General features: G+C 37.8%; 10 protein-coding genes across 19 annotated transcripts; 4 read left to right on the forward strand and 6 right to left on the reverse strand.

The window, feature by feature from the left end:
- Window positions 1-4,159: 4,159 nt before the first annotated feature.
- LOC126751045 (enhancer of split M2 protein) lies at window positions 4,160-4,966 on the forward strand. The gene has a single exon (XM_050460967.1). The coding sequence runs from the start codon at window positions 4,160-4,162 to the stop codon at window positions 4,964-4,966; it is 807 nt and encodes a 268-aa protein (XP_050316924.1).
- A 12,804-nt stretch (window positions 4,967-17,770) lies between these two features.
- On the forward strand, window positions 17,771-19,894 carry LOC126751057 (enhancer of split M1 protein). The gene is made up of 3 exons (XM_050460980.1): window positions 17,771-18,148; window positions 18,208-18,426; window positions 19,580-19,894. The coding sequence occupies exons 1-3, from the start codon at window positions 17,890-17,892 to the stop codon at window positions 19,630-19,632; spliced, it is 531 nt and encodes a 176-aa protein (XP_050316937.1). The 5' UTR covers window positions 17,771-17,889; the 3' UTR covers window positions 19,633-19,894.
- A 13,440-nt stretch (window positions 19,895-33,334) lies between these two features.
- On the reverse strand, window positions 33,335-34,385 carry LOC126751056 (enhancer of split malpha protein). Its single transcript, XM_050460978.1, has one exon. The coding sequence runs from the start codon at window positions 34,245-34,247 to the stop codon at window positions 33,684-33,686; it is 564 nt and encodes a 187-aa protein (XP_050316935.1). The 5' UTR covers window positions 34,248-34,385; the 3' UTR covers window positions 33,335-33,683.
- Window positions 34,386-59,132: 24,747 nt separating this feature from the next.
- Window positions 59,133-60,426, forward strand: LOC126751050 (enhancer of split mbeta protein). The gene has a single exon (XM_050460972.1). The coding sequence runs from the start codon at window positions 59,314-59,316 to the stop codon at window positions 59,974-59,976; it is 663 nt and encodes a 220-aa protein (XP_050316929.1). The 5' UTR covers window positions 59,133-59,313; the 3' UTR covers window positions 59,977-60,426.
- A 32,309-nt stretch (window positions 60,427-92,735) lies between these two features.
- Window positions 92,736-93,398, reverse strand: LOC126751051 (enhancer of split mgamma protein). Its single transcript, XM_050460973.1, has one exon. It carries the CDS (start codon window positions 93,396-93,398, stop codon window positions 92,736-92,738), a length of 663 nt encoding a protein of 220 aa, XP_050316930.1.
- Window positions 93,399-98,348: 4,950 nt separating this feature from the next.
- Window positions 98,349-99,340, reverse strand: LOC126751052 (enhancer of split mdelta protein). Its single transcript, XM_050460974.1, has one exon. It carries the CDS (start codon window positions 99,338-99,340, stop codon window positions 98,693-98,695), a length of 648 nt encoding a protein of 215 aa, XP_050316931.1. The 3' UTR covers window positions 98,349-98,692.
- A 14,750-nt stretch (window positions 99,341-114,090) lies between these two features.
- On the reverse strand, window positions 114,091-155,443 carry LOC126751017 (neurofibromin). 6 transcript variants are annotated; one of them, XR_007665846.1, is made up of 28 exons: window positions 155,299-155,443; window positions 154,124-154,718; window positions 153,913-154,051; window positions 153,660-153,765; window positions 153,099-153,601; window positions 152,673-152,994; window positions 152,059-152,611; window positions 151,944-151,991; window positions 151,780-151,873; window positions 149,248-149,754; window positions 148,619-149,164; window positions 147,920-148,054; window positions 147,178-147,843; window positions 146,892-147,118; window positions 146,421-146,835; window positions 146,152-146,358; window positions 143,818-144,079; window positions 142,532-143,758; window positions 140,766-141,362; window positions 140,430-140,696; window positions 140,111-140,365; window positions 139,953-140,051; window positions 137,635-137,727; window positions 135,510-135,712; window positions 135,248-135,434; window positions 135,013-135,178; window positions 120,252-120,421; window positions 114,091-120,155 (listed from the first exon to the last, which is right to left on the reverse strand). XR_007665846.1 is itself a non-coding variant. In XM_050460906.1 (28 exons), exons 1-28 carry the CDS (start codon window positions 155,356-155,358, stop codon window positions 131,054-131,056), a joined length of 8,532 nt encoding a protein of 2,843 aa, XP_050316863.1. In that variant the 5' UTR covers window positions 155,359-155,443; the 3' UTR covers window positions 128,956-131,053. The 6 variants fall into 6 exon arrangements, 5 of the variants coding, with proteins under 5 accessions (XP_050316865.1, XP_050316863.1, XP_050316867.1 ...); XM_050460906.1 differs by lacking the exons at window positions 114,091-120,155; window positions 120,252-120,421 and adding an exon at window positions 128,956-131,172 and having other exon boundaries at window positions 154,124-154,508; window positions 154,575-154,718; XM_050460908.1 differs by having other exon boundaries at window positions 114,091-120,421.
- Window positions 155,444-163,261: 7,818 nt separating this feature from the next.
- Window positions 163,262-184,478, forward strand: LOC126751040 (serine protease inhibitor 88Ea). 2 transcript variants are annotated; one of them, XM_050460957.1, is made up of 3 exons: window positions 163,262-163,595; window positions 181,386-182,385; window positions 184,142-184,478. In XM_050460957.1, exons 2-3 carry the CDS (start codon window positions 181,408-181,410, stop codon window positions 184,430-184,432), a joined length of 1,269 nt encoding a protein of 422 aa, XP_050316914.1. In that variant the 5' UTR covers window positions 163,262-163,595; window positions 181,386-181,407; the 3' UTR covers window positions 184,433-184,478. The 2 variants fall into 2 exon arrangements, with proteins under 2 accessions (XP_050316914.1, XP_050316917.1); XM_050460960.1 differs by having other exon boundaries at window positions 163,262-163,379.
- A 306-nt stretch (window positions 184,479-184,784) lies between these two features.
- Window positions 184,785-200,289, reverse strand: LOC126751033 (transmembrane protein 165). Of its 4 annotated transcripts, XM_050460944.1 has the most exons (7): window positions 200,226-200,289; window positions 196,171-196,525; window positions 195,656-196,093; window positions 190,148-190,775; window positions 189,939-190,051; window positions 186,274-186,450; window positions 184,785-186,205 (listed from the first exon to the last, which is right to left on the reverse strand). In XM_050460944.1, exons 2-7 carry the CDS (start codon window positions 196,348-196,350, stop codon window positions 186,026-186,028), a joined length of 1,716 nt encoding a protein of 571 aa, XP_050316901.1. In that variant the 5' UTR covers window positions 196,351-196,525; window positions 200,226-200,289; the 3' UTR covers window positions 184,785-186,025. The 4 variants fall into 4 exon arrangements, with proteins under 4 accessions (XP_050316901.1, XP_050316900.1, XP_050316904.1 ...); XM_050460943.1 differs by having other exon boundaries at window positions 189,939-190,775; XM_050460946.1 differs by lacking the exon at window positions 189,939-190,051 and having other exon boundaries at window positions 186,106-186,205.
- A 339-nt stretch (window positions 200,290-200,628) lies between these two features.
- On the reverse strand, window positions 200,629-206,504 carry LOC126751025 (insulin receptor). The gene is made up of 10 exons (XM_050460924.1): window positions 205,411-206,504; window positions 205,031-205,333; window positions 203,865-204,108; window positions 203,649-203,793; window positions 202,411-202,619; window positions 202,158-202,344; window positions 201,780-201,996; window positions 201,613-201,709; window positions 201,390-201,552; window positions 200,629-201,315 (listed from the first exon to the last, which is right to left on the reverse strand). The coding sequence occupies exons 1-10, from the start codon at window positions 206,113-206,115 to the stop codon at window positions 200,697-200,699; spliced, it is 2,889 nt and encodes a 962-aa protein (XP_050316881.1). The 5' UTR covers window positions 206,116-206,504; the 3' UTR covers window positions 200,629-200,696.
- Between the last annotated feature and the right edge of the window lie 9,962 nt (window positions 206,505-216,466).

Genomic DNA, 216,466 nt, shown 5'->3' on the forward strand with positions numbered 1-216,466 from the left:
CTGTTATCACAGCATACATGTCCCTACATTGTTGCACACGTTCACCGCGCTGCTTGACTGACTTAGGGGCGCGAAATTTTCTGCGGCGCACACATGTAGTGCTTCTGGGCGCGAACGGCGCGGCGGTTGGATTGAGCAATATCAGCGCAATAAATAATTCCACTTAACGCGTTGTATGGCTGTACATTTTTGGGCACTCGTAGTGCAGTAAGGCAACGGTATTCGTGCACCCCTTCACTGGTAACGTTATCAAGTCACCCATAAAAGTATTTTTTTTTTTCAAGTGAGTTTGTGTGTGTGTGTGTGTGTGTACGCAGTGCGTAATCGAAAACCTGATTTGACAACAAAATCAATTTCATCATCTTTATTATGCCATGCACACGTACAAGTGCGCTCAAATACGCATTTATAGCCATACTTGAGTTGCACAGCGTTGCGCATGCGCAAACCGTGCCTTGCATTGCCGCACTGTTGGCATGTATGTACATGAGTGTGTGTGCATGCCGTTGCAGCCGGCTGCCATCAACTGTCAGCTGTGCGCGTAAATCCTTGCGTGGGAACCTGCCGAAAATCCTTCTTCCCACGGCCAAGCCAGTAACAACAAACAACCTGCTACGCGCACTAAAGTAACCACTGCGTGATTGCTTTCTTTGTTTCCGTTGTGTGCGCGCAGACGCGGACGCAGCGTTTTTGTGTTGTAGCACTGCCAGTATGTTTGCTTGTGTATTTTGGCCGCTGCACCCCAAAACAGCGGTAGCTCTTACGGCAACAACGCAGTAATCTCGAGTGTTTATGCAGTTCAAGCCCACAAAACACACGTGCAGTACGGTAGTGAAAGAAGGCGCAGAGGAGCAAGAACAAGTAGAAGAAATCAGTATGCGCAGCTGTGTGCTCAAGTGGCCATCATTATCACTCTCATAGTACGAGTAACTGCGTTTGAGCGGTCCGTCCGTCCAGCCGTGCGCTCGCCGGTACGCTGCGCGCATTCGAAATCAGAACAGACCAAAATGCAACAACAATTAACACACGAAAATGCGAGCGTACCATAGTCATACTAAGTGTGGCAGCACGTTTGCCGAAAAAAAAACAAATTTTTACTTGCTGCATCCGTTTTGCGGACACACGGTTGGCTTGGTTCTCAAGGAATTCCCACAAAAACTCACTTCCTTTTTCTTGTAGCCGTGCTTCAGCCTTGCAAAAAATCATATCAAAACTTTGTATTTGTTGTGTGTTTAACTTTTTTTTGTTTCTAAATACACGCTCATTCGCTTTCAAGCGCTCGGCGTTGCGTCTCTTCCAAAAAAATTCAACAAGTAATTAGCAATAAAGTGTCGACGAGGCCAAGTGAACGCGCGTTGTGCTGGCGTGAGCGCAGCAAGCTATGCAGATATGTCCACTCACTAAGTTAAGCCATTACGACCAATTTTTAATTTTCGGGATTTCGGGATTTTACAAAATCCAATTCGGGATCCCGATAATCAACAATACCTACATTGAAATACACACATGTTTTTATTGTTGCAATTTTTTAACATTTTTTTTTTAAATTTACAATATCTACCTCGGGATCCCGAAGGCACACCTTAATTGCTCTCAATAATATTAAAATAACGGTATAAACCAGTGATTCTGGTTTTATTTTAGAACAATATCGACTTTTTCGGAAGAACAATGTATATTTTTTACTTATTAGGTAAGGTTAGGTTAGACTGGATCCGCATAGATCAGTTTTGGTCCTTTTCGATACCAGATGGAGCTCAGTTACTAGATCCATGAGGAGTAGTCCTCCTTGACGCGAGTTGCAACAGACTCTGTGGCATCACTATCGAAACCTCTTCCAGTGTATCATACCGTGGGGACCCCAGATGCTTCAACGTGGTCCTGCCAATGCGGGACATGTGCACAAGAGATACTTAATTGTCTCCTTGGTGCCTTGCTATCTTTTTAGTTATTGATTTCTCATTTTGAACCGTATCCCGAATATTTGTGTATCTTATCGTATGTAATTATCTTATTAAAAATACTCAAAATTGGTATCAACTTCTCTAAAATAAATTTATATTAATTAAATTTACAAATCTTTGCTCAAAATCACTCACTTACTAAAAACAATATTGCTCGAATCCCGTGCTTTCGTGAACGCAACAGTAAAAGTCTTCGACTGCGCAGAACCAAGCAGAGCGTTAATTTTGCTAAAGCACCCACCTGTTGTTGTTACTCTGCCATCAATTCACTGCTTACAGGGTCAGTACGCGGTTTGGCAATATAAAAATACAGGATACTTCATATAGAAGCGATAATTGACTGCAAGTTCTTGCTGCTCACCCTGTGTGGTGAGCACAAATTGGATGCGCTACAGTCGGCCGTAGGACACCATGAGCATTTAAAGAAGGAGCAGATTGAACTAGGACTACTTAAGTAAAGACAGAATATTTCATATTGTCCATAAATTCGGGATACTATCCATAATCTCTCGGAATATTATCCTATATTCTGGTCCTTATTTTAAGATGTGTAAAGATGTCGGTCTGGAGTCGAAATTGCTTGGGTACAAGAACCTGGTGTAACCTTCCGACCACTCTGAATAGTAGATCAAAAGCGGATATGCTGAGGAAGTTTTTCACAGCAAATGTAGGAAAGTAGATGTATTGGAGCTTATTTTTAACACAAAAAAGCTACCTCGTTCTTTGAAGACTACTACTTATAGGATCTTCAATTTGTAGGCGGAAATTGTGAAGTCCAAAAGTCGAATTCTGTTTTGTCTTCAATTCTTAATAGTTTGATAGTTAAAGCCCGTGCTTTTGTAGGTCAAATGTAACGGAAGTTGTAAATACGGTATGCTTTATATGTACTTAGAAGACTGAAGAAAATGTCTAGAGCAAGGTATCATGGAAACAATGGAGCCTCTCATATGCACTTGTACCGCATTGGCAAGACTACGCTGTAAGCGGTCCGCACGGTATGATACACTGGAGGAGATATCTATAGTGAGGCCGCAGAGTCGGTTAAAATTCGGGACAAGCGCAAGTATCCTAAAGGATGACTACTTCTCTTGAACCTCGGAACTGAACTACAGCTGGTATCACAAAAAGTCAAAACTGGCTTATTGGCCTACCAGATTAACCTCACATAACCTTATATGTACTTATTACCAATGTAGGGCTCCTCAAAGTCGCCAAGACTGACGGCAAACAGCGCAGCCTATTTGCCACACGATATCATGCCACATCCTGTTAAAATGAGAGAAATTTATTATCAAGAAAGAAACAACACAAATGTAATTAAAAAACATTTACCCAAAAAATTGTTTCCCACACTTTTTCTCTACCATTTAGGGGCGCTCGCATACAGGCGCACTTGAGCGCATCAGCTCTCATATTTAGTCAGCGCAGATTTTTGGTTAGTTTTTGAGCAAGGCAACAATAACAACGAACAGCCCGAACAGCTGCTGTTGTAGTTGTTGTTGTTGTCGGTGTTGCATGCTACCTGCGCTGCATACACAGTTGGCTGAGTTGGTGCTTATGACTCTGCTTATACACGGCTTTGCTGTGTCATCACAATGTCGACAGTGCGTTGACTTGTGTTGCCCTTTTGGGTCAGACACACCAGCAACACAAGTGGTAGTGGTAGAGAGCGAAGAGAAAGAGCGGTGACGGCAACATGGGAAATATACAAGGTATGATTCCTGTTGGAATTTCTCTGTACGGCAGCTAGCCAGCCAGCCAGAATTGGGAAGTGCAGTTGAGCGGCGCTCAGCTGAGTGCAGAATTACTGGAGACGCGCCGCCGTTCGAGTCCGAGTTTGTTGTCGTCGTCTCGTATTTCTGCTTTCCTTCAGCTGCGTTGGTTCACACGATCGATCGATGAATGGTTGGCTAGTTTGTTGGTAGGTTTGCCTGTTTGCACGGCCTGGTCGACTGCGGATGGTTGGTCGATGTATAAAAACGTACGGATGCAAGCGCAACAGCATCAGTTCATCAACAACTTTCACAGCGAGAACACGCGCAGCGATCGAAACGAAATTCATATTATAATTTTTTTAAATGAACGTGTCTGTTAACAATTATTGAGAGATATTTTTGATAAGACGACTATTGAAAAAGTTTGCTGTGCGGAAATAAATATTTAAGAAACAAAAATAATTGGAAGCCACCAACAAAATGTATACGGATACGAAAAATCTCGCACATCAATTGGCGGACATGAGCCTCACCTCGGCGAATACAACTTTAACCACCCCCACCGCCCCAACAGAGAAGTCCAAGCGCAAGCTTTGCAAAATGTGGCGCCCACTATTGCGGCTGATGGCACGCAAGCGCAACAGCAGCCACAGCACAGCTAACAGCAGTTCGCATGCCACCAGCCTACACCCAAACAACGTACACCTCAACAACACAATCCCAACAAAAGCGCACGCCAACAGCGGCAGCGAAGACTGGCCTACGGTGCATATCGAGGACTACGCCAGCCTCATGCGCAAAATGAGTTTAAAGGAGCAGTGCAATCATGGCGCAGGCGAGTTGGCCAGCACACGCGCTGTGCCCGAATGGGAGCGCCCCTGTCAGGCAAGTGCTAAATTCGCAACGACAGTGATCAGCAGTGCAAGTATTGAGAAGACGCCGGCTAGCACGTGCGCGCACTGTGTCTATGGGCGTAATTGTCAGCACGAGCAGTTTCATCATCACATCTGTGACGCGGCCACACAAGCCACAAACACAACCGCAACAACGTCCACATCAACAACAGCAGCAACCAGCACAGCAGGCGCCCCTCATTGGCCCACAATGCCAGAGGGCACAGCGGTGCTGTCGCAGCATGCGCTCACCGAACTGCCCATACAGTATATGCACACCGATGATGGCACCTTCTTCTGGACGAATGCACAGGAGAAAATCGACGATGACCTACTCACGGCGTGGTTGTGTCAGAGTTGGCGTCAGCTGCCTTTGCAGGCGGCGCTGCTGTGAATGTGCTTTCGCAGAGAGCTTTCACAACACTCTGTGTGTGAGTGTTGGAAGACAGGGGCTTTCATTACTTTCATCAGGGATCTCATTGTTATTTTAGTTTAATTTATACAATTATACACATACATATATATTTAAGTGCAAATACTTAGTATGTAATGCTAATAGAAATCTACAAGAATAAGTACGTGAAGTACACTTCAAAGCTCCATTTGTTTGCAATATAAATATTTGTGATATGATTAACTTAATTTATACATTTAAATGTTAAAAATCGTAAAAAAGTAAAATACAAAACATATACATTAAAATATGTACAACAATAAAAGACCAGTGGAAAAAAGTCTAATCGAACTGTCTTTTAAATGCTTAAAATTAATTTGGTAAAACAGTAATCAATTTGAAAGCTTAAGCTCCCAGTGAAAATTATGCTTTCAAGAAGCGCAAGAGAAGAAGATAAGAGTGAAATCACAACACAAGGTCGAACAAATTTTTCAACCGAAAAAATTAAGCTTTCACAATAAAGAGAAGAAGATAAGTGTGAAAGCACAACCTAATATGGAACTTATTTTTCAACCACAAGAGATCATTGTTGGCTATCATTAAAAGCTTACTTCCAAACTGCCATAAAAATAGTAAAAACGGGAGTTCGAAGACCTTTATATTCGGTATATGGAGACTAAGAGAATTATTGACCGAATGTAAATAATTTTTGGCACGCAGACTTATCATTGCCAGAAAAGGATTGTTTCAGAATTTCATATTTACTTCTCACATATTGACCGATATCTTCGGGCAAAAGTTAACTATAGATACTGGGTTTCATATTATTGTTACCCAGGGGATTGAACAGTTTTTATTCCATTTGAACAATATTAGGTCATACGGTGGCATACTTCAAAGGCACTACTTATTTGTGCAAAGTTTTATATCGTTATATTAAATGCGTCTTGATTTCTATACTGGAAAGTAACGGAATCAAGTTGAATTTAAAAATGTGTTATGCGAGAAGTAGGCGTAGTTGTAGTCCGATTTCGCCCATTTTCGCATTGTGTCATAGGAATATGAGAAGAATGTCATGTACTAAATCGAAATCGGTAGATTGGGTCTCGGGATATGTGATTTTCCCAAAAAGTTAGCGATGCCACGCCCAATATCCAATTGTCACCCGACTTCTTTATAGCCTTCTCATACCATCATCATCGGGCGTAAAATTGAATATCTCTGGCGTATTTAGTTATTGATTTAATGCGCTTTTAGTAGTTTTTAACAATACCGTTATATGGAGAGTGATCGTGGTTATCATCTGATGTCATTTTACACTTTTTTGTTGTTGATAGCAGTTCTTATAATATTTCGACTAGGCGAATTTGGTTGTTGTACCTTTAGTGGTTTAGGAGATATGTATATTAAACCTATTAGGGGGCGGGGCTATGCTCATTTCTACAAAATTTTTAGTCCACAAGAGCACCTTACTACCGCGATTCCCCTGTGTCAAATTAGAATTTATATCTTATAGGTTTTATTTTAATGACGTTTCTGTCTGTGGTCCGATTACGCCCATCAGCGAACTCTTCCTCAATCACTCAACTCCAGAACATGGAAGAATGTTCATATTTAAGAGAGCTGCTTCGATTTTCAGATAAGGCAACAGCCTTGTAAGCATAAAAAATCGGTCGAAGAAAGCAACAATAATACTTGATGTTTCAGACAGTAGTGCCTGGAAAATAGTGTCTGGAGTAGGTAACTGTATTTATAAACATGCGGCAGAAAAAGGAACGTCACATTGACTGCGGAAATAAAAGACCATATTTTATCACAGCCACCGTGGTCTTTTAAGTCTATGTTCGCATAATACGAGTAGATGTCAATGTTCTAGGTAAATATTCAATGTTCTAGAAAAATACAACAAATAGATCAACCTCGCATGCTACAGAAACGCAAATTTGGAAATAACGGCTAGGTTTTTTACCCGAAAGCAACTCTCCTACTTACCAAAGAAATGCTTGTTCGATTCAGTCATTTAACAGGAGCATCGTAAAGGGGTGCCTAAACCACTCTAAATGTCAACCATTATTTGGACGAAATCATGAAAATGAAAAATTCACAATTGACACTATAGCATTTGTCGAATAGTAATAGCATTTAAAAGAGGGATCTCTCATCCGAGGCAGTTGATAAATTTTCATTGGGGCGTTTTTTATGTGGCAGGTCTCAAACTCAGCGCACAACCCTGTGTAGGGGATGTTTCGCCTTCTCACTTTAGATCGCCTTCAAACGGCTGTTCTTAGGCTACTAGAACCTACTAGACCGGAAGTCGTGAGCTGCTTGAGCCATATGTAAAAGAATCGTTTCTGGCCACTCCCAAGTGAATGGCGATCAGAAAACTTTCCTCACATGCGTGAACTTCTACACATGACTTCATCCTCCATATCCTATATCTCTTGCCAACAAGTACTACTTCGGACTAAGTAGGTAATTGAGAAGTAAAGTCCTCTCTCGACGAACAAAAACAAAACTCTATAAGTCACTCATTGTTCCCATCCTGTTATACGGTGCAGAGGCATGGACGATGACAACATCTGATGAGTCGGCCTTAAGCGTTTTCGAGAGGAAAGTTCTGCGAAAGATTTATGGTCCTTTCGCGTTGGCCACGGCGAATATCGCATTCGATGGAACGATGAGCTGTATGAGATATACGACGTCATTGACATAGTTCAGCGAATTAAAGGACAGCGGCTACGTTGGCTAGGTCATGTCTTCCGGGGGAAGCAGAGGAAGAGGAAGACCAGCACTCCATTGGAAAGACCAGGTGGGAAAGGACCTGGCTTCGCTTGGAATCTGCAATTAGCACCACCTTGCGAAAAGAAGAAACGACTGGCGCGCTGTTATTAACTCGGCTATAAGAAGAAGAAGAATAGTAATCTTAGCGAAAACTTAGAGAGAAACTTTATAAAACACAACAACTAAGCTTTACGAATTTTATGATGATATCAAAATTTCTTGTCGTCCGTAACGCTCTAGACTCTCTCACGCTTAAACTGTTTAAAGCATGGAGCCTTCTTATTAGAGCTTTCTTTTCCTATGGAAAGATTAATTGGTGAAGGATTTACCTTTACTTGGTTTTCTTTCTTGATGGCTATGCGGACCAAGTTCTGCAAACACTCGTCATTTTAATACAATAATAATAACAAACAAGTAAGGAAGGGTTAAGTTCGAGTATAAACGAACATTTTATATTCTCGCAACTTGAATCAAACCCTGGAAACACTTTCTTATATTAATATATTAAGAGAAAGTATCACCGTGATTTCATCCATTTAAAGCAAGAGAATATGCCAAGTCTTCTTATAGATAGATGCGGTATAAAGTGAACCGGAATTTCGAAAATATTTAAGTTAAGTAAATCAGAGCTGAGGGAAGTTTTGACACGATTTTACCTATTTTTGACACAAATGCGTGTTGTCAACACAAAAATATTCTCTCTGAATTACAATATTAGAATTCATCGATTGACCGATATGTCCGGTAAAAAATCAGCCATATGCACTGGGCTTCACATATTTGGTGTCTGAGTCGCTGAAAAGTCATTGAAAAGCTATAGCCCGATTTCGACGATCTTTAGACGTAAGATGAAATACCTTGAGGACACTAGTTGGGCAAAGTTTTATTCTGATAACTTCGTTGATGTATACTGTTGATTTGTATACTGTAAAGTGAAAGAGCCAGTTGTTGTTGTGGTCAGATCAAGTTGTCAACTGATTTCGGTCATTTTCAGAGTGGGAGTCGTCCGGGTTGTTCCTGAGATACAGGATTTCGCCTAATGTTCAGTTATCGCACTTTTAGTAATTGTCAACATAACTGTTACATGGGGAGTGGTCATAGTTATTATGTGATTTTACTCTTTTTTAAAAAAATTTATGAGTTGCTAACATTAGTTCTTTTCACCAATTTGGTTTAGAAAATATGTTGTACAGGCAAACTTAATTTATCATGCTACATAGGGTGTAAAAACCTAATTGTCGAGTTAGCATAAGATCTTTATAAATGAGTATTAGAGTGTTGGTGTCTCCTTTAAAAGTCTCTTACTAACAGAGATAACAGTCGGGTTGGACAAGTTCGTCGGGGCTTTAAATACTTTTACAAGGTGCGTTCCAAAGTAAACAGAACAAATGATTTTTTCGGGCGAAATCAATTTATTTCATTCAAAATAGTAGTCTCCCTCTGCTTCAGTACAGCTTTTCCGGTCCGAAACCATGTCGAACGAGTGTTTTAGCTCGTTGGCCGGCGCAAGCCTTTTGAATGGCTTCTACGTCTGCATAACGCTTTCCTTTCATGGGCAAATGCATTTTTCCGAAAAGGAAAAAGTCGCACGGTGCCATATCAGGTGAATACGGGGAGTGGTTAGTGGTTAAAATGTGATTTTTGGTAAAATAATCGTCCTTCGAATGTTGGCTTCTGAACAATTTTCGGTCGTCAGCCAATTTGTGCGGAACAAACCGTGCACACACCTTTCGTAAGCCCAAATGTTCAGTCAAAATGCGATAAATCGGTGTTTTGGAGATGTTCAATTCCATTTCCATGAATTTCAATGATGATTTCGACTGATTTTTGATGAATTCACGCACAGTTTCGATGGAATTTCCGATGATCACGGATTTTGATTGGCCCACATGTTGATCGTCATTTATGTCCTCACGACCACTTTGAAAACGTTGAAACCACTCGTGCACTCTGCTACGGAATAGGCAATCATCGCCATGAGCTTGTCATCAATTGAAACGTTTCGGTAAAAGTTTTACCAATTTAAAAAAAAAAAAATTAATGTTGGCTCTTTGTTCGAAGCTCATTTCCGCACCGATAACACAAACATACTGATACTTAAAACGCAATAACTTCACTTCCAAACTATAAAATGTCATGAAATTCTCACTGGACAATCGATAAATATAGCAGATTCTAACGCACCAGTCGACATATAGATGGTGCCACCAGGGGGGCGATAGATTCAAAAAGTCCTGTTTACTTTGGAACGCATCTTGTAGATAATGCTATGGCACATAATGTTCGCTTTCCTCGTTCTATTTTGATCATTGAGGAGGATACGAATTTTCGCTTAGAACTTGTCTCGAATTATAAAATTTAATTTAATTTTAAGAGAGAAACTTTCAAAATTGCGTAAAATGTCTGCACAAGAGAAGGGATAGATCTATAAACTCTTCTCGAATTCAAAAACTGAATACCACTTTAGTAGAAGAATTGTCCGAAGTCAGTAAAATTTTTGCTTATAAAAAAATATTTTTTCCCTGCGGGTTAAATTTTTCATGATCATATGCGGTTTGAAGTAATTCCTGAGTTGCACCCTTATTGCCACCCATCCCGTGTTTTGTGGGGGATTTTTTTACAGCTATTTGGGTCAGACCAGATCCAACTATACCCCCTATTTGTGAGCTCACAGCAGCGTCGAGATAAATTTCCATAAGAAATTTACATAATATTTAAACAACAATTAACTTCGGCCGGTCCTTAATGGTTACCCCTTTATAAATCTGTCCACTATCTTTCTCATTGCTTTTCATACCAAGTACGCGTACTTGTTGCTGCTTTGCATAAGAAAGTGTGTAGTTAACACAACCACAAAAAAAAGGTGATGATAATAATCAACACAACAACAACACGTACAAAAACAACAGCAATGAGCACAACAACAACAGAAAAAATACCTTAAATAGCGCATGTAATAATAATAGTGACAACAACTTTGGCATTGCTTCAGGCACGTTCTCATTTTCCCACACTTTTCGAGGTGCTGGTGGCTGGTCGCCACCGACGAACAGACGAATGCGGGACGCGCGGACACGAACTGAATACAAGTAACTGGCTATGAAAATGTGAATGTGAGAACATTCTTCACTGCAATGATTAGCAATGTGCTGCTATGTTGCTGGAACTGCCGCTAATGTTGTTGGAATGTTGCTGTTGTAGTTGTTGTTACTGTTGGATGAGCATGCAATTATGTGAAAAGTGACTACTCGGTGTACTTACTTATGTTTGTAGGTGTGCGGGTATTTAGGCATTTCTGTTTGCTCGCAAGCACAAATATGCCGGCATATTGTAGTTGTTGTTGTTGTGACAGTGTAGCTTTTTTAAAGCTTTTATTTTATTTTTGTTATTCATACGTCTTGGCGAGTGGACACTCCCTGCTTGGCACGGCGGAGCGCGACTACTTTATTATGCTGGTCAAGATGCCACAACGGCAACATGCCAATCGTTATTTTAACGGATCTCGTTATCGTAATAACGTTATTAATGTCAGTGTGATTAACCTATGAATTTAGTGGGTTCGACATGGAATGGTCGGCTTGAGCGCGAGCAGTAACAAACACAACACAAAACAACAACAACAACAGAAAAATACAGCAACATACAACAACAACAGCAAAATACAACAACTACAACAAAATAAGTTTAAAAATTACAAAAACAACTAAAAAATACTCTAGCTGCCGTTTAGTCACTAACAGCAATCATTGCAAATTAGCATCGCTTGTTTTTGCTGCTGCTGTTATTGTAATTGGCTGCGCTCAAACGCTGAGTCATCAAAATATACATACAGTTTGTCAAGAAAGTGTTTTGACATCTATTAATCTAGCGAAATTCAGAAATATTACCAAGAAAATATTTACATTTTAATGGTTTTCTTTCAATATTTGGTTTTATTTAACAAACAGATATAAATCATAAGCCAACAATAGAAAGTACAGTTACTCATTTTGAAAATAACACAAAAATAAGAAGCAAAAACAAAATAAACTCCAAAACTGCTGTCAAGAAAGTTTTTTTTTACATTTGCAGTTAATGGTTTTAAATTGAATACGTTTAAAAAAGGAAATATGAATTAGTACTTTGTATGATTGCCCCGGGCATCTATAACACCTTGAAGTCTGCTTCTCATTGAATTAATCAATTTTTGAACATCATAGCTCTGGGGTATCTTATACCATTCCTCTAAAACTACATTTTTGAGTTCTGTTCGACTTTTGGGTGCCTTTTTGCAACTTTTTTCTTCAAATACGCCCATAAGTTTTCTATTGGATTCATATCTGGACTTTGGGCCGGTGTATCCAATACTTTACTGCAATTAAAAAGGAGCCACATTCTCACCATATGAGCTTTATGCTTTGGGTCGTTGTCCTGGTAGAATTTGAACTGAGGTTTGTTGTTAACAATGAACCCAAAATTTATTTGCACTATTTATCTAATGGCGTTGCAGAATACTCAAATATTGACCTGCATCCATCTTATCCTCTATAAATACCAAATCACCCATTCCCTAGCTGGATATGCACTCTATTGGGCCCATCATTGTAATACAGCATAATCTTACTCTCATCGCAGAATATCACATCATTCCAGTACATAGCTGTCTGGTTGACGCAGGTACGTTCTAGCGAAAGATAAGCGCTTTTCGATGTGCAGTGCAGAGAGCAACGGCTTCTTTCGAGCAACTCGTGACGTATAATTGTGTTTTCTCAAAACTTGGCGAATTGTTTCATGAGAAACTTCGATCCCACATTCATCTTTAAGTTCATTGGCAAGATTTCTCGTCGAAATTTGAGGGTTTGCGGCTACTTTTCTCAACAAAATACGTTCGGCACGCTCAGATATTTTCCGAGGTCTTCCACTTACAGCTTTTGGCTCAAGCCTATTTTCATTTTTTGCACGATTTATTATATTGTAAATGGTTTGTCGCTTTACAGAAAACATTTCTGATAACTTTTGCACGCTTTTTCCTCTTTCATAGTTATAGTAAATCAACTGAGTCACTGCAAACGATATCCTTTTTCCAGGCATTTCTTATAATATACGAAAATATTAAAAATTTTACCAACAAATTACTCCAACTGACACTTTATGACTGACTGGTAACTAACACGTGTGTAACTACTCAGTGAGATAACGGTATATCAAACAATATCAGGAAACGATGCCGAAAATAGATATGCTGAGCTTAGCAGTTGTTTTGTTTTTGTATTTGTGTTTTTTTTTGCATTGGTAGAAGCAAAAAATTTACGGCTATAAATCAATGGTAGCTACGTAAATGAATGAAATAATTTTGAAAGGCTCTCTAAATTCATCAGAAATGCTGGCTTTAGTTAAACAAATGCAAATAATGTGAATATTTCTATATGTCAAAACAGTTTCTTAACAAACTGTATGTATGTACATAAGAACATTCATATATGTACATACATATGTACATGCATCATAGTGTTTTTTATCACGAAATGCCTTGATGTTTTTTTTTCCCTTCCGGAAGCAAGATTCGCGTATTTTTCGACAATATTTTGAGAATCTCGCGGCATTTTAGCTGGAATTGTTTACTGAGTTGTGGCGTGTGACGGGGAACTACTCACGTACTGGAGAACTTAGTCAAATACTTCATTTCAACAACTTGTCATGGCATTTCTTATTTGCAAATACTTATTAGAAATTTAGAAAAGCCTTTAATATTGTAGAGGTACGAAGATCGGTCTACACATTGACGTTGACATTTCGAAGAACAACATGGTGAAATACCTAAACTTTTTGAAGTCATTATCACAGAGCAAATGACTTTTTCGGTTTCTCCGTTCATTTCTTGTTTTTAGCTCGAATTTTTTAACGGTAAATTTACACTGACAAATTTGCTAGAATTTGTGAATCATGTAACAATAGGTCCGTGTGGGCGAAAACACTCCAGCTCTGAAAGTAAGTGAATAAATTTTAGGGAAATACGCGTACTACTATACGTACAGTAAACCACTCAGTCCTCGCGCAAATTTTTGATATTCTTTACTCAGACAAAACTTCTTCTAAGAGTATTCAGAGTTTGTCAAGCTTTCTTGTCCAATAAAAAAGGTTTGCGTACATGAACTTGATTTTGATCGGTCAGCTTCATGCTATAGTAGTCCGATATCGTCGGTTCTGACAAATGAGCAGCTTCTTGATGAGAAAAAGGCGCTTGCACAATTTCATACGGATATCTCAAAAACTGAGAGATCAGTTCGCGCATATACAGACAGGCGAAGATGCTAAATGAGCTGAGTTCGTCATACTGATCATTAATATACATACATATATGTATGTACATACGTCTTCTTCAGATTGCTAATCGTTTCTTCGCAATTTGGCGCCAATTGGAGACTCCAAGCGAAGCCAGGTCCTTCTCCAACTGGTCTTTCCAACGGAGTGGAGGTCTTTCTCTTCCGCTGCTTCCCACGGCGGGTACTGCGTCGAATACTTTGAGAACTGGAATGTTTTCATCTATACGGACGAAATGACCTAGACAGCGCAGCCGCTGTCTCTTCGCTGAACTATGTCAATGGCGTCGTATATCTCGTACATCTCATCGCTCCATCGAATGCGATATTCGCTTTTGCCAATGCGCAAAGGACTATAAATCTCCTGCAGATCCTTTCTCTCGAAAACTCGTAACTTCGACTCATCAGATGTTGTCATCGTCCATGCCTCCTTACTATATAGCAGGACGTTAATAATGAGTGACTTAAAGAGTTTAGTCTTTTTTCGTCGTGAAAGGACTATACGTCTCAATTGCCTACTCAGTCCGAAGTAGCACCTGTTGACAAGAGTTATTCTGCGTTGGATTTCGAGGTTGACGTAGTGGTTTTGTTGTTAATACTGTTTCTAAGATAGACGAAATTATCTTCGACTTTGAAGTTATGACTGTCAATCTTGATATGCCGTCCCACAGTTCCCTAATACCGAGTTGCTGAAGAGTGCTCTCAGAGAGCACGGTTGCAAGTTGAGTAGAAAATCGTTCGGCTGTTTGTTGTGTTTGCAGCTCCTCGACGTCGAACCTTTCTAGTATTTGATGACGTGCATTTTTTGCTGCACGGAGCCCGTTGCGTATCTTATTTGCAACAAGATAGTGATCCGAGGCGATGTTAGGACCTCGGAGCTTGTGTACGTCTAAAACACAGGAGACGTGTCTTCCATTTCAAAGAGTGATCTTTCCGATCTGGAGACAGCCAGGTAGCCTCATAAATTTTCCTATGCTCGAATCGAGTCTTACAGATAACCATATTTCGGGCCCGGCAAAGTCAATAATTTCAACTCACTTGGGAATGTTTCATTATGGAGGCTGAATTTATCTCCCGTTGTGGCGTTGTTTGTGACCATTGTCGCGGATGATGGCTAGACGTTCATCTACCGGGGTGAATGCCAAGTCTCTCTCCCACTAAGAATCCTACACCGAATTTGCGCTCCTTTATCTGGCCTCTGTAGTAAAAGCCCCAAGGTCCTACTCGTCTCAGTCTTTGTCCCGTCCATCACACTTCTTGAGTGACAGTGATGCCACCTACCTAATTAAGGGACCGGACATTCCTAGGGCATGCCCTTAACTCGTAATCCCTAATCATTTTACCGTAGTCGTCATCAAAAAGGGGGTCTAGTACTAAAATTTGAGGAGATCTATTTAAATACAAAAATAATCTCTTCCTAATAATCTCTTGCTATAAATGGATGAACTTACGGCAATACTTCCCCTAGTTTAAAAGTTTAACCATAGATAATTTTTTTGGAAAAGTGGGCGTGGCCCCGCCCCCTACTAAGTTTTTTGTGCAACAACACTTGAAAGTATTTCCTCGGCTGTTACATAACCAAACTTTTATTGTAATTTCTGGAAGTTGGAGTCAAATTTGTATGGTATCCGTATAAATGTTGTGAAATGGTAATTTTTAATTTAATTTTCAGTCAGAACGCAGTGCTTAAGTGAACTTCTCTTCATGGTACCGACGGATCACCCTAATGCGAATAGTTATGTGTACTTATGCATATTCTTGAAAATGCGGAAGTTCTACTTATTATTAGATAAACTTAATTAAATTTATAATGACATACATATTTACATAAACAAACATATTTTCGTAAAATTATAATTGTAATAAGTAGACGGTTCTTAAACTTTGTAAGATACCTACATACATAAATACATATGTATGTAAGTGGTAAACAAAATAGCACAGATTCATATCGCAATGCAGTACGTGTAAACTGTAATTACATGGTTTTTATCAGCTGAAGACAAAATCAGGGCAAAAATTTATGCTGTTAATGAAAACACATCACAGTGAGGCAATTTTCATTTGCGCTAAAAGTTAAACTGAAATATACAAGCCACTCTATTCGAGAAGTATTAAAAATTAGTTTAGCGGAGTAGTTTTTAATCGAGCTAGAAATCTCTAATTCACTAGAACATTACGAAGAAGCATACTATAATAATTAGTATTGAAATATGGGCGTGGCTTTTCTTCGGATAAGCATAGTGTACTTATCTGCTATATCAAATTGTGGAACTTGCTCTGATACATTACTCTTAGATACGGATAAGTTCCAGAACTTGACAACAAATTTTTTAATCTCACACACTATTCGATAAATATGGGGATGATGACTGACTTGTAGAATTTGGTCATTGTTCGTCGAGAGAGGACCTTACTTCTAAATTGCCTACTGAGTCCGAAGTAGCAGCTGTTGGCAAAAGTTATTCTGCGTTGGATTTCGAGGCTGACATTGGTGTTAATGCTGGTTCCAAGATAGACGAAATTATCTACGGTTGCGAAGGTATGACTGTCCTTCCCAACGTCAGTCTGCACAGCCGTATTAGTTTTGCGGATATACCAATTTCAGACATAGCGCCATATTAGCAGCTCTTTTTCGTGTTGTCAAAAGCAGCTTTGAAATCGACGAAGCGGTGGTGTGTGTCGATATTTTTTCCACGGGTCTTTTCCAAGATTTGGCGCATGATGAATATCTGGTCAGTTATTGATTTTCCAGACCAAGAGCCACACTGGGAGAGTCCAATCAATTTGTTGACTGTGGGCTTTAATCTTTCACACGGTACGCTCGTTAGAACCTTATGTGCGATGTTGAGGAGGCTTAACCCACTGTAGTTGGCGCAGATTGTGGAGTCTTTCAAATTTCAATTATCGAGCATGCTTTCTTCAGACCATATTCTACAAAGAAGCTGATGCATGCTCCTTAACAGTTTTTCGCCGCCGTATTTGAATAGTTCAGCCGGCAATCCATCGGTCCCGTCACCTTGTTGTTTTTCCGACGGCAATTGCTATTCGAACTTCTTCATAGTCGGGCAATGGAATGACTGTTCCATCGACATCGATTGGGAAATGGGATTCACCATCTCCTTGTGTTATGCTTTCACTGCCATTCAGCAGTTTGGAAAATTATTACTTCCATAATTTCAGTATGCTCTGAGCATCAGTCACCATATCACCTCTGGGTGTTATACAAGAGTATAACAGTTATACAGTGAAGCATCTTAATTTAATTCTTAATTGTGGCGCTTTACTTTTATTTTATTGGGTTTTGTGGGCGATTTGAGAAAAAGCAATTTTTGTCAATTCGGTTTTCGCGAGCTGTTTAAAGGAACCACTACGGGCATTTGTCTCGCATATTTTGTCCAATAATCCACAACCCCAACCCACTGTGCGATAGAGGTTTACTCATCGTTTTGAAGTGCGTCTCCCAGAACATACCACAACGTGCGAGTATACCCTCAAAACTATGTTGTCACCTCCACTCACAACAAATACTATTGACTTTTATACACGTAAAACTGTACTTTCGCGGTAAAAACAATAATAACGCTAAAGTACCGTTGTTGTTTTATAAAAATATTTATCGTTCGCATTTGCTGATAAGCGATAAGAAAAAATAAATGGAAATAAAAAACATATATTTCTCAGCGCGACTAAAAGTATGTATAAATACAAATCAGTCAGTGGGTCGATAGTATGAAACAATCAATCAGTGTGCATTAATACCTAAATTCGAAGTGACAGAAGCAAAGAAAATACTTTAAAATAATTCAAAAGGCAAACAAGTTTTCAAATACAAAAACAAAAATGCTGTGTAAAAAGTTCTACATAATATTTGCCACGTTGTTGGCCTTCTGCTATGCCAATACAATAACAACACTCGCTGATGAGGCGCCTTTGGATGCGGACCAGAACCAGGAGGAGCAGCCATGTCCAGTGATCTGTCCGGCTTTGTATGCGCCTACTTGTGGCTATGACGGCATTGGCTATGAGCAATTCGTCAATCCCTGCAAGATGCAGGTGGAAAACTGTGCGCGTAGGAAGGAGCGTGCTTCGCTGCAAAAACGTGAGTAATCGCGTAACCTCGTTAGTTATAATAAACGAAATATTTCAAATAATTTTCAGCCTTCGTACAGACCGACAATGATTGGTGCAGTACGAAATTGGTAAATAACCTCTATGAAATTGTGTCCAACTTCGCGGACAATTTGAACAAAGAGGAGTGCTTGAAACCCTGTCCGATGATTTACGATCCCGTGTGCATTTCGAATGGCGAATATCGTGTCACCGTCGCCACCGCCTGCCAATTGGACATCTACAACTGTGCGCTGAAGGGCACCAAATGTGAGTAGCATTTGAAAAAGTATCTTTTTTGTACCCATAGTTTTGGAGTATTACTTATATTATGAGGTTCATGAAATATCGCTTGTTTGTAAAAATGCCAACGAGGCAACACCGTTGTACTATATAACAGTTAAGACGGTGGAGATAGTTGTTTTTAGCTTCGCTTTAACGAAGCAACGTTGAAAAATTGAGCAAAAACGAACAATCTTTAAGTTAACCGAGTCTTCGTCGTGCAGCACATTTGTTGTTAACGTGAATACGAAATAATAGTGAGATGTTCGATTGCAATGAGAGTTCGATCGGTTAAAACGGTACAACTAACCATAAGCAGCCGCATTTTCGCAACACCTACATGAAAACGTCGGAGAACCTATTAAATATATATCATACATGAATTATCAGCGTGACGAGCTGAGTCGATTTAGCCTTGTCAGTCCGTCTTTATATATGTACGTGAACTAGTCTCTCAATTGTGAAAGCGATCTAAAATTTCGCATATGACCTTGTCTCTCCAAGAAGCTGCTTATTTGTGGGAATCGACAATGTCGGACTACTATAGCATATAGCTGTCATAAAAGCTGACCGATCAAAAAGAAATCCTTGTGTGGAAAACAGTTTTATTTGACAAGATATTTTCACGAAATTTGACATTGAATATTGTCCTTGTCAACGCCACGAATTTCTTCGAACATATTGTTTAGATCACACTACTATAACATACCATATAGCTGCCATACAAACTGGCCGATCAAAATTAATATTCAGTTTTCCGTTCACACGACAGTCGGTACAAAATTTCACGAGTCTACGCAAGCGGAACGGACTCGGATTTTTATCCAGTCAAGGACTGTGAACTCGACAAAATTCTGCCGCTACAACAGCAACAACTATTCAGTTTTTTTAAATACTTTTTAAGCTGTAAAACCCGACCTGTGAAGGGTATTATAGCTTTGGTGCAGTCGAATTTAAACATTTTCATTTACTTCTTAATAAACCATATCAATATCAAAGCGAAATCGGTTCACTATTTAGAAATAATTTACTTCTGAAACAAGCGCTGGGTATAAAAATTTTGTCAGCTTCTCATTCTACATGTATCTTATCTTATCTTTGAAATACTAACTTTTACTTATTTAACGTATACTCTTTGCAGTGGAATCCAAGCTCTTCAAAATACTGAGTACCAGGAAATGCGAGCTCAACTAAACTCAACAGACAAACAATCCTCGTTTGACAAAATTTCATATAACAATGAGTTAAGAAATCATAGAAAGCTTTTAAAATGTTCTTTTTTATATAAAGTTTTTTAGGTCTCTTAATGAACCTGTTCCAATAAATATGTGATTATGAATATAAAAATGTAATAGAATTTATAGTTATAATGTAATTAGTCATTTGGTTAGTTAAGTAGGTATACGTGCTCTTTTCACTGTGCAATAAATATTTTGTTCTTATCGATAAAACGGCAGTTCTTTAAATCACTCGATTTATGTCCCAGCCAATTTGCGAAACACTGATTATTCTGATAAGTTAAAAATAACAAAGGTTTTTATAGACACGTAGTTAACTTTATTTATGTATGTATATTAGGATTATAAAATCGAAATCTACACCTCTCTGTATACGAGTATATAAGTTAACAAAATAAATATTTTGTTAAACAGTGTACCTTACCATGCAAGTTTAAGAATGAAGGAAAAAAGAATGCAGGTACACAATTTGGCAAACGCATGACGCCACTTTACCGCTACCCACTAAAAGAGCGCCAAGCAAATATTACGGATTTTAATGACGCTACTAGCACGCCACTAACAATATGCGTCGCTGCCGACGTCTCACATCTGCCGGCGCTTAGGTAGTTTTTGATAGCATAAGATTAGATTTAAGCTTCACTTTTAATTTGGCTTTCCTCTAAGTTGGTTGGACATCGCTCCAGCAACTTAGAAATAAACATTAAACAAGTTTATTTTTTGTACAGTTGTAAAAAAACGTTTTAAATAACAAAATAAATAAAAAACTTAAAATAAGTTAACTTATATATGTATATATGTATATGTATACATATCTACATATATAATATGAATTTCAAATGTTAGAAATTAGTTAATTTACGAATCCTTTTTCGTTTGTCGTTCTGAATATCATATACCATTTAAACAGTGACATTCAGGTCTGTTCGGGCCACCATCTTGCCAACGCTAGTCTGATTTATTGATGTTATTCCATATTTCTGTTTATGGTTCGTAACGTATAAACTTTATTGTTCGAAATGAAAACTGGAAAAATCTCAAAAATTTTAGTTAATATTTCTATTATTTTTGTTTACAAGGTTTTACATTTCATGGCCAGCAAGCAACAACTGACAATATTTATATTCTTGCAACATATTGTTCTTCTTCTTTACTGACGGAGACACCGCTTACGCGGTTATAGCCAAGTTAACAACAGCGCGAAAGTCGTTTCTTCTTTTCGCTATTGGCGAGTTTGGTTTTTGATTGTCTCCTCAGTCCGAAGTAGCACCTATTGGCAAGAGTTATTCTGTGTTGGATTTCGATGCTAACATTGTTGTTGCTTTTATTAATGTTTCCAAGATTGTCACAATTATCTACGACCTCTAAGTTATGACTATCAACAGTGACATGGAAGACTAGTCGCAAGTGCGACGACTGTTTGTTTGATGACAGGAGATATTTCCTCATACCCTCGTATACTACCTGACCCATTTGCTAAGCTTTCTTATCGAGTTTGGAGAAAGCAAAACTACCGGCGCGGATCTTGAGGTCAATGATATCAATATTATCGACGTACGCCAGCAGCTGTACACTCTTTTAGAAAATTGTACCCTCTCTATTCAGCCTTGCAGCTCCAATTATTCTCTCCAACAGTAAATTGAAAAAATCCCACGAAAGGGAGTATCTTTGTCAGAAACCTCGTTTGGTATCGAGCGGTTTAGATAGCTTCTTCCCGATCCTTTGGATTGCTCAACGTAAATTTACAAAGTCGTATTAGTTTTGCGGGGATAACAAATTCAGACATAGCAACATAAAGGCAGTTCTATTTCCTGCTGTCAAAAGCAGCTTTGAAATCGACGTAGAGGTGGTGCGTGTCGATCCTCCTATCACGGGTCTTTTCCAGTTGGCGCATTTGCGCGTGATACGCTGGTTCCAAGATGACGAAATATCTGGTCGTGTTGTAACAAATTTGCCAAGAGTACGATTGTTTGTTTGAAACACATATAAAGTTTTCCTCGTTCACTGCCAGACCCATTTTCTGGCTTTATAGCCTGGAGAAAAAACAACGACGCGGGTGTTGAACGATTCAAATATTTACAAATCAAAGTTTTGAAAACAAAACCAAAAATTGAATCGCGGCAAAATGTGTACGCAGCTTTTTTTTCGTGCTGTCGAAAGCAATTTTTGAAATCAACGGAAAAGTGGTGTGTCGATTCTAAACCTTTTCCACGGGTTTTCCGGAAATTAAATTTTTCTCGCCGTAAAATCATCGGTTGTTGAACTTCAACGCCAGGAATCTTTGGTCCAGGTCCAATGAGTTTGTTGAGTTTTGGCACTTTAATTTACAGTAATATGCATACGATAGATACCTTATATCAAATGTTGAAATTAGTTAATCCCACGGTAGTTTCCGTTCTTCAAACCCTTTTTTATTGGATTGGGCAAAGCAACTTAACTTTCCAATCGTTGGGCAATTCGTCCGACGAATTTTGGCACAAAGAAGCTGATGCATGCACCTTATCAGTTCTTCGCCGCCGTGTTTGAATAGCTCGGCCGGCAATCCGTCGGTCCCGTCACCTTGTTGTTCTTCAGGCAGGCAATTGCTATTCGAACTTCTTCATGGTCGGGTAATGGAACGTCTGCAATCCATCGTCATCGATTAAAAGGGAATCATTTTATCCTAATTCTCCTGGTGTTGCAAGCGTTCAGCTGCCATTCAGCACGCTGGATAAGTGTTCCCTCCATAATTTAAGTATGCTCTGGGCATCAGTGGCTAGATCTCCTTTGGGGGCTCTACAAGAGTATGCTCCAGTCTTGAAACCTTCCGTAAGCCGCCGCATTTTTTCGTAGAATTTTCGAGCATTACCCCTGTCGGCCAGCTTATCAAGCTCTTCGTACTCACGCATTTCAGTCTCTTTCTTCTTCTGTCTACAAATGCGTCTCGCTTCCCTCTTCAACTCTCGGTATCTATCCCATCCCGCACGTGTAGTGGTCGATCGTAACGTTGCGAGGTAGGCAGCCTGTTTTCTCTCCGCTGCGACACGTCACTCCTCGTCGTACCAGCTGTTCTTTTGCACTTTCTGAAAACCAATGATTTCGGTTGCAGCTGTACGTAGGGAGTTTGAAATGTGGTCCCACAGTCTCCTTATACCAAGTTATTGACGAGTGCTCTCAGAGAGCAGGAGTGCAAGCCGAGTAGAAAATCGTTCGGCTGTCTGTTGTGATTGCAGCTTCTCGACGTCGAACCTTCCTTGTGTTTGGTGGCGCGCTTTTTTTGCTGCACAGAGGCGGGTGCGAATCTTAGCTGCAACAATGTAGTGGTCCGAGTCGATGTTAGGACCTCGGAGCGCACGCACATCTAAAACACTGGAGACGTATCTTCCGTCTATCACAACATGATCGATCTGGTTGGTAGTTTTTCGATCCGGAGACAGTCAGGTAGCTTGATGAATCTTCTTATGCTGGAATCTAGTACTACAGATAACCATATTTCGGGCCCCGGCGAAGTCAATCAGCCTCAACTCATTTGGGGATGTTTCCTTGTGGAGGCCGAATTTACCGACCGTAGTGCCAAAGATACCTTCTTTGCCCACCCCGGCGTTAAAGTCGCCAAGCACGATTTTGACATCGTGGCGGGGGCAGCCTTCATAAGTGCGATGACAGTATTGCCTCATTTAAAACCGAACGTCTCAAGAAAAAAATATTCAAATCGAAGTGTAAATGTTGAATTCCGGCATTAGCGCCATCTATCGCGCTGGATTGAAAATTTTGATCACAGAGTAACCAAATCAAGATTTACTAATCAAGCTATTCCAATCAAAACGAAAGAAAGAGTTAAATGTTCATTTCATTCAATATTTTCTAAGAAAACAACAATTATTTGTCTAATTTGAAACAAAGATACCTGTTGTCAATACTTGGCCAGCACATTTCGTCGCCACCTTCGCGTTGTTCTCCCTGCGCGCTTTGTTTATTTTGCCACAAATACCGAACCATCAATTATTTGATGTCAACGCCTTGGGTTTTTAGTGTTTACTCCCCACCGCAGTGTAGGCGCTAAACGCCGCAACCTTTTTGGCTGCATCCATCAAAAGAGTCATTAACGCTACAACAACTTCGATTGTTACGACGCGTCACTGGTTTGTTTACAAGTGTGTACGTGGGTTTGGGTTGAGTATGTGCGTGTTGTTGCTGCAAGAGCGGCAACGTTTGTTTTGTGGCGCATTGCTGTCGATCGGTTGATTGGTTTTCCAACTTCATTGCGCGCGCTTTGTTTATTTTGCCACAAATACCGAACCATCAATTATTTGATGTCAACGCTTTACTCCCCACCGCAGCACAACCTTTTGCTGCATCCATCGAAGGCCGCAGAGCCCAATCGACGTGGTTACCTCGTTTATTTGTGGCGTAGACTTGCCGATTACTACGCGTTAACACCCTTTTTCTTTTTGTACAATTTATTTTTCTTATTTTTTAATTGCATAATTATTCTTTGTTTTATTGACTTGCAAGTGTGTGTTCCGTGTCCGGGTATTTGGGACTCAACTCCGTTCAATGCGCCGTGTTCTGGGAACCCTTATGACCCAACGCGGCGGTGGCAATCGGACACGGTTAAAACGCGCGATGCTTATCATACTGTGAGGCATGCGGATGGACGCGCGATAACGTTTAACGTTTTGAAAATAATAATACAAACAGTAAAAAGCAACAACAGCACATTTACTAAAAAAAAGAACAAACACTGAAATGGTTATTTAAGCGAACAGTTTTGTTTCTTGGTTGACATGTTGGCAAGTTTGTATGTCTGCGCACACATACATACATACTTATATATGTATGTATTTATCGATAAACGAGTGTCTACTGTTTGTTCGTTTGCTCGTCTGTTTTGAACCCACTGCTTAACATTGCGCGCAGAGTATTACAGACTTGTGGGCGAAAGGAAAACAATTAGTTCTTGCTCTTATATAAATTAGGCTACTAAACACAAAACTTGCATGAAAATCGGTAAGATTGAGACTTGGTTTGTCGAGGTTCGACCTCCACTTCACCCACGTCATAGTCTCGTCAAACTGTATCGTAAATATTTGGCTGACCCTGCAGTGTATATAAGTTAATATTAAAGAGTCTCGTCAAGGGGTTGTCCGGTTGTCGGCTATACTTCGGAGCGTGCACGCACCGACTGGATTCGATATAGGACGTTCCTAGCTATCGAACGAGCGGCTGGTCAGTTGCCTCCGAACACCTGGAGAGTCAGGACAAACATTTTTCTGTGAGTGGCGCAGCGTTCGTAAGAGCAGAGGTACGCCATTAAGTTCTGTATGAAACTCGGTAAATCTGCGACAGAGATGTTTCGGAGCGTGCACGCACCGACTGGATTCGATATAGGGCGTTCCTAGCTAACGAACGCGCGGCTGGTCAGTTGCCTCCGAACACCTGGAGAGTCAGGACAAACATTTTTCGCGCGACGTGTTTCTGTGAGTGGCGCAGCGTTCGTAAGAGCAGAGGTACGCCATTAAGTTTTGTGTGAAACTCGGTAAATCTGCGACAGAGACGTTTGATATGATCAAGCAGACTTACCCAGATATTGTTTAGCAAGAAGTGGTGTGTTTCAGTGACACCAGGCCTCTTCGTCCAAAAAAGGGAAGAATGAGCAAATCCAAAGTGAAAACGATGCTCATTGTCTTTTTTGATGTCAAAGGCATCGTCCGCCATGAATTTCTTCTTCCTGGACAAACCGTCAACGCCAAGTTTTACGTGGAAGTCCTCAAGAGACTCAAATGAAGGGTCAATCGGGTCCGATAAGACATCGCAGCCGATTGGAAGTTGCACCACCACAACGCCCCGGCTTACACCGCCTTTCTTGTGAACAGCTACTTAACCAAGGCCGATATCCCAACGTTTCCGCAGCTGTCCTTCAGCCCAGATGTACTGCCATGGGAAGTAACGATAACCTTACCGCCCATGGAGCTCTGGCTTTCTTTAAGAATTGACCCGGCAGCTCATTTTGATGAGCCAAGGTGCGCAAGAAATAGAATGAACAGTACCACAACAACAAAACGATAACAAGAACTCCAACGCAGGTAAGAGCATTCCAGGAACTAAACGTAAGTTTACCTTGAACGCGCTATAGCCAGAAGAACGTGCGTCGATTGAGGAACATGTCGGAGATGACGATGACATGCCGCCATGCAGCGGCACTCTTCAGGCGACATGTACTGCACCCAAGAAGCATCTGTACTACATGGTTCTGGCCTCTTGTGCAAACTGGCGGTTTTGGCCATGGAGTCAGAACTTCCGAACACCTGATTCTAGACTGCACAGCATTCTGTAGACGAAGGATCAAAGCCTTTGGATCTATAAATCCGAATAGGGATCATATCGCCTCAATAGCACGCAGCAGGTTATCGTAACTTATTAGTGATATGGACCTATATGATTCGAGAAGGGAGGCCACAGTAGACCTTATATCGCGGCGGTGCAAAACTCACTTTATTTCAATATATCTAATAGACTAATTCCAAATTGAGTTCATATTCTGACCAATGCTTGACAGGGGAACCACTGCTCGTTTACATACTGATGCAATTTGAGTTTGGTTGCCATTTCTTGCAACCTCATTGACTTTACAATTTCTGACGATTGCGCTGTGGCCATCCAGACAAGTTTCCTAACGAAGTTAATGTAAACCAAAATAAAAAAAGTTCTGTTTTCTGCAGACTGGATAAGAAAGCGAAGCAAATGGTTGTGGTAGTGAACGGGAGCAAGACGAAATATCTCCTGTCATCAAACAGTCGTCGCACTCCCGACTTGGCTCCCACGTCGCTGTTGAGAGTCAAAATTCGAAGTCGTAGATAATTTTGTCTATCTTGGAACCAGTATTAACACCAACCACAATGTAAGCCTAGATATCTAACGCAGAATAACTCTTACCAACGAGTGCTATTTCGGACTGAGTAGACAATTGAGAAGTAAAGTCCTCTCTCGACCAACAAAGGCCAAACCCTATAAGTCACTCATTATTCCCGTCCTGATATATAGTGCAGAGGCAGAGACGATGGTAACATCTGATGAGACGACGGTTCGAGTTTTCTAGAGAAGAGTTCTGCGGAAGATTTATGGACCTTTGCGCATTGGCAATGGCGAATATCGCATTCGATGAAACAATGAGCTGTAGGAGTTATACGACGACATTGACATAGTTCAGCGCACTAAGAGACAGCGGCTACGCTGGCTAGTTCATGTCGACCGTATGTATGAAAACACTCCAGCTCTGATAGTATTCGACGCAGTATCCGTCGGGGGAAGCAGATGATGAGGAAGAACCTCTTTTGCAGAGATCAGGTAGAGAAGGACCTGACTGTACTTGGTATCTCGAATTGGCGCCATATTGCAAAAAGAAAAAACGACTGGCGCGCTTTTGTTAACTCGTAAGGAGAAGAAGAAAATAAAATTATCACACCTTCCCTTATCTCAGCTTCCAAATTATTTTTTTGTTTTTTGGCAGCTATGTTTTGCTTCCAGCCGAACCTTGTACTTCCTTACTTATTTAATTCTTTACATTTACCCATTTGTAAGTGCGTCGTCCCCTTTCTGTCTTTTAAATTAATGTGCGCTCGGCTTTGCATACAAAAAATCACAGCAGGGCATTTCCAGCAACAAAATGCCTCATGTTAACATATAAACACCCGCGCCGGCGCACCGCCACTACGCACTATACACGCGTCCCATGATCATCGTCATTATTGGTGAGTTCTTGGCGCTTCGCACATTCCGTAACTTCTTAATTGGTCAATTGGTGTAGCAAAGCGGACGGCTCGCAGCAAGCTCGAGCTCAGCAAAGACGAGAAGGGTGCCGCAAGTGCAACGCGCATCCGCCCGCTGCGAAACGAGTTGGAATGTCCGCTTATTCGGAGTGTTGACACACGCTGCACACAACTTGCATTTTAATTTATTAACTCAATAAATAACAACATTTTATGATGAAAAACTCCAAGCGGGAGCTTCAACAGCCAAAACATGTCAGCACATGTGTACGATTCATATCGCCAGCGCCGAGCGTGTTGTATATGCACACAGCTGTAATAACAAACGTTGAGTTGTGGACACTTGCGCCGCCATGTCCTCCATCGTCCCCTTTTCGCTCGCTGTCCACAATTAACGTGTTTGATTTGCTGCGCCCACTTGGACCCGCTGCTCGACCGCGCAAACCGCTCGCTTGCTGTGCAAGTTAATGTCGTTAGAGTCGATGGAGTTTATAATGGGTGTCTTGCATATTTGCATGCTTTCCAGCAGTGGGCCGCGGGTTCCAAGAAGCGCTGCTTTGTCAAATGAGGCTATCAAAGTTCTTAGTATTTATGTAAGCGCTTTAAACGTGCTTGACAAGGCTACTTGAAGGTGAACGAAAATAACTAGTAAGGCGTAAAAGAATATTTAATTATAAATTTCAGCATAAATAAATTATGGGTCACTATATGGTTAAACATATTAAACAGTTAGTATAGCGCACAGTAGGAACATTACCTAAGGTTTATGAGCCGACGAAACATGTGCGACTGACGTTTGGTGGGCATCCCACCTAAAGAATATACATACATATTCATAAACGTGACTCATAAAATTCTTTAGTTAAATTCTTAAAGTCGGCAATTACGTAATTTGCATAAAGCAAGTTGGAAGAGTTGTGCGAGTAAGCGAACTGCCGACAGGTTATGACATATGTTCAGAGAGCTCAGAAATCGCAAGCCCTTACATATGTTCTCTCGAACGCCGTCGATATAAGGAAGTAGCTTGAGCTATCTCTTGAATTCGGAGGTATTGGGAGAGAATATTAAATGAACAGAATAGCGTCCTAAGTTTCTCCATCCACCTTCTTGTCTAAATAACATATCCTTAATCGTGAGTGATAAAATATTTTGGTTAAGTCGTTCAAGACTGTACATACATACATATAAGTATAATTTAATAAAGAAAGTTGGAAGAATTCTAAGCGAATCGCAGATCCTTACGAGTATGAAAGACCTTCACATGAAGTTGGAATGTCGTCTTCAATATGAATCTCTAACCTTATAAAAAGAGCAAGAGCTATTTCGTATGTCTAGAGCGCTCGCAAAGTGCTAAGTTTATCTTTGACAAGTATCGCTAAAACATTGTTTCACCCTATTTTGATCCTTAAATGTGAAATGTGTTCTTCGCAATCAAAAGGATTGCAATTTCTCTCTGGAAACAAAAAGAGAACATAATAAAGAGTGATCATTTTCGAGGTTCCCATCTTCTTTAAATAAAAAACACGGAAACTCCAAATTTAATGGGGAATGCTTATTATCATTCCAAAGAACATTCTTTGGCATTTATTTTTTTAAGATTATCTCTTTCAAATGTTGGCCGCGGCTACGTCTTAGATGGTCCATCCGTGGAGTCCAATTTTCGATGAATCGTTCGTCCGTTTCAAACGTTAACTGACGACTGATACGCGTGATGTTTTGCTCCAAGGCCTGAACCGAAGCAGGATTGTCCGCTTAGACTTTAGACTTTACATATCCCCACAGGAAAAAGTCTAACGATGTGATATTGATATTGGTGGCCAATCGACCGACCCAAAACGTGACATTATTTGCTCACCGAAATGTTCTCTCAATAAATCCATTGAGTGACGCCGTTTTGTTGAAGCCAAATATCGCCGAGATCATAAGCTACAATAACAGGCATCCAATAGTCGCTTATCACGGCGCGATAACGATCGCCATTGACGGTTACTATATCATCGGCATCATATTTGAAAAAATATTGACCGATGTTTCCACTCCAAACCGTTATTTTTTTCGGATGAAATTGCAACTCTTGAATCTATTCAGGTTGTTTCTTTTTCCAAATGCGGCAAGTTTGCTTGTTTATAAGGATATCCTTTGAACCAGAAATTGGCTTCATCGCTGAACAAAATTTGGGTCGAAAACATCGGATCTTTTTAGAAACTTTTCAAGAGCCCATGGAACGGAGCGATGTCGACGTAAAATGCGTAAAAGTCGTTACATACGTCAGTCCGAGTTGCTGCGAACGGCACCGGAAGACACTCTCCAGTGTAATGTAGTTTCTCCTTGATGAAATGTCAAACAATACTGAACAAAAATAACATGACAGCTTGACTCGGCACACGCGTGGTACCTCTTCTTGGATTACTCGTTATATCATATACTATCCGTACTTGATTTCAAGTGAAATCCCAATCCTGTTCAATGAAAAATATTTTGAATCGACAGAGGGGTGGACTATTGGCTCTTGAGCTCGTTCCTTTGCATATGTTTCACATGATTAGAGAGTTCTCAGATTAACTGCATATCTACGATACCAGACTATCCTTTTGATTGCGAATCAGTGACAGTCGAGTTACGTTCTAACAGGCATAATCCTAGGTAACTGTATAAGTTATTATTTATAGCACCAGTCCTGATCAGCTCCTGTTAGTCTTCCGAGTTTTTTCTTTTGCTTAAGTGTACTGCAGGATTCAATGATGTTAATTTTGTTTTGGCAGCGCTGCCTTTGATTAGTCTACCTCTACAAACTAGACTGATATATTCTTTTTTATCAAAAAGTGTGTGTCTGCAGAAGACTAATTTGTTGCTAACTGAAATTAGTGTTCATTATATTTATGACGCGCGACATTGAGTGTTTTTTACTTTTGAAGCCTCGTCGGCATTATGTTATTAAGCAAACGTGTAATTTCAATTGTCTCGAAGTGTGATTAATTCTAATAAAAATAGAGCTTAACGCAAATTTGCAACTTGAACAGTTTATTTCATCATACCCGTGTTAGTCAAGTATTTGCTCTATAAACAATACTCCAAATCGATAGCTAATTCTTCTGCTTGACACTTGAGACGAAACCTTCCGAGTGCTGATTACTATTCATAATAAAAAAGTACCGGCTTTCACACGTATCTTTCTTAAGTAACGTTATTAGAATGTATCAAATGGGGATTTAGTATTCGGCAGACTCTTAAATAAATTGAAAATATTCCATAGCAAAGGGATTATTAAATAGTTGTATACGTCAAAGGAGATTTCTTTTTAACTGTTCTTGGATTTGAAGTGTAATTGGTTTGTGAGGGCCGCATGAATTTTTTATTAACTTCGGGTAACTTGAAAAATAATAAAAATAATATTTTTGTTCTGTGAAGATCTCAAAGATTTAGAAATCTTAAATATTTTCTGAAGAATATTCGAACATTTATATATTTGTAATTGATAGAGATGTGAGAGCGGTATAGGTTCACTTTGTAGCCATGTTTACGGAAATGCCAAAGTACTCAACGACCAAAGATGTTGTAAAAATAAAACCTCTTTGAGATCTTAATAGTAAATTATAATAGTTTAGGAAGCACATCTAGTATGACACCCTAAAAATTCGCGGAGACTTAAATGTCTTCTTGATCGGCAAAATTCCTCTTAACTGTATGCTCCGCGCGGGTATCGACTAGGAAGTTGGTGGCGCTGTTTGCAATGTCATGATCTCTAGCTGGCTCCTGTCAGAGTCATTACATTGCAGGCAGGCGGCTCTCAGCGAAGGCTGATGTATTTTCCCAATCATCACTTTATGCTGGACTGCTTTATATGCATCCTCAGAAGTAGGTGAATGGGTCATACAAAGGTCATTGCTAATGAGGTACTTGGTGGTAGGTATAAACCGCTAAGGGTAGAGACCCCCGAATAATGATGTGAATGCATGCACCTGAAATGTCCGGGTCCTTAATTGGAGGGTGCCGCTGCCAAGCTGGCCGATGTCATCGTTAAAGTAAAGGCTGATATCACCGTCGTCCAAAAATGCAAAGGACGAGACAAGGACTGAGACGAGTAGGTCCTTGTGGCATTTACTACAGTAGCCATATAAAGGAGCGCAAATTCGGTATTCCACAGCGGTGGTGAGAGAGAGACTCCGTCGCCGAGTACTAGCATTCAACATAACGCTGATTTGCGCCCACGCCGTGGCCTGAAATATGGTTATCTGTATTACTTGAGTCCAATATAAGAAAATTCATAAAGTTACCTGGGTGTCACCGGAACGAAAAGCCACTAACCAGATCTATCGTGTTGTGATAGACGGAAGACACGTCTCTACTGTTTTAGATGTGCTTACGCTCAGAGGTCCTAACGCTGACTCGGACCACAACCTTATTGCAGTCAAAATACGCACCCGCCTCTGTGTAGCAAACAACGCATACCGAGAGTTGAAGAGGGCAGCGAGACTCATTAGCAGACAAAAAAGAGAGAGACCGAAATGCGTGAGTATGAAGAGGTTGACAAGCTAGACGGCAGTGTAACGTGCAAAAATTTTACGAAAAGATGCGTCGACTAAAAGAAGGTTTAAAAACCGGAGCATACTCTTATAGAACCCCCAGAGGTCAAGTGACTGATGTCCAGAACATATAAAAACTATGAAGGGCACACTTCTCCAGTCTGCTGAATGGTTCAACATAATGGTGAAAGTAAACACCACTAGATGGCGAACCCGATTCCCCAATCGATGACTATGGAGGCGAAGAACTGATAAGGAGTATGCATCAGCTTCTTTGTAGAATATGGTCGGACGAAAGCATGCCCGACGATTGGAATTTAAGTGTGCTCTGCCCAATCCACAAAAAAGGAGACCCCAAAATCTGTACCAACTGCCGTGGGATAAGCTTATGAAAATACGATCGACACACATCACTGCTTCGTTGATTTTAAAGCTGCTTTTGACAGCACGAAAAGGAGCTGCCGCTATGTCTGAATCTTAATACGGCTGTGTAAACTGACGTTGAGCAATACCAAAAGCTCTGTCAGGATCGGGAAGGACCACTCCAATCCGTTCGACACCAAACGAGGTTTCAGACAATGCAGCTCCCTATTATGCGATGTACTCTTGGAGAAAATAATTCGAGCTGCAGAACTAAATAAAAAAGGTACAGTATTCTATAAGAGTGTAAAGCTGCTGGCGTACGCTGACGATACTGATGTCATTGGCCTCAACAATCGCGCCGTTAGTTCTGCTTTCTTCAGACTGGATAAGGGAGTGAAGTGTCTGGTGGCGAACGAGGGCAGGACGAAATATCTCCTGTCATCAAACAAACAGTCGCGCACTTGCGACTATGCACCCACGTCACTGTTGACAGTCATAACTTCGAAGTTGTAGATGAATTCGTCTATTTTGGAACCAGCATCAACACCAACAACGACGAATGATAATAAACATTCCCCAATAAATTTGAAGTTTCTGTGGTTTTTCTACAAAAAAGTAGGGAAAATCGAAATGAATCACCCTATAGATTGTGTACGAATTTTATTTCAAAATGAATTCTTTCGGTTTCGCAACTGGATTTTTTTGTGCTTTTCATACAAAATTTTTTGGTTTCAGATCCTAATTAAAACCAGCAAAGGAAATCAAAGTACTATCACTTCGAACTCTAAGCAAATACTTTAGAATCTTTAAATAACAAATCAAAGCAATCTAAAAAGACAAGCAAATCGCCGATAACACACGGCAGACACCAAATAACAGTCAAGTGCCATAAATCAAGCGAAAAACAACAAGCCCCTTTTTACATAAGGTGAGCAAATAAAAAAATTGATTACTTCATATTTTCTTAGCGTTTGTCAAAAACGAATTATCTATTTGAAAATGTTTGTTTACGAGTCATTTCTCATGTCTTTGTTACAAAAAATTATAAAGTAAAATAAAGCCTTTCGTTATCACAAAAATCTCACTTAGCAACTAGTAAATTAAAATTATTAAAATAATAATAATAATGTGAAAAAATTAAGCACAAAAATGCCTTCAAAATGGCTGAGCACCACTTGAGATTTGTTTACAAAACTTAAACACTAAATTGGAAGCGCGTTAATGCAACAGTTACATGTTGTCAATACGGGTTAATCAGAAGTACTTCAGCCGCTACAAACGAGTATCACAAATATCTAAAGCTCCGGTCACAGTAATTCCAAAGGAATAGCCAGCACAGTTGTTAAGCGTCTACTAGAGACACACACTTCAGTTTAGGCTTGTGCCCAACGGTCACCGTTATGTTGGGGATACTGCATGTGTGGATATTGTGCATTGCTGTAGCAATAGCTGGGCTGCAGCAGATCCTCATCGGCGGCTACAGGTGTGAAACTGCTCAACACCGGCTGTAGATTGGTGGTCCAGAAGAAGGTGCCCGCTTCGGTGCGTGCAAAACGTACGGGTACATAGACATCATGCTCCGCCTGTGAATCTTCCGCTTCTTGTACGAGTTCGGCCAGTTTCTCATTGGCTGAATTGTCTTCGATCTCTTCGTAGTAATGTTGTTCTTCCATTTGTGCATTGCGCAGATTCTCTAGAGATTCCAAAGATTCCAATGAGTACCATAAACGTTGATGTTGCTGATATGGATATTGTTGCTGCTGCTGCAGTTGTTGTGGTGCTGGCAAACGCTGTTGTTGGTAACGGCGTTGCAATTTTTCTTGCTTTTGTTGTTGTTTGTTGCGGAAGAATGTCTGCAAGACACGCTTAATGCTATAGCTGGACTTTTGGTTGGAGTTATTTTGCTGCGCTGCTAATTGTTGCTGTTGTTGACACATTTTCGAAATGTTCGTTCTACAAATTTTCTGCGTTGTTCGCTAGTTTTCTAATTGTTAAATGCGTGTGGCACGTTGAACGTACGAATTCAGAATGATTTCTACACGCCACGCAACGACCTTTTATAGCAACGCATTGGCGCTCACCAAGTGGCAACCGCAACAACAATAATCCACACACAGTGAATTTGTACTTCTGTATATTTCCTTCAGGAAAGGGAGTAGTACAGTCAAAGAAACACAAAAAAACAAAACTCTAACCGAAGAGCGGGAGAAATACGAGAACACGTGCATCAAACCCATGCGCTCGCTGCTCAGCCGTGCGCTAGTGTTGAGCATGCGTGCCTGTACATTACGGAAATGCACTTCGCTTGAGCTCGGCGCACACACGCTCCAGCAACCAAGTGTTGCACTAACAAAAAACAACACGACTTGCAACAACAACAGTGTACTGTACATAAAGTGCAGCTATCTACCCTCCTTGAAGAGCGACGTTGTGTGCTCGATGACTCAGTCGAGCTCGGGCTTCGGAGTTCGAGCAGTACAAATGCTTATGCTTGTAAAGGAAATGTCAAGTAAGAGGGTCACTGCACAGCGACAAGAACTCGAATTCCGATAAGAATTGTCGAGGCGGCTCAGCAAGTGGCGCAGGTAGTCGAAGAGCCAAGACAGCAAGAAGGCAAAACTTAGTGGTGGCACAGTGGCGCATGACGCGGTATTAGTTGTTTTAATTCTGTGCACTGTGCGGTTGATGTCAGGGCCAAGAGTAATAAATAAGTAGTCACTTGCATTAGCACACTCATGCGCAAGTGGCATGATTTCGTAGAAACCTGTGGTCTAAGTTTCTGATTTTTGTTTTAGTATCTCTCTACAGGAAGTACTAAAATCCGAACATAAAATGAAATAATAATTTAACACATATATCATCAGTTCATAGGTTAGGTTAAACTGGTGGGTTAATAAGCCACGCATAGACCAGTTTTTGTCTTTTGCGATACCAGATGGAGTTCAGTTCCTAGGTCCAAGAGAAGTAGTCACTCTGCGGCCTCACTATCGATACCTCCTCCAGTGTATCATCCCGTGGGGACCTTAGATGCTCACAGCGTAGTCTTGCGAATGCGGGACAAGTGCACAAGAGATGCTCCATTGTTTTCTTGGTGCCTGCTCTAAACATTTCCTACAGTCTTCTCGATCTGTCAGTGGCGTGTGCCGCCACCAGACAGTGACCAGTTAGTATTCCGATCATGTACCTACAGTCTCTTCTATCGAGTGCCAATAGAAAGTATGTATACTTCCGATCTACCGTTTTGAAAATGACTTTTGCAGTCTTGAACTCAGGTAGCTCGTTCCATCACGTTTTCGGATGATAGCCGTACACCATTTTTGGCAATCTCGTTCACTAAGTGAAGCCAAGTATTTATGTCAGAATGTAGGGTTTTGGACTGATAAAATGGAAGAGGTTCCATTTTCATTTCCATTTTATATATAGATCTGAATTTTAGAATACCGGGGATACGAGAAACATTTAATCTAGGGTCAAAAGCATCAGGAACGGCTTGTCAAGAACTGGATTTCTGCTTGAAAAATGTTGACATCATATTTTTATTGTCGTGATATAATTGAATTGTTCTTATTTTTGTATGGGTGTTGATAAGGATGGGCAGTAGAACCAAAAGGTTTGAATAAAAACACATATATTTATTTATGGCTTTTTATGCAGTCAACATTAGGATCAGGGATCCTTTCGATTTGGATGCAATGTTTACTTATGATTGTTTTTTGGGTAGCAAACAGCTGTCAGTGACGTTCTGGTTAAATTAACCGCGATTATATCAGCTATCAGTGTCTAAAACAGTATCGCCAAGGACAGAGGAGAGAAACATGAGCATCAAAATATATCAGACATCCATTCGTGGATAGACAGACAATGTGGGGGCCTGAGTTTTCAATTGACCCAAATACTTAGTGGACATGGATTCCACAATGACATTAGTCCGAACTATCCGACGTGTACAGAGTATATAGAAGACTCTGAGTATGTATTATTTTTTTGCCTACCCCTTTTCAAATACAAGGGAAAAACTAAAAACCACACTCGGTGGTAGTTTTACGGTTGATAATTTAACGACCCTCATGTGTTAGTCGACTGATAAATGAAAAGCTGTTAGCGAAGCGACTTTTCGACAGCTTAGGCGTCCGTCAGTCCGCACAATAGATGAGACATAAATGTCCTGTCCCTCCCGCAAAGTAATACTTAGCCGGTGGTTCCGAGAGAGTCGGGAGAGTCTGGAAATGGGAGTAGGTTAGGTTTAGCGGATTAAAGTACCGCACTTCGGCTTTTGATATTTCCCCCTAATGTAAAAAAATGGGTCACAGCTGCGATAGTAAAAGTGACATTTTGTAAGCTTTGGTATTATTTTTTCTCGAGCATTTTTTAAACACATATTTGACAAGCACACACACAGTGCGTGCGCAGGATCGCCTCAACACTGTCCGCAGAGTCAGTGGGCTCCGCTATCACACGGCACACTTGATGACGACGATGGTGGTAGTGGTGGTGGTGGTTTTTGTGGCTGGTGTCGATTGATAGTTGTTGGCTGTGTTGTTGTTGTTCTTTTTATTACCACTGTTGAACGGTATCGATGACTGTGTGCTGTGTAGTGTTTTTGTAGTGCTTAGTGTTGTTATTTTTGCTTTGCTCCTCTCCTGACAAACATTAAGCATGTATTGGCATGCCAATAAGGGTCGCAGGGTGAATGCAACAATTTGGGTTGCTCGTTTCTGTGTGTTGTTGTTGTGTGCACACTCCCTCTGTGCAAATCAAACTGGAATTTGAACCCCTTTTTTGTGGAGTGTGGGAAAATGTTTCGAAATTTGGTACAAAATTCCGAAACGGACGAAGCAAAACAACACACAACAAAAACAAACGTGATACGGCATAAGAAATAGGAAAGGGTCCAACAGCAAGCTCAAGTAGCTGAACGCCAGTTGGTGAGCGTAGCGGCCACTTAGCAGCGCATTTGTAAGAGTATGTGTAGGTTGTATGAGAAGTGTAGGCTGTAAGCAAGTGTATGGGTATGTGTCTGTTTATTGATGTATGGGTGTGTGTGTGTGTTAATTTATGTATGTATGTGTGTGTGTGCGCTGTGATAATGCAGGGGTTTTATACGCGCCTTGCTTGCGTCTATAAGAAAAAAATGGCAGGTGTTCGACGTGAAATTTTCTCATGGCAGTCTCAAGCGATAAGAAATGCTGTACACACGCACACACACATTAACACACACCGTAGCGAAAATGCTTATAGTGTTATACTTTATGCTGTATAGATTTTTTTGCTTAAATTTGTTTTTTTTTTTTTTTGCTTTTTGGGCAAATTTCGCTTTGTGCGTTGTTGTTGCAGCTCATTTATGCTTATTCGATTACTCTAAGTGTTGTTGTTATTGTTTTTTTTCGGTTTTTGTAAAATTTGGTGTATGTTTTTATTACAATATTACCTCGAAACAAGCAGTAAAAGTGTGTGGGAAGGGTGCGGGGCCAAATGTATCGGCTTGCAGGATTTGCGTGCACACGCACACATACATATGCATATATGGAGTTGTGGATATTTACTGCTATGCATTTCAATTTCATTTCCGTGGGAAAGCGCATACGCTGGGCATTCCCACGCAGTTAAGGTGTTTTTGTTATCCTGCTGCTGCTGCTGCTGTTATATGCTTGTTGTTGTTGTTATCTTACAGTTGCTGTTGTTATTATGATTGCAGTTCCTTATGCCTTGCTCCATTATGCTGTTTCCCTTTAATTTGTAGCAGTTGTGTGCGCTTGTGTGCTCCATATCTTTCCGAGGCTCGTTTTATTTTGACAAAGGATGCGTGTGCGTGGCGCAAACGTTTGGAGCGCAGCGTAAGCAAATTATCCTTTAAGAGGTTTCGGTTAATTGCAAAATGTGTGGCTGTGCGTTGTATGGCAGCAGGCTGGCAACACTGCATACAACGGCAATAACGGACCGCGTGTTGAGTCCTTACAATTACTTGGCGTAATTTACTTATGATGAGGGTTTAATGTTGGGGTGAGTTTTTTTTTGAAATTTTTTTCTCATATTTCGCTTTGTTGTTGCTCTTTGTCTTTCTCGGTTAGGTGTTTTTGAGAATTTTCCCAGGCTTTGCAGCAGCTGAGGAGCCGAGGTGTGGCAGACAGGTTGTTCGATTGTTGTGTTGTTTGTTGTGATGTTGTTTTTGTTGTTGCCCTGTCGTTCGCTGTACGCCTGCCAGGCTCAACGTTGGTTGAAAATGTATTGCGCAGGCCAGAGTGCTGCTGGGCTGATTGCTTGACTGCTACTGTTGTTACTTGCAGCTAAAAAGGAATCGGAAAAAAATAATAAAATTATCTACAAAAACAATAATAAGCACAGTAAAGTGTTTGTAGGCCTCACTTATGATATGCATACATAGTTTTTTTGCCTGTCTTGCTCATTCTTCCCATCAATTTATACAGTTTTTTATTATCCTTATTGAGTAGTTATGTCCTTTTATCAATGAAGCATTGCTTTAGCACATATTTATGCACACTGTTGTTGTTACTTATGTACATACATATGTCCTGACATTCATTTTAGTTGCGTTTGCTGTGACTTGCTGCGGTTGTGACTCTGACTATGCGCGTGCGCAGAGCGTGTAGACTTGCGCAGTGGCTATAGTAGTCAGCCAACAAGCCTGTTTAGCTACTGTGCTTTGGTTTGTGTGCACCGCCAATTAGTCGCGCTCTCCTCTTTATTGATTTCTGTTAATTGTTGGTGCGGACCTGTCAATGAAATTTATAGTTTTTTGTATAAATTCTAGATAATTTGTGTGTATGTGTAGTAAAGTAGTTTTAATAAATAAAACAGTGTTGCTCTACATTGGTCATTTAGCTCATGAAGGATGTAAAAGTTCAGTTAGTTGAGCTAAAGTGGTTTAACAGGGTGCCAATAGCACTTGTACCGCTAAAAATACTGTTGTGCTGCTAATGAGAAGGATGAGAGGGGAAGCGCTACCGATAGTTTCACGAAACGTTTAATTAACAGGAATCTATGTTGATTGGCATAATATTATGCGATGACGCGATGAGGTCCTCTGAGCAGTTTTATCGATTCTAAAAATGTAAATTCTGGGTTTCATCTTTTTCTTTATTGGCGTAGACACCACTTAGTTATAGCCGTGTTTGCAACAGCGCGCCAGTCGTTCTTCCTTTTCGCTGTTTGGCCCCAATTGGAGATTCCAAGCAAAGCCAGGGCCTTCTCCATCTGAAATGCGATATTCGCCGTGGCCAATGCACAAAAGACCATAAATCTTCGCAGAACCTTTCTCTCGAAAACTCGTAACGTCGACTCACCAGATGTTGTCATCGTCCATGCCTCTGCACCATACAGCAGGACGGGAATAATAAGTGACTTATAGAGTTTGGTTTTTGATTGTCCAGAGAGGACTTTACTTCTAAATTGGCTACTCAGTCCAAAGTCTTCTCGTCTGTAACCTCGTTTGGTAGCGAACGGCTCGGAGAGGTTTTCCCGATTCTGAGTTTCGAGGTACTGACATTGTCAGCTTACAAAGCCGTAGTAGTTAGCGGAGACAAATTCGATGTTATGACTGCTGTCGAAGGCGGTTTTGATCGTCGAAGAAGGAGTGTGTGTCGATCTTTCTTTCACGGGTCTTTTCCAAGATTTGACAGATGGTGAAAATCTGTTGGATTGTAAAAGCCACGCTGATAACGCCCAATCAGTTTGTTGATGGTATTTAGTCTTTCACACATTGCTCCCCTTTCACTGTTTAGGACTTATTTCCCAGTTGGCGAAATTGTATCCGTTTTGTGGATCGGGAAGAGCAGAACTCGTCGATATGCTTTCGTCCGGCTGTTGCATGCCATCAGCTGTAGCTCTTATAGAAGATGGTACCATCTCTTGGTTGTTCTTATTTAGTTTTGAACTTCTTCATGGTCGGGCAATGGAATGTTTGCTTCTCCGTCAGCGATTGCTGGGTTTAACGTCACTTTACCGAACATGCATGAGCATCCGTTTCTTCAACAAAATATATACATATGTATATATAATAAGATAGCCAAAGTCCTTTCACTATAGTAATTTTGTCTGTAATTCCAATGATTTCGTTAGTCATCAGTATCGTAAAAATCAGATTTGAGCTCGGAGAAGTCACTTATTGATTCTGAGGTTGCTTGAAAATGTATTTTTCTAATTGAATCACGGCTAAGAAATCCTAGAAAATGACAAAAGTGTTTTTTGGGGAGTCTACTTTAACACGATGACGAGTATTTCAACAATATTTGATAAATCATTTAGTTTGGCGTATAATGGGGTATAGTTATGCTTTTGGGTAAGCAGTTACAGTCGTAGGGTTATATCCAATTCCTACTTTTACTTCCTCGCCGCGGTTACGTGAGTAAGCCATGTGTAAGATGCGGTAGCCAACCCGTGTGAAGCCACGGCTAAACCAAAGGAAGCTTCAGCAAAGCCACGGCTATGAACGGGCGTAGGTCTTGAAGCAAGCGTCTCACTATATAAATGTGTATAAAACTCTATACTACTCGCCTAACCAGGTTGTCCGCTGGGTTTGGGACCCGCTACGTAGAAACAATCCCCAAAGAAAAAGAAACAACAGCCTCGGATGAAAGACCCCACATTTGATGACGACCTCAGCAAACGTAACAAGGATTATGATTTAAGGGCATGCCCCTGGAATATCCGGTCCTTAAATTGAGATGTTACCGATGTCCAGCTGGTTGATGTCCTCGTGAGATTAAAGGCTGACATTACTGCCCTCCAAGAAGTGCGATGGGCGGGACAAGGACAGAGACGAGTAAGTCCTTGTGATATTTATAAAAACGGCCATATAAAGGAGCTCAAATTCGGTGTGGGATTCGTAGTGGGAAAAAGGCTTAGTCTTGTCGAGTTCGGCCATTCACTCCGGTGGATGAGCGTCTAGCTACACTCTGCATCAGTGCAAAATTTTTCTACCTAACACTGATATACGCCCATGCCCCGACGGAAAGAAAGGACGATATGACCAAAGATGCCTTTTATGAGCGGCTGGAGTGCGCTTATGACAACTGCCCCGCCACTATGTAAAAATTGTGCTTGGTGATTTTAAAGTAAAATCCTAAAAATAAAATGACATCATCTGATGAGTCAGCCTTAGAAATGTTCGAGAGAAAGGTTTTGAGGAAGATTTATGGTGCTTTGGCATTGGCAACGATGAGTATCGCATTCGATGGAACGATGAGCTGTACGAGATATTCGGCGACATTGACATATTGCTACGAATTAAGAGATAGGGACTGCGCTAGCTGTTGTCCGGATGAAAGAGAACATTCCAGCTTTGAAGATTTTCGATTCAGTACCCGTCGGTGGGAGCAGAAAAAGACCTTCACTACGTTGTATCAGGTGGAAAAGGACATTGCTGCACTTGGTATCTCGAAATGGCGCCAAATAGCAAAACGAAGACACGACTGGCGCACTGTTGTTAACTCGGATAAAACCACGTAAACGGTGCCTAAGCCTCTAAAAAAGAAGAAGATTTAGTAAATGTCGTGGATTCATCGAAAACTTACCTTATACTACTCACTTTGTTAATGACGATAACCTTGATGAGTTAAAGACCGACTCAACACATTTTGGTGAATGTTTTCGTTATGAAGTCAATACTCATATGAAGAGACCGAGTCTTTTTCAAAAACGAGTCGTAATAGGAATGCTTAATAGCATAACTTAGAACTCTACATTCATCAAATACGGTTATTACTGATGACGATTCATGAGTTAACGAATATGATATCGGAACTGTTCAACAATCTAGCGAATAATGCCCCAAAAATGAGTCCAGAAAAAACCAAATTTCGCTGAATGTACTGAAGGCCATTCCAGCCGAGACTTATAACAAGTGTAGGGGAAATGTATACATGAAAATGTTTTAGGTTTCTTTTGGCAGTCCGGGTTAGTTTTGACCAGGTTTCTTCTTCGTCTTTCGAAATACATCAGACATCTTTTATTAGGTTTATTCAATATCGTATAATGAAGCCTTCTTGGTCCAGTAATTAATAATACAATTATCTTACATTTATCTCCGATCTGGTTATACTATTTATATCTTTATATACATTTGAGAAAAAATGACTCCAATTTTTTTTGTTTTAAACTTAATTACATTTCTTATTTCGGCCGAGAAGAGGTCACGGAACTTAAGTTCGTTGATATGGTAGTCTCAGAGAACGGTAACGAAAAAACGTTAACTTCGGCTGCATCGAAGCTGCCCGAATATACTTTTCACAGGTGCATTTTTTTTAGTAACTATGAGTTTAAGTAAATCTGTGGAAGCTATATGCTATAGTAATCCGATGTGAACAATTTCCTAGGAGGTTACATTATTTCTATGAACAATAATTCATACCAAATTTCGTGAGACATATCGTCAAATGAGAAAGTTTCCCATGCAAGCATTTGATTTCGATCAATCAGTTTGTATGGAAGCTATATGCTATAGTAGTCCGAATTTTTTTTGGAGATTCCATTGTTACCTTAGAAAATAATCTATACCAAATTTCGTGAATATATCTTATCAAATGCAAAAGTTTTCCATACCAACACTAAATTCCGATCGTTCAGTTTGTATGGCAACTATATGCTATAGTAGGCCGATCTGAACTATTTCTTCGCATATTATACTATTGTCTTAGAAAAAACCTGTGCCAACTTTTGTCCAGATTCCTTGTCAAATGTGAAAGTTTTCCATACAAGCATTTGATTCTGATCGTTCAGTTTGTATGGCAGCTATATGTTATAGTGGTCTGATATCGGCAGTTCCGACAAATGAGCAGCTTCTTGAAGAGAAAATGATGTTTGCAAAGTTTCAAAACGATATCTTAAAAACTGAGGGACTAGATCGTATATATACAGACAGACGGATATGGCTAAATCGACTCAGCTCAACATACTGATCATTTAAATATATACTTTATAGGGTCTTCAACGCTTCCTTCAGGTTGTTACAAACTTCATGTCAAACCTAATATACCCTGTTCAGGGTATAATAAATGTAAACCGAACAAGTAAGAATGAGCTAAGTACGGGTGTAACCGAACATTTTGTACTCTTGCCAGGCTCAAAGTCGGGGAAATACTTTCCGGTTCATAAGGTTCGTTAGTTTGATGGGGTCTGCGACAAGTTTGCACTCGATTTTATGCATTTGAGGTCCAATAGTAAGACTGATGTGCTATGATGTGGTACACTCAAGATAGCGGTTATATCACTTTATTGAAGTAGTATCTTCATTCTCTTTTAAACGAATTCAACCCGATAACTTTGTTGCTGCTTTACGTGTAATTTTTTTGACAGAAGCGCAGAAGCGAGCTGAGAATTGGCCAATCGAAGTTGCTTACATTGTAGACGATCCCTATTTTCTTAGCGGCAAATTTATAGCATATAGTCTACCCAGCGCTCTTTCTGTATGCAATCGGCTTCATTAAGGTAGACGTTTCAGTAGTTAGACCGGCTTAATTCCTTTTAATTTCCACTTCCGTAGTTTTTGCTTTAAATTGTTTTTTGCCACGTATAATACGAAGGGCTTACAAACACCACAAACAACTTTTTTTTCCCGCCAGAGTACAAGTCGATCGATCAATTTCAGAAGCGCCATTCTAAAATCGCATCACTACAGTCTATACCATTAGCAACTTCCATTGGCTCCATCAGCCACATCTGCAGTGTCCTTGAGCTTTACCGATTGCTCACGCAGGTGCAGCACCACAACCCCACTATCTATGCAACAGCTTCCATCTAGCTGGTGCCACAGAATTTGCAGTTAATAATATTTAATTGGCAGTTATAAAGGATACGCTCGTACTTAATGACACGGTCATTTTACCCAGATTGCATGACAGGCTCGACCAACAGCCACAGCAATGCAATTAGGGTGCAAATGTACATATAATTTAGATTGGGAATGCGTTAAAGGGCGGTTCGACCGCAACTCAGTCGATGGGCCATTCAGATAAGAACACATCGTTGAATCGGTTCTTTGTTCTTAGTTCTTATGTGTGTCGCCAATGTGTACGGTATGTAAATGCATGCTAAATGCGTAGCACGGGAAGCAAAGTACCATAATATCTTTAGCCTGACAGGTGGTTTCGAGTGAAATAAATAAAATTGCGTGATTGGTTGTGGATCAGGATTACAGCGTCTGCGCTCGTATGTATGATAAATCTACATATATCGCATGCGATGGCAAATTAATGGGTGCGAAGTGAAAAAATGAAATAATGTTAATGATTGGCGCGCCCTTAAAGGCTGTAAACTACAAGCTACTGCTTCATTTTGCTGTCAAGTAGATTCTAAACTATGCGTTCATCAGCTCAACGCCGATTGCGAAAATTAATGCTCATGCATGCCCGTGCATGACATGACAGAATGCTTCTGTGCACCGCAAACCCACAGTCATCAACGGCTTCACCGCGAAATCAATAAGTATTAAGCACCTTTGCCGATGTTGGAACAAACCGTTCTCTTTATTTGTTGTGTATATCCTGATGTTATCCTACAAATGGTGGGTTTCACAAGGATTAAACCACATACGAACTACTAATTGGCTTTTATGACGCGCTTTTTAACTTGGAGGCTCGATGGCGCCAGCTGAGAATAATGTTATAATCAAGCTTCCGAAGTGTATCTTAAAATTTTCCTTTGATTCTTGTCAGGCTTATACTTCTTCGAGTAACCACAGAACGATGGTTTGCTAAAGATCTACTGGATGGAGGATTAAGTGGCGTTTTTAATGCCCGACCTGGAATGCCTGACGATTGGAAGATTAATCATTCACCGAGAGTTAGCAAAACTCAGTGTAAACCGGATGCATTTGTGAAGCAAATATTTCATATATCACTGACATTTTCTTCATTTGACTTAAATCCGTCGTTCCCTTATTGATCGGAATGTTCGTCGCCGGATTACTCTTAATATGCAGAAAATATGGAATGAATGCTGAATTTGTCACAAACTGAAGAATGTGTTTAGGCTGCTATGAGTTGTACCTACCAATATGCCAATTTTTTTTTCCATTTTCCAAACCAATGCAGTGTCTATCAATGAGGATGATGTGATTTTTTAGTTATGGTGTTCAGTAAGGCGTGCCATATCACCTTGTCACGTTTCACTTTGGTTTAAATCTTGGAAATTGTACAAGATTATTACGTAAATTCACGTTCTCGGATGACTACTGTTAGAGCTATTCGCGCAAAACTTGGCAACTCGTTAATCTCGAAAAATGGTCTAGCCAAAAGCCGCCAGGGTTATGCGATTTAACGCCTGTAAATTATTTCCTTGCGCGTATGTTCAATCTCAGTTTTACGTCAATCAAACAGCGACACTCTAGGAGCTCGAAGACAATATTTAGCGCACTAATAGCCGAAATTTCAGCCGAAATGCTGCACCCCATATTTCATTACATTCTTTAAGCTCTAGCTTTCGCAACGAAAGCAGTTGCGACTTGACGTCAAAGCGATAAGGGTACTATAGTCTCTTAAAAATGTGGTTAGTGGAGTTCAGATCGACTGCTTGTACCATACTTTTGAAACTAGGTTCTAAAAAATCCTCAAAAATGTGAGAGAATCGAGTTTTGGTTTTCAGCGTTATAAACATAAGCATCATTGTTTCAGAACACAAATTTTCCGTTAAAAGCATTTTAAGATCCCGAAATAATTTCTAGCATTAACAAAGCTTCAGAAGAAGTAACACCGTCCTATATTCCTGAATAGAAATGAGGAAAACTTTATCCGCGCGTTTCTGATCATCTAAGTCAGAAGCCCTCTAGCCGTTCTATATAGTTTTTTCGATCCTTCAATTATTCTGCATTATTTTCAATTTATTCAGTCAATCTTGAGTTATTGCTTCACCAATTTCTTGACCGGTACCTCGAACACAGCCTCCAGCATATAGAAAGCTGGTCATTCTTAACTGGTTGGTTCAAAAGGGAGGCGAAGGAGCGCTAGACCGCAGGCAGCGTCACTTTTGACACTATTTGGCCCATTGAGCTCCTGGGTAACTTGATGTTTTTTCACCCCAACTGGTTAATGCCTCTTAAGTTGAAGCCTTGGGGTCGTGAAAGTTATCATGTTACAGCATACGCAATAATAATGTTCCAGTGTCTTATCATTCTCCGCGTATGGATCTTATGGATAAATACTCTGAGATGACCCCTACAACGCCTTTTTGTCAGCCACCATCAACACTTAACCCAAAATAACTTATGGTATGCATTGAGTTGATAGTGTTCCAAGACCTGAGGTGTTCCTCACGGGTTCATTGCTTCTGCATTCCGTCGAATCCACTTTTCCAGTTTTCTGAAGGTGTGATTTTATGATTAGGTGCTCTGTGATGACCCCTATAATGTTCGTAAGTTCCCTTTTGCCAAATAGTAGAAATGTTTAGGTCTGTCCACCATCAAAAGTTACCTTGTGGTATGCACTGTGTTATTGATGTTCCAAAACCTGGGGTGCTCCTCCAGAGTCCATGGCTCCAAACAACCCTTGAAGGTCTAGAACAGCTTAGGAGAATTGTGTTCATGGCTTCCCCGAGCGCGTCGACTGGTCTGCCTTTTCATTTTCTTCTACTCCTACTTATATGACTACGTACTCAGATGATATTAACGGACTGATCCACTGATAATGTACTACTTATTGCCTGCTTGCATAATCTAACGTAGTGAGACTTAGTATAGGCACTACGTATAGCCTTAATTGCCGTTTGTCTGTCTATTCTTTGTTTCCCAACAATTTCGACGTGAAGGGCTGTATTGTAGTTATTTAGTTTGAAGCGTATAAATTACTGCAGGAGAAGCCCGCTCCTGTTTCTGTTTCACCCTTTGATCCGTTGGGGAATATATAGACCTCACCGGTCATTCTTACCAACGTAGTTCCTTTATGACTTCAGCTTGGCTGTTTTTCTATTCGCTACGCAAAGAGACTACAACAAGACTACATCGGAGACGAGTAATATGAAGCCCCATCTTTTTTGCCTGTGCCAGTTTCTGTAATATGCGAACCCAGACAGAGTGATTGGATTAAGCTAACTATGAGAGTGAACTTGCGTGAAATCTACGCCAATTTCGACCTTAAAAGGTAGAAGTCATCATTCCATTAAATAAACGTGCAATGCCTTTTTCTTTGAAGCTCATTTCCCTAAAGTTTAATTTTTTATGACAGGCAGCCTGTAACTCTGGACCGCAGTCAGCTGATGTTGTTTACAATCACTAAATGTAAATTTATTTATATTCCGATGGACTTACAATATAACTTATAAATCACTGGCTATTAATAGGACTGATTAAAGTTCGTTCATAATCCGATTATGATCACTAAAATTGTTTCCAAGAAATTCATTAATAAACAGCCTACAAGTAATACAGTTCTATTTAATATTTCCTCTTGATTATTCATCAACTCAATTGCCGTGTCATCGTAGTTAACGTGTTTTGTACGTGTGTGTGTGTTTGTATTAATTTAACATTTTATCTTCATGATTTGTTGATGTGTATTTGTTTCGGCGGTTCTACAATGAAATGCTTATCAAGCAGTATGTTAGGGTAATCCAATTATTTGTGAAATATATTTGTGTATTTTCTTCTGTGGTGATTATGACACATTCTCTCTACTATTAGACTTCAAAAACCACCACAAATGGATGGTGGAAATCTTTCATTGATGATCGCTCCGAAGGGGGCCGTCGCCCCGTGCGCAACGTCTTGGGGGCGGCAAAATGGTATTTAAAAAATCCAATTCGGGCAAAAATTCCTACAAATTGTGTCAAAAATGTACAAGATATAGGGCAAAAATTAGTTTTTTCTATGACTTTTAATAAGATGTCTTGTAAATTTACTATCAATTTCCTCAAAAACCATATTGTGAGAATTTTGGAACTCCAGAATTTGCGTGGCTTCTAGTTCCTAAATTTTATATACTTAATATCGGAGGTATTTTGTAAAAATTCGCTTTTGTTCGAACCACCTCATGAAACTTGTAGGTAGGTAGATAAAGGGGGCGGCAGAACATCCTAAGCCCCGGGCGCCCGAAGTTGTAGCTACGCCACTGCCAATAGGTGGTACTTCGGACTGTGTAGCCAATTGAGAAGTACAGCTCTCTCTCGACGAACAAAAACCAAGCTCTATAAGTCACTCATTATTCCCGTCCTGCTATATGGTGCAAAGGTATCGACAATGGTAATATCTGATGAGTCGTCCTTACGAGTTTTCGAGAGAAAGGTTCTGCGAAAGAATTATGGTTCTTTGCGCATTGGGCACTGCGAATATAGCATTCGATGGAACGATGAGCTGTATGAGATATACGACGACATTGACATAGTCCAGCGAATTAGGAGACAACGGCTGCGCTGGCTAGGTCTTGTCGTCGTAAAGAATGAAAATACTCCAGCTCTATCGACTATACTATCCAGACTATTCGACGCAATAACCGCCGTGGGAAGCAGGGGAAGTGGAAGACCTTCACTGCTTTGGAAAGACCAGGTGGAGAAGGACCTGGATATACTTGGAATCTCCAATTGGCGCCACATTTCGAAAAGAAGAAACGACTGGTTTGCGGTTGTTACCTCGGCTTTAACCGCGTAAACGGTGTTTACGCCAGTAAAGAAGAAGAGGATTTAAAGTTTCTAAAATCTCGCGATTCTCATGGAATGCTTTATGCTACTCACACACTATCGGATCCTCAGTATAGAATGCTGAACTAGATTTTTATCAAGGTATTTAGTAATACTTATAAAAATACTAGCAAAGTAAGTTGCTCCTCAAAAGAAAAACGGAAGATGGGAACGAAATCTTGGATGATATTACCAATAGCTAACATTTTTTTGGTTTGGAACGTAGTTGGCTGCAGTTAATTGAAAATGCTCGAAACGGCCCCTACATTTTTCAAGAACTCATTCTCAATGAAGCTGATTTTTGTTTAACAATACTCCGTTTCAAATCGCCAATTTTTGAATCAACATTTGCTGAACTTGTTAAAATGAGAAGATTTACGTTAATTTTATTATTTGTTGCATTCCAGTGAGGGGGTTTTGCATCGACCGAAAGAAATGGTAGCCAGAGGAAAAAAGGTCTGGGCTATAAAAGAAAAACTTCCCTACCGCTATTCTCCACATAGTTTTCAACCGGTCTTGCAATTTGAGGTCGAACGTTGTCATATTGGACTCGTGGCTGGCAGCAAATATTTGCGTTCCCCATTAATAGTTTCACCCAATAATAGAGGTTCATAATACATCACGCTATCATAAAACATCATCCCACCAAATACAGAGTTATGACGTTATGGATATTCAGCTTTGGCCTTGATTTGGCTTGCTATGTAGACAAGAATCTCATATGATTTCTTACGTTTAGGGTTGTCATAATGGATCCATTTTTCATCGCCAATCTTACTCCGAGCTGTTTTTCAGTTTGGCAACAATCTTCATGTAGGAATGCTTCCACTAAAATAAGTTTACTGACCACCCTAATGAATACAACACACAATTCTTACGTATGTACATATTTACGTTCGTCAGAATTTAAACAAAAGCAGTGAAACAGAATCTACTTAGCTTCAGCAATACCAGTCAATATTGGAGAACCGAAAGTAAACAGACAAACAAAAATGTTTATTTCACAACTTTGCCCCATAGCATTACTATGGGAAGGGGGAAACATTTCCGCTCGCGCAATCTTCTCAATCTCATTGTGCTTCTTGGAATTAGCAATGAGTGCGGACCGTCCGCATGCGGCGATAAACTAATCATTTGACCACTCATTCCTCTGATAGTTCGTCAAATCAATTTATTTAGGTGTTTTTAATTTGTTTACGCTCTTGGGGCTGGGCTTTATGAGGGAAAACAAGTTTATTTACAGGTACATACATAAATAAGTATGTATGTATGTAGTTTTAGCGCGTGTTCGTGGCGCCCGACGATCATAGCTCAGCAGCTCACCTGCAAGTACGAGCTGACATACTTATGTACATATTTCGTCTCTCTATCGCTTTATGTTTTTGCCGCCCGCACTTTACTCAACTGACTTACTGAGTCTTGCGGTACTTTTGTTGTTCCGTTATGCTTAGCGCTATTTACGTCATAGAAAGTTGTACATTTGTAGCTGTGAAAATGTTTTGACCAAAGTTTCTTTTCACCGCATCTCTCTTTTGAATTTGAAAGCATAATATTATCCCACTACTTCAACCGTATAATATAATTGACTCATCTTCAATTACGTCACTACTTCTTCTTCTTTAATGACGTAGACACCGCTTACGCGGTTATAGCGCGGTTAATTCGCTCCGCTATGTCAATGTCGTCGTATATCTCGTATAGTTCATCATTCCATCGATATTCGCCGTTGCTAAAACGCAAAGGACTATACGTATATCTTCCGCAGAACCTTTCTCTCGAAACGTCGACTCATCAGATGTTGACATCGTCCATGCCTCCGTACCATATAGCAAGATGGAAGTAATGAGTGACTTATAGAGTGTAGTCTTTGGTCGTCGACTACTTCTCTAAAGTAGTACCTTCTGCGGCTGACATTGTTGCTGGTGTTAATACAGGTTCCAACAGAGACGAAATCATCTACGACTTCGACTTGTATTTAAAGATTTGATTGTTATTTAGAGCATGAGCGTTGAACTTCAGAACTTTCGAAGTTATTTTTGAGACCTCCTTATCAATACCACGTTATACTTACTTATATGTATGTACATATATCCATCTAGAATGAACTTAATAACACAACTATATTCTCTAATAGGTTAGGTTAGGTTAAACTGGCCAATAAGCCACGCATAGATCTGGTTTGGTAATTTGCGATACCAGATGGAGTTCAGTTACTAAGTCCAAGAGATATCTGCGCTTGACGCGAATTTTAACAGACTCTGCGGCTTCACTATCGATACCTCCTCTGGTGTATCATACCGTGGGGACCCCAGATGATTACAGCGTAGTCTTGCCAATGGGGGCAAGTGCACAAGAGATGCTCCATTGTTTCCCTGTTGGCCTGCTCTAAACACTTCCTGCAGTCTTCTCGATCTGTCAGCCCCATTCTGCGGGCGTGTGCCACCACCAGACAGTGACCAGTAAGTATTCCGATCCAGTTCCTACAGTCGCTTCTATCAAGTGCCAGTAGAAATTTTGTGTACTTTCGATCTACTGTTTTGTGCATGACTTTTGCAGTCTTGCACCCAGGTAGCTCGTTCCGTTGGATTTTGATTTTCTTTGCCTTGCTTCTGTCGAGATCGTCGTATAGACAATGCATGGGTTTCCCACTGCTTATCACGTTTTCGGATGTTAGCCGTACACCATTCTTGGTAATCTCGTCCACTATTTCATTGTCCTCGATGCCTTTGTGGTCTGCTCAAAGAGATCAGTATTGCCGCTCTGCAGTGGCTAATCTCAAACCCCAGTCTAAAGCATAACATGTCGATTCCAGTATTTCTCGAAAGCGGTAACAGAAAAAGCAATGTTATTTTTAAAGGAGTCGTAGAACTTCGACTAGTTTTTGGTGATTAACTTGGGACAAGGACCATTTAAGCTCAGTACTTTATCCAAATATTTTTTTACCAAAGAAATCAAGATTTTGTAGACCTAAGAAATAATAGAACACCAGTAGTCAGTATTCGCAAATCGAACGTCAATTTTCGAACCAAATATTGCTTGCCAACTAAGTATTCACAAATCACTTATAGTATGCAGCTCACAACTCTCAGATCTCGACTCTCAGCTGAGCTGTAGTTTTAATTTATGAACTGGTTTCGCATACTACTGCAGTCTCTTCGGTTGTAGGTGCTGCTGTTGTTGTTTTCCACAATCATGTTTAATACACGTACATATGTATGTATGTACGTGTCAGCTACAAATAAGCGAGATATTAAAGCAGTTGAGCATACAGACGGGCGTTTGCAACGACGGGCTAGCAGACGAACGGCCTTATGTCTTGTCCGACAAACCGCCAACGAGCGGATGGATGAATAGCGTCACAGCTTTAAACTGTGGTCCGCGTCCACAAGCAGCGCTACATCGTGCTTGCATGCATTTAGTGGATGCCCAAGTACGTCAGCAGCGACCTCCCCAAGCCAAGTCAAAGCCAAAGCCAAGCAGAGCTCGACTCATGCTACATTGTTGTTGTTGCTTGTTCATGTATATATGCATGAAAATGTCGGGCAACGAGCTGAGATAAAACAGAGCAATGCTGTTTAGGGTAGGGTAGGGTAGGGCAGGGCAAGACAGGGCTCCAGACATGGTATGGCATGCCGCGTGAGCTCAGGCTTGTCCGCGTTGTGCCGCCGCGCTGCCACTCGTTTTCCATCAAGATAAAATTTGACAGCAATGAAGCGACTGGCACGAGCTCGGTTCCCACGGTCTGAACGCCGTATTTTTTGCTGTTTTATTTTTTCGCTTTTGTTTGTGTTTTTTTGTTTCTTTATTGCTTTAGTATGTATTTTTTTAATTTTATTGTATATTCTGTCTGCGGTGCATATGTATGTGTGTATGTATTGTCTTGGGCACGCCAATAAGCTGCATTGCGCAGCGCGCACGATCGCTTGTCGTTATTATTGTTGTTTTTTTTTTTGTCTTCGGTATTGTTGTTACTTGGAATTGAAGCGTACGCGCTTTTTATTGTTGTTTTCTGATTTTGTTGCGCAGCGTCGCTTTGTAGTTTTTTATTTTCATATTTTTTTCGTTTTTATTGCTTTCATTGCTATTTGTTGTGAAAACCATATTTGTTGTTGTTTGTTTGCTGATCTTTGATTTTGCTGTTGACGGCGTGTGCTCATACAAATGTGCGCGCTGTTGTACATATATACGTATGTATGTATGTATATGTGTAGCTGTCATCGCCGCTGCCTTGCCGCGCAGCGCCACACATTCGAGATGGAGCTGTGGGGCGTTGCTGTGCCGCGTTGCGACGCGTTGTGAGACGCATTGCTGTAATAAATTAATTCAGCATTTAATAACGAAATGAAACTACAACAAAAACAAAAAGTCAAATACAACAGCAATAAACAGCACATGCCAGCCCCATTGCCACCAATTTCAAACGCTAAAAGCAATGTGAGAAGCGCGCCGCGTCACAACGCGCCGCCCCACTTTACGCTAATATTATTAATGCTGTGAATTGTGCTAAGCGCTGTGGTTGAATTGAGCTGAATTGAAAGCTCTTGTTAGTTCGCCATGTCGGTTTTGTAAAATTGTTGTCATTTATTAACCGTATGCGCATTAGTCACGGTGGCAGCGACGACGGCGGGTGGTTGACGCGCGCAACTACAATGGCAGCCGCGCGTGCGTATGCCGCCGCCAATCAAGTCGTTTAACAGCATTGCCACAGGGGGCAATGCAGTAAATGTGTTAAATGGCCAAGCAGCGCGCAGCAGCATCCGAAAGCTATTGCGCATTCACTTTCAAAAATATTAAAAAAAAAAAAAAAAATAATAATAATAAACAAAACGCGGAACGCAGAAAAAATTCACATTGAAAAATTAATGGTTATGGAAATGTGTTGCTTTATTGATATGAAAATTACTTTACATATTGTTGTTTGGTTATTTTGGCGGCTATTTGATTATGCCGCATAAGCAAACGCGCACACATACATGCTTATACATAAGTAATACATTTATTAACATGTGAACTCTTTTATGTATCTGTTGACCCCACTTTAGCGCTACTTCTTTGTAATATACATTTTCGGTTTTGTTATGATTTTATGTTGGTGATGCCTTCAGCGCGCGCTGACTTCATAACAAATTTATTTTAACAACTGTGAGAAAATTAAAGCGTGTATACAATCGCTGCCAGTACCGCGCTCAGAAAAGTGCCGCGCGGCGCGTGCTTTCAAAAGAGCATAAAATAAAAAAAAATCTACAAATAGTTAAAAGCTAATCATAGTTAATTGCAAAAATATATCTTCAAATCATTGTGGCGCACACGTGCCGCCACAGCGCTACTTACATACATATGTATGTATATGTATATTTATTTGTACCTATAGCTAATTGTTCAATGGAATGGTAACGCATGCGCGCATGTTCTACTGAGTTCGCACAGTGGCCGCTAACGCTATCCAAAGTAAATTAGAACAATAATAAGCTAAAATTATACCTAGATTTGTAAGACAGTTCAAAGTATACTGACATACTAAATCCAAATTTTTCTTTACATCCATGTGTTATAATTAATTAATTTTATTAAAATTTCACATTAGGTGGCAACGTCATAAAGAAATTTTTAGTTACTCAAATATCATCAAATCGCATTTAATAAATTTCTTTTTAATATAACCCATTTTGAAATTGTATTATGGTGGCAACCTCTTTATAATTTCTACTTTAACTAAAGCCTTAGAAAACCATTTTGTATACACAATAAATTACGAAGTCAAACTAAATATTTAGCTACTTCAAAAAATTATATTAAAAGCAGGTGGCAACGCTATTCAACTTACTCTTCTAAACTTGCAATACTATTTTATATTTATTTATTGTATAGGGAGTGTATTTATCCATATGTCTACATAGCCTATTTTTTTATTAAAATTTCAAATTAGGTGGCAACATTATAATTTGTAATTTCGTTTCCCAAAGAGCATGTATTGAGATTTAGTCTAGTATAATTGTTTGATAAATTTTATTTAGTATAATTTTTTAATAATAACAATTTCCAAATTTTATTATGGTGGCAACCCTTTATAATTTTTACTTTAACTAAAGCCTTAAAAAACCATTTTTTATACACAATAAACTACATATATACTTAACTGAATATTTAGTTACTTAAAAGATTATATTAATAAACAGGTGGCATCGCTATTCAACTTTTTCTACTAAAACTAAAACACATATTTGTTTCTTGAATAGGTTTCATACGTTTCCATACGTCTATATAGCTAAATATTTTTATTAAAATTTCAAATTAGGTGGCAACATTATAATTTGTAGTTTCGTTTCCCAAAGAGCATGTATTCAGATTTAGTTTAGTATAATTGTTTGATTATTTGTATTTAGTCTAATTTTTTAATAACAACGATTTCCAAATTTTATTATGGTGGCAACCCCTTTATAATTTTTACTTTAACTAAAGTCTTAAAAAAACATTTTTTATACACAATAAATTTCGCATTCAAACTGAATATTTAGTTACTTCAAAAATTATATTAATAAACCGGTGGCAACGCCATTCATTTTTTTCTATTAAAACTCACATAATTATTTAGTTTTAAATAGATGTATATTTCCATACGTCTATATAACTTAACATATTTTTATTAAAATTTCAAATTAGGTGGCAACATTATAATTTATATTTTAATTTCTCAAATAGCATAAATTTTGCTACCCAAAATTAGTTTAGTATAATTGTTTGATTAATTTCATTTGGTATAACTTTTTTAATAATAACCATTTCCAAATTTTATTATGGTGGCAACCCTTCTATAATTTTTAATTTAATTGAAATCTTAAAAAATAATTTTTTGAAACCTTAAATTACACATTTTAACTAAATTATTAGATACTCAAAAAATGATATTAATAGGCAGGTGGCAACGCTATGCATTTTTTTCAACTAAAACAAACATACTATTTTCTTGACTTACATACATACATATGTATGTATATTGCAAAGCGTAAAGAAAAGTTTACATACATGTAACTAATTATTTTTATTAAATTTTCAAATTAGGTGGCAACATTATAATTTCGAAAAATCATCAATTAGCTTCCCAAATTTAATAGTATAATTTTTTCATTAATAACCATTTCTAATTTTTTTTTAATTTTCTTAATATGGCAACCCTTTTACAATTTCTATGCTAACTGAAGCCTTCAAAAAATGATTCTTTTAAACAAAAAATTACATATTTTAGCTAAATTATTAGCTATTAAAAAAAAACATTATGTGCAGGTGGCAACGCCATAAAAATTTTTTCTACAAGAAATAACATACTATTTTCTTAACTTATTTTTCAAAGGGTTAAGATATTTTGATTGAAAACTATTTCTAAATTTTCATATGGTTGCAACCCTTTTACAAATTCTACTGGTTTAAGTAGCCTTAAAAATAATTTTTAAAACAATTAATTACTTACATATTTCAACTAAATTATTAGAAAAAAATAGCATTAGGTGACAACGCTACAAAAACTATTTGTAAAAAATTAAAATACTATTTTCTTGAATATGTACTATCTTTAGCCACACGTCTACATAAGTATGTAAGTATGTATTTTTTTGCCGAAACAACCGCTTCGCGGTATCGAGTTGGAGCTCCCTGTTCATATAATATACACCTCGCAAGATACCTACATACTTTGATCTCTGAGTGTGTCTAATGACTTTAATCAACTATCGCTGGGTTAGAAGTTGAGCTGTTGCTAAACTCTCAACAAAACTCTATTCAGTATACGATTCCGTTCCCATCCACCCATCCAATTCACCATATTATGGAGTAACTACCTTACCAAGAACCAACAATCCAACCGAAGCGATGAACACGTGTCTCCACAAACGCCCACGACTCGCTGCTACTTGACTGCCACAGCGTAGAAAAATCGCTGCAAATTATTATTGTTGTTGTTGCTTTTGTCAAATTGTTATTCTGCATAATTAATGTTATTGTTGTACTGCTATAAAGTAGCGCATGTGATTTGCATTCCATAAGTGCAAATACACAATCGTCAAACGGCTTGCGCACGCGTGCGATTTTACAAATGCCATTGCTGGCAAAATGGCAAACTTGTTGCAGTTGCACGCGCAATGCCAGCGGCAGCACAAGACTCGTGTCTGCGCAAGACTGCAAGCGCTGCACACGTCTTTTATGGCATACGCAAGGCTGGCGACGAGGGTGGCGAGATGCGCGGCGCACAACGCGCGGCGATGGCTGATAATCGACGCGCTTGTGCCAAAGCGCGTTATTGCCATCGATGTTGCTAGTGTTGCGTTGTTGTCTTTTCATTTGCTGATGTTGTTGTGATTTTAGCGTGTGCTACAGACAGCACCCGAGTAGCGAGCAACCCACTTTTCCGCGTGGCAGACAACAAGCAATAGTTTGTAGTTAGCGGCGCACCAAAAGTACGAATCAGGTATGAAAGGGTATTGCAGCAACTGGATGGTTTGGTATAATAACGCCATACAATGGAAGCGCTGTATGCCAAAAGGCAGCGCGAAATGGCAATCAAGAATATTATAAAAGGCAAAACAAGGCTGACGCGCTAGGAAGCAAGCGCGCCTTGCGATGAGAACGTATGTATGTATGTATGTGCATGTGAATTGCATACGGCAAACAAAACGACGACTCAGCAGCCAAAAGTCAGACAAGCAGGACAACAGCACGAACTTGCAATGATCCATAAAGCGTTAAAAAATGCGATGACTATGCCACAATTATCGGCGTGCCACATCGTGCCGCGGCCGATGTCGCTGCCATCGTCTGTCCAATCATAAGGCAGGCGCGCAGACAAAGAGCCAGCGCGCAAACAGAAGGAATCTCGGCAATGCATGAACGGGTTGGCGGACGGAAGACGCGGCGCACGCGGCATATAATACCGGCAGCAGCGAGCAGCACAAGCCAAGAAAGCAAAAACAACAACAATAAACATACAAAATATAAAACTGAAACGACAGCAAATAACCGCACAAAGCCGCCAACCAGCCCGACCAGCGTTTATACAAGCCGCACACACTGGTTAAAAGTAATAAAGCAGCAGCAGCAAATCTTAAGTGAGGCTAAAACGCGGTCGCGCATACACACTTCTTACATACAACTACCATACAAATGAAATGAAACACAAACAGCTCGTTATGGATGGCAGGCATGTGCGCCACTGCCACTGCCGCACCAACCGCTTAACAATCAACGGCAAGCAAGCAAGCAAGCAACCAACGCGCCAAGACAACGAACGCCGCGCACCACTTAAGAGACCCCAATCAGGCAGTCATGCTGGCATCAGTCATTCAAGCAGCAGGCAAACAGCCACGGACGGACACACCCGTATAATGGAGTACGTATGGTTGGTATGCTTGAGTGTTTGTGCCAGTTGTGGTCGTCGCGCATATAGCAAAGGGGACGCCGTTGGCTGGCAGGGAACAGCTGGCGGGTCGGACGTGGTAGGCAAGCCGTTGTCGTGAGAAATCGACTACACTCGACTTTCCCACGGTATAACAATCACAACACAACTTGACGACAACAGCAACGTAGACGGAGATGACGCGCGCGCGCTGACTCGTTCCACATTAATGCCGCTGTCGGCTAAGCCACTACAACAATAAAGGCAGCAGCAACAGCAACAACAACAATACTAAGAAGTAATATGCCTTGTCGTTGCATAAAAAGTGTGGACGGGCGCGCAGACAGACGGCAGTACGTTTGGTTGGCGCGCTGTGTGCTTGTGTGTAGGGGAATTCATTGTGTGCAGGCAACGGAATGTCGACAAGAAAAGGGGGAGTTCATAAGCATGTATTTGTGTGCTTGTGTGCGACCGGATAAGTAAGCAGGCAAGTAGCAAGCAGGCGCGCAAACATATAACTTGTGTGTGTGTGTGTGCATGCGCCTTGGAAGACGTTAAGCGACGTCAGTTGAGAAGTGATACTTCAACTGCTTACTTAGTGTAATACATAATGGCACAACGGTAGAGCGTAAGCAGAGCGATGTGCGGTATATGTTGGTGGTGTTTAGCAACTGAGTGTGCGGGTATTTTCTCATTCAGTCACTGAGTTCGACGACGTCACACTGTGGTGGTGGTTGTTTGTGTGTGCGCGCGCACTCTCTGCGATAAGCTCGATCGTTGCGGCGCGCCGTTGCTCACTCGGCTGAGGCTATAAAAGTCAGAGCACGGCGTTGTGCCGTAGCATTCATTGCAATAACGTTGTGCCAAGCAGACACGCGTACAAATTGAAAAGCAAGAAAATTGGAAATTTTGGATTACAAGAACGCGTAGCAAAACAAGCAGAAAAACAACGCAGAAATATTGGATTAAATAGAATAGTAACTTAAAAGTTAAACTCACAAGCAATGGTACTCGAGATGGAGATGTCAAAGACCTATCAATACCGCAAAGTGATGAAACCGATGTTGGAGCGCAAGCGACGCGCGCGCATCAACAAGTGTTTGGATGAGCTGAAGGACATCATGGTCGAGTGCTTGACCCAAGAAGGTGAACACATAACGCGCCTCGAGAAGGCCGATATATTGGAATTAACCGTGGAGCATATGAAGAAATTGCGCGCACAAAAACAATTGCGTTTGGGCAGTGGCGTCAGCGCAGGTGCCGTACAAGATACCAAATTGTCTATAGCGGAAAGCTTCCGCGCCGGCTATGTGCATGCCGCAAATGAGGTATCCAAAACATTAGCCGCACTACCCGGTGTCAATGTGGATTTAGGCACACAACTGATGAGCCAATTGGGACATCGCTTGAACTACTTGCAAGTGGTTGTGCCCAGTGTGCCATTGACTGGTGTGCCAGCAGCTCAACATTTCCTGCCCACACCAGCAGTGGCGCAAGCAACAGCAGTGGCCGCGCAATACTACAGCAGCATGAGTGGCAGTGAGCGCAGCGCTACCAGCAGTCCTGTGGTCATCACACCACCACCATCCGAGTGTGGCAGCAGTGAAAGTGGTAGCTGCAGTCCGGCGCCCAGTGACACATATGGCGCCGTGTGGCGGCCTTGGTGAATATGGTTGGCATAGTAGCAAATGGACACACAGTGATCCCACTCAGGCGATGTGAATCTCTAGTGGGTATTGAATTTAATGTACGCGCCTAGCTTTTTTGCTAGCTGCGCGACAAGGCGCAGTGCGTTAACGCAACGCTAGGCAGGCGGCGCTGCATTGGTTTGCAACTGCATGGATAACGCGCTGTTGCGTATATGCATAGATGTCTACAAGTTAAGTGGGCATACTTGAAGGCAGCTCGGCGTTCTCATTGTCCTTGCGTTGGTGACTGCTCAGCGCGCGTTGACCTGATGCGCATTGGCTTGAAAGCGTAAATTTCTCAAATATGAAGCGCAAGTTAGCGCTAAATTGTACACCTCGCATTTTTATACAATAAATCAATTGTAAACACAGGGAAAACAAGAATTTATGTAGTATTAAGAATTATAAAAAGAAAGAAAGAAAAAATAAATAAATATAAAATACACAAAAAAAAATATGTATTTCTTCATTACTTTTATAATTAAATCAGTTTATCTGCTAGGGCCATATGCCAGTCGCAGCTTACTGTGCGCTTCGTAGGCCTCCGCACGGTATCGCTTTTTGCTAAAGAAGGTCTTGATCTCGTTTATTAATGTCGCGCGCTGACGTATGAAAATACGTCAATGCGCGTCACGCGCCGACCAAACGGACATTTGACTATTTTAAATTCATTGATTGTTTTTGCTTTTGTTTTCATTTGTGGATCATCCCATAGCAAAATATTCCCACACCATAAAAGCTGCTCAACAGCTTCAGTTGAGCTTGACTTGCGGAATTTCACAATCGGCGCAATGTCCGGTCGCACAAAAAAAGCGCCTGGTTTCTAGTTTAACTATCTGCAAAAAAAACTAAGCATGTTGTGTGCATGTGCGCGCTTGAGTCATAGATTGCTAACCCGTGCCAATAGTGTAACTGTTCAAAACAGCAACTGACAAAGTGCGAAATCGCGCGCTACCAACAGCGCGTTTCTATTGCTGACGCAGCGCGTTATGTGCGCGACGAAAATTCGCATGCAAACGCGTAGTAAAACAGTTAAATCGACTTAATATCTGTATGTTTCTATGTAGCGCATTTGCACTGACGCACACATACACACAAACCGCAAAGCATCTTATTTCGCGTTGCTTTAAGCGCAATCAACAAGTATAATAAAAACGTTAATAATAATAACCACATAGCTATATAAAGCAAGGCAAGCCAACAATAAAGTATAAAAATACAAAAAACAACAACAAAAACAGCACACACAACTCGAATGGCAGTTAACGCGTCGCATGCCGCATGCCGCAAGCGGAAGCGTGAGCCATTCATTGAAAAATTTTCCCACACTTTTGTGCGGTCGCGCTTAATGTGCGCTGTTGCCGTCGCGTCGCACTTAATGACTTTCCAAGAACGTATAGAAAAAAGCGAAAATAAAAACGATAAACGCCACGCAAACTTGGCTTATCGTTGCGCATTGCCACATACACACACACACACATACGTCTGTATAAACACGGATAATAATATGCGCGTGTGCCTGTGCATGTGTGGCTCCAATTGCGGTAGAGCGGCTACTGGTGCAGCGCATTTGCTCGCGCCTGTGCTGACCCACGTCGCGCGGCACGGTGGTGGTCCGATCTCCACGCGCAAATCATAAATACATATGTATACATATATACATGTTTAACTACATACATATGTATGTATATGCTTGTGAGCTTGCCATGTACAGTTGTGGTTTACAAAATATAATAACTAACAAAATTGTGTTCATATTTAAAAACAAAAGTTTTTTATCATATTTTAACAGCAAAATTTGTTAACTGCAGTTTTTTCTCTAAAGGATTTCCGTTCAAAATTTTATCAACACATTTTTTTTTTCGAAACTCATTTTTTCGCTACTTTTTCCGCTAAGTTTTATATTATTCTGTGAAATCATATGAAATCATCATGAATGCTCCCTTCAAATCCTTTGGTAGTGACATGTTTGCAAAAGATATTCAAAAGATTTTGAATATTTCCTCAATCATAGGCTCAGACATCTAAACACTATGTGAAGAATAGCAAACCACACCATTTCGAACCACATGCTTTCTTCTCTAATGACATATAGTAGACAACATAGTCGTTCTTCCTTTTCGCTGTTTGGCGCCAATTGGAGATTTCAAGTGTAGTCAGGTCCTTCCTCACCTGGTCTTTTCAACGGAGCGCTTCCCCTGGTTTGTGCGCTGGGTTTGGGACCCGCCATGTAAAAACAATACCAATGAAAAGAAGAAAACAGCCTGGGATGAGAGACCTCCTTTTTATGACAACCACATGACCATGACGAAGTATGCACTTATAATGTCCGGAATGTCCGGTTCCTTAATTGGAAAGATGCCGTAGCCCAGCAGTGTGATGGATTACAGTTTATTAATTACTTCACAAAAGATGTTGGTCAAAAGATCAATTTCCAACTTCTCAACTTGATTTCCAAAGTCCGGACTAAAAAAAGTCTTTCGCAAAGATGTAAAAAATCTTGCTAAAATTATGGGACCGAACCATATTCAAAAATTGTAAGTGAGATATGCAACCATAAACACTGAAATAAAAAATTTCATAAGCCATTGCAGATAATTTAGTTCAAACCCTAGAAAAAAAGAAGTTAAGATCGTCTTTCAGTCTAAGCTTTAGAGAGCACTAGCACTTTAAACTTGCCTCTTTCACCATTATCTTATATAATGTCATATCTTAGACAAGTATTTAGTATACAAAGAGTTTGTATTAAGGCTTACATGCATACATACATATGTCTTCTTAGCCTTGCCAAATATCTTCAATCTAAATATCACACAAACTAATCGGATTTTTCTGCGGACATGAAGGAAGTTATGCGGATTGTTGAAGAAAACTGCTGATATTAAAAGACCGACAAAAAATATAGTTTAGGAGACAGTTAAGGTTAACTTCGAGACTCGGAGTCTCGGACGCCTTTTTTTTTTGTGATCCGGACGTATATCTGACACCAAGTTGGTGGATGGTTTCTTTTTCAAAGACCGTAAAAATAAACAATAAGCATTACGCATTATTGCATTCCCAACTGAAAAGCCTTTTGTTTGAGGATAACGTAAATCTTAAATTTCAAAATACAGACCTTTTTGATTGGACGTACAGGTACATACACATATATTATACTTACCAGTAATATTTCACTCATCTATTTCTCAGCATGATCAAAGTAGGCTTGATGAGCTCGACGTTGTCGGGTGGTAGATACGTGTGAAAATTCACACTCCAATTGAGATTTGTTTATTGAGACAGAGCTCTTATAACATTTTAAAGAAGCACGCTCAATGTTTGTGTTCCAACGGTTTATCCAAGTAGATATGTATATTTCTTTCGAAGCCTTTTTTTGACAAATCACATTTGAGTCGAGTCAAGCTGTCATATTATTTTTGTTCAGTATTGTAAATCATTTCATCATAGAAAGACTTACGCCTGAACAACGTTTACAAATCGTTCAACTTTATTATGAAAATTCGCGTTCTGTAAAGAATGTGATTCGCGCGTTTCGCTCAACTTATGGTAAACATAATCGGCCTACTGAGCGCACTGTTCGTAACCAACATCTTGAGACCCAGCATTCATTATTGAATAATATTCGACCGAATAGACCACGTCCAGCGCGCAGTGAACAAAATGTGGCAGCCGTAGCTGAGAGTGTACACGAAGACCGTTGAAAGTCTATTCGGCGTCGCTCGCAGAAACTCGGAACGACTTTATGTCGAAATCTTTAGTTGAAAGCGTACAAAATACAGCTTGTCCAAGAACTGAAGCTGTTTGACCTTCCCAAGTGACATCGCTTTATTCTATAGGTTCTTGCAAAGTTTCAAGAAGATCCGTCTGTTTTCGAGCCAAATTTTGTCCGGCGATGAGGCCCATTTCTGGCTCAATGGGTGTGTAAACAAGCAAAATTGCCGCATTGAGGACAAATAGAAACCTGAAGATATTTAAGAGCTGCCATTTAATTCAGAAAAAAAAAACGTTTTGGCGTAGTTTGTGGTCTGGTGAAATCATCGCTCCATATTTCTTCAAAAATTATGCCGGTGAGAACGTAACCTTCAATAGCGACCGTTATCGCGCCATGATAATCGACTATTTGATGCATGAAATTGAAAGGGTTTGTGATCTCGGCGACATTTGATTTCAACAAGATGGCGCCATTTCCACACATCGCATCAATCAATGGATTTATTTATACTTCGGTGAATAGATAATTTCAAGTTTTTAGCCAGTCGGTTGGCCATCAAGATCGTGTGATATCACACTGTTAGACTTTTTGCTTTGGGGATGTGAAAAGTCTAAAGTCTATGCGGACAATCTTGCTTCGGTTCAGGCCTTGGAGCAAAACATCACGCATGTCATTCGCCAATTACCAGTCGAAATGCTCGAACGAGTCATCGAAAATTAAACTCCACGGATGGACAACTTTTGCGGGAATGAACCTGAGTGAGAGTGTTAAGATTACACTAAAAAATCTTTGATCCCTTCTTCTGAATTCCCAGGTTTCCGTGGCATTTTTTAACGATAATTCCTCCCAATATTTTATCTTGGCTATCCTGCTGCAAATTTGCTCCTAGTTTCTTCTTATAAGCCACTTAATGCTTCCATTACAATGTACATAACTGTTTTTATACTCATAAAGTGTATATGTAAGCCAAGTATCATGCAATTCAGTGCAGAAGGCTTAAGATTGCCTTTAATTGCCAAGTCGCATTTAGAGTGGCGTTGACTTTGTGATTCGGCGACGTGATTGGACCGGTTGCTTAAGAGTTCAGCGCTGTTCCCATTCATTTATACAACATAGATACATATGTATGTATGTACATATGTACATATATACGCATGCGCCAAACGTGTGTCACATACGTTTGATGAGACACAAAACCAAAGATACTAAATGTTGTAAAGAGTACCGAAAAAATAGCAAATGAGCCAAATGAAAAGAGGATAGTTTTTATATTAAGTGGCTTTATGATTAAGCTTTCAAGTATGCATATACATACATATGTACATATACTTAAGTATATATTTCTAAACTGATAATAATAGAATAGATAAAAAATGAGGTTTGCACCGCGACCTAAGGTCTATTGTGCCCTAGGCATAATAAATAACGAACTAAAAATAATAGCCGATTTGGATCACAAATGGGGGTCAACGGTTGCCACCTGTGGATGGTGCTTCAGACGCTTTCTCGTTATTTAAGAATTTAACCTCAAGTTTCTTTTCCTCTATGTTGACAGTAAACCGCATTCTTAGATGCCAGATCAGGGACATCTTATACGGTGTCGCTGCAACAAATCGGTTCAGAACATTTTCTTCTGGAGATACTAACGGTTGCTTTTTTGTGTTGATAAACATGTCATGATAAACAGGTTTAATAAAAGTTTGGTTATACTGGCATGTTTTCATGACACAAATAGACTTACGGGTTGTTTTTAATGTCAGATTGGGGTTCAGTCTAGTAACTTGTAATGGACGTCAACGCGTTTTCCGAAGTTTAGTTTAGACTTGCTTTCTAATTCTGATGTGAAGCATCTAGTGCCTTGAGCTGCGAAGTTCCTTGATATCTGTGCCGAGTTCAAAATCGGGCTGGACAAAAATATAGTGTTGTTCCAGCTTCTCTCCCATGCCTACTTCCTTGCAATTTCTGCAGGTTCCGACCGTCAGTACTTAACCCATACGGCTTGCATGTGACGCCAGTAGGTTGTGAGCTATCAAAAGGCCAACAATAGTGTGAATATTTTCCATCCAGTCCTTTTCACATGATCGTGGCGATCCTACAAGCCCTTAAAACTTCCCACCTCGCCCTTTCGGAAATTTCATTACGTATCGTTTTTAGCGACTTGCGTTTTTCCTATACTGTTTCGGTAGCAAAGCGGATAGCAATTTGGCAATATCTTCGGTTATATCGTTTCCCAGAATGTCCTTGTGACCCGGAAACCAGCCGATATATCTACTCTCTGCTTCTAAGCGCATTCTCTGACGCAATGCGATGTTAGATTACTGCTTTAATTGGTCATCGCATTGATTTTCTTTATGTAGTTTCCTGCGTTATTAGCTATATAAGTATCTCAGCAGATTTTCTGAACACAAAGACTTCTGCCTGGCTCGCCTGAGATGCAACTCCGCGCAAATAGCCTACTTCATCTGCCAGTTTTGATCTGTCCGTATAGATGTTGAAAGTTCCGCTGGTGGATCGCCTTGACCTGAAGATTCTTTACCTAACACAGTCGGCCTTGCAACTGTTTTCACTTCCGATGTTTCCACTCCAACGTCCATTGCTGATAACCTTTCTATTGCAGCCGTTGGATTGGCTTTTAGTGCCACCCTTATGCAGACAACGGTGGTCTGCTGCATTCGTTCCAACGGTTTTCTGTATGTGATGTTTATGATAGCGGTCCAACACACCACATTATAGTAAGATTGGATTGACTGGGTTAAAAAAGTCGTAAGAATAAAAGTTTTTCGAGAGTATTTGCCTTTTATTTAATAAACAAACATTAAAGTAAAGTTTAAAAAATTATTATTTTTTTCAATTTTTGAAGAGATTCAATTAAGATTAGATAGCTATTTGAAGAGATTTAAGTAAGTAATATAGGGTTGCCAACTGTTAAAAATTTTATTAATTAATTTAAATTTATAAAATAAAGGAACTATTACAATCTGGATATTAGACCACGCCTATACTTACATATACCGAGGTTATACCGCTAAAATTTGTTTGCAAGGTTGCCACCTTTTTATTTTTTTTTTAAATTTACCACATTGGCACCGAAATAATGATTCTGAGAATTCTTTGACATACAAATATTTTATAAAGTTATTTATACCGCTAAAATTTGTTTGCAGAGTTGCCACCTGTTTTATTTTTTTCTAATTTTACCACCATCAAATTAGTGATTCTGAGAATTCTTTGTTATAGAAATATTTTATAGAGCAATTTCTGCGCATTAACATCGATACAACGCCAAGAGTGGTGTGTGCTCTTCCAATCCGTCTCTGTTATCTGGTTTAAAGATCCGACGCTACATGTAAAAACACAAGCTTGCGATAATGTACAAACTAATTAAATAATTGAACGCGTGAACGCAGAAGAAACCAGTATTATCTTTCCACAGTGGTTTTTCGGCTTAATGCTGTGAATTCGTAAAAGAATTGCTTAGGCGGCAACAGCGCCAATAAAGGCGAAGAGCGGAAGCAACTCGCATACATATTCGCCTCAAAATTTACTAGGTTGGGTTATCTGTTGTCAATTGCTAATGGCCAAATATCAACCAAATGACGTATCGCCTAACTAGCGATAGTGGCCAATTAAATTATGGCACTGACTTATCAAACTGCTCTCTTCACCCAGTCGTCTTATCAGATCAGTGCGTGCTCACGTCTCACATTGGCCGTTTACAAATTCGCACGTCATAAGGCCGCATTGACCGCTAATCACCAGTCATCGTGTCGTATTTACGCGTCTCTAAGTTTCATCACCCTTTTAAGCGGGCTTTGCTCGTCAATACGCGATTTCAAAATACCGCAAAATCGTCTCTAGTTGCGTTATAAGCGTCTAACCGTCGATGCTGACGCTGTTATTGTTGACATCACCGTTGACTTAGTAATGCTTTGCTTGCTTCGCTGATGTTGATCACAACTCGTAAAACCGCTTTACAATTTGCCGTTTCATCGTTTACCGATTTCTGACAATTCGGTCTGATTGATTGCACTTAAGCGCCAAGTTTATGGCAAAATCATTTCGCCAATTTACAGTTACGCCGTTGTATCGACATTCACGCGGTAATGGTGTTATTGCCGGTAATTGCCCTACACCGGCAGACGCACCTCCGTTAGCTGGAGCCACAACTGGTAATTTGGCTAGATGATGACTCTGGCAAACACGTGCCATCGTCCGAAATGTCGCAATACTTGCGATTGATGTATTTGGCGTGTGGCAATGGGATGCCGTAACAGCGCTAGTTATGTTGCTTGCTTCGACGGGTTGACGGAAAATGTCGATTGAAGACTTTGAGTAGTTAATTGAGGCTGTGTGCGAATGGTGTGTATAGTATATGCTTATGTACTTAAATACTTGTACAATATTAATAATATTGAAGTCTCTCGTCACTTTATTTAGTGGCGAGTTCCTCCCCAAAACGTTCAAAATTATACATTATTTCCATCATAAGTGACAATCTTGTCTTTGAGTTGCAAGAGCAAAATTTTAGTCCCCCCCAAAATTCTACTCTGGAACCGCGCCTGGATAGAGGTCATAGCTTTAGTTGGATCATCTGAGATTAGGTCAGCTGTAGAGCTCAAAGCATGTAGCTCGTATCGTCCCCAAAAAAACATAGAATTCCGCGGACTTATTATTTTTGCCAGACAAAATTTATGAGGAATGTTTTCTGGCTACCTCAACAACAACAGCATATGCCAAACTTTTTCTTCTACTTGTAGTGCGTTCCTTGAAAATTACACGACAAAATGGACGATTTTTTATATTTAAAAAACTTCCAAACAGCTTATTTTTTGATGAAGTGCTATCTCATGGGAGACATATGGGTGCTCGATGGTTTGTCATTGGACATATGTAGGATTAAAGCCCCGGTTTCATATAGATAGCGCTACTACAATTAAATACATACAGGGTTTGTCCGGGAAGTAATAGAACGGATTTACTTCTGCCGCGATTGTACTTCGGAGCGTGCGCGCACCGACTGGATTCGCTATAGGGCACCTGGAGAGTCAGGACAAACATCTTCACCCGACGTGCTTCTGTGAATGGTGCAAGCCGAAAATGCAGCGTTCGTTAGAGCAGAGGTACCCGATTAAATTAAGTGTGAAACTCGGTAAATCTGCTACGGACCCGTTTGATATGATCAAGCAGGCTTACACAGATGTTGCTTTAGCAAGAAGTGGTGTGTTTCGGTGACACGAGGCCTTTTTGATGGGCCGGGAAGAGTGCGCTGATGAATGAGCAAATCCAAAGTGAAATTGATGCTCATTGTCTTTTTTGACATCAAAAAATGGTGCATCACGGCAACGAACCGACTCACACCGCCTTTCTTGTGAACAGATACCTTCCGCTGCCGCCCCACAGCCCAGATGTGGCCCTCCAGACTTTTTTTGGTTTCTTGTCTGAAAAGGGCGATGAAAGGCAAGCATTTTGAGACGACAGAGGGGATCCAAGCAGCATGCACCTCGGCTCTTATGGCTATTCCGGATAATGCCTTCCGTGACGCTTTCAATACTTGAAAATTGGGCTGGCAGCACGACATCGACGCAGAAGGAGCCTATTTAAAAAGTTTTTGAAGAATTGCAAAGATTGGTTTATTATTTTTTTTTTAAGTCGAGTCACTCCTTTTTATTTACCGGACAAACCCTTCATTATGAGTTTCCGACTTCAACTATGGCCTATGGCATACACTCTATGTAAAATTATTTGTGATTAGGGTTTCGGTATACAATAAATCGATCAAATTTGACCTTCAGCTGCTTCAGCGAATTTTGTTGTATCTCTTCGATCGACTGAAACGGGTTTCACGGAGCAGCAATTTCAGTTTGGGGAACAAGAAAAAATCGCACGGAGCCAAATCGGTGAAAACTAGGCGACTATTACTTAGAGTTATTGGAGCGTTTGAAGGACGAAATCGAGGTTTTTTTGAAGAAAGAGAAAGTGCTGTTTCAGCAAGACAATGCACCGTGTCACAAGTCAGTGAACACGATGGCGAAAATCCATGAATTTAGCTTCGAATTGCTTTCGCATCCACCGTATGCTCCAGATCTGTCCCCCACCGACTATTTCCTGTTCGTGGATCTCAAAAGAATGCTCGCTAGGAAGAAATTTTCGTCGAATGAGGAAGTGATTGCCAAAACTGAGGTACATACAAAAATGGGAACGAGAAATCGGTGAGTCGCTGTAATCAGTGTATCACCCTTGAAAGGAACTATGATAAATCAAAAACAAGTACTTATTTTGCTAAAAAAATGTTTTTTTACAATGTTAGGCTGGGACTTTTCAATTGACCTGTTGTGGAATTAAGAGTTCACTTTGATCAAAATGCTGAATTTCTTAAAACAATTGTGCGTAATTACAGTTGCATCTCTCATATTAATAACTTTCGTGGACTTGTGAAATGATTCACTGCACAAATTTCCGTGAACTTAATATGCGCCTATGTATTATCTACACAATTTCCATACTAACATGTATGACGTCACAAAAGTAAAGTCAAATATTTGCCCGCCGTTCAATACGTGATCGAATGATGCGGTCTCTTCAGGCTAATCCGGAAATTTTACAGCATTTCTAAATTGAACAGTGTGACACATAACTCGATTACCTTGAGGTGCATTAACGTTTTCACGCTTCGTCACAATATTGAACATACGCCATACTGAATTACTTAGAAAAACTCCGAATCACACGATTAGTCAAACAAAGCACGCGAATTATGAGTTCTACAACAAAGCTCTGCTGAGCTCTGGACCAAGCTACAGCTAGTCACAGCTATTAAGGAAGTTGGCTCGCTGAAAAGGTACGCTTCATTGCGCGACCGACCAATCTAACCGTGCCGCTTGTGTAGCTCGCGCGATTCAGCCATGAAGAGCCATTCGATTTGTCGTGTGCAATAGCAAATCTGAACATTCACTCTGGCATTTTTATTCATTTTTATGCAATAACAACAATTTCATCATGGCATGAAATAGCGAGCAGCTCACGGCCCTCGAAACAGTGTTTGCCAAATGCGAAGCTCTTGGCAACCGCCGGCTAGCGCCTGGTGACTGGCGGCCTAACGATCGCCGCTTGGTGAATTGCAGCAGCACCGCAGCAACGCCGCCAGCAATGATGCTAAATTCCCTAATTGCTACAGCGTGTGCTAAAACACATCCTACATTGATTGTAGTCGGGTAGCTACGTGACTGTGTCACGGCTCGCCTGGAGCTCACGAGTTGTTCGAGTGTGCAGTGCGGCGTTGTTGTGTCGAAGGTGCAGAATAAAATCAATAAACAGTACTAAAAACAAAAAGTGATCACAGCAATTTGAGCCATAAATGTAGCAGTATACAATTGCAATAACAACAGTAACAAAAACGCTACCAACAACAACAATATCAAAAACCAACAGCTAGTGTAATGGGTATTAACAGAATAAGCACAGCGCCTTAATAAATAGTCAGCAAGTAAGTGAGGCGGTACTCATGCCAAGCTAGTACCACACTAGCCTCTGCCCTAACCAGTTCTGACCATGTGCCCATCATCAGCAACGACTATCAGCCACAATATTACCAATAATTTGAACACACACACACAGACGGACACGACGTATGCATAAAGATGGGGTTGCCGCTGCAATCGTCAGCCATAAAAGCAGTTAAAAGTTGGAGCCCCTTCGCGCACGCCTTCAAAGATCCAGCAGAAACACCCAGCGCGCACAGCAACCAAGCCAGCCAGCCAGTGAGTCCCAGTGGCACAGTGCGCGTGTGCCAAAGTGGTTTAACAACCTCCCATATTACAAATATTGCTGCAGCAGCAATAAAAGCAACAGCACAACAACCGACAATAACCACACTTATAGCAATCAACATGCATTGGCGCTGCTTGTGACCGTGTGACCGTATTGCAATAGCCGCCGTCGCCACCATCGCAGTCGCATTTCCACGTCGCGACCTCAGGGCCACTGCTTATTCGGTCGCCTCGGTGCGCTCAATGAAGTAGTGACTTGCCATCTTTTTGTTGTTGCCGGTCTGCCGCGGTTCGTTTGCAGCGTGCCATCGCATAGTCCATAGCTTAAGGCGTTTTTTGAGGCTTTACTGCCAACCAACCTCAAGTTGGGTTCGTTTGCTACAAACGCACACATATACACCCCAGCGACAGCAGCCATAGTAACAGTATTAACTCCTGTTGCTGGACTTAACGATTGTGTCCACAATCATTATGATGATCACCATCACCTCTTCCGTTTGTCGGTTTGTCTACGTTCAATGGTGGTGTTGCGGCGTCAATGGTTTGTTGTAGTGCGGCAGCACTTCGTGGCACAGTGGTTCAGCACAAAGTTGTTGTACGCAGAACTATGGAAACTGCTGGAAATTCTTTATATATCCATTTAAGTTCTGGAACATTTATAATACCCTGATCCAGTTATTAAGTTTACTACAAATTTTGTAACACACAGAAGGAAACGTCAAAGATTTTATAAATTATACATACATATGTATGTACTATATAAATGATGACGAGTTGAGTCGCTTTAGTCGTGTCCGTCTGTCTATCTGGCTGTCTTAGGAAAGGATACAATAGACCTAAGATCGCAGTAAGGCATTCCTGTCGTAAAAGGCGACTAAGATCCTGGCCACCAGTCCAGAGCAGTATGGAAGCTCAACTGGTCGTAGCTTCGGCTACAAGGTCATACCAAAGACTTTAACCTGGTACCACGGGGAGCAGTAGCCCCTGGAGTTCGCTCCAGTCTGCTCATTGGGTTTGGCCCTTTGTGAAGATTCGTGGTGGCTGTGGTTAAAACCCAAATCGCGGGAAGAACTGACTTTGTCAGTCGAATGTGGAGTTGCATTGCAACCGGGTGCCGGACCCAAAGTACGGCAGAGGTTTTAGATGGGCCTCGAGCCCTACCAAGGTCGTTAGTATGTCCATGCTACACTGCCAATTGGTACTGAAAATGTTTACCCAGTTTTCAGGGCGCTGATCGACGCATTGTATTGATCCGTTGTGCTTTTGAGCACCGTGGAGTTAAGCTGTCGACAGCAGGATCCCACGTTAAACACAATCAGACGTTGTATATACTATAGCCTCTCAGTTTATGATATGTATGTATATACTTGTATGTATATCCATCTGAAGTTTGGCACTCGTTCTTTTTACTCAAAATAACTATTTATTTGTCCGAAACATTGATATTCGACACTATAGCTTGGGATTATTGTCCAAGGCAACGGTGCAATCTCCAAAGAAATTGTACAGATGGAATAGCTGCCATCCACTGGGCTGGAGTCCACCAAGCGTGCCGTAAAGAAAGCTGTATTTTACTGTATCAAGATAACAATATAATCTCAAGATAACCTATAAATTACTTGACTTTTAGGTTTCGACATTTCACTTGGTCTTTGTAGTTATAACTAAACCTTCCTCTTTGTTTATGTTAAACTCCATAATAAACAGATCCGTTTTGCGACATCATTTCAATTTATATGATGGACTTATTCCTACGTACCCAATACACATTGGACTCGTTTCAAAAGACCAGCTCCGTCGCACTATTTAAAACCTGGTATTAAAAATTCTTATCACTTTAGCTCACCTTCACACGGATGTTTTTTGGCTATCCAGAGAATACTTGGTCTAAGACCGGAAGTCGTGAGCTGCTTGGGCCATATGTAAGAGGAAAGTGTCTGGCCACTCCCAAGTGAATGGCGCTTAGAGATCTTTCCTCACTTGCGTGAACGTCTACACATCTATCCTCCGTTAGTTCTGTTTTCTCTAGACTGGTTAAGGAAGCGAAGCCTCGAAATCCAACGCAGAATGACTCTTATCGACAGGTGCAGAACTGAGTAGGCATTTGAGAAGTAACGTCCTTTCTCGGCGGACAAAGACCAAACTCTATAAGTCACTCATTATTTCCGTCCTACTATATGGTGCAGAGGCATGGACGATGACAACATCTGATGAGTCGACGTTACGAGTTTTCGAGAGAAAGGTTCTGTGGAAGATTTACGGTACTTTGCGTATTGGCAACGGTGAATAAGGCATAAGCAATAAGGCAAGTATGAGGTATACGACGACATTGATTTAGTTGAGCGAATTAAAAAACAGCGGCTACGCTGGTTTGTCGACCAAATAGACAAAAACACTCCAGCTCTGAAAGTATTCAATGCAGTACCCGTCGGGGGAAGCAGGAGAAGAGGAAGATTTCCACTCCATTTGAAAGACCAGATGGTGAAGGACCTGGCTTCGCTTGGAGTTTCCAATTGCGGTGTTTTCGCCAGTAAAGAAGAAGAAGAAGATCTGCGTAACCAATATCTAACAATTTAGTTTCAATTTTGAAACCACTTTTTCTCCTTAGAAACTCATTAATGAAATTATTTTATATTTCAGATCAGAATTTTTTGCGAAAATCTCAAGGAGCTACTATACCTAAATGATTTGTGTGTGCCATGAATTTCTATTAAAATATAGTTTGAGCATTTAGCAATCCATTAGTCTACTATAGGGTCTTTAGATTTTGATCAGTTTGATCCTTTGGCAGTTTAGGTTAGAACAGTTTGATCATTTGAGATTTTAGGTTCTGATCACTCTGTTCATTTCAGTAAATTCCAGACCACTGTCCACCAAATTGCTCCACGCCTTTCAACAACTACAAACAGTTGTGGCTCACGTCTAAAACACTCACCGATGAGCTCCGCTCCCAGCCGCCACCACACCGCAACGACAACGTGATCTTCGCTTCATTTAAGTGGGCTCCAATCTCTTCGCTTACGTATTGAATAATTATAATATGAAACAAAAAGCAACAACAAACAATTCAAAATAGCACAAAACAAAGCAAAAAACTGAGAATTGAGGAAAATAATATCAAAGCAGCAACTATAATAAAAACAAGAAGAACAATGAGTATAAAATGAAAACGAATGGAAAAGGCAAATCAGAAAATGAAGCAACAAAACATTTTAAGCAGAAATAAAAAAGGGCAGGTGTGTCGATCGTGTGAGAACCACGTTCCAAACCATTTTCTCACGATCGTCCGTTTCAGATACGCCATACAACAAACACACACAGCACAAGCGGCTGCAAAAACAATAGCAACACACAGCCGCGCCATCGCCATGCAATGTAATGCATCAACACACAACAATTACGGAGACAGCAAGCGATCGAAGACGTCGCATGCCGTCACACAAGGGGCGCACACTCAACGCCACAGCTTGGCTTGCCGCGCTCGGCTCGGCACGGCTTGGTGGCAGCAGCAGCGGCAGTAGTTGTAATGCTCGATCTTTGGCTCTTGGCACACGAAAGAGGGATAGATCGCGCGCTGACTTGACGTAAATAGCGCGGCCCGGTTTGGCTCGCTTTGGGTCGGCGCGACTCAGCGCAGCTTGAATTGCTTGTGCGCTGCGGGTTGAGTCTTTATTGCGTCTATGGGTTTGGTGTTGGCTCGGCAGCCGAATTGTTATTATTCTTCGGGTTATATTAAAGATTAAGTGTCGCGTTGTTGTTGTTGCTCTTGTTACTATTATTGTGCGAGTGTGTCAGTGCATTTTTCTTGCAGTCGATCGTGGTTTTCCCTATGCAGTTTATAGGATTTAATACTTTTCGCTTAAGAGACACATGCAAACATACAAACGCGCATGCGCATTTATATGTGGCTATGCTTGCAGCGCCTCAGCTAGATAGTTGAGGGTCACGCCGTACGCTTCTAGCGCTCGCTCAAGCCATTCTTCTTAACTCTTATTTACATACATTTAACCGAAGCGCTGTCACACACACATGCGCGCACGCGCTTACAAGCCCGCAATGTGTTGTAGTTGTTGTTAATAGTTATCGCTACATATGCGATAAATGTTGTTGCTACTGTTATTGTTGTTGCAACGCGCACCGTGTCTGCTGTCCGTCTGTCATTGTTGTCCCTGAATGGGTGTTATAAGATATGTGATTTAAGCGCGCCGCCAGCCGCGCGCCAAAAGCTAAGCCACATAACGCTCTGCGCCGCGGCTAAACTATGAATATTCGAATTTTGATTGTTAACTGTTGACCCTTACCAATGGCCGCGTCTCCATTGCTGGCATACTTAGCCGCATCTCGTTTGGTCACACGTTTGTGACCCTTTCGAATAGCCTTCAGCCTTCGGCTGGCCGTCATCCGCCGCCTTCCGTTCAGGGCGCAGCATACGTTCGTTACTTTTACCTTTGTGTACTGTGCCGCTTTTATCTTACCTTTGCGTATTATTATTTTCCTAGCCCGCTCCGCCTCCGCTCTCCTCTTCCATTGCCGCTTTTAATGCGCTTCATTGTAGCGGCAATTATGCCGCGCGTTAACTTCATTCAAAGCCGTTAATGGCATTCTCGGTTGGTTGTGTCCCTTTATCGTTGTTGTTGTAGTTTTTATCTCTCCTCAGGAGTAACTAAATATGTATGTATGTATACGCCGCTTGTCTGCGACGTTGATTGCTGTTGATGTTAATTTCCAGCTTCCGGTGATAACCAAATTGACGCTGACTGCTGGCGGTTGTTACTGTTGTCGCTCTTTGTTTGCGACACACATACATAAGTTGTCTATACGTATATGTATATTTATATATACAGACATTTTCTGCTGTTGGCTGCCAGGGATGGGGAAATCTCCTGCGCCAGTCGATTTACTTACTGTCAATTAGAGCCTTGCATAGTCAACCGCTCACTGAGGCGACTCATAGCAATAACATTGGCTAGGGATGTTCTTAATCTTCAACTAATGGATATTGAAATTCTAACGCTTTATTTTTAGTAACTTCAAGTTGTATGTTGAACTTGATAAAGCAGTGTTGTTGTGAACACTACTGTGAGAACTATTTTATAACCGACGCCTGTCAAATTAATGGCTTTTTAGACGTGTGGTTTTGGATGAGACAATTTTTCATCGGAGTTGAACGTTTAGACAGCTGTTACTTGAGTTATACTCCCCTTGGTTTGCCACAACGCTGTAAAACGGACAAATTTATTACCAAAATAATCCCTCGATGTCGACATAATCGCCCAGCAGAGCAACTATAGATCGATTTCCACTCTCTAGTGGATGAAGCGGATTATCCAAAACGCCGTATAGTGCGCATCGAAGTCGCTATTGCTGCTGTCAAGCAAAGTATCGAAGAAGACCCGAGACCATCCGCCAACGCGCTTAACACTTGAAATTGTGCCCACGCACTTTTTGGAAGACTTTGCGGATGGATCTTGGTTTGTAGACTTATAAAATCCAACTCGTGCAAGAATGCAAGAATTGAAGCCAAACGACTATCAAGCGCGTCGCACATTCGGCGAATGGGAACAAAAATAGATGGACACCGTTCCCGATTTTCCCAAGAAAATTTTGTTCAACGATCATGCTCATTTTTGTTTAAAGGGGTACTTTAATAAATTAAATGATGATATGCATTTGGAATGATGAGTCCCCAAATCATTGTTAAGACGCCGTTACATACTCCAAAAGTCACTATTAGACGTGGCCTATGGGCAGAGGGAATCAGTGTTCTATATTTCTTTAAAAATAATGTCATAATGTTACAGTCAATGGAATACAGTATAGAGCCTAGATTAATGACTTAAATTGACAGATGTTGATGAGAACGACTGGCGCTTCATGCCATACAGCCAATGAAACAATGAATTTAGTAAAGGAAACTTTTGCCTCGCGTCGTGGCCTCCAATATTGTGCGATTTAACACTGCTGAATTAGGTTTTGTGAGGTAATGTGAAGCTTCTTGTCTACAGACAGGCCCGAGACGATTGTTGAAGCTCAACTTTCCCAAGCGACATCACTTCCCTCTATGAGCTCCTAAAAAGTTCCAAGAAGATCCGACGTTTTCGAGCCAAATTTTGTTCAGCGATGAGTCTCATTTCTGGCTCAATGGATATGTAGACAACAATACTATTTGATGCCTAAAAATGAAGCTCATGATCTTGGCGGTATTTGGTTTTAACAAGCCGGCGCTACTTTCCACACATGCCATCAGTCAATGGATTTATTGAGATAAAAGTTCGGTAAGCAGATAATTTCACAACTTTTTCCTGTGGGGATATGTAAAATCAAAAGCCTATGTAGATCATCCCGCTTCGATTCAGGTCTTGGAGCAAAACATCACGCGGGTCATTCGCCAGTCGTAATGCTCGAGCCAGTCAACGAAAATTGGTCTCAACGGATGGACCATCAGAGACGTAGCCGCGGCCAACATTTGAAAGACATACTTTTCAAAAAATTAATGCCAAAGAATGTCCTTTCGAATGATAATAAACATTCCACATGAAATTTTTTTTAATTTTCTGTGTTTTTGCTTTAAAAAAATTGGACATCTCGAAATGGATCACCCTTTATATTATTATGAATTACTATTTGATTTATTTTAACGGTCAAAGAAATTTTTCTTTCACCATAGTCTATAGTATACAAATACTTACATATGTAACTCCGGGCGCCTATTTCCCTCTCCACAAGTTTAAATTTAAATATTTGTGTCAAATTACACAGAATCGAAATACGTATATATAAAATTAATTTCTAAAATTTTTTTAGTAAAGTTGACAATTTGGCGCGTTTTCTGTAATCTCGCCTTGATCATATCATAAAGTTATCTTTACTCTCTCAAAGAAATTATTGTAGGCTGTTCTCCATTATGTGTAATGTAACATATTAATATCAGTTTTCTGCCATTTAATCTTTTCACAAAAATATATACATAATATAACATTTAAAAACCTAAAAAAACACACAAAAAGCACATCCCTAATACCGATTTACTAGTCTATATCCAACTGTTGACTATACACTCGACAGCCTCAAGGAATTTTAACACGATTAACTAAAGTGTTGGGCTTAGCAAGATATTTTGCATAATGCAAATATGTTATTGTTTTTATTGTTGTTAGCGATTATAATTTAGGAGTGCAACAATTCACTTTCAACTCTGAGCTCGCAGTTGCCTCGTTAAGTGCCTGTGAAAACGGAAAGGCACATTATAAATGAGTCATGAAGGTTTCGCCGATTATGCAAAAAGGGACGGTGTTAATTTTTCGCAACGACTTAACTACTTAAAGGTAAAACAAAACCAAGCAACTATTATATGTATTATATATCATGCAATTTGTGGTCAGAGTTTAGAGAAGTGTTAATCAATAGCTGTGCAATAATTGAGTGGATAGTGAAATTGAAAGGATTGGTTAAAACAAACAAGCAATTATTATTGACTTTGCTAATTCATTTTGTAAGTGAGATTATTTAATAGTGACTGCGAAGTTTCTCTTGGTAGCCAAACTATAGTAGATATTGTTCCCAGAATAGCAATTTCACACTGATTTCTCTCTAATTTGCCGTAACTGTACATGTTCGACGGATGAAGTTCGTCTTAAAGATGATATCGTAGATCCTGAATATTTTCTTTGGCAATCAACTCAATAATAGATAATAAGATGATAGTTTAATTACGTGTTTTTTTTACAGGCGGCAAAAGTAGTGGATCAAAATGTGGTCGAAGGATGTGTGTGTATCGAACTAAATTATTATGGCAAACATAACCAATAAAGTAGCTAATTTTTTATAAATTTTACATTTCACTGTCAAAGACTCTATTCATACTACAATCACCCAAAAAATTGCACGAATATTAAATACAACTTCATGAGTTCGGTTCCAATGCATACATACATAAGTACATACTAGCAAAAATAGTAAGATTTTGCCCATAATTTTAAGATTCTTAGTTCGTTCTTCACAATCTATGTCATCCCCCTCAAAGTAATCCCTAATACACTTGTGCCAACATTTTTTCGAATCCTCGAAACAGTTGTTAAAATCAATTTCCCGAATAGTCATAGCAATTCAGTGTAATGTCTTCAGTTGACTCAAAACGGTTTCCCCGGAGCGGTCGTTTGAGTTTGCTGAAAACTCACGAAGAATCAATGCAGTGTGTGACGGTGCAAAAACCAAGTACCTGATATCTGATTTCTGTATGCATTGCGAAAATTGTATCGAAACGGCAGATCCCACCCTACCCATACTTTCAAGGGATATAGTCAGTTTTATGTTAAATTCCTATTTATCAAGGGATACTGGAGGATGGAGTCATGTGTAGAAGTGCACGCAAGTGAGGAAAGTTCTCTGATCGCCATTCACTTGGGAGTGGCCAGAACCGATTCTTTTACACATGGTTCAAGCAGCTCACTACTTCCGGTCTTTGACCAAGTATCCTCTGGGTAGCCTAAGAACATCCGTTCGCTACATAGGCTTGTGCGCTGGGTTTGGGACCCGCCACGTAAAAAAACACCCCCAGTGAATAGTTAAAACCAGTCTCGGATGAGAGATCCGCCTTTTGTTGATAAGGGCATGCACCTGGAATGTCCGGACCCTTAATTGGGAAGGTGCCGCTGCCCAGCTGGTTGATGTCCTCGCGAAAATAAAGGCTGACATCATCGCCGTCCAAGAAATGCGATGGACGGGACAAGGACAGAGACGAATAGGTCCTTGTGACATTTACTACAGTGGCCATATAAAGAAGCGCAAGTTTGGTGTTGGATTCGTGGTGGGAAAGAGACTCCGTCGCCGAGTACTATCATTCACTCCGGTGAATGAACGTCTAGCCACAATCCGCGCTTGGAGAAATGAGACTGCCCCCGACGATGTCAAAATCGTGCTTGGCGACTTTAACGAGGGTGGGCAAAGAAGGTATATTTGGCACTACGGTCGGTAAATTCAGCCTCCACGACGAAACATCCCCAAATGGGTTGAGGCTGATTGACTTCGCCGGGGCCCGAAATATGGTTATCTGTGGTACTAGATTCCAGCATAAGAAAATTCATCAAGCTGGATCGAAAAGCCACCAACCAGATCGATCATGTTGTGATACACGGAAGGCACGTCTCCAGTGTTTTAGATGCGCGTGCGCTCCGAGGTCCTAACATCGACTCGGACCTATATAGTGCAGAGGCTTGGGCGATGACAGCAACCGATGATTCGACGTTACGAGTTTTCGAGAGAAAAATTCTGCGAAAGATTTATGGTCCTTTGCGCATTGGCCACGGCGAATATCGCATTCTATGGAACGATGAGCTGTACGAGATATACGACGACATCGACATAGTTCAGCGAATTAAAAGACAGCGGCTACGCTGGCTAGGTCATGTTGTCCGGAACGAAACACTCTAGCTCTGAAAGTATTCGACGCAGTACCCGCTGGGGGAAGCAGAGGAAGAGGAAGACCTCCACTCCGTTGGAAGGATCAAGTGGAGAAGCACCTGACTTCGCTTGGAATATCCAATTGGCGCCACGTAGCGAAAAGAAGAAACGACTGGCGCGCTGTTGTTAACTCGGCTATAATCGCGTAAGCGGTGTCTACGCCAATTAAGAAGAAGAAGAAGTATGTGGAACAGGGTACAAGAAGACGAAATTGCTGTAGGACCGAGAATGCAATCTAAGAACTTACACATAATATAAAACAGCCTTTATAAATATAATACTAGAGGACCCGTCCATGCTTTTCTCTGGCTAATACACATATGGTACAACTAATACCATCTATATAAAAAGCATTTCGTGTGTTAATAAAGCATTGATTTTTGGGGAAAAAATACTGTTTAATTGAGGCTCTGCACCAGCGAAATCAACCGAGAGATTTGCTAAATTGGAAAGAGGCGAAATGAGCACTGAGAACAATGAAAGCAGAGGACGCTCTGAAGTGGCAAAATCTCTGTACAAAGAGACAAACAAGTTCATAATCCAACAAAAACAACGAAGAACGTTCGAAACGAAAAATTACCGAATTTGTGGATGATACCAGAAACATGACTCCATCAAATACTATTTCTTGTTGACAGTTTTGCCTGACCGGTCGGAAGCAATTCCGAATGCACCACACCTCGATAATAGAAGAAAACTTTCAACATTTTTGATCTGGTTTGACATGGTTTTTTGGCTTCGGCTCACTTTTGCCACGATATTCACAGACGTTAACGCGACGTTGTTTTACGAAAAAATTTGGTGATTTTGGAACCAATCGTGCTTTCACTTTTCTTAGGCCCAAATAATAAAAGTACAAAAGTAAATGTCGGAAATCTTATAATATACTTATATCGGGTGATTTTTTAAGAGCTTGATAGCTTTTTTTTAAAAAAAAACGCATAAAATTTGCAAAATCTCATCGGTTCTTTATTTGAAACGTTAGATTGGTTCATGACATTTACTTTTTGAAGATAATTTCATTTAAATGTTGACCGCGGCTGCGTCTTAGGTGGTCCATTCGGAAAGTCCAATTTTGGGCAACTTTTTCGAGCATTTAAAGAATAGCCCGAATTTCTTCGGAAATGTTGTCTTCCAAAGCTGGAATAGTTGCTGGCTTATTTCTGTAGACTTTAGACTTGACGTAGCCCCACAAAAAATAGTCTAAAGGCGTTTTAAATCGCATGATCTTGGTGGCCAACTTACGGGTCCATTTCTTGAGATGAATTGTTCTCCGAAGTTTTCCCTCAAAATGGCCATAGAATCGCGAGCTGTGTGGCATGTAGCGCCATCTTGTTGAAACCACATGTCAACCAAGTTCAGTTCTTCCATTTTTGGCAACAAAAAGTTTGTTAGCATCGAACGATAGCGATCGCCATTCACCGTAACGTTGCGTCCAACAGCATCTTTGAAAAAATACGGTCCAATGATTCCACCAGCGTACAAACCACACCAAACAGTGCATTTTTCGGGATGCATGGGCAGTTCTTGAACGGCTTCTGGTTGCTCTTCACCCCAAGTGCGGCAATTTTGCTTATTTACGTAGCCATTCAACCAGAAATGAGCCTCATCGCTGAACAAAATTTGTCGATAAAAAAGCGGATTTTCTGCCAACTTTTCTAGGGCCCATTCACTGAAAATTTCTTGATTGGACTTTCCGAATGGACCACCTAAGACGCAGCCGCGGTCAACATTTAAATGAAATTATCTTCAAAAAGTAAATGTCATGAACCAATCTAACGTTTCAAATAAAGAACCGATGAGATTTTGCAAATTTTATGCGTTTTTTTAAAAAAAGTTATCAAGCTCTTAAAAAATCACCCGATATATGTATATGTATATTAGGGTGTGTCCTTCTGAGTCAACTTTTTTTTTCAACTGAAAAACAGGCTAAAACCTTTCGAAAATGTGAAAAAGAAAGTCACTCAAAAGATGAGCTCTTAATATTAATATTAAGAAGTGCCTGTTTCAAATTTTCTATTTTCCATATAAATAACATGGAAAAAATATCATTTTTTTGTGGTGGTAATTGTGCGGAGGTTATGTGGAGGGTATGTATGTGCACGCGATGGCTGCCAGTAGGGATGGTAAACTCGGTTCGGTTCAGATCGGTTAACTATAGCTTATAGCTGCCATACAAACTGAACGATCGGAATCAAGTTCTTGTAAGGAAACCTTTTACATTTGACAATGTATCTTCACGAAATTTGGTATGAGTTATTGTTCATAGAAATAATGTAATATCGGAAGAAATTGTTCATATCGGCTCAATATAGCATATAGTTGACATACAAACCGAACGATCGGAATCAGGGCTTGTATGGAAAACTTTTGCATTTGACATGGTATTCTCACGAAATTTGACGTGGATTACTGCTTAAAGTAATAACATCTCCGAGAAAATTGTTCAGATCGGATTACTATAGCATATAGCTTCCATACAAACTGAAAACATGGTTACTTAAAGAAATGCACCTGTGAAGGGTATATTTGCTTCTGAAGTTAACGTTTTTCCTTGTTTTAAACTAGAACTGAACCTTGTAGTTGCTGCGCTATATTTTCCAAGTTCACTATGAAATTGGCTGACTTGATTTTTGTAGGCAAAAGAATGTTAATTCGTCCATCTTGATAAAGATTACAACATTGGCGATGTTGAAACGAAGCTCAATCTCAATCAAAATGGATCAAGAAATCATAATTTAGCGATCCTCCCACTCATCAGTGCTAAACTCATAACAATGCTTTGTGCGAAATCCCCATAAGCTGATATAACAGTATTTCGTAAAAAAAAATCTAACACTACAAGCACATACATACATAAGTCGGTCTTACGAGCCGACACATTCTTATCTAATTTAGTCTATTGTGGCTGGCTAAAAATAGTAACAGTAAATACAGTTATATTAATGTTTATCGATAATGCACAAGCGGCGACGCCGTTGAGTATGCGACAAGTGGACGATTATACTCGTGCTTGCAACTTGAAAACTAAATACATAAAAAAGGCAGACAAAATATTTATAAATACACCAGAGAAACGCTGACTGCAATGGTGAGAGGCACAATACAAAGGACGTTATTGTGTGCACGTGCTTATAGCATACAAACATACTTACAAGGGCTTAAGTATACGTAAGTAAATAATAGGGTGTACCTGTCAACAAGGAAGCTATTTATCAGGTATGAGATTAGTAAAGCTGTCGTAATCGAAACGCTTCGATTGGCTGAATTTCACCGATCTAAATTGGTTTCAATTACTCAGTAAACCTGTTAAAATTGTTGGTGAAGTATAAGCCATTTCACAATTGGAATCTATATATAGTATGGTAGGCTAAACTCTATTTGACCAAAATTTACCGTGACATAAGTTGAACAGCAAAAATATCCTCATTAAGTTTTTTGATAGAAAAAAATACGTCGGAAAACATGTCGTGATCAATATTTCAAGAGCAGAGAGTTAACACATTAGACCACCATATAAGGAATGTAAAAGTCACTCGCAGATGACATGCGTTTGAGACTATGGAAATATTATTAGGGCTTTCGTTGACGTATCACAATAAACAAAAACCGGTTAAAGTACATGAAAACCCAAATTGACGAACGACTTACATCGTCAAAAGCAGAAACATAATTTTAAACGTAATGTTTTAAGTTCTTCAATAAAAATACACGGTACATTAAGCTTGTCACGAAGTTTGTAACACCCAGAAGGAAACGTCGGAGACTTTATAAAATCTGTATTTGTATCATATAACTCCCAACTTTTTTAAAGAAAAAACACAGAAAGTTCAAATTTAATGGGGAATATTTATTATTATTCGAAAGAACATTCTTTGGCATTTATGTTTCAAATGTTGGCAACGGCTACGTCTAAATTATTGAGTCCAATTCTCGATAACTCGTTCGAGCATTGCGAGTAGTAATGAGGGTTATCATGTCGTGAAAACTGTCAACATTGACGGTTACGTTCTCACGGGCAGCATTTTTAAAGAAAGATTGACCGATAATTCCACCGACTCGAAACCCACGGAGTAAACCGTGGTTTTTTCTTGATGAAATGACAGCTCTTGAATCTATCAGGTCGCTCTTTGTCCAAAATGCAGCAATTTTGCTGACAGCAGCTTTTGGTCATCGGTCGTAAAATGCAAAGAGCAAATATTAAATTTTGTTTTAAACTTGGGAAAACGTTTACTGAAACATTTCAAATGATGAAAAAAGTTTATGGTGATCAGTGCCTATCCCGTAGTAATGTGCATGAGTGGTTTAAGCGATTCCACGAAGGTCGTGAGGACCTCTGTGACGATCAGAAGTCGGTCGTCTTCAGAAGTCAAAAATAAAGACAAGGCTGATTTTTTTTTAGGATTGACCGGGCTAAACGCTGTATCGAAGCACAAGGAAACTACTTTGAATAAAAAAATATAACTTTTGAAAAATATTTTTTTTTGCGACAGACCTTGTAGTTTCATACTCCTCTTTGTAATCAAAATAATTAATTTTTTAAACAGTTGGCAACCTCATCAAAATTATTTGAATGCTTTTTAAGTTTTCTTAAATTTTTACAGTTTTTACACATTTTTGGCTTGCAATTTTTATATATTTAATTAAATTTTTTGAAACAGGTGGCAACTTCCAATTTTTTTTTAATTCGAAAAAATTATTTTTTTTGTTAAGCTATCAGTAGTAGTATTTTGTTGTTGAAACTAATAAGTTATAAAAAGGTGGCAACCCTTCTAAAAAATTATGTTAACTGTAAGGCTGCTTAAGCCCTTTTAGTTTCATACTCCTTTTACAATAATTCGCAAACAAAATAATTAATTTTTTAAACAGTTGGCAAGCCTACTCGAAATTATTTTGAACGCCTTTTAAGTTTTCTTAAATTTTTACAGTTTGTACACCATTTTGGCTTTCAATTTTTATATACATACATATGTATTTAATTAAATTTTTTGAAACTGGTGGCAACTTTCCATTTGTTTTTGTTTTTTTTTTTAATTCGAAAAAAATATTTTTTTTGTTAAGCTATCAGTAGTAGTATTTTTTGTTGAAACTAATAAGTTTTAAAAAGGTGGCAACCCTTCAAAAAAAATTATGTTAACTGTAAGGCTGCTTAAACCCTTTTAGTTTCATACTCCTCTTACAATAATTCGCAAACAAAATAATTAATTTTTTAAACAGTTGGCAACCTTCCTCAAAATTATGTTGAATGCTTTTTAAGTTTTCTTAAATTTTTACAGTTTCCACACATTTTGGCTTGCAATTTTTATATATTTAATTAAATTTTTTGAAACTGGTGGCAACTTCCAATTTTTTTTTTTTAATTCAAAAAAGTATTTTTTGTTCTGCTTGTAATAGTAGTATTTTGTTGCAATTGAGCGGATTTTTGTACTAAATTTCACTTCAAAAAACTATATTCACCACCCTAATGTGCATGAAAAACGTTATTGGACGGACATACTTACAACCACATCTGGTTAACACCCCAAACCTCTGGGTTACTGCTTAGTTGGTACATGTATACAAGTGTATACATATATGTATATGTGTGTAATTGTCAGCAAGCAATCGGCTCGCTTCGCCTCTTGTTGATGCATGCATGGTAATGTGACACCAAAAGAGCAATGCAACACTTTTGCGGCCTGTACCGCATATACATACATACATATGTACATACTTATGTATGCACAAATCTTGCATTTTGTTTTCATTTTCTTAATTTATTATATTTAATTTAATTTTTCGTCGCAACTTTGTTTACATTACCTCCTTCAATGAAGTCCTGCAGGCACGAACGCCTGTATGTATGTATGTGTATTCATGCGCATGTTAATTTATATTATTTTCCATTTGGAGTTGAATTTGTATACATTCTGCTACGTGATCAAACAAAGCATGCTGGAGGATGGGTTGAAGACACGTTAAGGCAGCAACAGTTGAGCACACGCCTTTCGAACTATCAAGCTACATATGTACATATTTGGCCAGGCAGGCCGTTGCGCATGCGCGTGTTGAATGAGATGAGCCTATTAGTGCGCAATCATCATCACAGAAGCCTCGTCCACGCTTTAGTAGCACAACCATAGCGTACGCGCCGTTCAACTGCCCTGTGAAGTCTTGTATGTTTGTGTGTTTGTCCGTGTGTGTCGTTCCTTTGTGTGCGACTGCGCTCATGGGGGCACATTCTTTGTGCGTTGTTGTTTTTATTAGTCTACGTTGTTTTTATTTCACATTTTTCTTAATTTTAATTTTATTTCATTTATAAAAAATTGTCTTGCTGCGATTTCTGGTTTTACACAATCCTCGGCTATTCAACGCTCCGCTGCTATTGTTGTATTGTCATGTATAATTGTATTAAGCGTTTATTGTATGCTAGTACATAGTATGTATACATACTTATGTACATACATATGTAATAGTATGTATGATTTGGTCCTTACTTCGAGCTCACTTTGGGTCGTACGCTGTCCAGTCAGGGGTCACACATCCATACAAATGCCCACAATAAACTGATTAGGCACGCTGATCTTATCTTATGCACTTTTACGTGCATAACTGTATGCAGTTGTGTATGTGTGGTAATCTCCATTGCATGTTGTAGTAGTAGTCTCCCTTGGCTCATGGCCCTTCATGTCTTGTGCCCGCCACGCCTTTGTCTTCAACGTTGTGGCTCTTCAAATAGCGACGAAGGCGACGTTGATGACGACGTCCTGCATGATTATGCCTTTTCTGTTCTTGCTTGTGCTACAATTTTGTAACCTTAAGAAATTAATACAAAACACATAATGAAAAAAATCAAAATTAAACAACAACAACAACTGCATGTAAGTATATAAAAAAATTTAATTGTGTGCACACGTGTTCAAATTATCAGCAGGATTTCGGCTACTTTTTTTTTTGCTGACTGGTCATCACTGCCAGCATTTACTGCGTTTTTATTGGATTTTTACTTTGGTTTTTGTATTTTTTGTTTTCGATATAAAAAAAAAGTAGCTCTTCGGTCAGCAAGCCCGAATTTTCAATTCTACATGCACCACCTCTATTAATCACAGCAATGAATTGTGATTTAGGTTTGTCCTTTGTTAGCCGATCTTACCGAAGAAACGATATAAAGCCGAGTAAGGTGGAGCTGAGTGCGATCCGAACATATCGAAGTAGCCGTTCAAACTGAATGCCTTAGCTACAGTTTCAATTTCATTACATTTAATGGTTAGCGCAACTGTCTAATCAATTTGAGTTGAGTCCAATTCAGATATTTCGGGTGATATTTATGGAGTATTTATAAAAAAAAGAAATCTTGTTATTTATCGTTTTTTTTGTTAGGTTAGTCTGGTAGGTTGATAAGCCACGCATAGACCAGATTTAATCCTTAGCGCTTTCAGATAGAGTCCCGTTACAAGGTCCATGAAAAGTAGTCATACTTTAGAATGCGAATTTAATTAGGTTCCCCTTCCAGTGCCTCATACCGTAAGGCCATTGTTTCCCTGATGCCTTGCTTTTCATTGCCTGCAGATTTCTCGACTTATCAGTTCCTATGCCACCAGCCTGTTACCAGCTCGCATTCAAACTATATTCTTATAGTCCCTTCTGTGGAGTGCAAGCAAGAACTTTGTTGTATTTGTGGTATACCACTTTGACCTTCGCAGTTTCACGCCTCGGTACATACTTCCACCGCGTTTTGACCTTTCATGTCAGATCCTCGTAGAGACTATATATGGGTTTAGTAATGAAGGCCACGTTTTCGGACGACAGCCGTACTGACATCTTGAAGCCATTTGATCTGGCGACACTTTCAAATGGAAATGAAGCTGCCGCAAATTTGTTCTAGCACTAGTGCATGAGAAAGGCATATCGATAATCTGCCTATATGAAAAAAAGTCATTTGTTTCTGTTCGACATTTTCTTCCAAACCGTGCTTCCTCAACTGTTTGCTGTCGAAGCTACCGCACTTGCTGCGATTGATAGAGAGTTCTATCCTAGTTATCGAAGAGAGCGTCCAGGAAGGTTTCTTTTCACTTTTTTGAATTTCTAAAAAGGGAGAAAGCTTCCAGGTTATATATTATAATACAATCGAGAATTTTCATATGCGTAAAATATTCAATAATTTACGTTGGCCTAGATATCGCTTACGCTGTTTCTTCCATACTGTTTCTTCTGGAGATTCCAAAAGCCAAGTTCTTGCTCCATCTGGTCTTTCCAACGGAGGGGAGGTCTTCCGGTTTCACTGTTGCCTCAGTCGGGTACTGCATCAAATACTCTCAGAGCTGTAGTGTTTTCATCCATTCGGACGATATGACCTAGCCTAAATCTTCAGCAGAACCTTTCTCTCGAAAATTTGTAACGTCGACTCATCAGATGTTGTAATCGTCCAAGCCTCTGCACCATATACATAGCAGGACGCGAATAATGAGTGACTTATAGAGTTTGGTCTTTGTTCGTCGAGAGAGGACTTTACGAATTCTCGGTAAGGCATGCCTGTCGTAAGAGGCGACTAAGATCCTGGCCACCAGTCCGAAGTAGCACCTGACTTTTGACAAAAGTGATTCTGTCGTTGGATTTCGTTAAAACCCAAATCGCGGGAAGGCTTTATAATGTTGTTGGTGTTAATGGTTATTCCAAGATAGGGAATTTGTCTATAACTTCGAAGTTATGACTGTCAACAGTGACGTGGGAGACAAGTAGCGAGTGCGACGACTGTTTGTTTGATGACAGCAGATATTTCGTCTTGCCCTCGTTCACTACTAGTCGACTAATTTTCTACATATTTTAATTTTTCTTTGTCACAAACCATCATTACATCCAACAAATCATTATACCCAACTAATAGGTGCATGGGTACAAATGCGTACATTAACTTGCTAAGGCTCTGATCACGCTCAAACACAGTGCTTTGTAGTCACCCTCGGGCCTCGATGCTGACCATAGCAAATAAAGCAAATCTTATCGCCACGATTCTCACACATTCAAAAAACATTATTATTTTTAATTAGAAACTGAATAAAAAGGAGCTGCGGCAAACAGATACATATGTATGTATGAATATGGATAGAATAAAAGGCAGCGAAGCGCTAAAGAAAGTGAAATGCGTAGTTTGGTAGAAAATTAGGGGGTTGCAACACTTGTATTCTACATTTATTTACTTTTTCTTCACTGCCCACACTCCAGCCTCGGAGCGTCGGACTACCTGTCTTGGTTGGTGTTCGAAATTATTGAGGTGTACCGCCGTATAAAAAGGATTTGATTTGATTGACGTGCAGGAAATGGCAGGTATCGCTTTTGATTTTTATTTCTTTATTATAATTGGAGAAGAATGGGGAAATCTCATGAAGACAGGTATCATATGCGTACATGCACTATTGTTTGTAATGATATAACAAATTTTGATTGAACATTATTATACATATATTTCTATTGATAATTGTACGTGTATGTGTGTTTATATGCGTGTCGTCGATCCATTTCTTGATTTGGTCATTTTAATATAATTAGATACATAAATACTTATGTATGTACTATGTATATGCCTTTAAAAGCCAGGAAATTTAGACACAGTTTAGGCGATCTCTCCGCCGTTTCCAAAGTAATGCATAGTTTCCGGTTATTTTTATAATGATTATAAAGGGTATGTAATACGAGTATAGATTAGCATCCTTGAAGTGATTGGGTGCAAACTAAATATATACATAAGTATGTATGTATGGACATATAAAAATATTCTTCAAATAGTATTTAGGAAAGCTTTTGACAGCACGAAAAGGAGCTACCTTTATGCCGCGATGTCTGTCTTTGGTATCCCAAAACTAATACGGCTATGTAAACTGACGTTGAACAATACCAAAAGCTCCAACAGGATCGGGAAGGATCTCTCCGAGCCGTTCGATATTAAATGAGGTTTCAAACAAGGCGAATCTCTTTTGTGCAACTTCTTCAATCTACTGCTGGAGAAAATAGTTTGAACTGCAGAACTTAACAGAGAAGATACCATCTTCTATAAGAGTGTACAGCTGCTGGCGTGCGCCGATGATATTAATATCATTGACCCTTAGTTGTGCTTTCTACAGACTGGATAACGAAGCGAAGCAAATTGGTCTGGTAGTGAACGATGGCAAAACAAAATATTAACTATCATCAAACAAACAATCGTCGCACTAGCGACTTGGCCCCCCTCACTGTTAACAGTCAAAACTTCGAAGTTGTAGATAATTTCGTCTATCTTGGAACCAGTATAAACACCACCAACAATGGGTGATTGGAAATCCAACGAGGAATAACTCTTGCCAACAAGTGCTACTTCGGACTCAGCAGGCAATTGAGAAGTAAAGTCCTCTCTCGACGAACAAAGACCTAACTCTATAGGTCACACATTATTCCCGACCTTCTAAAGAGTCAGTCGACGTTACAAGTTTTTGGAGACAAAGTTTCTCCGGAAGGCCGCGGAAAGCAGAGGAAGAGGAATACCTCCATTTCGTTGGAAAGACCAGGTGGAGAAGGACCTAGCTACCCTTGGAATCTCCAATTGGCGCCAAACAGCGAAAAGGAAGAACGACTGGCGTGCTGTTGTAAACTCGCCTATAACCGCGTAAGCGTCAATAAAGAAGAAGAAGTATTTAGGAAATACTGATGAGCTAACAATTTTTAGTTAGTTATTTACATGCACTATTTCTATACTTGGACCCGACGTCTTATAAAGAAACATAAACATCGTCCTCGATATTTCTCCTCAAAACACTAGCGCCGCACAGGTGACAATTGAAAGGGAAAATAATCGCAAACAGGGCCGTGGCGAGGAAATAGGACCCCTGTGATGATTGCAATGAATTATTGTAGAACAAAATCTGCAAAAAAAAAGTGTTGCCTAACACGGGACCATCCTGAGAACTTGAGGCTCGGGAGGAATTGTCCACGATCTCACCCAGCCGATCTCCCCAGCCAGTTCATTGTAAATCCAGATAAAAATTATAGTAGTTCGATATTAACTCTCGCTCGGAAAGTGTCCAATCAGAACTCCTACAACTATTGAAAAAAAAAACTTTTTCTGAGGTCGAAGAGACCTCTTACGTATTAACCTGAGTCTGAAGCACCTTGCATCTGCCCACCCAAGAGGCCAGCGTTGCATATACCCTTCTCTTTTCAGCTCTAATGAAACCGAGGTATCTGTTCTATCAAGTTCACCAGCCAAGCATAGCGGATATTTAAGTAAATGAAATAAATTCTCATCACTGCACTTTTTGTCAGCCCCCTGAGCACTTTCAAGTTTCCAAATCAGGACAAACTTTCATGAAAGACATATTTAGTTGCTTTAGACATTTCTGGATTTTTGGTTTTGAAAACTCGACTGTTCGAAAACGAAACATCAGATGAAATATGTTTTTCGTCCCCGGACTGTTTTTCTGAAAACAAAGTTGCTCTAAAGTAAAAAACACAATTTTATGTTTCTTCATTACTTATTATTGTATATTTTTTAAAATTACATAGGCTAAATTTTTTTAAAATTTTCTCTAATTCAACTATAATGTAATAAACTTAATGACAATGTTTAACAATTGTGTGATAATCACAACGATGAAATGCATTCGTTAATGACGCTGGAAACGTGGCCATTAACAAAAGCCTCTCCTCTACTTTAAAGCTTTATATATAACGGCAATTGACGGCAGATCCTGGCTGGTGTCTGCACGTCTGGAAGACTTTATCACTGAGTATAAAATTGTTTTGTACTGGGAACTGCTGCGGACGCTGCTTGACTTGGTTTGGCTTTTGCGTGCCTACCATGGACGCCAGACATCCTCCTCCTCAGCTTGTGCTGCATTGGTAGCTATACGTGCATCGATGGGCGAATGACCACTATAGGTGGTCAGCAGACTTTGACTCATACAACTGCTGCTAAGCTTCTCACTGCTGGCGCTCGAGTTTGGGCTGCCATTGTAGCTGGAGATTGGCGAAATGGGCACGGAGTAATGTGCGCGGCTGGCGTTGCTGGCAATGTGTACTGATAGCGGCGCATTGATGGGTGTTGGTGGCTGTACGGCGGGTTGCAGTTGATTCAAACGCTGGCCAAGATGTGTCATCAGTTGGGTGCCAAGATGCACATTCACATCGGGTAGCTGTGAGAGTGAGCGTGATACCTCGTTAACGGCATGTATATAACCGGAACGGAAGCCCTCAGCTTGTGACATAGCGCCACCCTTGGAGGCAGCGGCCTTGCGTTGTTGCTTCAATTTCTGTAAATGCGTAACGGTCAACTCAAGTATATCGGCCTTTTCCAGCCGCGTCACATGCTCGCCCTCCGACTCCAATGTGACGACCATTAAATCTTTCAGCTCATCGAGACACTTGTTGATGCGTGCGCGCCGCTTACGCTCCAGCATTGGCTTCATCACTTTGCGGTATTGATAAGTCTTAGACATTTCCGATACTTGGATGGACATTGTGTTGCGAATTTTATTGAATATTCTCTCTCGGTGGTACGTGTGTGTTGCACTAAAATCCAGTGTGTGTTTCACTGTTGAGTGTTTGCGGTGGAATGCATGTTGCTGTCCTTAGCCTACACCCTTTTATACTCCAACGGCGTGTACAGGAATGTGGCAATGAGCGCTAACTCTGCCGAGCACAACCCTCAAAAGTACTCCGTATTCGTAAAGTAAAGACACACACAAGTTGGAGTCGCTGAGAGCCGTACGCTCACTCGTCCTTTTGCGGTCTTGACGTGCGTGTTGTTGTGGTGTTTATTGTGCGCTCACATTAAAGCAGAAATCAACCCTCTATTTTCTTATCCACGTTGCTTCGTCGCTTACATGCCAGCACACACATGCGCACCCCTTACACTACCTTCTTCCTGTTCTCCCTGCCAAACTGCCCATTCCTTAGCATGTCTATTTATTGGTTATGCTTGTGTCTTGCAAGTCACCCTTCTTGCGTTTGTGCCCGGCATTTGATCGCTCGGTTTATAGGGGAGGAAATCAAATTTCACAATACACATAAAGACGCAGGATCTCTGATCGCTCCAAACCGTGGGAACTACGTTCCTTGTAAGTTTCTCACACGTCGTATGTGCTCACCTGCGCATGCAGCCAGAAGACAGCCGGACAATATGCCAGTCAGCCCATCAGCCAGCGAGCAAACGGCGTGTTGAGCAAGGATAAGGGCGCACACAAACACCCTTATGGAGTATGTGGTTGCATTGCCATACAGCCAGCCGGATCGCGTTGAGTCGGGTGTTTCGAGCAAAGCATGGGAATTTTGCAATCTGGTCGTCCGTTATGCGGTCTCTACGGCTATGAAGGACGGCTGGCGTGCATTGAGCTGTACGGAGTTGCGCTCAGTGCGACTGTAATGAGCTGAAACGTCGCAGCTGTGTTGTGCTACTGCCGTTAACATTTCTTTGATTCCGATTTTTCAGTACTGTGCATTGCTTGTGTGTAATAGTCCTTAATCGTTGTATCCTGTTGCACGTAAGGAGCAGCAAATTGTAGGCATGAAAAGTAGTAGAGGAGAAGAATAATAACACTGCATTATAATTGAAATGATATCAGCGCATTGTAATGCTCGGAAAAAAAGGCGAAGAAAGCGCAGTGAGACAGGGAATTCCTTTAAAGTGCACAACAGTTGCTTTGCTGTTGTTGCTGTTATTGTATATAGTTTTTTCAGCGCAACTGTGCGTTAATGGAATCAAATGTAATGTGGGAAAGCGTTCCCACGGTTGCGACGGCAACGGGTCGTTAGCATTAACTCGCATGTATGCATAGCGGCAGCTAGCGCTACGGAAAGTGAAAAGGTGTGTGCGTGCTGTTGTTGTTTCTGTTGCCATATCGTGACGTTTTAGCGGCTTACAGTGTGTTCGAGTATCATAACGACTTCCTGCCTGCCAATTGGGCGCTTTGTCTCATCTCGTCGTTGGCTGCATTTATGCGCAGTCAGTTGCTGTTGGCGCTTTTTGTTGCTTTGCCCTCGTTGGCCGAGGTGTGCACGCGAGCGCACTTGTTTTCTCGCCGCGTACTTATGCTTAAATATTTCTTGTATGCGCTTGTATGTTGTTGTGCCGCGCGTATGCGCTCAGCATGGACGTGTGTGCTGCGCATGCGCGGCTGACTTTGCTTTGTCGCTGACATTGACGGTGCTCGTGTTGGTATTGTAATGATTTTCAATTAAAATGCAAATATAATTACTTAGTTTTAGGGCTAGTATGCTGTACGCTGGGCGCTTGTGCTGCGGTACTTTGTAGTTTGACCTTACGGACTTTTAAACGCGTGTTGCGTGTTAAGTTTAAAGAACCGCAGCAATTGTTTCGTGGGAACGTTGGAGCTTTTGTAGTATGAGGCGCGCGTCGGACGCAAGTAGGGGTTATAGGCGATTGTCTACATAACTGTTTTCTTTCTTATGCTAGAAGTAATATTTGAAGCATTATATATTCACGGAAATGTATGCTGCCACACCAACTTTATATTAGATAAATAAACATAAAAACGAATTTGCTTTAGGTGAGTTTTCTACAAGACTCTTTGGACATATGTACATAGTTCGACAGGACGGGGGTCCTCACGCTTTATTTGGGAGTGAGGGGGCCCTATTCTGCATCGTGATTTGAAAATGTATTTAATTCGAAATGCGAATCTATCTTATAATTATGAGAAAGTCGTACCACCCTGTGCCAGAATAAATACTTACATTTTTCGTTTTTGCTTTCTACAACACAAAAGCTAACGACTATTTTATACGAAAGAAGGATTGAAAATCGGGAAATCGAGTTAACGAATACCAAAAGTACGAATTCGAGTAAATTTTGTTTCGAATCTAGTTACAGAATAAGACCCAAGGTTTCATGTCACGCTAAAAGAGGGTGAAAGGCGGCCAAACAGCGGAACTTTTAACATCTACACCGACGGAACGAAAATGGCTGAAAGAGTGGGCGATCTATTTCGCGGAGCCAGCCAGTGTATTCCAAGCAGAAGTCTATGCGACTGGTACTGCCTACTGATATACATAGACTGGGTTCCAAGGAAACGAAATAGCTGATGAGATTGCGTGAAGTGCCATTCGCTTGACTATCAAATCAGTTTACGAAATACGCAAGTTTTTAAAAGCGATGCATAATGAAGTTTAAATAAGGGCTGATATACCGATTAGGGTGAGATGGGATGCCTTAAAGGCATGCAGGATTGCGAAGATTATGCCTAAGGGAGCAGAAGGAAAACACGCAAGCTTTCAACTCACTCGGTTTCGAAAAGATTGCAGGCCGATTGTTGACCTAATGACATGTCACAACTTACTGACATCACACGCGAGTCATATGACCATCAGCAACTTTGGCACATGTAGAAAGCGCAGGGAAGTTCATATGAAAGAGATGCTACAGCATCTCCTCTGCTTATTTTCAGCCGTATCTAGAATTCGGCTTATTTATCTAGGGTCTTTGAAGTACAAGGGCCTGTATGAAGTATCAGAATACGGTATCAAGTCTCTATTAAACTTCGCAAAAAGCGTAGACGTCCTGCGCGATACTCGTATTAAAAGTTAACCTGAATGACAGCCAGGCAGTGTATTCTAGTCTATACTATTCGCGATACCGCGCTTAGGTGGTACAAATGACTCTCTACGCATAGGGTTACCATATCGGTCTCAGTCAAAATCAATCCCGTTGCATATGTATGTAAAACTCACTCTTATTATTTACAGTTCTTGAAACCTGTTCCATACTCAGCTACTTTATACAAATTGTTTCCTTTATCTAACTAAATCGAAGTATGAAGCTGTCACATTCTCTTTGATACTAAAATCGTGGTTATTTTTAGTCAGACCCACCATTGCAGAAGAACTCTTTTTTCGCTAAAAAAAACAAAAGCGTGTTCTAAAAACATTAACAAGGAGAGCTGTAATGAAGTTGATATGTAAAGAAAATAGCAATAACGTTTAAACAAAATTATGGTAATAATACTGATCCGAATATGGATACTTTTTCCAATAGCCTCTTTTGGACAGATCACGCGTAAGTCGTGTAAAGCTGTCATGCTATTTTTCTTCAGTATTTTTTCGGCAATTCATCATGAAATGACTTAAGCCCGAACAACGTTTATAAATCGTTCAACTTTATCGCGTTGCTCTATGGGCTCTTTCCAAGAAAATCCGACATTTTCGAGACAAATTAACTATATAATTTTGTATTTGCAACTCAAAGTACTTTTCGAGTTAGTTCGCCGCAGTTAACACATATCAGAAACCCCCCCTGTATCCGCGCCTGCTTCCTACACACCGCTTCGGTGAGCAGATAATTTGATGTTTTGGGCCTGTCTATTGGCCACCAAGATCATGTGTTATCACACCGTTAGACTTTTTCCTGTAGGGATATGTGAACAATCCCGCTTTGATTCAGGCCTTGAAGCAAAACATCACGGGTGTCATTCACCAGTTACCAATCGAAATGCTCGAACGAGTCATCGAAAATTAGACTCAATGGATGGAACATCTGAGCCTTAGCTGCGGCCAACATTTGAAATAGATAATCTTCAAAAAATAAATGCTATGTTCTTTCGAATGATAATAAATATTCCTCACTAAATTTGAAGTTTCTGTGTTTTTTCTTTTAATAGTCGTAACCACCCAAATGGATCACCCTTTATCAGTTAGAAGTAAACTATTTGGTCCTTGCCGATGTTTTAAATAATAATTTTCTGTATCGATTGCCTCGATTTCTATGCACTGGAGAGCGGCTTAGTTAAAAAAGATCGACGGAAAACAGTGGAAGCTCGCTATGGGGAATTACTCGAGCGTTGTTCCAATTGCTTAGTCAGTTCCTATAAGTTAACTAAAGCGCGTTTTCTTTCTCAAGGATTTTTGAAGTGCTCAACTTCAGTGTTTAGCTTTTAGTCGAGTATTGTCCCATATCGTCGTCCTCATTTATGGTTTCGTAGCTCGATAGTCTCGATTTCCATCTTTCGAATAACGACTCGATTGTGCAATTTTGGCTGAAATCAAGCTCCCAATGCAGAATTGTTTGTATTTAAAACTCCCTTAATTTGGTTTGTAAATATTAGATTTATTAGTTTAGAATGATAAACTGAACGTGCACTTATAGCTACAGTGAACTCTAGTTAATACAAAGGCATTTTTTGTAAGAAATAAATTTAAAGCAATTAGACCAATAATTTAGCAAAATATACAGCTGTTTGGAAGCGCAAATTAAGATTAATATAATATATAGTACTATATATATATGAACATAATTATATATACTTATAGAACTGAAAAAAGTGCTTATAATTAGATTAGAATTAAAGGAGGAAAATATATAAACTGTAAACTTCAAATCACTTATAAATAATTACTAAGGCATTGTATAAGTTATGTCAAGTTATGTCTAATATACTTGGAAGTATGTGGGTAGTTCTGGAGATCGGTTTACGAACAGACCAATCGCTAACTGAGTGGAGTTGGCGGCTATCACAGGCAAATCACATTAATACAACTATAAAAGGCTGACAATTTGTACTTAAAACAATAAAGCTGATATTGATTAAACTAATGCAACACATATGTGCGCACATACACACATTCATATATATATATATATGTATATATATAATATTCAAACATTATTTCATATTACTTAACTCACTACAAACACTTAAAACTATTAAAGCCACTGGCTGGTGAGTGTGAAAAAACGAAAGCTCTTTGAAAATTTGCGGCAGCAACGCATGTTGCAGGTTGCGCATTGTTGCAGGCAGTACTACCAAGGGCGCCACAAACATTCCCCGTGTTGCTCGTCTGCATGCAAGTCCCTCAAGCGCTGCAAATTATCGCACATTTGTAGTTGGTGTTGTTGTTGTTGGTAAGCGCGCCTCATATGTTCATCAGCATGCGAAGAAGCGGTGGGTGATGCCGATGCCGCGCGTTTGACCACCTCCAAATTGAGCGCCTCCTCACTAGCGGCCGCGTTGGCTACTGGCGCTGGCTGTTGCAAATCCTTCAGCTGATAACCCAAATGTTTCATGAGTTTTGTGCCGAATTTCGCATTCAGACCCGGTACTGTGGCGAACACGCGCGACACTTCGTAGGCGGCTTGCGTATAGCCAGCGCGGAATTTCTCCACATTTATGCCACGTTCAGCTGGACCGCTGGCGGCATGATGCTGTGCAACGCTTGCGGCGATTTCGTGTTTATGTGTACGCAAATAGTTGACGGTCAACTCGAGAATGTCGGCCTTCTCCAGTTTGGCGATGTGTTCGCCTTGCGCTTCCATTGTGTCCACAATGAGATCCTTCAGTTCGTCCAAGTAGAGATTCATGCGCGCGCGTCGCTTCCGCTCCAGCAGTGGTTTGGTGACCTTACGATAGTGTTGTGTCTTGGTCATGAAGCGTTGTCCGTCCACAGCCATGTTGTATTTATGTAGTTATGTTGGAGATTTGCAAGTGCGCGCTAAGCGTCTTAAAGTTGTAGAACAAGTGTACGCGCACTACGTTTGTATGTTTGTCAAAGCACTACTAACGAACAGGTTTTCACATTTAGATTATTTCTCGTATAAGTTTTCAAGTTTTTCGCACCGACAGAGCGAAGTATGTTTGGTCGTAGCCGATAGTATGTTGAATGTGTCAAGTGTTTACCGCACGGTAGCTGTTTGAGAAATGATGCAAACGCAAGGTATTGCCATCCTTTTGTAGCCTTGCGCTCGGTTCGCACACTTGTGCACCTCGTAAAGTGTGCGCTGCTTGGCTGCTGCCACCCTTAAAGTAAGTAACACCAGCTTCGCACTTTTAATAATTCTCTATGTCCACAACCTGTTGTTGTTTGGTGTCGCTCCATCGTCATTTGCGTTCCTTCACTGTTGGCCGTTGGCTCTGATTCGTATTGTCTGTAGTGGCATTGCGCTCGTTTCGTACACGATCGATTCGGTTGGTGTGCGAGCGCCAGACGTGCGTCTTCAGCGCCTTCAAGTATAGCGCGTACCAGCAGCCCTCTGTGTCTTTGTCTGTGCTCCGGTGGTTGATCGTGCGCTTGCTGTGCTCTCGTGCGTTACCTTACCTTTGTATACTTGAATGTATTATATGTTGGTGGCGGAGCATAGGGTGCGCTTTTCACGTGCACGAAGAGCGACATTGTTTGATGAAAGTACACTGTGAAATATTTTAGTAGTGAAAAGGCGATGTTTAGTAACTTCACTTCTTAACAGTATTGTCTTCATCTTTTTAGCGGTCGCATGCTATACTAACCAGCTTTTCTAGTGAGAGAGCCATTATCTGTGGTGGGTAAGCAGTTATAGTTGTAGGACTATACACAATTTCTACTCTTGCGTACTCGCCGCGCACCTTGGAATCGTGAAGAGCCCTTGTGTAAGATGCGGTAGCCAACCCGTGTGGAGCCTGAGGTCACGGCCAAAAGGGAGGAAGCTTCAGCGGAGCCACTCCGACACATTCGGGTTCGCTGAAGTCTAATTGCGGCGCGTGTTCACCAGAAGTGCTTCTGCAAGTGGGCGTCAGTATTGAAACAAGCGGCTCGCTATATAAATGTGTATAAAGCTTTATACCACTCGTCTAGCGCGGTCCTGCACTGGATTTGGGACCCGCCACGTTGAAACCACTCCCAATGAAAAGGAAACAACGCTTCGAGTGAAAGTCATTATCTGATGTTGACGAAGAGATTAAAACGATATCTTAAGAGTTCGCTTGTTCAATATTTCTTTAGGGACTAGCTTCGCATATTTAGTGTAGGCTACAATATAATTTTATAATCTTTTAGAGCTAACGGCAGAGTTCCTTCTTAAAATATCGTGTCCCCAACGTCCTTTAACCTTCTGACCTTTCCTAAGAATAAACTTATTTGGGCATCATTAACATACTACGAGTTCGATCCGATATTTACTTAGCCTTCACGGTCAATGCGGCCACTATTTAAGCCGTTTCCGAACCGGAAATGAGCGCGAGATTGCTCAGACAGAGTCTCAAAATTAAATATTGGACATTAAAATGCAGTCCTTGAGATTATTTTAAGTGCCATCCATGAACAATTCTGCGTTGATCCGTCATCGTCCACGAAATCAGGATTCACTGTAGCACATTAGAGGCCAAGGAACAGGCTCAACAATGCACTTCATTCGGCGAATCTGATCCGTAGGCGAAAAGGTCGGCCCAAAAAGGTGATGGCTACCATTTTATAAGATTTACAAGTTGTGTGTACCTGAGATGAAACAAAACGCTAACAGGGTTCAACTACTTTGGTTGACTGATACTTGTCGGTTCGACAGAAGGAAATTGGGATTGAACTTCTTCCCCTCGAGTGTTGTCGAATCTCCTATTTCTGCTGTCAGATCAGCAGATTATAGTTTAAAATCCTGTTTATCTTTTTTAGCATCTATGTACGTGTCTCATTCTGTTAACCAAAACCTGGTCTTTTAAGTTCCAAACCTGGTCGTAAAAATGTAAAAAAATATACATAAAGCAAGTACGAAAAATGTTTTCAGAGCAATGAAGATTACTTTTTTAAAGAACAAAAAAGTTAGCAGATGATTTAAGCTAGTAAAATGGTCGGTTAAACTTGAGGCTCATACTACGAATATGGTAGAAGAAATGCTAACCTAAACATATAACACAGGTCACTATTTAACCTATATCCATTTCTGTCGAGTAGTGGAAAAATGCACCAAGAGAAGTTGTTTTTAAAATATTTTTTCCAGTGTACTTTTCTCATCAACACAGCGATCGAAACTATCTAGAGCACAGCTCACCCCAACAACTTGGTACGAGTATAACGCTCGTGCGAGATCACGACGACCTTTGACAAACAAACACTATGCTCTTTGCTCGCTCCTTTGGCACTCAGCGCACTGACTTCTTTCTTGCGTACGACACACAGCCAGCCAGCAATCAAACCAGCAAGCCGATCCACCACCAAACGTTCAATGGTCACACGCTCGGGCTCGTGTTTTTTCCCCCGTTCGGTATGTCGGCTGCGTGCGCAATGCCCGCTTGCGTGCTTGCATGCGTGCGTCGGAAGGGATACCATAAGCAGCATTTACAATACACCACTTTGTTGTGTTACTCGATGTCTTACAGCCAAAGTAAGGCATAACGACACTGTCCGTGCTCGGCAATTTCGGACCTTTGACTGTAGACATACATACATATGTACTCTTATGTGCATACCGGCGGTGGTGACTGGTGATGGAGTTTTTGTCGTTATGTTTCATTTCCTGTCAGCTCTCGCAGAAGAAATTGCGCTGCATCGCGTGCAATGAGAAGAAAATCAACAACAACAACAGCAGCAACAGTAATAAATGCCACCAACAAGCTAGCCAAGATCCACTGTGTGACGCATTGTAATGATGATGAGCACGTTCATCATAGTGTTTATATTTAGCAGAAGAACTGTAACAGCAATATCACCCATACACTGCTGTGAAAAAAAATTGTAGAACACAGAATTCAATACGATAGCAGCAGAGGTGGTTTTAACTTGGACATATGCATTGTTCCCTTTGTTATTGAGTGTTTCTTGTTAAATTCTGATAATTGTGTGGTCCTATTGCTTCTAAGATTTTTCTGAATGACTAATGAGAATATTTATAGCATAGCTTTACATAGCTTGAGATATCGGTGGTTTAACTTTTATGTCGAGATATCGATAGGTGATAGCTATAAGAAAAGAAATTCTCTACTATTTTCCTACCAAACGCCCTAGTTCTCGAGCTCTTCAGCTTTCGTGATTTTAACCCACGACCCACGATAGGGACGCTGCAAAAGTAGACCGATAGGGACAGCAAACGATGTCAAATATTTTTTACCGCTTTTTTGACATTTCTCCTCAGTAAAATTCGCCATTTAATCAAGAAGAAATGGCAAGATATACGATCCAACAACTAGTCAAATTTATTAAAATTTACTAGCGAAATTCGGAGTCCGTGGCCTCAACTTTAAGAGCGCTACGTCCAATTTATGGTCATCATTATCGTCCTCTCAGTTCAGCAATTGAGCGTCTAGTGGAAAAATTTGAATCCATTTGCACAATACAAAATGTTCCCGTGTCTGTGAAACAAAGAAGTGCCCGTAGTGTCGACAATTTAACTGCCGCTAGCGCATCAATTGAGGAAGACCCAAATGAGTCTCTCACACGTCGTTCTCAAGCGTTGCGCATCTCTGTGACTTCGTTGTGGCGAATTTCTCGAAAAGGTCTTAGCCTACCTCTTTACAAGATCAAATTGACGCTACAACTGAAGCCGCTTGACCACGAGAATCATCGCATGTTCGTGAATTGGGCTGAGCAGCAACATTTCCAAGATCTGATTTTCATCGAAAATCATCTTCAGCGATGAGATTCATTTCTGGCTAAATGGCTTCGTCAAGAAGCAAAATATGCGTTATTCGCCAGGCAGCAATCCACACGTACTCCATGAGTCACCATTGTATACCGAAAAACTTATGGTGTGGTGCGGTTTATGGGCCGGTGAAGTCATGAGACCATACTGATGATAAAGACCGGCACGTTACTGTGAATGGGAATCGCTAAGGCTCAATGGTAACCGAATATTTTTGGCCCGTACTAACAGGACGGCGCCTTAAGCCACACAGCGAATGTCACAATCGATTTATTGAAAACCAAGTTTGGTGAACGTCTTATCTCACAAAATGGCTCAGTCAATTGGCCGCTTCGGTGTGCGATTTGACGCCGTTAGACTATTTCCTGTGGGGCTACATCATGTCTAGCGTCTATGCCAACAAGCCAGCGATGATTGATGAACTTCGTACGAATATCGAACGTGAAATCGTAGCAGTATCGGCCGATTTATGTTTGAAAACCGTCGAGAATTGGACTTCTGCAAGCGTTTTATTAAAAAAAAAAACACTTTTGTAGTGCTATTATTGAAAACCACGTTATTTATTCTATAGTAATCTTAAAATATTTTGTATGGCCGATTTAACGAGAGATATTTGTCAAAGCATGAATGCAAAACCTATTCCAAAATCGTCCGTGGTTTACATAGACGATATAATCTGGTGGTTTTGGACTAGACTCTATCGCTCAGTACCTATTGAGGACAAAAGTGAAAATTGTTTGCAATGTCGCATTTCTGCTCACGAGTGTTAATAAATGAACAACGGAAGAAATGCGTGCATATTTCGGCGCATATATACATACATATGTATATCCACCATGCATAGTTGATCGTATGTCTGCTTGTGCGATCGATATGTGTGTGCACATTGTGCACTGCTGTCATTTGGTTCGGTTCGGTTTTGGTTAGGGGAGTTTCAGCTATGTGTGTCAGGATCGTGAGAAACTTTTCTCCCTGCTTTCCCACCGTGCGCACTGATCGCACTCTGATCGCTCGATTGCCCCCTACACAGAAGTCACCTGCCACTCGGCAAACGCGCGCGCTTACAAGTACAACACACATACAAGCGTGGAGCGGCGGCTTAATCTGGGCCGACATGCAGATTCTTTCTTATTCACTATGAGATTGTTTGCACAGAATGTGAGTGCTGGCGCTGTTGCTGTTGCTGGTGGTGGTGGTGGTTGTGGCAGGTTCTCGAAGTGCCCTTGCGTGCGCGCACAGGTTCTCATCGATATTTCAGCGCCCTGTGATTTTTTTGTTGTGCTGTTCTTACATTTTTTTTTGGCGATGTTGATCAACAGCTGTTGCACCTTACCTTTTGTTGTTTACTCGTCTGTTGGTTGATTGATTTTTGTTTTGATGCGCTCGTTCGCTGACCATTCACTTTGTTCCAGATTGACCGTTGCTTAATGGCGCTTTGTGTGTGCGTAACTAAATGCCGAAAAACCTCGGACACTTCATTCATAAGTTGCAACATGAATGGGGTTGCAAGTTTGCTCTAGTATTAATTACATTTTATAAAATTAAGCTGTACTACGAGCGGTGATTTCGGACATATGGTTATTTTGATTTAATTTTTTCTTGTAATGACATATTTTCCCACAAAGCAATGAATGAAATTCTTTGAAACGCTAAAAAATATATTTTTGTCTTGATATACTTGCAAAATTCGTTTTTTCTTAATTCAACATAGTTTCCTTCAAAGGTGATACAGTGTCTACAGCGAACATCCAGATCCCTTTTTGTAGTTTGACGATTTATGCTTTACTTCAAAATAGAAAAAAAATCTTCCCAGCGAGCATTCTTTTGGAATCCAAGAACAGGAAAGAGTCGCTGAGGGCCAGATCTGGAGAATACGGTGAATGCGAAAGCAATTCAAAGCCCAATTCATGGATTTTTGCCACCATTTTCATGGCACGGTGCATTGTCTTGATGAAACAGCACTTTCTTTTGTTTCAAAAGCGGTCGATTTTCGGCGATTTCGTCCTTCGAACGGTTCAATAACATTATGTAATAGTCGCTATTGATGGTCCTTCCTTTTTCAAGGTAGTCATTGAAAATTATTCCACGCGCATCCAAAATATAGACGCCATAACCTTGCCAGCCGACTGTTGCGCTTTTCCACATTTCGAAGCGAGTTCGTCATGTACTATCCACTTGGGTGACTGTCGATTGAACTTTGCAGTGAAATTAAGGAGTCCTGTTTCATTCATCGTTTCATGCCGCTGAAAAAATTCGAATATAATACGCTTAAACATCTCTCAACACTGCTCCGAATCATGCACTCTTCTTTGTTTTTGGTCAAAAGTAAGCACGCGCGGCACCCACTTTGCATAGAGCTTTGCAATACCCAACCATCCGTGGATAATATGATGTAGACGTCCAGTTGATATTTTTAGAGTGCCAGCTATTTCGAACAACTTCACTTTACAGTCATCCAAAATTATTTTATGGACTTTTTCTTGTCGTCGGTAATAACCTCTTATGGGCGTCCACTGCTTTCAACGACTTCGGTGTTCATTTCACCACGTCTCAACTTTGCTACTAATCCTTGATCGTTGATTTTCTTGGGACAGTATCCGAAAAGTCGTCATCAAGCCAAGTTTCTGGTTCAAGTGTATTATTTCTCTTCAAAAGACAATATTTTATCAATACGCGAAACACCTTCTTAACCATTTTTTTTCAACAATAAAAAAAGTTGCTTCAGTCAAAAGGATATAATTCACAAACGAATGATCCCACAAGTACCTTTTTAAGGTTAGAGCTAACTTAAAATTCTTATGGATTTAATTTTAGTATGTCTAAGTGTCTATGTGTCGGGCCGGAAGACTTTTCTATTTGATCTGTTATACAAGTATATGGAAGAACACATACTCCTTTTTTGCTCTACTACCATTCACAGGTGCTTTATGGCGCCACTATCACTAAAGTCATGAAAGATCTTAAAATTTAACATCTTCTAAGTCTACCCCATTGCTAATAATTGTCATTAGATAATTAGAATAATATTAGACGCTAGTTGATTTCAGTTCGACGCTTTTTTGATCTTTATAGTATAGCAAAGTAAGCGGCTTGATTCGCCAAATCCAACAGATCGCGAACTTTGTCAGAAACCATACATATGAACTAGAGAATTTGAATTCATTCGGATGAAACAAAATCAGACCTACTCCTTGAGGTGTACCAAAATTATTGGCCGATAGTAGAGATTATTTTCCTAAACATAGCTTTGCATTCTCATACATATATCTGCTCTTCTTCTAGCTCCTACAATACTCACTATGTGGTGTTCCTAGTCTGCTGGCATGTCTGCCAATTAGAGAGTGATCTTTTAGCACTCCAGCTAGAGTTCTAATGTCATTTCTTTTGTTTTAAATAGTCAGTATGTGCGATCCATGTTACATTCATGCCACTTTTACCTGCTTGTTGAGCAAATCAAGGCTTTGATTTCACCTTGACTTTGCTACATTTATAAGATGTTTATCGATTAAATATGTACAAGTAGCCAGAGAAATGTAAATTCGCTATTTTCCGTAATTTAATTGTACGGTGGTTCCTGTTCTGGCTAGTTCATCTGCTTCACAGTTACCAGGAAAATCAACGTGTCCTGGAACCCCTTGCAGGTGTGCTGTGAAATAAGATATTAAATCCAATTATGCATTAAGACATTCTTTCACTATCTTTGACGAAGCCTTAAGAGACTTTAGCGTTTTCAAAGCCGCTTTACTATCTGTATATAACGAGTATTTTACAAATATATTCCTTCTTGTGAGTACACGTCGTACCAAGAAGGCTTTCTTCAATTGCTGTGATCTCCGACTGTGATCTCCGCCTGACAGACGAAAGGCAGTTTTGGTATCTAATTTTGCTGAATAGACATTGTAAACTTGACTATGTAGTTTGGCCATCCTTATAGAAGCTTATCCTTTCGTTCCTGTCCACCTCGCACCTTTTCCGCTTTTCTCTAAGAGGGAAGGTAATATTGGGGACCGAAGTTAAGTAGTTATATAGGATTACGAAATTCTATGGTATTGAGTAGAAACGGGAACTTACTTAGTAATACTTTGGAATGCCCACTATTACAGACAAATAATAGGGTGGATTACTTTAGTCTAAGGGTTGGCATCGCTGCCATACATACAGAATACTTTTACAGAACATTCATCAATAATACCCAACGATTACTCTCCTCCCAACCGACGCGAGGGACGCATTCCGCGAACGAGCGAAATTAGCCGAGTCATAAAAGGTAAGAGAGTTTTAAGCGTTGCGATCTTAAGCTGCTCAGCTACAGAAACAAAAATTTCAACAGCCAAAATTAAGAATTAGATTAAAGTATGTTTATAATTTTTAAATGTTACTTGTTAAGAGTAGATAAAATAATTTTTTTAATGAGAGTGAGTCTGTTAGATCAAATGTGCTGGAATGAGAATTGAAATCATGACATATACGGCGGAGTGGTTCGTTTAACTCAAAATTTGTTCTAGAAAATTTTAAAAGTAAGAGTCTAAACTCCATTCATGAGTTTTACAAGAAATATTATACCAAGTATCTCCCTACGACTAGCGAGTGTCGGGAGATTTATAAGTTTTAAACGGTAAGTGTAAGGGGAAAGATTTAAACTGGAATCCCAATGCAAATGATTTAAGGCAAAAAGTAAAAATTGTTTTTGAACGGACTCTAACTTATCCGAATAGACTTGGTAACTAGGGTTCCAAACCACAGAAGCATACTCTAATATAGGCCTCACCAGAGATGTAAAAAGAATTTTTGTGGTAAGTGGAACTCTAAATTCTTTAGACCAACGTTTAACAAAACTAAGAGCGCCTTTAGCTTTAAAAATCGTGGAAGAGGCGTGAAGATTAAAATTGAGTTTGGGGTCCATAGTTACTCCCAGATCAACAAAACTGCATACTTGCTCCAACCTAAAGTTTTGTATTGCGTATGAAGTAGGGTCTACAGATCTACGTGAAAAGCACATAGTTTTACATTTTTTAAGGTTCATTGGCATGTTATTTCTAACACACCAAGAAACTAGGTTGTTTAAGTCTTTTTGCAACTGACATCTTTCGCTGTTTGAAGTATATGTTTTAAAAATTATTACATCGTCAGCATATAATAAAACTCTTGAATACTTAACAACTGATTATACATATGTCATTAATAAATAACAAGAACAGAAATGGACCAAAATGGCTACCTTGATGACCGCCTGAAGGAACATTGATTATGTCAGAAAAATATGACTTGTTGAATTCTATTACTAAGATAAGAACCAACCCATTTTAGAAATATTGGTTGAAAACCAAAAAGATCAAGTTTATTCAAAAGAATTGATTGGTTTACTTTACCAAAAGCTTTACTAAAATCTGTGTATATAACATCAGTATTCTTGTTCTCCCTAAAGCCCGCTGATACATGTGATACAAATTCAAGCAAATTAGTTATTGTAGATTTCCCTTTACGAAAACCGTGCTGAGAACAAGAAATTAGTGGATAGATCCGGAAGGTTATGTCGTCGGTTATAATTGCTTCAAAAAGTTTAGGTATTGCTGACAACTTTGCTATTCCCCTATTGTTTTCAATAGATGACCTAAATCCACTCTTATGTGAAGGAATTATAATGACTTTTTCCATATAGATGGAAATAAGCCTTGCATAAGAGATGAATTAAATAGTTTTGTTAGGGCATGAGATAATCATATCTGGGCCATAATTAAATGATTGTTCTAACATATTTAACCGATATAAGAAGTCTGCTTCGGAAATGGTTGGTGCATTAATGACATTAATCGGACATAACTTGTGCTGATGCGGAACATTTTTTGGAGATTTTGGAGAGTAATTGGACCTAAAAAATTCAGCGAACATATTAGAAATGGTGTGATTGTCACTAGACATACTAGACTTATATTCCATAGCGGACGGAAAATTAGAAATCTTGCGTTTGAAGTTGACAAAACCATAGAACAATTTTGGATTACATATAATATTATTTCTTACTTTGTTTTTATAATTATTATAACATATTTTGTTAAGTTCAGCAAATTGTCGACGCAATTTAGACTTCCTGTCCTAGATCAAGTATCCTAAGAACATCCGCATAAAGGAGAGCTAAAGTGAGAAGACGAAACATCCCCTCTACAGGGTTGTGTGCTGGGTTCCCGAAATTTGGCACATATTATTGTCCAAAACTGTTTGAGATCATCGTTAAACAATTCTTGTTACGTAGCATCGACTGAAATCTATCACACTAGTTACAGTCATTTTGGGATTGTGATGTTAGAGGCTGTTTCTAGCTTAAACCGAATGATACTAAATATACCTGTAGCTGCTCGCGATGGAAAATTTTGAACTCAAATTCGTAAATAGGACACCACAGCACATCAGTCTCAAAATTTTCCTTCACATTTGTTGTGTGGTGTTATTAGTATCATATCGAATAATTGTTATGCCACAAATCTATACTTACTTCCAGTTGATTTGTAAAGCGTTAGCTTCCAATTAAAACAAATTCTATTTTTTTCATTATACTTGAGGTACACTGCTGTTTTAAAACTTGAGTTTATTTCCAACATAATTATGGTAGTTTGTCTGCAATTTTCTCTACTTTAACTTTATACCCTTGCTGTACAATATCCGTTACAGTTGCGCACATAAATTTTTACTTTCTTTTTTTTGCATTTCTTTGGCTCTCTTTATTTGCTCATATATAATCAAGCTAAGTGTGTTTTTTTTTTGTTTGTTAAGCAAATCCTTTTTCATTTGTTCGTTCTTGCTAGACGAACATGTAGGTACATACATACATCACATCGAATCCTGCCATCAAAAGCACATAATTTACTTGCACATATACAAACACACAATCGAGCACATACATACGTACAATTTGCTGCTACCAAACTACTTATGTATAAATGCAATAAAATATATGAATACAGGTATGTCCGCCAAAATTGTGGGTGCAGACGATTTGCGGTATGTACATTATGTAAGCAATTAGTTAGGCAGTTGTAAATACAAATTACTGCATACAGACATACCGACTATTGTAGTATATTTGTATGCCGCAACACTTTCGCTGTAATCCGGCAGCATTCGCCTTTGTGTTTCAACACATTTTTGTTGCAATTTACATTCCTTTCAAGTTATTATTGCAAATTATTGGTAGTATTTTCATTAACACAAACACACCCATATATAACAACAAACATAAATTGGGTTTATAATTTGAACGTTAGTATTAAAAATGATAAAAATTTATTTTTCACCTTCAAAAGTGCTCAAAGAGGAACTTAGTGTGATGCATTGTTGCATATCACTCTGACTTAACCTCACTTTTGAGTTTTTAATAACCCAATGTACGTTGGTTTGTATGTGTGCACATGATTTTTCTTTCATTTTCCATTTCTGCATGTTTTTAGAATAAAGTTGTTGTTATAAGTAGTTCGTTGAATGCTTGTTCTAATGTTGTTGCCTCAGTAGTACAGTTTGTTTTTGCTTTTGAATTAAAAACAATCAATTGGTAAACTTAATGCGCGAGGATGTGCGTTTATTTTGGTGATTTTTGAGGTTAAGAAATGCAATTATAAAGGAAAGCCTACAAAATTTTGAAATTAGAAAATAAAAAAAAAACTGTGGGGGATAAGTAAAAATACTAGACAAGTTAATAAAATTAATTATAAAATTTAGCAATTAAGATTTTCTATTTTTTTTCGTAAAATAGTTTTCTTTTTATTTTGAAAAATACTTCTGTGATAACTTTTTTTAGAAAAAAATATATTTTTATATTTTGAAAAAATTTTCTGCTTTTTTAGAAAATATATATTTTTTATGGCTTGAAAAATAATTCTGTGATTAAAAATTTTTTTTTAGAAAATATATTTACTTTATATTTTGAAAAATATTGTTGTGTTAAATAAAATAAAATTTTAATAAAAAATATTTAAAAAACCAAAAGTAAAATTAAATATTATTTAATAAAAAACTATATTTTTTATATTTTGAAAAATACTTTTGTGATAAAATTGTTTTAGAAAATATTTATTTTTTATATTTTGAAAAATATTTCTGTGTTAAATAATAATAATCATAATTTTTTAATACAGAATACAATAAAAAACCAAAAGTAAAATTAATTGCATATATTATTATAAAATAATTTTTTGCAAATAACTATAGAGAAAACAACAAAAATCAAATAAATAGAGTAAAATTAAAACTAAAAAAATACGTTAGAAAACTAATAGTTTTAAACAATAGATTAAAATAGAAGGGCAATGATAAAAAAAATTTAGTGAAGTGTGAAGAATTTTTAAAACGAAAAAAAGGATGCCAGAACAAAAAACAAAAAAAAATGAACGGCAAAGTAAAAAATTAAAAAAAAATTATATAAATTAAATGCATAAAGGACCATATAAATATATTTTTTAAGAGTTGTAAAGTAAAGTATATAACGGATTCATAGTAGAGAAAAATAATTAGTTGCAAAAAATAAACATATAAAAATATTATTAATGTTTGTTTTAGAAACATACTACAGCAACAAAATTTATAAAAAGAAAAAGAAAAATATAATAAAATAGCAAGGGCGATAAAAATGACCGTCATTCGTGCAATTAAATAATAAAATTTCACGAAAGGAGGAATAATTCTCAAAAAAAAAAAAAAAAAAAACGAACAGATGCATTTGTTGACAAAACATAAAATAAATAAGTAATAGTATGCAAATAAGAAATCAATATGTACTATACTATATATGAACTCAAAATCGAATTTGATCGGAACTGAGCTATATCAATAGCGCGTGCAAACAGAGTCGGTACTCTTTTTTCCTGATTGGTACCATCTTTTCATGTTTGATCTCAGATATTGAGTGTCCGAGTCAAATTTGATCTTGAGGTATGCATATAAAAACTTTGAGTAATTTTTTGGAAAAAAATATTTAAAAAAGTAACAAAAACTTACATAACCAAATTTAAGAGAAAAGAACATTCATAAAAAATTTGTATGATCATAAACATAATTACAAATATAAAAAAATGATGATCATAAAAAAAATTATAAATAAAAAAATGTTTTCTGCTACACAAATTATACACAAAAATGCACATATAATATATAAAATTAAAACAAAACAGTAAAACATTCACAAAAATATTTAGTAAAACTAGAAACAAAAATTGATGTAATAAAAATGTATACAAATTAATAATAAAAAAGTGATGTCAAGAAATAGCAACAACAATGAGAAGAGAATAGAAGATACTGCCAATTTCCATAGTTTCCACATAAAATAAAAAATAATAATTTATATTTTTCATTAAAATTCGAATACATTTTTTCTTTCAAATCAGAAAACCGGTAACAAAAAAATATAATGAAAATAAAATAAAAAAAATTATAAAAATAAAAAAAAATATATAAAACTAAAATAAAAAGTATAAAAACATTAGAATAAATAAAGGAATATAGAAAATAAATGAAAAAGTTATAAATGTGCTAGAAAATAATGTTTCGTATTAAAAATTTAAAATGTTTTTGTTTGATTTGAATAAAGCACGCAAACGCGAAAAAATGCTAATTTTAAAAGAAATAGTTTTTTTTATTAATTCTTAATTATATGCTTTGGACTAAAATTTTGCTTTTTTCACTCTGGTAATTGGGATTACAAAAAAATTTAATTCAAATGTTAATTTATAATTAAAATATTAATTAAATTCTTTTTTAATGCACAATTCACAACGCTTGAATAGATTGTTAAATTAATTAATAAAAAAATTAAAAACAAAAAAAAAAAAAAAAAAAAAAAAATAAAAAAAAAAAAAAGTAAAAAAAAAAAAAAACAAAAAAATAGTAGAAAATCACCGTAGTAAAACAATTTCATGTAATGACAAAAAAAAAACAGAAAACGACACAAATACAATTTTTTTAATTTTTCGTTGTTCGGATTACAAAAAAATTTAATTCAAATGTTAATTCAATTATTTTTTGATGGATGCATTATGCATATATGGAATAGACTATTAAATTAATTAATAAAAAAATTAAAAGAAAACTAAAATAAAAAATAGTTGAAAATCCGGTAGTTGAGATTACAAAAAAAAATTATAAAAATGTTAATTAAATTGTCTTTTAATGCATTATTTGCAACATGTAATAGCAGAAATAAAAACAAAAACAAAATTATTATTATTTTTCAAGACGGTCGTTGGTATTACAAAAAATATTTAATTAAAATGCTAATTAAATTATTTTTTTAATGCATTAATTAATAAAATAATTTAAAAAATAAAACAACGAAAAACAAAAAGTAGTTGAAAATTATAGTAATAAAACATTTACATTAAATAGTAAACCAAAAAAAATCAACATATACAAAATTATAGCAATTTTTTTTTGTATTACGAAAAAAAAAGTTAATTCAATTATTTTTAAACTATTAAATATATAATAAAAAAATTTAAAAAAATTTAAAAAAAAAAACAAAAAATACAAGATTATAATTATTTTTATTTTTTTATTTTTCGGTCCGGTAGTTGGGATCACAAAAAATATTACATTGAAGTCTTAATTAAATTATTTTTTAATGCATTATTTGCAATGATTCGATAGATTATTAAAGTAATTAATAAAAAAATAAAATAAAATAAAAAGTAGTAAAAAATTCAGTCATAAAAAATATTCATGTCATAGCAAAAACAAAAAACGACACATATATAAATTTAAATTTCAAAAATATCCCATTTTTCATTTAGAATATGCATATTACACACATATACAAAATAAAAACAAAACAACAGTTTATTTTTATAACAGTATTTTTGCGCACACCCAAATAATAATTTTTGATGCAAATTGTTATTGAGTTTTGTATTTATTCTTGCTTTTTTATATATAAACATTTTTTTTATAAATTACTGAAATTCCTGCTTTCATTTTGCTTGGTTTTGATTTTGGATTTTCTTGTGAGCTGTTAGCTTAACATTGTGGTTTCATTTACAGAAATGGTTAGTTTTATATTTTGCTTGCTTTGTTTTATTTTTAATTTTTTTTTTAGTTTTGGTTTTTAAGTTTTTCAGTTTTATTTTAAAAATTTTTTTAATTGTAATTTTTTCAGTTTTATTTTGTAATTTTTTAGTTTTAATTTTTTCAGTTTTATTTTGTAATTTTTAGTTTTAATTTTTTTCAGTTTCATTTTGTAATTTTTTAGTTTAACTTTTTTAATTGTACGTAGCTACTAAATAAAACTTTTACACACATTTACATTTAAATTTAATATTTTCAATAATACATACATACATTTATAAACTATATAATGCTCTCAATAATTTTTCAACAATTTATGCTAAGATTTTTTACAAGTTTTCATTTTTGACTTATGCTAATTTTATGTAAAAGTGGACAAAATGTTTCATTGTTTTTGTTTTAATTAATATTTCACAATAATAATTTCATATAATTTAGTCGCTTGTAATTATTACAATTGAATTTGGTGTTTTTGGTGTTTTCACTTAAAGAGTTTTTGTGAATTTCTTTAATTCCATTTTACGCTTAGTGCTACACTTCTCTAACTTTGTCATTTTGTCTATATGCTGTTATAAAAAAAAAAACCAAAAAAAAACAACAAAAAAGCTATGTAAGTAAAAGCAAACGATTGCCTAGTTAGATTTTGCGTAGTATTTTCACTTACGTAAGTGTTTAAAAAACGCTGTTTTTTAATTATTTTCAAATATATTTTTTGTTTTAAGTACAGCGTTAACATTTTAAAAATTTCAACAAATTCAACTTATATTTTCTTAATATTACAATAATTTATATACAACAAACACAGAGGAAGACATGCATTAAATTTACAAAAACAATCAAAAATATTATGTATATTTGTATATAAATATTAATTCAAAATAAATGCATAAATAATTTTGTTCAAATAAATAGCTGTTAAATACTAAATTAGTTTGACTAAAATTTTAAATCCAGGCCGCAATGAGTGTCGAGTAAAAAATAATAATAATAAATAAATAATAATAAAATAAATAATAATAATAATAAATAAAAAATAATAATAATAAAATAGTAATAAATAATAATAATATATATGAAATGCATCAATAATTTAGTCTATAAACTTTGGTTTTTCGGGGCTGCTGAATCTAGCATCACACACTCCCATCCTTTCTTTAATTTAAACAAGTAAGGAAGGACTTCTTCTGAAGAACTTCACGCAAGTGAGGAAAGTTCTCTGAGCGCCATTCACTTGGAAGTGGCCAGAAACGATTCTTTTACATATGGCTCAAGCAGCTCACGACTTCCGGTTTTAGACTAAGTATTCTCTGGTTAGCCGAAAAACATCTGTTTGAAGGCGAGCTAAAGTGCGAAGGCGAATCATTCCTCCCCAGGGTTGTGCGCTGGGTTTGGGACTCACCTCGCAAAAAACATCCCCAATGAAAGGATCAAAACAGCCTCAGATGAAATACTCCTTTTGAGGTTATTTGGTGCAGAGGCATGGACGATGACAACATCTGATGAGTCGGCGTTACGAGTTTTCGAGAGAAAAGTTCTGCAGAAGATTTATGGTCCCTATTCGCATTGGCAATGGCGAATACCGCAGTCGATGGAATGAAGAGCTGTACGAGATATACGACGACATTGACATAGTTCAACGAATTAAAAGACAGCGGCTATGCTGGCTAGGTCATGTTGTCCGGATGGAAGAGAGCACTCCAGGAGCATCAGTCTACTTCCAGTACTTGGGAAGTGCTGGAGAAAGTTAAAGGTGGAAAAACTAGGCAGTATGGGTTCTGGAAAGGACGCAGTAAAGAGGATGCATTGTTTCATGTCCGGAATTATGTTCTTGGCATATTTGTTGACTTCAACGGGGCGTTTGACTATCTAAGCTGGGATCTAGTGGTGCAATGACTGGAGGAACTTGGCTGTCCGAAAATTACTCTTTGGCTTGGCTGAGTTACTTTACTCTGTAAGTATTGTGCGTGTGCTGACGACCCCCCCTTCTAGGTCGAAGGTTGCTTGCGGTCTAGGTTAGAGCGGGCGGGAGGACAACTTTTAAAGATTGTAAATAATTGGGGTTTAGATTATCGCCGGTTCGTTCACCGATTGTCCGGGAGTCCATCAAGTATGTGACGCAAGTCAAATACCTGGAGCTGACCGTGAGTGAAAGAATGTGTTTGACTCCACACTTGGTGAATGTGAAGGAGCGACTGCAGGCAGGGTATGCAAAATACGACGTATTTTGTAGAGTGATTGAGATCTCAGACGTCGTTCTGTTCGCACCATATATCGGGCTTGTTTGTGGGCTGTGTGGGTCGCGAAAACTCCTCTCAATACAACGTTGTAATGTATGACGCTTGCCTGTATGTCGCACCGTCTCAACGGATGCTATGCAGATTCTGTTAGGTGTACTCCTTTTTGACCTGATTGTCATACAGCGTGCTGTTGCATTCATATTAAGAAGGTGCTTGAGTGTGTCATTGCTGCGAAATGTATGGATTTCCGATAATGACGTGGAGATAGAGAGATATCTAGGGAGCAGGAGGCTTCTACACCTGACCGTAGGTGGCAAGACCGCTGGCACAATAGTCCTAACGGTCGAGTGACTTATGAGTACATTCGGGACATTGGGTTTGTCGAGGGTAACCCAGACTTTAGAATGCATTTTTGCATCAGAGGCACTTCTCTGATAGGTTGTTATTGTGGGGCGGGGGTAGAGCATTGGGTGCATGTAAGGACATTAGGGATCCGGGTGGTATGGGGATTAGCTGGACTGATGGACGTTTAGATATTAGCGTTCTGATCTCCACTAGTCGGAATGCCGAACAATTAGGGTCGTTTGGTGAAGGCTTTTAACAGAAAATTAAGGCTTTGGTAGTTTCTTGTGTGAATGGGGTGTGCGTGTAAAGTGCGTATGGGATCCAATCCCTGGTCACCAGTTCAGAGCATTATGGAAGCTCACCACCGGTAGTAGTTTAGGCTACGAGGTCTGACCGGAGACTTAATTCTGGTACTACGGAGAGCAGGAACCTTTAGAGTTTGCTCCAAGCTGGTCATGTGGACTGGCCCCTCGGGGAGTATCATGGTGGTTTTGATTTAAAACCCGAATGCGAGAAGAACTGACACTTTATCAGTTGAATGTCGAGTTGCATTGCAAGCGGGTGCCGGACCCAAAGTACGGCAGAGGTTTTAGATGGGCCTCGAACCTTACCAAGGTGGTTAGTGTGTCCATGCCACACTGCCAATTGGTACTGAAAATGCCAGGCAGTAAAGAAGAGTTATCTTCAAATTTTCCCGAAAGCATATACCATAAGTATATACATAAGTATGTATGTATAGTCTATCTAGTTGTGAATGACTTAAACCTTCTTATTTTCCAATTACTTTCAACAATATTTCTTAGAAAAAGTTTCGAAAAAAACATTTTTTTGTGATGCAAGATTAGAACCCCGTAAATTTTGATAGAAATTACAACAAAAAATAAAGCATATGTGATCTGGCCTACGGAAAGGGGGCTAGGTGTCAAAAAAAAGGAGAACAATTAATGAGATAACAAGAAACTGACGATTATTTTTAACAGCTTTTCCCAGAAAACTAGTTTTCGCACGTTAGCTCCCTTTTCGTAGACCAGGTCACATATAGAAATTTTAATAAATAAAATATATAAAAACGTATACAATCATATTGTACGATTCGTAAAAAAATTATCGCAGAAGAATTATAATAATAAGTAATATAGTTTTTAGCTAGAGAAGCTTTTCAGTTTTAGTACTAATCGTTATAAATAGGTACAAGTAATACGAGTATGTGTAAGTAGATATGGTGCAGGAACTTAACGACTTAGTAAAATTTGTGACGCGAGTTAAAATTTTTTTAATGCAAATTGTGCTAATATTTCTTTTAGATTTGTTACATAGTGTAAGCACATGCAGCTAAAGAAAATTAATGCAGATATATTAATGAATATGAGTTTTCAACTGGAAGTTGCAGCTACCTGCGGTCAAAGCCTGAACTGGTGGACAGATTACTATCGATAAATCTATAGATATAGATTTTGCTTTTTTTTATTATATTCCTAATTTATTTTTACAAAACTACGCAGTGCTTTCACAACTTATGAATGCTACCAGAATCATTTTACTAGTAGTTATAAAGATTGGACTGAGGAGAGCAGAAGTATGCTGATGTTCTGGAGTATGCAGTTCAGTAACATATTGAACTTCTTCCTTTCCAAATCCAAGTTGCTGCTACAATGTTTTTGTAGAAATTACTACCTACAGCCGGTGGGCTCGAGAGTTTGCTCGAAAAGTTAGCGTGAAGCTTTCGCAACTTCGTTCTGGATATTGAACACACTAAACGCCCACAAAACCACGCTTAACAGTGTGATACCCCTCCGGCATGTCCAGAGAATTTATTTTCCTAAAATGGGTGGAAGATAGCCGCTACAACAACATGGTTAGACAGTGCGACAGTTGAAAAAACAAATATAGAGAAACACTGTTGGTCAGAGATTAGCGAACAGCTGCCAGCCAGCATGAAATTAGGATGGTTAAAAGTTTGAGAATGAAGTCAAAGTGGAGTGCAATAAAAGCACGCATTATAGTTTTCTTTGCTTGACCAATTTTTGGGGCGGAATCACGGTCCAGTGGACTATCGCTATTAACAGGTGAACCAAGTACGGGTAGTTTTTTCAGTAGGATAATATTCGACCAAAGAGACCACGTTCAGCACGCAGTGAAGAAAATATAGCCGTAGCTAGGAGTGTAAACGAACCCCGTGGAGAGTCGCGAGGCGGCGGTCGCAGCAAAAATTTTCAAAAAATAAATGCCAAAGAATATTCTTTCGTATAATAGTAATAAAAAGTAAGAAACCTTGAAATAGACCACCCTTTAAAACGCGACCAGCCTGAGGACCGGAACTTTTAGCCGGAAATCTTTCGACAATATTAACTTGTGGGCTTGCCAAACACTGCTAGTATCTGGTAAAGGAGAGCAGATGGTTGTGTGGACTATTTCTCTCGAACTTTTAGTTTTCAGTTGGACCCGGTGCTCTGCAAATATCTAAAATTTCGGGTCCCAGTTCTCACTCTTTGGCTCTGTTAGTTCTTCAACTGTCACCTCAAAACTCATAAATGTTACAAACATGCTTCCAGATTTACAATACTTCCAGTTGGATTTTTTTTTTTAATTTTTTGTTTACTTTTTTTCTATTTAATTTCCTATAAAACGCGATAAATTGTTGGCGTCTAGTTGTGCTTATATGTGTTAGGTTAGTGTGCATTAGTAAGACCACATGGATGAGTTTTTACACTTAAGTAATTTCAATTAGTAACTTTAAAAGCTTACAAGTTAAATGTATAACAAAAACAAAAACATAGCGTTTGATACATTCAAAGCATGACACATGACGACGCACACATACAAGCGCACTTACTACACACACAGGCACACATTAAAATATGATTTTCTTTCTTTTTTTTTTTAATTATTTTTGGTTAGTTATTCTTCTCACACACACACACAGCCACACACATTCACATTTGCTGGTGAGTGTTATGTGTACTTGTATTGTTATTATTATTTTTGTTGGTTTTTGGTTTTTTACTCTTACTTTTCTTACTTTTACTTTTAGTTTGTTTTTGCTTTTACTTTTGTTGTTTTATTACAGCTAAATTCGATGCTGGTGGTTAAGTTGTTCAATTTTTTCGTTTGCCGGTCAAAATCCTTCTACTCTAACCTTACATTTAAGCGGAAATCAAACTTTCAACACAGCTACACGCGCACATACATATATATATATCTGACGTAAATGTCACTGTGTGTCCTTGTCCTTGGCACACTCATACTTGTCTCAATCCCTGCAGTACATAGTTTTGTAGAATTCTTCATTAATGTCTTCTACATCTTCTTTTTTCCTCCGTTCACTTGTTCATAAAATTAAAATCTGGACTTACTTTGTACGCCCCCTTTTTTTACATTTGTTCTGGCTACCTAGGTTCCTCCCTTTAGTTTGTGGTAAAACTTTTCAGGTTTTAAAAACATTTTTTGAAGAAATTTAGAAAACGAAAGACTCGCGCGAATAATGTCGGATGTCGGCCGCGTTGGCTGGTTGTTATTCATGCAGCTGAAAAGAGGAGCGAGAAGAGTTAATGATTAATATAGAGGAAGAAAACTTAAATTTTGGACTTAAAGCTTAAAATACATAGCATTTTATATACACGGCAAGCAACACATATAAACACACGAAAAACATTTTTCAAACGCTTGAAAGCATACACATTGAAAATGAAAAACTATTGAAAGGATAAACTTAAAACAAATTTGTAAATTGAGCCGTTGCCACCTTATATAATATTATTTTATGAAATTGGATTACAAATAGTGGACTTAATTTGTATAGAAACTATAAAAGAAAATACTATTGAAACCACTATTGTTTCGCGCGCTTCGCTCAACTTCTGGTCGATATAATCGACCTACTGAGCGTACTATTCGCAACACCCATTTTGCCCTGGATGGCATTAATTATTATAATATTCGACCGAAAAGATCACGTCCAGCACACAGTGAAGAAAATATAGCAGGCGTAGATGAGAGTGTATACGAAGGCGGTGAAGACTCGGCGCCGTTCGCAGCAACTCGGACTGACGTTTGGAACGACTTGGCGCATTTTACGACGAGATCTTAAATTGAAAATGTACAAAATACAGCTTGTGCAAGAACTGAAGCCGTTAGATCTGCTTAAGCGACATCGCTTCGCTCTATGAAATCTTGGAAAGTTGCAAGATCCGACGTTTTTTAGCCAAATTTTGATAAGCGATGAGGTCTTTTTCTGGCTCAATGGATATGTAAACAAGCAAAATTGCCGCATTTGGGACGAAGAGCTGCAATTTCATACAGAAAAAAAGAACGGTTTGATGTGGTTTATGGGCCGGTGGAAATATCGGTCCATGTTTCTTCAAAAATATTGCCGGTGAGAACGGAACCGTCAATGGCGACCGTTAACATGATAATCGGCTATTTGATGCCTGAAATTGAAGCTCGTGATCTCGGCGATATTTGATTTCAACAAGACGGCGCCACTTTCCACACATCGTATCAATCAATGGATTTATGGAAAGAACACTTCAGTGAGCAGATAATTTCACGTTTTGAATCGGTCGTTTGGCCACCAAGATCGTACGAATTCACACTGTTAGACTTTTTTCCTGGAGGAATATGTAAAGACTAATGTCTATGCCGACAATCCCGCTTAGATTTAGGTCTTGGAGCAAAACATCATGCGTGTTATTCCCCAGTTACCAGTCGAAATGCTCGAACGAGTCATCGAAAATTGGACTCTACTTATGGACCTACTGAGACGTATCCGCAACCAACATTTGAAAGCGATAATCTTCAAAAAATAAAGGCCAAAGAAAACTCTTTCGAATGATAATAAACAATCACCATTAAATTTGAAGCTTCTGTGTTTTTTCTTTATAAAAGTAAGGAACCGTTTTGACAAACTACTTTTTGACTGTAACTTAAAATATTCATGTCAATAAATCAGCAATAAGGCAATGAAATTAATTAAACCTCCATCAAGGACCGGTGTTTATCGATGGTATGAAAATTCAATGATGCTGTCGGGAAGCGCAAAAAATTGAAAGTTATTGCAAAGAGCGACATGCGACCTAACATGAGATAGGGACAACTATAGACATTAATCGGACCAGCATACATTCAATATTGAATGACTGTAAAAAAATTTGTTCACGTTAGATCCTACAAGATTTTTCAATCGCTCAAAAAGAGTGGTCGAGTGAAATGTTAAAAAAATACGATAGCGATGCTTCGAAACACGTCTATGACATCCTGACAGGAGATGTCGTTCAACACGACATAGCGAGCTCCCACAGATTGACTGAAAAATCTTCATTTTTGAGCACACAAAACATCGATTTGATGAGTCATCCTCCGAATGGCTTGGCCGCCATTGTTCTTTTGGCATGGAAACCGCAAATTAACAGAAAGATGGATAATGTTATAGCTTCAGATGGGCAATAGAAAAGAAAAGTAAAGACGGTGCAGAATTTCGGATATAGTGCGCTGAAGATTGTCTTCGAGCTCTTTAGGTGTTGCTGCTTAATTGGCCTAAACCTAAAACGACCAGATCATTTTGACGGCTATTTGACTAGGTCATTTGCTCGAAATTAACGAGTCGCTTAGCTTTGCATGCAATGTGAACATGTTTAGACGTAAAAGATGACAAGGCGCACCATTTTGTTGGAAGTATAGATCGTTCGCGTTGATTTCATCAAATTTTGGAAAAAAAAAGTCAGTCAGCATCGTGTTATAAGCTTCAATATTGATGGTAACGGCATTTCCTGTCTCATTTCGAAAGAAATACGGCCTGATAAAGCTGCCATACCACAATCCGCACCCAACGGTAAATTTTTGGTGATGCGACAATTTTTACGAAGTCATTAAGCCAGAAATGGACCTTATCTGAGAAGAAGATTTTTCGATGAACCTGAATTATCGTAATAATTTTGGATAATCTCCAAGCGCGTTACCAAAGCGAATGGTGACATGATGAAATGGCAAACCATACTGAACACACAGGCAACCTTATAGGTTTTAGACCCAATATATATTAGGTTGTCAAATATCTCCCGCTTTTTGTCTTTTGAATTTCGCGGCTATGTATAAAGCGCTACAGAGCTCGTATCTGGCAATACTAAACATCTTTGAAACGCCGAAATTCGCGCTTTTTTTAAGTTTTTCTCCGTTAAATGCAAATCCGCTGGAGAAACGTTCCGTGAGATTAATGGTGTTTTGGGGGATGGTACTCTATCACTTCGAATCGCGGAGGAATAGTTTCGACGATTCAGAGTGGGTGAAAACGACACCATGGATAAGCCAGCCGGCGGAAGATTTGTGACGACTAATACCGATCAAATCATGAAAAACATCGAGTTAGACCGGCATGTGGCATCTCGTGACATCGCCCAGAAGATGGGAGTTAGTCACCAAACCATTTTAAACCATCTGCAGAAGGCTGGATACACAAAAAAGCTTGATGTTTGGGTGTCGCTTGATTTGAAGCAAAAAAACCTTCTATACCGAATCAACGACTGCGATATGCTGCTGAAACGGAACGAACTCGACCCATTTTTGAAGCGGATGGTGACTGGCGACGAAAAATGGATCACATACGACAATATCAAGCGAAAACGATCGTGGTCGAAGGCCGGTGAATCGTCCCAAACAGTGGCCAAGCCGAGATTGACGTAAAGGAAGGTTTTGGTGTGTGTTTGGTGGGATTGTAAGGGAATCATCCACTATGAGCTGCTCCCATATGGCCAGGCGCTTAATTCTATCATCTACTGCCAACAACTGGACCGCTTGAAGCAGACGATCGACCAGAAACAACCAGAATTGGCCAAGAGGAAGGGTGTAGTGTTCCACCAGGCCAACGCCAGACCACACACTTCGTTAATGACTCATCAGAAGCTACGGAAGCTCGGATGGGAGGTTTTATCGCATCCACCATATAGCCCGGACATAGCGCCAAGTGATTACCACCTGTACCTGTCCATGGCGAACGCCCTTGTTGGTGTAAAGTTGAACTCAAACGAGGCTTGTGAAAAGTGCTTCGCAAATAAGGAGGGGGCTTCTACGAGGGGGGTATTATGAAGTTGCCGTCTAGTTGGAAACATATTATCGAACGAAACGGCGCATAATTGAACTAAATCCGATCACTGTAACACTTTTTATAAAGCATTGAATAAAGAGCAAAAAAGCGGAAGGGAGATATTTGACAATCTTATATAACACATTTTTGATAATTATTGGCAAAGCATACAAAATACTATTATATACTTATGTCTACATATATATATGGTATATTTTTATTTCCAGGCGCATGCAGAATTACGAAAAAGAAAACCTTATAGATTAAAAAAGAGGTGGATGCTGAGAAAAATAAAATAATTTTACAAAAACTACAACAAATGCAACACTGCATGCAAAAAGTAGCTCAACAACTCAATAGACACACTTAGCATAAAAACAAAACCAAAAAGAGTTTTTTGAATTGCTACCGAATATTGAAAGAAAGAGATAAAGCATTGTATGAGTATAGATGTACATAAGTCTTTTTGTAGAGTCATAGTTGCAGTGCAAGGCAAAAGAAGCACAAATATTTAGAAGAAAAAAGTAAGAAACCTTTATAGTACAGAGGTACTGAAGAAACACTTGAATAAATTGCATTATATATTCGGTGCCGCTTACCAAACTTAGCGCCCCCGCTATCACAGCCTCACTCTCTCTCTCTCTCTCTTTTTAGTTGATTGGGTGAACGCGTGCGTGTGTGCTTCTAATTATAAAATGTCTTAGTTCTATTGTACTTTGCATCAGCTATTTTATATTTTGGCGAGCCTTGCAGTGTATCAATTCAATTTGAAAGCAAATATTTGAAAATGTCTTTATGCATGTAGTATACTCGGGACTGGCCTCAATATGGACTTAAAATTTCAACTTAACTACATGCTAAATTCTTAATATAAATGCTAAGAAATTTAGAACTTTTTTAACCAAATAACGATAATGTTAAAGCTTTATATTTGCCGCTAAAAATTGCTTAATAAATTCTAGAAAATTTGCCAAATATAATCATACTTCAATCGTTAAGGGGTTACATGGGTTTACGGGTTTCAAAAAGAAAAACAATTTTTTTTGTCGTATATGCTACAATACCTCTAAAATATTTTTCTAAATTTTGCAGTTTATCCGAGTAATAGTTTCGAAGATACAGCCTTAAGAACTTATGCGCTTGAGGCTAGCTGGGCTAAGTGCGTCGTCTTTAAGGAGCTATACCAATGTGACACTTTCGAAAAAAAAAAAATTTATTTGCTTTTTCGATAGTTTATATATCCTAAAATATTCTGTGGCAAGGTCGTGTCTTTAATAGTTTTTGGATGTCAGTGTTCTAAAGCGCGACCGGTCGCAGGTATAATCATACAAGGTCTGTCGCAAAAGAAACAGAACTTTTTAAATATAACTGTTTCTGGTGGCGCCACCTATTGGTGGGTATATGAAATAAAAAGTTTGATCTCTTGTTGACATTTCGTAAAAATTTTAAGACAATTGGATAACTACAATCGATGTTATCGATCAAAAAGTGACAGCAGCTTTTGGTCATCGGTCGTAAAATACAAAGAGCAAATATTAAATTTTGTTTTAAACTTGGGTAAAATGATGTGCATGAGTGGTTTAAGCGATTCCAAGAAGGTCGTGAGGACCTCTGTGACGATCAGAAGTCGGTCGTCTTCAGAAGTCAAAAATAAAGACAATACTGATTTGTTTTTACGATTCCGAGGGTATTGTACACCGAGAGTTCGTCCCACCTGGCCAAACGATTAATGGTGTGTTTTACCTTGGTGTTATGAAGCGTCTTTTGTCACGCATTCGTCGTGCTCGACCACAATACCGTGAGGAAGGGTCCTGGCGCCTGTTGCACGATAATGCGCCGTGTCATCGGTCGACGCTTGTCACGGATTTTTTGACAAAAAACTCCATATTAATCATTAATCACTCACCCTACTCACCTGATCTGGCACCCTGTGATTTTTACCTATTTGGAAAACGTCATTTGCCCATGAAAGGACACTGGTTTCAGGACATTTCAGCTATCCAAAAGGCGACGACCGATATTCTCAAGAGCATTCCGAAAAATGACCTTAAACACTCATTTGAAATGCTAATTGACCGGGCTAAACGCTGTGTCGAAGCACAAAGAAACTGCTTTGAATAAAAAAATATAACTTTTGAAAAATATTAATTTTTTGTTGTTCTTTTTAACAGTCCTGTAGAGTTTCCAGACTATATATATGAGTGAAACGTTAAATGCGTTTTTCTCGAAACGACATTTTTCAAAATTGCTGACATCATAACTCAACGTGAAATTTACCGATCGTCTTCAAATTAAAACTGAGTATTTTTGGTTACATTTACTATACAATGAGCTACGAGCTTTTTGATTGGTTGAAAATTGTCAATTAAAATAAAAAAAACGGCCATTTTTACCTAAAAAAAACGAAATTTTTTTTTCAAAATTACGCCATTTTGTTAATTTATGATATTTTTCAAAGCTCGTAGATCATTGTATAGGAAATATCTTTCAGTTTAATAAGCTTTTTGAATTCTTATTGTTTCAGGTGCTCATTCGGCTGGAATATGGTCAGCAGTTAGGGCACTTTTTTTGACACCTCCGAAGACAGCCCATAACTCCGTTATTTTTCAAAATTTTTGTAAAAAAAAAATCTTAAAATATAGCTTAAAATATATCTTATTACGTTCAAAGAAGTTCCAAACATTCAATTGCGTACTTTCTCTTAAAAAAATTCGCGAAAGTCGCTTAATTTTTCATGCGTTACACTGGTATAGCCCCTTAAACTCGCTTTTCTCGAAACTGTGTTTTTGAAGTCGGTTGGCAAGATTTCTCGAGAACTACTCAACCGATCTTCATGAAATTTTACACAGGTCTTTGAGATACAACTCTTAAAGGCTTGGAGGAAGGATTTTTTTTTCGATTACAACTTAAAAAAAAATTTCGTTGAATCATTCAAAATTCAAAATGTCTGCCAAAAATTAAATTTTCAGTTTTTTTCCATCGTTTAAGTTCTAAGTTAAGGTTTTAACTAAAACATGTATTTTTTCACTTTGGATGATCCTGTAAGGAATTATGCTGCCAACGCGTGCGCATCTTTTTTTCGAAGTATCACCGGAAACGGCGTCGCAATGGCTGAGTTTAAAATATATTTTTCCAAAAATGTCACAATTTCTTTGTTAATCGTGTATGTTTGTAAGAATAAAAAAATTCCTATAAAATATTTAATTTTTATGTGAGAAAAAAAATTGTTGAAAAAAGGCTGTTTTTACCCGAGGAAACCCATGTAACTTCTTAATATCTTGGAAACGGTGAGGTTTACGAAAAAATCGTGAGAGACCTATTTTATAGAGCATTTAATTTCCTACAAAAGTAAGTGTTTTTTATACTTGTAGGTCAAAAGTATTCAAAGAGGGTCGAAAGCGCGTTTACGATGGACCACGTCCAGGACGGCCATCAACATCAACTGCTGATCAACACGTCAATAAAATAAATGAACTGATCAGTGAAAACCATTTTGAAAGATCATTCGAGCCTAAGATAAATGAAAGCACGACTGGTTTCAAAATCACTAAATTTTTTCGAAAAATAGCGGGCTGTGAAACAATGCTTTCCGACTACCAGGATGTCATGAAACGTATATTATTGGCGATGAGGCTTGGATCTATGCTTACGACCCGGACACAGACAAGCAATCGAATATTGTGGCAAAGCTGAGCCGAAGCCGAAAACCACGTCAAAGCAGGTCAAAAGTCAAGGTTATATTGACAGTTTTCTTCGACTATTGAGGTGTGGTGCACTCCGAATTCCTTTCGGGAGTTATGCGTTGTTTGCGCGAAGATATTGGAAAAAACAGGTCTGAATTATGGGCCGGCATGCGGACTGCATTGATTCTTCGTGAGTTTTGCGCAAAATTTTCAAGCAATATCGTGCTGCAACCCACGTATTTGCCTGAATTAGCTCCGTGTGACTTCTGGCTATTCAGATAACTCAAACGACCGCTCCGGGGAAACCGTTTTGAGTCAATTGAAGACATTAAACGTGAATCGCTACGCGCAGTGAAGGCTATTCCGGAAATTGACTTTAACAGCTGTTGCGAGGATTGGAAAAAAACGTTAGCACAAGTATATTGTGGCCAAAAGGGAATACATTGAGGGGAACGACAGAGATTTTGTAGCATAAATTAAGGATTTTAAAATTATGAACAAAGTCTTACTATTTTTTGCTCATAGTATATCAGTATCTGCATTACTTTCCATTGCTTGTTTAGGCCTTAAATATGATGATTAAATCGTATTTGGGTTTGGGAATAGTTTGCATTAATTGATCTCCCCTGTTCCAGAAATTTGGTTTGAATCGCAAACTTAAAACCCGTTCAAACCTGCACCTGCCTTAAAAATGTACTTCAAATTGAATTTTGATAGTGTGTTTTCGACACTTGTCTCTAAAATGCACATTTTAACATATTTTACTGCGTCCTTGGCAATTTTTTCTCACTTACTCATCAACCGATAGATTTGCGGTTTCAATTTCGAAATTAACGCCACTTATTGGCCACGGAATGTTATTTATCGAGTCGGTAAGTGAGTTCAACTTTAGATTGATCCGACAAGTAGTTTCGGAGCTTTGAACTTTAAATCCGTTTTTAAGAAAGTCGGTTAGGAAATTTTCTCCGAAACGTCGGGACCGATCAGAGGATCGAAGAATTAGATTTTTCTTAATTATTTAGATTTTTTAAGCCACTCTGAAGTGTATATGTTTTTACAAAAAAAAATATTTTTTTTTTGGAAGCCGCCACTTTGTTAAAAATTAAAATTTTTACTAGTCTTTTCAACATTATCTGTATTCATCTATTTTTTGTTTGACGTTTGGATTTTTCGGAAGTTTTCCTGGAAATCGCCTACGGTAACAAGGGATTTCCAAATTTTTAAAAATAAATCGTTTATTATTACTTTGTACTTATATGTACTTTTATATATTTATTAAGCAAAATACCCATTAAAAAAACATATTTTCTGACTTGCGTGTGGGTATACATTAAGACAAAAAGCACCCGAAAAATGCAATAAAATTCATTTGGTAAATGATAGGAATATCCTTAATTACTATGCCAAATAAAAGCGCGATCTGTCAACCAGTTTACAGCAGCTGCTTAAGTCGGTACATCTCAGCAGTGAGTTGCGATTTTTACAATGGATAAAAAATTTGTGTGCGGAATCGTTGCTAATATTGGAAAAGGCTTACGGTGATACAGTTTTATCAAAAGCTCAAGCTTTATAAGTGGTACAAAGCCTTCAAAGACGGTCGAGAGAGACATTGTTGAAGACATGTCTAGTTCTGGACGACCTACGATCCCTTCAACTGATGAAAATATTAAAAAAGTGAAGGATATGGTGCTGGAAATTCGTCAGATAAGTGTTAGAGAGATGATGAACAAGAGAGCTCGGCATCTCTCGCGAGTCCGTTCGAATGATTTTGGTGGATATTTTGGGTATGAAACACGTTATTACACGACTCCTTCCGATAAAGCTGATTCTTTTTTCAAAAAGAAAATCGTAAACAGGTCTCTTTTGACATGCTTTGTCATGCGTGTGCGATCTCACATTCATGGAGCGCGTTATAACCGCCGATGGGTTATGGGTTTAAGAGTTTGAGATGCAAACATCGGATTGGAGGGGAAAAACGAGCCGAAACCAAAAAAAAACTACGCCAAAGCCGTTCAAAAATCAAAGTGATGCTCATTGTTTTTTTCGGTATTCGTAGTTTGGTGCATCATGAATTTGTGCTGGATGGACAGACGATCAATAAGGAGTTCTATTTGACCGTATTGAGGCGTTTGCGTGAGAACATCCGTCGAAAACGGCCGGAATTGTGGAAGAACAATTCATGGATTTTACACAATGATAATGCACCATCGCATCGAGACACCATTGTGACGGAATTTAAAGTCAAAAACGCTATGAATATCACCGTTTCCACCAGATTTGGCGCCGTGTGATGTTTTGTTGTTCCCAAACTGAAATTGCCGCTCCCTGGAATCAGATTTCAGTCGTTTGAAGAGTTAAAACAAAATTCCATCACTAAAAAGCGCTTATGAAAAGTGTTTCAAGAACTGGAATTACCTACTAGATCTAATTTACTGAATATCTTAATGTAGATAGATTGTAAATAAAGTAAATAAAAAAAAAAAAAATAAGTGTATTACATCTGATGGAGATTACTTAGAAGGCGACAAAATAAATATTGAAGAATAATTAAATATTTTGAATTTTATTTACAATTTCCGGGTACTTTTTTGTCACAAGTACATCTTTATTAAAGGGTTCTATTTGTATTGTAAATATTTTTTGATAATTGTTGGGTTTCTAATTTGAAGATTTTTTATTTCTCACTTAAGCGCGTGTACTTTTGCCGCTCACTGCATTCGCTGGAGTTGCAATTATACACTATTACAGCAATGGTCTTTGCACAGTTGTCTCCTAGCAATTATTAATTTCAACTTCAACAATTATTTAGTTAATTATTACAATTATTTTGCTAAATATATATGTATGTATATGCCATTTGGCGATAGCAAAGCAATTATCGACTACAAATTTGAACTTTTTAATTGCAAAATGAATGCAAGGCGTGAGCGTCTCATGTGTGTGAGCGAAGTTTGTGTATTTTTTTTTTTTTTTAATTTTTTTAAAGTTTTCTTAGCTTTGCTAACTATGCAACCTATAAAATACCGTTATTTATGTAAGTATGTGCTAATATTAAATAAAAAAAGTGAAGCTTATGACAATTTGTTGGCAAATTAAAAGTTGGCGTTAGTTGAATTTGCCTACAACTTTTTCATATTATAAATTAATGTAGTTTGGCTGCAGATTTTCAACATTTGCAGCGCAAAATTCCCAAAAATTTAATTTTTTAGGTTGAGTTCTGATTTTTATGAAATATTTAATATTACATGCAGTTTAATGCTTTTAAATGTGCGTAGCTTTTGAGTGGAAATATATTATTTTTTTAATGTTTTTTTTGTTTGGTATTTGAATTTTGTTATTTTTTTCTTTGGTTTTGCCTAACTGGTGCTGCTTTTTTTGTTTTTGGTTTTTACAATAACTAATGTGCTGGGCTATCGGTAATTCGATGTTTAACGCGTGCTTTGCTGCATGAAGCGCGGCGCAGAGAACTAACACTGCCGCCAAAAGTATCATGATCTAATGATTCCGATGAGAATGCTACGGATATTGAAAGAAAAATATTGGAGGGGAAAAATTCATAAGCAATTGCAACACAATTTTTTACTATCTTATGTAGTATATAATATATGTAAATATATGAGCTTATAAGTGTGATAATGTGACGTGAGAGTGAACGTATGGATTTTTAACTGTAACAGTCAGATTATCAGAAATGTGGATGTAAGTACACATATACCATTTTCAGAGCACGAAATGAGAATTGTTCAGTTCGATGAATAAATAAAAAGAAAACAAGAAGACTAACTTCAGCTGCGCCGAAAGTTTCTATGCAAGAACCTGATTTTGCTCCGTCAGTTTGTATGGCAGCCATATGCTATAGTGGTCCGATTTGAACAATTTGTTCGGAGTTTGTGGCAATGGCTTGGACAATAATCCATGCCAAATTTCATGAAGATATCTGGTCAAATACAAAATTTTTCTATACAAGAACTTGATTTTGGTTGTTGACTTTGTATGACAGCTGTATGCTATAGTGGTCCGATTTGAACAATTTGTTCGGAGTTTGTGGCAATGGCTTGGACAATAATCCATGCCAAATTTCATGAAGATATTTGCACAAATAAAAAAGTTGTCTATACAAGAACTTGATTTTGGTCGTTCACTTTGTATGACAGCTACAAGAATATGCTATAGTGGTCCGATTTGAACAATTTGTTCGGAGTTTGTGGCAATGGCTTGGACAATAATCCATGCCAAATTTCATGAAGATATTTGCACAAATAAAAAAGTTGTCTATACAAGAACTTGATTTTGGTCGTTCCCTTTGTATGACAGCTATATGCTATAGTGGTCCGATTTGAACAATTTGTTCGGAGTTTGTGGCAATGGCTTGGACAATAATCCATGCCAAATTTCATGAAGATATTTGCACAAATAAAAAAGTTGTCTATACAAGAACTTGATTTTGGTCGTTTACTTTGTATGAGTGCTATATGCTATAGTGGTCCGATCTGAACAATTTCTTCGGAGATTTCAGCAATGGCTTGGACAATAAGCTGTGCCAAATTTCATGAAGATATCTGGTCAAATAAAGAGGAATTCCATACAAGAACTTGATTTTGCTCGGCCAGTTTGTATGGCAGCTATATGCTATAGTGGTCCGAACGAAACAATTTGTTTGGATATTTTAATAATTGGGCTTTCAAGTAACAAAGAAATGTGGTACTTTCATTTAATGCAAAGAGATTTCCACCAGTTTATTTATTTTTGGCTAAGGATTACTAACACTTCCTACCATATGTATCAGGGAACAAGCATTACCAGCACTCATTCAACGGCTTCTTCAATTCACAGGACTATGCTGAGGTCTTCACGAAATTCATCTAAAGTGCGACCGTGGTGGGTAATAACTTTCAAATTTGGCGCCTATATTATGATATACCTAGAGAGAGAGAATTAGAGGGAACAATTTTCGAGATGAAGTCCTATTAAAAAAAAAATTCTATAACAAAACCATAAGTAGCAGATTGATACAGCCGATTATTTTTGCTCCGTATTGTAAATTACTTTCTGTAGAGAACTCAAAACCCAAACCATACTAATACTAGGAGCTTTTTGGACCTGTTCAAAAAAATACGGGCTACAAATTTTTTGGGCGACTGTTGTTGTAGCAGGTACCTAATACCCGTTAGGATGGTAAGGATTAGATAAGTTGTCATCGACGTCATCCAGCGGTAGGCCCAGGCAATGTTCTGTTTCGACAGGGTCGGACCAAAGAGAGAAGGGTGTCAGATGTGTAGGGTTAGCAGGGCATACGAAGAGGTTGGTACTGTCATGAGGGCACTCATTGCACGCTAGACATATGTTTGATATGTCAGGGTCTATTGTGGATAAGTAGGAGTTTAACCTGCTACAGTATCCGGAACGAAGCAGCGCATGGGTCAATCTCGTTTCTCGCGGCAACTCGAGCTCTTCGTCTGCAATGGGTGGTGGTTTGAAACCAAGTACGCCTTTAACTGAGAGGGAGTCGGTGTAGGTGTTAATGGCTTAACTGTGAATGGCGGTCAGTGCATGTCTGAAGTTTGTTGCGTCCGATAGTTCCGATCTGCAGGAGTTTGGTTGGTGTATTGCTTTATGTCTTCGTCCGCGGTTCCGCTTCAAACAGGTGACTGCGGGAATTATTTCTGCGAAAGCACCCCAACAGAAACTGCTTGGAGAGGAGTTCATTATGCTCCTTAACTAGTAGTCCTGTCGTAATCCCGAATGCAGTGTTTTGATATGTTTGTAGCTCCGTCGTCTGCGTTTCACTGCGTCCAGGCCACCATAATGGTGCGGCGTAATTAAGGACCGGCCGGTCGATTGCCTTGCATGTTGCCAACAAAGTCTTTGTCTTTTCCCCATGTGTTGCCGGCTAGCGACTTGAGGATTTTGTTGCGGCTCAGTACTTTGCCAATAATCGCAGTCGTGAGAGAAGTGAAGGAGCATAGGCTGTCGAAAGTCACACCTAAAATCTTAGGGTCATTGACAGTCGGATCTTAACGCCATTGACTGCAATATCAATATCAAGTCTGTACTCATTCGTCCAGTTTGTGAATATAGTCACTGTGATTTTAGTGGGAGAGAGGGTTAGGTTCTGTGCAGCGAAGGTGCGAGAAAGGTCGGAGAGATAGCCGTTTTCGTTTGAGCACATGCCATCGATTCCATTATCCGACGTCACTATCGAGCAGCCTTCAGCGTACGAGGTGATAGAAATTCCTCTGGTGGCTGCAGGAGTTTCGAGATGTAGAAATTAAACAGTGACGGGGTGGGGGACACCACCCCGAGGAGCCTCCTGTTTAATTCTTCTGTTTGGAGTTTTTACTTCAAAATGGAACGGATGCTTGACAACCGCTCAGGTATTTCATAGTCAACCTTTTCAGTTCTGCAGTGATCGTCGATTTTTCGATGTCCTCAAGTAGCGTTGTGTGATTGACTGTGTCGTAGGCTTTTGACAAGTCCAACGATACGAGGATCGTCCTCAGGCAGGTTTTGTGGTTAAGGCCGTGAACTATCTGGGCCTTTATGACGCTTAGCGCTGTGGTGGTGTTGTGCACTTTTCGAAAGCCATGCTGGTGGTTTGCTGGGCAGCTTAGATTTCTTTTAGCACACTGCCCATAGCACAAAGGCTTATATCACAAAAGACGAGTCTACTTAACCGAAAGGGACCCGAATTTTTAAATTCGAAATTCGTTAAAAAATTATTAAATATAAACATACTATTGTGATCAAATTGAAAGGTGCTGCGAAGTATAAATTAAAAATTCACCTTTCAATTTGATCACAGTGGTATGTACGTACTGGTGTCTCAGGTGAAACAAATGTGAGTGAATTAAAAAAAATGCATGCAATTATGAAAGTATTCAAAAAAAATATATGAACATGGTTATACAAAAAAAAATATTCGTTTAATGTGAGGTTAAGTTTGAAATGTTGATGTATTATTAAATATTCAACACTTTTAAGGTTATGTATGTTATTTAAATATATGCCTTTTCTATTTTTGGCTAAAAAAAGTCGCCATTTTTTTATATTGTGTATATTTTTATGCGTGTGTGTGTGTGTGTACAGTTGAAAAAAAAAACAAGTCGCTCAACTACTAAATATTTGCCGCGCAATGCAGTGTGTCTACGGCGCATTCAATACTTTAGTGTTAGAAAAAGCTTTATAACTGTGTGCACCATTACTATGGCGTTAGTCGCTAACAGAACTCAACTAAGTTACGCAACGGAGAATAGAGCAAAATATTTATATGAAAAACTATGTGTCATGTGCTGACTATATGCGAAATTGCAATCAATTATTTGGGAAGTCTTTGAGATGTTGTGGTGTGGCATTTACCTTTATCAGTTGGTGAACCTAGAGTAAGACTGCTGAGGCTCGAACTCAAATTGTATGGACGTGGTGATGGCGGCACCGGTACAGTCTCATCACCTGGCAGGCATGTCTCAACCATGGCCTCCAAACAGTTCACAAATAATTCCGAAGATTCGCCCATCATGGTGTACTAGTGGGTGGTAAAAGTAGTTTTTTTTATACAACTTCGCTACTAAATAAATAAAATGTGCGTCTGTACCTTTGTAAAGGGACCAGCGAACCGCCAGAGACCACCAAAGCCGCAACTTTGCAGGAAATGCAGTTGCTGTTGTGAAGGATCCTCGCTGGCGAGCATATTTTGTATGATGCTTTGTACTGAATTCAGCACGACTTGGTCGTGTGACACTGAGAGTATATTGTTAATCTTCTGGTCCAGCAGCGAGTGTCTGTTAAAGTAAAAAAAATGGTAGAAAACAAACATTAACACTTAAATATTGGAATTTGTTTGCAACGCCTCTTACATGACTGGAAACACCTTGGGAAATACAACCGAACCCTCGGCCAGGTACTGATAGAGCACGCGCGTCTCATTCTCCTCTGTCGAATATTTCACCAATGTGGCCAAAACCGTTAATACCAGCGCTTGCGTGGACAAATCGGAGAGCACTTCGGGATCCAATAGCACATTAGACTCATTGGAAACAGATGAACGCGAGCCACGCTCCTGTAGAAAGTATATAGTTTTATATTGTCATTTGTTAGTTGTGGAAGTTTTTTTTTGTAAATAATTAATTATGGTTTTTCAAGATATGTAGTTGAAAATTTTGGGTAATTAGAGTGCATACTTAGTTATATAGACATGCGAAGCAAACAATTAGGTTCGTGTCAAGCAACGGTCAAAACAAGCAATTGAAATAATTCACAATTTAAATAATAGAGACAGCTGATTTAATCTAAAAAGGAAAGGTTATAAGATGAAATCAAGATGAAAAAATTTTAGAAAATGAAAAAGTATGTACAAAAATTATTAAAAGTTATAAAAAATAAAAAAAAAGTTATAAAAAATAAAAAAAAGTTATAAAAAATAAAAAAAAAGTAAAAAAAAAAATAAATAAATAAAAAAGTTTAATTTAGACCAGTTTTCAGTTCATTGGCCAGTTTGTATGACAGCTGTTGTATATGCTATAGTGGCCCGATTTAAACAATTGGGTTCTGAGTTTCTAGCAATGGCTTGGACAATAATGTATGCCAAATTTTGTGAAGTTATCTGGTCAAATAAAAAAGTTTTCTATACAAGAACTTGATGTTGATTGTTCAGTTTGTATGGCAGCTATCTGCTATAGTGGTCCGATATGAACAATTTGCTAGAAGATTTTAGCAATGGCTTGGGCAATAATGTATGCCAAATTTTGTGAAGTTATCTGGTCAAATAAAAAAGTTTTCTATACAAGAATTTGATTTTGCTCGGCCAGTTTCTATGGCAGCAATATGCTATAGTGGCCCGATCTGAATAATTTGTTAGGATATTGTGGGGCTGCCTTGAACAATAATCCATGCCAAGATTCATGATAATATTTTGTGTAATAAAAAAGTTTTCCATACAAGTTCTTGTTTTGTATCGGTCAGTTTGTATGACAGCAATATGTTACAATAGTCCGTTATGAACAATTTGTTGGGAGATTGTGGCGCTGTCTTTGAAAATAATCAATGCTACATTTTGTGAAGATATCTTGTCAAATAAAAAAAGTTTTCCATACAAGAACTTGATTTTGATCGTTCAGTTTGTATGGCGGCAACATGTTATAACAGTCCGTTATGAACAATATATCGCTGTCTTTGACAATAATCCATGCGAAATTTGTGAAGATATCTTGTCAAATAAAAAAGTTTTCCATACAAGGACTTGATTTTGATCGATGAGTCTAAAAAATTTTCTCTAATTAAAATTAATACTAAAGAAACACAAATTAATTTATTTTATTTATACAACTACTATTAAAAATTAAGTAAAATTAATTTTTTTCTATCAAATCATAAATAAAAATAGTGCAACAAAAATACATTAATTACGAACGCAACAAATTTCTACTACCTCCAAGTATTAAGCAACTTAAACCAGAAGCAAACGTTTTTACTATAAAAATATCGAAATAAATAACTCTAATAATGCATATCTTAAGACACATGAATTTAAAACACACAAAAAAACTTATTAATAACTAAAACACTGATATTTCTAATAAATATCTTTGAGGGTGCCAAGCAAACGACAAAGAGGTGCTTGTTTGGACAACTGTGCGCTTTTGGAAATAATAAATAAGTTTGTGTTGTCGCATATTTTAGTACTTTTATAGTTTTCTTTTTCATGCCAAATATTTATTGTGTGTGTATATGCATAGTTATGTAGGAGAGTGGTGTTTAACACGAAATCAAGTCAAGTGCGGTACAAAGAGTGTTTGTTGTGTTGTGCTGCTCAAACATTCATTAACATTTATGGAAAATATGAATATTTTGTACAAGGAAACAGTTAATTACAACTAAAAAAGAGCTAGAAGAGCAGGTCTCATGAGAGTATAAGAAAAGGAGCACGAGCAATGGCTAATAGAGCTAGTAGTAAGTAAGAGAAGAGAGCACAATAGCTAATACCTGGCGTTCTTCGATAGTGCTCGTATTATTCGGTTCTTTTGTTGTTGGCACCGAAAAAGAGCGCTGTGTTTTAAACAAAACTTTGGCATTCATCTAGATGATTTTAGTTTTTTTTTTGTTTTTTGTATTGATAAATTTTCAAATCCATATGCATGATAGTTTTCCAAATAAAATAAAAAAACGTGTATAACCCAAATACAGGCAGCCACCATAAAGTTACGAATAGAAATCATAAATCATCAACCACAAATAAATTCCAATAGCAAGTTCAAATGCCCATCGTCAATTGGGTGGAGGGCGGTTGTGTGAGAAAGAAAGGGAGTTGCATGCAGTTGATTGGTTGTTGTCGGTGTGTTGGTTTAAAACAGCAATTTCAAAGTTAGTCAAAACAAAGAAACAAAAGATAATTAATATATTTGGTAGCAAATTGTTATCAGGATATTTTTTTTAAATTTAAATTAACGAAATTAAATTGATTTTTGTTCAAATCATAAGTAACAACACGTTGAACATATCAGCAATATGTTTTGAGTACACGATTTATTACGATTATGTAATGCAAGCACCAAATTATTAGCAGGCAATAATTTAACATGTAGTTTTTGGTATCGATTACGTAACGCATATATATTTGTCAACATAAAAATAGAGAAAATATAGAAAATAGATTTCAATCAATTACTTTACGTGATTTATACTTGCTTTAATGCAATAAATACAGAAAATTATATTACTTTTACGTCTACAAAACGGAATAATAAGCAGGATGAACGCTGGCGATTAAGTGGGTTCAAAAAACCAAGAAAATATTTGGAATTCGGCCGCGATGAAGCTTTAATAATCCTAAAGCTGAATTTTTAGCATAAAAAGATATAAGAAAAGGTATTTATTCTAATTTTGAGCAACCAGTTTGTATGGCAGCTATATGCTATAGTGATCCGATCTGAACAATTTGTTCGGAAATTGTAGTGCTGCCTCGGATAATAAGCTGTGCCAAATATCGTGAAGATATCTTGACAAATTAAAAAGTTGTTCATACAAGCATTTGATTCGGATCGTTCAGTTTGTATGGCAGCTATATGCTATAGTGATCCGATATGAACAATTTGTTCGGAAATTATAGTGCTGCCTTGGACAATAATCTGTGCCAAATATCGTGAAGATATCTTGTCAAATAAAAAAGTGTTTCATACAAGCATTTGATTCAGATCGTTCAGTTTGTATGGCAGCTATATGCTATAGTGATCCGATATGAACAATTTGATCGGATATTGTAGTTATGGGTTGGACAACAATCTGTGCGAAGTTGCGTGAAGACAACTTGTCAAATTAAAACGTTTTCCATACAAGCACTTGATTCCGGTCGTTCAGTTTGTATGACAGCTATATGCTATAGTAGTCCAATATCGGTGGCACCGACAAATGAACAGCTTCTAGGAAAGGAAAGTATGTGTGCAAAGTTTCAAAGCGATACCTTAAAAACTGAGGGAACTTACTCTCGTATAAACAGACCGATAGACAAGACGTTACCGCAATAGATACGGATTTTATCCGCTCAAGGACGGTTATAGTGCCGGTCAGATACCGAAATAGAAAAGATCTATGTATTATATATTTTGAAGAAAACTTGAAATAATGATGATGCTAGCAGATTGACTACGAATCCATGGATATTTCATAATCCATAATCGTAGTCAGCTCAAATTCTAACACCGGCGCCCTCAACATAGTGTCTTAGATTAGTTGTGGCGACAGCATGATGGTCAGAGACTTCTCTCTCCTGAAGTTTACAAAACTGCTTGACTTAATGTACCGGAAAATATTGTCTTATTTTTGCACATTCATGAACGTAACTTTTTTCGAACCGAAAAAGGATGATGTATTCTACTAAACTTCTACTGAAAAGTGAACTGAACTAAAAGGGATTCGCGTTCATCTTGCATTAAAAACAGTGGTCGGCATTATTGCTGAGTGCTCGAACTCTAGCTCTTTCGAGAACTCTGTGAATTTAGGCATGGGTAATATTAGTTCGCACCGACTCGATGGAGCATGCCGTTCCCACGACAGTCGGGTCTACGTAACCGGAAAGGACCCGGATTTTTATCCGGCCAAGGACTGACTGTCGATACAACAACAACAGCATTGAACTGGCAGAATTGTCAAGATATGCCGACCACTGATTCAAAAAAAAAAAATATTTATAATAGTAGAGTAGTAGAGTTAGTATTAGCTTAAAACAAATTATACTTAGATTGAATAAATAAGAACTGTTGAAAATAGAAGCTAATAAACACACATAACATACAATAGTTGCTTACCTGATGTGCGGGTCCTTTGTGATGACGCGCAAACTGTAAAGCTGACTGATCAAGCATATCCCAGGACTTTTGCCGACGTGGCAGTGACATGCCGAGCGCCTGCAAAATACATATAACGGTATTTTATTAAATTTAAACAATTAGTGCGCGACATTTACATTCTGATTGCCATAGAAGATCGTTTCGCCATTTTCCATAATGCTCAAATCGGTGGTCCATCGCGGTATGGCATGCTTGACGTGGCAGCGTGAGCGCACTTCCTCGGAAACGGCTACCAGAGCCGTCAAATAGGCAACGCTGTCAGGTGTCACTTCGAATTTGTCGCGATGAAAAGGTTTGGCGACGAGACTCAGCAGCGTGCCGAGTATGCGCGATGTGCGAAAGACAGTTGAAGGTGTGGGATGACGAAAGCCCTACAAAAGGGAAAAAATTTATTAAAATAGTGTCACATACCAAAGCACAACAAATAAGTCATACTTTTAGCAAGTGACCGACGAGTGCAAAGTGGAAATTGCTGCGAAACGATAAGCCAACTGCATGATCGAGTTGCTTGAAGTGCCACTCAAGTTTTTCGCGTGTACGCATCATGACATCGGCTATGCTCTCGTGATCGAAGCAACCCTGACGTTCCAGTGTATGCAGATTTTGTTCGAGAAATGCCAAACCGGCGTCATACAACGATACTTCGTCTAGCTGCAGTACCGAGATAGCAACCCAAAAGAGGGCGCGATGTATGGGCGATTCCTGCACACCAAAAATAGAAAATATTTTCATCTTTGAGGTTAAAAAATAAAATTATTATTATTAACTTACAGGTCTCAGTAGGGGTTGTATGCGCGTCAAACACAATACGATCGCCTCGATTAATGTGATGTCGTTGAACGATTCCAGTGCTTTTACTAAAATGCGCAAAAGTTGTTTCACTTCCTGATCGGTTATGCTTTTACTAATGCAACCGTAAACTATGAGCGCACGTGGTTCCAACGCAGGGTTGTAACAGAAGGCGAAACTGCGCGACAACGTCGTCCATGTCTCCAACCATTGGCAATCCGGCACATCGGGCATGCAAACCGACATGATCTCCGACAGCGAATCGACCACCTCTTCCAATGAGGGCAATGTAATTCGCTCCACATCGGCTGGTAACATTTGACAGACGCGCTCATTGCCCAACCATCTGTCGGATGGATGTCGATAGCTCGAGCGGAAGGCTGTTACAGCGGCCGATTTGACTTTGCTGATACCGAAGAGCGCATAGAATTTGTATAGTGAGAATTCCTCGAGTGCCAGTCGCAGCACGCGCTTTGCGTTGTCTGAGAAAGTCGGTTTAGTGCAAGTAGTCAGCGAGTGTATGATGTTGACGACGAGACCGTGTATGGAGGCGCGCATCGTTACCGAACCGGAGCAGATCTAATAAGGTGGGAGAGAGTGGAGTGTTAGTTAATTAAAGTTCTAATTAATAATACATACATATAAGCTTAAGTGAAAGAGTTGAAGTATGATACAAACGTTTCGAAATTTGAAAGTTATGTTATATTGTAGACACAATTGTTCAAGAAGGGGAAAAATAAGTCTTTAAAGTTTTAATCAACGTTAGCTTTTCTAGAGTTTAGGTAATTTGATGACTAAAGTTCATAGAAAAAACCCTTGCCCTATTCGTCACCTTTTTTTCAATTTTCGATTCAATTACATAAGTTTTTAAATCCCATTTCTCTGAAATTAAATTTTTTGAAGTATTTTTTGTTATTTATAAACAATATGAGCGACCCAAGAGATGGCCCGGTGAGACTAAGACTTTCCGATCTAAACGGGGTTACGCCATCTGAATAAAGTTCTAAATTAATGCGTACACAACCGGCTGTTGTGAAAAAGTTTCTTGATGTATCCCATCAAACGTGCATAAAATTGAGGCTTATATTGTAAACACAATTGTTCAAGGTGAAAATATGAACTCTCTCTAAGCAGTTCTTGAACGTTGCTTTCACCGCCTTTAACGGAGCATCAAGAGGTCATTCCTATCCAGGTCGATGACATCAAACAATACGCCGATGGCCATTTATAGTGGAGCCATTAAACCTTCACCGACTCCATCTCAATGAATGGTGTACTTGAAATCAAACCACCACCCATTGCAGACGAAGAGCTCGAGTTGCCGTAAGAATCGAGACTGACCCTTGCACAGCTTCGTTCTGGATACTGTAGCAGGTTTAACTCCTACTTATCCACAATAGATCCTGACATATCAAACATATGTCTAGCGTGCAATGGGTTTGGAATTGACCCGGACGGTTATTTTGGCGATCTAACGCTGTTTAGATTGGTGAGTTCTAGGTTAAGTGCCGTGGGTTAGATCTAAAATTCTCTAACCTCACTTTATATACATAAATGATCTTGCAGTAAATGATCCACCTACTGCAGAAGAATCGTAAAATCATTAATTTTACACTAGAAACAAATGAATCATCCCCAATAATTTCATAATTTTACAAATAATTCACTTACAACAACAAAAACAAACAATAATAATTCGAAAAATCAATATAAAATAGAATTATGTAACGCTGGAATTAAGTACTCACCAAAAACGTGATAATATGAAATAGATATGGCAAATGTGTTACGACATCAAGGCAGTTATTGAAGGACAACATGAGCAGAAAACGCGTCAATATTGCAATATCATCCCACATCATATGCTGCTCCAGAAACTGTGTTGGATTGGTGCAGGTCTTATCCAAGACGCGGCACATGCGCGTTATTATCTTCTTCGACACCAACAGCACATTGGCAGAGGCGAGCGCCACAGCCGTGTCGGCCATAATCTCCACATGCGGCGAACCCAAACCGTAAGTAATCGATTTGTGTAGGAAATTATCCAACACCATATCGATAAGATCGGGTATGCGACCAATAGAGCCCCAAATTTTCGCCTGCACCGATGGGTACATCTCCTTCTGTTCGATTGTAAGACAAATCAATTTGTCTAAAATCTGTGCGACCTTTAGCTTTTTGGCATCATCGTTCGATTTGCAAAATTTCAATAGATTATTCAGCCACGGTGTCATATATTCCAAGCATAAATGCTTCAATTCAATTGTGCTACGCTGGAAACCCTGTATGCATTCCTCTAGAAATTCGAGCGTTAAATGTGGCTCGTTGGTGGCTAATTTCTCGCTGATGGATTTAATGAAAATTGTGTTGTTCGATGGTATACACAAACCGTGTGCCTCCAATAGTTGACCTTCGATTTTCAAATCAAAGGAGCAGGTGAGCGAGCAGAGTAAATTATAGGCAGCTAAACGCAAGGTGGGATCCGAGGTGCCTAGATTAAGTAATGCCATATTTAAAAGTGTACCGGGCACATCTTTGGGACGTATTTTTTGGTGCACCGTCACCGATTCCGGTTGACTTAACTCCCAACGATTGCGTATATGTATAATGGCCTGTACAATGGTATCACAATCGTTGTGTATAAAGCTAAGCTGACCGCTTTCATTCGTTATGGAGAGCGTAAATTGATTATCATCCACCAGACAAACTTCCTCAATTTCGGAGGCATAATAGACATCGTTCAGCAGTACTGAGTGACCCAGCACTTTGGTTTTCTCCACTGCTGTCACTTGCAATGCAGTGGGTCCGACTTTTATAGCAACTTTGGTATCTTTATGGCTAAGCTTGAGCGCATTATTGAATACCTTGAGATCTTCGTCTAGCGATAATGTGGCGCCTGGCAGTTTCTGTTGTTCAGTGTCGATGTATTCATTGAGTTTATTGGACGAATCGATGAAGACTAGTTTGCGATCGCTCTGTGGATTAGTTATAATAATAGTTATAAGACCAGTTTTTTTGTTTTTGCAAATTTTACCTTTATCGGCGCTAGTATGCGTTCATGGAATTTTGTATATTCACGCACCCACGAATTACAGTTGTAAATGTAAATGGTGTATAAATTGTCATAGGTAACGGTTGGCAGCACACAAAACCATTTCTGCAAGAACTCTGTACGAAAGCGATTATCCGAGCAAGTGTGCGTGAAGTCTATGAGCAATTCGAAAGGTGAGTGGCAGAATGCTTTCAGCGTGAGTATTACATGATAGAGCAGTAAATCGCCATTCGTTTCGCCGATTCTGAAAGTAACAAAGAAGAAAATGTAAACTTAATTAGTTGAAATTAAAAATTAGAAAAAACGGATCCTCTCAAAAGAAGCCAAAGCGGATGACTTACAGGCTTCAGGACTAACGGTGGAGGGGGGAAACGATGCCCAAACGGACATGGAAATCGACTCCGTTCCTTCGAACGTGGAGAGTGCTGAAAATGGATCGTCGACTAAATACATAAAAAATTAGAGAAAAGGATTTCAGCTTTCCTAACGGTGGTTCTACGGATCCTCCTAAAAGGCGCCAGAGCGGATGACCTACAGACTTGCTGTTGTTGTAGCAGCAGAAAACATTCTTTAAGTAATTTCGAGGCATGGTATCGAGTTGACAGTTCTGGGCCGGATAAAAATCCGGGTCCGTTCCGGTTACTTAGACCCGATTGTTGTGGGAACGACTTCAGACTTCATCTGCTACAGACTTCATGACTAACGGTGGAGAGGGGAAACGATGGTCAAACGGATTTGGAAATCGATTCTGGTATCGCAAAACCGGCTGTTACTGCGGCTGTTCGAAGAAGACAGTGGCGGTATGGATGATAGTGCGGAACTCGCACTACTTCTGGAGAAACCTTTGGAGAATGAATGTGCTACAAATTAATCTCCGCAATAGATGCTTCCGTCAATCTCTTGTTTCGTCTGGGAAGAGATTGTAGCTGAGTAGCAACGGCATCTCTGGGTTAAACACAAAAAGCCACGAGCTGCTGGCCAATAACACAGGTAGAACCAGAGCCTGTTTGCTGATCCGAAACTAACTTAAAGCTTTTCTTCCGCCACATTTCAGCAACGAAGATGTCGGCACCGCCAGACTAGAAAATGGTGCCGGAGAGCTCGGGTTGATATCCGCCTACATGACTCATGTCGACGAGGTGGGATCACCTCCTAAGTTGCTAAGAGGAGCTCTGGCAGAGGCTATTCAAAGAGGAGCGGACGTGAATTTGGCTCGGACGCAAACAAGAGGCACCCGGTATGTGGCATCTCAAACATAAATGCTAGAGGTGAGTTACTTTTTGATTTTATTTGCAGCGAAGATCTTTTCATTTGTAATATAAGAAAATACCACACTTTTGTAACTGTGGGCAGGGAAGAAGTCCTCCACCACACCTTGGCCTCAAAAGAACTGGAGAGTTCTATATTACCACTCCTTCTTGGTAGTGTGTCTAGTAAACATTTTAGGAGTTTCAGAAACACGGATAGGGATCTGTACTGCACGAAGCTTCAATCAGCTCTTCCTATTGCTTACTAAGTGCAATTGGCTGGCTCCAGCGGCTATTGGGTGTTGTGAGAGTTAGGACTTGCTATATACTAGTCGGAAATAAAGCAGGCCAAGAGAGTTTCATGAAGATCCTTCTGCGAAAGCATAGAAGGGTCATTTGTTGGAAACACGATTTTTTTATTTGACAAGATATCTACACCAAGTTTTGCATGGATTATTGTCAACGGCAATCTCCGACGCAATTATACAGATTGGACCACTATGGCATATAGCTGCCATACAAACCGGCCGATCGAAATCAAGTTATCGTTCTTGTTGTAACGGGTACCTAATTTCCGTTAGGTTGGTAAGGATTAGATAAATTGTCGTCGACGTCATCAAACGGTAGACCCAAAAACGTGCTGTTTCGACCGGATGAGTAGGGCTAGTGGTTCATGCAAAGAGGTGGCTAGTGTCATGCGGAGACTCATTCCACGCAGGACACATATTAGATATGTCGGGGTCTATTCTGGATAAGTAGGAGTTTAAACTGCTACAGTATCCAGAACGAAGTTGCGCAATGGTCACTCTCATTTCTCGCGGCAACTCGAGCTCTTCGTGTGCAATGGGTGGTGATTTGACTCCAAGTACACCATTCACTGAGAAGCAGACGGTGAAGGTATTGATGGGTCCACTGTAAATGGCGGTCAGTGCATGTCGGAAGTTAAGCTCCCGTATAGACACATGACACCGTGAGCAACCCGCATAAAGACCCTAGCAATGACTGTTAACTCAGCATGCAACTCACTATATTACTTGTTTAACTTGCAGTGCAAGCGCACACTACTCACTTGTAACGCCTGGCAATGTAGTAGAACACTGGTAATCCCGCTTTACTTGCGCCCGCTTGATAGAAGATATTCATGGATTTTATGCTTTTGAATTCCTCCTTTTCGTGCATTTGATGTTTCACCATAACATCTTCGAAGTAATTCGATGACATGTCAATAGAGCTCCAACGCGCATACGATGAGAACATCATGCTGCAGTGCACCGAACTAAAATGGATAATAAATAAGAATTCTTCGTTGTTTTTTTTTAATCGTATTTAATTATTTACTGTGAGTCCACTGGTTTATGTTCTGGCGGCCCCAAATAAGCTAGCAATGTGGCCATTTTGTCGAAAGGACGTCTGCCTACAGCTTTGTGATCACGACTGCTGGAGAGATAATCGCCAATGCGCTCCTGATGCGTCCACAGCAAGCGATGCAATGCCAAAACATTGGCATCTGAGATGAAGCTCATGCTGTGCGACGCCTGGTCCACCGTCTCGCAATCCGAGGCGATTTGTACGAAAAAGTGACGACCTTGTTCAAATCGTGCGCGTAGAAAATCATTGAATGACACCATATGCTGTTCCTTAGAGAACTCAATGTGATTGGCGATGTTTTGTAAGATTTTCGACATCAACATTAGACCACGCTTCACCGAAGCGGGTACTTGGCGATTAACAATGCCGAGTTCTTGGGGTGATACTGGAAAGCAGCGTGTAAGTATTTTTACTTCCTTCCTTTTGTGGAAAAATACTCACCAATAGCTGGATTTATAAAGCGTAGAAAGATCACAGTGCCCACTGCGCCAATATTGGTTTGCAAGACAGTGGGAAAGCGTTTGCTCAACACCTGATAGAGGCAGTGACACATTGAGCGCAGCTGTGAGGGAAAACGATCCACTGAATTGAGTATCGCTTCAAAGAAGACTCTGGTGAGCGATATTAGGTTCTCTTTATTGCGTTCCAAGTCTTCACCGGGCTCGAGTCTGTGGGAATAAATTTGCAGGCAATCAAAATATTTACTAACTTCAACAATATTACTCACCTAGCCGGATCCACCTCATAGCTAGTGGTCTGATCATCGAGTAACGGTCGTATTAGCGGCTCCAGCAAGTTTTGCAAATAGCTTGCACCGTAAATTTTAAAGCAAAATGCCATTATTTTACTACCAAGCGAATTGCCGCGAAAGAGTGTCGACATGCATTCGGATATTTCGACTTCGCGATAGAACATGTTCCACAAGAGCGGTGAGAGCAGATGCTTGGCATCGAATAGTGTTACCAGCACACGTGCCAATTCATCCATTTGTGAAGTGGTCACTACATTAGCCAATGCCATCGCTATAGGCAGCTCACCCTTATCGCTAATCATTGTAACTAATTGGACCAGCTGCTCAAATCGATCGGCCAGCACAGTCTCGGCGAGCGTATCGAATTCGGTGCCTTGCTTCAAGATGCGCGTAAGCACTTCCATAAAGGAGGCGCGTGTTTGTAAATCGGGATTGTAGCCAAGATCGATGGAATGCGTCAGACCCGAGTCGATGTTGGCGCCGAGCAAGTTTGACATCGCCTGTATGGTGTTAAAGCGTAACATGCCCAATCGGCCATTAACAGCCGGATGCGGTGGGAGTAGTGGTGGATTACTTAGCTCTTTCTCAGCCTCAGTGCTATCAATGCAGTCGTTTAGGAGATTCATGAAAAGCGTGAAGTATCTGAAATATGTAAAAAACAAAAACAAGTTGTGTAAATGTTTGAAGGCAATGTGGATTCTGTGTGTTTGTGTTATACTTGAGGAATAATGCGCTCTTCGCGTCCATCAAATCGCCACGATCGGATTCCTCGGGTTGCAAAGGTAGTCCACGTAGCAAAGCGGCGACAGCTTCCATGCAAGCTATATCGAGTTCACGGAATATTTCAGCGGGACTAAAAAATTAGGAAAAAGAAGTATGTAACAAGAAATAAAAGCGTATTTTTTTTGCTTGTAGTAAAAAAATCGTATGAGTTCAAGTTGTCAGTTAATCTGGCGTCTAGGTATTTGCTCTAAAGTTCACTTGAATCCTTACAATTTTCAAGCCAGCCAGAGTCCACTGCACCGAACGAGATATCTTTACGAAATTCGGCATGAATTATTGCCCAAAGCAACGGTACAATCTCCGAAGAAATTGTTTGATCGGTCCACCCTAGCAAATAGCTCTCAAACAAACTGATCGATCCAAATGCAGTCCTAGTATGGGAAACTTTTTTATTTGACGAGATATCTTCGCGAAACTTGGCATGAATTATTGTCCAAGACAACTATATAATCTCCGAAGAAATTGCTCAGATCGGAACACTGTAGTCTATAGCTCCCACACAAACTGATCGATGAAAATTTAATCTTATTATGGAAAACTTTTTTATCTGACGAGATATCTTTACGAAATTCGGCACTCTATTATGCCTTGTGTTTGCTGAATTTAAGTCTCAAAATAAATTTATGCTACTCACTTTGCTGGCGGCGGTTCGTTGGCTGTCGGTACTATTTGGTGTGAGGTGCCCATAACCCAATCGCTTAAGTATTCCACTAATTTGTTGCGAAATTTCATTTCTTGCCGAAAAGCCAAATCGTCGCGACGTTTTATCATTATCTCTACCAAATTACAAACGCGCACTTTGGCGCGTATCCCTGATACAGTCATTTCGCGATGACGCATATAACGCACAATGCCCAGCATCATGCCTTCAATGCTCGTCACGCTCAGGTACTCGGAAGCAGCGACTTGCTCATTATTCGGATCTTTCACGGGTCGTGGGCTCAATATCGAAATCATTATGTGTATAATGTGGTCGATGAAGGCGGTATTGATTTCGGAGACGTTCACTTGCCCCTGTTGATCGAAAAATTTCTCGACTATCGAACGTATTTGATCGAAAACTATGGGATAGAGTTGTGGTGTCATTTCTTCCGAAATTAAATCTTTCACATTCTTCTGTATATTCGAACCGATTTTTTCGTTATTGCACACCAACAAGCGTAACAACTGACCGATGAATCTGTGTGTGTTGCGGTATGGAAAAGCGATTAAAAATAATTAAATAATTGTTTTATACGAATTTGTTCAACAACGAATACTCACTGTGACACCGGACAGTATTGTAAATCTTGCTGCGGCACCGGCACTATCGTAGTCAATGATATGGTGCTGGGATGCAGTAGAGAACCACGTCCGGAACTGGTGGAGCATGAGTAGAGCGAATACAGCGAGACAGCTGGTATTGTGGAGATCGAAGTCAAACTGCCGGACGCTGCTAAGGTGTTCTGCGATTGTGCCAAACTGTTGTGCGACTGCAGGAGATTGCTCGTCGCAGGCATACCGCTACTGGAACCAGCAGTTGCGGTATTATTTTGTAATTGCATTTGCTTCCAACGCGAAGACAAACGCTTTTGCAGACACACGCCGCCAAGTGTTAGCAGAAACCATGTCATGTTGGCCCATTCGGTGATGTGTTCCTCTAAATCATGTTCCGAACTTTGATGACTTGCGCGACGCTTGCCAACGCCACGATGGAAGAGCTCTGCTTGCACATCGTCACTTTTATATTTGGGATATGTTTGTAATACTTTGCTGGTGAGTTCCCAATTTCTGCAGTGAAAATGAAAGAATCGATAAAGTAGACAAATGGGTTCTTCGAAAACTATTTAAATAACATATAATATTTATTCCAATTTATTGATTAGTTAGCATTAAAATTATTAACAATAAATTTATTAAATATCAATAAATTCGAATAATATTTGAATTTTGTAACCAAAAATATTTAAATAAAAAAAAAAAAAAACAATAATATTGAAATTTTGTAAATAAAAAAAAATATATTTGCGTTTTGGAAAAAAACTTTAATTTTGAGAAAACAAAATTTATTTGAAATTTTGAAAATATTTAGATTTTGTAAAAAAAAATTTAAATTGTGTAAATATTCGGATCTTGTAAAAGAACATTAAAAACTATGTGAATTTTGTAAAAAAAAAGTATTAGAAATTTTGTAAAACAAAAAATATTTGAATTTTGCAATAAAAAAATATTCAAAATTAAAAAAAAAATATTTGCCTTAAAAAATTGAAATCTGTAAAAAAATATTTAAAAGTAAGATATTTAATTTCTTATTTTTTTAAATTAATTTTTTAACTAATTTTTTGGTAAAAATAAATTATTTTATTTTAGAGTGGCATTTTTTATACAAATATCAATTTTTTTTTATTTTTACAATTTTTTTGTAAAAAACAAAATATTTAATTTTTGTGAAAATAAAAAATTATAAATATACATATATAAATTTTGTAAAAATAAAAATATTTAAAAAAAATGAATTTTGTAAAACAAAATTTGAAAATACACATGTACATATGTGAATTTGTAAAAAAGAAAAATATTTGAAATTTTGTAAAAAAAAAACATATTTAAAATTTTTGTCAAGCAAAAAATATTTAAATCTCGTAAAAAATATACTATTTGACTTTTGTGAAAACAAAAATATATACATATGTTCATATGTAGATATAAATTCTATAAGAAAAATTAAAATTATTTTATGAAATTATTTTAAAAATTTGTGAATTTTCAAAAAAAATATTTATATTTTGTAAAAAAATAACAAAATAAATAAATGAATAAAGACTATTAAAAAATTTAAAATTGCAAATAAAGTAGGTTTTTTAGTCCAAAAATGTTATTTAAAATTAGAAATATTTAAAAAGAATCAGTATTTTTGGAAAGAGAATTATTTTGAAATAACTTTTGATTTAAAATTAAGTAAAGAACATTTATATAAAGCAAATTGTTAGATGTTTTGAAAGCAATATAACAGCTACATATGTATGTATGTATGTATACACATGTGTATGTACATATGTATGTATATAAAAAAATCCATTACAATTTTTTTGAAAAAAAAAACAAATTAAAAAAAATAAAATATATTAAAAATTAAAAAAAAAAAAAAAATTAAAAAAAAAGTATTAAAAATTAAAAAATAAATATATTAAAAATTAAAAAAAAAATATATTAAAAATTAAAAAAAAAAAATATATTAAAAATTAAAAAAAATATATTAAAAATTAAAAAAAAATAAAAAAAAAAATTAAAAATTAAAAAAAATTTAAAAAAAAAAGTATTAAAAATAAAAAAAAAATATTAAAAAAAAAAAAAAAAAAAATTAAAAATTAAAAAAAAAATATTAAAAATTAAAAAAAAGACATTAAAATTTTTTTTGGAAATAAAATTTAATTTAAAAAAATTAATTAAAAATTTTTTGACACATAAATAATATTTATCTAAGGCAAATTATTACTCAAATTTATCATTTAAAGAGTTTTGTATTTTAAAATAAAATAATTTATTTGTAGTAACTTGTAGTTTCGACAAAAAAATACTATTTTAGAAAACAAAATCCATTAAAAAATTATAAAATAAATAGTAAAAAAATAGTAAGGATTAAAAAAAACTGGTAGGAATAAAAAAAATTGTAAAAATAAAAAAATATGATATTTGTATAAAAAAAATACTAATTTAAAATAAAATTATTTATTTTTACCAAAAAAGTTAGTTAAAAATTTAATTTAAAAAAATAAGAATTTAAATATCTTTAAAATAAAAAAAATGCTATAATACCTAAAGGTTTCCTCCCACGCTGTTTGTACGCCATCAACACAGTGCTCGATTTTGCGCAACAAATTCATCATACGTCGTTGTAGAGCCAGACGGTCTAGAATCATTACAAAAAAATTTAAATAAAATCAAAAAGTCTTTAAGTTATATTGAACTAGTGCACTCACTGTAAGCATTGCCATGATTAGTTTCGTAGAAACATATGCGCGTGTCCGCTATAATAAGCAGAAATAATTTATTTTCATTTGTACTTATTTATAAAAATATTATTGCAACACTCACAGCTTGCCAATTGCGTCAGCTCCTGATATATTTGATAATTCGCAACAGGTAACACAGTCGCCGAATCATCTGCTGTCAACAAAATATCCGACTCTTGGCATAAGAGACCAAAGCAGGAGAGGGACGTGAGCACTGCATCCAAATCGACTGACCACAGATACATGAAGAACACCACTTCCAGTTTAATGCGCGCCTGACGGCAGATCTGCAGCTCATGACCGACCAGTGCATACTTCTTGTGCCGCTGCAGATAGTCATTGCGACAACTCAGTATGCCACGCATCCATTTCAGCACATCCGTATAGTTGGCAATCTGGTGTTGTATTAGTTTTTGCGAAATCGAAAACAGCACTTGCGAACTGACATCCCAAAAACAATTCATTGGCGCCTGTGGATTCCACAATTCGATTTTATCGTATGAGTGTAAAGCTAGTAATGCCTCCATAGCTTCCTGCGCCACATCGGGCATGGTGGGTTGGTGCACGAGACTCACCAGACCATTGATGAGTTCGAGCGAGGAACTTTGCATTTCATGCGCCACTTTGCCTTGTGTCTAGAAGTAGCGAGAAATTTATATAATAAAAATGTACTAAAAAAAATATGTTTGCAACTACATTTAAAAGTAACATCGGGTCAGCGTGTATAAGCCGAACCAAGAGGAGCAGTAACATTTTGTGTGCAGGTCCCTCTTCGGAACGCGTCAAGCCTTTCTGCGTATCTTTCGATTTCAGCGTCAGCGATGTTATCATACGCAGTGGCGTATGCGCAATATAACCCTGAGTGGCTTTATTCAAGGTATCGGTGAAGAGTGCGCGCAATTCTGCAGAACGATAGTGTACAACATTGGTTTTGGCCCACCAAGATAGTATTGGCTGATGGATGGTGCGGAAACAGTTTTTATTTTGTAGACGAAAATCCACGTGTATGTGTGTTAATCTGTAGAAAACATAAGAAATTATAGTAAGTTTATAAAATATGTGTATTAGGGTGAAACCAAAAAAAAACACATAATTTTTTTATTTCTTGAGTATATTATTTACCTCAGCAAAGAGCAGACAATTACAAAATGATACGCCTGCGGTGAAGACAAATTGAGGCAGACCTTCAATGTGTCGATATTATGGGGATTTATGCGAAATAGTGAAACCCAACAGTCGATCATAAGCTCAATATCAGCATAGTTGTACGCCTGGCCACGCGAAAATGGCTTGACCGGATTAAAAAGCAAAGCTTTCAAATCATTAATGACATATTGCACTAATTTGAAGAGCACATTATTCGAATCGTTGTTATTGACATATGTTGAGGCTTTGCATAGTTTTACACAAGCAATAGCAGCATACTCAGTGACCTGCTTTGAGGGTGAGTGTGGCCCCAAGCCACGTTTAATACCCTCAATAAACTGCTTAGCAGATTGCTCTTTGTCACGTGCAGTTTGCGCAGAGTTTTGCGTTAATGACGTTTTATCTTTATCTCTGTATTTTTCTTTATCCTTCTCCTTTTCAGATTGTTGTAATTCATTGACGGTGGCTTCTAAGCAGCTCTATATTGGGAAAAAATTAGTTTTTGTTCTTAAATGCCGACAGAAAATGCGAACTTACGGGATTTAGTATAAGCAATAGCATTTGTAATGGCCAGACGGTTGTCTTGTTCTTCTTATTTTCTGCTTTATATGCTTCAACAAATTCCAGCAATGTTTCCCAGCAGCTGAAAAATTAACAAAAGGTTAAGTGGAAACAAGAAAAAATGTTAACTTCGGCTCCACCGAAGCCATAATACCACTTTCAAGTTACTCATAGCGTACTTAATGAACTCTGTTCAGGGTATAAAGACTTAAATATGACATTTTTGTACCTTGAAATATCTTTGGTGGCAATGCCGCGTTGCAAATCCTGAAATTCATGTGGATGGTATTCAATCCAGTTCCAAATGGCTTTCTCTAGCGAATGCAGCAAAATCAAAGGCGGCGCCTTCTTCGATCTTGACTTGGTCACTAATTGTTAAAAAAAATAGTTTAAAAAGTAATGTGAAACGTCATCAATATAATTAGCAAATTATTTTTCACCTTGCAAAAGTTTGGTTAATTTATTTATGTCCATGTCAATATGTTGTATTAATTCAATGTCACAACAGTCGGGATTCTCATCTGAGCATGTGATCAACTCTTGTATGCGCGCTGATATGCGATTAAATACAGCTGAAAAATGATTTTGTGAAAGTCCGAAAAGCACTCTTGACGCAATAGCTTTCAGCTGCGCTGCATTTGGATTATTATCACTCTGTACATCGATGAATTGCGAAATTTCGCGTAAAAGTAGTTTAACATTCATTGCTTCCTCAAAACGTGCCGTATCCTTTGTCTGATTAGCCAAACAACGTTCCAGAGTTGTTAATATAATGACTAGTGATTCAAAATAACAACGCTCAGCGTCGTGACGGTTTTGCATAGACTGTAAAAGAAATTTAAGAAAAATGGTTACAATTAAAGTTAAAATATTAAATATTAGGAAATTTACCGCTTCATTAACTCGTTGCAGCATTTTGGTGAGTCCAGATATAACTAGTGAGAAGCGATAACGCGAAATTTGTATGAGACAGGCCGTCAGCTGATCCTGACTCAAGCGCGCTTGGGTGCCATGCAAACCAATTTTATTGGGCAGCTATATTAAGGAATTATATGAAAAAAGTAACTATAATAATTAACTAATAACTGAATATATATTCATTATTTATTTACATATTAAAATTTCATTGATATAACGATAATAAAACAGATACCTATGAAATTATTGAAAACCAAAATAAATAACAATCCAATACACTACCAAATTTCCCACAATTTGCGTACGCATTCCCTAATTCACTAGTTCAGTGTAACGTAAAATCATTCATTTGTTCTGTCATTCATGCGCTGCAACTAGTGGCGTTACGATAAAATTTCCCTACTTTCACTTTTCATTTACATTACCAATTGCAATTCATTCATAAACTTTGTGTGTATAATCCAATCTCATTCATAATCTCCCCCAACCACTACGCTAGCCGGTGTAAACAAAACGTAAACAAATGAATTTCCCAAAACAATAACAAACGTCAACTATTTCATTCGCACACTCTTGCTATTGCATTCGCACAGTGGGAAATTTTTCAATCGATAGGGACATTTTCTGACAGCTTTTTTGCATAGCTATACAGGAGCCCCTGGGCGAAACCGAGTGAAAATTCAACTTTTACGCTCACCTGGTCTTCGAAACGGGCTAAAAGTGAGTTCGCCCACTCGCCTGGCTTTTGGATCGCCATTTTTATATTGTTTCCGTTCTTAATTTACACTTTTTACTGCATTTTTTATTCCAATTAGCAGAGCTACACACTTTTTGCACAGTTTTCAGCTTCACAGATTTTTACTTTGTGAACTTAGCTGCGATTGCATATGGGTATTTCACTATAACACCAGCGGCATTGCCAATTCTTGTCATTTTGCATTGTTTGCCATTGAAATGTACATTTTCAAATATTAATATAACTAAAGTTTTTAATTTTGTATGTTTCTCTTTGAAAAATGTATTGCTTAATTCTCATAGTATGTGGGGTTGTGGAACAGTTGTTGCTATTACAGAAATATCTTACAGTAGAAATCATAAGTTGTTTCTCCGCTGTTATTATACTTTTAAAGGAATTGCTTTATGCGATGATGTTCATGAAATTGCTCATTTTGAATTTGCAACTATCTGAATATACTGTTTTCTATAACCATAGACGATGAAGTAAATGGAATTCACTCATATTTTGCTTGTTACAAGACCTGGTTGGACAAGCACAAAAGTCACAAGGTTGAATCTCTTTATTAAATCGCCTGACTGGATACTGGGACGCGTTTGAATCATTTCATATCGTTAAGGTCAAGATAACTTTTGGCGGTACAAGCTTCTGCAATCTGATGGTATGTATATGCTTTTATTCCAATACTAGTATGTTGAACATGCATATTTCATCAGTCTTCACATATTTTTTTTTTTTTTGATGACTACATTTTGTTAAAATTTTTTTTTTTTTTTAGTTTATTTAGAGTAATTTTTTATAATAGACTTCTATAATAGCAAGAATATAGTTCCCATTCGCTAATCGTATACCAAAATATAAATTACGATTTGCTATCGGCTACCACAGGAACCTAAGTCGGTAGTCGCCATAGCCGATTGCTATACCATAGTATGTAGAAATGTCAAAATCCAGAAACGTTTTAAAGATTTTAAATTAGAATGAACCTGTTGTTCTTCATTTATTTATTATTAATTTTACAATTTTTGCCACCAATTTGAGCAATCCTTCCCAATATTTTAAACAGTGGTTCACAGAAATGTAAACTTAGGCCTGTTAGCTGCGTTTTTAAGGGGCTATACCAGTGTGACGCATGAAAAATTAGGCGATTTTCGTGAATTTTTTTAAAAGAAAGTACTAGATTGAATGTTTCGACATTCTATGGACGTAATAAAGTATATTTAGCTATACTAAAAATTTTTTTTTTACAAAAATATTGAAAAATAACGGAGTTATGTGCTGTCTGCGGAAGTGCCGAAAAAAAAGTGCCTCAACTGCTGGCATGATTCCGGTCGATTGAGTAGCTGAAACAAAAAAATTCAAAATGTTTATTAAACTTAAATATATTTTCTATACAATGAACTACGATCTTTGGAAAATATCAAAAATTAAGAAAATGGCGTAATTTTAAAAAAGAAAATTGTTTTTTTTTTACGAAAAAAATGGTCGTTTTTTAATGCCAAATTGACAATTTTCAATCAAAAAGAAATATAGCAAATGTATTCAACTATATCCAGTTTTAATTTGAAGTCGATCGGTCAATTTCTCGCTGAGTTATAATGTCAGCATTTTTGAAACATGTCGTTTCGAGAAAAACGCGTTTAAAGTTTCACTTATATATGTTTGCACCTCTGAGCGGTCGCTATTTAGAACGCCGCCATTCAAAAACTATTTAAGATACGACCTCACCGATTTCACAGGATATTTTTGAATATATAAACTATCGAAAAAGTCCTGTTATAGAGTTCAGGCAAGTATAATCGAATAGGCTTGACTATGATTCACTAACCCTTAGTAGTTTTAGTAAAATCTTTATCCAGATTTGAGATCTCAAGTATAATAATTTAGTCACCCCAGAAATCAACCACAAATGGTCTGAAAGTGTATGAGTAGTGCTTGGCGTCGGTCTGACGACTTGTAGTCGTCGCCGTGTTTGTAATGTAAGAGGTCGTTCATGGACAATGCTGAACAGATGTAATACACTTATGCCAACGATTTTTCCAGTCTTTGAAACACTCTTCATAAGCGCTTTTTGGATGACCTCTTTCAGCGAATTTTGTTTATTCTCTTCGATCGACAGGTTCCACGGAGCGGCAATTTCAGTTTGGGGAACATGAAAAAATCACACAAAGTCAAAATATGGTGAATACGGTGGTATTCATTGCGTTTTTGCCTTAAAATTTGGTCACAAATGGTGGCTCAATGCGATGGTTCATTATTATCGTGTAAAATCCATGAATTGTTCTTCCACAATTCCGGCCGTTTTCGACGGATGTTCTCACCCAAACGCCTCAATAGAACTCCTTATTGATCTTCTATCCATCCGGTACAAATTCATGATGCACCAAACCACGAATAATAAAAAAAACAACCATGGTGATTTCTGAGCGGCTTTGGCGTGGTTTTTTTTTTGGTTTCGGATCGTTTTTTTCCCTCCATTCCGATGTTTGAATATCAAACTCATAAACCAATGTCTTATTGGCAGTAATGCTCTCCATGAATGTGGGATCGGAATTCGCACGATAAAGCATGTCCAAAGAGACGTATTTACGGTACTCTTTTTGAAAAATATCGACCAAAATCTTTCGAATGGACTCGCGACAGATGACGAGCTGTCTTGCCTTCTCTTTAACACTTGCCTGACGATTTTCAAGCACCATAACTTTCACTTTTTTAATATTACCATCACTTCAAGAGTTCGAAGCTCGTCCAGAACAAGGCATTTCTTCAACGATCTCTCGACCGTCTCAGCAGGCTTTGTACCACTGAATCACCGTAAGCCTTTTCCAACATTCGCAACGATTCCGCACACGAAATTTGGTTAGAAATTCAAAATTTGAGACACATTCTGTGTGCGATATTTTTATTTATTGTAAAAATCGCAACGTACCATAAGATGTATCGACTTCAGCAGCTGCTGTAAAGAAACTGGTTGACAGATAGCGCGTATATTTGGCATAGTAACTAAGGACAGTCCTACCAACTTAGAAAAATTTAAACTACAATTTCCGGGTACTCTTTTGTCACAATGTAAGTGTGTAAATTCTGGCCATAATTGACGTCAACTGAACTATGCTCGAATGTGATTCCCCTGTTCGTTAATTAATATGGGCTTCGGTATAACCATATTGATATGCAAATTGAAATATTTCACCGAGAATTTGCTTGATCGGAAATGGAGGAATATCTCTACATAGATATCGACACTTTTATGATTAATGACTTGGCTGGGTAAACAAATTGGGCAAAAAGTTTGTAATCAACAAATGAGTATTTCATTTTACATTGCTTGGTATCAATATTCTTGTTTTTCCAAGTTAATCACAATTATGAAATTATAACTTCACATAAACCACAAATTGCATGACTTCACACACAATAATCGCATAATTTTTTTAATTTAAAACTTGAGTAATATTATTCTGGAACACAGTTATTAACCCTACTCCACATGTTATTTGCAGTTATTTTATACTAGGATAAAAAGAAATTACGAACAACATACCGACCTGCAAAGTTGGGTTCAATTCAAAGGATCTGCACTAAAAATGCGACCATTTCGAGATTTTGGTTTGAGGAAATTATCGAAATAAACAATTTTTGTAATATTTTCGACTTTTTAAGGTGTTACATGAGTTTCCTCGAGCACCTATTTCAATACTAAAACTTTTTAATAATCGAAACATGCATACATTTCTCAAAAAAAAAGCCGCCTCCGCGTCGAGAGCAGAATTTCTTATATAGGGTTCGGCACTCGAAGTGTAACCAATTAAAAACAACCATAAATTCGGTTTGGAAAATTATTTTTTATTTATTTTAAAGTACAAAATAATCATAAATTCAGGACCAATTCACTTTTGCTCGATATGACCACCTTTTGCCTTAACTGTGTGTTTGAGACGGTCAAAAAACGAATCGCAAGCTGCCGAATGTGACTTGCCGGTATTTTGGCCCACTCACGGACAATGGCTCTCTTCCGCATCTCGAGACTGGTGTATTTTTTACTTGGACCTTGCTCTCTAAAATGGCCCAGAGAGAATAATCCATTGGATTCGCATCTGGTGAATTCGAGAGCCATTGTTTTTTGGTTTTTCAGCCATTTTTCGTTCACTCGCGCTTTGTGAGACGGTGCTAAGTCTTGTTGAAACGTCCACGGTTTGCGACCGAAATATTTGTTTGCCCACGGCTTCAAAGCAGCCTCCAGAACACTTTCCCGATAATATGTCGCATTTACTTTGACGCCAGGCTCGATGAAAACAATTGGAGAGCGCCCATCTGCGGTGACAGCGGCCCAAACCATTATTTGTGACGGGTGCTGCCTCCTGGTGGCCAACCGATGACTTAGATTCGGCTATGAACGGTCGGTCAAGTAAACCCTATCGTTTTGAGAGTTTACGAATTGCTCAATTGGAAAAATTATTTCGTCAGAAATCACAATGAAATGCAACTGCTTCGCTCTCTCAAGTCTTACTTGTTGCTGCTTCGGTGTGAGATCTTGGGCCTTTTGGAACTTGTAAGGCTTGACCTTGAGCTCATTTTTCAATATGCGTCGGATGCTGTTCAGTTCTTTAGCCATTTGATTGGCACTTCGTCGTGGATTTCGCTCAAGTTGCTTCTTCACTTTCCGAACCATCTCACGTGACGTTGCAGTCTTTTGATGACCACCTCTATGGCGTTTTGCGATGCTACCAGTATCATTGTAACGAGTGATGGTGCGATAAACAAAAACTTTATTCACATTAAGGTGTTTGAGCTCACGAACAATTGCTGGCTGTGATTTTCTAGCTAAAAATGTGTAAAGCAATCACACTATTACGTTTGAATTCCATCGCTGATCAATTTTTTGCGTTCACTTTTGGCAAAACGCTTTTGTAAACTTGTGAACAATACTCCGAACTGTCATTCACCAAATTTATAAACAGCTAATTCCAGTGCGACAGCTGCGCGAACGGTCTGAAGTTGGTTTACCAAGAAATGACAATTTTGGAGAAAATTTGTCAAAGTTTTTTTTAATTAGTTGTAATTAAACAAAAAAATTCTTCGCTCAAGACCTTGTGAATTATACATCGAAGACATTAAGATCACTTAAGTAGTTCTTGAGAAATGTTGACAACCGACCAACAGTTCGAAAAAACCCGTTTAAAGTTTTAAGTGACTGTATTGCTGAACTCGAGCACGCATTTTTTCAAGGCTGTATCTCTAAAACTATTACTCGAGTAAACTTCTGCATTTATAGTAGGGCAATATTCTAGAGATGTTTTAGAATTCAATAAAACAAAAAATCGTTTTGAAGCCGAGAAACTCATGGAACTTCTTAAGCCACTTTGAATTGTAAATTAAATATAAGAAATCCTTTTTTGGGATGTCAACCTTTTATCAAAAATGAAATACATCTGCTACTTCGATTATTACCTGTATTCATCCTTTGTAAAATAATATTTCTTTTTTGTTTTTGAATTTAATATGATTTTAAGCAAAAAAATTTTCTCGCGCTCCAGACAACTTTTTTAATAGATCGTCCTGGAGATGGGCTACCGGATCAAGGGAAACCAGAATTTTTCGAAATGAAACGCCAATTATTAAATTATATTAAATTCTGTAAATTTACATTATTTTTATTTGTTTGTGAAATAAGATGTCTCTTCGAAAACACAATAAAGTGCGTTTTTTCGGACTTGCAAGTGGATATAACCCCTCAAGACATGGGCTTGGAACGTTTGGAAACTCCAACCAGAAGAGATTTCGGTTGTTAATTTTGATGAATATAAAAGCTTTTCATACAACAGAACCCTTGTCCAATAGCTAACAATAGGAGACCCTATAAAGTATATACACAGATATGTAACGGGTTTTTCAATAAGACCGCTACGAAAGTTTTTTTTTATTAAAACAAAAACGTTTTGGGATATCAATGAAACTTTATTTCTGTGAAAGTACATTCGATGCCATTATGTATGGAACTCGACTTCTTTTACATGGCCACCATTGGAACGCTTGCAGAAGTCCAGATGCTGTACTTAATTTTCGACGGTTTTCAGGCATAAATCGGTCGATACTGTTGCAATTTCACGTTCGATATTCGTACGAAGTTCATCAATCGTCGCTCGCTAGTTGGCATAGATTATAGACTTTTCGTAACCCCACAGGAAATAGTCTAACGGCGTCAAATCACACGATCGAGGCGGCCAATTGACTGGGCCATTTCGTGAAATAACACGTTCACCAAACTTCGTTTTCAATAAATCGATTGTGACATTCGCGGTGTGGCTGCTGGCGCCGTCCTGTTGGAACCACATATTTTCCAAGTCCATATCATCCTATTCGGTTATCATAGAGCGGTGGCGATGCCCATTCACAGTAACGTGCCGGTTTTGATCATCGCGGAAGAAGTACGGTCCAATGACGAAGCCGGCCCATAAACCGCTCATGTAGTACGTGTGGATTGCTGCCTGACCAATAATGCATCTTGTGCTTATTGACGAAGCCATTCAGCCACAAATGAGCCTCATAGCTGAAGATGATTTTTCGATGAAAATCTGGAACATTACCAAGTTGTTGCTCAGCCCAATTCACGAACATACGACGATTCTGCGATTCTGGTGGTCAAGTGGCTTCAGTTCTTGCGTTAATTTGATCTTGTGAGGATGTAGGCTAAGATTTTTTCGCAAAATTTGGGTCTTCCTCAATTGAAGCGATAGCGGCAGCAATATTCTCGACACTACGGGCGCTTCTCACTCACACGGGAACATTTTGTACTGTGCCTGCGGATTCAAATTTTTCTACTAAACGCTCAATTGTTGATCTGGCAGGACGCTTATGACGACCATAAATTGGACGTAGCGCCCTTACAGTTGGGGCCACTGACTCCGAATTTCGGTAGTAAATTTTAATAATTTCGACTCGTTGGGTCGCATATTTTTTCCACGATGAAATGGCAAACCTTACTGAAGAGAAATGTCAAAGGAGTGGGAAAATATATGGCGTCGTTTGCTGTCCCTATCGGTCTACCTTTGTATGGTCCCTATTGAAAACCCCGATATATAAATGATCTGCTTGATGTGCGCCGGTCTGTGTATATGCGGACCTCAGTTTTTGAGATATCGATGTGAAATTTTGCCCCCGTCCGTTTCTGCTCAAGAAGCAGCTAATTTGGGGGGCACCGCCAATATCGGACAACTATAGCATATAGCCGTCACACAAACTGAATGATTTAGTATCTGTTTTTGAAAAACTTTTCAATTCGAAGAAATAACGTGATATCTTCATGAACCGTGGCATTTTTGTCAAAAGTAATGTATTATCTCGGAAAAAATTGTTCATATCGGACAACTATAATATAAGCTATACGAAATGCGTCTGTAAAGGGTATTATAGCTTCAGTGTACTCGAAGTTAAAGTTTTGTCTTGTTTTTATTTATTTTTTTTTTTAAACTAAATCATAACAATTTATAATCATTTTTAACAATAGTTGATTTTGAGCTTACAGCTGTGTAATATGTATTCTGAGCGCCGAAGCACCGGCTGCCATATTCAATATCGTCACATAAAATGCAAAACAACGTATCATCAAAAAAATCGAAATTGATTTTTTTATCGCTTACAATTCATTATTAATATTATATATATGTAGCATACAATTTTCAGCAACCGCTGTCAGATATAACCAATATATAACCATTTTATAACCAAAACTCAATTTTTTTCAATATGAGTGTTTTCTATTATATCCTATTCAACTTATCAAAAGTGATGTTACGTTATTTTGCATTTTAGTTGACGATATGTAGTTGTATTGCTCGCCATTGAAAGCTCTAAGCTCGACTCAGTAAGCGCAATATTAAAATCTAAAGCAAACGCACCAAAGTGAGCTGTGCATTTGGCGTTCGTAATTGTAAACTTTCAGTCCGACTTGAGCGTCAGTGGAATTGAGACGTGTTTTATGCAATAAGAAAGTGAAAGTGGAAATATACAAATATAAGTAATTGATTGTAGTTAAAAAAAAGGTGATTAAAGCCGAGCTTGACGTGCAAACAAAAAATATTAATAAGAATAAATATAGAAAATAAAAGAAATTGGTTTAGCTTCTGCAACACAGAGTTGTTACAAGTGTTTTCGCCATAAGATTTATATTGTAGAAAAGACGAGAGGAGAACGACTGACCGGTTCAACGGGTCACTTATATCATCACACAGCCAAGCAAGAGAGGCAAACAAACCAAAGTAAGAAATCCAAAATCAGCAGACAGATAATGAATAAGCTATGCATGCAGCCATAAATCAGCTGCAGTTGAAATCTATTTTGAAATTATTTCAAAATTATTGTATGAAATTGTATTTTTCAATAATTTTCATGCAGTTCGTGCACTTAATTTTTCCACGCAAAAAAAAAAAAAAGATAAATAAATAGCCTTGCTATTTGGAAGCAGTAATTGGCAATAATTCGCATTAAGCGCAACAAAAATGCAAACAAATAAATTTATTTATTTATCTACTTTACGCTCTCCGCCGCGCCCACGCAATCACCTTGCGCTGGTGTGGCCGCGCGTCGCTCCGAGACGGTCGGGAATTTGCATTGATTTAGGCGTTTTTGGGGAAAAACCTCAAATTACTTAATATAAGTACGGGTACTCATATATACACACATATAAATAAATGTGTATGTATACATATGTATGTATGTATGTACAAACTATTTGTTCAACGTACGCTTTACAAGCCGCTTCACTTTAAAACCCGCTGGCTGCCATATTTGTAACGATAATGAGTGTATCGTATTTGAAATGATTTTTTTAATGCCTTGTACACCTATTTTATGTAATTTTTTTTAATGTTTCTTTGTTGTCAGTCTTGTGTGTGCAGTTTTCATGGCTGGCATTTCCCCACATTAGCATTAAAAATGCTTTAAAAGCTGGCTCTCTTCAAGCCGCTTTTGTATTCAAAGTGGCGCTATCTCGAAACGTTTCTACACCGTGTGTCAATATAGGCGAGAAAGGTGGCTATAAAATATGAAATCACTGGTTGCAATCTGAAAATAATTCAATCTGAACATTTTAATTTATTTCATTTGTCTGAATCTTATAATTCAGTTGAGCTTGGCCTGAACTTTAAGGTTAATAACAAATATTTGGTGATCTGAGTGCCATTCACGACCTATCAACATGTTTGACTCACTTAATTTATTAGAAATCATTGAATTTCGAGTACACAATCTATTTAAATGAACTAAACCCGGGTTAGTTACACCACTAATAATACATTAAGGATGATGCTTCTTGGGGAGAAAAAGACGTCTGCAAAATTTCTGATCGGTAACTCAAATACCGTGAACTAGTTTGTGTATTTACAAACAGACAGACTGACCGACTGACATGGCTATATCGACTCACGCTGATAATTTTAATACAATAAATACATTGTAGGGTTTGTGCCAAATTTAATATTCTCTGTTCAGGGTATAAAAGTTACTATAGAAAGCTATCTAATAGATTAGTGCAGAAGCCTTTGAAAATGATAAGAAACCCATAAAGTTAAATGTCAAATATTAAAGAAAAATAATTTGCGGTAGATCTGCAATCGAGAAACGGAATGGGAGGGTCCTGCTTGGATTTTTATGGCTTAAAAACAGTATACCTGGATTTCCGGAAGGGTCGTGGTTGAATTTTTAAGGGCTAAAAACAGTATACCTCGATTTTCGGCAAACCTACGAGTCTTATAGAAAAAAAAACAATATTGTAGGTAGTGAAAAATTCTATAACTTTCGTATATAGTATAAACTTTTTCACATAACCTCAAAATATATTTGACAAATTCATATAACCAAGTTTTTGAATTTTTTAATATTTAGTAAAAAATTTTCCTCTCACGAAATTGGTTGTAAACCTAGCTTCTTATGTTCCAAAGACACTGCATATTTTTTTTAATATTTATTTTTCTCCTTATGTTGGACCTTCTATCAAAAAAGTTTTTGCAATTTTCATTTAAAAATTTCGACGCAAAATATTATATTTTTTTAAAAGCAAGCTTTATGCTCGTTGATCTACTTTCTTATGGTATAAACAATATACACATTACTGTGGTAAATTTTCTCAGGAAATGCAAACGATACCCTATACATGTAAACAGCAATGAAATGGCAAATCGATTGGACACTTTCATGCCTTTCTAAGTCGCTACAAAGTTCTACGATTCAGAATGCCGAAGCGGCTCTAAAGCTTTGTATAGAGTTGTATTCCAGAAACCCAGCATATTGGATGCGAGTATTCCAGCCTGTGAGTTGCGACTTCGAAACTCAACAAATTGATTTTCTGGTGGGAATATCATATTAAAAAAATATATGTTTTGACCCGAAAACATCTTTCCTAAAAATTTACCAACAGTTGGGGGGAAGTTTATATTGACTTCTAATTATTTATTAATACCAAAAAAAATGTTCAGCTAGCATTCTGTTAAGCTGAATGATTGCTGAAAGTCCATAGAACTGGAATTGGTCTGGTATGCAGTTAAATTTTTAGAATTATTGTATAATTAGGACTCTCATTAGCTTGAAAGAGTCCAAGAAGAGTGATAAATTGTATTTTTTTTTTCAACTGAGTAAAGGTTTTTCAACACTTTGTGGAGTATTGCGCGTTCGATCCGTCTCTTAATGTCCCATTTTGGAAAGAAATGCAAAAGTTGATCCGTTTATTTCAGTTTAACCACAGTTTATTATAAAAACATTTATTGTATTCAAGTTTATGGAGAAATTTCATATATGGCAATTTGCCCGACATTTAAACTGTGTTACTGGCCTCTCCAATAAATCGCACAAAGTTAGTTTTAAGCAAATTAATTTTTAATTCTTGAATAAAAATGTCTCATTTAAATGGAAAGCAAAATATATTGAACACACATATGAAAAATCTAAAATTAATTTCGTTGTCTATTGGTAATAGGTAAAGAGGTTAATACTCGTATGATTATTACCACAACCGCTAGTACACTCAGTAGGGTTATTGGCCTCTCCAATAAATCTCAACTACGTTATGTTCAGTAAAAAAAAGTATAGTTTTGTCTAATAATGGTCACCTAGCAACTTAATATTTTTTTTAATGTTTTTCACAGTAAATTTCCTGCAAAGTCAGAAGATTTAAAATTTATAATAACTTTTTTTCGCTGAATTATAAAAATTGTAAGAAAAACATTTTCTTTAAAAATAATCGATCTCTTAAACGCTTAAGTCGTTTAAGATCTTTTTTGAAAAGCATTTAATTTTCCTATAAAATCTATAAAACGAAATTTTTTTTAATTAGTTGGAAGCAAGATACAAATTTTTCTAACTGTGAGTAAGAAAAAATAGAAAACCGTTAGGCGGAGGTCCTCTCCGTATCAATTGAGAGTTCATACTTGGAGCGCCTGTTTTGGAGGTTTCTATCAAGCAATTTTCAGAGTACCAAGCGAAAAATAATATGCGCTTTTTTGACCCACCCTAATATACATACAACATTCATGCATATACTTGTTAACACCAGTACATATGTTAATACGAATGTACAAAATTTCACTTTGCAACATTCAAAAATGCATTTTTTGCTATTTTCCGGGTTTCACTTCCTTTCTTCACACATTGGTACATATGTATGTATACTTGTATTTATAAAAACAAAACCTCTCTGTGCGCATCTGCTCACCAGCCGCAGATCCGGCTTCGAGTTGTAGCTGCCTATGAATTGACTTTATTCATGTGTTTTTGGAGGTTACGCGTACCGTAAAATGTTATTTCAATTGTTTTGCAGCAACCGTGCAAGACAAGACCAACCATTTGTATGTAAATACGTGAGTTTGCACAAAATAAAACGCGAAAAGCTGTATGGATAAATAAATATACATTATGTATGTATGTACTCACAATTTGTTGACACAAAAATTAGCACCAAATGCATCTAGCTTAACCCGCCGCGAGCCGGATTGGGTCATATGGATACACTTTGTAGTTGTTGGAACTCGTAAAGAAAAATTAAATTTTTATATAGTTCTTGTGTTCTTTAAACAAAAGTACTTAGTACTTTCAATAACAGTTGGAATAATTTTTTTCTACTAACCCACTTTTTAAATATTATTAATTATATTTAAAATCACAAATTTATACAAATTACTTTCGTCAGACCGGCTGTTTGACTAATTATTTCCTTATTTTGAAAAATATAACATAAATATAAGCAAAGGTCTCAAAGGCCCAATGACACTCACAAAGGGTTAAATATATTTAATATTTGCTTTTTTATTATTCAAAGTTATTTCAAAGCATATTTACCGGCTAGAAGTCAATTTGGTTAAAAAGCGGAACAACAATAGAAATGGAAGGAAATGGAAATAGAAGGGAATAATGTTCTCTGTTCTTCGTTACTTGCACTTGTATATGATATATACATACAAACATATATAAATGGTGATCCATTTCGAAGTTCACTAACACAGATACTTCAAATTTATTGGGGAATGTTTTTATCAGTCGAAAGAACATTCTTTGGCATTTATTTTTTGAAGATTATCTTTCAAATGTTGGCCGCGGCTACGTCTCAGATGATCCATTCGTTCAGTCTAGTGGTCGATGACTCGTTCGATTATTTCGACTGGTAACTGACGAATGACAAACCTGATGTTTTGATACAAAATTGTCCGCATAGACTTTAAACTTTACATATCCCCACAGGAAAAAGTCTAACGGTGTGATATCACACGATCTTGGTGGCTAATCGGCCGGCCCAAAACGGGAAATTATCTGCTCACCGAAGTCTTCTCTCAATAAATCTATTCATTGATGCTATGTGTGAGAAATGGACCCGTCTTGTTTAAACCAAATGTCCATGGAGTCCGCTGGAGTTTTTGGACTTATAATAACATTTTTTAAAGGAGAAGCCAAGTTTACTAAGGCATCGAACGGGAATCGCTTGTCATTAAACAATTTTCCGGGTCAAAAATTTATACTGATTGCAAATATAACTTCAAGTTTGATTGAAATCCTCTACTATAGAAATTTGGGGTATACATCATTATAAACAACCGTTAGGTGAACCCTGCGAAGCACATAATACTGAACAAATGCATAAGCTTTTTATACTCTCGCAACAAAGTTGCTAAGGAGAGTATAATAGTTTTGTTCACATAACGGTTGTTTGTAAGTCCTAAAACTAAAAGAGTCAGATATAGGGTTATATATACCAAAGTGATCAGGGTGACGAGTAGAGTTGAAATCCGGATGTCTGTCTGTCCGTCCGTCCGTCTGTCCGTCCGTCCGTGCAAGCTGTAACTTGAGTAAAAATTGAGATATCATGATGAAACTTGGTACACGTATTCCTTGGCTCCATAAGAAGATTAAGTTCGAAGATGGGCAAAATCGGCCCACTGCCACGCCCACAAAATGGCGAAAACCGAAAACCTATAAAGTGTCATAACTAAGCCATAAATAAAGATATTAAAGTGAAATTTGGCACAAAGGATCGCATTAGGGAGGGGCATATTTGGACGTAATTTTTTTGGAAAAGTGGGCGTGGCACCGCCCCTACTAAGTTTTTTGTACATATCTCGGAAACTACTACAGCTATGTCAACCAAACTCTATAGAGTCGTTTCCTTCAGGCATTTTCATATACAGTTCAAAAAAAGAAATCGGATAATAACCACGCCCACCTCCCATACAAAGGTTATGTTGAAAATCACTAAAAGTGCGTTAACCGACTAACAAAAACGTCAGAAACACTAAATTTTACGGAAAAAATGGCAGAAGGAAGCTGCACCCAGGCTTTCTTTAAAAATTTAAAATGGGCGTGGCGTCGCCCACTTATGGACCAAAAACCATATCTCAGGAACTACTCGACCGATTTCAATGAAATTCGGTATATATATTTCTTAACACCCTGATGACATGTACGAAATATGGGTGAAATCGGTTCACAACCACGCCTTCTTCCAATATAACGCTATTTTGAATTCCATCTGATGCCTTCTCTGTATAATATATACATTAGGAACCAATGATGATAGCGGAATAAAACTTTACACAAATACGGTATTTGAAAAATATGTAAATGACGGATAATGAAATCTCGATTATCACTTTATCATGCGAGAGTATAAAATGTTCGGTGACACCCGAACTTAGCCCTTCCTTACTTGTTAATACTTGCCATTTTCAATTAAACAACAAAAAGGAAAGATAACCCTGGGTAATCTACCATGAAATTATATGTAGAGTGTGAACTCTGTTAACTTTGAGGTTTTGATAAATGCTTTTGTTGTTGGTTTACTTTGTAATAAATAAAACTTTCGAAGCGCGAAAGAGCTCTTTAAGTGGAAATATGTATGTAAGGGACATAAGCAATTCATATTAAACATAAAATCCCTTATCTCTTTTTCAAGAAAATTCGTATTTGCATACACACATACGTATATATACGATTAATTATGGTAAAACCCCGATCTTTTATCATTAATGTAAATCTTATGTAGAATGCATTTATTTCATGCAAATTCTGATTAATTTTTTATATATGAACGCTTGAGATCATAAAGCTAGCTCATAAGATATTGTTTAAGCGGACATGACCGACAAGCATATTATACCTCCTAGACCCACCAGACTGTTTGGCTTAGAGATTCAAGCACATGATACGCCAAATGGTAGGGATTAATGTAACGAATCTGGAGTTTCCCACTATCGAGTACCGATATTTTGTCATTTTCTTTATTACCTATAAACAGAATCTTAGAGACTCAAGCCTATTTCGAAGAAGGAGGCTGATCGTTATAAACAATAGTATCGACAAGTTAAATCGACAAGAAGATCAATTTATAATCGATATATGGAATATAATTTGTCATAAAAATTCGATTGTTGCACATGCTAACTTATCAGCCCTCAGTTATTATTTTAAACCTATTACTCGCATCTCAAACCTATTGCATCCCGCCTGACTAGGGTTTTAGCTCTCTTCAGTACGGTCGCTAGCATGTTTGTAGAAAATGAGAAATTATTCACTGTAAGGAGACCTCTGGCAGATATACCAATACGAGGTGTGTTAAAAAAAATAATGAGAATTTTAATATTTAAACTTTAAAGTCATATAGGGTTTTCCAATAAGTTTGATATGATTTCTTAAAAAAAAAATACACTAATTGTTAAGGAAATTCAAATGTTTTTTATTTATTGCGAAGTAAAATCGTTACAATTACGTTCTGAATATAACATCATTCAAATGGTTTCACGACTTCTTTTGCAGGAACGAATACGATGACCCAAATTTTTGAGAACCTTTTCTACTAAATCAAGTCGTATGTCACGAATAGCACTTTCAATATTCTTCTAAAGCTTGAAGTGGGTCTGGTTTATTGATGAAGTCCGATGACTTCAAATAACAAAAGAAGTAAATTTTGAATATATCTCGAAAATGAGACGTTTTTTGGAAAATATTTGCAAGTTTAAGCATAATTTGGTATTCCAAACGATACAAAACTGTTAAAAAGATTTTAATGTAACTTGTTAAAATAGCTTAAGTCGACTTTAGTTTTTCCATTAATTTAAAGCGACTTAAGCTACTTTAATATATTACTAACTGGCTCTAGATCGTAAAAAGCTTGAGCGTAAAAACCGGTGTCAGTATGTCTGCACATTCATAAAATATATTTAAATAGTCGCTTACGCAGGTGCGAACCTTCTAATATTCTGCCAATATAATATTTATATTTATGAATTTAATAGCTAAAGGCACGACTAATAATTGAGGATTTCCCCATCATTAAGAAAACACGTAGGAAACCAATTATAAACTTCTTAAATACTTCGGGATTTCCCAAGTGTGGTCACATTGAAAGGCTATCTGCGACATTAAGTGCACTTCGTTAACATAAATAGTTCACGTACAAATAAATTAATTCTCTATACAGAGTGTTTAAACAATTGGTTTAACATTAAATTGACATGAAGCTGAGAATTTGTTTTTTAAATACAGCAGATCTCCAGTTACTTATTCTTATGAAACTTTTGTTCCCATTTGGCATAGCAAAGAAGTTGTTGCGACTTTCGGCCTAGCTCGCGGTCGAATTATAGCATTTAGGATGTTGACATTCTTAAGTATCATGCAGAAATTCAAACCGATTTATATCATATAACATCGATTCACACATTCGTAAGAGCTTTACGGCTGTTAGTTATACCTTCTTCGAAAACTGCTACTGTATTTTTAATCAAAGTTCAACTTAATTTTTTTATATTTATAATGAACTTTAATGAACCAAATATGTACCAATTTGGTCGACAACTTTGCGCCATTTTTTCACTAGAGGCATTATTCCATCAGTGTAAAACTTTTCTGGTTTCTCGGGACAAGTAATTTTCACAGACTTCTCTTGAAGCCAACTTTATTCCATTAAGGGAGTTCTATGGAATAAAGTCTTCTATATGGTGGATGCATCAAAACTTCCCAGTCAAGTTCTCCCAGTTTTTGCCGAGTCATCAAAGATGTGTGTGGTCTAGCGTTGTCCTGATGGAAGACGAAGCCCTTTCTGTTGATCAGTTCTGGCCGTTTTTTTCGATTGCTTGCTTCAATCTCATCAGTTGTTGAACAGTAAAATGTAGAATCAATCGTTCGACTAGGCTGGAGCAGCTTATAGTGGATGATTCCTTTCCAATCCCACCAAATACTCAGCATAACCTTTCGAGGCATCTATCCTGGCTTTGCGACCATTTGTTGGACCATGATCTTTTTCACACATTATTGTCGTATTTGATCCACTTTTCGCCTCCTGTTACCTTTCGCTTCAGAAATGATTCGATTTCATTTCGTTTCAGCAAAGAATCGCAGATGTTAATTCGGTCCATTAAATTTTTCACAGACAATTCATCTGGTACCCTAACATCGAGCCTCTTTTTGTAGCCAGCCTTTTTTTAAATGGTTCAAAACCGTTTGATGCTGAATGTTAAGTTCCTTAGCGATGTCATGGCTGCTTATGTGACGGTCCTGGTCAATCTTTTCCATAATTTCATCGACGGCGAGGTTCATCTTTCATTTCGAAATTTTCAGAACGGAAGCGAGCGAACCATTGTTGTGCTACACGAACTGATACAATATCCGGTCTCCGTAAACTTCACAAATTTCATTGGTGGCTTGCGTGGCATTCTTCCCTTTTTTATACAAAAATATTTCAAAATATAGCGAGTTTCTTCATTATTTTCACTCATTTTTGAACAGCTGTGACTTTTTTTCAACTTCCCCGACTGCAACGACATCCATTAGGCAACAAAAGAGTGATAGAAGTATAGAATAGAGATAATAATCACGTTATCGTCACAGTGACAGCAGATTGTTGGTCTAATGACTGATGAGTTTTTAGCTTCAGCGGCATTTTCAAAACACTTGCTAGACATATACATAGCTTAGGTTGGGTTAGTCTGGTAGGCTGAGCCACGCATGGACCAGGGACCAGTTTTGGTCCTTTGCGATGCCACATAGAGTTCTGTTATGAAGTCCATGAGGAGTTCTTATTTTTTGGGTTGCCTACGCTTCAACAGACTCCGTGGCCACACTTACGATACATCTTCCAGTGATTCATACTGTGTGGCCCCAAACGCCTGCCAATGTAAGATAAATGCAAAAGAGATGCTAGATTGTTTCGATGATGTTTTACTCTTGACATTTCCTGCAGTATTCTCGATCTGTCAGTCCCATTCTGCAGGCGTTCGCCGCACCAGATTGCGACTAGTGAGTATTTCAATCATGTTACTACAATCCTTTGATCGAGAGAGTAGGAACTTTGAATATTTCCGATCATTCTTCTTACCATGCTTCTGTCCAGATCATCGTATAGACAATGCATGAGTTTTCCAATGTTGAACATGTTTTCGGACGACAGCCCTACACAACTCTTGGCAATTTCGTCCACTATCTCCTCGGTGCCCTCGGTGCCTTTGTGACCTGGCACCCTAATAGAAGTGAAGTCACTTGGTACTGATGACACTCTCCTCTGCTGCCTTTCCAAGACACTTCTGTCCGATATGCGAAACGAGGTAAAAGCCTTGATTGCTGCCTGGCTGTCCACGAAGATGTTAACTCTGGACTTGTCCGCTGATGCATCACGAACGTCCTCTGCTTGAAATATACTGCGCTGGTTCGGCAAATAAAATGGATGCCAAATACCTTACTCTGAACAGTACATTCCCGCACCAACTCCGTCCTTTATTTTCGAGCCATCGATATAAATGTTTAATGTATTGCGCACAGCTAACATAACTTTGCGCCAACATCTTTTTCTATGGTTACTCTGAACCTTTTTTCCCACTGAATGGAGGATCATGTAGTCGGTGCTTGCCAAACCGGCCTGTCGTGGCTTCAAATACAGACCCGCTTGCAATGCCCAATTCTGGACTATATTGGGAGTAATCAGACCACCACTCCGAAGACCTACAACTTAGCTTTCAATAATTTTTCTTACAGGGTATGTTCGAGTACTGCTGCAATTACTTGAAATCTTATTTATTTGGACTCGTTTTCGACTCGAACAGAAATGCCAAAATGGCAACACAGCTTTTCTTTGACTTTCTTTGGCAATCCAATTAGTCCAACTCATTATGAAATGTACGCGCATGTTGAAACTGCTTTGGGCGCTTAATCACAGTACAGATTGTTGTCTTCCTTCGGCCATAGTACTATAGGCCTTCATACATACATATTTTCATGTATAAATAAAGGTATTTGTCATGCCTGATGTTGCACAAGATTTGCGCATCGACAACGTTTATGACAGATACTCTTTGTAGAGCGCTGGAGATTATACGGAGAGTGTATATGTAAGTATATATACATACATACATACTTATTATGCCCATTATAGTAAACATACTACGAGTATACACAACTCGTGAATCATTGTTTGTCCAAGTAGTCACAACCCGTTTTACCGTGGCTACTTTTACTTACAACTGTGACGTCACTTACTTTTTATTGTGAACCAGTTAACGACTGTTTTAATATTTTTTTTTTTACTCACGAAACCATAAACAAAGGTCGGCTATATTTATTTAAATGGCAATACGTGCTGTATGCACTTTTTAAAAGGGGGAATATCGAGGCCTTGTATGATAACTGCGACACACCGTCGACAACTCCAGTTTAATGACGTCAACTTCCAAAAAAAACTCTTTTCCCAATTTTACCTTGAGATCCGTAACAATTTCTCATTTTGAAGTATGCCATCCCGCTATGCAGAGCTTTAAGTTGCTAATTTCCAGCGATCTGTTAAAAACCTTGTTTATGTGGGAAATTAATACTCATTATATTTTGTATTCCATGACAGTCAAGTCTACGTAACTTGAAAAGGCTCGAATTTTTTCGGCCAGGGATTGTCAACCGGGCAGCCTACCTCAAAACTATTTGGGGAATGTTTCTACCATACTACCACTAAAGCAGCGATAAAATTTCCCGTATCCCAGCTTTTTGCTTGCTGGGTTGTTGCTGATACTTTTTTAATGATTATCGCACGAGAAATACTTCACTTAAATACTAAAGTCATATGTGATTGTTTATATTTTCACAACAACATTATATTATTGGCGTTGTGAAACTTTCACTTTTTATTGTTGTTGTTTTATTTGCAATAATTATTGTAATTGCAACACTTTAATGCCGTTACGTAGCTGACCTGAAGTGGATTCGTAAACTTTTTGCGAGATACAAGTACTAAGTCATTGCTAAATTTATTCCAGTTTCTTTCGTATGAATCACTCTTTTCAAATATATAATGACAGTTACCCAAATTAGTCACAGCGGCTCATTAAGAAAATGGGACGTAATAATTACACGTTTGCCAAGTTTTTGTCTCGCATCGCATTTAGTTTTATAATTTCCGAGACTAGGTTCTTCTACATCATCGGTCTGAGCTGAGAACATAAAACGTTGCCAGTTGCCTCTATCCATTGCGAAGTCACGCTAATTGTACATCCTAAGTGCAGCTAGATTCCTAAGCACTTGGTATTTGCATTGGAAGCACTTCCCTTATCCACCCATTTGTTCGAATCGAATAACTTTTCGCAGGAGTATCGTCTTTCATGCGTCCGACATAACCTCACCAGCATATTCGTTGGATTTTTATGCGCTTAACTACATATATTCATGTCGCTGTAGAGCTCATACAATTAGTGGTTCTATCTAGTCCCGTTCTCATCTCTCAGGCGGACAGCTCCAAAGACCGCGACCGCGAATAATAAGAGATATATAGAGCGTAATTTTTGGTCATCGAGAGAGGAAGCTCTTTCTAAATTGTCTACTGATCCCAAAGTATCACCTTTTGGCAATAGTTATTCTGCGCTTGATCTCCAGGCTTAGATTGTTTGGTGGAGTTTATGCTAGTTCCGAGATAGACAAAGTTCTTCCCTTCAAATTTATAGCTGCCAACTGCAACGTAATTTCCAAGACACGAGGATTCTTTGCGTGTGTGATCTTCAGACACTTCGTTTTACACCTGTTCTCGACAAGATCATCCTCTTTCCCTTTTTTTCTAGGTTGGAAAAACTTGCGCTCACGGCTCTGTTGTTAAGGTCTACGACGTCAATATCATCTGCGAACCACAGTAGTCCTTACCTTTTGTCCAGCATTATCTAGAAGAAGGCGCACTATAGCAAACTATCCTGTCTAAAACCTCGTCTGGTATCGAACATCCCGCAGAGTCGCCTTGTCGAACGACTCGGAGAGGTCCTTCCCGTTCCTGACGGAGATTTTGGTCAAATTCAGACATAGCATCATAGAGCAGCTTTTTTCCGTGCTGTCAAAAGCAGCTTAAAATTGAAGAAAAGGTGGTGTGTGTCGATGTACTTTTCACGGGTCTTTTCCCAGATTTGGCGCATGGTGAATGTCTGGTCGGTTGCTGAATTTCAGGCCTAAAGCCACACTGATAAGGTCTAATCAGTTTTTTGACGGTGGGCTTTAATTTTTCACACAATACGCTCGTTGGAACGTTAAATGCGATGTTGAGGAGGCTTATCCCACGGTAGTAAGCGCTGATTGTGTGGTCTCACTTTTTGTGAATTGGGCAGAGCACACTTAAACTCCAATCGTCGGACATGCTTTCGTCTGACCATATTCTACGAAGAAGCTGATGCATGCTCCCTATCAGTTCTTCGCCGCCTATTTGAATAGCTCGACCGGCAATCGAACGTCCCCCGCCGATTTGTTGTTCTTTAGACGGGTAATTGTTATTCGAACTTCTTCATGGCCGCGCAATGGAATGTCCGCTCCATCATCATCGATTGGGGAATCGGGTTCGTCTTCTTCTGGAGTTATACTTTCACTGCCATTCAGCAGGCTGAAGAAGTGTTCCCTCCATAATTTTAGTATGCTCTGGACATCAGTCACTAGATCACCTCTGTGGGTTCTACGTGAGAATGCTCCGGTTTTGAAACATTCCGTTAGTCGCCGCATATTTTCGTAGTTTTTGCGAGCTTTATCTCTGCCGGCCAGCTTGTCAAGCTCTTCGTAACCACGCATTTCGGCCTCTCTTTTTCTCGTTATCATGCCAGCTGTTCTTTTGCTTTTCCGAAAACTATTGGTTTCGTTTGCAGCTCTTTGTTAGAAGCTTGAACTGCCGTCCCCTCATATCAAGTTAATGAGTGCTCTCAGAGAGCAGAATTGTTGACGTGCCTTTTTTGCTGCACAGAGGCGGGTGCGTATCTTGGCTACCACAATATTATTACATTCGATGCAAAAGCTCGAATAGCCACTTTACACAGAGCTCTCTCATACCCAAATATTTGTGAATGATATGATGTACCTCTTCAGTAGATACACTAGGCATCAAATGAAAGTATAAGTGTAATATATACTGGCAACCTCAGATCATTCATTTACTTCCTACATTTTCGCTTAACAATAAATTCATAAAGCATTTTATGTGGATGCGCCGTTATGCAAATAAACAGTTGGAGCAATGTTTGCACTTATTATTTAGACGAAAAAAATATTTACTGCATCGGGAGTGATTAGTCTTCGCTGGTGAGCCTATGAGTGCGCGTCAAATGAAAGTATAATTTTAGTTTTGGTTCATTTCTTTCAAGGTAAAACTGAATTTTACTACAGATTTAATACATTTGTATTTATTAAGGGAATTTCTGTTATGGTGAAAATTTTTTTGTTCTGTTCTTAGTAAAAAATAAGAGGGGTGAAATGTATCACAAAATATATAAAAAATATTCCATTTCGGTCAGAGAGGCAAGAAAAAACATTTTTGAATACTAAAAAGAAGGAGGACATGCAAGACTCAATACGGTGGAAGTCCAAAGTCCAAAATTTCTATATACGCTGAACGACTTTTACGAAGAAAGGCTCCTGAAAACCCAGAAATTTTATCGCGTGCGTTGATTGAAAGTTTTGGTTTGGATGTTTCCATTAGTACAATGAAAAGAAAATTACAAACATCTGGTTTTAAAAACTATGTCGCAAAAAAACTACCTATGTTTTCCATTTCGAGTAGGAAAATAGGATTAAAGTTTGCAAAAGAATATACAAATGTGCTAACCACATTTTTACATAAAGTAATTTGGTCCGTTGAATTCAAATTCGAGCTAAGGAGTTAAAAAAATGCAAGGAAATGTGGTGTAAACCTTCGGGTCGCTTAAAACCAAAGTGCATACAATCATCAGTTAAGCATGGAGGATGTTCTCTAACGGTTTGGGACTGTTTCTCAAAATTTGGTGTAGGTAGTGTATTTAAAATCGATGGACGAATGACGGTTGCTTCATATATTGACATTCTTAGCGAAAATTTGAAAATAACTGCGGAAAAATTGAACTCGGGATCCAATAAGATAACGAGCCCCAACGCACATCTCGCCTGACTACTCGCTTTTTTCAAAAAGGCTTGAAGAAAAACTGAACTGGCCAGCTCAGTCACCGGATTTAAATCCAATTTAGCATTTGTGGTTAATTTTTGATTCCAAAATAACAAAAAGCAGCCGTACAAACTTGGAATAATTTTTCTTAGACACGAAGCGTCAATTTGACATTATTCCAAAGAAAATATTAGAAAATTTGGTTCGAAGCATGCCAAAACGTCTTCGTGGAGTAATTCAAAATAAAGAAGGCAATATTAATTACTAAATTTACTTTTATACCAAACGTTTTGTATTTTTTCAAAATTTATACTTTCATTTGACCACTTTTGTTTAAGAGTCCTTTTTTTAAAGTGGAACAAAATTTTTTTCTTTCTATTCCGGGAAAAAAATATATTAATTTATAATTTGTTACTTAAATACCTATGTAAATGTAATATTAATGTATGAATTATTAATTGTTTATTTTAATAAAACTGCATTGAAATAACGTCTGTGAAATTTATACTTTCATTTGATGCCTAGTGTATCTTTAGAGTGCGAATGCTCGTTCAGTAATTATCGGATACGAATGATTAGGTTAATTAAGTCACATAGTAAGTTCAATAAATCAATTTTTCAATTACACTAACAAATTAAGCCGACCAAAGCTTACAATACTTTTGAAGGTTTTGCGATTTGTCAATTATTTCTCCTTGCTCGTAAAGATAAAAAACGATTTATTGCAGATTTACTGAAAGACAAGGTTGACAAAATGCCGATATTGCAAAAAAAAAAAATATTTTGCGTTTACTTCCAGCGCAATTTACAAAATATGAAAACCCACACGCTAATTGGATTGTGGGTGCGTGTTCACCAGGTGGTCACACTGACATTTTTTTATTTACTTCTTGTTTTCTATTACATATTTTTCTACACACATACAAACGTTTAAGCGAATATACGTTTTTTATGAATACAGGAGCGGATTTGACACATGTCACGGCCACGAATTTTAGGCAATCAATATAGAACGTTCATAAACAAAACAAAGTCACGTTGACTGATCAAAGGTTTCTTGTTTTAGTCTTCTTTTTCTTATTTTCAATATTCTCTATTCTTTAATTCTTAAGATTTAGGACAATAATTTTAATACAAATTTTTTCTTTGATCGACGGATCTCTCATTATCTCCTTAATTTAAGGAAAATATTATTGTTTTCATAGTGAGTAACGCCTTTAGACTATTTTTTGTGGGGCTACGTCAAATCTAAAGTCTACAGAAATAAGCCAGCAACTATTCCAGCTTTGGAAGACAACATTTCCCGGCTATTCGGTCGGAAAAGCAAAAGACGTCTAACCTTCACGTTTTGAACCGTAAATGGTAGTTATCAAGCTCTTAAAAAATCACCCGATGCTCATAGTATGACTGATCAAAGGTTTCAGTTTTCTTTTTCCTATTTTCAATATTCTCTATTATTTAATTCTTAAGATTTGGGGACAATAACTTTAATACAAATTTTTTCTTTGATCGACGGATCTCTCATTATCTCCTTAATTTAAGGAAAATATAATTGTTTTCATAGTGAGTAGTAAATGGTAGGGTGCTCATATATGAGCTCAGCTAACCACGTTCGGGCTTTTGTTTCGTCGATAAAGAAACTAATTATTTTATTTTTAGAAATCTTTAGTAAGCCTACAGTGCACAGTGTATTTTTTTAAATTTTCATTCTAATTTAATAATCTTAATTCCACCGCTACTGAGAAACGAACATGTGAAGGTTAGGTTAGGTTAGATGGCTGATCAAATATCGCTCGTGAACTACTATATGTAGTCCTTTGTGATGCCATAGAAACGAAGAACTTCTGTGTTCGAACTATAAATTAGCAAAACGCTTAGTAGTCAATACAAATTTACACAGGCGTTTATTTTCCATTCCCGCCAGCTCGGTGGGATGTCTGAAAGTATGTGCCTCCAAGTGTTTAAGTCTTGACCTCTCAAACGTGGACAGTCAAGAAAGAAGTACTGAGTTGCTTCCACCTCATCGTCTTCCATACAGCTTCTGCAGTAGCCGTCTGGCAGGTTTCCCAGCCTTACTGCGTGGACGTCAGTAGGACAATGGCCGTTAAAAGCCCACAACTAGGGAGAGGCTAGTCTTACTGAGGACAAAAAGATCATCTGAAGGTTGTTCAGAGTTAAATTTTAACAGAACTTGTTGAATACTTCTGTAGACCCATCTAACAAATCCACATTTATAAAATTACTTCGATGTCTAAAATAATTTCGGAGTACATGCCTTTCAAATGACAGTGAAATCTATATAATGGATGTGAATTTATGTCAAGGACTATTTACTCGACAGCCTCAACCGAATTATTTAAGGAATAATTTCCTTCAGTATTAGAACTCAGAGCCTTCCTAAAGGTTTTCAACAACATCTAGCCTTCATAACTTATACTAGCCACTGTATAATGTCTTAAGTAACCTAGATTTCTCGAAAAAAGCTTACAGTACCTCTTGTAGACATGAGGGAGCAACTTCAGGAAAGTATAGTTAACGAAATTGTATGCCTTCTTTGTTTCTACAAAGCACGACGGGTGGGCGTAGTACACCCCTGTGCATGTTTCGCTTGTAAATCGTGCTTGATCACAGCCTATACAGAATCACAGCTGCGGAATTTTGAGCCAAATGAGTCAAGTTGAAGAGCGGCCAATCACCTAGCATTCGGGTCACGTTTTGTTAGCTTGCAAGCCAGCTGATTTGAGGTGTCGCCGCCATGCTAATTTGCTTAAATGACGAAATGAATTGGAAAAATATTGAATAAATATTAGCTATGCAAATACGCTAATGCGAATGGTGGCACTCAGCCCCCCAGCAAGCGTGTGACAAAGTGATTTGGTCGCTTTTGTTTCATGCCAAAGGTGATGTCTCACCGATTTGAAATGCGGCTCGATGGCTCAACAGCAAGGTCGTTTGTGCTAAAAGCGTTTACTTGTTGTGGGTTTTTTTTTCACCAAGCGTTGTGGGGCAAAGACTTCAGTAATCCAAATCTAGTCAACTCATTGATTTAAACGATTTACGCTTTGTTCACAATTTGAATTTATTTAAGTTCCAAATTCTAAATAATTAATTTTGCTTGCATATATTTCGACGCACTACAACAAAATTTGCCATTTCATTGCAGATACTCCGTGGGTGAAGTCACAATGTCGCGTTTAAGTTTACAAATTCTAACATTGTTCGTGTGCTGTCTGGCGGGTGTCGTCTTTGCACAGCAACCCTGCCAAATTAGACCAGATGACAGCAATGTGCCGCGCACCGTACGTTCCGATCTGTATCGCGGCCAGCAGAACTTCACTTTGTCTATGCTGCAAGCCATCAATAAGGCCACACCCAATGAGAATGTCTTCTTTTCACCGTACAGCACATATCATGCACTACTTTTGGCCTATTTCGGCTCACGCGGCCAAACCCAAACCGAATTGACGAAGGCGCTATCGCTGGAGTGGGCAGAGAATAAGAATCACGTGCTTAGGGGTTACACTTTGGAGCGTAGCAGTCGTTTGTCGCGTTCGAAGAACACGCCACTGCAATTTTCCGCAGCCGATCGCATATTCTTCGATAAAGATGAAGTTCTAACACAATGTGTGAAGGATGTATTCCACCAGGAGTTGGCTCCGCTCGATTTCCAAACCAAGTCAGAAGAGTGCCGCGTCGAAATCAATAATTGGATTAGTAATGTAACAAGGAATGAAATATCCGACATGTTGAAGATGGGAGAGGTCGACGCTCAAACAAAATTAGTGCTGGCAAATGCCGCCTACTTCAAGGGACAGTGGTCGAACAAATTCGATCCTAAAGATACAAAGAAAGACATCTTCTATACATCAGAGAGTAAACAATCATTTGTCGATATGATGCACAAGCGTGGCACCTACAATTTAGCTTTGGACGAAAACTTGGGCGCCTACGTGCTGGAAATGCCCTATGTCACTTCCAATGACAATGAGAAAGAATCGGATATCTCAATGGTCATTATTTTGCCACCCTTCCACAATTTGGATGGCGTTTTGGCTAAATTGACACCGGACACATTGGACGATGCGCTGAAAGAGGGTATGGCTCGCGAGGTCGATGTGTCACTGCCGAAATTCGCTTTTGAACAAAACTTAGAATTGGTACCGGTAAGTGGCACTTAACTTATAACTTTTTTTAGTATAAAACATAATTGAAAGTTTTGACAGTGATATTTCCTATAGTGTGAAGCTAGCCTTTGCCTTAGACCATGGTTTTGAATAAGGCTAACATTTTGTCTGTCAAATATCGTTATGTAGATACAAAGTTAAGATAAGAGAGCCGAGTTTCAAGAATTGGGTGCAAATGGTAGATATATAACCAGCTGATTAGTCGATATTATGATGGAGGTCTTAGTATTATTCGGCTAACAGATCCTGAGTTAAAACTCCTGTGGACATTTAACAGATTTCTATGAGAACTTTTATGGAATGAGATCAGACTCGCATACTTGAATATATTCGTTCTTACTATTGAACTTACAAGTTACACGCTCAATATAGTTGTCTAAAGGGTACTTCCGTTACGGTCACTTGTAAATTGATGGATTCAGCGGTTGTATTAATAAATTTATCGCTCCAAGCATAGCTAAGTTGCTGAATTAGTTACTTATTCGTTCCCAATATACAAACTCCGTACTTCAATTCTCAGGACAGTCTTGGTTACGTAACCGGAACGGACCTGGATTATAATCATTTTTCCTGCCTCTTGGTTCCAGACACTGAACCCAATTTTCGATAGGTTTCAAACATATGTAAATCGGCCGATACTGCTGCAATTTCACGTTCGAAATTCGTAGTAAGTTGAGCAATCGTCGCTGGCTTGTTGGCATAGACCATAAACTTGACGCAGCCCCACAGCAGATAGTCGAACGGCGTCAAATCGTACGACCGAGGCGGGCAATTGAGATAACACGTTCACCAAACTTGGTTTTCAATAAATCGGTCATGGAGTACGTGTGGATTGCTACCTGACCAATAACGCATATTTTGCTTATTGACGAAGCCATTCAGCCAGAAATGAGCCTCGATGAAAAAATTCGGATCACTTTCAAGTTGTTGCTCAGCCCAATTCACAAACATACAACGATTCTGCTGGTTAAGCGGCTCCAGTTCTGTGGATTCAAATTTTTCCACTAGACGCTCAATTGTTGATCTGACAGAACGATTATGACGACCATAAATTGGACGTAGCACTCTTAAAGTTGAGGTCACTAACTCCGAATTTCGGTAGTAAATTTTAATAATTTCGACTCGTTGTTGGATCGTATATCTTTCCAGGATGAAATGGCAAACCTTACTGAAGAGAAATGCCAAAAGAACGAGAAAAAATATGATGTCGTTTGCTGTCCCTATCGGTATACTTTTGTAGCGTTATTTAGATATAAATTGCCAGCAAGACGAGCTGAGTCGATTTAGCTATGTGCGTCTGTCCGTCTGAATACATATATTCGAACTAGTTCTTCATTTTTTTAGATATCGATCTGAAATTTTGCACACATCCTTTTTCATCCAAGAAGTTGCTCTTTTGTTGAAACCGATATCGGACCACTATATGCTATAGCTGCCGTACACACTGAAAGATCAAATTTAAGTCCTTGTATAGAAAACTTTCTTATTTGAAAAGATGTCTTCACGAAATTTGGCATAGATTATTATTCAAGACAACGGTATAATCTTCGAAGAAATTGTTCATATCGGACCACTATAGCATTTAGCTGTCATATAAACTGACCGATCAAAACCAAGTGCTTGTAAGGAGTATTTTGTAATTGTGAAATATATTATTATAGTTTCGGTGCAACCGGGTTAAACGCTTTTTCTGCTCAAGCTTGCGATTTAACAATTTCCTTTCCTCTCTCCACAGGTACTGCGTGACATTGGCATTAATTCGCTCTTCGCAGAGGATTGTGATCTTAGCGAATTTTTCGCCAACAATTTGCGTTTCGGCGATGCCAAGCATGTGGCTAAGATAAATGTTGACGAGGAAGGTAGCACTGCCTCGGCGGCTACGGTGCTCTTCAGCTTCCGCTCGGCACGCCCGCTTGAGCCAACCAAATTCGAATGCAATCATCCATTCCTCTTTCTCATTTACGATTACACTGCCAAGGCGATATTATTTACCGGCATCTATCGCGATCCGATGACACAGAAGTGAAGAAGTGTGCACGAATTTCGAAGTTCGAAATAATACTATTTTTTTTTAACAAACTACAATTAAAATAATGCAAAACAAAACAAAATATTTAATATCTTAATAATGTATATGCATCTAAAATATGTCTTTCGTCTAATTTATATGTTGCGAAAAAAAAGAAAAATTGTTGTGTAAATAATAATAAAAAAATGTATAAAAATCAAAAATTAAAATAAAAAATACAAAAAAAATTAAAATAAAATAAGTTTTTTCATTTTCTTGTTTGCTTAAAATTTCCGATTTTATTTTACTCAGCTATTTATCGCACTTTTTATTTATTTATTATTTATTTCATTTTTATTCTTTCTATATATTTATTTATTTTTGGTTTTTTTTTTTTTTTTTTACATAATACATTCATAAATAACAAGTTAGCGTTTTGGTTGGATGTTTTTAATATTTTTTTCACGCACTTGGTCTTCAATTACGCACAATAATCTGTATATGCATTGTCGTTTGGTATTAGCGCTGCTTTACAAATTATTTAATATTTTAATTAAACTATTTTACTAATTTTCGTTAAGCGCAGTGAACTTAATGTATAGTATAATGTGGGCCAACAAGAAAAATGCCTCAACACATTTTTGAAATAATAGACATTTTTTACAAAATATAAGTTATTTTTATATAGTTATAAAAAAAAATTATTTAGTTTTATAAAAAAAAAATATTTAATTTAAAAAAAAAAGTTTTGTAAAAAAAAATTATTTAATTAAAAAAAAAAGTTTTATAAAAAAAAAATCATTTAATTTAAAAAAAGGTTTTATAAAAAAATTACAAAAAATAAGCTGTATTCATAAATATGAGAGGAGATAATTATTTTCTAACTATTGTTACAGTTTAAAGGTTTTTCAAAAATATTTTTGAGGTTAGGTGTTTTTGAAACAGCTTGTACGGGCTGTACCGTTACAAAATAAAAATTTACTCTAATAAAAACCGTGGTAATGTCTCCAAAGATCAATATCATATTATTTATTATGCTCTGTTTTTTTCTTGCTGCCCCACATTAATATGCTTCCCTGCTTGGCTTTACATGTGTACATATATAAAATAAACAACAGCGTTCTTTAAGTAATTTGGCAAAAATTTAGTTATATTAAGTGCAACATAAACTAATTTACAAGAATTTTTCTAAAAAGTGTGGTTAGTTTGAAGCGAAATATTAGCTAATGCACAAAAAATTGAAAACGTTTTATTGAAAACAACTAAAAATGTCATGTTTGCTTATTGCTTTTGTATTTCTTTTCATTTGTGAACGCATATTTGCATATACAAAAACTTACAAAATCGCAAAATAGCATTAAAGGCACTTTAGTTGTGAAAATATGAAAGTTGTGTAAGAACAAAATATATATTTAAGTATAAAAAAGAGCAAAAATTTGTAAATTCCTTTTGAGCACTTTGTAAAAAATATATCATTATTTTTGTGTATACTGCTTTTTAGTTTCTAAATGTGAAATAACTGTAAATTATTTGCTATGTTGCCATCATTATTCCATTAAACGTCGTCCATTGTCTGATTTTCCTTTCGTTTCAATTTGCTTAAGTTGCACTTTAAATATCGTCTGGTTTCACAATCAAAGCGTACACAGCAAATCCAACAAATACAATGCCGCCAATTATGGTAACAGTGCGTACAGAAATTTTAGCGGCCACCATGCGTCCACCGATCACAGCCAAGCCGGTGCAGATGGAGTGGCCAATAATACCGCCGGTAATGACGCCGTAGACATTCTGCAATGCGCAAAGCGAAAAATAAATTATCATAGTCTAGTTCAACAAGTGAAGCAAAATGTACATACCTTGCTAGCGGCCAAAATAATGGTGGTGAGTTGCGAACGATCGCCCCATTCGGCTAGGAAAGTCATCGTGAAGGCCTGCATCAGTATGCGCATTGTGATGTGCGTGGCGCTCTTCTTTGCATTTTTGCGCACAACACCACTTTCCGGATCCTGCACTAAGCTGGCCGAACGTTCCAGCTGGCCAAGGCAAAAATTAAACGGTAAAAAAAATGGTAATGAGATAAACATCAACTCGGCTGCAGTGCGTGTTGTAGAATAAATATTATTTTATTTTAGTTGTGGTGGACGATACAAGGGACAAAATAACTGCGGTACATGGGTGTGGGAAGAAAGGTTGAAGCTGAAAGTTGTTTTTTTTTTTTTTTGAGGTTAGGAGTAACGAAATGGTTGTGTGTTGGAAAAAGGATAGATTTTAATGGTTTGTATGGAATATAAAGCATGATAACTGGAAATAATATAAACAAAAGGCTATTTATAAAGTATACAAATCGTAAATACAGTTATATGGTTTGCAGTGAAAACGAAAGTTCAGCGTTTTTTGAGGGTAATTGTAGTACAGATATTAAAAATTTAAGTAAAAATAAGTATCTACATATTTACAGAGTTAATAACCTGTATATTAAATGTTAAGAGAAAATTTCAGGCGTTCATTATAACCCTACTTTCCAAGCTATTTTTGACAAATTCTCATTTACCCGGTTACTTACTGAAATTCTCCTGCCAAAGTTATTTGTATAGCCGCTTGCATTACAATGATTGGTATGTTACAGTTTCTGAATATATACAACATAACTAATTAATAGTGAAATTTTTGAATATTTTATTGAAAAACAAAAAAAAAGTTTTTTTTTTAATTTTTTAATGATTTTTTTTAATTTTTTAATGTTTTCTTTTAATTTTTTAATGTTTTTTTTACATTTTTTTGTACAATTTTTGTTGCAGATATTTTACATTTCTGGTTGGACGAGTTATAAATTAATTTTTTTGAAACTTCTCAGTTTTCTTGTGTTTTGAAAAATGTTTAGATTAACTGTCACCTGAAACTGCATTTAATGCTCATACAACTTAGAAAAGCAGAAGTGCTTTTAGACTTTACTTAGGTAGTGATAATATGTACATATATCTAAACGATCTGCTTGGAATTTGTCAAAGAATGATGTGGCTATAAAATCTGATTTGTTTCGCCTAAGTAGACAACACCGACTTTGAAAACTTTTCAAAAACGTTTTTTTTTTGTAATGATATAGCAAGTAAATTTTATGCTATATTATTTAACATTGCAAGGCCAGAAATTATTTTTACCCTATGTTTGGATATTTGCGAATGAGAGTTGAGCATATTGGGAATAAGTTAGGTTATGTAATAATAACAAACTTGTAGAGATATGTTTCAGTATAAGGCTAATTTTGGATAAATTTGGAACAGATTTATATGCAGTTTTTTTCTGCTATTAAAAAATTATAAATAAATTAGTAAGTTTTAAAAGGGTTATATTTAATTATTATTGGAAAGATTTCGGTAGCTGCGGAATATGTAGTAGCGATTCGCTTAAAATGCTGAATTTTGGCAAATATTATGAGACAACAGCAAGCTTAAGACACGATAATATATTTTTTGTTGATTTTAATTTTTAACAAACAAGCGTAAATTACAAGAACAATGAAATACTAATAAGTTAACGCTATATTTTTGCATTTAAAAAAATTTCTTGAAATCTTTACGCTAAATTTTTGCATTTAAATAATTCTCTTGCAAGCACTTTCGTTTTCCTGCAAAGAAAAAACACTTGCAATTCTATCAGGTATTTTTGAACGACTCCTAAATAAAGTAAGTACAACGAGTAGCAATAACAACATTGAAAGAAACAACAAAAAAAATCATATAAATATCGAATAAAATAAAAACAGAAACAATAAATGCACCTAAAAAGCCGAAAACGATCACTTCATAAACAACTTAAAGCGCAGACGCGGCACTAAATGCATGTAACGAGCAACGGCCGACAAGTTACCGAGTAACTAATGCAGTACATAACAGGAGAAACGCACAATATTTAAGTAAACAAACGGTGTTTTAGAATCGCTTTTTTTTTTTTTTTGTTTTTGATACGGCGACGTGTTAGGTGGCATTGAGAAGAACATCAAATTATGGACAAAATTATTAAATTTATAAGAGTTAGCAATCATACAGTGTGTGTGTGGGTGTCTGTGTATGTGGAATGGTTTTAGCAATAATTTTTTGACGTTTTTTTTTAACAAAATGCCATTTACATATTTCCAGCCCAAATGTTTAAGTTAGGTAAAAATGCTTTTTCTTGACCCATAACATGCATGTTTGCTTAAAAAATTAATTTAATGATACCCCAAGGCGAATTATATGCGTGTTAAAGTAAATTAACACTTTTTATGAAATACATATATTAATTTAATATTTTTTAATTAAATTTCTTATTAACTTTTAATACTAAAATTTTATATTTTTATATTTTTTGTTATTTTTACTGTAATTAATTAATTATAATGCCAAAAGTAAACTAAATGCAATGATTTGTTGGTAAACTCATAAAGTTCCGATAACAAATACAATATTGAACATGTGAAACGTTTTCATGACGTCACGTTAGCAACGCTTTGAGAGAGTAATAGCATCAATTTGACGCGAAAAATAAATTAAAAAAAACAATGATTAAAATAATATATATATACTCATATACACATCGTCACCTAAAATTCAAAATAACTTATCATCAAAAAAATCGAAATTGAGTTTTTTATTGCTTACGATTCACTACAACATAACCAATATATAACCATTTTATAACCAAAACTCAATTTTTTTCAGAGTGCTTTCTAGTATACCGTTTTTCCTTCGCCTGTTAACTTATGAAAAGTAATATTGCGTTATTTTGCATATTAGGTGACGATATACTCATATACAGCCTTTATAAAAGCCCAACAGTGTCATTTAGTTATGTATGAAGCATTTATAACTAACCGAAAGTGTGGCTTCGCTTAACAAAATTGCACAGAAACATTTTTATGTCTGCGTTTATTAGCAATATATGAACTCTACCAAATTTTCGTATCAAAAATGTTAAAAGTTGCTATAATTAACTTTTTTTGTTGTATTTATCAGTACTTGAGTGTTAATATCGCTTGCAGTAGTTTGCCAATCATAAGATACTTCTATTTCAAGAGGTTAGTTTTTATTTTTGGCACCAACACAGAATATATAATTTAATCCCTTTGTCCTTACGCCATAAAATAGTTATACAATCACATATAATTGCAGATAACATAAAGAAAAAAAAATTGAACAAATAACTTTGTAAGAAAAATAATTTACAGAAAATATTTATAACCAGTGTGCAGCGAGGGGAATGTGGGACGTGGTTACAAACCATCAAATCAAAACAGTGCAATATGGCATACATAAACTGGTGGATGACGTTTGTAAAGTACATAAAATAATAAAATAACCACAACAATGAAATTCGTGACGATAAAATGTTGGTGATTTTTCCGAATAATTAAGTAAATGTGTGAAATGAGCATTTGTGATTGTTGTGCGTGTAATTAATTCATATGGATATGGTATGGCAACGTGTTTTTGATATTTTTGTTTTTGTTTTTTTTTTTAGTAATGACATTGTTAAGGATTCTAACCCGCTTCTTGCTGCCACCGAGTTGTTTCAGCTCGCCATTCGTTTCGCCAGCGCCTACACCGATCTTCGCGTTGAGATTCAGGCTATTTAAACTAGTTATACTATTACTGGTGCCTGTAATGATGTCATGCTTATTGTTGTTGTTATGCAACATAACGATAGCTGAGGTAGATGCTGAATGCACCATAACCGTTGCTTGTTTAACACTACCTGTTTTCGTTTGTTTAGCGCGTTTACCATGTATCGGTGTACCACCATGACCACTATCCACAGTTGCGTTATCATCATCACCACCATCTATTATCTCAATATTATGATGATCATCAATGCCATCATCGTCGCCGCTATCATTATTCGACTTAAAATTAAGCTTATTTGGACTATTAGTAAATTCATCACAATTTGTTTGTTCAGTTTGATTCGAAAGCACGGATGCTGACAGTGCGGGACTGCTGTGGAAGTTCGTTGTTTTCATGTTGTCAACAGCGGCAACACCGACACCAACACCACTAACACCATTCACACCTTTTAGGAAGATATCGTTTTCATGGCAGCTGCTGTTGTCCGAATCAGCGGCATCCTTGCTTACATCACAGCCAATTTTTTGATTATTAATATTATTATTATTGTTGTGGTTGTTGTGTTTGCGTTGTCTATGCGACATATCGGGATTTTTGCTATGCGCAACAATGACGGTGGTAGTGATGTTGCTGTCGTTGTCAATGGAGTTGTTTGCAGTGACGCCAGCGCCACGCTCCAAACACTCATCCTCCTTGTCCGAGTTGCTGTTCTTGCGCTTGGCATCAGCATCGTCGTATTTGCTGCGCTTACGCATTAACTGTGCCGCATAATAAGTGATAATAATTCGAATGGGGGGAATTTTATGTTTGCAACAATTTTGCAAAGGCATTCAATTACGTCGTTTTTTTCGTTTTTGTTTTGTTAAATTTTAAAAGTTATGCGTATTTCATATTTGTTTTTATAATTTATTATTGTTATTAGGCAAATCGTGCAAGAGTATGCATCCGAATCGTAAAAAGAGAGAGAAAAATATTAAAAGAACACATATTAAAATAATCCTTCACTTATGGCAACTTTGAGTTTTTTCTACATAAGATTTTTTTAATAAAATTTTTGTTAGGCCTAAATGTTCGTTAGTTGTAGAATTTTTTTTGCTTTTTTTTTGCTAAAATTTGCATATAAGTGAATATATTTGCTATTTACTAACGCCTGCAAAATCAAGTTAAAGATTAGAGTAAAATTGAACATAAGGAGTATAATATACATACACATATGTAATTATAAATAATGCCGTTATAATGTGTAACTCCTCTGCAGCTTTGCGCGCGCTAATTGAAGCTAAACGTACGTGCGATTAGTCACAAAAGTTATTTATTTACTTATGCAGTGAGACATAACCGCGTCTTAAAAAGCAGCTGTATGAATGCCAGAATTATGTGTGAACGAAGTATTTTAATAGAACAGTGGAATGAAGTCTTATTTTTATCAACAGGAGAAAAGCAAGTGGCTTAAGTAATAGCATAAAAATTTGTATACAAACAAAGAAAATTGTGGAAACAGAGATACAACTTTAGTTCCAAAAAAATTGCTAAAAAAAATTAATTTTTTATAAAAGTTGAATAAAACTATTTAAAAAACAATAACTTTTGATAAAATTAAAAAAATTTTATTTTGTATAAAAAGGTAAAAAATTAAATTTTATAAAACAAAAGAAAATTGAAAATAAAAAAACTACATTTTAGTACATAAAAAAATTTTGTTAAAGAAATTAATTCTTTAAACATTAAAAAAAAAATAATAAAATTATACATATACATACATAAGTATGTATAACATAAAGAAAGTTTTTTTTATAAAAAAAATGTATCTAAAAAGATATAAAAATAAAAAGTTTTATATAGAAAAAATTAATATTAATTAAAAATCAAAAAAATAAAATTTTATAAAACAAAAGAAAGTTGCAGATAAAAAAAAACTTTAGTATATAAAAAATATATTAAATAATTAATTTCTTATGTAAATACAAATTAATAAATAAAATTAATATAAAAATAAAAACTTAAATTGTATAATAAAATATAAAAATTATAAAATAAAAAAATATAAAAATAAAAAATGTATAAAAAAAAATATTCCTTTACAACAAAAATGTTATATAAAATAATTTATTTTTGTATATAAAAGGAAAAACTTTGTATATAAAACAAGCTACTTTGAATAAAAATATATAGTTTAAAATAAAAAAAATATATATATTTTAGTATGTACTTTGGGAGTATAAAACCAAATATTTTGATTAAAAATCCATAGTTTAAAATAAAAAAATATATATGTATGTACATACATATTAGCACATAAAAAATTTTTGGTATAAAGATATTAGTTTTTAGAAAATTTAAAAATAAAATAAAATTTATAAGAAAAAAGAAAGCTTTTTTTATAACAAAAATTGTGTATAAAAAAATATGAATTAAAAAAAAATAAAATTTTAGTATATAAAAAGTTTTTATAAAATAATTAATTATTAGTTATAACAATATAAAATGTTATATATGTATGTACACAAATACATATGTATGTATACATATATCAAAATATAAAAATTTAAAATTTTAAATAAAAAATTAGAAACAAAATATGTAACTTAAAAAATAAAAAAAAATTAAAAAAAACAAATATATTCTTTTTACACAAATATTTTATATAAAAAAATTATTTTTGAATATGTAAAAGCAAAAAATTTGTATATAATAAAATATAAAAATAAAAAATTGTATATAAAATTATTAAATAAAATAGGTACATAAATATAATATAAAAATAAAAAATTATAAAAATAAATATTTTTTACACAAAAATTTGATACAAAACCTAATATTTTGAATAAATAATAATAGTAGTAGTAAATAATAAATAGTTTAAAATAAAATAAAATAAAAATTTTAGTATTTAAAAAAATTTTTATAAAAAAATTAATTTTTAGAAACTTTTTATACAAATAAAACATTTTATATAATGAAATATAAAAAAAAAATATTCTTTTTACACAAAAACTGTATATAAAAAAGTAATATTTGGAATAAAAAACTTTGAAATTTCACTTTTTTTGTGTGAGCGAATTTGGAAATGACTTTCCAAGTATTTATTAAACAAAGAATACATAATTTTCAATACCATTTAATAAAGTTCAGTATATCGGAAAGGTAAAAATAAACAATATACATACATATGTATATTATAGTGGAATCCATAAGAATATTTTAGGAGGAAATGTCTGCCATAAAGCGTAATATCACAAGATATTTATAGAAACATCTACCATAAACGTGTGTTTTTCTTTTAGGTGCGCAGTGAGTGCCAAGAAATCGTTTGAAGAACTATACGCAGATTGTTTTATTTACAACACGAATATAAACAACGAGTGAATGTGTGCTTAAATTATATTTTCTGCTTTCGAATGTTTGTTTTGATAATTTACGGCGCTTTACTAAAAGGGCACAAACACCGGCTGTTATAACCTCTAAAACCATGAAAAAAATAAAAATGTCTCTCCGAGTGCATCTTTCGCCTAAGGAGCTTCTTATAGAAACTGAACTGTGTTTTGGAGACGGTTTAAAACTTAAAGGATTTTTCATTTGGTCTGTAAAATCAAAACGCGCTGCACAAAAAGGAAGGCAAAGCTTGGTTGAACAATTAGCAAAGGCGTAACAACAATATATATGTACATATGTATGGAAGTATATATACATATGTATGTATATGTATGTGCAGCTAACTGCGCACGTATTTAAATTCACAATTATTCTGACATTATTTCTAAGTCTTGGTCTGTATATCTCGTTCTTTTGGGACTTTTTCAATTCCAAAAAATACTTTCTAAACCTGTTAGATTTTTCAAATTTTTTACTGGCGATCCATCTCAAGAGCAGGCACATATATATGTATTTATTGCATCAGATAACATATATTTCTTAAAAAAGAACCCTGGTAGCAAACGTCTGTACATACGCGAATTAGTCGCTTAGTTTTTGAAATTTTGAGCTGAAATTTTGTTCACGTGCTTATCTCCTCAAGAGCCTGCTCATATATCGAAACCGCCGAAATAACAGCACTATAGCATATAGCCGCCATTCAAACCGAACGAACGGAATCAAGACCTTGTATGGGAAACTTTTTTATTTGACGAGATATCTTCACGAAATTTGGCATGGATTATTGTCTAAGACAGAACCACAATATCCGAACAAATTGTTCAGATCAAACCATTAAAGCATATTGCTGCATACAAACCGAACGATCGGAATCAAGACCTTGTATGGGAAACTTTTTTATTTGACGAGATATCTTCACGAAATTTTCTTTATATTTTTCTTTGAGGCAACGGCACTATCTTCTAAGAAATTGCTCAGATCGGACAATTATAGCATATAGCTCCTATATAAACTGTTCGATCAAAATTTAGTCCTAGTATGGAAAACTTTTTTATTTGACAAGATAAGTTCACAAAATTTGGCATATATTATGAGGCAAGACATCGCTATAATCTCCGAATAAATTGTTCAGATCGGACAACTATAGCACATAGCTGTCATACAAGAGAATCAATCAAAATTAACTTTTTGTACGTATTGTAATTGTAAAGGGTATTCAATTTGTTTTGCTTGTTTTGAATGAGGATTGACTTTAAAACATTTTATTTTAATAATTTTCTTTGAGTATTTCAGTATTTTTTGAGCTAGAGAGGCGCTTTTTGCCACTTTAAGAGCCTGTCTTTGCTTTGGTAATCAATACATTAAAAAATCTAATTTTTGGTCTAAAAAATTAATAAAAAAGTAATACTGCATTGTAAGGCAGGCATCGTTTAGCCAAAAAAAAATGAAAAAATAACATCTTAGTTCATTAACTAAAGCGAATACAGTTTGTAATGCGCTGTAAATTTTATATAATTATAAATAAATTGTAAATTTGAGCGAATTATTTACAAAACCTACCAGATTATGTTTATATAGTGTATATGTATGTTTGCAGTATGAAAGCTAATCAGCGCGCGTCCACAAAGTGAGTGATAATAATTTTAATTGTTTAAATAGTTTTGAGGCCCATGATTAGAGTGCACCACGATAATATTAACTTAAATTCTATGGGATAAATGATACAATTAATTGTACCCAATTTTGCAACATTCCTATGATATGCCAGAAATATGTATATAGTATATACAAGTTATATGTATATGCATGTGTGTGTGTATTGTTCCGGTTTTAAAATGAATGGCGTGCATGAGTGTGGGATATTTATGCGCTGTAAGATGAAGTGATCGCAGTTTCGTAAACTCGCATAGATTTTGCGCTTTAATAGTGTAATTTTTACTTTTTATTTTGTAATTTTTCTTTTGGTTTGCATTTTCAACTGTTACTACATAAATCATAAGAAAAATACATAGAATTTGTTTTGAAAGTAAATATTAAAAAAAGAAAGAAAAGTGTAATAAAAAGTAGACAGTTGAAGCAGTGCATAAGTAACTAAAGGGATTTATAAAAGAGAAATGATAAAGCTCAGAAGCCAGCTAAAATAAATATCAAATTCAAAGGTGTTGTAACTACACGTTTAACAAATATTGAGGATATGCAAAAAAAATATATATATTTGTACAGCTATATTGCTAAATGCATTTGTTGTTTGAATTAACGGACTTACCTCGTCCTCACGTTTACGCAAAGTCGATTGCACCTCTTCCAACTCCTCCTGCGCATCGCTGTCCTTCATGAAGTAACCTTCGTAGATCATTTTCAAACCGAATATGGCAAACAACGCCGTTGAGATATAATATGTATAAACCTTAGGAATAATGGTAGCTGCCATGCCAAACACCACCGAGAGTACGGTCATCAGCGCCAGCGCTGATATGGCGCCAGCAAAGACGATTAAGCGCGGATGACGCATCGCCATGATGGCAGCTATGAAGAAAGTCTTATCACCTAATTCAGTAAATAATATCACTGATATCGATGCTGAGAACGCATCGATAAAGCCGGAGTTCGTTTTTGGCTCTTTGGTGGCGTCCGCTTCATTCAAATCATTTGCTGCATTTCCATTCATGGCATCTTTTACGTACTGTCTGTCATCGGGGAAAGCCTTTTTATAGAAAAAAAAAAATAAAAATTAATTTATGTGTAGGGAATTTATTAATAATGCGACAATTCGTTACTCACGCTTGGTGCACTTAATGTGGCAACATTGTCGTCAATCTCTTTACGTGCCACCTCTGCCTGACATATGGTGGAGAACGTTAGCACGGCCATAAGCGCTATTAGCATTTGTAATCTGGCCGAACGTTTAAGAAAGACATTATGTTTGGTGGTTTGCCAAAAATATGACTGATTCTGCGACATATTTTGGCGTGTTTGTTTTTATCAGTTTCGGGGTTAGATAAATGTGGGTGTGTGTATTGTAGAGGCGTAATACTCTTTCCACGTGTTATATCACAGTTCACAAACAAATTTGCTAAGATTTTCTGTACTATGATGAAGCACTGCTTCGCGTTATAAGTCTAATTGCGGCGAGCAACTGTAACGAAATGAAAAAAGGTTACAAGCGCATATTAGTATTTGGTATCGTTAAAAGAAAACATATTGTGTTTTGCGTATTTAATATACATATGTATAAGTTAAAACTGAAGATAAGCATAGACTTGACATGATAACGTCTGCCGTGATAGCATCAGAAGATAACTTCTTTATTGTGATAATTTATGCATGAGTTACCAGGCGTTTTGGCCATGTGCTGACAATGTTATGGCACCATAAGAAGGAGGCGGTCACGTCGCTACAAGTTAAACAATGATATTTTTATAATATCTACTCATTTATTTATTTTGTAGAGCTGAATATGTGTATATTTCAGTTGGTTGGCACGCAATCTTGTATGCTGTATGTGTCTGCTAAGACTGTTTTCACAGGAGGATACTTTTGTCGCTTAAACAGGTTTACGTAGGCAAAGGGACAACGAGAAAAGACGAAGAGAGCGTACTACTCGTGCTCGGGTGACACGCTTTGTGTATTTGTTGTTTTTGTTGTAGTGGTAGAAAACATTCCTGAAGCAATTTCGAGGCATGGTGTCGAGTTGACAGTTTCGGTTAATAATCCGGGTTCGTTCCGGTTACTTAGAACCGACGGTTGTGTATTTGTTCCTAAAAGGTCGCTGCCACGCAATTCGGCAGACTATTTGACTGCAATCGTTGACCGTGACACATGCCTTATATTATTTATTGTATAGAAATCCGTGCATTAGTGCAATGATTTTCTCTTATCGCAATTCAATGTGATATCGAAATTGTAATAGCACGCAATTAAATGAACACAAATAATGTACATATAAATTAAAGTCAGGGACATTGCCTGCACATATGTACATATTCATAAAAAACATTCTAAGTTGGGAAATAAACTCATTTAGTCTCACGAATATGTGCAAAACAAGTTAAGCACCGGCTGACTAAACACAAAACAACAACAATTTCAATACATAGAAAAGTAAATTTGCTAAAAACAGGTTTCTAAAGCGTTTAATTGCAGCACAACTACAAACACGTCAAGATAAAATCTGTTATTTTTTCTAAATTTATTTATACAAAACGCATTAAGGGCCCTTCTAAAATGACGTGGCATTTTGCTTAGTCCTATCGGTGATAAATTTTATAATTTGCTTGCTATTTATACTTGGTCGTTAAGTTATCGCTTCTATATTTTGTTTTGTACTAAAAATGTAAATTTTTTAAACTGTTTCGGCGGCAGTTAATATACATATTTCGATAACTAATTCAACTTTTTGTCTTAAAGTCATTAGTAATTTAAATATTAGATTATAGTACTAAGTTAGTTTCGACTATATCCCATAATAATTATTTTAAGGGGAAAAACTTTGTGTGACAGCCTGAAAAAACATCGATTTTTGGAATTAAAAAAATCTACTGTATCGATTTTTTTGAAAGCTTCAGCATATATTTAAAGATGTTTCAAGAAAACATAGTGAAATTTTTTAAAAAATGTATAACTTTTGAGTTATACGAGATGGCGCTAAAAAAACAGTCTTTTACTGCTGCAGTGATTCTCCGTGGATGAAATTTAAATACTAGAAATTTTCGTTAAACTAAAAGATATTATCCGTACAATGTCTACGACCAAAAAATTTCAAAAATTGACAAATGCCGGCGTTTTTCAAAAAAAGTTGAATTTTTCTTAAAATTTTGTTGTTTTTTGGCGTGCTAAAATTTGATTTTTGATCAGATGAAAAAATCGATAGGTCATTATACGTAAAATTATACACAATTTGTCTTCGAGTTATTACTGCAGCAAATTAAAAAATGCTGTTTCGAGAAAAACGACTTCAAAAATAAACGTATGCAACTGATTGAACTCAGCGCTACCATTTAAATGGTTGTAACCCACAAATTATTTGAAATATCGATTTAAAATTTTCGAATAAACGATCGAATCGATTTTTTTACTTTCACACCCCTTAATTACAAACTCTATTTTACAACGAAAAGATGATTTTATATGACAATAATTAGAAACTATTAAGGTTGTATTGAATTGTCAATTATTTTTAGCACGTGGTGCTGGTTTCATCATAACATCATTTTTTTATATATTAAATATGTATATGTATAAGTATGCATGTTTGCAAAAGCGAAAGCTTATGAATACGAGTACATACACATCAACTTCAAAAATGTAAAATATCATAACATCAGTTTTCATAAGATTAGAGGAGAAAGAAAAAAACGATATCAAATATAAACTAATTATATTGAAACAAAAGTTGAATTTTTCTTATATCTTAATCTGATAACAGAAATTTTGTACATAAACATATTTATTTAATACGATATAGTAAACCATTATCAATAACAAACTCAAAAACGAAATTTTTGATGATATGCTGTTTGGCATTTTGGGCAACACTTACACTTGATAAGCAAAAATTGCGTAAATATTATGTTTTCCGCATTGAATATAATAAACGTGCTTTATGATAAAAAAACATATAAATAAAATTGATGTGTAGCTTTTTCTTTTTAAGTATATGTTAATTTTATCGCAAATATACTTTAAGAGCTTTTATAAGTCATTGTTTTGAAAATAATTTTTTATCACATAAGAAATTGTGTATCTACATATGTTGATGTAAATTTGATTGTCTGAAATATGTTGTTGGCGAAGTTAATTAAAATAATAATTTACATTAAGGTTCCATCCACAGGTCGGTTTAATTTTTATTTCTTTGTATTGTGGGTCTTAATTTTCTTATTGAAAATAAAATACCGAAAAGAAGAAATAAGGTTTCCTAACATAATTTTTAGTAGTTCAGTCATTAGGAGCTGTATGGATAAAACGACCTACGACTTTAAGTTAGTTTACTTTAAAATGGACTCTGCTAATTTTATAATTCCATTGTTCTAAAAAATCGTCTTTTAACAATAAGTGCTAAGCAAATTAATACAAACATACATATGTATACCCTAGGCAAGACACTTGCAATAAAAAATGGGTATACGTGGGATATCCACAGCACTATGTACTTTGTGTAAACAGTTTCATAATACAATATTTGTTTTGTTAAAAAAAATGTTCCAATTATATTGTATACCAACAGCATTTAACAAGCATACAGTTCAATTTTGCATAACGAATTTTACGATTGATCTTGTTATTTTCTTTTTCTCTCGCTATTATTAATTTTGCTTTGCATACTGGTAATTTATTTAATTAATATTAATAAATTTCTAAGCAGTAAATTAAACGTTGTGCGCTTTGGTTGCGAATTTCGATATTCTCCACACTTATTTGGCTGTGCTATTTTTGAACTTATTTACATTATGATTACATTTTCATTCTTAAACAATAAACAACCAGGCATTCAAACTAACAAATTCTTATAACACTTTGTTACACATAAGTACATATCTTGTGAATTTTGTGAAAAAAACAGATACACATATGCTTAATTGGACAAGGCGGTCCTGCGCAAATGGGCTTCAACTTCATTGACGTTTGCCAGCGTCACTGATGACGTACTAACTAAGTATATATTGCACATAATACACACGTTTGTGTTTTAATTTATTGTAAGATGGCATAATTTCGCTAACTTAATACTCAATAACAATTTAGCAACACAAAAAAGTTTAACTTTATAATTGAACGCAGTATTTGTAAAGAAAAATCAATTATGTAGCAAATAAAATTTATATACTTGCACTCACTTTGACACTTTTTCTGCTACTGAAAAATTGCCAATTGTAGGGTTGCCAACGCGGTCACATACGAATCTTGCCACACAACAAATAACAGCAGACACTGCTTTATCTACTTTATATATGTATTTCGTAAACATTTTCTTGTTTTCTTATAATGCCCGTTTTTCATTTAGAACACTCTGTTAAGAAACAATTTTCCAAATTTTAGTCTTTGTTTTAATACTTTATATATTATTTCGTTTGCTTGCTCTGTCTTTCTCTTTTTCGGAATATTATTTATTTTGAAAACTGCGAAAAAGACAAGGTGGCATCATATACAGCTTTGACACACGGCATTATCGACGCACTGGCGGAAATTATTTATTATTTGAGAAATTAATTCAAACCATTAAAGACAAAGTATAAACAATTAATATAAAATTTCAATTTATTAATCACCACAATAATACAACTACAATTGTTTGAAGCTAATATTAATCAAATAGTAATTAAACCCTCCATGAACTTTTCCATGCTCTTGCTAACCGTCTCTGCAAAAATACTTGTTTCTTCGCCACAACCATTCGTTAAATTGGCGACACAAGCGCGTATTGTTATGCGATACGTTTGCTCGGGATCAAGATCAGTTAATGTGTATGAGTGCATGTTACCCGGTGTTACGATACCTTTATATATTTCCAGTGGCCGGCAATTGTTTTGCAATTGATATTGCGTCGATACATCTGGTATCGGACACACTGGTCGACGCTTGATAATTGGAAAATCACCTGGGCCCGTATCCTGCAACTTGCGTGCTTGTTCTTCCTGTTGCTGAATTATCCAAAGAAGGCTGGCTTCACCACGTTTTCGCTGTTCTTCTTCAAGATCGTGGTCATCTTTTTTCATTTGTTCTTCCAATTTATTATTATTATTATCCTTGGATTTGGCCTCACTATCTGCTATTTTCCGTGTTATGCGTATATGTTTAGATGCGTTATCCAGAAAAGAATTGATCGTATTTGGTGTGACTAACGATTCCCTGCCAAAACAATTTGTATTTCCATTCAAGCGGTTAGTGTCAGCATTACGGCGTACACGAACATTGTCTATCCTACGACTAAAAGGTAGAAATGAAAGGAAAGAAAAAATAATGAAATCAACCGAAATCATAGACTTTTTCCTGCTACTTACGACACAAAAATCAAATTAGGCAAAGTTTCTTCATAAATGATTTGTTCCTTACGATAATAGTTTTCATCCGATGGTAGAGGTCCGCTATCCTCAGGATTTTCAAAGACACAATCACAGGACTGAGAATATTTACGCAACTCCGGATACTTATCTAGTGTTACATCTGTAAATGGAAGTAAAATATTAAAAAAATGTGATTTATTTATAAGAAAAAGTGCTTTACTATCTTTCGCGATCTTTGACTTTTCATAATTAGTTAAATTAATTATGTACTTTTCGATAATGCCATTTGGATTGCGTGGTGGCCACCAGTGTAAAACCTTTATAAAATATTAAATTAAAAAATTCATTACAAGTTACGAGTGTTATGCCCTTCTTTAATCTACATACTATTTTCTCCATAGTAATCGCTGTGTAATAGATTCTCTTCACCGGCCCCGGTTTACTCGGTAGTGTACGGAAGTATTGTATTTTCGAATATGCATCCATGCGTATGTGATAATCGGTCATCGTGAGCGTTTTGACGAAGTAAGCGTATTGTGTGTACGGTTTCAAATTGGTAATGATGTAACGGATGTTTTTTGTGGGGTTCACTTTCATGTGCCAGCTGCGGAAAAGTGAGGTTATGTTGGAAATTGTTTATATATAAAAAAAATTATAAGTAGTTTGAAAGCAACGAGAGAAACTTAATAAATATGTTTTTAAATAATTTTCATACATAAAATTTCTAAAGATGTGAATGCATATTCTTCAAAAGCATATACGAACCTATCATGACCGCAACCATGCCTTCCGTCGTAGAGTGTCACATTTTGCACTGGCGTTTCCTTATAGTAATACACATAGCCAAGTATAATTTGTATATTATTCAGTGTGAATGTATCTACTTTCAGGCGCGCAGCTGTAGAATTGTAATCTTCAAGTGTAACTGTTAAATTAGTTATGGGACTGTTGCCTGCAAATGAAAAAAAAAACATTAAATAGTTGAAATAATAAGGAAAAATTAAAAATATATACTTACAAATCACACGCTCGCCATTTGAGTGTGGCGATGCATTCACCGTAGTAATGGGTGCGGCGCTTTTTAAGGACTTTTGCAGTTCACGTATTTTAGACAAGCACAAGCGTGGATTTAGATGGAAGTAAATGCTGCCTTTAAGTATGGCAACATTCTGATTTGGTGCCCAAATTTCCGACAAGTGATAATTATCGACTGCAACAAGCGCGTATCTTCAGAAAGTAGAAGGAAAGTGTTAAAATTGAAATAAAATAAAAATACAAAAACAAAAACTAGAAAAATACGTTAGCATCGGTTGCAAAGAAACTAGAATGCCCTTGATTTTGATTTTGATCGGCAAGTTTTTATAGCAGCTATACGCTATAGTGATTCGATAGCGGACCGATTTTACCCGCCTGCCGCCTGCCACCTGAAGAACAAGCAACTCGGCAGTGGCCGATGCATTATCGACCGAAGTATTCCGGCTTAGCTTCTTTGCAAGATATGGACGGATGAAAGCATGCCCGACGATTGAAACCTAAGTGTGATCTGCCACACCCACAAAAAGGGGGACCCCACAATGTCGGCTAATTGCCGTGGGATAAGCCTCCTTAATATCGCATTAAAGGTGTTGTCGGGCATAGCGTGTGAAAGATTTTAGCCCGCTGTCAGTATACTGACTGGATCTTATCTGTTAACGAGATTTTAACCACGCATCAAATCTCAGAAAATACCCGTAAAAAGATGACCCACCTCTTCGTCGATTTTAAAGCTGTCTTTGACTGCACGAAAAGGAGCTGCCTGTCCCCAAAAAACAGATACGGCTGTGTAAACTGACAACACCAAAAGCTCCGTAAAAATCGGGAAGGACCTCTCCGAGGCTTTCGATACCAAGCAATGTTTCAGAGCAGGAGGCTCCCTATAGCGTGACTTCTTCAATCTATTGCTGGAGAAAATATTACGAGCTGCAGAGGCTTTAGAGAAGGTACATACAATCTTCTATAAGAGTGTTATTGATATAATTGGCCACAACAACCTCGCCGTTAGCTCTGCTTTCTCCAGACGGCTAAGAAAGCGAAGCGTACAGGTCTGGTTGTGAACGAGGACGAAATAAAACAGGAGAGACTAGTTCGCTTGTATACAGACATACGGATAGACGGACTCGTCACGTTGATCATTTAGATATAAGTCTTCCGAAGTTTCCTTTTAGTTCTAATATACCCTGTTCAGGGTATAAAAAATATTGATTATAATTTGCTTACAAATCATTTACGAGCTCATCGCCGCGTATGGTGACTAAATTGCGTAGGAAGTGTAGCGTGAGCAACTGTGGTGAATTGACCACCTTCAAATAGCCAGTGATCTCAGTGATGCTTGCAAACGCGTTGTCCAAGTCGGTGATTTTGGCTGCAAGAAATGCAATGAATTAAAGTTTTCCGTTTATTATTGCCAAACTCCACTTTTTCATTCCAACTTACTCTTTATATCGGTCAGTTCGATGATGAGTGAGCCATTTATCTTACTACAGCCTTGTAAGCTCTCCGCATCAGCTGTTGTGTGTATGGTATATGTTCCAGTACATTGCAATTTACACATTTTGTTTCCGTCTGCATCGACTGTGCTCAAATAATTTTTAGGACATTTCTCCATACAAATTCGCGCTAACGGTATTGAACCCAATTGTCGGCATTTGGATGCGCTGATGCAATCGCGATCTTGATGCTGAAAAGATTTTGATATATAACTACTATAGATTTATGTATATGTATATTTTTGACAATAAAAATACCAAGGATAAGCCTATCCGCGGAATGGACCGGCAAAGAGATACCTAGCAACAACTATATTTTAATAAATAATACTTAAGCGTACTAAAGGCTCAATGGCATGGCAGTTACCGCGACAGTCGGGTTTAAGTAACCGCAACTGACCCGGATTTTTATTCGGCCAAAGGCTGTCAACTCGGCACCAGGTCTCGAAATTACATCAGGAATGCTTTCTGCCGTTACAACAAAAACAACAGCAGTGGCACCACGACTTCGGACGGTCCCCGGATTTTTATGAGGCCAAGGACTGTCAACTCGGCACCTGGCCTCGAAATTACATCAGGAATACAACAACAATAACGTTAAAGGCAACATGATTTCGGACGTTCTAAAAAGTCTAACTCTTATTCTACAGAGTTGGAAGGGGTAATTTGGGCTTTCAAATGGGGAATGTTTGGTTCATGCTGGCACAGCTATTACACAGATCGTGCATGTCCGAACTGTCGACTGTTGAATGCTCTTTAGTCCTATATAGGACATGAGGTGACTGTACTGTTTGGAAAGAAGCTTCTAAAGATGGTCGAAGCGAATATCATACTCAAGTTTTGAACTAGTAATTCTTAACAGGGCGTTAATATGACTAAATTTGGTTCTGGTTGATAAAATAACCGCTAAACAAATGGAGCACTGTTAGAACCTGCTAACGGTCACAGTAGCTCTGTCAGTGACACGACTTCACACTTTAATTACGCGGTCTAACTGCGATTTAGGTTGAGCAGATTCATAAGAGTTATGAACTTAGAAGTCAAACCAGTTTACAGTCACAGAATAAGAGTCATAAAAAACAAAAATTTAAAGATTAGAAATTTTCCGCCTACCTGATAATAGTTCTGTGGACACTCGTCGACACATTGGCGCTCCAGATTCAGATTCGCGCACAAACTGCAACGCTTGCCATCGCAATCGGTCAAGCAGTTACGATCACAACAACTACCATTGTCATCACAACCACGTACGCCGCATTCTGCGCGACAATTGACAACATTATTCGTACCCGGTCGCTCTTGTCGTATATCGTAGCCCCAGCAATGCTTACGCAATCTATTCGGCAGGTCTTCTTCGACGAGAATTTGATTCCTGGTGCGCTCGCATTGCGTACAATGATCGAACAACTTATTATTCTACAATAAAAACCAAATAAAACCAATATAAAGACACAATGTTTAGCTGAACCCAAATTGGAGCTATTTAGTCAAACCTTATGCCAGAAATGCTGCTGTGAACTATTGCCCAGCAACTGCACCCAATTCACCGTATCCACATAGCAAAGTGATGGATTCGTTTCGATCCTAATATTACCGGCCTGTATGCGCAGCAGCGAGCCAAGACCCAAATAGCGTAAATCGCGATTCTCATATATGACCAATGCAAACTCGTCGAAGAGCAAACGACGACCGCGTATGATGCGCAAATGTGGAAATATATGATGCAACGATGGTAGACCATGTACGCGATGCACCAGCAGGTAATCGGTAATCTCCTCCACCTCAGTAAGATATTTCAGCGCACCGACATCGTTCGGTGTCAGCTGCAAAAGCGCCAACCAAACATGCCCGTGCACACGTGTGCAATTCTTTAGCAATTCAAAATCCTTTCTAGTGCGCACCTCAATAGAGTTACAGGTGCGCGGCGGCTGTGACGGTTCCGGCGGTGTATTACTTGTGAACGCGAGTGGGTTCCCAACATCGTCGGCATTCAGCGTGTCGGCGTTGGCAAGGGCGCCAGCGCTGCGCGGGATTAACGCCTGCAGGAGGAGCGCCAAAAGCAGCGCAAACAAGGAGCCGCAGCGGAGGGTTGCCGGTAAATTCACTTGGTATGCCATTGCCCGTTGGTTGACGAACGGATGATTGCCACTGCCGGCAGCACTTAATGCATCAACAGCTGACGAACCGCCGGCTGTCATAAGCTGATGCTGTCTGGCTTCTACGGTTGTGTAGTGAGCGTTTTACTTTTTTGCCTTTATTTCTTATTTTAGTGTGGCGTTTCTTCGCTTCTGTTTGTCACTGTGCGAGGTAATAATTCAATTAAGCGCTTGACCTCGCTATTGAGTAATGTCAACGGCGGAATAAGAACGCCGCGCTGACGTTAAGTGAGTGATAATTACAACGCTATTGACATTTACATACATCAATTACTACAATTTCTTTTGAACTAAATTACAATATTATTTCTAATTCTTCATGTATAGTTTTTTGTTTTTTTTTTGGTAAACGGTTAGACCGATCGTGATATTCCGTAATATCTGTCGCTTAGACTTCGAAGTGCGCGCCAAGACGAATGGAAATGAACTGTTCGAATTGGTGCGCTTAGTGTTTGACAAAAGCTCCCATCGATAGAGTTCACTTATTGACACTTATGTATATCTATGTATATGTATGTATGTATGCCGGTATGTCTGTATCCGAATGTAGTTCCGACACATATTCAATTAGCGCATGGAATGAAGGAATTTAATGGAAAGTCGAAGGTGATCGTTTGGTCGAAAGAGCACAGATGCGCGTCTCAAAGCAAGATAAAGGTTTGCGCAGTCAATGTGGAGAGCGCCCGAGAGGTTTCATGCTTTGACAAACATACATATTTATGTATACTTTTTAGGTGCTTGCATGTAGGTGAGTGGAGTCTGTTCTATCAATCCTTGAGTGTATCATTTCGCCACAAATGCAGTACGATTTTTGACTGAGGTGTCGTTCGATTGGTTTGTGTAGTTTCTGGCTTGGAAACCAGTTTATGTATTAAGCAATTCTCACTCCTTTCGCTTCGTTCAATCGCAAGCTGCAGTGTTTATCTCTTGCAAGATTGTCTGTAACCATGAAAAGCACTCCAAGCGCTCTAATTTTACAAGCAACTTGGACTTATCCTTAACTCAATATGCGAAGCTTAGTGTGGCTGCTTTAGAGTTTAATACAGTCGTGCTCATATTAATAGCATTACTTGATAAATAAAGTTATGTAAAAAATAAATTTGAATTAAAAGAAATGATGAAATGCTAAGTTGGCTTGTAACCGGAAATTTTATACATTCGAAACGTGCTCGGATCAAAGCCGGGAAAATATTTCTCATCACAAAAATATTCTCCCCGAATCTCACCACTAGGCCAAGCAGATTTATGGATATGTTCGGTAAAAGATCAGCCATATGCACTCTGGTTCACATATTTGGTGTCTGGGTTCTTGAAAAGTTATAATCTGATTTCGACAATTTTTGAACGTAACGCTGAAAGACCTTGAGAGCACCATTTGTGCAAAGTATAAAACTTTCCAGTTTCATTATGTATAATAGTATTAACTCACATACAAAATTTTGTCTCACTTGGTCGGGCTGTTCTTGTGATATGGGATTCCAAAGGTAGGCGGTGCCACTCTCCCTGCCCAATTTTGTCATCTGCTTCTAGTAAGCCTTTCCCTACCATCTCGCTTGTAGCAGATTGATTCAGTTAGTTATCGCACTTTTAGCAGTTTTCGACATAATCGTTATATGCAGAGTGGTCGTGTTTGTTTTCTGATTATACTCGTTTTCACGGTGTATTAAGAATTGATAAAGACGCATCTTCTCAGAAAGTTTTGTTGCTTTAGGTCTAATAGGGTGTCCACTTTTAACAGGGCGTCCACTTTTAAAAAATCTGTGCGGCGTTAGATTGCTCTGGAAAACAAGTAAAACCGCGAGTTCACTTCATAGAAGTAACTTTGTTGTTAAACGCAATCCGAAGGATTTTTTACGTCGTTTTGCATTCTTCGACCAAACATGGATCCACTGATAATAAACGCACTAGAAACTAAGGAACAGTAGAAACCGTGGACTTCACCAGCAAACCTGCACCGTAGAAGGTAAAGGCTGTCTTATCACCCAGGACTCTGTTCGTCATCGTTTTCAGCCATGGAAAAGTTGGGATCTTCCTTGTGTCTCTGGAGAAGTAAAAACGGCAACAACAAACCTTCTTTACACTCTTCCAGAAAGTGTATTTTTGAGTGGGTTAAAGAGTTTGTAGCGTCCCTGGGTGAAGAGCTTAAAGAAGACTATGTTAAGAAATAATTACAGATTCCACTTGGATGGCTGAAGTCGGATGTCGGTCCTTTATAATATCTAAACACTCATAATTATTGATCGAAAAAGCTCTCCAAAATCGACAAAGCGTTTTGAGCCTGCTAAAAATTTGTTGAGACGGCTGATATTAATACTAGTTCTTTCGTCGGAATCGCCAAAGATATGTTTGCCGAGATGTTTTAATCTCAGTCTTGTAAAAGCTTGACATTGGAGGGAAAGTATCTGGATGTTTCCCCTTCACCTTCCTCCATACAACTTTGACAGTTAGCGTCCGAAAACTTTCAGCCTTGACGCATGTACACTTATTAGACAATGTCCAGTAAGAACTGCTACGATTGCGGCAATATGAATCTTATTCTGGGCGAGTAGATCTTCTGTTGCAGTCGTACAGGAGCTAGTTGTGCCTGCTAAACTCACGCAAAGTCCAGAGGGCCATCGCTAGTGCGTAAGAGCACAATGGAGACTCACCTTTTTCCCAATCCGATGTAATCGAAACAAGGGTGTCGAGCTCACCGTAATTTCCAGAGACTCGCCTATGATCAAGCTCGAAGACTAGTCTGATATTAAAATAATATGATGTTATTGATAGTGAGGTCAGACACTCATTAAACGACTTTGAGCAGTAGGCGCACTCAAAGCTAGTATTGCAAGTCTGCTTTGGTGTGGACCTCATTTAAACCTCTCTTGAAGGTAAAAATTTTAGACGGCAGTTAGTCATTGGGAAAAACTTCATATGCTCTTGGAAAGTTTGTAAGCAATAAACTCTATCGGAATTTAAATAAGTTTATTGTTATGAGGACGGAAATTAACTCGTTTGAGATAAGGATTGAAACATTCATTGTACTTGAGACGAGATTTTGTATTAACTTTGTTAATTTAGCACATTTAAACTTTGCGATTCATTCTTATAAACAGTCCCCATAAAAATATTTGATCACGACTCACGCAAATACTTCGATTCGCTGAATCGAAAATCCGCGAACTATTTCATAAATAGCAATATTTTTAAAACTCTGAACTTTCGATAAGAAATAAGTTGTATTTGCCTTAAAAAAGACAATTTTTGTACCAGTTTTTTGACAGTATCGATTTTTTAAAGTAAAATTTGAAATTTGGGTATATGGATAGTCCCAGAAATAGGCAAGCATATAAAAGAAACTCTCTGAAAGTTTCAGGTAAGTCGATCCAGTAGAACCTGAGAAATTGTTGGCATTGTTGTGAGAAAGACAGTTTCGAAAAAATTCGTTTAAAATTTTAGTTCCATCCGAAACTTAGCCGGGATAGTAAAATACACGCAAATAACTTGAATTTTGAAAAATCCTCTTGTAGACATATTTTTGAATGATTAAACTTTGGAAACACGATTTTTTGTTTTATTTCTAGATTGAAATATTTCCTTAAGCCGTTTTGAACATCATTTTGATCTATAGATTCATAGTTAAATAGACTACAGGTTTACCAATCCAGTTTGAGGACAAAGAGCGGTTAATATGGGAAACCAAGGGTTCAAGTTAGTTCTGTAAGATATTGGCAAGAGGTCAATGCCTGGAATAATGGCCAAGATCCTGTTTTTTTCTTGCAGTTAGACAAACTTACTTCACCTGCTTTACAATTGGAAAACTTATTACTACTACATTTTGTTAGTTTTCACTTTTGACTATCATGATGGTGAAATTTTAAAACGACATTGGTCTATTTTTGTGTAACAATTTTCTTTTCAAATCTAAATTATTGTCAAAATCTTATTCTTACGATCGTTACCTGTGAAACACAGCGTTTATCAATAGAATAACGTGATTTTGATAGCTCGTGACGATCAAGCTGACGGGCCATTTAAGACCTTTTCGCTGATTTTGGAAATGTTGAAAGTCAACGACGGCTTTCACCGAAAAACCATCTTCTCAAATGAGATCATTTATGGCTTAATAAATAGCTTCGTCAACAAACAAAATAGTCGCTATTGGGGTGAGTCAAACCCTCGGGTGGTTCAGGAACGGCAACTGCAATATAACTCGTTGTTGACCGACTTTTTTTCCGAAGTTTGATGAAATCGATGCGGACGATGTCGATGACCAACAAGACTGTGCGCCGTCATATATATTACGTCTAAACACGAACATGTAATGCAAAATTAGGTGTTAATTTGGAGAAAACTAACAGTCAAATGGCTGCCAAGATCTTGCAATTTGACTACTAGATTATTATCTCGGAGGGTTATGTTAAATCAAAAGTTTACGTCAATCAACCAGCAACGCTGGAGGCGCTGGAGTACAACATTCAACGCACTATAGCCGAAATGCTGCACCGGGTCATCGAAAATTGGATAAAACGGATAAATATATGCAAACGGAGCTGTGGTGACCATTTGGCCGGAATTTTGTTCGAATCATAAAAGGCATAAACGTAGTTGCATAAAAAAGAAACCATTTTGACCAAATATGAGTGCTTTATTTCATTTTGATCCTTTATATCTAACAAGCTCGTGTAAAAAATTTTAAGCCGATTGGTTCGTCTCGCAGAAATTTTAATGCCCATAACACTAATTTAAACAAATATATTTACAGATATATATATAGTATGTCTCCAAAGCTGATGGATTGTCGGCCGAGCTATTCAAATACGGTGGCGAAAAACTGATAATGAGTATGCATCAGCTTCTTTGTAGAATATGGTCGGACGAAAGTATGCCCGACGATTGGAATTCAAGTGAAACTTATTGATCAAAACGATGTTAGAGGCGCAACAAAATCCTCAAGTCAGAAGTCGGCAGCACATGAGCACAAAAAGACAAAGATGCGTTGTGGGCAACATACAAGACAATCGGTCGGCCCGTCCGCTGCACTAATATGGTCGCATGGATGCAGTGGAACGCAGATGAGGAAGCTACAGACATGTCAGAACACTGCACTCCGGACTATAACAGAATGCCTCTTGATGTCTCCCGTTGAACGCCAGCAAAGACAGGCCCAAGGCTCCAAGAAAATTCTGCTAGGGTGTTTTTGCAGAAGTCATCTCTGCAGTCACCTGCTTTAGCGGAACTGCCCCCTAGGAACATCAGAAGGTCCTTCCTCAACTACGTTGATGGCATAGAACAATACGCAGACCAATCTTCGGTCGCAACAAACCTCAAATTTGCACTGACCGCCATTCACAGTAAAGCCATTGACACCTTCACAGACACCCTCCCAGTGAATGGCGTACTTGGAGTCAAACCCCCACCCATTGCATACGAAGAGCTCGAGTTACCGCGGGAATCGAGCATGAACTTTGCGCAGCTATTTCTAGGTTTGGTATCCTGTTAAAACGAATACGGTTGCGTAAGCTGACGTTTTGCAGGACCTTTCCGAGCCATTCGATACCAAACGAGGTTTGTGGCAAGGTTACTCTCTATCGTGCGATTTCTTCAATATATTCTTGGTGAAAATAATCCGAGCTGCAGAGCTGAAACGAGAAGGTACAATCTTTTATAAGAGTGTACAGCTGCTGGCGCACGCCGATGATGATTGTATTGGCCCCAACAACCGCGCCGTTAGTTCTGCTTTCTCCAGACAGGATATGGAAGCGAAGCAAATGGGTCTGGTAGTGAACGAGGGCAAAGCGAAATATCTCCTGTCATCAAACAAACAGTCGTCGCACTCACAACTTGGCCCCACGTCACTGTTGACAGTCATAACTTCGAAGTCTTAGATAATTTCGTCTATTTTGGAACCTATATTAACACCAACAACAATGTCAGCCTAGAAATCAAACTCTTGCTAACAGGTGCTACATCGGACTGTGTAGGCAATTGAGTAGTAAAGTCCTCTCTCGACGAATAGAGACAAAACTCTATAAGTTACTCATTATTTCCGTCCTGCTATATGGTGGGGAGGCATGGACGATGACAACATCTGATGAGTCGACGTTACGAGTTTTCGAGAGAAAAGTTATGTGGAATATTTATGGTTCTTTGCGTATTGGCAAAAACGAATAACGCAATCGATGGAACGATGAGCTGTATGATATATACGATGACATTGGCATAGTTCAGCTAATTAAGAGACAGCGGCTACGCTGGCTGGGTCATGTCGTACGTGTGGATAGAAACACTCCAGCTCTGAAAGTATTCGACGCAGTACCCGCCCGGGGTAGCAGAGGTAGAGGAGCTCCTCCACTCCGTTATAGAATTCAGGTGGAGAAGGACCTGGTTGTACTTCTTCTTTACTGGCGTAGACACCGCTTACGCGATTATAGGCGAGCTTCTTTTCGCTACGTGGCGCCTGGTATCTCGAATTGGCGCCAAATTGCGAAAAGACGAAACGACTGGTGCGCTGTTGTTAACTCGGATATAACTGCAAAAGCGATGTCTATGATAGTAAAGATGAAGAGATTTCCAAAATAAATGGTGGTATTTTGTACTAAAATGTTTCATATAAACTTTTGCAGGTGCAAAGGGTTTTGTATTTTATCCTTATTTTGTACTAAAATGTTTCAAATTTGCGAAGGAAACTAGAGACTTTCGAGCTTTCGTAGACTCGGGCTAAAATCTAATAGACGTTTTTAAAACAGATACTAAGAAGTAGAAGAAGATAGTAAAAGCAGTGTTGCATTTGTATTCACTTAACAAGAAATTTACAAACTTTTTTTTGTTGTATTAAATAATCTTCATCCTAAGTTAGTAAACATTGCAACTTAGTTTAGATAAGTTACAGGATGTGTTGCACGCTTCAGGCGCCAGCAAAGTTCAAAGTATTCAATAGCTCATCTACCTTACCCACCTTACTTGTTTATAACGGTAATGTAAATCTTTGCATTTAATTCAAGCAAAGATTGAGAAGGGTTTCGACGAGGATGAACTCTCTGCTTGAAGCACTTTTTAAAGTGCGCAATTAAGTAGTGCAAAAGTTTTCTAACATAATAATTATTGTATGAATTAATAAGGCACTGTGTTGAGCAACATAAATTACCTTAACATACATAACTAATTATGCATTGCCAAAGAGGAAAAGCGGGGAGGTTGAACAGGGGCCAAGCAAAAACTTTTCTTTGACGAAGTGTCACTGAACACCAGCAGCAACAATAAAAACGCTAGAAACACAACAACAACAACAACGGTAGCAGTGCTAGTAACATTAACATCTAATCCAGCGCATGGTTACAATGACGCGCGCAAACCCGACCCTCATATCCTTGCCCTTAGCCGTGCGCTGGGCGTTGTTGAGGTGCCCATTGTCTTGCCCATGCTTCGCGCGACTACAAGTGCCAAAGCCGCGGAGAATGAACCAAACAACACAAAAACAACAGCAACAACAATAACAATAACAATACCAAAAAAATGAAAATGCTTTAATTAATTGAAACTGTAACATTGGCCTCAGCTGCCACCTAACCAAAAAAAGTGGAAAAACGAAACTTTGTTTTGCGCTGTAAAAGTGTGTTGCAGCAGCTGAAGTGGTGGCAGCAGTGGTAGCAGCGGCAACGGCAACGGCAACGACATTGCCACACTTTCAATGGTGTGAAATGCTGATTTACCACTATTTAAAGGCCGTGAGGCATTCATTCACCGTATGCTGGCGACACAAACACACACACACACACCCATTCACTTGTATACTCAAATAGTTAACCCACTTGAATGGGCACGAGGAGTCTCTTCGAGGAATGTTAAGTATGAAAATATGCAATTTAAATGATTTCAATCAAAAAGAAATTTACCACTATTCTCCGGATGCCGTTGAGAGCGCGCAAAATGACGCTTTAGCGTGCGTGAGAGCGAAAGAGCGAGAGAGCAAATATGCATAGTCAGCTGTTGAGCGCGCACATTGCGCAGGTTTGCGCTCAGCGTGAAAGCTCTAAAGCTCTGGCGGGCGAGTTAATGATTTTGAGTAAATAAGAAAACAATTTAGGCAAGCATGAGCGTCGTCGACTTTCTATTGTTATACTTATGGAGCTGTGTGTCAATTGAAAATGTACTTAAGCTCTAATGTTTCTGTTGGTTAACTCCTCGTTGGTTTTTACACCATTTAAGTGGCATCACCTTCTTTTTAAGCATTCCTTTTAGAGAGCTAAATGAAGTTGAATGGTTATTCTAATTATTTATTTATTTTCCGTTCGATAGAACAGGGAAAAATTTTACTTCCGGTCTTAAATATACAAACAAAATAATAATTGAATTACTATTTAACTCAACAGTAATAAACCAAATGTCAGCCCCATTTCTCCCGAATAAATCTTGATACATGTCTTCAGAGATTACCGTATAGCTGAGCTTAAAGGGCATATCTAGTGTAATATATATAGCAGAATCGGCAATTCGCACAAGAAGTTAGGCCGATGTTATATAAGTGGTTCTTGAGTTTACAATGGCCATGGTAGAAGGCGACTAGTAGACTGAGTTTGACCCTTGGGATGTTGATTACATATTTAGTAACTTGGCATGCTGCTCACTCCTTCATCCTTATTCCTTATTGGTCATGGGGACCAACTGCAATGACAGATTCGGGTCCTACCATGTTGGTAGATGCTGAAGAGTGAGCGAGCTCATCAACCTGCTCGTTCCCGTCTATAGCTTTGTGACCTGGCACTTTTTTACGATTTGATAGACTGTTCATGCGTTCTATATATTAGTGCACCAATAACGTTTTGATCTCGTACGCAGAGATCGCTTTGAGTGCCGCTTGACTATCGCTTAGTATAACTATGCGTCCATTGATAGTTGCGTTGGAGGTTTATCTCTACCCATCGACTAATAGCAAAGACCTCTGCTTGGAATATGCTCACAAAACTTCCCTTAGACTTCCCAACGGTATGGAGATTTTGGTGCGTAATCCCGCGACTTATGCATTAAATCCCTCCGATATTTTCGAGTCGTCGGTGTACCACTTGATTGCACTATCGTTAAGTAGTAGCTTGAGAGCGGAATCATTCTATTCCGCCTTATTGCTGAGGGTAACCTTGAATTTCTTAATGCAGTTTACACTTTTAGGAATGCTATCCCCTGGTATTTTGCCACTTAAGTTCTTCATGCGCTGGGAAGAAATTACCGTACCTCTGCCAAACCCTTCTGCTGTCATTTGGAGCAGTGTATTTGGCTACCTGAACAACTAGCTGAAGCGGTGTGTGATCCAGCATGGCTTCAAGTGCCGCCATCGGACATGCGCGCATGCTTTCGAGGCCCAAACCACCGCTCCATATGCAATAATCGGTCGCACGATCATGGTTTTCAACTATTTGGCAATACTTTTGTAAATAACATAAAATACATCCTCAAAAATAGCATATTAAAATTTTAAATAAGTATTTAAAATGTTTTCCGAGTAATAGTCCCTCAAAGTGGAACCGCTCAGTTCAATTAGTTCAATCAGCTCCATCATTTTATCTTTTAGCGCATTTTTCGCAAGATTACATTTTTCAAATTTGCTTGAGTGATTACTTGGAGATTAACAATCTGATCACTATATAGGTAGTTCTCCATATAATAACCTATTGATCTGCTCAATATCGAGTTTTCATAGATCAAACCGAGCAAATTTTGGTTAAAATAACTTTTTTATGAAAACTCCGCCCGCTTGTACGGAGTTTGCTTCTTCCATGGAGAAATTTATGAAAAGTCCGCCCGCTTGTATGGAGTTTGCTTCTTCCATGGAGAAAGAGCCGGAATCACTCAGGCAGTGGACAACAGTAAAAATATTTAGTTGTTTTCTTAAAAAAATTGACTGTTTATTTTTAAAGTATTGATACTACATAGATAGATTTAAATTTCCAGAACCCGCCCTTTTTAGGCCTTGACACTAGGTGTTCCCCTTAATACATGGCTGCTCGTGTCAAACTGCCATTTTCTAATGGCTATCTTACTCTCTTACTATTTTTAATTACTTCTCATAAAGATTTCCGCTCAAATATGGTTAAAATTTATACTTTGATGGCCGAATTTTATGTACAATGTCTGTTCGATGAAAAAGTGGTGAAAGCTCCATCTACTTCATTGAAAATCACACATAAATCATCAATGAACTGTGTTAAAAGACCAGAAAATACGTGTATAAAGAGATATAAGATTCACAATTGTTATAAGAAGGCAAATTTTTAGTGATGGAACTAGGTCCGCTGAGCTTTAAATGAAAGCTGTAAAGCTCAAACATTTCTCCTAGCATAGCACCTTCACGTATGCGATAAGTTAATTCAATTTGAAATGGGTGAAAAGTCATAGATTAAAAGGCGTCAAAGGATATAAA

This window comes from Bactrocera neohumeralis, chromosome 2 (assembly GCF_024586455.1).
Source record: "Bactrocera neohumeralis isolate Rockhampton chromosome 2, APGP_CSIRO_Bneo_wtdbg2-racon-allhic-juicebox.fasta_v2, whole genome shotgun sequence".
NCBI lineage: Eukaryota > Metazoa > Arthropoda > Insecta > Diptera > Tephritidae > Bactrocera > Bactrocera neohumeralis.

Excerpts from the sequence above, each read along its gene's own strand:
- LOC126751017 (XM_050460905.1), bottom strand. The coding sequence starts at position 155,358 with ATGGCGATCCAAAAGCCAGGCGAGTGGGCGAACTCACTTTTAGCCCGT. Across the intron at positions 144,080-146,151 it reads TACATTGCCAGGCGTTACAA|AATCGGCGAAACGAATGGCG; the intron begins GTGAGTAGTGTG and ends TGTTACTTTCAG. Across the intron at positions 140,366-140,429 it reads TCGTCGGTCACTTGCTAAAA|GGCTTTCGTCATCCCACACC; the intron begins GTATGACTTATT and ends TCCCTTTTGTAG.
- LOC126751052 (XM_050460974.1), bottom strand. The coding sequence starts at position 99,340 with ATGGCTGTGGACGGACAACGCTTCATGACCAAGACACAACACTATCGT.
- LOC126751056 (XM_050460978.1), bottom strand. The coding sequence starts at position 34,247 with ATGTGTCAACAACAGCAACAATTAGCAGCGCAGCAAAATAACTCCAAC.
- LOC126751051 (XM_050460973.1), bottom strand. The coding sequence starts at position 93,398 with ATGTCCATCCAAGTATCGGAAATGTCTAAGACTTATCAATACCGCAAA.
- LOC126751033 (XM_050460943.1), bottom strand. The coding sequence starts at position 196,350 with ATGTCGCAGAATCAGTCATATTTTTGGCAAACCACCAAACATAATGTC. Across the intron at positions 190,776-195,655 it reads TGCGTAAACGTGAGGACGAG|TTAATGCGTAAGCGCAGCAA; the intron begins GTAAGTCCGTTA and ends TATGCGGCACAG. Across the intron at positions 186,451-189,938 it reads TCGGTGGCAGCAAGAAGCGG|CTGGAACGTTCGGCCAGCTT; the intron begins GTTAGAATCCTT and ends TGCCTTGGCCAG.
- LOC126751050 (XM_050460972.1), top strand. The coding sequence starts at position 59,314 with ATGGTACTCGAGATGGAGATGTCAAAGACCTATCAATACCGCAAAGTG.
- LOC126751045 (XM_050460967.1), top strand. The coding sequence starts at position 4,160 with ATGTATACGGATACGAAAAATCTCGCACATCAATTGGCGGACATGAGC.
- LOC126751040 (XM_050460957.1), top strand. The coding sequence starts at position 181,408 with ATGTCGCGTTTAAGTTTACAAATTCTAACATTGTTCGTGTGCTGTCTG. Across the intron at positions 182,386-184,141 it reads AAAACTTAGAATTGGTACCG|GTACTGCGTGACATTGGCAT; the intron begins GTAAGTGGCACT and ends CTCTCTCCACAG.
- LOC126751057 (XM_050460980.1), top strand. The coding sequence starts at position 17,890 with ATGCTGTGTAAAAAGTTCTACATAATATTTGCCACGTTGTTGGCCTTC. Across the intron at positions 18,149-18,207 it reads GCGTGCTTCGCTGCAAAAAC|CCTTCGTACAGACCGACAAT; the intron begins GTGAGTAATCGC and ends AATAATTTTCAG. Across the intron at positions 18,427-19,579 it reads TGCGCTGAAGGGCACCAAAT|TGGAATCCAAGCTCTTCAAA; the intron begins GTGAGTAGCATT and ends TACTCTTTGCAG.
- LOC126751025 (XM_050460924.1), bottom strand. The coding sequence starts at position 206,115 with ATGACAGCCGGCGGTTCGTCAGCTGTTGATGCATTAAGTGCTGCCGGC. Across the intron at positions 204,109-205,030 it reads GTCCACAGAACTATTATCAG|CATCAAGATCGCGATTGCAT; the intron begins GTAGGCGGAAAA and ends AAATCTTTTCAG. Across the intron at positions 201,316-201,389 it reads CCTAATTTGATTTTTGTGTC|TCGTAGGATAGACAATGTTC; the intron begins GTAAGTAGCAGG and ends TCTACCTTTTAG.